At 41.6% G+C, this 253,167-nt stretch overlaps 3 protein-coding genes across 3 annotated transcripts; 2 read left to right on the top strand and 1 right to left on the bottom strand.

The window, feature by feature from the left end:
- Window positions 1-38,780: 38,780 nt before the first annotated feature.
- Window positions 38,781-73,983, top strand: CCDC113 (coiled-coil domain containing 113). The gene is made up of 9 exons (XM_043980235.1): window positions 38,781-38,938; window positions 61,447-61,573; window positions 62,111-62,272; window positions 65,005-65,160; window positions 66,010-66,090; window positions 67,741-67,896; window positions 70,923-71,030; window positions 71,778-71,933; window positions 73,854-73,983. Exons 1-9 carry the CDS (start codon window positions 38,829-38,831, stop codon window positions 73,932-73,934), a joined length of 1,137 nt encoding a protein of 378 aa, XP_043836170.1. The 5' UTR covers window positions 38,781-38,828; the 3' UTR covers window positions 73,935-73,983.
- A 393-nt stretch (window positions 73,984-74,376) lies between these two features.
- Window positions 74,377-210,091, bottom strand: PRSS54 (serine protease 54). The gene is made up of 9 exons (XM_043980236.1): window positions 209,974-210,091; window positions 208,020-208,063; window positions 134,591-134,753; window positions 106,244-106,397; window positions 96,384-96,491; window positions 94,419-94,521; window positions 83,012-83,267; window positions 81,004-81,135; window positions 74,377-74,970 (listed from the first exon to the last, which is right to left on the bottom strand). Exons 6-9 carry the CDS (start codon window positions 94,466-94,468, stop codon window positions 74,398-74,400), a joined length of 1,011 nt encoding a protein of 336 aa, XP_043836171.1. The 5' UTR covers window positions 94,469-94,521; window positions 96,384-96,491; window positions 106,244-106,397; window positions 134,591-134,753; window positions 208,020-208,063; window positions 209,974-210,091; the 3' UTR covers window positions 74,377-74,397.
- Window positions 210,092-214,024: 3,933 nt separating this feature from the next.
- On the top strand, window positions 214,025-227,119 carry GINS3 (GINS complex subunit 3). The gene is made up of 3 exons (XM_043986649.1): window positions 214,025-214,336; window positions 220,296-220,529; window positions 224,373-227,119. The coding sequence occupies exons 1-3, from the start codon at window positions 214,151-214,153 to the stop codon at window positions 224,601-224,603; spliced, it is 651 nt and encodes a 216-aa protein (XP_043842584.1). The 5' UTR covers window positions 214,025-214,150; the 3' UTR covers window positions 224,604-227,119.
- The last annotated feature ends 26,048 nt before the right edge of the window (window positions 227,120-253,167 follow it).

Here is a 253,167-nt window from a genome sequence, read left to right as displayed (position 1 = left end):
GATGGAAGGTCTTATTCATTGGACAGTGTCACTGGATAGAAGAATATGTGTTAGGGAGTAAGATATTAGAAGACTGGGGGGCAACTAGGTGGCACAGTGGATAAAGCACTGGCCCTGGATTCAGGAGGACCTGAGTTTAAATTTGACCTCAGACACTGGCTGTGTGACCCTGGGCAAGTCACTTAACCCTTATTGCCTTGGAAGAAGAAGGAGGAGGAGGAGAAGAAGGAGGAGGAGGAGGAGGAGGAGAAGAAGAAGAAGAAGAAGAAGAAGAAGAAGAAGAAGAAGAAGAAGAAGTAGATTGGACAGGTAGGAAGGGACCATGTAATAACTGGCTTTGAATGTCAAACAAACAATTTGTCTTTGTACCTGGAGGCTATGAGATGGAAGCCACTGGTTTACTGAGAGTGTGTGTTGGGGAGGGGGGAGTGTTACATGATCAGACCTGTACTTTATGAAAATAATTTCAGTGGCTGAATGGAGAATGGATCAGAGTAGGGAGAGATTTGAGGTAAGCAGACCCACCAGTAGGCTATTGCAGGAATCCAGGCATGAGGTGATGAGGGCTTGCACCAGAGTGGCGGCAGTGTCAGAGGAGAGGAGGAGGCATATTTGAGAGATGTTGCAAAGGTGAGATTGGATTGGACATTGGGGATAAGAGATGGTGAGGAATCCAGGAAGACTCCTAGGTTGGGAGCCTGAAGGATTGGGGGGATGGTGTTGCCCTCTACTGTAACAGGGAAGGCAGGGGGGATTTGGGGGGGGGAGGAAAGATTATGAGATTTGGTTTGACATTTTTAATTTAAGATGTCTACTGGACATGCAGTTCAAGATGTCTGAAAGGCAGTTGGAGATGTGAGATTGGAAATTAGTAGAGACTTTGGGACAGGAAAGGTAGATTTGAGTATCATCAGCATAGAGATGGTAATTCAATCCATGGGAACTGATAACATCACCATGTGAAGTAGTATAAAGGGAGAAAAGAAGAGATCCCAGGATAGAACCCTGAGAGATACCTGTGGATAGAGGAAGTGATCTAGAGGAAAATCCAGCAAAAGAGACAGAGAAGGAGCAGTCAGAGAGGTAGGAGGAGAACTAGGAGAGAAGAGAGCATCAAGGAGGAGAGAATGATCAACAGTGCCAAGGACTGCAGAGAAATCAAGGAAAATGAGGACTGAGAAAAGACCACCAGATTTGGCAACTAAGAGAGAATTAATAACTTTGGAGAGAGCAGTTTTGGTGGAATGATGAAGGTCAGAAGCCAGACTACAAAAGGTTAAGAGGAGAGTGAGAGGAGAGAATGACCTTTTATAAATGACCTTTTTGAGGAGTTTAGCTACAAAGAGAAGCTGTAGGGCGAAAGTGGAAAAAGAAGGATCAAGTGGGGGTTGTTTTTAGGATAGGAGAAACAGGGGCATGTTTGTAGACAGTATGGAAGGAGTCAGTAGAGAGGAAGAGATTGAAGATAAGTGAAAGAATGGAGATGAGAGACGGGGCAATCTGTTGGAAGAGAGGGGATGGAATGGGATCACTTGAACACTAAGGAGAGGGTTCATCTTGGTCAGGAGTAAGGTCATTTCATCAGGTGAGACAAGGATGAAGGAGAAGATAGTGGCAGAAAGCACCTGTGAATGATAGGAGTTGGGGAAGAGGGGATTAGAGGGAACTCACAGGGAATGGCATTTTTTTTTCTGTAAAATATGAGTTGGGGCAGCTAGGTGGTACAGTGGATAAAGCACCAGCCCTGGATTCAGGAGGACCTGAGTTCAAATCCAGCCTCAGACACTTGACACTTACCAGCTGTGTGACCCTGGGCAAGTCACTTAACCCTCATTGCCCCCCCCAAAAAAAAAGAAAAAAAAAGAAATATGAGTCAAGGTTTTTAGCTGAGCAAGTTCGGGGGAGAGGGAGCTATGGAAGGCTTGAAGAAGGATGAAAAGGTTTGGAAGAACAGCTATGGAGAGTTGATAAGGGAGTTGATAATGAGTTGATAAAGGAGTTATAGTAAGATTGCCAAGCAGCAGGGAGGGCCCAGTTGAGGTTGTGTAACATAAATTTGTAAGTGAACCCAGAAGATGTGTAATTTTCTCCACCTTGTTTCAGTGGCACATGTGTAGGCATAAAGGCTATGAATGGTGGGAGTGATCCAAAGCTGAGTCTTGGCTAGGTGTAATCAGTGATATAAAAAGGGGGATAGGGATAAGAGAGGAGGGCAGTGTAGAGTTGAATTGATTCACCAAGAAGTCAAGATGGGGAGAAGAGGAAAGGATGACTAGGGCAGAGGAGATGACCTGGGAAAGAATTGAGGCATCAAGGGATTGGAGGTCATGGTGTGAATGAAGAGAAACGTTATGTAAGGGAAGGCAAAGAGAGAGTTGGGAAGCCAATAGATTATGGTTAGAAAAGGGAATTTCATTTTCTGATGAAGAAATCAAAGCTATCTATTCCCATATGAAAAATGCTCTAAATCACTAATGATTAGAGAGATGCAAATTAAAACAACTCTGAGGTACTACCTGACACCTATCAGATTGGTTAAAATGACAAAAAAGGAAAATATTAAATGTTGGAGAAGCTATGGAAAAATTGGAACACTAATGCATTGTTGGTGGAGCTGTGAACTGATCCAACCATTCTGGAGAGCAATTTGGAATTATGCCCAAAGAGCTATAAAGCTGTGCATAGCCTTTGACCCAGCCATACCACTTTTGGGTCTTTTCCCCAAAGAGATCATGGAAAAGGGAAAAGGTCCCACATGTACAAAAATATTTATAGCTGCTCTTTATGTGGTGGCAAGGAATTGGAAGTTGAGGGGATGCCCATCAATTGGGGAATGGCTGGACAAGTTGTGGTATATGAATATAATGGAATACTATTGTGCTGTAAGAAACGATGAGCAGGAAGAGTTCAGAGAAACCTGGAGGGTCTTGCGTGGGCTGATGATGAGTGAGATGAGCAGAACCAGAAGAACATTGTACACAGTATCATCAACATTGTGGGTTGATCTACTGTGATGGCCTATATTCTTCTCACCAATTCAATGGTACAGAAGAGTTCCAGGGGACTCATGATGGAAGAGGATCTCCAAATCCAGGAAAAAAAAAAGAACTGTGGAGTATAGATCCCGATTGAACCATATTATATCTTTTGCTGTTGGTGCTGTTGTTTTTCTATTTTGAGGTTTTTCCTCATTGCTCTGATTTTTCTCTTATAACATGACAATGCAGAAATATGTTTGATGTTATTATATATATATATATATATATATATATATATATATATATATATATAAATAAACCTATATCAGATTGCCTGCTGTCTAGGGGAGGGGGAAGGGAGGGGAGGGAGGGAGAAAAATCTGAAATTGGAAAGCTTGTATAGGCAAAAGTTGAGAACTATCTTTATATGTAACTGGAAAAAAAGAAAATACTTCATTAAAATTTTTAAAAATTTCATTGCTTACATAAACAAAACATCATCTGCTAAAAAAAGAAAAGGGAATTTCAGAATTCTTGAACATGGAGGTGCTTCATTTATGGGTTATGGAAAGATCTTTGTGTGGGGATGATGTGGGGTGGAGGAGTCATGGGAGGCGAGTAGGATAAGGAACTGAATGGTTAGGGTATTTGAGGGAGAATCACTATGTACATTGAATTCCCCCATTTTGAAGGTAGAGGTTGAGATGAAGAGAAAAGCCAGGTATCCTTGAGGAAGAAAAGAGAGTGACCTGGAGATGACTACCACGATTGTGGTTGGGTGGCATATATGGATAGTATGAACTTCCAAGGAAGAGAAATCAGTTACTGAATGAATGAGATAAGGGGAGAGCCTGGAAGTGGCAAGGAGTATTCCAACTCCCCAGCCTTGACCTGTGGGCCAAGCAAAATGAGTGAAGGTGCAGCCAGTGCTAGAAAGGATGGGCTGAGAGACTGTCATTGAGGGAAATCCAGGTTTCAGTAAGAGCTAGGAGTCAGAATGAGTAGGAGAGGAAAAGATTTAAGATGAAGGGAAGTTTATTGCTTATGGAACAGGCATCCCAGAGGGTACAGAGGAAGGACTAAGTGGGGTTAGGATAAAACTTGGGGGTGGGAGGGTTGAGGGGGATGGGAATGAGGAATCAGGTGGTAGGGAGTGTGTAATGGGGTTTGGATGATGATTTACAGAAATTTAGAGTCACTGGGATATGAAGAATTTGACCAGCTGTGAGAATATTTATCATTGAGAAGAGGATGTTCAACACTCAAAGGACAGGTACAGCAGGAGATGGAAAGCCTGAAGTCTTAGGGAGGGTTATTCTTCTTTGCACTGGAGGTTCTTCACATGCCACTTGGGAGAATCGATGGGCAGCAGGATATAGAAAATGCCTTGTACTGGTATGGGTGAAAGTGGTTGATTTGGGGCAGATGGAAGATGCTGGCCTGGTCCCAAGCAGTCTTTCCTAGAGAACACACTGGGCTGAGCAGGAAATGGAAGAGTAAGAATGCTAGAGCACCCGGGTTCAAATCTGACCTTTATGTGACTTGGGGCAAGTCACTTTGACAAGACTATCTGCCTCGGTTTCTTCAACTGTAAAATGGTGATGAAAATAACACCTACTACTTCACAGGGTTGCTGTGAGGATCAAGTAAGAAAATATTTTTAAAGCACTTGGCACATAGTAGGCACTTAATAAATTTCCTGGGCTTCAGTTTCTTCACCCTTAAAACTGGGGTGTTGAACTAGATGGTGTTCTAATATTAATCATCTATATTATAAAAAATGATCCAGCTGTTTAATTCTCTGAGTATCCTAAATGCTTATTGAATTAGGCAAGAATCAGATCTTAGAATCTCCTTCAAGCAGCTGCCCGACATTCTGGAAATATTACCATGCTCCCCCCTCCTCCTCTACCTCTAGGTCATTCTTCCAGAAAGGAGGGAAGAACAGATTGGATGGTGATAAGCTCAACTTTGTCCCATGAGTACAAGAGTCCCATTAACATTCCTTCCTGGGGGCTTTGAATTTTTCCTTCTCTTTCCTTCTTTTTCTCCACTTTGGGAGACTGTGGCTTTCACTCCACCAGGATCTAGTCAAACCAGAAGTGGCTGCAATGGGATGGGTTGATGGTATGACTCAAATTTCATGAAGATTGGAAGTGGTTCACTCCTCTTGCTCCAAGGGAGCCACTGATGAAACCAGATCTGTCTGCGAGCCAAGTCTCTGTGACAATAAAGGGAGGAGTTACCTCTGATGGCGTAAAAACAAATATGGTGATTCCCATCCTGCCCAGGAAGGAATGAGCACTGGGAGTTGGGTAAGTTTCAATGATCAGAGAAAAGGGAGGGGAGGAAAGGAGTGTGAGGGCAGAACCAGGAGAAAGACAAAATAAGGACTGAATAGGCTTTGCAAGAAGTGGGTTAGAGAGTAAAGACTTATGAACAATCATTTGAACTTGTGCTTTGCTTTGTAATTCAGGGTTTTGGGATTAGTTTGACACCCCCTGTGGTAGGAGTAATGTTTGTCAAGTAGATGAGACTAGTCTTCCCTTAAGAGGTCCTTCCCTTGAGAGATTTAAGTGGCTTGGGGGACATGGATGAAGCTCTTAAAAAAAAAATTTTTTTTTAAATAAACATTTTTATTTAAAGTTTTGAGTTATAAATTCTATCCCTTCTTCCCTTTCCCCTCCCCCCTCCCCAAGGTGGTAAGTATTCAGATATAAGTTATACATGTGCAATTATTTAAAACATTACCATATTAATCATTTTGTGTAAGAAAAAGCAAATAAAAGAAAAATGAAATGAAAGAAATAAAGTGAAAAATAGCATGCATCTGTCTGTTTGATCAATATCAGTTCTTTCTTTGGAGGTGGATAATATGCTTCATCATTAATCCTTTGGGATTGTCTTAGATCCTTGTATTGCCAGAATAATTAAGCCATTCACAGTTTTCCGTCAAACAATATTGCTGTCTCTGTGCACAACGTTCTCCTGGTTCTGCTCACTTCACTATACGTCAGTTCATATAAGTCTTTCCAGGCCTTTCTGGTAAGGCTGAAGCTCTTGACATGGGTTCCTAGTGGTCTAAGTTCTTTTTTTGTTTGTTTGTTTTTTGTTTTTGTTTTTGTTTTTTAGTGAGGCAATGGGGGTTAAGTGACTTGCCCAGGGTCACACAGCTAGTAAGTGTTAAGTGTCTGAGGCCAGCTTTGAACTCAGGTACTCCTGACTCCAGGGCCGTGCTCTATCCACTGTACCACCTAGCTGCCCCCCCTAGTGGTCTAAATTCTAAAAAGAGAAGGCAGGGATTATTTTCTCTCTAATGAGACAAGATGGAAGCTACATTCCAGAGAATCAATGCTCTCTCCTTTCCGTGGGATAGTTAAGCTCCTTTTGTTAACTACTAGATAGTCCAAGGAGTATCTGATTTTTATTCCAATTCTGAACATGAAGCACTAAACTGGCCTGAATTAATCCCAGACTCCAACAACTCCCCCCTCACCTCCCAATATATAATAACCCCATTTTACAGATGAAAAAACCTGAGGCACTTTGTACAGTCACACAGTAGCATGGTGGCAATACAAAGCCACTGGAGGTGTGGAAAGAGCAGTGACTGACTTCCTTCCTTGGATCTCATTTTCCTTCTTTGAGAAATGAGAGGGTTAATCTACTGAGCTTGTTCTCTGGTGAAAATGAGACTTAGGACCTGAGTTTGAATCCCAGCTCCGCTACTTACTACATCTATGACACTGGGCAAGACATTTAACTTTAGGCCTTGGTTCTTCTTCTATAAAATGAGGGTGTTGGGGGCAGCTAGGTGGTGCAGTGGATAAAGCACCGGCCCTGGATTCAGAAGGACTTGAGTTCAAATCTGGCCTCAGACACTTGACACTTACTAGCTGTGTGACCCTGGGCAAGTCACTTAACCCTCATTGCCCTGCAAAAAACCAAAACAAACAAAAAAACCAAACCAAAATAAAATGAGGGTGTCATATTCACTATGTCTGGAGGTCTTTTCCAGTTACAGAGATATGATCTGATGATTTTAACTCAGGTAGGTTTTCCACCAAGTCACAGGGCCAACACCCACAAAGAAGATCACAACAGAAGAAAAGAGAGATAAAACCACCCTTGGGCTCATTGCCATTCTGATGCTAACTTGGGAGTCAGCAGGAAGGCAGCCTGGTATGGTACACTGAGCCCTTAACCTCAAGTCAGGAGATCTGGGTGCTAGTTCTGGCTCTCGGTGACCTTAGGCAAGTAGATGAATTTCTCTGTGCCTCAGTTTCCTGATCTCCAAAATTGTTGTTCTATTGTTTTTCAGTCACATCTGACTCTTTGTGACCCCATTTAGGGTTTTCTAGGCAAAGACACTAGAGTGGTTTCTTCTCCAACTCATTTTACAGATATGGGAACTGAGGCAAAGAAGGTTAAGTGACTTGCCCAGGATCACACAGCTAGGAATTGTCTGAGGCCAGATTTGAACTTACAAAGGTGAGTCTTCCTGATTCTAAGCTCAGTGCTCCATCTACTGCACCGCCTAACTAAAGTGGAGATAGTTAAATGGGAAGTTCCTTCCCTATCATACAAAGGGGTGTATATGTGTGTATGTTTGTGTATGCACGTTGGTGTATGCAATATTTGAATTGCATGTCAGGTAAGGGGAGCTACACATAATGATGAACCACCTTTCTAGTCTACTGGGACATCTGGTTCCTCCCTCCCTTCGTTATCAGGATGATTATGCCTAAATACATATTAAGCAACTACATTCCTCAGGTGCCCAAGTTCCCATAGACCCCTATGGTCATAGGATTTTATAACTGGAAAGGACATGGAAATGACCAAGTCAAACCAAACAAACAAAAAAGCAGTCCTTGGCTGTCAAGGAGCTTACAGTGTAATTGGAGAGACAACATGAGAACAATGATGAACAACAACAACAAAAAAACTGCATACAGATTAAATTGGGCAATAATCTTAGAGGGAGGCACTAACATTAAAGGGGAAAGGAAAAGGCTTCTTGCTGATAGTGGAATTTTAATTGGGACCTGAAGGAAACTGGGGAAGCCAGAAGGCAGAGGGGAGAGGGGAGAAAGCTCCAGGCATGGGGGCAGCCAGTGATAATTTGACTCTGAAAGTTTTTAATTTTATGATCCTTCCCATTCACATCCCTTTCCATACACAGCTCCTTCAAGACTGACTAGCCAGAGGGGCAGCTAGGTGGCGCAGTGGATAGAACACCAGCCCTGGATTCAGGAGGACCTGAGTTCAAATCTGGCCTCAGACACTTAACACTTACTAGCTGTGTGACCCTGGGCAAGTCACTTAACCCCAATTGCCTCACCAAAAAGAAAAAAAAAGACTGACTACCCTTTTCTAATTTCTCTTTCAAGGTTTCTCCTAAGTCATTTGACTTCTCTATCCCTTAGTTTCTTCACCTGTAAAAGGGGAATATGAGCAGCTAGTTGGTGCAGTGGATAGAACATTGGACTTGGAATCAGGAAGACATCTTCATGAGTTCAAATCTGGCCTCAACTGTGTGACCCTTGGCAAGTCACTTAATCCTGTGTGTCTTAGTTTCCTCATCTGTAAAATGAGGTAGAGAAGGAAATGGCCAACCACTCCAATATCCTTGCCAATAAAACCCCAAATGGGGTCATGAAGACCCAAACAATTCAACAATAACCACAACAAAAGGGGGAATAACAATACCCACCCTAGCTAATTCCCAAAGTGATTGATTGGAAGAGGAGTGATGCAATGGGCATCTTACCTAATTTCACCTGTACTCAAGTGCTGGGGTGTGGGTGGGTCTCACAAACTGCCTCTTACACGTTGGCTCTTCCCTAAAATATGGCTAAAAAGAGATCCATGGCAATAGAAAGACATCTTTTGAGCCACTTCTTTTTTGTTTGTTTGTTTGTGTTTGGTTTCTTTTTTGTTTTTTTTGCAGGGCAATGAGGGTTAAGTGACTTGCCCAGGTCACATGGCTAGTAAGTGTCGAGTGTCTGAGGCTGGATTTTAACTCAGGTCCTCCTGAATCCAGAGCCAGTGATCTATCCACTGCACCACCTAGCTTACCACCCCCCCCCAGCCACTTCTTAAGAAGCAGGAAGATGGAAGAAATAAATTCTACATAATGTTTTGAAGTCTCATATTGGATTTATAAGAACTGAGATCTCACTACAGCCCACCCATCTTATGCCCTAGTTAAGTTATTTTGTTCACTGTATCAATATCCTTCTCAGTAAAAGGCAAGAGCCAAGGAGCTGACAGATGGGAACCTTACCCACAGACATTTCACTCCTAATGCTGCAGGCACACTTGGCTGAAATTGGTCTAGATCTATAATGGCCATTAACTAAAAGGGTTACTCTGCTCCCACATCCCCTCTACTGTATAATTAAGCCTAATGTGCATAGTATATGCTAATATTTTCTAAAACAGAAATTCAACAACTTGAAGAGTGATGACTTCCTTGTGGACAAGTCACAGCCTCACCAACGCCATCTATGAAATACTTACTATGTGCAGGGCACTGGACCACAGGAGAAACAAATGTAGCCACTGTAAGGTGTAGGATTCCCGGATTTCAAGAGAATAAAATGTTAATGCTTTTTAACAAGGCTTTGCAAAGGGAATGGATATCTTTGTCAGACTATGAGTCCCAGTGTGGGGCTTGGAAAAGATTGCATCACTGTGGGTATGGCACAATTCCTTCTTTTTAGAGGGTAATGGGATGTTTATAATCTAGTTCATGAAAGAGGACACATCTATATGTACTAATTGCTTAATCGTTAGTGGTTGAATGAATGTTGTCAAAGGTAGCAATACAAGTTAATCTATCTCAAGTGCTGCTAAGTGTGTGGTCTGAGCATCTCTGGTGTAGAGAATCCAGGGTTATAGAAAGAATTTGGTAAAACATAGAATCACAACATTTTAGAGCTGGATGGGATTTCTGCTGCTTTCCTTTGGGGGAATACCCCAAATAGGCATCCTTCCATAAAAAGCCAACGAGTAACTGTCTAGTCTTTGTCTGAGGACCTCTAGGGAGGTAGAATGCAATACCTTCAAGGATATACCATTCAACTTGTGGATGGATCTAATTGATAGGAAGTTTTTTCCTGATATCAAGCCTAAATCTACCTCTTTGTGACTGATTTCTAGCCTTTGATTCTGCTTCTGTTCTCTGGGACCAATTGAAACAAGTCTCTTCCACATGGTAACCCTTCGAATACCTAAACACTTCTTAAAGTATCCTACCTAAGTCTTTTCTTTTCCAAGCTCACCTGTCTTTAATTAGTCCTTATATGGTGTGAATTTGAGGTCCTTTCTCCATTCTGGTTACATTTTTCTGACCTTACTTTTGATAAGAAGCCAACCCTAGCATGACAGAATATGAACATATGAGCCATATAAAGAATTCCTTGGCTTTTCAAATCTTGCCTAGGTAGGAGGGAGCACAAGATTTGAAATCAGATTTTTCTGAATTCTAGACTTAACTACTCTACTTACTGTCTCTGTAATATTAACTCTGAGCCTCAAGTTCCTCATCTGTCAAATGGGTCTAATCATCCTTTGCTAACCTCAAAGGAACATCAAGCAGAATAGAAGAAATAATGCCTTTGGAATTTGGATACAGATGGAGAGATTATAATAATCATTAATATGAAATTCTACTCAAGAAATATTTTTAAAATTATTTTTATTTTTAGTTTCAAATCCTCTCCCTCCCTTGAGCCCCTCCCCTAGCCATCAAGAAGGCAAGAAATATGATACCCATTATACATATGAAGTATGTAAAAGATTTCCATACTAGCCATGATCTGAAAAAAAAGGAAAAAAATTAAGGAAGGAAAAAATAATATGCACTCTGACTCCATCAGTTCCCCACATGGAGAGAGACAGCATTTTACATTATGAGTCGTTTGGAGTTGTAGTGGATCATTTTATTAATCTGAGTTACTAAATCTTCCACAGTTGATTGTCATTACAGTATTGCTGTTACTATGTAAATTGTTCTCCTGGTTCTGCTTACTTCATTCTGCATCAATTCATACAAGTCTTTCCAGGTTATTTTGAAACCATTCCATTCATTGTATTCCATCACATTCAAATACCATAATTTGTTCAGTCACTCCCCAATTGATGGGCATTCTCTCAGTTTCCTATTCTCTGCCACAACAAGAACAACAACAAAAACCTTTTATAAGTATTTTTGTATATATGGGTCATTTTCCTCTTTTTTTGATCTCCTTGGAGTATATACCTAGTGGCATTGCTGGGTCAAAGGGTAGGCGCAGTTTTGTAGCCCACTGGGCCTAGTTCCAAATTGTTCTCCAGAGTGGTTGGATTAGTTCACAACTCTACCAACAATGCATTGGTGTACCTATTTTCCCACATCTTCTCCAGCATTTGTTATTTTCCTTTTCTGTTATATTAGCCAGTATTATGAGGTAGTATCTCAGTGTTTCAACAAACATTTATTAAGCATTTACTGTCTACAAGACGATGGGGATACAAAGACAAAACCCAAAACAATCCTTTGCCCTCACGGAGCCTGTATTCTAGTGGAGGGATGCTTAATGTCCACAGAGAGTTACATAGAACACATGACCTGGTTTCTGGATTTATACCAACTGCTTTTTGGACATCTCAAACTGGATGTTCTATAACTACCTCAAATTGAACACATACAAGACTGAACTCATTATCTTTACTCCAAACTCTCTCTCCTCTTCAATTTCTCTGTTACTGTTACCAGGGACCCAGGTTCACAACCTAGGTTTCATTCCTCATTCTTGCCCAATCTACCTTCATTATCTCTCTCATAATGCCCTCTTTATACAGCCATTACCCTGACCCTGGTTTAGACACTTGTTATCACTCTTCTGCCTCAATTCTCTCACTGCTCTGGTCTTCTTCCACTTTACTCCCTTCCCATGAATTCTACAATACAGTCTCCCTGGCTTCCTTGCTGTTTTTCTACCTGGATGCTCCATCTCCTTTCCTTGTTCCCCTCAGCCACCTTCTCTTCTGAAATTATCTTTCATCTACTTTGTAAATATTATCTTATAGGGACCCCTTTATTGTCATGTTTGTTTTACCCACTAGAATGAGAGCAGGGATAGCTTTTGTTTTCTCATTGTATCCCAAGCCCTTTTTGCAGTGCCTGATACCTAGTCAATGCATGATAAAAGCTTGCTGACTAACTGAGGGACCAGATTTATTTGGAGGCAACTGCCCAAATCAGGTCTCTTTGATTCCTTTTGCTCCCAGACAGAGTTGGTTGCCTCTGGGAAATCTCTAAAAACAAATCAAATGTAGCTTTTATCTAGATCTCCACAAATGTAGGTAAGAAGATCCCCAGCTTCCATATGTCCACTCAAGGTGACAATGGCCTTCAGGTAGAAGAAGGCTCTTCTGCTACACATAGATGCTAAACAAACAAACAAATAAGTGTTAAGGGCTAAAATTCTAGCTAGTCTGTCTAAAATATCTAATGAGTGGTCGCCAATAAATTATAAGCTTTAGCAAGAGTTAGACTTTTAAGCATTTATTAAGGAGAATAAGAATTTGGTAAAGAGAGAGAAAGGCCTAGATTCCTATCTATTAAAGGGAGAGCACATTTGTCGCTCCCTTCTCCGCCAGCGTCCTCAGGAAAAAGCCCGAGACTGAGCACCAGTCTCTTCCTTCCTCCTCCCACTAGTCCGCGTCACTTCCTGACTCCTGGTCTTGCCCTCAAAGACCTTCGCTTCATGGGCAGAACTCTTCTACAGTAAGTATCCAGCAGGTGGCGTCATTCCAATCGTTACAGTCCCCCCTGTTGTTCCTCAAGAAACAAAATGTTTCCTTGACGGAACAGTAAAAAGAATATAATAACTATTGCTAACTAATAATATGTGAACAACAATATAGAAAAGGAAGAGAGGAAAGTTTTGTCCAGAGGGGCGATTTTTTTTTTTGTCCTCATGAACCGACGCTTTGACATTAGTCTTGCAAAGGGAGGGCCTCTGCAGAGAATACATGTTACAGATGGTGTATATTATAACAGAAAGAGAAAAAAAACAACAAAAACAACAAATCAAAACTGTTCATTTAAAGTCTCTGAAAGTCTTTTCTCAGATGTCCTCTAGGTGTAGTCGTGGAATGGAAGTCTTTTCAGGGGTTGATGTGTGGATGCTGGTAATCAGCCAGGAATCTTTCCTACAAAATTGAGCTTAACACAACTTTAAAATAGCTTTGTCAATAATCAAATCAAACAATGAAAGTTCTCAAAAACATGTCTAAGGGAATTCAGAATCTTAGTTGTTACACATGAAACATATAATAAAACAAAAATTGAACCATTCTTTAAAATTATAATATTACTATAGTCCCCCCCTTATGGAGGGTAATTGAGAAGACAATTGCTGCGATATTAATTATTAAAAATAATTTTTTATCTTTGTTTCATCACTTTTTGCATCATCTGCCTAATTATCCTCATGCCATTATGAGAAATTTAAAAATCTAATATAATTGGTAACAGGTGTCAAGGCCAAATTCAACACTGTATTTATCATGACACCTGAGATAATTATGGGGGTTACCATAAAAGAACAGAGAAATGATGGGATATGAGCATTCCCACACTTGAGCAACATGTACTGCCCATACAGTATGCCAGGCTTAAAATAGGTGGATGGAATACATGTCCATGCCACCGAACATATTGGAGGAAACTGAGTCAGACTTAATCAGATGCATGGGATTGAGATGTCCATGGCATCAGGCATATAGGAGGGAGCATAGAAGCCAGGTGTAGGAGTGAGATGGGTGGGATGGATACTTCCAGCCATCTGTACAATATTGTGGGGAAAAATAAAATAAAATATTAAACCAAGAGAATCCAACCTCAACATTTGTCAAAAGCCGTTCCCTCGGCCATACCTTGACTTCATGCATGTCTCCCCTCATGTGACAGTTCAGTGTCTGCTCTTGCATGTATTCCTCTTGTGATTGGATGGCATCTTGGCCAACTGGCATCTGATAACTCAGAATAAAGGCAATTAATGTCTTAAATGATAAGTTCCCATAATCCAAGTCTCATATGGATTTAAAAATTGAGGATAATAAATGATTGCAAAAAATGTGAATACATCTTGACTCAGAACACAATATATAATTATGCAACAATTTCAAATAATACCCCTTTTTTTTAACTTAGTATACAATTACTTTTTTGAAAAATCTGAACATATTTAAATACAAGTTAAAGCACAACAGAATCTCAAAGAAAATTTTTTTTTTGAAAAAAGAAAACTTTTACAAATGTTCCCCTCTTTTTTTTTTTTTTTTCGGAATGTGCTTATCAAAAATAATACTTCTAGAATCAATTTACACTTGCCATGGCAACCAATTTGCCAAGGAAATGCTTTAAAGAGTTTGATCAAATAATCAGTTGAGAAAAAATAACAAAAACAAACAACTCAGAATATGGGAGCACAATACTCCTAGAATTAACATTGTATAATAAAATCAAAACCATCTTGCAATGTTTCAAAATTAGATAGACAAATGAATAGAAGAAAATACACATGGAACAATAAAATACAGTGAAATTCAAACTAAGGAAATCTAAATGAATATGAACTTAATATTAATAAGAGTATTACAAAATATAAACTTGATCACATGACTATAAAAAGCTTTTACAAATATTCTCCTTGTTTTAGAAACTAAGTATAAGACACAATCTCAAAAGCATTAAAATCTCTATGAAAATAAACCTATACCATTAATTTCAAAATGCATATGTAATAGCATAGAAATCCTATGTAACCTCTGAACTGATACTATTACTCTGAGTGAATTCAGAACACTTTTGATTCTGATATCTAAAATCCCCAATACTCATATCAATACCTTGCTGCTTACTTCTACATTTCTGTAAAATATGTACCCTTCCATGGCAAAAGAAGCGGAGTCTTGAACTATGGTGATGATTGTCATTCTTATTCAGCTTAAGTTTTTCTTCTTTGACCCCTCTATATTGTCTGTCGGGCTTTTCACCATACAAATGCTTTATAAGATTACTAATTAAAGACAAAAGCAGGTTAGCAAAATTATGAACAAAACGAGTATATCTGGAATTTAAAGGGCTTTCTAAGGTTGTCTCAGAAGCACAGCCAGGCTGGGGAAGAGCTGAGCCTGAAGCTGCAAATGTAGTTAGAGAAAGTTGAGCATGCGCATCAGTTCTCTGGACTTCCCAGGCAGGGGAAGCAATGGGCTTGGCCATGGGAGGAGTAGAGGGTGGGGTTTGGAGAGGAGGGGAGGGACCAGCACAATTTGAATCAGACTTGATTTTGAACTCAGGCCTGGATTCCTCTTCCCCCACTTTGCCTCCAGGTGCTAGGGGATTAAAAACTTCTAGAGGGTGGGTCATTGCCTCCAGGCATGCAAAATTAGAGCAACAATTAGTGTTAGAACTGGGAAAAGCTGCAGGAATCTCTTCAGGTTTCTCTGAAAAAGCATGGTTGGGAGAGGGAGAGATATTTCCTTGTGTGAGTAAGTTGCTGGCTCTTTTAACAAAAATAAAAAGAAAAATAGAAAATCCACAAAAACAAAGCATTAACATGATCTTATCTCCCATTTGTCTGGTTAAACAGACTAAAATCAAAAATAGGGTAATTAGGGAGTTTAAAAGGTCCATTTGAAAAAATTTAAAGGAAAACACAGCCAGTGCACCAGTACTTAGCAGTTAAAGGGAGAGGGAGGGGAAATTTCTTACCCAACCAGAAGATCAGAAGAAGACTGATGGTTAGCTTTCCTCTTCGTGGTCAGCCATCTGTTAAGGGTTAAAATTCTAGCTAGTCTGTCTAAAATATCTAATGAGTGGTCGCCAATAAATTATAAGCTTTAGCAAGAGTTAGACTTTTAAGCATTTATTAAGGAGAATAAGAATTTGGTAAAGAGAGAGAAAGGCCTAGATTCCTATCTATTAAAGGGAGAGCACATTTGTCGCTCCCTTCTCCGCCAGCGTCCTCAGGAAAAAGCCCGAGACTGAGCACCAGTCTCTTCCTTCCTCCTCCCACTAGTCCGCGTCACTTCCTGACTCCTGGTCTTGCCCTCAAAGACCTTCGCTTCATGGGCAGAACTCTTCTACAGTAAGTATCCAGCAGGTGGCGTCATTCCAATCGTTACATAAGTAAACAAATGAGTAAATAAATGAGCAAGTAAACAAATAAATAAATAGATAAATAAGTGAGTTGAAGGACCTCCATAGGGAAATAGCAACTAACAAAGGAGATATTCTTAAAGCACTTAGCACAGTGCCTGGCATTCAGCAAGTGATGTATAATACTTATTTCCTTCCCCCTTCCCTAGGACCCTAGGACTCAGGAAAGGCCTCCTTATAGGAGATGGTACCTGAGGTAAGCCCTGACATAAGCTAGGAGCTCTAAAAGGCAGAAAAGAGGGGGCAGGGCATTTCAGGCATGGGGGACAACATCTGCAAAGGCACAGAAATGGGAAATTTTATATGAAGCTCTAGGAAGAGTTTGGGTGCTAGTTTGGTTACAATGCAGGAAGAGGAGTAATATGAAATGAATTTGGAAGAGTACATGAGATGAAAAGAGTCAACTGGAGATGTTGTGAACTGAAAATAAGAAGTGTTATCCCTTTGTTCCTTGGGTATCTTGATATCAACCTTAGGAAAACAGGAAGGAGCTTGTTATTTATGGAAAGGGGATGTATCATACTTGGAATACATTTCCAATTGTTCTCAGCCTAATGCAAATGTTTAACATAAAGGGATTGACTTTATGTTTGGGTGTTGTTTTTTTCTGGTGGCATTTTCCAGTAAGTTGGATGGGCCCTTGAATAACATTGTTTTTCCCCTGGTTCAGAGGCATAACAAGTCTCTAAATGTCCCTTTTCTGGACTCTTTGTAAACATGAAATGGATGGCTGCCCTATAATTTGATCTTTACCACCTTAATTGTGACTGATTAAAAAAGGCAATAAGAAATTTATTTGTAATATTACATTTTTATTAATGCAAATTAAACAAAGTATATGGGAGTTAGAAAGTGAAGGATTTTAAATGCCAGAGTTCATATTTTATCTGATCAGCAATAGGGAACCACTGGGGATTTTAGAGAAGGGGAATAGCATGATCTCTGAAGAATCAAAATTGTAGGGAATCCAAAGGGCACTGGAGAAACACATAATGGGTCTAAGTCAGTTGGAGCATATTACCAATAATGACCTCCATGCAAGAAAAGCCTAAAATACATTATCAATGAAACATTATCCTACAAGATATGGACAATAATTAATTTAATAATCAATTGATAAAATATTAATAGCTCCAGAAAAGGCCTCTGCTGCATTGAGTAGATTGTCTATGGAGGGATTCATAGAATAACATAACCAAGATTCCCCATGATGAGAAAAAGAGATGGGTTACAAGTGGTAAATGGATGGCTAAGTTCCTTGAGGGTGACCACTGTTTTATCTTTGGTTTTGTATTCCCACATAGCTGACATTTATTAAGTGCCTGCTGAATTGAACTAAATCGAATCAAAATTTACACTGATAGAGGGACTATTCACACAGATAAAATCAGGAACCAATCAAAAAAAGCTGCTAAGCTTTGGCACCCTTCAACCTGGTGATAATGCCATGGGGAAACTGGGTGCTAATATCCCACATGTCACCCACCAGTCATTTCTGCATCACACATCTCAGTGCTAACCTTCCTCTCCTTTCTCTCTCTGTCTCTGTCTCTGTCTCTGTCTCTCTCTCTCTCTCTCTCTCTCTCTCTCTCTCTCTCTCTCACACACACACACACACACACACACACACACACACGCACACACTTGCAAGATCTTGAGAGCAACCCCAGGACTGGGAATTGGCTTCAAGGAAGACTTTGGTTCCCTGCTCTATGTATGTCAAGAGATGGGAAAGAAATCTGCCAACCATCCTGGGATCCAAAGAGAATAAGGGAGAGGCATCAGAAGAACAGAAGGACTGGGTGTCCTCTGACTCTTGGCATTTCCCTCTGGCATCTGCTTTTCACAATTTGTGAGTGCTAATTGGCCAACACTCCCCTGTACTGACGCTTTCCTTGGGAACTCTGGCTGCCGTTGCTTCAGCTGCGACTTAGATCTATTTTGGGGTGCTTTGAAAACACAGGAGGATATACAGTCTTTCATTTCATAGTCACGCCCAGTGTCCTGTTTCTTTTCAGAAAAAAAATCTGTCTAAGCTCTGCTCCTGGGGGAGGTGGAAAGAAGAAAGAGAAAGAAAGGTTCTAGGTTAGGGTGAGAGTCAAGTCTTGGTAGTGATAGCTCTTTTTTTTTTTTTTTGGCGGGGCAATGGGGGTTAAGTGACTTGCCCAGGGTCACACAGCCAGTAAGTGTCAAGTGTCTGAGGCTGGATTTGAACTCAGGTACTCCCGAATCCAGGGCCAGTGCCTTATCCACTGCGCCACCTAGCTGCCCCCGGTAGTGATAGCTCTTTAATGTGAAGACACCATAATCATAGAATTGTAGAATTTCAGAGCTGGAAGGAACCTTGGGAGTTAGCCAGCCCCACCCTCTCATTTTATAGACTAGGCAACTGAGACCTGGGGCAGGAAAAGTCCACCATGAGAGTTAATAGTACATATCTGATTAGAAACAACCAAGGTCCCTTGACTTACAGTCCAGTATTCCTCTTGTTATACCAAACCATCTCCTTGTCCAGTGGTTATTGAACAGACCTACTAGTTAGAGGAATGGAGTCCTATCAAAGTTGGCATTATAAAAGATGTCAGAAGACAGAAAGCAGTTGTAGCTCAAAGGAAAGATGGCACCCAGGTTCTCTCTGGAGGGTCAAATAAAGGAAGCAGCAGAATTGGTTTTAACAGGTGTCTAAGGAGAGAAGCATCATTTATTTTATGGGATGCTTGGTACTCTTGCTTATGCTGTTATAAAACTGCAGAAGGACTCGAGTTTAAGATAATTATAGTTTATGCACCAACATCTGTTGTGGAAGATGAGGAAGAAAAGAGTTTTATGAAGAACTTGTTTAGATCCTCCAATTGGAGAGAGGCAGTGTTGTATAGTGGCTAGAGAGCCAACCTTGGAGTCAGAACAACCTCAGTGCAGATTCGTCATCTCTACTGGCTGCTCCTCACAAGGGACACTCCATCTCCCAATTCCTTGTCTTTGCATTGGCTGTTTCCTCACTCTTGGAATGCTCTTCTTCCACATTGCTTCCTCTTGGTTCCTCTAGCTTTAATACTCAGCTCAAATTCCATCCTCTGTAAGAGACCTTTCTCATTCCAGCCTCTGTCCTGTTAGTGCCTTCTCTTTGAGATTATCTCCCATTCATACTGTCAATTTTGTATGTCCATAGCTGTTTGCATGTTATGGATCTGAGCTCTCTGAGGAAAAGACTGGTGTTTGTGCCCTTCTTTGTATTCTGAGCATTTAGCAAAGTGCCTGGCATATAGTAGGTGCATTTATCAAATGCTTATTGACTGACTTGATAGACTGACAGGCTTTGTGACCCTGGATGAGTCAGTCCCCCAAGAAAAATCTCCAAGACTAAACCATAAAGCAGTTATGAAACTGCATTGGTGGAGGAGTCTCTTCACTGAGAGTTCCCTATCCCAATCAATTAATAATCAATCAATAAGCATTTTTAAACTTCTCTGTACCACTGTACTGCACTCTTCCAATTGTTGACAATATAAACAAATAAAAATATATGTGTATTTAAATTTATTTGTTTGTCTTATTTTTCACATGCACATACACATATGTATATGCATATGTACACACACATATGTGTGTGTGTATATATATATATATATATATATATATGAATGAAAGGCTTCTTGTGAAATGCATCTTCAAGGAAGAGAGGGATTGAATGAGGCAGAGGTAAGCAGAACATGCATTCCAGGCTTGGGAGACTGCCAATATGCCAAAGCCCTAGTTTCCAAAGAAATCACAGGTTCTCTTCCATCAAAACAAAACAAGACAAACCAAAAATAAAACCTATAATAACCAGTGACTTAAATACAAAGGTAGGCATAGCAGAGACAACAAAAATATGTTGAAAAGCATGGTTCAGGAGTAAGAAAAGAGTGAAACTAAAGGCTCATGTAGGCTATACAGAAACCTCACAGTCATGGATCATGAGCATTTTCTTAAAGATGAATCAGGAGGTGCCAAACATAGCAAGCACCAAACAATACAGCAAAAAATGAAATCAATACAGAAAGAAAAATGGCTGATTACCAATGTGGGAGTCAAGGAAACCAATTATATTGAAATGCAATTATCAAAATATTTTATAAAATTAACAGACCCTAGGCTAAAAACCTTTGTGTTAGAGAAAGATCTAAATCAATACCAAATTAGAAGAAATTATAAATATGAGAAAAAGATGTGGCATGTTACAGAATCTAATCCAACCTGACTACTAGCCTGTTTTGTAATAGGCTCTCTCTGCTCTATATCTGTATCCTCCTCCTTCCTGTAGGTAGCCCTTCCCTTTTCTGGAATATTCTATGCTTGTAACATTCCATGTCAGAAACATCTATTTCTCAAAATTGGTGCCTCATGGCTTATAAAATCAGAGGTAGGAAATCAGAAGTGCCTGAGATCCTGCCTCTCACCATAATCCTTTTTTGGTCCTGACCCATTTCATTTCTGTTCTACATTGTCCCAATAGATCTTCTGTCCTAATATATGGAGAGGCCCCAGCAGCAGAGGAAAGGGAACAATGTGTAGTTTATGAGAGGTTAGTTTATGTTCCCAATATGAGTTATTTGCATGCTGTTGGATTGAAAAAGATGAGATCTGAGTCAACTCCCATATCAAACAGGAAGGACAGGAGAGGTGAAGCTGGTGGTGCTGAGGTATAAGAATAGCCTCTTCACAAGGCCATCATTAAATTCCCCTTTCCCTTCCTGCTATGACTTAAAAATGTCCAACCACTATACTTGTTGTTTTCTCCCGTTCTCATTTCTGCTTCTCCCTCAGTACTGCTACAATGGATTTCCTCTTAAATCTCAAGACCTTCTCTTCTGTGGATTAAAATAAAGCTATAATAAAGGTCTCTTATCTTCAGATTCTTTTGAAAGGGCTTTAAATTCCCCAAATAGATTGGGATATTGACCTGTTTAAATAAACTGTTGACAATGAAAAATGGGAAATGGATAAAAGAACAGACATCCACACAGACTAACACCACTTCCTAAGGAAATGTAACCAGTGTATATTAATCAAAGAGACCCTGCTCCCCTCACAAAATAAAAACTTAGAAAATGCTTCAGCTATAAGATGCTTACTTTACTTACTGAGTAAAGAAATGTAGTAGTCGAGGGCAATATTGGCTTAAAATATAAACTTAATTTGTAAAATCTTATGGAGGTAGATAATGAAAGATTATGAGCAGTAAGGCCTCATAAAAGAGCAAAAAGCAGTGGAGGAAAACCAAAAAAGTTTATGGAAAGTTTGGCAAGAGACTAATTAAACCAGAACAACATGAGGGATTTTACTGATGTTATTGAAAAAAGAATGACAAAAAAAAAAAAGAAAAACGGAAAATGTTCATAAAGATTTCTATAACTTTCTTCTCTGTCAATCACCATATAGCCCTCACATTTTTTTTTTTTAGTGAGGCAATTGGGGTTAAGTGACTTGCCCAGGGTCACACAGCTAGTAAGAGTTAAGTGTCTGAGGCCGGATTTGAACTCAGGTACTCCTGACTCCAGGGCCGGTGCTCTATCCACTGCGCCACCTAGCTGCCCTAGCCCTCACATTTTGACAACATCACATTCCATAATATATTGTATGGGGAAGTAGAAATGACATTAAGGAAAACAAAGTTCATATGAGCAGCTAGATTATATTAAGTATGCACAGAGGAATTCTGTGTTGGAGTTGATACTACCTTGAGGGCATTGGGGGATCGATGGGCAGGGGGGTAGTTTGAATTTCATGAGGGTTCCTGAGATTTTTGAAACAAAGAGGGACACCTAAAGTTTGGGAAAAAATCATGGACCTTTTTTTGTTACCTCCCAACTCTCCAACCCCCAATATCATTAACTACAAAACTATATGCCTTTTTTCTTATCTCTTAAAAAAAACTTTATAAGAATAACCTACATAAACTTTGGGAACATGCTTTTTAAACATTATAACTGTTTATTTATTTATTTTATGGCTTTTTTTTTGGCATGGGACAATGAGGGTTCAGTGACTTGTCCAGGGTCACACAGCTAGTAAGTATTAAGTGTCTGAGGACAGATTTAAACTCAGATCCTCCTGAATCTAGGGCTGGTGCTTTATCCACTGTGCCACCTAGCTGCCCCCTTTATATTTCTTTTTAACATTAATTAATTTTTTTTGACTTCTGAATTTTTTCACTCCCTCCTGTCCCTTCCCCCACTGATTGAAAAAGCAATAAATGTTATATTAATTGTATATTTGAAACAATACAAAACATATTTCCATGTTAGCCATGTTGTAAAAAGCAAGAAAAATAAAGTGAAAAAAATTATGCTTCAATCTGCACTGACTCTATCAGTTCTTTCTCTGGAGGTGTATAGCATTTTTTTATCATACGTTCTTCATTGGATCATTGTATTGATCAGAATAGCTAAGTCATTTACAGATGATCATCATACAATATTGCTGTTACTACGTACAATGGTCTTCTCATTTCACTTTGCATCAGTTCATATAAGTCTTCCCAGGTTTTTCTGAAACCATCCTGTTCATCATTTCTTATAGTACAATTGTATTGCATCACAATCATATACCACAACTTCTTCAGCCATTCCCTAATTGATGGGCATCCCCATAATTTCCAATTCTTTGCCACCACCAAAAGAGTTGCTATAAATATTTTTGTACAAATAGCTCCTTTCCCCTTTTCTTTGATCTTTTTGGGATATGGACTTAGTAGTCATATTGCTGGGTCAAAGGGTATGCAGTTTTATACTTTTTGGGTCCAAATTGTTCTCCAGAATGGTTGGACCAGTTCACAAGTCCACCAACAGTATATCAGAGTCCTGATTTTTTCACATCCCTTGAAGCCAACCTTGATGAAATTTTATAAGAGACCTTTCTCAAACAAGGAGCTTTCTTAAATGATATTTTAAAATAGACCACGTCTTTAGTCACATGAATGACTGAAATGTATAGAGAATATAAAATCTAATTGTGCTTATTGTTTGTTAACTAATAAAACAGTTTGATTCAATAGAGCAAAATGCCACCTTAACAGTTTTCTTTTTTAAAAAAATATCACATTTTATTTTCAAATGAAGATCCACCTATATTCTAGAAAGTGTTTTTTTTTTTGTTTTATTTTTTGGTGGGGCAATGAGGGTTTAGTGACTTGCCCAGGGTCACATAGCTAGTAAGCGTCAAGCATCTGAGGCTGGATTTGAACTCAGGCCCTTCTGAATCCAGGGCTGGTGCTTTATCCACTGCACCACCTAGCTGCCCCCATCCACCTATATTCTAATGGGGGCTACAAAATGTGTATATATAGGCAAGAGTGTATAGTTAAAAGTTTATCAACCAGCTCTTCAGAGGAGGGAAATGTATGTAATGACACATTTTTAAATTTAATCAGCATCATTAACATTTTCTTCATCACTTTCTTAAATCTAAGCTTGGGGCAAAATCTGGGTGGTTTTTACATTTTAAAATAAAAACTGTTGGTTGGTTGTTGTCCTTCATTCTTGAAGAGGACCAAAATGACATCACTATTTTAAGAGTCAAGTTATGATGTGTCCTACTGTGACTGAGCAGACCAATATGAGTGCTGAATGCTCTGTCACAGGTCCATGTGAATATTTGGAGTAGATTCTCTAAATGTATGCATATCACACTTTTTTGAGCTACTTCAATTTTGCTTTGCTCATTGAGCACAGCACCTTCTCTTCATTGTTAGCTCAAGGGATTATTTCCTTCCTTCCTTCTGACACCACAAAACTGGATCTGAAAAATATCCCTCTATCAAAGAATTATTTGCACACACAAAATTTTTATTTGGCACACAGAGGTATGGCCAGAAGAAGAAGTCTAAACTTCAGCTCCTGGGGAGGAGCAGATTTATGGCATGTACCTCAATCAGCCAGAGTAAAGACAATGCTTTTATATGGAGTTTGGGGGAGACTTGAAACTGAAAAGTTACAGCTGTTGGGGAGCGGGGGTGCTTGAAGCAGTTGGGGGTTATGAGGTTATCATCACTACCTTGTCCTAGTCACAAAACAAGAACATCTGGGTTCCAATTAGACTCCTGCAATAAATTTTAAGGAACCCAACTTTCTGGGTGCCTGTGACACGCCTGCTTTGTTATCTGTTTGACTAACCACTATCTGGTTATTTAATTGCTTTGTTTTTCCAAGGGATGAGTAATCTCTAACTGACCCCAGCAAGCTGATCAGCTGTATAATTTCTCTTGGTCAGAGTGTCCTCCTCACATTCAGAGTATCCCTAACTGGACCCAGTCCTACTAGGCTGCCACTACACTTCCTTCCTCCCTCCCTCCCTCCCTCCCTCCCTCCCTCCCTCCCTCCCTCCCTCCCTTCCTCCCTCCCTCCCTCCCTCCCTCCCTCCCTCCCTTCCTTCCTTCCTTCCTTCCTTCCTTCCTTCCTTCCTTCCTTCCTTCCTTCCTTCCTTCCTTCCTTCCTTCCTTCCTTCCTTCCTTCCTTCCTTCCTTCCTTCCTTCCTTCCTTCCTTCCTTCCTTCCTTCCTTCCTTCCTTCCTTCCTTCCTTCCCCTTTCTCTCCCTCTTTCTGTATAAGCAATCATACCCTGACCTGCAGGTGCTCTACCCAAAGAACACAAATTTGTCTGCAGATCTCTTGGGGTTTACCTGCAAGATTTCTTCTAAGGACAACTCCTTAAACCTAAATAACGCTGGCCCTCATTGATTAGCTAACAAACACTAAGTCGCAGTCCAGGCCTCATTATCCCATTGTTTGGCTTCGTGATAGCTCAGGGTAGGCCTAAATAGCAATTGAATCTCTTTAGGGCTGAGGCTTTTCTTCTACAACCCCACAACCCCACCCACCCCTCCATTTTATCTTTTTTTTTCTTAACTAGGTAGAAGAGGCCTATCTTTGCCTCCTTTCTTACCCAGCCTTAATCACGGAATGGGCTTTGTTTTAGTCAAACTGAGACCTGTGAAAGACCTTAGCTTAAAAAGCCAAGGTATCCCACTGCATCCAGGGTCATCTCCAATCTTCCTGATGTATATCTTACCACTGGACCCAGATGGCTCTGGAGGAGAGTGAGGTTGGTGACCTTGCACAGCCCTCCCTCACTTAAAATCTAATTCACTGTAAGTGATATCATGCCCTCCCCTATGTCACGGTCCTCATTGAGAATGAAGGATGAACCACAACAGCTGCTTAAGGGCTGTACAGAAGCAGGTTGGGTGGTCAGCCTTTGGCCATAGGCAGTAGTTTGCTGAACTCTCTCCTCAGCCTGTCTAGACAATCAACAAAACAGCACATCGAGCCCTGGTTTGTAAATTTGCTGATAACTGAGGTGTAAAGCTCAGCGGGAATATCTGACAATCAGCTCTCTTGAGCAGGTATGAGATGGCTCCAGCACACCCCCGTATTGGAGTATGCAAGATACACACAAAACAGATACAAGGTAAGCTTTAAGGAGAAGGCACTAGTAGCTATGACAAGGAGAGGTTGCTGGTGGAAGCTGGCTCTTGAGCTGAGTTATAAAGAAAACGATAAATTCCAAGAGATGCAGTTGGGGAGGGGGAGCCTTTCAGGCACAGGAGACAGTCAGTGCAAAGCCTCAGAGATGGGGGACAGCATCTTGTGTAAGGAATGGCAAATAGATGGGTATGGCTGGACCACAGAGGGTGTGGAGGGGAGTAATATGTCAGAAGGCTGAAAAGATACAAAGGAGCTGGGCTGGGAAGAGCATTAAATGCTAAGTAGAGTTTATATGTGATCCCAGAGGTGAAAGAGATAGTAATAATTTGTGTCTTATTTAGCCCTAATTCCAGCACTTAGCACAGTGGTTGGCATATAGTAGGCACTTAATAAATGCTAAGTATCTGCCTGTTTCATCTGCTTTAAATGTTGGTTTTTTTGCATCATTATGTTAATTACATTATCATAATAATGGAAAATGAAAATGTGCTTTTGAATCACCAGGTTCATCCCTTTGTGGTAGACTTGCAAACAACCACTTACTCACCAGCTCAGAATTAATGACGGTGTCTTCTGGACAGATGATCTTTTTTTACTTTGAAATCTCCTTGAGAGAGAGCAAGGCTGCCCTCCCCCCTTTTTTATAGATATTTATGGTTGGGGTTTAATAAGTATGTATTGGTCTGCCACTACTACCTTTTATCCAGGGACCCTTAAATCAACAATCAACCAATCAACAAGCATTTATTAAGTGCTTACTGTGTACCAGGGTGTGTTAAATACCCTAGACAGCAGAATTAAATGACTTGCCTGGCATGAGAGGTTTAGGGACTAGAGTAAAAGGAGAGGGCTGAGGTGGGAGAAAGTATTCCCCTGGGACCATAGGTCTTTCAGGAAATCTGGGACCATTTCCATTTTTAGCTGCTTAGATCAGGGGAAGAAAAAGTCATCTTTTAGGAAAATAATGACAACTCCCTTCCATTTATATTGCACTTTTCAATTTATGAAATGCTTTTCTCACAAATATCCTAGGACATAGCTAATACAAGTATTATTGTCCTCTTTGTAGGGGAGGGGGAGAGGAAACCAGAGGATCAGAGATGAAATGGTGGGCACAGTCTAATCAGAAACTTGCTCCCAATCTAAAATCTGGTAAATATTAACCTAGGACCTAAGTACTGGAACGGATCTAGGATCTCATCAATTTGGGATGCAGACACCAACCCAACCTATCTTGTTCTACTCTCTTCCCATTGTTCTCCCTGAGGTTCAGTACAAGGGGCCCACCCAATGTGCAAGAGATCTTGCTTGCTTCTGCCTTGGCTCTTACCATGTGACCAACCCATCTTCTCTTCCTTAATGGTGTCCTTTAGTCTTGTTCCTTTCAGAACTCCTCCTTGGTTATGTGTTGCAGCCTGCTCCCATCCACAATACTTCTCTCCATTTCCCTCTGAATAAGGGTCTTCTTATATTCTTGAGAATCAGCGGCATTCCACATCCATATAGCAACACCAGAAAGAGTAGCATTGAAAATATAACATTTATTTCCCAATGTGTTCCCTTCCTCCACATTGAACCCTTTCTTGGAAAGGATGAAAAAAAGTTAAGCGAAGGCAATCAAAACAGTTGACTGTGCCTGATAGTGTATGTGACATTTCACATCCCTAGTTCCACATTTCTCTACTGAGGGGAGAGAAGCATTTTTCAGTATCTGCTCAATTGTGAGTCATTTCAGCTCTAAACTATCTTTAATATTCTAATCCCCTGACCCACCAATCATGCCCTGCCAAAACATAACCTTGTATTACAACCCACCTTCATTACTATTATTGAATGAAGTTGGAAAAAGACTTAAAATGGTGTTGACTTGAATCCACTAAGAATTCATGTTACATAATTTAAAATAGGTCCTCACTGTAGCAACACAATCTTTTTACACCTTTCTAATAGATTTGTTCTCTTACTCACCCGAGTGACAATCCCAAACCTTTTCATTTTTCTCAAGCTTCCTATGGCTCCCCAACTCCATTCCACCACCCTCTCAGCTGAAGACCTTGTGTCGCACTTTATTGAAAAGATTGAGGTCATTTGGTGAGACCTCCCACTTCTCCCCATCCTTCTCAACCCACAGACATCTTCTACTATCTCATATGAAGAATTGGCCTGTCTCCTTGCCAGGCCAACCTCTCTATATGCACAAGTGATCTCATGCCATCCTCCATTCTCCATTCTCCATCAGGTTCTCCATTTTCTCATTCCCACTCTCTGTCTAGTCTTTAGTCTCCTCTACTGGCTCCTTCCCCTTCTATTGGCTCTTCTCCCATGTCCAACTCTCCTCCATCCTTAAAATATTCTGGATTGATTCTATCATCCCTGACAGCTATCATTCTATATTTCTCTTCCCTCTCTAACTCCTTAGCTAAATTCAAGTCAATTCTCTCTCCCCCCCCACCAATTTCCTCACCTTTCACTTTTTTCTAAACCCTATGCAATCTGGCTTCCAACTTCATCATTCAACTGAAACAGCTCTTGCTCAAGTCATCATTGAGCTCTTAATTGCCAAATTGGGTAGCTTTTTCTCAATATTCATCCTTCTTGACTTTGTAGTCTCTAACACCATTGATCACCCTCTTCTTCTGTGCGCTCTCTCTAGAATTTTGTGATGCTTCTTTCTCCTAGTTTTCATCTTTTCTACCTGACCACTCCTCCTCAGTCTCCTTTGCTGATTCTTCATCCAAGCCTTGACCACTAACCAGCAGCTTTCCCAAGGCTCTGTCCTTGGTCTTCTTTCTACTATAGAGAGGAATTGCTTTTCTTGGTGACCTCATCAGCTTAAATGAGTTCAATGATCATCTCTAGTTGGATGATTTCCAGATATATGTATCTATGTGGCTATATGTGTACCTGCATTATATAGTATTATTTTAGTATATTATTTAATATTTTAATATTAATATGATGTATTTTATATAATATTATACATGCTAGCTATTCATATATTATATATTAGGTATGTATATATATTATATATGTGTATGTAAACACATATACACAGTATGTTGCTGCTTTCATATATATTCAATGTACACACAGTTATATATACACACATGTGTGAATATATGCAGACATATATACTGATAAACATATACCTATATACTGATAACACATGTATTTATACAATGTGTATATATACATATGTAGACATGCATATATGTGTGTGGGGGGGAACTGGATGACTTGTAGGCAAATGGTTTCTCTTAATTTCTTAAGAACCTAGGGTAGCCCTTCCCCCAACCTCATCTTTTATTCCCCAAGACAGGTCCATTAGACTCAGCTTCTAGAAAAACCAATACCAGATCCTCTTCTAAAATCCATCCAGTGCATTTCTGCCTGATTTAACTACTGTTGTGGCATCACTCAGGTAAACTGCACTGTTCCCCCAGTGGGCAATTCAGTCTTGGAACCTCCTTGGCCATCTAAGAAGAGTCCACTCTGAATAGGCTACTTCCGATTTTATCCCTGAGATCTATTGTCTGGTTTAGCATCTCCTTTGGTTTCAATGACTCACAACTGTATAGATCCCTTTCCTTAGGGAACTGTGAGGCTAAATCTTGTTGCTTCTAGCTACTCTCTCTTTGTTTATACACTCTCTCTACCTCCCTGATCAGCCAGATCTGTGCTGAAGGGCTGGGGGCCTGTCCCTGCTAGGCAGACAGCTATCAGAACGGCAACAATTCATTATCTGTACTCACCCTTACCACCTGGACCATTCTAGTCTGACTCATATGTGACCAAACCTCAACCTCTGGAGTAGATTCTCTAACCTTTGCACAAAACTTAGTCTTTTCTTCCTCTTGTTGTTGTTTTGTCCTTTGTTCTTGAAGAGGACCATGACATTGGAGTAATGTTATGACTTGCAGTGAATTGAATTTAAGTGAGGGAGGGCTGTGCAAGGTCATCCATCTCACTCTCTTCTCCAGAGCCATCTGGGTCTATTCGCAAGATATATCAGGATAACTTGAGATGGACCCAGATATTTAAGGCATTTGGGGTTAAGTGACTTGCCCAGGGTCACATAGCTAGTAGGTATCCAGTGTCTGAGGCCAGATTTGAACTCAGGTCCTCCTGACTTCAGGGCTGGTGCTCTATCCACTGCACCACCTAAGCTGCCCCTCAAGTTACCTTTACAGCATCTGAGGAGGCTCTCATGAGGCTCTCTAGTGATTGCCACCTTCCCTGAATCTCAGGTATTTGACACTCATGCATTCTCTCTATGGCATGCTCCGTCTAGAGTTAAAAGATTTCCTCTTCAGAGAGGTCCATTCTCCTAGCCCCAAACAAAAATAAAAGAGATTGTCTATAGTGGGCCCCTTCTAGCTACATTCCTTTGTTAATAGCCGGTTGTGTGGAATAAGCTCATGTCCTTGTTGCATTGGGCTGCTGGACTAACTAGAGAGAAAGGTGTGTCATTCTGCAGTAATCCCTTTGAATCACTACTAAAGCTTTCTTAATCTATAATGGATCTTAGCTTGATTTGACAAATCCCAGCCAGAAGCAGAGAGTTACATATCTAATTTCTAAATGTTCCCCTTTCCTGGCATGTCTCTGAGGACCTGAGAAGGCACCACAGTGACAGACATCTCACATAAAGCAGTGGCTGTGCTGTTCTCCTTCCTGAATATCTTCCTCAATTTATTAGATCCTCCCAAAGAGTCCAGGGCAAGGTGAGAAGTACTTTTAGTGGCAGCCCAACATTGAAAGAGTCCTTGCTGAGGATCTATACTAGGGCTTCTTAACTTAGGTTAAAATATTTTGATGATGATATTGGAATAGGACTGGTTTCTTTTGTAATCCTGTGTACTTGATTTTATTAATTTAAAAACCTTATTCTGGGGGCAGCTAGGTGGCTCAGTGGATAAAGCAACAGCCCTGGATTCAGGAGTACCTGAGTTCAAATCCAGCCTCAGACACTTGACACTTACTAGCTGTGTGACCCTGGGCAAGTCACTTAACCCCCATTGCCCTGTAAAAAAAAAAATAATAAAATCTTATTCTGAGAAGGGGTTCATTGGTCAGCAGAGTGCCCAAGGGGTCAATGACATAAACAAGGTGAAGAACCCCAGGTCCAGTTATCCTTTACTGTGTAATGCAATGGTGTAGCCCTGCTGGCCACTCTCTCCCAAAATACAACAGCAACATGCACCCCCACCCCCCAATCTCTAAACTCTCTCCTGAGCTCCTATTAGGGGCATCTGGATCTGGATGATCAGTAGGCAAGGGATTACTCTTAATTTCTTAATGCTTCTTTGATTTAATCCTACCTTGGAGTTTGCATGAGTCCATCCAGCCTAATGCACTGCTACCAAGGATAGCTCCCTCTCCTTGAAAAGAAAGCCTGAACAAAGATTAATGATTGAATTAACCCTAAAGTGTTGTTGCTCGTATTCGACTCTGCTGAGAAATGGGATGGGTTCAATACAGGAGATCTCTAATAATAATAATAATAATAATAATGATAATAATAATAATAATAATAATAATGCTAATAACCTCTGCTCCCACCCAGACTTCTCCTTTGGGAACTACAGAATTTAGTTCATGTCTCCCAAGAGTCACCAGCCCCCTGCAAGCACTGAGGTTAACAAAGTGTTAATCATAGCATAGGCTTATTTAAGGCAGTGAAGCACCAAGAAGGCTCACTGGTCAATGGAGTAGAGAGAGGCATATATGGAAATAATTGTGATGTAAAAACAAAAGGCATCAATAAAACAAAATTTAAAAAACAGAAAGGACTAGTAACTGCCTATCCCTTTTATGAAAACAATAGTTATTCTCTTGTTCTCTCATTACAATAAGCCTATTTCTCTTCTCACAGGGGTTCAATCACAGCACTGTCTTCCTCCCCAAATTCGGACTAGCATTTAAATATTCTTGGCAATGTGAGTAGTATCAAGGACCTTGGTGGAAGAATATTGTTAGCATCATATTGTTCACCTGCTTCTCTCTGGGCTCTGCTCGCTCCTCTGCTCCCACATTCCATATGCTCACCTTGAGACACATTCTCCAAGTTGTATCCTCAAATATCAGCCTGGCTCTATTGTTCTCACCTTCTAGTGTCCATGATTCCTATAGCGCTCAGGTTGGCCACTCAGCCAATGCCACAGCACTTTTCCCAATAAGCTTTGCATTTCTTGTGGCCTAAGTACCCAGAACCTCCATTTTCTTTTTTCTGTTGTACTTGTGCTTCCAGCTTCCCCATCTTATTCAGGGGAGTCTGCACCTGTCCTCTTCATTCATGCTTACTCTATTTAGACAAGACACAGACCCTTCCCTCTTAAGTCTAGTAAAGGGATAAGACATCAACAAAGGTAAATGTAATAGAAAATATTAAATTATATATGTACATTAGAGTTACAAAAGAAAGTATTGTATGTGATCTGAAGGGTTGATTGTCACCAACCAGGGGATTGTAGAATTCTAATGGACCTTAGAGGTATATTTTTAGTCTAATCCTTTCATTTCATGGCTAAAGAAAACAAGGCCTAGAGATATCTTGAAGGTCATTTCCAGCAAAAAGAGTTTTATAAAAATCTAAGACAATCTTTGCTCAGCTTCTAGGTTATCCATTGGATTCCATGTTGCTGACATGCTTTCAGTAGTCAGAAATGTAGCCTTATGCAAAAAAGTCCCTAAAATGTGTCTTACATTCTCATTTCTGCACCTTTCCTCCAACTATGGTAGCCCTTCTGCTCCCTTCCTTCAGGTATCCAGTTGTTTCCTCTTACCAAAACCTACTCATAGGAAATACTTTATAAATAGTCTGTACCTTAATGTGAATTTACAGTTATGTGTGTTGTCTTCCATGGCCATTTCAGTTTTGAGTTTGATCTAAATGTGGATAATTGTGGGATGAAAGGTCATGTCTACTCTTTAAGTAATGTCAATTGGAAGCTTGCAGTTGTGAAGGGAGAGGCTAGGGGTGGGAGAGAGAGGGAACCCCCTCTTTATGTCTCTGATAGAGCACCCTCCCTCCTAGGGAAGGCTGGTGCTGGTCAATGAGTCTCTGTGAAGACAAGCACTGATGTACATCTGTTAAGGAATCATGAAACTTGGCATGTTAACCAAGTTTTACTGTATTGTATTGTATTGCATTGCATTGTGTTACATTATGTTATACCATATTATATTATGTAATGTATTAGATTTTATTATATCATATTATATTTTGTCATGCCATACCATACCAATTCTATTCTATTCTATCCTATCGCATCCTATTCTATTCTATATTATTACATTATATTACCATATAATAAGCTTTCCCAAGCTTTACATATTACCATGCCTCATTTTAAGGCACCAGTTTTGGATGGTTATGATTCTAGGATAGAGGAGGATGGGAAATGTTCTCCCCCTCCCCCCCCCCACCAAGTCCTTTTAAATTTGTTTTCTCTGGGGTTGATTACTTAATTCATGGGCAGTAAAGATGAGTAGAGGGGCAGCTAAGTGGCTCAGTGGATAAAGCACCGGCCCTGGGCTCAGGAGTACCTGAGTTCAAATCTGGCCTCGGACACTTGATACTTACTAGCTGTGTGACCCTGGGCAAGTCACTTAACCCCCATTGCCCCGCCCCCCCCCCCAAAAAAAAGAAAAGAAAAAAAAGATGAGCAGAGCTCCTAAGAAGTATGTCATCGTTATTCAATTATTTTTCAGTTGTCTGACCCTTTGTGACCCCATTTGGGGTTTTCTTGAGTGTCTGTTCTCAAGGAGCTTATAATCTACTTGGGAAGACAGACACGTGAAAAATGAAGTAACAAAACAAAATAGCATATGACATGTTACAGACCCAAAGCTCTATCAGTTGAAAGGAGGTAGGCATGATTGCAGATTGGAATAGTCAGGGAGGAAGTCCACAGTGGAGCTAGGGACAGCATTTCACAAGGAGACAGGCAGGAGCAAGGGTATATGTGGCAGTAGGAATATGACCTGGGGCTACTGTAGTGAGAGATAAGGTTGGAACTACATCACTGCGTTGGAAGCATTGGAAGACACCACAGAGGTCATCTAGTATGACCTATTCCAAAACAGAAATCCCCTCTACAACATGCCAGCATTCGCTTGAAAGCTTCTAGTGAGGGGGCACCCACTCGCCCTTTGGAGGCAGTTGAAAAGCCTGATATTCTGGAGTAATCTCCTACCCAAGTACCAATAAATATTGACTTTGTTCCCATGTGGTTCCAGGATAAGATCAGGCCATATAGAGTTAGGGTAGTGTGACCTTCAAGGTACCTAGGAACCAGAATGGCTTAAATGCCAGGCTAAGGAGTTTGGACTTTATCTATACATAAAGGGGGCTGACTGAAGGGCCTTTCGGCAGGGTAATGATGTGATGAAAATGGTATTTTAGGAATCTTCCAACCTACTTACTTGCTACCTAAAATAACAATGGGAACTACATCTAGGGGGGTAGTTCTCAAAGTCTTTTCCCTCTCCATCTGAGAAGATTTCTTTTTAAAAGGGTGCTAATTCAAAGTTCTCAGAGATCCTGTCTGATATGGTCCTGAAAAAAAAAAACAACCGAAAAGAAATATCAAAAGTGAAAAATGGCCCAATAGTGTTAGTATGAACTCGATAATTTCTTTTTTCCCATAAAAATATTTTATTTTCCAGTTACATTTAGAGATAGTTTTCAATATTTCTTTCAAATTCTTCTCCCTCCCTCCCTTCTCTCCCCCCTCACCAAGACAGCAAGTAATCTGATATAGGCTATATATGTACAATCACATTAAACATATTTCTGCATTAGTCATGTTATGAGAGAAGAATCAGAGCAAAAAGGAAAAACCTCAAAAAAGAAAAACAACAACAGAAAACAATAGAAATAGTATGGTTCAATCTGCATCTAGATTCTACAGTTTTGGGGGGGGGGTTTGGATTTGGAGAGCATTTTCCATCATGAGTCCTTTGGAACTATCTTGGACCATTGTACTGCTGAGAAGAATCAGGTCTATCACAGTTGATCAACACTCAATGTTGTTGATACTGTGTACAATGTTCTCCTAGTTCTGCTCATCTTACTCATCATCAGTTCATGCAAGTCCTTCCAGGTTTCTCTGAACTCCTCCTGCTCATCATTTCTTACAGCACAATTACATTCCATTACATTCATATACCACAACTTGGGGGCAGCTAGATGGCGAAGTGGATAGAGCACCGGCCCTGGATTCAGGAGTACCTGAGTTCAAATCTGACCTCAGACACTTAACACTTACTAGCTGTGTGACCCTGGGCAAGTCACTTAACCCCAATTGCCACTCAAAAAACAAAAACAAAAACAACAACATATACCACAACTTGTTCAGCCATTCCCCAATTGATGGACAACCCCTCCATTTCCAATTCCTTGCCACCACAAAAAGAGCAGCTATAAATATTTTTATACATGTGGGCACTTTTCCCTTTTTTATGATCTCTTTGGGAAAAAGACCCAAAAGTGGTATTGCTGGGTCAAAGGCTATGCACAGCTTTATAGCCCTTTGGGCATAATTCCAAATTACTCTCCAGAATGGTTGGATCAGTTCACAGCTCCACCAACAATGCATTAGTTTTCCAATTTTTTCCACAGCTTCTCCAACATTTATTATTCTCCTTTTTTGTCATATTAGCCAATCTGATAGGTGTCAGGTGGTGCCTCAGAGTTGTTTTAATTTGCATTTCTCTAATCAATAGTGATTTAAAGCATTTTTTCATATGGCAATAGATAGCTTTGATTTCTTCATCAGAAAACTTCCTGTTCATATCCTTTGATCATTTCTCAATTGGGGAATGACTTAGATTCTTATAAATTTGATTTAGTTTCCTATATATTTTAGAAATGAGGCCTTTATCAGAAGTACTAGCTATAAAAATTGTTTCCCAACTCGATAATTTCTTATTTTGATCAGGGCATCACAAAATAGTAAATGGTATTAAAAGTGGAGCCTAAGGCTACCAAACCCAACAAGTTAATTCTTTCATGGGGTAAATGTTTCAACCTGATCTACTATGGATTTACCAGAGCTGCTAATCAGCCTCATGCTCTTAGCCCATCAGCTTATTGTCACTGAAAGAGGTCTCCATATTCAAGTTTTTCTCTCCTAGGGAAACAAGGTAATCAGATTTGAGTAAAGCTTCCAACAAGCATTACCTTTGTGAACACCCCCTTCTGTGACATCATAAATAGTGGGGGGGACCAATGGTAACCTGAGAGACAATATGCTCTGTTTTGCTGGGAGCCTAAGGAAAATTGCCTGCCTTTCCTGGTTCTCATGTACCTGGAATCTGTGGGACCCAAAGTAGCTTTTGAGGCCTCTTTGTCTTATTCACCTTTAAGAATCCTTTTGAAATTGTCCAAGATGACCAATCATCATTATTTAGATCACTTTGACTTGATTAAAATGATCATCTGACTTTTTTTTCCCTGGAAATTTAGGATTTGGTTAGCGCCCAAATGGAGAAAAATGAGAAAACTGTAGACTTGGAGCTAAGGCATATGTGTGTTGTGATGAAATTATGTATGATAGGAATAGAAGGTCTGGCCCCCAGTTCTCTAAAGTGCCTTCTGACCCTGTAATATTCTGTGTCTCCTTCATGTGAGAGTTCTTTTATGCCATCTCTTAGTCAGTTGGTGCTCTAGTTCCCAACAGATCTAGAGTGGGAAGAACTCCAGCCAATTGCACAGTCTTGATGCTAAAAGATACTGGCTTTGTTGTCCTTCCTACCTCGATGAAATGCACTGGACACAATTTAGAGCAAATGGGTCCCTTAGAAACTTCTGCAATCCATTCTTTCCAGAGCTATTGAGAGGCCCTCCTCTTTGGTTCTCTCCTGACAAAGTTGGCTTGACTCTCCCTTCTACCATTCTTCCTTAACAGCCCTATGTTGTATCTCCATGGTTGAGCCTTGCCCCTCCACCTACATCTCCCTCCAAACCTTCTTACATGCTCTCCCAGGACACATCATTAACAAGCTGACCATGAAGGACAGCATATGACTCTGTAGAGTTAATTCATAAGACAGTCATTTCCTACCCTCAAAGGGCTTATCCTTTAGGGAATGAAAGGGTGGAAAGGAAGATATGAGACAAACATGGAGTGCCAAACATGCATGCCTGGACAGAGCTGAAAAGTTTTACAGATCCCCAACATGTGTTTGGGGGTAATGAGGAGGGAATGGGGATGGGAACTGATATATTTCTCTAGATATGCAATTATTTGAAATTCATCCTTCCTGGGGTCATGTGCAGAGATTTCTTACTCATGGGGACCCAGAAATCATCAGGGAGCATATAAATGTTAGCCTTGAAAACTGGCAAATGCTTGGAAGAAGTTATGTCTTTCCACTGGGGCTCAAGGAATATCCTCTGCCCCAGACTGTGTATGCTCCTGGCATTCTACACCAGCTACTTAATCTATTGAACAAGCATTATTAAGTAGCCACAAGTGATAAGGATACAAGGACAAGAAAAGATGAAATTGTTCCTGCCAGTCAATAAACATTTACCAGGTGCCTACTGTGTGCCAGGAACTGTGCCAAGCACTTTTCAAGTTTTATGTCATTTGACACAACCCTGGGAGGGAGGCATCCCCATTTTACAGTTGGGGAAACTGAGGCAGAAGTTGACTTGCCCAGGGTCACATAGTCTCCTCCTTTTCTCAGTCCAACTCCTTGAAAAAGTTGTCCAAAGTCACCAATGATGGCCAGATTGACGAATATGATGGCCTTTTTTCAATCCTCATTCTTCCTGATCTCTTCGGTAGTGCTTAGAAGCAATAGTGACACTAAAACTTCTTCTGAAGGGAAAAAGTCAGCTCTGTGCTTTAGGAATCTCAATTTGGCAGCTGCGTGGAATATAGTTTAGAGAATGGGAGAGCCTAGATGCAGGGAGACAATTAGATGAGCTATTGCAACAGTACAAATGAGAGGAGAACTAAGGTGGTAGCCAGGTGTGACATGTAAAATTTAATAAGGTCACCTTATTCCTGTCCCTTTGTGTAGGGAAAATTAGCTAGGGTTTCTAATATATTTGTTACTTATAAATTAGAAGCTTTAGCACCAGTTTGGGGGCATTAGTCATTTATTAAAGCATACCAAGTATTAATAAAAAGAGAACGCTTGGTTCAGAAAGTTAAGAAAAGGCCTATCCAGCCTAGAGTTCCAGCCTGGCCTGGTTCTTCCTCAAGTCCTCCTCCACGAGCCTGTTTGCTGGAGCAACTGCCAGTGGAAGCTTCTTCTGGGCTGGAGAAGAGGCAGGCCTTACACACTGCTTCAAGCTAATTGGCCAGCATCACCCAAATCCATTGGGATCTTAGTTCAATTCAATTCAATAAACATTAAGCGCCTAACATGTTCCAGACACCCTGCTAAGTTCTGGAGATACAAAAAGAGGCAAAAGAAAGTCCCTGCCTCCGAGGACTTATCTAGGGAGGTGTTCTGGAACTTAATTTTTTTTCTGATAACTATTTCAGTACAAATGGTTTCCTTTGTATTTTATTTAATGCATTTAAAACCATCATTCTTAGAAGGGGCCTAGGCTTCAATAGATTGCCAAAAAGAGGCCCTTGATACCAAAAAAAAAAAAAAGTTAACTCTGATGTAATGAAACTTTTTACAGATAAGGAAACTGAGGCTGCAGGCTTACTCAGTTCTGGGGCAAAGGGAATGTGATTAAAATCTGCTCAATGGATTCCGGGGGCGGGGAAGGGGAAGGGGGAGTCGGAGACCCTGATTGACAAGCAATCCCTCCTGGGGGCCTGCAAGAGACTAAAAGACCTCTGGGTACCTACTGCCTAAGCACTTGTGAATCCTGGGCATCTTGGCACGACTGCCTTCCCCTCCGCTGGCACCGCTCTCCAAGGCGTCTGCCAAGAGGTGAGGGCCGGGCAGGCCAGGGAGGAGTCGGGGAGCTGGGCGGGGAGCGGGGCGGGGTGGAGAGACTCTCGGGCCAGGGCGCAGGCGCCGGCAGCCGCACAGCGTCCCGTCTCCACGGCAACGCAGCGCGCGCGTCGCAGCCCAGTGACGCCTCCCGCAGCCTTGGCAACGGCGTTCTGCTGCAGCGCGCGAAGTGCAAGGCTGCAGCTCCCGAGGCTGCAGAAGGAGAAGGAGCAGGACGGCGAGGAGCGGCAGCGAGATGGCGAGCGGCGAGGAGGAGACGGATAGCGTGCCCACCTCCGAGTCCCAGTACGGGGAGGAAGTCGAGCTGCCCATAATCCAGCTCTGCGGCCTGGTGGAGGAGCTCAGGTACCGCCCCTCCGCCCGGCCGCCCCCACCCCTCCCGCCTCGAGATCCCTACACGCGGGGACCCTGGGCCAAAGCTCCAGGCGGCTTCCTCGTGGTGGAGCGAGCGCCCCTCGGGCCGTCAGGCTCCTCCTCTACCCAAAGGAAGAGTGTGTGTGTGTGTGTGTGTGTGTGTGTGTGTGTGTGTAGGCTCTTGGGTCGTCAGATTCCTCTTCTGCCTAAATGCACAGATGTCCCCAGAGGACCTGGGTTTGAATCTCAGACCTTGGATGTCACCTCCCATTTCTGCACCCTGGTTACCCCCACTGTAAAATGAAGAAGCTTGGACAAGACCAGGAGTCCATAACTATTTTATGGCCAGGACCCCTTTGGGAGACTAGTGAAGGTTATACACCCCTTCTCAGAATCATGTTTTTAATGCATGGGAAAGGAAGGAAAGCAAACGTAATAAGCATTTATATGGCACCTACTGTGTACCGGGAGCTTTCTGAATATTCTCTTTTGATCCTTGCAGTAACCTTACTAATGGGGGTGCTGTCATTACCTTCATTTTACAGTTGAGGAAACTGAGGCAGACAGATTAAGTGACTTGCCCAGGGTCAGTCACACAACCAGTAGGTGTCCGAACTCGGGGTCTCCCAGACTCTAGGCCCAGCATTCTATCCACCGAGCCACTGGCTGCCTAGATATATAAAATACATAGGATTATAGAGGGAAACAATGATAAGGAAGTAGTTATCAAAACACATATATTTACATTTGTCCCTATTCATTCACCCACATATCCATCTATCCATCTATAACAACCTCACAGACCCTACCTTAAGATTCTCTGGACCCCGGGGCATCTCCAAGGCCTCTTTCCAGCTCAAGATTCTCTGGTCCTGTCCAGCCTCTGCTTGAACCCCAGGACATTGATGCTGAAAAGGAAGCGGTCGACCAGTGCAGCCCCTCTCATTTGATGAGGCAACCGAGATGTAGCCAGATGACGTGATTGGCCCCCAGTACCCACTGCAGCTTGGCAGTAGAGCGGGGGCTCCAGTCTCATCATGAGAATTAGGAGGGAGCCCCTGATCTGCTTGACCCCACAGGGCAAGAACAGGAGATAGAAGTGGGTCGGGTGCAAGGGCTCCAGCCCAGGACTGGCACAGGAAAGCACTTGTTCTGACCTCAGCAGACCTAGCAGGGCAGTGGGTAGACTTTGTGCAGGGGCAGCTTCAGACTGTGTCAGTTAGAAATGTCCTCAAGTGGACTCGGCTCCTTTAGGATTTGTGGGTTCCCTCCCACTAGCAATGCCAGGGATCTTGTAGAAGGGATTGTTCAATGGTTCCCCACCGAGGCTCTACCTGTTCATGGCCCCATTCCATCCCCTCTTCTCTATCAGCCCCACTCTCTCACTTATTCTCAGTCTCCCCCTCTCTACTGGCTCTTTCCCTCCTGCCTACAAACATTCCTGTGTCTCCTCACCCTGAAAAAACTTGCTTGATCCTTCCATCCCTGCTGACTGTTGTCCTAAACCCCTCCTGCCTCTTGTGGCTAAACACCTTGAGAAAGCTGTTTGCAATCGCCGCCTCATTTCATCTCACTCCCTTCTTAACGCCTTACAGTCTGGCTTCTGCCTTTGTTCTCGTTGTGGCCTTTTCTCATTGCTCACTGTCCCTGCCCTCTCTGCAGTCTCTGACACTTGGTCACCCTCTCCTCAATACTCTTCTTCTCCCTTCTCTCTCTGTCTCTCTCTCTCCTCTGTGTCTCTGTCTTTGTCCCTTTCTCTGTCTCTCTCTGTCTCTGTCCCTTTCTCTGTTTCTGTCTCTGTCTCTTTCTCTGTCTCTGTTTCTCTCTGTCTTTGTCCCTTTCTCTGTCTCTGTCTCTCTCTGTCTTTGTCCCTTTCTCTGTCTCTCTCTGTCTCTGTGTCTTTGTCTCTGTCTCTGTCTCTCTGTCTCTCGCTCTCACTCTCTTACTCTGTCTCGCTCATGCACTCTCCAAGTTCTCCCCCTACCTCTCTGACCACTCCTTCTCAGTCTCCTTTGCTGGATCCTCCTCCAGATCCCACCCTCTAACTGTGGGTGTCCTTCAGGGCTCTGTCCCGAGCCCTCTTCTCTCCTACACGGCTTCCCTTGGGGATCTCCTTAGCTCCCATGGATGTAATTCCCACCTCTGTGCTGGTGATTCCCAGCTCTCCCTGCCCCACTCCACCCTCTCTGCTGACTTCCAACCTCACATCTCCAGCTGCCTTTCAGACATCCCAAAGTGGGTGTCCAGCGGACATCTTCACCTCAACATGTTCCACCTAATCCATCCCCTCCTAGCTTCCCTGTTACTGTAGAGGGCAACTCTATCCTTCCAATCCCCTGGGTCCACAACCTGGGGCTCGTCCTCCCTATCTCTCACCCCCGTATCCAAGCTGCAGCTGAGGCCTCTCCGTTCCACCTTTGCAACATCTCTCCTCCGACGCTGCCCCCACCCTGGTGCAGACCCTCACCGCCTCACCCCTAGATGACTGTGATAGCTGCTGGGGTGTCTGTCTGCCTCAAGTCTCTCCCCACTCCGTACCACCTTCCCTTCAGCCACCAAATGACTAAAGTGCAGACCTGCCTAGGTCACCCCCTACTCAATACCCAATGCTCTGGCATTCAGAGCCCTTCGTAACCTCGCCCCCCACGTATCTTCCCAGTGTTCTTACCCCTTACCCCCAATGTACTCTTTAATCTAGAGACTGGCCTCCTGGATACCACGAGAACAAGCCCCTCCATCTCTGAGCTCAGGGCGTTCTCTCTAGTCGTCCTGGAATGGTCTCCCTCCTGGGCTCATCTTGTACTGGAAGCCTTCCCTCTCTCTTTTTTTTTTTTTTAGTGAGGCAATTGGAGTTAAGTGACTTGCCCAGGGTCACACAGCTAGTAAGTGTTAAGTGTCTGAGGCTGGATTTGAACTCAGGTACTCCTGACTCCAGGGCCGGTGTTCTATCCACTGCACCACCTAGCTGCCCCATGCCTTCCCTCTCTTAATTATTTCCTCGTTTGTACATGTTTGCTTGTTGTCTCTCCCATTAGATTGTAAGCTCCGTGAGGGCAGGGAATTGTCTTTTGTCTCTTTTTTTGTGTCCCCAGCACTTAGCACAGTGCCTGGTACATAAGGGGCACTTAATACATGTTGATAGATTGATTGAGGTGGGATACCCCACCACACACACATCCTGGGTGGGAGATGAGGCTGCACAGAGGCTGAGCCAGAGCCCTTTTTCCTTCTCCTTTAACGTGTAAAGTTTGCCAGAACCAAGATGGAAGGTGTGTGCACGAGCGTGTGTGTGTGTGTGTGTGTGTGTGTGTGTGTGTGTGTGTGTGTGCGCGCTCATGCAGCAGGATTGATTGAGATACCTATAAATGATCCCAGATCCCAGTGCTGCCATCCTCTACAATCCCACCCTCTCACCTCTTTATATTCTCTACAGGAGAAGTTATTCCTGTTGGGTCAGATCCTGTTCTAAAATATCTGTTATCCGTAAACTGATGTGGCTACACCAGCATTTCCCAAATTAGTTTAGCCATGGATTAATGATGATGATAATAGGTACCATTAATATAGCACCTACTCTGTGCCAGGCACAGTGCTAAATGCTCTACGCGTATTAGCTCTTTTGATCCTCTCAACAACCCGTGACATAGATGCTGTTGTCCCCACTCTGCAGTTGGAGAAACTGAAGCAGACAGCAGCGAAGTGACTTGCCCAGGGTCACACAGCTTGTAAGTGTCTATGAAGGCATTTGAACTCAGACCTTCCTGACTCTAGGCCCAGTGTTGACCACTAGGATATCCCCTGCTTGGCACTTGACAAATCGACAGGACTCAAAGCCAAAGGGCAAAGACTGAAGCTATAGACTAGCCCATTGGGTCAGAGAAAACTTATAACAAAAAAGAGGCAGTTCAGCCTGACTTTTGGTCCATCCATTGCTGCCCATGTAGACATCCTATGCCAGCATCCAAATTCTCATACATTTTCCCAGGTCATGGGAGGCATTTGGGAAATGCTTGTTTCCACACTTATTTCCCAGTGACATCTGCTCCTCTATGAGGTGGGCAGAGTGGACATTCTCAGGACCATTTAACCCAGGAAGAAATTCAGAGCTAGAGAGGGGAAGGGGCCGGTCCAGGGTTCCCAGAAGGGGCTGCAGGACCCGGCAGGGGAGCTGGGTTTCCTGTTGAGGTAAGGTAGGCCACGATGCCTCCTGGGGCCTTTTTCCCAGCCCTACTGCCCCTCACTGTGGTGCCATCACACCTCCCCGGGCCAGGTGGTCATGCTCCCAGGAGAGGGGCTCATCCCATCCCCTGCTGCCCATCACTCGGCCTCCCTGGGCCTGAGCAGGACCTGGATCTGCATGTTGCTTCAGGAGAGAGGGCTAAGTGACTCAAGCTTAAGAAGCTTGCCCTTCGATGGCAAAGGTCGGAACAGTGAGTGGAAGGTGCAGAGAGGGGCATTCTCCTTCAGTGTAAGGGATAGCTCAGAGCCCTGGGGACATGCCCTCAAGACCTTTCAGCATTCTTCTTCTTTTTTTTTTGGTGAGGCAATTGGGGTTAAGTGACTTGCCCAGGGCCACACAGCTAGTAAGTGTCAAGTGTCTGAGAGCGGATTTGAACTCAGGTCCTCCTGACTCCAGGGCTGGTGCTCTATCCACTGCGCCACCTAGCTGCCCCATTCAGATCCTTTAAAAAGTCTGTTATTGTTGTTAGTGTAAGAAATGATTGTTTACCTAAGAAGTTGTCTATTCTCCGAATAGCAAGTCCAGGGTCAAGGTCACAAGTCCATTTGGAGCCTGGATTTCTGGCCCTCTCTGTTTTACACAACCACTTCAGTACGGGAAGTGCTTGCTTGTCTCATGTAACCGATGCAAAGAAACGTTTTTAGAAAATAAGCCAGCTTTTCTAAAATGGTTCAGCATGCAGTCACTTTAGTAACTGGATCGGGGAGTATATAGGCAGGAGGGGCAAGATCTCTGAGGTCAAATGTGCAGTGATATCTTCAATTCATAATAATAAAATCAATACCACCAAGACTTTTGTGCTTTAATCTGTAAGTACTTGAGTATTTCTTGAATTGGTATCTGTGCTGGGAATGCAGCCTTATGAGAAACTCCTCATGGCCTGTACTCCAGGTGTGGCTCAAACTACTGGCTTTGAAGTCGCAGGACCCAAGCTAGAAGGACATTTGTAGGTCACCTGCAGGGAGACCTTATGCCAGTCCCCTGACTTCAAAGCCTCACTTTCCTCATCTGTTCTTGAGGATCAGGGTTGGAGTGTGTGGCTTCCATATTTCCTTCCTTCCGTTTCTATGACATGACAAACCTGTGACATGTCTAATTGTGTCTAAAGTTGGAGTGCTGTGTTTTCAGATGAAGAAGCTAAATGAAAATGTGAGGAATCCTATGTGTTGTTCTTTGACCTTGATATCATTCACCAGATATTTATATGCATGGCATTGTGCCAAGCAACGTGGAAGATATAAAAATGAATCAAGAATGGTTCCTGACTTCAGGGAACTTAGAATGGCAGGAAGGGCAGAGGGGCAAAGGAACTTACACACACATAGAAATTACTAACACAAGGCAGAATGGGATGGGCCCCAAGGATGATCCTGCCTCCCATTAAGAGGATGCTCAAAGGTTTACCCTGTGCTTTCCTCACCATCCTTTTGAGGCAGGTAGTACGAGCAATAGCCCATTTTACGTTTAAGGGAACCAAAGGGTTCAGTGGGGTAGACAATACAAGGATTGATGCTCCTGTTTTTTAAATTTTTAATTTTTGGTTTGGGAGAAAGATAGTAAGTTTATTTTTTATTTTTTAAAGTAATAAACATTTTTGTTTATAGTCTTGAGTTCTATTTCTTCCTTTTTTTTTTTTTTAGTGAGGCAATTGGGGTTAAGTGACTTGCCCAGGGTCACACAGCTAGTAAGTATTAAGTGTCTGAGGCCGGATTTGAACTCAGGTCCTCCTGACTCCAGGGCCGATGCTCTATCCACTGTACCACCTAGCTGCTCCCATTTGAGTTCTATTTCTTATAACAATCATATTCCATCACCATCATATACCACACCTTGTTTAGCCATTCCTCAATTGATGGGTCGATGCCCCTATTTTATAGACTCCAGGGGTTAAGTGATCTGCCCGGGGTCATGCGCCACTGCTGGGGCTGGGACTCAAACCCATGTCTGGTTCTGGGTCCAAAACTCCCCCTTGTCTCTAATCCAAATTATGAGACGTCATAAGACAATCCTAAGAGACTTAAGTCATAAAAGAAGCAATATGTAGTGGTATAATTTAATAAGGGTTGAAGAGATTTGGATTGTGGGCCCTGTTCTCTCACTTAATGCCTTTTAGATAATGGGACTTCAGCTGGACAAGTCACTTATCCTCCCTGAGTTTCCCATTCCTCATCTGTAAAATGGGACAATAGTTTCCCAACAGAGTCGTGCTAATCAAATGTAATAATGTATGTGAAACTACCTTGAAACTGTGAGAATGCTATGAACAATGCAACTTGTGATTGATTAAAAGAATGGTAGAAAGGACTGCAGGAGGGCAGAGGAGGGAGAGCTGACTTCTGGAAGCAGAGACCATGAAAAGCTGCTGGAATTTGGGAAGTTCAAAGGGTACAGGCTCCTCCCAGACTCCTCATAGAGCAATAGTAATCAACAAGAAGGAAAATGGCTGAAAATCCACATGAGCAAATGAAAATCAGCCAAGATTGGAAATAAAGTGAAGGATGAGAGGCTGTCACTGTCAGAAATGTGACCGACAAGTGAAGCAACATGACAGAAGCAGCCACAGGTGTCTTGAAATGAAACAGTGACTCTCATATACCCCTGTGACTTCTTGGTGATGCAGATTGCAGACCATTCGTGCCTTTTCATCTGGGGTGGTTCTCAGTTGACATATGTCCTTGTGTGCATCATGCACAAAGGGCTTGTCCAGCATTCTGTAGGACTTTGATGCCTCCTTTTAATGCAGAGGTGACCCTGGGTTCTTGAAAGCTCTGCCAACAGCACAAGCTCCATTAGGTTCTACCATATTGGAAAGGTTTCAAGGACCAGCCAAGTTACCTATGGAGAGATTCTTTGCCAAGAATTTGGCCATTTGCTGATTAATTTTTTGGTCGTGGCAAAGTGACACATCAAAAAAAATTAACTAAGACAACACTGGTAAGGAAAAATCAGAAGCACAAATAAAAGAAGAAAGTAAAAAATTATAAAAGGAATGGCAATAAGGAAAAAATAAGTTATATCGAAGGAAATTGTTTTAGAAAAAAACAAATTCTAGAGTCAACAAAAATAGGCAACAATCTATATAAAGAAAGAAACCACAGCTTCCCCAAAGGGGAGAAATGCAAGACTTAAATCTCTCAAACACATTATAATTAAAAGTCAACATTCTCATTGCCAACTTCAAGAAGAAAGAATAAATAAGCCAAGGAACATCAATCAGAGATTACAGTGATGATGAAACAATTTGAGCCAGAATAAAACAAAATGTAGAAGAAGCATAGACTGTAAATTTATCTACCCAGCAAGATTTAGTATCTTGCCTTGACAAGCCTCAGCACTAAATTGCTCCCATTACTTGCTGCCTTTGCTTTTTGTTGTTGTTGTTGTTGGGGTTTTTTTTGTTTGTTTCGTTGTTGTTGTTTTCAGGGCAATGAGGGTTAAGTGACTTGCCCAGGGTCACAGAGCTGGTAAATATCAAGTATCTGAGTCTGGATTTGAACTCAGGTCCTCCTGAATCCAAGGCCAGTGCTGTATCCACTGTGCCACCTAGCTGCCCCTGCCTTTGCTTTTTTACACACATGCTAATGCATGAAGCCAAAGAAAAGCATGAAACCTGTGTTGACTGGGTCCACTATCAATTTATGTTAGATAATCTCAACCAGGTCCTCACTGCAGCAAGGCAATCCTTCCATACCCTCCTAGTGACTCACTATCCCAGTCACCAGTGTTTTCTTCCAAACTTTTTCAAACTTCATGGCTCTTCTCTTTCTCACCAGCTGAAAACCCTTGCCTCATATATTTCACTGAAAAAAAATAAGGCTATTCACCGAGAGCTCCCTCTTCTCCCCTCCTGCTTATCTCACGTCACATTTCCTCACATGAAGAGGGGGGCCCTTCCCCTTGCCAAGGCAGAACACCTCTATGTACACAAGTGACCCCATTTCATCCCATCTTCTCCCTATCATCCTCACTCTCATTTCTCTCTCTCTCTTTTTTTTTTGTTTGTGGGGCAGTGGGGGTTAAGTGACTTGCCCAGGGTCACACAGCTAGTAAGTGTCAAGTGTCTGAGGCTGGATTTGAACTCAGGTACTCTTGAATCCAGGGCTGGTGCTTTATCCACTGCGCCACCTAGCTGCCCCTCATCTCATTTATCTTTAATCTCTTCCTATCTGCTGGCTGCTTCCCTGTGGACAAACAAAAACAGACTAAGGAATTTTAACTAGGTATCCAAATTCCTAAGTTACAGGTCTGACCCTGTCACCTCCCTGTTCAAGAAGCTTCAGTTTCTCCCTATGGCCTCTAGAATTAAAAAAAAAAAACACCACAATAATCTGTCTGGTTGACATTTAAAACCTTTACACTCTGACTCCAACCAGCCAACTCCTTTCTAGGATGATTTCATATCAGTTCCCCCTTATTTAGTCCACATTGCAGCCTGATCGGCTGATTTGCTATTCTCTCATACACCATCCCATCTCCCACTCACATTTCCTTGCACAAGCTGCCCCCCATTCCTGGAATGCTCTCCTCCCAGCCCCTGTCTCTTTGGAATCCCTGATCCCCTTCAAGGCTCGACTCAAGTGCCATCTCTTTACGAGGCTGTTTCTGCTTCTTCCTGTTGTTAATGCCCACTTTCCTGTCCCATGAAAGAAGGTTAATTTGTATGTATTTTTCTATTGACTTTCTCTGTTACATTTGTTGCTTTTCCCATTTAAGCTCCTTGGGGCAGGAACTATTTAGTTGTTGTCTTTATATCCTTCAGCACCCAGCACATTCCCTAACACATAGTAAGTGCTTAATAAATACTTGCTAAAGTGAATATAATTAAATAAAGGTCCTAACACAAAGAGACAAATTTCATCTGTTAGATGTCTGGTGACTCTGTGGGATGAGACCCTTTCCTGGCATGTCTCTGGTAGAGAAATTGACTAGGTACAGGGTGGTGGGGAAGTCTAGCAGTCACTGTTAAGGGTATATGCTAATATGAGGAAAGCAAAGAGGGATAAAACTTGGCAGAAAGAATTTGGATGATGTACTACTGACCACCTGGGGGTGGAAGAGGAGATAGCCTGAATCAAACACATGGTATAGTAGTGATGAGGACTTCAGTTATCCAGACATCTGCTGGAGCACTCTTTGGCCAAAGCAGAGCAGGTAATTATTTCTTGGCTTGCTTTAAAGGCAATTTCATCCTTCAGAGGGTGGAAGCCTACTGGAGGTGGTGACATTGTAATTATAGAGTATACAAAAGATTCAAGAGAAATCCTGGAGTTAAGAACTTGGCAATTGATTGTGTTATGGCATAAACCATGAGAGGTAATATGATGAGAATACTGGACCTGTGCAAGGAAAAATTTGGGTTTATACCCTGCTGCTAACAGATTTGCTTTGTGATCATGAACAAGTTCACTTCCTCACTTTGAGCCTTGGGTAACACTCTTAAGATATATCTACTAAGTTTTAGATGGGTTTCAAACTCCTCTAGGGAATTCTTACATTGATGAAATCATTAGGCCATCTTGTGCTAATGTATGCTGTGGACCATACACTCAGAATTACCTACCCAACAAAAGTGACAGTATGCTGTATGAACGCAAAAGATAAACATTTAAGAAGCATTTGGACCTTAAAAAGTTTAAAGAGACATATGTATTTCAATTAAGTCTTTCAACTATAACAAAATTTCCAAGCCAAAAATGATTTTGGAATTTGGGGGGAGGAGCAAGTAAGGAAGAGAGAAGAGTCAAAGATGATTTCAGCTGGATGAGTGGATTGTCAAGCATCAAAGAAATAGGGAAATTGATTATTTCTTGATGCCTCATGGAGTCATTAGCTTCCATTTGGCCAATTGTGATTTTTAGTGAGTTATTTTCTTTAGTATTGTGTCAAGATAATGGAATGTGGTAGATGAGGAGATTTGGCAGATATTCAGGGGCCCACCTGTTGATTGATCTAAACTGATTGAATTGGGTGAGAGTGACTGACTGCTGACTGGCTTCCTTCCAGTTAACTAGATTGTAAGCACATCTGGCTGGTACTTAAGAGGGTATTGTTCTCAGAAGCTAAACACTTTGAACTTTACATCGAGACCACCTTTGGGTCCAGTGAACCAATGAATTTGAATGACACTAGCCAATCAGCTTGAAGAACCTCCCATTTCTGGGAGGAGGACATGAAGGAAGAAGTGAACACTGGCAGTGAATTTCTTCCTTTTTGGTGGGAGACATCGGCGTGGTGGCGGAGGACTTCAGAAGTGGGAGGTTTAGGAAGGCTAGGATTTGCATGCTATAAGAAATCTGTTCTCAATCTTTCTCTTTCTTTACTATCTTATATCTTTTAATAAACCCTTAAAAACCTAAACTCATTTATCGGTGATTTTAGCCAGTTTCCCCCCAAAACTGGGCGGGACAGATTAAAACCCACACTTAGATTTTTAATTACACAGTATTGTTAGTTCTCGTTCCATGACGCTTTTGCATAGTTCTGACTTCTTTTTCTATTTCTTTCCTCTACCACTCTTATCACATTTATTATAGTCTCACATCACATTTCCTCCTTCCTATTTTTTTTTATTCTCTTACAGATCTTTTCTTTAGCTCTTGCTTTCATTTTTCTAGAAATTCTTATTGGGTTTTCATCCAATCTACATTTTACATCGAGGCTTTGCTTGTAGATGTTTTCAAGTGATTGTCTTCTGTGTGTCTTCAGCTTTCCTGTTACTGTAGTAGCTCCTTATGGTCAGGTTTTTTATTTTCCCAACTTTCCAGCTTCCTTCTTGACTTTAAATATTATGTTAATTTAGAGCTCTGTTCATTCACTTCTGAGGAGATACCTGATCTGAGCTCCTGCTGCTTTCACAGCTCAGTCTGGGGGCCTGCAAGTTTTTAGTGCATCCAAAGTGTCATAGTTTAGGGATAAGTCTGTTCACTGCCCTCCTTGACTGAGGTTTACATGTTCCTGACCCAGGTTTATTAGCTTATGTGAGTTTAGTTTCCATAGAATGTTGCTGGACTCAGTTACTCCACTGTGAGGTTCTGCAGGTTCAGAGTGACCAAACTTACTAGCTCCCCTTTGGTCTTGGTCTTCTGCCCTGGTTTTTCCAACTGTTTCACTTTCTTCTTTTCTTGCAGAGATCCGTGGCGGGGGGGGGGGGGGACTATGGATGTGCAACATTACAGATAAAGACAGACTTTTTTGATAGGCTACTTTTGCTGAACAGTTATTCTTTGTTTTAAGGGATGGCTTTCTGAGAGGGTAATGGAGAAGGGAAAGGAATACACTAGTGAATATGAGAGATATAAAACAGGAGATATCAACAAAAATAATTTTTAGAAAAAGTCACTGGTGATCTTGGAAAGAGTTACTTCAGTAGAGTTATGGGAATGGAAGCCAGATCTCAGGGGATTAAATAATAAGTGGGTGGTAGAAAATAGATATAGCTTGTATAGATTACTCTTTCTAGAAATTTATCTCAGAAAGGAAAGACAGATATAAAGAGAATAGTGTAAGGTGTGGAAGGGTAAAAGAAAAAGTGTTTTTAGGCATAGGGGAAGGGACTGAAAATTAGGGAAAGGGAAGGATTGGTGTAGCAAGGTCCCAAAAGAGATATGGATATGGATTCGGAGGTTGAGGCTAAAGATGCAAGTGGAGAAGGTTAGCCTTGGCAAGTAGAAAAGAGTACTTCACCTTTTAGAATGGAGAGGAGGGAGTAGGTAAAATTTTGAAGTAAGTAGGATAATGGAAAGCCACAGTCTTAGGGTAACAAGGAGCTAACATAGAACTATTCTGCCTGCTTCTGACAAATGATGAGTGCTGACCCAGCACTAAAACACTTGGACACTGGGGATGGTGAGGCAATCCTTAATGAGCTATAGCTCATCCTGGTTATCAGCCAATAAAAGGATTGTCTCACCATCCCCGAAGTACTAGAGTTCTTTAGTACTGAGTCAGCACCCATGATTGACCAGAAACAGGCAGAAGACTCTGATTATGCCATATTATACCCATAAAATAAGCTATGTGACCCTCTGTCAAGAATGGAAAGTGGGAATGGAGTTGAAGCCTTGAGGAGAGAGAAGAGGTTTTAGAAGGGCAGTTGTGGGAAAATGTATTCAATAGGAAATAATATGAAGATTGACACGAAGTGGTAAGGACCCAAGTAAGGTTAGAAAACATGAATTTGAAGGGGATGCAGGAAACACAGTTTCAAAACTTATTCCAGTAGCACTTGGCAACTGTGAGTGAGGGGGTGATCTAGAAGTGGGGATTAGTAGCTTAGGGAAAAATGAAAGTAAAAGGGAGCAGAAGATTTAAGAGAGGAGGACAGAAATAATGCCATAGGACAATTCCTGGAGCAGCAGAATCCACAAAAGAGCAGGCTGAGATCATTTTCCAGCCAAAGACGGACTGCTGTGCCAGGGCGGGAGTGGAGCTCAACCCTGTGGTCATGCTGACACAGATCCAGTCCCAGGCAGGCTTCACCAGAGAAAAAGACCCCTGGAGCCTCTAAATCAGCTGAAGTGCCAGGGTCTTCTGGAACTAAGCTCATGGTCTGGTGAGAGGGCTGAATGGTTGACTGGGGTAAGATTATAGGGGTCTCTGCTGGAGTTGAGTTGGAACTTGGGTGTTTCATCCCTGCTGGGAACCAGGAAGTAGGCTTGAGTGGCGGGGGCCCAGGTTGGTGGGCACAGGCTCATTGGAGCTAACAGCCACAGCACACAAAGTTTTGCTGCCTAGTTAATTAGCAAGTTGGCATGGGGTTATCTACAGACCAGAGAACAGGCCAGGCGAGTGAAGAATCTGCCCTTCCTTAAATTGTACCACCTGGGACACCCTGAAGCTTGGTACAGCGCAGCCTGGAAATAGTGCCCCACTTTAAGAAGGAATTAAAAGTCAAGTAAAAGACAGGCAAGATGAGCAGACAGAGAAAGATGAGGACCATAGAAAGTTTCTTTAGTGACAAGGAAGATCGAGGTGTACTCTCAGAAGAGGATAGCAACATCAGGGCTCCTACATCCAAAGTTTCCAAGAAAAATATGAATTGGTCTCAGGCCATAGAGGTTTTCAAAAAGGACTTTGAAGATAAAGTAAGAGAGGTAGAGGAAAAAATGGAAAGAGAAATGAGAGTGATGCAGGAGGATCATGAAAAAAAAGTCAACAGCTTGAAAAGCCAAATTGGCCAAATGGAAAAGGAGGTACAAAAGCTCTCTGAAGAAAATCATTGCTTAAAAATTAGGACTGAGCAAATAGAAGCTAATGACTTTTTAAGAAATCAAGACGCAATAAAACAAATCCAAATGAATTAAAAAATAGAGGGCAATGTGAAATATCTCCTTGGAAAAATGGCTGACTTGGAAAATAGATCTAGGAGAAATCATTTGAAAATTAATGGACTACCTGAAAACCATGATCAAGGAAAGAGCTTAGACATCATCTTCCAGGAAATTGACGGGGGAAATTGCCCTGATATTCTAGAAGCAGAAGGTAAAATAGAAATTGAAAGAATTCACCAATCACCTCCTGAAAGAGATCCCAAAATGAAAACTCCCAGGAATATTATAGCCAAATTCCAGAGATCCCAGGCCAAGGAGAAAATATTGCAAGAAGTCAAAAGGAAACAATTCAAGTACCATGGAGCCACAGTCAGGATAGCACAATATCTAGCAGCTTCTACATTAAAGGACTGGAGGGCATGGAATATGATATTCCAGAGGGCAAAGGAATTGGGATCATAACCAATAATCACCTATCCAGCAAAACTGAGTAGAATCTTTCAGGGAGGAAAATAGGACTTCAATGAAAAAAGAGGACTTTCAGGTATTCATGATGAAAAGACCAGAACTGAATAGAAAATTTAACTTTCAAATACAAGACCCTAGAGAAGCATAAAAAGGTAAACAGAAAAAATAAATTAAGAGGGATATTAAAAGGTTAAACTGTTTACATTCCTACATGGGAAGATGATAAGTCTAACTCATAAGAACTTTCTCAGTATTAGGGCAGATGATAGAAATACATTTAGACAGAGGGCACAAGTGGGAATTGATTATGAAGGGATGATATCTGTAAAGCATTTATTTTTTGTTTATCTTTTTTTGTGGGGTGGTTGGAGTTGGGTGACATGCCTGGGGCTGCATAGTGGGTGAGTGTTTTGTGTCTGAGGCTGGATTTGGGCTTGGGTCTTCCTGGGTCCAGGGTGGGTGCTTTATCCACTGTGTCACCTAGCTGCTCCATGATGACATCTTTAGGGTAAAATTGAGGTGTGAGAGGAATGCACTGGGGAGGGGGAAGGGGAGAGTTAGAATGGGGTGAAATCCCACATGAAAGAAACAGGAAAGGGCTATGGAGTGGGGGGAGAGATGGGGGAGGAGCAGGGCAGTGAATGAGCCTTACACTCATCAGAATTGGCTCAAAGACCTTAATCTCATCAGAGTTTGCTCAAGGAGGAAATAACATACACACTCAATTGGGTGGAATAATCTATCTAACCCTGCAGGTAAGTAGGAGGGGAAGGGGATAAAGAAGGAGGGATGAAAGAAGGGAGGGCAGACTGGGGGAGGGGGCAGTCAGAAGCAAATCACTTCTGAGGAGGGATAGGGTGAAAGAAGATGGAAAAAAGAGTAAATATCATGGGGAAGGGAGTAGGATGAAGGGAAACAGTTAACAATAGTAACTGAAAAAACTTTGAAGCAGAGGCAAGAGTAATGTAAGATGATGATGGATGGATGGATGGATGGATGGATGGATGATAATGATTGGATGAAGATGGGGATTGATTGATGCCAATGAGGATGGATTGCTGCTGATGAGAATTGATTGATGATGATAAAACGTATGGTATATGCTTTGTTGGGCTATTGTGAAGAAAATTCTTTGTAAGGTACAAGGTACTATATGAGTGTTATCTATTACTGTTGTTGCAAGAATCAACCCCATGGGTTTATTGTAAGGAAACCTCTCTTTAAAATACTATATAAATGCAGTTTACTATTAAAAAAAGATGAGCAGGATGCTATCAGAAAAACCCAGAAAGACCTACATGAGCTTATGAGTCTGAAATGTACTGTATACGAAATAACGGCAATACTGTAAAATAATCTATTGTGAGTGACTTGCTTATTTTCAGCATGCAATAATCCAAGACAACTCTGAAGGTCCTATGAAAAATGCAGTCCATCTATAGAGAGAGAACTGGTGGTGTCTGAATACAGATTGAAGCATAATTTTTTTTTGTTTGTTCCTTTATCTGAAATTTTGTTTTTTTTCTATTTTCTTTCACAACCTGGCTAATATGGAAATGTTTTGCATGACTGCTTGTGGGGCCCAAATTTAATATATGGAGAGTTAATTGGGTGACTCGACGAAATATTGGGGTCCCGGAAATAATGAGGGACCTCTAGGTTCAAAGTTCCTTCCCTTCTGAACTGCCCTTTTAGATATTTCTCCCAGGTCAATAAGAAAGGAGCCTTACAGCTTCTTTTCCACAAAAGGATCAGATTTTATTACTTGGGAATTAATTAAACAACTAAGGTGAAATTAATAAAATATCAAAGATAAGGAAATAGGGAAAAAGAAATACAGATAAATTCTCCTAACTCTAACATAAGTCTATACAATCCCCAGATTGTTTCCAATTAAACAAATTCAAAGGAATGCAGGGTTTTTGTGTTCACTCAGCACACCTGGGACATCTGCTAGTTTCTCACATCACAGGGGAAAACCGAGAGAGAGAGCGAGCAGGCAAGCGCGAGAGTTCTGGAAGCAACTCCAACCTCCCCTCAGCGAGTGTTCAATCTCCCTCCCCCAAAAGCGGAGGTCCTTCAAAGACTGCCTATGGGTAGTTCTCCTTCTGATCTCAGTAGCATATATAACTTCAGGGTGGGTCAGGTGTGGCTCCTCCCAAATGAGTCAGCTAAAACTCCAATAATTTTTACCACATGCTCATGTATAGCTTATATTGAATTGCTTGAGTTCTTGGGGAGAGAGAGGGAGGGAGGGAAGAAGAGAATTTTGAACACAAAGTTTTTTTAAAAAATTGATGTCAGGGCAGCTAGGTGGTGCAGTAGATAGAGCATTGGCCCTGGAGTCAGGAGTACCTGGATTCAAATCCGGCCTCAGACACTTGACACTTACTAGCTGTGTGACCCTGGGCAAGTCACTTAACCCCAATTGCCTCACTAAAAAAAAAAAAAAAAAGAATAAGCTAAGTTTCTTTATCCAAATGGGTGTATGTATTATTCCCTCTTTGAACCAAATATGATGAGAGTAAGATTGAAAGAATGCTCACCCCTCCCTTCTTTCCCTCTATTGTAATAGGTTTTTTGTGCCTCTTAATATGATATAATTAAACCCATTTTACCTCCCCTTTCCTCTTCTCCCCCTATTTTCCTTTTATTCTGCCCCTTAAGTTTCTTTATATCATCACATAAAAGTCAATTTAAAAACTATACCCTAATAGAGAAACAAATCTCGAGAGTTAAAAGTATTATCTTCTTTTGTGGGGATGTAAACAGTTTAACCTTATTGAATAATTTTTCCCCCTGTTTACCTTTTTATACTTCTCTTGAGTCTTGTCTTTGAAGATCAGATTTTCTCTTCAGTTCTGATCTTTTCTTCAGGAAACCTTGGAAGTACCCTATTTCATTGAATGTCCATCTTTTCCCCTGAAAGAAAATGATCAGTTTTTTTGGGTAGTTGATTCTTGATTATAATCCAAGCTTCTTTGCTTTCTGGAATATCATATTCCAAGCCTTCCGATCCTTTAATGTTGAAGCTGCCAGGTCCTGTGTAATTCTGACTGTGGCTCCATATTTCAATTGTTTCTTTCTGGATGCTTGTAGTATTTTCTCCTTCACCTGATAATTCTGGAATTTGGCTACAATATTCTTTGGAATTTTCCTTTTGGGGTCTCTTTCAGGAGGTGATCAGTGGATTCTTTCAATAACAATTTTATCCTCTGATTCTACAATATCAGAGCACTTCTCCTTGTTAATTTCCTTGAATATGGTTTCTAGGCTCTTTTTTTTAATCATGGCTTTCAGGTAGTTCAGTAATTATTAGATTATCTCTCCTGGATCTATTTTCCAGGTCAGTTGTCTTTCCAATGAGGTATTTCACATTTTCTTCTATTTTTTCAGTCTTTTGATTTTGCTTGACTGATTCTTGGTGTCTCATGGAGTCATTAGCTTCCATCTGCCCAGTTCAATTTTTTAAAGCATTATTTTCCTCAGTAACCTTTTGTACCTCCTTTTCCATTTGGCAAATTATATTTTTTAAGGAATTGTTTTCTTCAGTCAATTTTTGTGCTTCCTTTTCCAAACTGTTGACTCTTTTTGCATAATTTTCTTGTGTAACTCTCATTTCTCGCATTTCTTTTCCCATTTTTTTCTTCTACCTCTTTCTTTTTTTTTTTTTGAAGGGCAATGATGGTTAAGTGACTTGCCCAGGGTCACACAGCTAGTAAGTGTCAAGTGTCTGAGGCCAACTTTGAACTCAGGTACTCTTGACTCCAGGGCCAGTACTTTATACACTGTGCTACCTAGGTGCCCCCTTCTACCTCTTTCATTTGATTTTTAAAAGCCTTTTTGAGCTCTTCCAAGAAGGCTTTTTGGTCTTGAGACCAGTTCATCTTCCCACTTGAGGCTTCACATGTAGGCATTTTGACAGTATTGTCTTCATCTGAGTTTGTGTTTTGGTTTTCCCTGTCACCATAGAAGCTGTCAATGGTAAGGGTCCTTTTCTGTTTCTTACTCATATTGTAGCATATTTTTTATTTTATTTTTGCAGGGCCATGAGGGTTAAGTGACTTGCCCAGGGTCACACAGCTAGTAAGTGTCAAGTGTCTGAGTTCAGATTTGAACTCAGGTCCTCTTGAATCCAGGGCCAGTGTTCTATCCACTTCACCACCTATTGTAGCCTATTTTTAAACTTATAAAGTTGAGGTCTGCTCCTGGGGCACAGGGGTCACTGTTGCAAGCTTCTTGTGCTGGGCGTTAGGGGCCTTGTCACTGGCTTTCTGCTCTGAGGCCTCTGTGGCTTGCTCCCTGTGCTGGGATGGCTTGGTCAAGTCACACCTGTCCTGTGGGTGGGTCTCTAGCTGGCAGTTTTTCCTCTCAGACAGGGCTGGTGGATCTCACAAATGGCCTGTTATGCCACCAGTCTTCTGAGCCAGGACCAAGATGCCTTAGCTACTGATTTATGCTGTGGTCAGGAGCCTCCGGCTTGACTCGCCCAGACCCCCTCCATGCTGCACTGAACTGCATTGCCCTCCCCTTTTGCCCAAGTAAAACAGACTTTTCCTGAAGTCTTCTAAATAATCTCAAGTTGGGCGATTGTGTGTCTCTGTCTTTTTGTAGGTTCTCTAGTTCCAGAATCCATTTAGAGGCTTGATTTAATGTTGTTTTTGAGGGAAACTTGGGAGAGCTCAGACAACTTCCTGGCTTCTCTCCACCCCCTTGGCTCCCCAGAGCAATGTTTTTAAATAATTGAGGGAGATACTAAATTTCATTTAGAGGTTAGTTAGAAGTTAAAAACATAATTTTTTTCCTCCTCAACTTCACAGACCCCCTAAAATGTGTCCATGATTATGCCCAAAGGACTATAGAACTGTGCATACCCTTCAATCCAGCAATACCACTGCTAGGTTTATAGCCCAAAGACATACCAAAAAAGAGAAAAAGACCTATTTGTACAAAAATATTTTAGTAGCTCTTTTTGTGGTGGCTAAGAATTGTTAATCAAAGGAATGCCCATCCATTGGGGAATGGCTTAACAAGTTGTGGTTTATGATAGTGATGGAATATCATTGTGCTATAAGAAATGACAAGCAGGGTGATTTCAGAAAGGCCTGCAAAGACTTGTATGAACTGATATATAGTGAAGTGAGTAGAACCAGGAGGATGTTGTGCACAGTGACAGCAATATTGTTTGATGAAGAACTGTGAATGACTTAACTATTCTCAACAATACAATGATCTAAGACAATCCCAAAGGACTAATGATGAAACATACTATCCACCTCCAAAGAAAGAACTGATATTGATGGAACACAGACTGAAGCAGGCTATTTTTCACTTTCATTTTTTCTTTTGTTCAAGTTTTCTTATACAAAATTATTAATATGGTAAAGGAAAGGAGGGATAAAATTTGGGACTCAAAACTTTAAATAAAAATATTATTTTTTAAAAATCTATTCATGGACACCACATTAAGAACCCTTGGACTACAGGGTCAGGGAGTAAAGCTAAAATAGAAAGAACAGGGTGGAATGTATAGTCCAGAGAGCAAAGTAATGTGTTGTTGAAGAAAGAAGATTTGAACTTCTATTTTTAGCGTAAGAACCCTTTGGGGGCTACTTCTTCAACTTTCAAACCTTAGGGTTTTTCCCCAGGTTCTGGAGGTAACCCTGTGGGTTTGTACTTTTAATACTGTAGCCCTACTGATATGTTTCCCATTAACAATCAGCCAGTAGACACAATTAACTCTTGTTTGTTTGTTTTTTTGTTTTTTTTTTAGTGAGGCAATTGGGGTTAAGTGACTTGCCCAGGGTCACACAGCTAGTAAGTGCACAATTAACTCTTAGTAAAGACATTTACTAAAGTGGCATAGTAAGAAACAGTAGCTACAAAACATTCCTTCATAAACCTAGGCACACTTACCCTCACACAGCATCAAATAAAAGAGTAGGCTCAAATTTAGAGTACAGTGGTAGTTAGGTACACACATAGGGTATGTATATGGCAAAAACAGCTTATGACTCTTGGTACTATTATATAGCAGGGCCTGGAAGTTCTTTATGTCTCCTCATTCACCTCCCTTTGGCTGCATTATCTGGGCTGGATGGGTTGCTCCGCTGGATTTACAGGATCTTCTCTTGCTTCACAGCTAGTGTTCTTCTCTGTTACCAGGGATTCTGTCCTCTGGAGCTGCTTCTTCCTTCTCATGAGTGGGCCTCCCTTTTTCTATGTTTTTCTGGAGCATGCTCTCTGCCTTCTTCTGGATTCAGTGTCTCCCACCTGTCAAGTGGGAGAAGAGAGAAACTCTCTCCTGATTCCCTTTCAGGGGTCTCATTCCTTTCCCACTTCTGGCTTCTGGCTTAGAACTCCCTCATATTGAACTGCTACCTCTAGAGCATAGCTTTTTTTTTTTGCTTTTTTTTCCTGCATTAGTCATGTTGTGAAAGAAAAATCAGAACAAAAGGGAAAAACAAAAACAAAAGTAGAAACAGTGTGGTTCAATCTGCATTCAGAATCCACAGGTCTTTTTTCTGGATGTGGAGAACATTTTCCATCATGAGTTCTTTGGAATTGTCTTAAATCATTGCACCGCTGAGAAGGGCTGAATCTATCACAGTTGATCATCACACAATGTTGCTGTTACTGTGTACAGTGTTCTCCTTGTTCTGTTCACGTCACTCAACAAAGTCTTTCCAGGTTTTTCTGAAATCTGTCTGCTCATCATTGCTTTATTTTTTCTGTATTTTTTTCTAAATCAGATACAATTTAACAAGGTCAAGTATTAATTTCCATACTTTGAACAAAATAAATTTTTTTATGCTGACTTGGTTTTTTCCCATATAAATATTTTATTATTTTCCAGTTACATTTAGAGATAAATTTCAACATTTGTTTTTATAAGATCTCTAGTTTCAAATTTTTCTCCCTCCATCTTCTCCCTCCCCCCTCCCCAAGACAGCAAGTAATCTTGATATAGGTTATATATGTACAATCACATTAAACATATTTCTGCATTAGTCATATAATGAGAGAAGAATCAGAGCAAAAAGGAAAAACTTCAAAAAAGAAAAACAACAACAATAAAAACAATAGAAATAGTATGGTTCGATCTGCATCCAGATTCAACAGTTCTTTTTTTTTTTTTTCTGGATTGAACAAAATAAATTGTACCAGTATAGGAGGAAAGAGACATAACTGCACACATTTTTGTGAAGAATATGCGAGCAATTGAGTAAAATTCAAATTCCATAGAATGAACAAGGTGACAAAGCATCTATGCTATTTTAGGCTCTGTTAAGAAAGGTAGTATCCCAAATGGAGGAAATGACTGTCCCACTATACATATGATTCTATTCAGACCACACTTAGTGAATTCTGTATGTTTAGCTCTGGACCTCACAGTCTGTGAATGCTCATCATTTCTTACAGCACAATAGTATTCTATTACATTCATATACCCCAACTTGTTCAGCCATTCCCCAATTGATGGGCACTCCCTCAAGTTTCAATTCTTTGCTACCACAAAGTGAGCTGCTATAAATATTTTTGTACATGTGGGTCCTTTCCCCTTTTCTATGATCTCTTTGGGATACAGACCTAGTAGTGGTATTACTGGGTCAAAAGGTATACACAGTTAGGGCATAGCTTTTTAAAGCCATCCAAAGGAGATTTTTTTTTTTTTTTTGCTTTTCCAGATGAAGTTATTCCCTTTAATTCTACCAGAGAAAGGTTGTATCACAAAAGGATCAGGGCATCTTTTAACACCTTGTTAACAATACCTCCTGATTATATCTTGGGTCTTCTGAGCTAGGGAGAGGTTTTCAAAGTCAGTTCCCCTATAGTATTCCTGAAATTCCACAGTGAGGGAAACCTAGTGATTTTTTCTGTTTTTCTTTCCAGCTCCTAGTTTGTGAACTCTTTCGAGGGTGGGGAGGACCAGATGGTGCCTTCTTTTTCATCTTGTTATCCTTCTGCACACTTAGCAGCGATTCTTTGCACACAGTAGGAACCTTACAACCCCCTTTTTTTCCGCTGAAGTCTCAAATTCTCCTGTCTCTAACAGGGCAATCGTAGAAATGCTCCCGATACTGGCATGAGCCCATGTTTTTGCCCTTGAAAAGCTTGGACAACCATCTTTTGGGCAGGCACGTGATGAATATCACCTGTCATCTCAAACTTTTTAAGAACCATCTGTTGCAAACTTGCTTCTGTTTATAATTAATTTCCAGTAGATTATTCCATCTGTTGGGTGCTGGAAATAAAATAACTGAGAAAAAACACACAAACCAGGGGAAATGTCTGAAGGTTGTGCTAAGTGTATGATTGCAAAAATGTAGTATTGGGGTGGATTCACATTTGACACAGAAATCTCAAGGGGAAACCTAGTCTTATCTTGGGAATAAGCCATGGTTTGATTGCCAGCCTCTGAATGTTGTGGCTCCTTAAGTAAAGGAGATGCTGACCACCGGGCTTTTCTGGCTCGAGTAACTGAACAGCAAGAGTTATTCAGTCACCCAACATTTTTGCAGCTATGGAAACTCTTCCCTCAAAGTCGAAACGGAGATGTTTGAGAAATATTACAATAAGCTCGAGCCTCGGGATCAGCGCTTTCCACGCATGTCAGATTTCAAAGCACCAGGAGCAGACTTTTCGCAGGTACTTCCCGTAGGGAGAGGTATTTGTGTCCTTTCATTCCTACGTTTAGGTACAATCCCGTGTCTGCTTTGTAACCCACTGTTTCCTCCAAGAAGCTGCCTTGTCTTTTTCTCTCTTCCTTTGCTTTCCTAATGGGTGTGAAAGAGGCTATTTTTAGTGACTGTTGAGTCCTTTGGATGAGAGAGGGCTTTCCTTATCATGGATATGCGGCTTCCCAGTATTACCTTGAATATGTGAGAGGCGAGAAAGAGAGGCCCAGAAAAGGTTTCGAGCCGGGACATAATTTATGTTTGAAAGTGGCGGAGCAGACCTTGATGCCTGAGGCTCAGCCTCTGACTGACTTCAGCCTTGGTCCAGACAGAACTTCAGGGTCTTTTTCTTTTGCTGAGCTTTTCTCAGCCTCCCACTGCAGGGCTGGGTTGGAGTTACCATTTTGGGTCCTGGACGTGGGGGGCTCCAGGGTCCAGCTGCTCATTTATTTCCCTGTTTCTTTGATGGATTCCTGCTTGATGATGTCATGACTTTCTTGACTGACAGTTTCGGGGCAGGCGGAAATCCAAGTCCCGGGTAACCGCAGATCATCTCATTGTCCTCACGGTGGATCAGAAGTGTGACCTGGCCGTGAGGGAACTAGAAGACGTCAAAGAAGAAATGAGACAACTGAGGGCAAATTCTGAGCGGGACCTCCAGCGGCACGAGGTAGCGTCTTCCCAGAAGAGTCAGTGCTGTTCTCTTCTATGTCATTGCTCATGAACTCATCCTTTAGTTAACAAATATAAATATTTATTTGGCACCCACTAGTCAGTCAGCAGGCATTTATTAAGCACCTACTGTGTGCTGTGCTAAGCTCTGGGGACACAAAAGAAGACAGACCACAGTCCTTGCCCTCTAGGAGGGAGGACAACGTGCACACAATTCTGTAGGGACAAAAAGTGTGCTGTGGAAATGACAGGTCATCGAGGGGGAAGGCCCTGGCAGGGAGGGCAGGGAGGAAAGGCCTCTTGCCCCAGAGCCTGGAAGGAAGCAGAGGAGGGAGAGTGCGCTACATGATGAGATCAGGGCTCTGGGTGAAGCCAGATCCATTTGTTCAGCAAACACTCACTAGGTAATGTCTGTCTTCAAGAAATGTACAGTCTGGTAGGAGAGCCCAGACTAACCCTCATGAAACAACAACGAACAACACAGTAATTTGATGGCAAAGCATGTGATGAGGACATTGGAGGCTAGAGGGGAGGGAGATCCACGAGGGGCTGGGTGGTCAGGGAAGGTGTCCTGGAGGAGAGAGAGTTGAGCTCTGGTTTAAAGAGCTGGGATCGGGCCAGGCCGAGGGGACGGGAGTGCAGGGAGAAGAGCATGAACAAAGGAGCAGACTGTGCGGTGTGTTCAGGGAAGAGACTGGCCTACTTAGGGAGAGCACACAGGGCCTTGGAGTGGGAGGAATAACGAGAGATAGAGAGGCTGGGGCCAGCTTGTGGGAGGCAGCGAGTGCGGCCTGCACTCTATAAAACAAAAGGAGGCTTTTGAGGTTGGAGCAGGGGAGAGACACAACCAAAGCACCAGTGGAAGGTGTAGACGAATCAAAAGAAGGGCGGGTTGGGGGGCAGAGGCTAAGGCCCGTACAGTGGGAAGGGAAGAGATGAACAGGAGGAATTTCAAAGGAAGAATTGACAGGATGCAGTGATTTGTGAGATCCTGAAGGAGAGAGGGCGGGGAGTGAATAAATTCAGGGTGGGGCAGCTAGGTGGCGCAGTGATAGAGCACCGGCCCTGGATTCAGGAGGGCCTGAGTTCAAATCCGACCTCAGACACTTAACACTTACTAGCTGTGTGACCCTGGGCAAGTCACTTAACCCCCATTGCCTTGCCCCCCCCACCCCCCACCCCCAAAAGAGAGAGAGAATAAATTCAGGGTGACTGACAGAACAGTGATGCTTCTGGGAGATGGCATCCTTTGAGTGTGGGGAGCAGGGCGAGGAACCTGTCCTTGACCTTAGAAGGCAGTGCCCAAGAAGGCGATTTGTTTAAGCCTTTCCTAGAATGACCTTGGGTACTACTCACCATTAACCTCTTCCTGCCTACCGGCTCTGAAGTTGTCTCTGATTTCTTCAGCTGCCCTGAAGATGAAGGTCTTCTGTGGGGGCTTCCCAGGCTAGCAGGCCACTCCCTTGGAGAGCCCCTTCATCTTTACCCCTGGCAGGATCCTGGCAAATCTGAAATACTAGACTGTCCAGGGTCAATCGTGTGATTTCATTCCTAATTGATCATCTCTTTCAAGGAGATTCTACTCCCAAGTATCAATTCCCTCTCCAATAATAAAAATAGCTAGGACTAATCGAATAGAATGTGGTCTACAAGAAGTCAAGAGTGTGAACATTGTTCTGACGAGGTTCATCACCCACTTATTTTAGAGACTGATTTTGCTTCAACACACTTGCATTATAAACACTGGAACGGGCAATACTAACTGATAGTAGCTAGTGCTTGTGTACTACTTTCGGTTTGCAAAACACTTTACAAATATGATCTCATTTGATCATAACAGACCTATTTTACTGATGAGGAAACTGAGGCAAGCAGACCTGGTCTGAGACTGGATTTGAACTCGGATCTTCCTGACTTTGCCCCTGAGCTGCCTGTCTCTGCCTTTGCCCTGAAGGACTGACTATAAGATAGGCTGAAAAAACCACCCTACTGTTATTTTCCCTCGAATATCAAGCCTGGAAAAAATTCACCATGCCTTCGAACATTTATATGGACTCTTTTTATCTACTTGGGCCAGTTCTCCTTCACCTATGCCAGTCTCTGTTGTCTTCTGTGTCCTGTCGTCAGGAGACTCGAGTTAACCCGTAGCCAGCATTTCCCCTGCAAGCACTGATTTCTCCAAAGGGAGAAGGCTGCATGGCCTGCACCACTTTGTGTCTAAGTGCTTTCAGACTCTCCCATGTCTCTTAGCATTCGGGGCATATGCTTGTCTGTATGGAAGAGATGCCAGGGTAGAATAGTTCTGATATGAGCAGATGTGGTGGACCAACCTCAGATGGCTGTGCTCAATTTCATCCATCAGGGATCCGAGGGGAGGTGGCCTGGCTCTTGTTTCCTAATGACAGCCAGGGAAGGGTGCAGGTTGCTTTGGGGAAGCTCCCAATAGTTGGGGATTTGGGGAAAGCCTGTCTTGCACATAGTAGGCAATTAATGCTTTTGAAAAAATTTTAATTGAAGTGAATTAGTGATTCTAAGGGGTGGAGGGAAGAGAACGGACAGCTTCCATGGGATGCTGAGGTCAGGGGGCAGCTGGCCAGCCTTTCTCAGGGGCACAGCGCCCACCCCTGAAGGGGCACGATGTGCCTAGGCTGTGAGGGCTGGAGGTCACGTGGCCAGCCTAGCTTGGAGCTCTGGGCCTTAGACCTCTTACTTTGGCCCAACTTTCTCTAGGCCATCATAGAAGAGGCTGAAATCCGATGGGCTGATGTTAAAAAGGCCGTGCAGGACTTTGAGAAAGAGATTCTGAACACAATATCCAAGAAGCGGGGTAGCGCTGTGGCCACGCAGAGGGTGCTGAAGTACGTGGAGGACAGGAATATCCGCAGGGTGAGCTCTACCGGGCACTTGGGGGTGAGGGGGCCCGCAGCAGCCCCAAGGACAGGGGCACCGGCGACCTCAGCTGTATACGCGATGACCACCAAACGTTATTGTGAGCAGTACTGACAGCAGCAGGTGCTCATCACCCCCATTTTCTAGGGGAAGAAACAGAGGCTTAGTGAAATGGGGTGATCTTTGCCCGAGACCCAGGCCTTCCAACTCCAAGTCCCAGGGCCCTTTCCATTACACAACTCTGACATGCTCATACTTCATACATCTAAATTATTATTCATATAATACTCTGGTCTAGCAACACAGCTTTTATTTCTCTATCTCTGATATGAGACTTTTTTTTTGAGAAAGGTACAGGGATTTTGAATTTTTAGCCTAAAAAAACCACATGGGGCATGGACAGGCAAACTCTGTGCTTTTATTTTCCTTATCCCCTTTTCATTCGATAAGGGGGAACTCTGTCTTCAGCTGGGAAGGCCATGGAGGGTGGAGCTTTTTGTGTAGGGGATTCCTAGGATGATAAAAGAGGGACCTGGGAGACCTGGTTTAGGAAGGCTGGGAGAAGTGTCTGAAGAAACAACATCTCTGCTCCAAAGACGCTCAAGAGGTTCAGCAGCTCAGCCCCTCACTAGAGGTCAGGCGGACTGGCTCCTATGTAGCGGATACTTAACATGAGCTTGAGACGTGCTACCTTGGCCCAAAAGTGTGACTGTCACCCCTTGGATAGAATTACCTGCATCTACAAGTAAAGGAGGTTGAGTGTCATGGTCTGTCTGAGTCTAAGATTTTGTTGGGAGAAGGGAAAGGGGAAAAAAAGAACATGCCTTGTTTTTTCTTGTTTTAAAGGATGCTTTGAAGGATAAATTGCGTTTGAAAAACCTTTCTCTCAAAGTCCAGAAGAAAAAATTACTGACGCAGTTGAGACAGGTATGTGATGAGGGTACACAGCAGGGTCTCAGATAGGGTTCTTTTGTTTCTGTGGGGTATCTGAATGGGTTGGGAAATGTGTCCTAGGAGAGCAGGGGGTTGGGGTATGGTGGTGTTAGATATAAAAATTATGTGTGTTTATATGTGTGTGTGTGTGTGTGTGTATGTGTGTATAGTAACAGCTGTCCCACTGGGGACCCAACTGGCCAGCTCCAGCTGGGCAACATAGCTCCCTCCCTCATTCCTTCCTTCCTTCCTTTCACTTCCCTCCCTCTTTCCATATGGGGAATCATACCTTTACCTGCAGGTGCTCTGCCCAAAGGAATACAAATTTGTCTGAAGCCTCACAAGATTTCTTGGGGTTTACCTGCAAGATATCTTCTGAGGACTACTCCTTAAACCTAAAAAACTCTGGTCCTCATTTTGTCATTGTTTGGGCAATAATATCTCTTTAGGTCAGAAACTGTGAGGGTCTTCCCTCTCTCCCCTTTTATTTATATCTATCTATGTATGTATGTATCTATCTTCTATCTAATCTCTCTCTCTCTCTCTCTCTCTCTCTCTCTCTCTCTCTCTCTCTCTCTGACTAGGTAAAAGAGACCTTTCTTTGCCTCCTTTCTTAGCTAGCTTTAATCACTGAATGGGCATTGCCTCAGGCAAACTGAGACCTGTGAAAGGCCTTAGTTTAAAAGGCCAAGGTCTCCCCCTGCTTGGAGGTCATCTCCAGTTCTCCTGATCTATATCTTGCCACTGAACCCAGATAGCTCCAGAGGAGAGAATGAGGCTGGTCACCTTGCACAGCCCTCCCTCACTCAAATGCAATTCACTGCAAGTCAGGACATCACCCTGATGTCATGGTCCTTTTCCAGAATGAAGGACAAAGACAGCATATGTATGTATGCATGTACACATATATATGGGGCGGGGAGAGACAGAGGTGGGGAGTCAGTGGCTGTTCTTGCTCAGTCACCATTCACCTTTCTTAGGGTCCTTGGTGACAGAGAAGGGGGACTTCAAGCAGCAGCCTCTTTGGAAGAGCTTTCACTCCACCCCACTGGGCCAGGCTGGGGAGGGGTCCCCCTAATTACTCCCATGACCTTAGCATGAGAGCCTGGTGGGGAGGCTAAAGCCTGAGGGTGGATGTGTATCATGGAGTTCCCCTGTGGAGCCCAGAGTGTCCAGTAAGTTAGGGCGTGGTGGGACTTGGAAATGTTTGTATCATGCAGCTGGGCTTTTCACCACAGACTAAGGGAATAATGTAAATAGGAAAAAATGAGACACGATGCTTCAGAGGGAGAATAACTGAGCACAGCTGCTGAGAGAAGCAAGAAGGGCTCCTCTTCCTGCTTGGCTTTACCAGACAGACTTTTCACTTTCTTTGAATCTTTGATAACCCAATAGGGAAGTTGTCGGGGGGGGGGGGGGCACATTCGGAAATAAAAGTGACGGACAAGGAAAAGATAATAATAAAACCAGATTTTAAAAACCCAAGGTTTCCCAGCACAGTCAATCTTAGGAACCCTCTTTCCTGAGATTTCAAGGATAGAAAGAACTGCCCCAGATGTACGTCCACGGTTATTTACACTCAGCAAGATAATATTCTCATCTAATTCACCCCATTGTGGATGGTCTTTTTTTTCTGAGTTGTAGAAGGAAGAGGTTGGGGAGGCCCTGCATGATGTGGATTTTCAGCAGCTGAAGATCGAGAATGTTCAGTTTCTGGAGAATATCGATCAGCGGAATCGAGAACTGATACAGCTCAAGCTCACGGCGGGCAATGCTCTCCATGCTCTCAATATATACAAAGTAAGGACGACGGGCATTTATTCTGAGGCCCACCTGGCCTGCTTGGGTTACCAGCAGCTCCTTAGATTAATTGGTACCCCAGGCTTCTAGTGGAAAGAGCCTCAGATTCCCAGTCAGAGCGTGGGTACCACACGTGCTAGATGAATGGAGTGGGATGAGCCACTTAATCTCTGTGAGACTCAGTTTCCTCAGCTGTTAAATGGGGATAATTATTCCTGACCTCTTTCCCTCCCTCCCTCAGAGGGCCGTTGTGAGGAATAAACAAGGTCACGGGGCGGGGAATCCTTTTGAAACCCACAAAGGGTAATGGAGACATTTATACAATATAATTTTTGTTCATTGTCTCCTGGTTTTCCATTATTCTTCATTGTCAGACATCCCGCAGTTCACTCAGCCTTCCTTACACTGATCTGTTGAGCAGAAGAAAGAGGACCGTGTGTGTGTGTGTGTGTGTGTGTGTGTGTGTGTGTGTGGTGCAAGCAGGAGTGAGAGCTTCAGGTCACAGAAGCATCATCTTCTGCGAAGGTGGAGAGATGTGTGTCTACTCCCAAACACAGTGCCCTTCCAGCATGCCTGCCCCATAAATATTAACTGACGGTCAGCAGCACCCTCCTGGAAGACAATGGGCAATGGCAAGGGAGGGCGGCTGAGAGGCAGAGGAGACGCTTGCATTCTTTCTTGGGGTGTGGATTCGCCCTGTATGTCATAGACAGCTCCAGAGGCCTAAGCACATTGAGCTGCACTTAGGATCTCTCGATCCCAGTGTTTTCAGCGTCTTTATCCCAGCATTGAAGCATCATGATGTGGAAGCTGCCACAAGACAGTCGCTCTTGGGAGAAGGTGAAGGGGAAGCAGCTAGGTGGTGCAGTGGATAAAGCACTGGCCCTGGATTCAGGAGGACCTGAGTTCAAATCTGACCTCAGACGCTTGACACTTCCTAGCTGTGTGATCCTGGGCAAGTCACTTAACCCTCATTGCCCCACAAAAAAAAAAAAAAAAAGAGAGAGAGAGAAAAAAAGAAAAAGAAAGTGAAGGAAACAAGGAGTGGGGACTAGCGATAGTACACCAGGGCACCTATGTGTGGGATTGTCTGGAGTGGCCAGGATAGAGAGGAAAGGAAACACCATAAGTGAAGGATGACCTCTTTGGCAGAGCACGATTTAGACACCAGCTGCTGTTCTAGCCAGTGTGAGGCACCCTGGCCATTTTGTGGGGCTGATCTCCCACCCCACCAGATTGCCTTGTGAGAATAACTGACCTACAGATAGAGCTGGCCCTGGTCTGAGCCCCAGGCCTGCACCTCCTCCCTGACCTTGGGTTTCAGGAGGCGGCTGCTGGTTGATCAGATGTGCTATGCAGTCCTACACTGCATGCATGGGGACTGTTGGCTTCATTGTTACTGGAGAATTCTTAAATGTCAGTCTCTTACATTTAGAAGTGTCCCCCCTCCCCTGATGTGTACAAAGTCTGATAAAAGACATTTCCCTGTCTGTCCAAAAGGCTTTTCTTGAACCCAGGACTTTCTGGGCTGTGTGGCCTCCACATGGAAGAATATTCTTTTTAGCCACAATAAGGAAGCCCGTTGCCTGTGCTTGCCCCGATGCTATCTTTTGTTGTCTATTTTTAGCCAGACCAGTTCTTCCTTTCACACATTCATAGGTCAGGGCTGGCATGGAATCCTCACCCCCTCCTTCTACAAGTGAGCACAGTGAGGCTCAGAGAGGGGCAGGGATTTGCCAAAAGCAAACAGTTAGGACTTGAACCCAAGGCTCCCAGGTGATCCCAGATATCAGCCATCACAAATGGAGAGCTGGGGTCTGGTCAGGAAGGCCCGAGTTCAAAGCCTGCTGCTCACACCCCCTGGCCCAGTGACCTTGGGCGGGGTGGAGCACCTCCACAGCCCACCCACCACTTTTGAAGACTGTGGGTGGCCAAGCACCTGCCTATCTGCATTCATGGGAGGGGGGGGGGGTTCCTCCAGTTCTTTAGGCCAGTGAAATCACGGCTCTAGTCCCTTCTCCCCAAAATAGTATTGTAAAATGGGATTAATTCAGGCTAGGGTTGAAGACTGAATAGAAATTAGTAAAAAATAATCTGAATTGATTATTTTTTTTAAAATCTAGCTTGTTATTTACAGGCTATAATCATACTAATCTAATAAAGCAATGACAAACAGAGGGTTTTTTTTGGGGGGGTTGCGGGGCAATGGGGGTTAAGTGACTTGCCCAGGGTCACACAGCTAGTAAGTGTCAAGTGTCTGAGGCCGGATTTGAACTCAAGCACTCCTGAATCCAGGGCCGGTACTTTATCCACTGTGCTACCTAGCTGGCCCTGAGGGATTTATTTTTGACAAGTAAAAGTTGATTTGTGATCAGTTGATCAGTTATGTATAAATGAGCATTTCTAAAGCATTTAAAGGCCCTGTTGGGGCGGGGGGGGGTGAGGTATAGCCCCCACTATGCACCAGGCACTGGACTAAGTACTTTACAAATATTATCTCATTGTGCCCTGGCAACAGCCCTGGGAGGTAGGTGCTATTACCATCTCCATCTTACAGTTGAGGAAACTGAGGCAGGCGGAATAAGTTTTATAAGTAAGTGTCTAAGGATGGACTTGAACCCAGGTCCTCTGGACTCCAGGCTGGCTGTCCCTGTTGGTTGAAGCATTTCCTTTATAACTTTATGCTATAGGTTTTCCTACAACATCCTTTTTGGCAGCACAGAGGGAAATTTCAGCCTCATCGACAGCTGAGCTCTCCCAAATTCCACACCAGCAGAATTCGAATTAATGAAGTTTCTGTTATTATTATTATTTTTTTCAAATGAAAGGCAGGTCCTTGGTCATTTCCAAATTAGACTTCAGGGCTGTATGACCTTTGAGGTCAGGGTGAGCTGCTGTCCCTGCTTCTGCTAGCACAGGCTGGCCCTGGGCCTGGGGGCTCATGGGAATGGGAAAACCTTCCCTCCTCTCCACGGTGAGGGGAGACCATCCTTGTTCACTGATTCCCGTGCCCTGTTCTATCTCAGAGCAAGCTTTTGCGAGCGACAGAAACAGCTGTCCGGGTACAAAAGGAGATCGCCCTGAGGAAGGAGATACTGGAGAAAATTGAGAAGGAGACCACACAGGCCGAAGAGGTAAGCAGCAGCTTGGATACTGTGGGGCTCGGTTCTCTTTGAGAGCAGGGGAGCCGGAGGCTCACCCTCCTGTCTCGGCACTGGATGCCCTGACTGCAGCGGAGACAGATAGCTCACCCGATGCCTAAATCTGACCCATTTTTGCAATGTGTCCGTGTTCCCCAGGAGTAACCAAAGTTTAGTAAATAATGAAGCTAAACCGAACAACACGGACCTCTTGTCTCCAGGCCCGTAGAACGCATCGCGGGCGCCATGCATTTGGGGGTGCCCTTATGGTTTCTAGTTATTTGTTTGCAGTGTGGTACCCTTGTCTCTCTCACCAAGAGTTTGAGCTTCCCGATGGTGCCCCGTAGGTCCGGGCACTTCTCACAATGATGGCTCATAGTAGGTGCTCAGGATGTACTGAGCGGATTCAATTGAAATGGCATCGATTTTTTTTTAAAAAATGAGTAAAATCCCATTTGTTCTATTCTAAATGGTGAGGTTTAAGTATATTAATTATTAATTAAAATACTAGTTTAAACACCCCCCCCCCCAAGTAGGGAGACTTTGCTTTTGAAGGCAGTAGAGCCACACCAGTGATTTTAGGCTTCGGGATCCCGCGATATCTGCCCAGTTGACATGAAGCATGTCGGTGCTGCGATGTGAAACCACAGAGCAGGGCAGGCTGGGGCCAGTGGCAGCAGGAGGAAGAGCAGCAACCGCAGCTCGGAATGGATCTCTCCCCCATCTCCCTTCCTGCCGTAGGACCGGGCCAAAGCAGAAGTGCTCAATAAGAAATTGAGGAAGCAGTTGGCGACGTACAAAGTGCCCCACGTGATGATGTACGTCCACGAGAAGGTCACCAACTATGAGCTGGAAAAGAGTATTAAGGCGTGGGAGAGGAAAGTAGAAATCGCAGAGGTAAGACCGGGAGACCTTTTTTTTTTACCTGCACCTGCTGCCCCAGCCTCCTCAGGGGTCTCCGGCCCGCTACAGAGGTTCAGGTCTAAAGTGCAGGTCTGATGGCAGCCCTTCCTCACTCTGTAACTCCCGTGGCTCCCTATTACCTCCAGGATTCACCACCAGTCTCATATCTCATTCACCTCCAGTCTCATCACTCCCATTCATGGACCCCAGAGGCTGGTCAAATGGATGGACACACACACACACACACACACCATGCCCTCTCCTCATTCTGTGCTGGTGCCCAGACTCCCCCCACCCCCTTCCTTTCTCCAGCCTCAAAGAACCCCTAGTTTTCTTGCTTGCTCAGCTGAAGCATTTCCCCCTGCAGGACACCTTTCCTGATCCTCCTCATTCCCAGGACCTCCTCCCCCATTACCCCCAGCATTACCTGGTGCTGATTTGGGATCTCTATATTATTTTGTGTATAATTTGACAGGTATTTGACTCCCTGGACAGAATAGAAGCTTTCTGAGGGCAGGAGGGTTCTAGCAGAGAGCCAGGGGCACTGAGGTGCTCAGTAAACTTTTTTTTTTGGTGGGGCAATGGAGGTTAAGTGACTTGCCCAGGGTCACACAGCTAGTAAGTGTCACGTGTCTGAGGTCAGATTTGAACTCAGGTCCTCCTGAATCCAGGGCCGGTGCTCTATCCACTGCACCACCTAGCTGCCTCTTCAATAAACATTTGATGGATTGGGCATGGAAGATTCCTTGACCTTTCCTGGGAAGGGGGAGGAGTCTTTGTGCTCTGCAGCCTTCACTCCATGGCCAGCAGACAAGGCAGATGCTTTTTGCCCTCTCTCTATTGGTGCAAATGCGCCACCCCCACCCCCTGGGGGCTTTGTAGTGGGGACATTTTAAGTGACTTTTTGTTCTCCTGAAATGTAGAACACCTGTCAGTCTGTACACGTCCCTTTATCGGCCTCCGAGTGTCCAGCCCAGTTTCACCAAGGGATGTTCAACACGTGTGTGCCTTCATGTGTTTGGAAGCTGATCCCAGATGTTTTTTTTTTTTTCCAGTTCCCCTCTACCTCCTCCTCTCCTCCAACCAGGGTTTTTAGTATGGAACAAATGTGTTGTTAAACTCAGTAGTGTCTGCGCTCTTTATGAGCTGAAGAGAAATTAATACAAGGGACCAATATGCTCATGCTAAAGAGAAGCAGAAGAGTGCACTGATTTCTGGGAGTGGAGGAGGAATTCTGCAGGGTAGAAGGTCACTCCGCCATTTGCAGTATGCCTTGGATGGAGGGGCAGGCGGGCCTTCCCATCCTCCCTGGGGGCACTGGCTAAAGTACTGCTGACAAGGGCAGAAGCAGCCAGGAGCTGGGGCTTCTGCCGCTCCTCCCAGCCTGCACAGCACTCACGGGGGACCCGCTGTCACATTTCCCATCACTCATAAGGGTAAATCACAGGCAAAATTTTCTACCAGCAGAAGAAACTCTGGCAAACAGTACCACAGGGGAGAAGCAAGGATGGACCAGGGCTTGTTTGTCTCCTGGCCTGGCTTACCCTCCTTCCTCTGAGCATGGGCAGGTCACTTTTATTTTTGTTTTGTTTTGGTTTGGTTTTGGTGAGGCAGTTGGGGTTAAGTGACTTGCCCAGGGTCACACAGCTAGTAAGTGTTAAGTATCTGAGGCTGTATTTGAACTCAGGTCCTCCTGAATCCAATGCCAGAGCTCTATCACTGTGCCACCTAGCTGCCCCTGGCAGGTCATTTTTGGGATTCAGTTTTCTCCTCTAGAAAAACAAGGGGCTTCTCCCGGAAGGCCTCTGAATTCTGGTCAGGCTCCCAATTCTGTGATCTCCAATAAATACTCAGGCTATTCATGGAAGCTCACCTTTGCCCTAATGACCTATCTTTTTTTTTTCCTTCCCCCAGATGTCTCTGAAAGGATACCGAAAGGCTTGGAATAAAGTCAAGATGGCCACTAGCCTCTTGGAGACAAGTGTTGTCCTGTAAAGTGGCCCGTGAGAAATTTGACCTAAATAATCAAGAAAATGAGATTCATATGGATAGTTCTGTGATCAAAAAACCAAACCATTTAAGCGACCAATCCCCTTTTAGTAATAAAGTCTTTTAAATGTTACACTGGCACGGTGGCTAGAAGGCAAGCCTGTGCTTTGCCTCTCCTCCAGTGATCGTGTCTCTAGGAGTGGAATGTTTCATTGGTGCTGAGCCAAGCACCACTTAATTCTAAAAGGACCCTGGGGGACCACGGTCAGTTGACACTGGTTAGCTCACATGTAGTTCAGGAGCACAGACGCCCTCGGTAGGTGACCTCCGAGGGGCCCAAGAGGACAGAGATGTTGGCACAGTCTATGCAGAGCATAGGCCGGCAGCTCTCGAAAAAAGGGAAACCCCAGAGGTTGAAGTTCTAAATGTTGCCCCTGGGGGACCTTGGGTCAGCCAGCGACCTCCTGGATCAGATGTCACCAAAGACAAGAGCCAGCACAGAGAACACAGGGATCATCTCCCATGGCCGACACAGCCCGCCCTGGCCTGAGATGGGCATCACTTCCCCATTGTAGTAGTCGTAGTAGATAGGCTCAGTGCTGTCCAAGCCGGCCCTCCCTACCTCAGTCTCTTGGAAGCCTATTTGTGGCCTCCCAGAATCCTGCCGCTCTTTCAGGGAGGGGGCTGCTTTAGCCGGAGCGGGCTTCAGACGGGCTCGGCCTTTCTGCATCTTCAGTCGGCCCTCCCTCCGAGGAGGAAGAGGAGGGAAAGAGAAGGCTTGGGACGGCCTCCCCCATGTCATGTTCTGCAGCTTCGACCTAACGATGGGAGAGAGTGTGGACGGCAGCTCTTGCCATTGGAAGGTGGGACATAAATCGGCCCATTCTTTCATTATCCTTTTGGAAATCCAGTCGCCGTAGTAAGAGAGCTTGGTGGAAAGAAATGGCCCAGTACAGCTCACTCCACCTTTGTTCAGGATGCCGCTCAGAAGCCACAGGCTGTTCTCCTTAGCTTGGCACAACACGGGGTTCCCCGGGTCTCCCTGAAAAAAGAAAAGAAGCTTTCAGTTCTTACATAAGGCCATTTCCCTCCTGCTCATTCTCAGGCAGCTCTGCTGTCCTTATGTTCTGGAAATATACTGATTCCTGCTGAGAGCAAGAGAAAAAGAGATTATGGGATTTTCTTGATCTAACCTGCAGAACCTCCCTACAAGCCAGGTTTTGATTTTTTCATCATAAAACTTTCATTTAAAAATTTCATTTATTTTCATTTTCTAGAACCTCTTGCTAGAACTTCAGACTGTTGCCTTTCTTTCTTTCCTTCTTTCTTCCTTCTTCCTTTCCCCCTCCTTCCCTTTCTTTCTTTCTTTCTTTCTTTCTTTCTTTCTTTCTTTCTTTCTTTCTTTCTTTCTTTCTTTCTTCCTTCCTTCCTTCCTTCCTTCCTTCCTTCCTTTCTTTCTTTCTTCCTTCCTTCTTCTTTCTTTCTTCCTTTCCCCCTCCTTCCCTTTCTTTCTTTCTTTCTTTCTTTCTTTCTTTCTTTCTTTCTTTCTTTCTTTCTTTCTTTCTTTCTTTCCTTCCTTCCTTCCTTCCTTCCTTCCTTCCTTCCTTCCTTCCTTCCTTCCTTCCTTCCTTCCTTCCTTCCTTCCTTCCTTCCTTCCTTCCTTCCTCTCTCTCTTTTCAAACTTCTCAGTATGCTTTCCTCTCAGCTTAATTCCCTCTATCATATATGGATTTAGATTTGGAAGGGACCATAGAGGTCATCTACTCCAGCCTCCTAATTTTACAAATGAGGAAACTGAGGCCAAGGAGGGTGTGATGTGCTCCGGGGTCAGAGGTGGTGAGATTTGAACCCAGCTCCTTCGATGTCCAAACCAGACCATCTTCCCCTGCACCACAGTGCGTGTCTGTGCCACCTTGTTTCATGCCTTGGTTTGAGCACTTGGCACCCTGAGGTCCAGCTGTTTAAGATGGGCTCCCAGAAGAAAGCTGGACGTTCTTCTAGACATTTCATGCCCCATTGTGCTTTGGATCTCAGACTGGCCATTGTGGTACAAGTCTATAGTTCCTGTTACTGGGGAGGCCGAGGCTAGGGGACCACTTGAGCTCAGGGGTTCTAAGCTGCAGGCAGGTCTTCACGCTAAGTCTGTACCACTATGAAGAGATGCTGGGAGCGGGGCTTCACCAGGCTGTCTATGGGGAGGTCAGAAATGGAGTGGCCTGGCTGCCTTTTTTTGTTTGTTTGTTTTTTAACATTCTACTTTCCTTCTTTTGTCCAGTGAGAACAGCCTGTTGCTTTCTCAGCCTAAGGAGACTCTGGAATTATCTTCCCTAAATGCCTTGCAGCATACTTTCACATTTTGGGAAGCATGGTATTTAATGCTCATTAGACACACAGGACCTATTCAGCTTCTCTTCAGGCTCAGCCAAATTCTAGAAAGTCAGTCAAATGCCAATTTAATTTCTATTTCAGCAGGACTCCACTAAATTAAGTATACTTGCTTAACTGTACTCTTCTATCTTCAGAAAAAAAAGAAGAAATCAAGTGTGATTTTAAATGCCCTGTATCACAATGAAAAAAGAAATTAAGATATATAGGGAAAAGTCATCTTGCTGGTAGAATATATCAGATTCTTGAAGACATTGCTGCTTTTTCATTTTCTCTTTATGGCCTCAGCACTTGGTAGAGTGCCCTGTATACAGTGTGTGACTAATACATGTTTATTAGATTTCACTGGAAAAACTAAAGCTATTGCAGACCGGTTGCCTTGGACAGCAAAGCTACAAACTTTAGCTGAGAATAAAGTTGATCCACGTTGCATATTCCTGGAAGAAGTGATACAAGGACACTCTCAAGGTCTCTCTGAAGAACTTTGGAATCGATTGTGTGACATGGGAGACACGGGCAAAGGACCACCCAGCATGGTCCGCCCACCTCAAAGAAGGTGCTGTGCTCTGAGCAAAGAATTGCAGTAGCTCAAAAAAAACAAGAGGTGCCCAAATTTAGGGACATCTCCACCCCAAATGTTCATATGGACTGTCTGTGCCCAACCTGTGGTAGAGCCTTCCAAGCTTGTATTGGTCTGATCAGCCACAGTTGGACACATTGTATCGACCCCAACATAATGATGCCATTTTGGTTCTCTTCAAGAACGAAGGATAACAACCAACCAACCAATCATTTTCCTGGAATTCTGTAGAAGAACCTGTGACCAAATTTCAGTTTTGCAGGAATGTTAGTGTCTTTTGATAAAGAGCTGGCAAGCTGCCAATGAAGGCACCTGCCAAACAACAGCAGAAAACCTGAAGTGGTGAAGGAGCCTTGTGGACTCTGAGGGCAAAATCATTGTCAGTGAGGGGGGGAGAAAGGGTAGTTCCTGCTGGCACCATATTAATGCAGGTCATTGCAGACAAGGCTTTAGACTTAGGCTGGACCTTAGAAACCAATGGTAGATATAGTAAATACTTAATAAATGCATGTTGTTGACTAGATTATTCCAACCCCTTCATTTTGCCAAAGAGGAAACTGAGGCCTGGAGAGAGAGAGACAGACAGACAGAGACAGAGATAGAGACTTTGTTCTCATCAGAGGTAAGGGCCCCTGGGAGGAAACCACCATTGAGAAATTCATTTGGGAGCTTTGAATTCACTAATTTTTCAGGAATAGACCTATATTCAATGCCCAAGAGGTCACGTAACAACATATCCTTTGCAATGAAATCATGAAAAAGGGCTGACAATGGGACTTTTTAAAGAAACACGGTCACTGCCTGTTCAGTCCCAGGTCCCACAATATCTTCACTTCTGTCTAGAGTTTTTAAATATCGCAGTAGCTGATAATTGATAATGATCACCTTGAGCAATCAAGAAAAGGGTACATTGTACTCTAGAAGGCAGGGAAGTATATATTAATTTTGGAAATATTTCTTTTTTGGGGGGAAATATTTCCATTAAATTCTATATCCCCCTCCTGTACTTACCCCACCCCCCCACCAAAGCCAGTTAAATGGTTTGGGCACTTAAAGGGTTAACCCCTCCATTCTCTAGACACTTCCAGAATTCTCTTCTTCCCCTCACCCCAAGAAATTCAGAAAAGATTCCTGAAAGCCCAGGTTATGTTGAATTTTAATTGTCCTGTTAAATAATCTATGCCTCTGTCTCTAATCATAGTAGGCTATTAATGGAAAATTTCATCTCTCTAATTATTCTGCTCCCCCTGTCTGATTCACTTAGTCCTATAACAATATGTTGGCTCCTTTTAATCACTTTGATGGTGATGATTTATTCTATATGGGTGGCATGAACGAATGCTTTGGCAAGGGGAAAAGAAGTGTTAAAAAGTGGCTGTTGCCAAAAATACCCTGGAACTGGGAATGTGAGGACAGCTTCAAATGACCTCATTCCCTGTGACTTTAGACACTCTTGGTAAAGCTGGTGTCCGTGCTTTTTATCTTCAAGACAGTATTTCTTGACTTGTGGGTTGGGAGGTTCAATTGTATCAGGGACCAACTAGAAAGTTTTATTTCAAATGTGCTATTCAGACATCAGCTTTTCAGAACCCTCTAATCGTTCTCACCAGTTTGCTAAACCAGGGCTTCTTCTTAAACTTTTTCTACCCCGAGAAATTTTTATGCAGCCCTGGGTGTGTGTGTGTATAAAATATATATATATATATCTTTTACTGTTGCCAGATTTTTTTTTAGGACCGCCACATTCAGTTATGTGACCCCATATGGGGTCTAAACCCACGGTTTAAGAAGTTAGGTGCTTAACAAAGTCATCTGTGGCTTGAAGGGCCAGTGGCTAAGATGTTTATCTCAGGTTGCCTCCTAATCCTCCTCCCTGTCTCCAGACTTTTCCCTCCCAATCCATCCCTCACACTGTTACCAAAGTAAATCTTCCCAAGGCACAGGTCTAACTGCCCTTCTGACTCCTTTTTTTTTTTTTTTTTGCAAGGCAATGAGGGTTAAGTGACTTGCCCAGGGTCACACAGCTAGTAAGTGTCAAATGTTTGAGACCGGATTTGAACTCAGGTCCTCCTGAATCCAGGGCTGGTGCTTTATCCACTGTGCCACCTAGCTCCCTCCCTTCTGACTCCTTAGTTCAAGAACCTTCCATGGCTCCATATTACTTCTAGGATAAATGCAGAACCCTTTAGCCTGGCATTTCTGACCCTCTACAATTTTATTCTAAGCTACCTCTTTAGCATAATTTCATATTACACTCTTCATGAAGGCAACATTTCCATAAAATTGGACTGCTTAACTATTTTCCAAATTCTACATACTCACTGTATATTCACTCAAGTAGAAGCCTAGAATAATAGCTAACATTTATATAGCATTTTAAGGTTTACAAAGAGTTTTTTTGTTTGTTTTGTTTTTGTTTTTGTTTTGCGAGGCAATGAGGGTTAAGTGACTTGCCCAGGTTCACAAAGCTAGTAAGTGTCAAGTGTCTGAGGCCGGATTTGAACTCAAGTCGCCCTGAATCCAGGGCCTGTGCTTTATCCACTGTGCCACCTAGCTGCCCCAGAAAGGTTCTCTGAAGTGTCATGCCCAACAAAGACCTTTTCTGATTTCTACATGGTCTCTCCTAGTGTGGGCCATATGATTTTGTGTATGTATTCTATTTATCTGTGTAAAGTTGTTCCTGCAACTTGAATGCCTTTCTGACATCTTTTCTCCTTAAAATGCAGCTAGGTCTGATTAGTTCAAATAATGAGTCCCCTGACCATCAGCTGGGGAATGGCTGAACAAGTTGTGGTATATGAATATAATGGAATATCATTGTGCTATAAGAAATGACGAGCAGGCGGATTTCAGAAAAACCTAGAAAGACTTACATGAACCTGATGCAAAGTGAAGTGAGCAGAACAAGGAGAACATTGTATACAGTAATGGCAACATTGTATGAACAACTATGAATGACTTAGCTCTCCTCAGCTATACAAAGATCCAAGACAATTCCAATGAAAAATGCTATCTACCTCCAGAGAAAGAACTGAGTCTGAATGCAGATTGAAGCAAACTTTAAAAAAATTTTTTTTCATTTCATCTGTTTCTTCTTTTACAACATGACTAATAAGGAAATGTTTTACATCATTGCACATTTATGCACAAGATTGCATAGCCTATATCAAATTGCTTACCATCTTAGGGAGTGGGGAGAAGAGGAAGGGAGGGAGAAAATTTGGAACTCAAAAAATTTTTTAAATGAATGTTAAAATTTGTCTTTACATGTAATTATGGGAAAAATACTATTAAAAATAATGAATCTCCGAGAAGTGGCCCCATTATTTAAATTCACAGTATATATTTCCACTGGGTTGGAACCCTAACCATATTTTATGTAATTATCAGTTTGGATGCCTGCAATTACTTCTAAGGATTCATTACTTGAACTAATTGAGACCTAGTGTGGTTTCCATTTAGAATTCCTAGATGTTATTTAGAGGGAGAATCTTGTTAAAATTTTAATAAGGCAAGAACTCACATAGCTTTCACAATAAGCATGGTTTATGGTAAAACTGTCTGCTTAGGGAGACTTCATTTAAGAAGACTTGTGGGATCCTAGATTTAGAAGGAATCTTAGAGGTCGTCGAGTCCAACCCCTTCATTTTTACAGATGAGGAAACTGAGGCTGAGAGCTGTTAAGTGAATTACCAAGGGTCACACAGGTAGCAAATCTCTGAGAAAGGATTTGAATTCAGGTTTTCCTGACTCCAAGCTTAACCCTTTAGCCCCTGCACCACTTAAACAGGCGATAAGGATCAACATTAAAAAGGAGTTTGGTTTCCATAGCAATGAAATCTTGTGATTCTACCCGTAATAGGCTTGAAGGAGGTTGAGCTGGATCAAAATAAGGAGTTCATGATGCTATGTTTTTGACTGGGACTCAGTCTAACAAAAGCCCAACCCCGTGTCCTGCACACAGGGGGCTCTTCAGAGATGGCCATTGGATTCCCTCCATGATGTCAGTCATCAATCATTTTAATTTAACCACCTAATATGCCAAGTGATTTAACGTGGCCCACAGTTCCTCCTGTGTTCTTACATTCTCCTGGCACTAGCTTTTCTTACCAAGCATCCAAAGGTATTGTCCTCTTCCTTAGAACTGTAGCAGGCAGTTCCCCGGGGTCTCTTTAAGGAACAGGGCCACACTTCCTGCACAGGAAGCTTCCTTAGGACACCCATCTCCATTCTCTTTCTAGTCTGGACCATGAAAAAGCAAACCAAATATACATTAATACAAGTGCCTCATTCTTTGCCAAGACTGTGAATAAAGATGTTAAAATATGAGGGAATGGGGAATGTCACTATAAATCTACTCTTCTTTAAAAATTTAAAAAAAATTTTTGGTGGGGCAATGAGGGTTAAGTGACTTGCCCAGGGTCACACACCTAGTAAGTGTCAAGTATCTGAGGCTGGATTTGACCTCAGGTCCTCCTGAATCCAGAGCCAGTGCTTTATCCACTGCGTCACCTAGCTGCCCTAAATCCCTCTCTCTCTCTCTCTCTCTCTCTCTCTCTCTCTCTCTCTCTCTCTCTTGCAGGGCAATGGGGGTTAAGTGACTTGCCCAGGGTCACACACCTAGTAAGTGTCAAGTATCTGAGGCTGGATTTGACTTCAGGTGCTCCTGAATCTAGGGCCAGTGCTTTATCCATTGCGTCACCTAGCTGCCCTAAATCCTCTCTCTCTCTCTCTCTCTCTCTCTCTCTCTCTCTCTCTCTCTCTCTCTCTCAGGGCAATGGGGGTTAAGTGACTTGCCCAGGGTCACACAGCTAGTAAGTGCCAAGTGTCTGAGGCTGGATTTGAACTCAGGTGCTCCTGACTCCAGGGCCGGTGCTCTATCCACTGCGCCACCTAGCCACACCCAATCCACTCTCTTAAACACTATTCTAGCAAGGGATAGTTAGAATTTGAACCTAAAGACTGCCTCCAAATCTAGCACTCTTTACTTGACATCAGATTGTCTGTGCTGGACCTGGTCTGTGGTGAGAGCTTATCGAACAGAATACTGACATCACCTTGGGTGAGTTGGATGAAGGGACAATCAACCATATATTTCAGGGTATATTTTTCCCCCATTTTCTATCAGCTCACACCAGTTTTCAGGACTACCAGAATCAACTTGGGATAGGAAGAGATCAGTGTTTAAGGAAACACACAGATTTAGTATTTATGAGTTGCTGTTTCTGCTGCTAATAATAATGATAATAATAATAATAATAATGATAAAATAAACAGCAGCAGCATTTATAGAATGAGGTTGGCAAAACACTACAAATATCTCATTTTATCCTCACAACAAGTCTTCGAGGTAGATCCTCTTATTAGTCCCATTTTACAGGTGAGGACACAGACAAATAAAGGTTAAATGGCTTGTCCAGGGTCACATGGCTGATATCTGAGGCCAAACTGGAACTAAGTCTTCCTGCCTCCAAACCCAGTGCTCTATCCACTGAGCCATCCAGCAGAGGAAGAACTGGACTTCTTTCAAGAAATCACTTACTCTACACAACTACTTTTGTTTGTAGCATATGTGAAATTCCTTGTTATTATTCGATCCCATCCAACTCTTTGTGACACGATTTGAGGTTTTCCTTTTTTTGGTGAGTCAATTGGGGTTAAGTGATTTGCCCAGGGTCACACAGCTAGTAAGTGTTAAGTGTCTGAGGTCAGATTTGAACTCAGGTACTTCTGACTCCAGGGCCGTGCTCTATCCACTGCGCCACCTAGCTGCCCCAATTTGGGGTTTTCTTGACAGATACTGGAGTGGTCTGCTGTTTCCTTCTCCAGCTCAGCTCATTTTACAGATGAGAAAACTGAGGCAAATAGGGTTAAGTGACCTGTTCCTGGTCACAGAGCCAGTAAGTGTCTGAGGCTGGATTTGAACTCAGCTCCTCCTGATTACAGGGCCAGTGCTCTATCCACTGAGCCACCTATTAGGTTTCTAGCCCAACTTTTTTTTTTTTTTTTTTGCTGTGAGTGGCCTGAGTAATAATTAAGCTAAGCACTGAGGAGATCATGATGCAAGGCAAACCCATTTCCAGCACACACCCTCCTTTATTAGAATAAAGGCATTAACTGCAGCAGTGTGGATCCATCCTGACACCCAGCAGTTCTCCAGGATTCCTGGGGCCAGGTTCCTGCTAGGGAAGCAGATGGGTTGAACTTGGTCATTAAACTCTATGGCTGTGTAGGTCTTCAGGAGAGCAATGTTATTCTCCATGGTGATGTAATTAAAGCCTTCGTGACTGAGGATGGCAGTGACGGGGTACTCTGGCTGGGTTCTTCTCCTGGCATTCATGTCAGTAATACCGACCAATGCCAAGACCTTCTTCCTGGAGACACAACAAAGCATAGTTTGAGCCAAAAATCCCTGGGAAGCTGCTTCTCCACCAACAGCCAGGAAGAAAGTGAGACATCAATTCTCCCCACCCCTTTCCCCCACCACACTCCCTCAAGCTTTGCTTTGTGGGGACAAACCCTTGGAGCCAAAGGGAGAGGGGAGGGAACACTGAACATAGCAGGCTTCTTGTTGGCAAACCCAGGGATCCCTTTTAACCACTGATTCCACATCACTCCCCTTCCAACACTTTGTGTTCCAGCCAAGACCAGCCTGCTTTACATACCCTGGACAGGACATTGCCTTTTTTTAAAATTAGAATTATTTTTTCAATGAACAAACCTTTGTTTTCTTCTCCCCTTTTACCCCCCTCTTCCCTTCACCTGGCCAGTGGAAACAGAGCAAAAGACAAACAAACCCCTCTTAACATATAAGTTCAATCAAGAAAAACAAATTCTCTCATTGGCCATGGAGGTGACATTGCCTGTACCTGGATTGCCTTCCTCTTAACCTTGTTCAGTTGTGTCTGACATTATGACTTCATTTGGGGGTTTCTTGGCAAAGATAGTGGAGTGGTTTGCCATTTCCTTTTCCAGCTCATTTTACAGATGAGGAAACTGAGGCAAACAAGGTGAGTGTCTAAGGCCAGATTGAACTCAGGAAGATGAGTCTTCCTGACTCCAGACCCAGCACACTATCTACTGTACTACCTCAGCTCCCCTCAAGGCTCAAATACTACCTCTTACAAGAAATCTTTTCTGATTTCTCCACTTGCTAGTACTGTTCCCAAACTATTTTCTGTGTACATTTTGTGTTTATCTATGTACATGTTGTCTCCCTTTGAGCTGTTCCATGAATGTCTTTGTATGCCAAATGTTTGGCACATGATAGGACCTTAATAAAGGTTTTTCAAATGAACGAAGGCCCTACAACTTCATAAAAATGATAGTACTCGGGGCAGCTAGGTGGTGCAGTGGATAGAGCACTGGCCCTGGATTCAGGAGGACCTGAATTCAAATCCGACCTCAGACACTTAACACTTACTAGCTGTGTGACCCTGGACAAGTCACTTAAGCCCAATTGCCCAGCAAAAAAAAAAAATTTTTAAATGATAATACTCTCCTTGCTGGTTGTGTCTGTAGGTTATAGGAAAGATGGGGGAAATGCCAGTTTTCCAAGAAACTTAGGCTCACTGTTGGCTAGTAGATAGTGGGTGATGAGGCTGGGAAGAAGAGGAGGAAACACAAAATTTCTTCACAGATGCTAGGGCACCTCTAACTCTTCTCCAGTTCTTCCAAGCAGAATCATGGTTTCTCACATTTTTCACTAATCAAAAGTGATAATGATCACATCAAAGGGAAGTGGCTCTGGACTAGTAAGAAAAGAGCACCATCTTTCTGTGGGATCAGTCAGCACTTTTTCATCATTAAAACATTCTCTCTGGAATTCAGATAGAATTTCATTTTTCAAATGGCCTAGTTACTGGATTTCCCACGGCAGGTTCAAAACAAAACAAAACAAAAATAAAACGACCCAACCAACCCTGGCTGAGTCAAGCCTTTGGAGGCCGAGAATTTTTAGAACTCAGCATGCTGTGTGGTGCAAGAAGGGTTCAGTCTGTCAAATTCCCATCGCCAGAGATCAGAGATGAACCGTGATCTCCAGACAGAAGGTGAGCACAATGTACCAGACTATTTCATCTTTAAACACTCCCCTTTGCCTTTTCTCTCCCTTACTCCCTACCCTCCCTTTTCTGGTTCCCTGTAACTATCAGAGGTAGCTAAGGTGTATGAATAAGGAAACCAAGATACTGGCCTGTTCTGAAAGCAGGAAGCAATGCTTAGGATCCAGAACTCACTAATGATGCATCCAAAAGCCATATGGGTGTAGTGTGAATCCTGCAGGGACACCAGCCAAGGGAATGTATCCACATTGGCTAAATCGTCAGCATCATTGGGGAGAAAAGCAGAAATGAAGCTACTTTGGATCAAACAACCTGCAAGGGAAAGGCAGGTTAAGCTCTCAGATGAGTTCTTGTTGCAGCAGAGTCAAAGACTTCTTGGCTATATCTCTTGCTATTTTCTCACTCTCCCCTCTACTCCTACCTAAAAACTCTTATTAACCAGGACGCAGAATAATTTGTGTTACAAAAACAGCTCAAGCTGCCCATAAGATAGGGCATTATTATTTATTCCAAGTTTTTTTTGGGGGGGGGTTACTGCCCAGGAACACAAAGATTCTCGATTCTAAATAAAAATAAGATAAGCATTATTTGCTGTATATATAGGTTTCCTTTAAGACAGGGGGAAGGGAGGGAGGAAGGGAGAGAGACAGAGACAGAGAGAAGGAGTGAGGGAGAGGAGAGTGATGGCCGGTGGGAGAGAAAAGAGAAGGGAAAGGGAAGAAGAGAGGGAGAGAAGGGGAAAGAGGTATAGTAGAAGAGAGAGAAGAGACAGACAGAGACAGAGAGACAGTGAGAGCTAGAGCGAGAGCGAGAGAGAGAGAGGGAGAGAGAGAGAGAGAGAGAGAGAGAGAGAGAGAGAGAGAGAGAGAGAGAGAGAGAGATCCCAAGATAAAAGGGATCCTGCATATTGTCTAGAACGTCTCCCTTAAGGACAAATATCTTTTCTAAGATGGAAACAAAAGCCTTGCTCTGAGAAGCCACCTTTCCACGAGATGATTAGATTAGGTAGACTTTGGGTTTTCTTTCTTCCTCTTGTTACCAGTGGAATGAAGCTATGGACTTCAGGACATTCTGTGCCATCTCTCTCACACAGATGGGATGCTGCTATTGTAAGAGTGTTCCTAGCACAGCTGAGGGCAAGCAAAGCTTGTGCTAGTAGAATGAGGATAGAATGGGTATGGTCTTTTTTGTTGTTTAATAGATCGCAGTTATCTACAAATGTATTGTGAATGTGGTGAAAGGAAACAGAATCCACTTGATATATCTGTCCAGTATTTTTTCCCCCTGTGATATTTGAATGCCTATTTCTTTGGATGCACTTTGGGACTTGACTCCAAATATTCAATTGCCTTCCAGGCCACAGAGAGTGCTTAATACATAACGCTGCTTGTCTGGTCATGCTCCCAGGGGTCCAATATTTCGAACTGGACTCTCTTCTCTACTGCACATTGTCCATGGTGCTCACATCCCATCCAACATCCTCTGACCATTCCATTTATTCCCAAAATGAATCAGTCTCTAGACCCAGATGTATGAATCCTTTTAACAGGCTGACAGAAGATTTCTGCCCTACAAGTAGTACTGGGATCCCATAATTTAACTGTTTGACCTCAACTCCCAGTGAATATAACATTCACTTTTAGTATTCAATATAGCTGATGGTTCTACATAGGAGCATAGGATCACAAATTTAGAATTGGAAGGGACCTTTAAAAGCCAGCCAGTACATATTATAGATGAGGTCTAGAGAGGTAATATGACTTGCCCAAAGTAGGTAGTGACAGAAGGAATTTGAACCCAGGTCTTCAGCCTTCAAAGCCTGCCCTTTTTTCACCATACTATGAAACATGACAGGTACTTAGAAGGTTCTCTTGCTCAGTATTACATATGTGCATTTTTTGTTTTTTGTTTGTTTGTTTTGGTGAGGAAATTGGGGTTAAGTGACTTTCCCAGGGTCACACAGCTAGTACGTGTCAAGCGTCTGAGGCTGGATTTGAACTCAGGTTCAAATGGCACTGTGCCACCTAGCTGCCCCATATCTGTGCATTTTCAATTAATGATCTAATTCCCTGACTCCCTGTCTGCAACCACCAAGGACAGCACCAAGGTATTGGTATATAAGTACCATGGTCTTGGGTGGCATATCACTGAGAGCTGTAATGAAGGATGAGCTGAACTTCACAAAGGAGCTGCCATCTTTGAGAAGTCAATTCAGTTTGAATACTTTGGACCCGTCATCTCATCCTTTGTTTGCAGGGCACCTTGTGTTTATTGGTCCTTACTGCCTCCTTTTTTCCTTTTTCCATTTCATCATCTCCTCTATTATTGCCATGCCATCCCATGTACCACTGAGTCTTTCCCCTCCCTGCAAAGGGTCCAGGAATCATAGTGGTACGTTTGAGCTCAATGAACAGTGCACAACAAACATTCATGGGTTTAATGAACAGGGCTTTTGTGTTCTTCCTCTAAGGTTTCCAAGTCCTACAGTGTATCTGCATTCTCTGGCAGGTGCGGTGTTGAATCATTCCAAATTACAAGCATTTAGGATAGTCTGGGGTTAGTTTTGACTTGACTTAAAGTTAAATATTAGTTGAATGTTCAGACAGAGCACTAAAATTCTTGAATCCTGCTTGGTTCAACATGTCATCTAAAGCAAATACATAGACCTACTTTCTCTACACAATTGAGGGAAAGGCTGGAACTGTAGGGTTGAACACAAGAACAACTCACCTAGTCATTTTATTACCAGTCTGGAATTCCATAATGGGATTTGAGGGAGGAAAAAGCTTCCAGCACTAAAATTGCCCAGACTGATTTTTTTTTTTTTGGTGTGGAAACTTGATTTTAAACTCCTAAGATCTAGAGTTGGAGATTGACTAGTCTAACCCCCTTATTTTACATGGGAAGAAACTGTAACGTTGAGAAGTAAAGCAATTTGCTCAAGGGCACACAGCTAGCAAAATGTCAGGATTGGGATTTAAACTCAGGTCTTCCAACTCTCTGGAGTTGAATTGCCAATACTCCTTCCCACTGTACCATGTTACCTCTCAAATGAGCTGAATGACATCTAAAAATGACATGAAGAGATAGTGATGATGGAAGAAATTGAGCTGCTCTCATACTATGCACTGGTTGGGTTTCTAGATTGCATATGGTAGGATAAACATTAACAAAGACCAGTCTTTAGGCATGCTTTTGGTTATGATGTGTCACTGATTCTGTTTCATTGTTCTTTAGTCTCCTGGTTCCATATTTATCTTTTTTTTCTTTCTTTCTTTTATTTTTTGCAGGGCAATGAGGGTTAAGTGACTTGCCTAGGGTCACACAGGTAGTGTCAAGTGTCTGAGGCCAGATTTGAACTCCGTTCTTCCTGAATGCAGGGCTGGTGCTTTATCCATTGAGCCACCTAGCTACCCCCATTCCATGTTTATCTTATCTTGCCTCTGCTACACAAGTATTTACTTCTTCCCCACTCTCCCTTCTTTCTTTTTTTTTTCTGCATTTTTTTTTGTTTTGGTGGGGCAATGAGGGTTAAGTGACTTGCCCAGGGTCACATAGCTAGTAAGTGTCAAGTGTCTGAGACCAGATTTGAACTCAGGTACTCCTGAATCCAGGGCTGGTACTTTATCCACTGTGCCATCTGGATCCCCCCCACCCCTTTGTTTTAACTGTTTGTTTTTTTTCTTTCTTTTTTTCAATAAATATTTTTATTTAAAGTTTTGAGTTCCAAATTTTATCCCTCTTTCCTTTCCTCCCCCCCATGTCTGAGGCAGTAAGCAATCAGATATAGTTTATACATGTGCAATTATATAAAACATTACTACATTAATCATTTTGTATAAGAAGACTTGAATAAAAGGAAAAAAATGAAAGAAAGTGAAAGATAACATGCTTCAGTCTGCATTCAATCAATATCAGTTCTTTCTTTGGAGGTGGATAGTATACTTCATCATTAGTCCTTTGGAATTATTTTGGATCATTGTTTTGCTGAGAATGGTTAAGTCATTCATCATTCTTCATCAAACAATATTGTTGTCACTGTGCACAACATTCTCCTGGTTCTGCTCACTTCACTATATATCAGTTCATATAAGTTTTTCTAGGCTTTTCTGAAATCATCCTGCTTGTCATTTCTTATAGCACAGTAATATTCTATTATAATCATATAACACAGCTTGTTTAGTTATTTCCCAATTGATGGGCACCCCTTGGTATTCAATTCTTAGCCATCACAAAAAGAACTACTATAAATATTTTTGTACAAATAGTTCTTTTTCTCTTTTTTTTTTTGGTATGTCTTTGTCTCCCTTCCCTTTCTGTCTTGGTGTCGACTAAGCTGATTCCTTGAATCCTGAGACTCCTGACAATGGTATCTAGCTCATTTACTAGAGAGAGAAAAGCCATTACTGTCTTCATTCCAGAAATAAGAGGAGAGTTAAAACAAAGATCCAAGAGGGTACTGAAAAAGTCCTACTTTGTTTTCATTTTTCTGAAAAGTGAAGGTCAAAATGCTACCATGGGGTATTGCTCAGACATCTAGAATTTTATGGATTGTATTTGGTTTAAAACAAATTCCAATGGCATATGAACAGAATTTGACTGAAGGAAAACAGATTCAGAAGAGAAAGACCTTAGAGATCACCTACATGCAAAAACTCACGAGTCATAATATTATAATTGTTTTGTTTTTCAGTGGCATACTTTGAAAGTTCTGCAATGTGGGGTCTTCTCTCCATTGACACACACCATCTTTGTATCCTGTGTAATTCTTGTCCATGGTTTTCCCATAAATCCCTAATGGAAGTTCGAGCCAACCCACTGGTGATTTTTCCTTTTTTAGTATCTTGGTTATGCTGCTTGAGCTGTCCATCTGTTGACTCCCATTCTCACTAGCCCACATCCTTTTCTGGTCAGATGCATGCTCCATAATACCTTTTATCTCACTTCTTGCATGCAGATCTTTTCTTAGTAATAAGCTGTTGCCTGCTTATACCTACCATGTATCTTTCCATTGTCCTTTGGGTTACAAAGGAGAAACTGTAAAAAATGGACATTTCCAGGGCAGCTAGGTGGTGCAGTGGATAGAGCACCGGCCTGGGAGTCAGGAGAACCTGAGTTCAAATCTGGCCTCAGACACTTAACACTTACTAGCTGTGTGACCCTGGGCAAGTCACTTAACCCCAACTGCCTCACTTTTTAAAAAATGGACATTTCCAGGATTCACCAGTTCAGTGGAAGATCTTCTGAATCATCCAAGAGTGAATAACATCTAATTGAATTCACCAAAAATTTACTAAGAACCCAGTGTGCTAGCTAGGTACTGGGGAGACAAAGGCAAAAACAAAACAAGCCCTTCCCTCAAGGGACTAACAATATAAGGAAGTCCGTGCTAAGCATTTTGCAAATATCTCAATCCTCAAACTCTAGATGGTAGGTGCTATTATTATCCCCATTTTACAACTCAGGAAACTGAGGTAAATAAAGGTTAAGTGACTTGCCCAGGGTGACTAGCTAGTGTCTCACGTTGGATTTGAATTTGAGCCTTCTGACTCCAGGTTCAGGGCTCTATCCATTGTACCACCTGGCTGCTTCTAAGAGGTTGGGAGTGATGCGACCAGGGGAGCATTTTAAAATCATTTTATTGTCCAATTCTTTGGATAGTGGTAACTTATGTATAGTACACATGATAAGTGTCTATTAGTCAGGATATTTTAATAAGCGGGACATCTTATTCCTTAACCATGTAATAGAATAGAATTTAATATACTGTAGTAGCAGTAATAATACTTTGCATTTGTATAGAACTTTTTTCTGTCTCAAAGAGTTTTCTCATCTGTTATCTCATTTTATTTTACATCTCTGGAAGGTGGGTGAGGTAGGTGTCATTAGTTCCATTTTTCAGCTGAAGAAATAGGATAATAATTGGGTGATTAGCCCTAGGTCCCATGGTTAGTGCCAGAGCCAATGTTGGAGCTAATGTCTTCTGACTCTTAAGCTCAAAGCTAAAAAAAAAAAAAATCAGTTGAGCATGAATTGTTTCACCAGTTAAGTATAATCAAGGCATTATTTTTAGGGCTGGCCTGAGGCAAAATGGTGCCTTGGGACAATTTCTATCTCCCTGCATAAGCCAACTTGATATCTGCAGTGGAAGTAGGTCTGGTAGGATGATAGGTAGGCAAGAGAAAGGGGGTTAGGAAAACAATGGAAAGGAGAGAACAGAGGAAAAACAGGGAAAGAGAATAACACGGTAGGACAAGAAAAGGGAATAGCAATGCTTGTATGTGGGAGAGGAAAAGAGGCAAAAGATGGGAACTGGAGGAGATGGGAGACATTAGCCTAAGGAAAAGTGAGAAATAGGAAATAGGGAGATAAAGAGGAAGATAGAGGAATGGGAATAGCAGGGAAAGGAGAGAAGGAAGAGAAATGGAAGCAAGGGAGAGAGGGAATAGTAGAAAGTAAGGGAAAAGGATAAATCCTTCCTTCCCTCCCTCTCTCCTTTTTCTTTCTTTCTTCCTTCCTTCCTTTCCTTTCCTTTCCTTTCCTTTCCTTTCCTTTCCTTTCCTTTCCTTTCCTTTCCTTTCCTTTCCTTTCCTTTCCTTTCCTTTCCTTTCCTTTCCTTTCCTTTCCTTCCCTTCCCTTCCCTTCCCTTCCCTTCCCTTCCCTTCCCTTCCCTTCCCTTCCCTTCCCTTCCCTTCCCTTCCCTTCCCTTTCTTTCTTTCTTTCTTTCTTTCTTTCTTTCTTTCTTTCTTTCTTTCTTTCTTTCTTTCTTTCTTTCTTTCTTTCTTTCTTTCTTTCCTTCCTTTCTTTCTTTCTTTCCTTCCTTTCTTCCTTCCTTCCTTCCTTCCTTCCATCATCTGCCTAGGCACCTTGCTGGTGGCAGGGAGACAGAAGGGCTAATAACCTAGTTAAGCAGCATAATCCCCATCTCCATTGCCTCCCTCATCTCTCCTACTCCCTAAAGATACCAGAGCATTTCCAAGCACTGCCAGTGTGGAGTGGGGTTGGACTCCTCTACTGAAGTTCGAGACCTCTTCCCTGACTCTAGGCAAGTGGTACTAAGCCAGAGATGCCAGCTGTGAGGGGGAAGGGACCAAGCTCAAATCTGTTTCCTCTTACTCTCTCCCTCCCAGAACTTCTTCTTCCTAATCTGCTCAGTCCCTAAAAGACAGCAAGAGGAGCCCCCACCCCACCCCGAGGGACTCTCTTGACTTTGAGGCTGTCACTGCTTTCTTTTTTTTTTGGTGAGGCAATTGGGGTTAAGTGACTTGTCCAGGGTCACACAGCTAGTAAGTGTTAAGTGTCTGAGGTCAGATTTGAACTCAGGTCCTCCTGACTCCAGGGTCGGTGCTCTATCCACTGCACCACTTAGCTGCCCCTGTCACTGCTTTCCAGGGTTTGGGGAATTGGAGATGGCACTAGCAGGAGCAGAGCAGGACCATGGCTGGTTTCCCTGGTTCATTTTGATGTCCCTAAATCATAGTGCTTGAAATAGGTGCTTAATGACTGCTGCTGAAGCCAGCCACATATAACAAGTCAAGACAACAGCCACTTATTAAGCACCTATCATATGCCAGACACTGTGCTTTTAACACTGGGGACATGAAGAAAGGCAACCACCCCTCCAAACCGTGTGTGTGTGTGTGTGTGTGTGTATACACATATATGTGTATAATGGAAAGAGTTCTGGACTTGGTGTCAGAAGGGACATGGGTTTGAATTCCCATCTATCTAATTGTATGACATTGAGCAAGGCACTACTCTTAGAACCTCAGTTTCCTCATCCATAAAATGGAGATAATAATAATAACATCTGATCTTTTTATAGCTCTTTAAAGTTTACCAAGCACTTTTGCATACATTATCTCATTTGAATCAATAGTTCTAGGAGGTGGGTATACTGAGTAGAATAATATTTTCTTATTCTACAGGTCATATACACACACACACACATATACATATATAATCAGATCTACAGCCATACATATTATATAGACATATATTAATATCATAGATGTACTACTTTATATGAGAATACATGTACATTATACATATTTATTCATATACATATAGTCCAGGAATTAGCATTTTGGGCTTATTTTTATTTGTTTTGTTTTTTGGGGGGCTACGAGGGTTAAGTGACTTGCCCAGGGTCACACAGCTAGTGTCAAGTGTCTGAGGCTGGATTTGAATTCAAACATATGGAAGGCCTGGCTCCCAACTGCGAGAGATCCTGTGTCAGTAACCAAGGTCTGAGGATGGGAGGAAGAGTCACCCTTGGAGAAAATTATCCCAGAGGGGTAACTGTCTGGGATCAAGAGGATCTCTGTTCTTCATTACAAACCTCCTTGCTACTCAGCTGATAGAAAGGCTTCTTTCTCTTCTCTATGCCCACTGAACAAATCAATGTGTGCTTTCCCTATGGCCAATTTGGGCCAACAGCCAGACCATGGGCAGGGGCTTTGGATGACCCAGGAATGGTGCATCAATGATCTGAGCAGTACTTGGGCACACTGAGCCCTCGTGCTAATTCACTTCGCTTATAAGGCATTTCTTTTTTTTTTTTTAATTCTTAAATTTAGGATTTTATTTAGATCCAGTCTGCCTGCTTAACCAGGAAGGAGTTGTAATATGGCCTAAGCTTCAATAAAAATACAGTTAAAATACAAGCTTTATTAGTTGAATTTTTATATGAATGTATATTGCTCTTTTGGGGGGGGGCAGGGCAATGAGGGTTAAGTGACTTGCCCAGGGTCACATAGCTGGTAAGTGTCATGTGTCTGAGGTCGGATTTGAACTCAGTTCCTCTTGAATCCAGGGCCAGTTCTCTATCCACTGCGCCACCTACCTGCCCCCTTGTAAGGCATTTCTGTAGGATTTTTCTATGTGCTGTTTGGTTCAGAGGCTCTGGCAAGGATCTTTCTACTCTTTGTGTTTCTCACTGATTTGCACTGTCGCTGGCATTCTTTGCATACCCAAGTATTCTGGGTCACACAAACAAGAGCTTTCATTGATCTAAGGCTTTTTGGTCACATAGCACTGGACGGCCATAATCTCATTTCATCTCATCACCTCATGATGTAGGTAGTACAGCTATGATCATAATCACTTCCATTTGAACAGATGAGAAAACTGAGACTCAGAGAATGAATTGCCCCCAAGACCACCAACCCCAGGTCTTCTGTCCATAAATACAGTTTTTGTACCTAAATTAACTCACTGGTGGTTCCAGTAATTACCAATAACTACTATAGTGGCATATACGAGTAAATACTACCTAACCTCCTTTGCCAACAAGGCAAAAGCTTGCTGGTGGCTGGAAACCTGCTTTTGTCAGTGAAAGAAATCATTCTGATCCTCAAACAAGACTGAGACCGTCCTGGGGAGGGGATCTCCTGATGATTTGATGATTTCTGGATCCCACACCCAGTTGGAGCCATCCCAGAAGAACTAGAACTTACTCACCAGTAAAAGAGTGTGAAATGCATAGCAATAGAAAAAATGGCCTTCTCCATTCTGCCATCCTAAAAGAGAACCACATTGAGAGACAGCCGAGAACCCAGGACAGCTGCGAAAATGAACAAAACAAAACCCATGAGTCAGTCATTTGGCTCTGCTCACATGCATCTTTTTTTCTCACCCCAATCTGTGGTGTTTTATTTTTTTTCTTTCTACCATTGACAAAAGCACATCCTCAGCTTCCAGGAAGCCAACCATCATCATAGCTAGCATTCAAAGAGGGCTTTATGATTTGCAAAGAATTTTTCGTATTTTATCTCATTTGAATCTCACAACAACCCTGGGAGGGAGGTGCTATTATTGTTGCCATTTTTTACAAATGGAGAAACTGAGGCAGGCAGTGGTTTGGCCGGGGTCAGATGAGGCAGGATTCAAACTCAGGTTTTCTAAAACTATCTCTACTTCAACCTCCTCATGTCACAGAACTCATTACCTTCTGACTTGAGTTCCTTCCCCTTTAGCTAAAGGTAGAAAAGCAGTTCTACATAGTTTATCTCACTCAAACCTCCTGACAACCCTATGAAGTAGGTGCTATTGTTAGCCCCATTTTACAAATTGGGGAAACTGAGGCTAGGTACACTAAAATGACATGCCTCATGCCTGAGGCAGGTTTTGAAATTAGCTGTTCTATCCATTGAGCTACCCAGTCACCTCATTTTCATTGCTTGTCCTATCTGCAAAAGGAAATGGGGAGGTATCTGTCCTATGCTACCAATTAGGCTAATAATAGGGAATATGGATCCAGGGAGAGAGAAATGCCAAATACTTGTTTCCTTTCTTCTCAATCCAAGACAGACCTTGGGATTTTTGAAGGGAGCCAGTTCTCAGATCCTTTCATATCCACCCCTGTGTCACCCCATGGCCACATTCTATTGTTAGACAAAGAGGCATTTTACAATTTAACACTTGGTGTTTTAAACCACTTCCCTCCAACTTAAACGTCTTTGTTGGGTCTTAGGTCCCTGAAAGCCATGCTTTTATTCTAACCTGTCATTTTACTCCACTATTTATGAACAATGCTTCATTTTCCTTTATCACCTCAACAACTTTCCTGTACTGGAGATGTGTTTTGAACTTCAAAGAATCAACAAGTCATCTTGCCCCAACTCAGTTTCTAAGTCACCTTATATCTTTCATGTCACCACATGTTTCCTGTTCCCAGTGTGATCGTCAGAACCCTTCCTTGAACCTTTCAAGTTTACTGATGCTACACAAAAGATTTCACCTGGACCTTATTAAAAACAACAACAACATTGAGTTCCACAAATGAATTCTTTATGCAGGAGACTGAGGAATGTCTAATTGTTCCATCTCTGTTACTATGGTATCACCCTATAAACAGAGCCTTGAAGAGGGGCATGGAATGAGTCAGGATCAGAAAACATAGGTAGCTTCCCATAGCTTTGAATATAGATTCAGGTGGAGCCCAAGCATGTCCTCAAGTCAACTTCCAGAGACAAGTTCAGTTGAGGAGGGGAGACAGAGAGCCTTGATCATAATGAGGCTGCAGCTGAAGAAGCCTCTGATAGAAATGGGAGAACAGGGAGGTGAGCAGGCCAGAGAGAAGAGCTCATCTGTGGGGAGAGAGGTATGCCAAGCAAGGGAAGGAGAAGGAAACAGTAACCCGTACTTTAATTATTATTATATAACCCTAAGCCCAGTTATTCCTATGCTCCCGTCTGAACTTAGATGACTTGGAACAAAGCCCCAGTCACCCTGACTAGTTAGAGCTTTGAATTCAGCTGAACTTCAGGCATGCCAACATTTTTCCCCATTCTTCTCAAGTTTTTCAGCCCCATATTCCTATAAAGGTTATAATATAGAACATATAATATGACATATAATGTATAATAGAAGAAAACTTTACTTCTCAATGGTATCATCAAATACAAAAGAAAACAGAATAGTTACCATCTGGGAGGCTTAGCATCCATGGTACATTCTTGGAAAAGTAATTACCACCTAAAACAATTTCTTTTCTTGGCTATGAATATGCTCAGACATTCTCATCAGCAGCATCTGAATGGCATTGAAATGAAGAGAGAATGACAACTCTGAACAACAGAGAGAGTATAGTGCAGTATATACATTGTTATGGCCACTGGTCTCTGTCTGCCTCATGTCTCCTCGTCCTAATTTGGTCTCAAGAGCCACAAAAATGATTTTCCTAAAATGTAGGTCTGACCGTGTTATTCCCCTACTCAATAAACTCCAGTAGCTCCCCATTACCTTCAGGATCCAATAAAAATTCCTCTGGCATTTAAAGCCCTTGCCTCCTTATGCATTACTTCAATACATTCTACAGCCCAGCCATTCTGGTCTACTTCTCATTCCTCACACTTAACCCTCTACCATCTTCTTACCTTTGACAAGGCTGTTTTCCAAATCTGGAATTCCTCCACCTCTATTCTCTTGCCATTGTTGGCTTCCTTCAACACTTCACTTAAGCATTACCTTAGGTAAGAGGCCTTTCCTGTTCCCGCGCCCCTCTCCCCCCCCCCCCCGCCCCGATGCTGGTGCCTTCCATTCTAAAGTTATATTTGTTTCATATATGTGTATACATGTTGTTGTTTAGTCATGTAAGTCATGTCTGGCTCTTCATGACCCCATTTGAGGGTTTTCTTGACAAAGATACTGGAGTGGTTTGCCATTTCCTTCTCCAGTTCATTTTACAGATGAGGAAACTGAGGCAAACAGGGTTAAGTGACTTGCCCAGGGTGAGTCTGAGGCCAGATTTGAACTCAGGAAGATGAATCTTCCTGACTCCAGGCCTGGCACTCTACCCACTGTACCACCTAGCTGCCCTTGTGTATACATATACACATGTATATGGGAATTGTATATCAATAAATATACTATATATTCATATGTATGTGTGTGTTGTTCCCCTAGGTACAATGTAAGCTCCTTGAGGGTACAGACTACTTTGCATTTGTCTTTCTGCCCTCAGTTCCTACCTAGCCCACTACCCTGCACATAATAGACATTTAACAAATGCTGAGTTGACAGTGAAAAGCATATTAAACTTGGGAGTTTCAGGGACCTGGCTTCAAATCTCAGGAGTGTTATTGACTACCTGTGTAACCTTGGACCATGCACAATTTCTGTAAGCCTTCATTTTCTTTTCTATCAAAGGAGGCTAGACTGGATGAGTTCTAAGATTCCTTCCAGATCCTAAGTCACAAGAACTATAATTTAAGGAGTCCCCACTGGCCAAAGACTGAGTTGAATTATGCAGATCTAGCTGGGAGGGGAAGCTACAGTACAAGGCTTCTATCTATTCTTTAAAACTTAGACTTAAATCCAGTGAATCAAATGATCTGTCTGCCCCTCCTTCAGTACAGAGTCATCTTTACTGTGCCTCTTGGCTTCTGCAATGAAAATCAATCAATCACTGGGAAAGAGTAATGCAAGGAGAAATCTCAAGTTGAGGCTTGTTTTATCTTGAGTGATAACGTTTTCCAACCAGCCAAGTATAAAGGTGGTTTTATTATGCTTGAGGTGGAAGATTAAATTGAATCTTCCCTTAAGGCAGCAGCAAACAAGGTTAAAAATTCTGAGATAAGCATGGTATACACACACACACACACACACACACACAAACACAAGTATATATGTGTGTATATGAGAGAGAGAGAGAGATGATCTATGTGGTTATCTATGCGGTGTGTATATATGTATGTGTGCATGTGAGAGCATCCATGTGATTATATATTCAATATATATGGTATATGTGTATATATGGCATATATGTGTATGTATGTATATATATTTATGTATGTATGTGTGTGTGTAGGAGAAAAACTATTCAGAGACTCCCTTTCTCCCTAGAAGGCCAAGTTTCCAAACTCTTAAATATGTAGGTTACTTGTAAAGCAACCCCCAAGGCTGGAGCTGCCCAAGGAATTCTCCTCCTCTGTTCATAGGCTAGATTCTGGAACTCTGGAGGAGAGAGTGACTTTGAACAGTCCTCCCTCCCTTAAATCCAATTGACTGCAAGTCATGACATCACCCCCATGTCATGGTCCTCTTCGAGATCAAAGGACAAACAACAACATCAACAAGATTCTGGAACACATTCCTCAGGAAATTCACCTCCATTTGTGGCCACTTCTGGGGCTGCAAAAATCTATCGGTTTTCCAGTCTCTGAAGTGTTGGGGTTTTTTTGGGGGTGGGGTGGGGCAATGGGGGTTAAGTGACTTGCCCAGGGTCACACAGCTAGTAAGTGTGAAGTGTCTGAGGCTGGATTTGAACTCAGGTACTCCTGAATCCAGGGCCAGTGCTTTAACCACTGCACCATCTAGCTGCCCCTGGAAGTGTTAGGTTTTTGATAGAAGACCTCTTCTCAGAGAAGAGAACAGAAGGACAGAATGTAGCCAGCAACACCTCACTCAGGCCACCTGGGCAGGAACAAAAGAGCTGGATATATGCCCCTGCCACAAGGGGAGGGGGGAGTTTATAGTGAAGAAAGAGTGGGTAGGAACGGAGAAATATCTACTCTTGGAACACAGGCACAAAGGAAAACAGGGAAAGGGGGAAAGGACTGAGCAGGTCTGCTGGCTTTCTTTTTTGTTTGTTTGTTTGTTTTGGTGAGGCAATTGGGGTTAAGTGACTTGCCCAGGGTCACATAGCTAGTGTCAAGTGTCTGGGGCTGGATTTGAACTCATGTCATCTTGAATCCAGGACCAGTGCTCTATCCACTGCACCACCTAGCTGCCCCTCTGCTGGCTTTCTAAGACCTTGCAAAGGGATGACCCTTCTTACTGCCCATTCTTCTTCCAAAGGAGGTCCCAGTTAACAGAATCATCCTGCGGGCAACACTGATCACTGAAAACCATGTGATCAGGCCAATCTTTTTTTTTTCATAATTAAAAAAAAAACTAGTCCTGGGGTAAGAATGGGGGATGGCAGGCAGACAGTCAGTGTGTCCCACTGGTGTCCTTGACATTGATGTGAAAAGAAATAGAGTAAGGTTCCCAGTATCTTGGCTGGACCCCTTGGGGTCAACTTATGGGAGGCATGGAGAGGATACAATCTGCAGCAACTTTAATGAGCTCACAGATCCATCGGAATTTCTGAGTATTTGAATATTATGAGTATTGGTAAAATAATTTTGTAGGTCACCTTTATATACCATGTTAATGTTTACAAAGTTCTCATGACAACCCTGTGAGATAAGGAGTGCGAATATGATTATATGTTTGATGAAGTCCTTTGACTCAAATCAATAAGCATTTATTAAGCACTTAACTATGGGCCAGACAGGGGGCTAAACACTGGGGATACAAAGAAAAGCAAAAGACAGTCCCTGCCCTCAAGAAGCCCAGAGTGTAATGGGGGAGACTATGCCAACAACTATGTACAAACAAGCTACAAGTAAGGAAATTATCAATGGAGATAAAGTACTAGCATTAAGGGGCATTGGGAAAGGCTTCCTGTAGAAAATGGGACTTTAGCTGGAACTTAAAAGAAGCTGGGAAAGTCAGGAGGTGCAGATGAGGAGAGAGGAAATTCCAAGCATGGGGGGAAAGCCAGTGAAAATGTAGTTTCCTTATTTGATACCCACCATGAGCTTTTCTTTTACCCTCTGTGTGATACCCATTTTGAATGCTTTTACTTTATATTGATATTATATTCTATCAACTGAATGTGAGCTCAAAGGCCCCACCTGCCCATAGATCATTAGTAAAAAGCTTATAAATTCTGTATCCATATTTTTTGTACCAACATCATTACCAAGAACAGGCTCCAAGGAAAGATCTTTACATGGAGGGCAGTTAACACAATTGGCCATCTCTAAAATTATGCTATATAGGAGAGGTGGAAGGAAAGGGGAGGGTTTAAATTAAATCTGCAATTTACTCATTTTATGCTAAAAACTAAAAAGCACAAGAATTTTCCTGACCACATGTGAATGAGACAGACTTGCAATGAGAGCCTTTCACCCTGACCACCACCTCCAATGAGCCTGGTCCAAAGGGGGCAGAAAAATGTTGGCTTCAATTCATTTCAATTGAATTCATCAACAACATGTCTACTGCAATTACATACGAGGCACAGGAGAAGATACAGATAGGAATCAGACCCAGGAGCGTGTTGGAGGCAGCTCTTACCGGCTCCCAGAGCTAATTGTTCAATTTTTGGCATGAGCATTTAGAACTTGGCAATTGGCAAACACTAGAAATTGGGGCTTGATTTATAGTTTTGGTGATCATCCAGACTTAAGAAAGTGTAGGAGAAATTATTAAAAATTAATTTAATTAATTAAATTAATAACTTATGACATGTATTAAACTTAAAAGTGTTGTCATGGGTACAACACCCCCCCCGCTTGTTATTAAATGCTGATTTAATTAAATAAATAATTTAGTTAAGTGATATTTAGAGATTTAGTTAATTTTTTTTTTACCAGGACACCACTGACCAGACCCATTAGTTCAGGAGCCTTCCACTTTACCCAGAACTTTGGGGGAGCACAGAAGAGGTGTGTGCGGATGTGTGCATCTCTGTGTCTATGTGTGCCAGCAGAGTAACTACAGGGGTAAAGGAAAAATCTTCTAGCCCTGATAGTGTTGTGAGTGAATGTCTTTCTTTCTTTCTTTCTTTCTTTCTTTCTTTTTTTGGTGAGGCAATTGGGGTTAAGTGACTTGCCCAGGGTCACATAGCTAGTAAGTGTTAAGTGTCTGAGGCCGGATTTGAACTCAGGTACTCCTGAATCCAGGGCCGGTGCTTTATCCACTGTGCCATCTAGCTGCCCCTGTGAATTTCCTTTATAGCAATGTGTACATTCTGGCTGAAACAAAGAATTTTTCATTGGTTTTCTTCTGACAATTAGTGTGGATAAGTGGAAGGAGTCCTGGACTTAAAATCAGGGAAACCTGCACCCAAATCCCAGCTCTAGTATTTACTCTATGTGCCATTCAGCCTCTTCATTTGTAAAAAGGGAATGATCATATTGACAAGACTTGCCTCACAGGGTTATGATAAAGATAGTACTAGATAAATGTGAGACACCATCATCATTATCTTAATTAAGATTATAAGCATCAAGGGGTTTAATATAATATGTAACTGGTGCTACTGAGAACTAATCAGGCCAAAAACTAGGACCTATTATAGTTTATATAATGACAACAGCATTGTTGAGCAAAACAACTTTGACAGACTTTAGACAACTTTAGATTATTGCCCAATAGAATAATGACCCACCAAGGGAGGGATCCAAAGATGAAGCACACAGCCCTCCCATCTCCTTCCACAGAGGTGCTGACCTTGAACCACAGAATGACATTTTTGGGCACCACCAATGTAGGAATTTATTTTTGCTAGACTATGCATATTTGTTATGAGAGTTTTGTTTTGATTTTTATTGTTTGGAAGGCTGGGGGGAAGAGGAGGGGGAGATAAATGTGGGCTAAAATAAATTTTTTAAATTAAAGACATGGAATCATCAGGGAATATCTTGTCATTTTGACTTGTGGGCTTTCATAGCCTTCATTTAGCAAGGGCTTATGGATGCATACTCATTTGCATAATGTAGAAGACTATTCTTATGGAAAAGGATATTCAGCATTACATTATTTGAGATCAGTTTGTATTCTTGGACTCTAGAACTAGACAGGGAGACTGACTGGCGAGAGATGATTGTTAAATTCTCTACCTAAAAAATTAGGGAATGCTACAAAAAGCAGGGCTTATTTTTTTGTTTTGTTGATTGTCTAGACTTCAGAGCTGGATAAGGAAGTGGCAAATCATCCAAGATCTTTGCCAAGAAAACCCCAAATTGGGTCATGAAGAGTCAGACATGATTGAAAAATGACTGAACAACAACAGACTTCAGAAAGTGATGTGGAAAATTTTAATAATTCAGGTTAAACTTAAAAGTGTGTTATGTGTACATTCCCCCCCCCCCAGCTGGTCATTAAACATTTACCAGCACACCATTGCCTCCTCAAACCCTGTCTCCCCATTTTACATAGGAGGAAGTTACAGCTATGGTTTTGAGCAATTGCCACACAAGAATTTATTAGAAGAGCCAGGAATGTTTGGTTCAGAAAAGAGAAGCTGTGAATGCAAGAACGGGGTGGAACTTGTATCCAGTTGCACAAATGAACCACTTGATAAACTCCCTGTGCTCCCTATTACTTCTAGTATCAAATCTAGATTCACCTAATTGGCATTTAACTCCCTTCCAACAACTGGCTCTTCCTTTCTAGTCTGTTTATGTATTACTCCTCTCCATGGATTCTACAACCTAGTCATAATGGCTCACTCAATGTTCTACTCACAGGACGCTATATTTCCTATCTCTATACCTTTGCACTGGTTCTCCATGACTGGAAAGTATTTTCTCCTCCCTTTGGCATTTATGGCTTCTTTCAAGACTCAGCTCAATTCCCACCTGCTACAAGAAGTCTTTCCTGAGCCCCATAGCTGCTAGTGCCCTCCCTCTTTAAATTACCCCATATTTATTTTGTGTATATCATGTTATGACCTATGTTTATGTTGTCCCCCCCATTAGAATGTAAGCACCTTGAGGGCATTTTTTCCTTTGTGCCCCAAGTGCTTAGCACACAGTAAGTACTTAATAACTGCTTGTTGGTGGAATGAAACCATTCAACTCTAACCCTCAGAGCTGATTGAGTAGAATGGGCTATGTCAGTAGAGAAGGGATTCCCTATTGCTAGCCATCTTCACTTGATATGAGTTAGGGATGATCAAATCCATTAACCTGTGCAAAGTGCTTTGCAAACCTTAACATCTTATAGGAATGCTAGCTTTTACTGTAGAGGGAGTTTCTGTTTAGGGATTGCTTGGACTAGCTGGAATCTCATTTCCTTTCCAGCTGTGAGATGTTTTGTTTCTGTGACTTGATCCAAACCTTTCAGCAAGTCAATTGCAGAGTCCAGGTTCCCTAGCTCCAAGTTCCCTTACCTGACATTGCCTCTAGGATAAAGACAATGTAAAATAATTGATCAATAATAAAGAGATCTCTTATTCTTTTTGTTTGTTTGTTTTTGTTTTTTGGTGGGGCAATGAGGGTTAAGTGACTTGCCCAGGGTCACACAGCTAGTAAGTGTCAAGTGTCTGAAGCTGGATTTGAACTCAGGTCCTCCTGAGTCCAAGGCCAGTGCTTTATCCACTGCACCACCTAGCTGCCCCCTCCCTTATTCTTTTTTGTTTCCTCACCCATAGTTCCTAAGTAGGGTTGCATCATCACCACCACCACCATCACCATCACCATCACCATCACCATCACCATCACCATCACCATCACCATCACCATCACCATCACCATCACCATCACCATCACCATCACCATCACCATCACCATCACCATCACCATCACCACCACCACCACCATCACCATCACCACCATCACCATCACCATCACCATCACCATCACCATCACGACCACCATCACCATCACCATCACCACCACCACCACCATCACCATCACCATCACCACCACCATCACCACCATCATCACCATTGCCACCACCACCATCACCACCATCACCATCACCACCACCACCATCACCACCATCACCATCACCATCACCACCACCACCATCACCACCATCACCATCACCATCACCATCACCACCATCACCACCATCACCATCACCATCACCACCACCATCACCACCATCACCATCACCATCACCACCATCACCACCATCACCACCACCACCACCACCACCATCACCACCATCACCATCACCACCACCACCACCATCACCATCACCACCATCACCATCACCACCACCACCATCACCACCATCACCATCACCATCACCACCACCACCATCACCATCACCATCACCACCATCATCACCATCACCACCACCACCACCACCACCACCACCATCACCATCACCACCACCATCACCACCACCACCACCATCACCACCACCATCACCACCACCATCACCACCACCACCACCATCACCACCACCATCACCACCATCATCACCATCACCACCACCTACATAAGCTCAATAATAATTTGTTTAGGATTGCAGATTTAGAGCTGGAAGGGACCTTAGAAGGTGTGTAATCCAAACTCTTCCTTTAATAGAGAAATAAATGGAAGCCTAAAAACCATAATGACAGAGTCAGATGGCTGAGGTCCCACAAGTAGCAGGTGAGTCGTAAGTGGTAAATCACAGTTCTAACTCAAGTTGTCTGACTCCAAATACGATCCTTTTTCCACTGCCCCACACCATTAAACACAAATTGATTTGACTATATTTCTCCTTAAGTCCTCCATGGGATTGATACTTAATCACATTTTAAATGATTATTAGGGTTTGTTTGTTTGACTAACTCCCCACAACTGCTCTCCCCACGGGGGAAAAGAGGCACCAAGTGGCAGTGTGTTATAGTAGACAGAACCATGGACTTAAAACCAGAAACACCTGCATTTTAGTCCCACCTTTGACATTTACTAGCTAGATGTGACCCCTGGGCAAGTCCCTTTACCTCTCTGTGTCTCTGTTACCTCTGTATCTCTGTCAAATGATGGGGTTGGACTTGGGGGTCTCTAAGTTCACCATCAGTTCTAAATCTATACTCCTAAGTGTTTTAAAGATTCCCTAGAGGTCATTAAAAATAGGATAGAGTCGAAGGTGTTGGGGGGGTAATTTAAATGTGGTCCTTGGTGGTGGGGCTAGGGAAAAGTATTTAAGTTAAGTGAATTCTCAGAAGACCCAACCCAGGATATGTCACAAATTTCCCTTTCTTTTCCTTCTGTTAATTCATTTGACCCTGAGATTTGATTAATGTGAGCAACTCACTCCACCAATACTTTTTTTTTTGTTTGTTTTTTTTAGGCAATGGGGGTTAAGTGACTTGCCCAGTCACACAGCTAGTAAGTGTCAAGTGTCTGAGGCCGGATTTGAACTCAGGTACTCCTGAATCCAGGGCCGGTGCTTTAACCACTGCGCCATCTAGCTGCCCCTCACTCCACCAATACTTAATGGTGTCTTCTTCAAAATGTGGCAATCAATCATCAATCATTTAAGTGCTTACCAGGTGCCAGATACTGTACTTCATGCCAAGGATAGTGTTAGGGGCTAAAATTCTAGCTATGTTGTCTAAAATATCTAGTGAGTGGTCGCCAATAAATTATAAGCTTTAGCAAGAGTTAGACTTTTAAGCATTTATTAAGGAGAATAAGAATTTGGTGAAGAGAAAGAGAAAGGCCTAGATTCCTATCTGTTAAAGGGAGAGAGCATTCCTAGCTCCTCTCTCCACCAGAGGCCACAGGATGAGTCAGAGCGCTCAGCTTCCCCTTCTTCCTCCCACAAGCAAATGTCACTTCCTGACACCAAAGAAAAGACACATGGTCTTGCCCTCAGAGACCTTCACCTCATGGCGGAGCTTTTCTACATAAGTCTCCAGTAGGTGGCGTCATTCCAATCGTTACAATAGAATATAGATGCCATTTTGCTTCTCTTGCTCATTCTATGTCATATATCACATAATGGTTCAATTTTCCCACTGTAGCACTCCCATAAGAATCCATGGAACTCCACACACTGGCCTGAGAATTTCCACAACTTTTTAGCCAATGATGACCCTAGGAATGTGGTCCTACTGTATAGAACATTCTTTTAGGTCTTTGCCTCATCTCTTTTCCTCCCCTTCCCATACTCTATATTCTAATCTATGGAGAATGAGTGTTTCTTTCATCACCATTCCCCAAAGCCCATCACCTATTTTAGCCTGAAATTCAACAAACCCCGGTTTGCGCTCTTTTGCTTACCATGTTTTTTACTTCTTCTTCCACCAAAGTCCTCCTCCAATTCCTCTTCATAGCAGCAAAGTGATTTAGGGGATCAAAGGCACAAGGCTCAAGTTCTGGAAGATTCTACCAAGTGTTCCAAGTTATCTTCAATTTCACAAGACCTGTGATTTCACTGGCATAGGGAGAGGCAGCATATATAGTGGATAGAGAATCGGCCTCAATCAAGAACAGCTGTTTTTGACACATACTAGATACATGACCCTGAGTAAGTCACAACCTTTCAGTACCTCCAGGAAATTCTCTAAGATCATAAAGTGCAGTATAGGTGCCAATCTAAATGAGTGCCAATGAAATCAAAGACCTGTTCTAGAAAAAAAAGGTGGGTCATTGCCACCTAATTAACTCTCCCCATATTAAATTTGGCCCCTACACTATCCATAATTAAATAAATGCAAAAGTTTGGTACAGACCTGGCCTCCAGCCAACATATCACTGTTTCTGCTGATACTGAGAATTCTTCACAGCATAGAATTTATACCTGGAAAAGACCTTAGGTTTAACCCCTTATTTTAGAAATGGGACATGGAGCATCAGAGAGGTTAAGTGATTTATCCAAGGTCACATACTCTTCTTAGTTTAGAAATAAATGGGGTATATTCCTCAAAGGGAATGCACTTAGGTTGGGAGATTAAGAGCCTGAACCATTGCTTTCCAAGACACTGAGCTCAGAAAAGAGATTTAGGGGGAGACATGATGTCTGCATCCTGATGTGAAAACAAAGGTTCCCATGTGGAAGATAAATGGAAGCAAATGGGTAGAAGGCAGAATTTCAGTTCTGTGAAAGGAAGGACCTCCTAATCCACCATTTTCTTACATTTCCCTGTATTTCCATTCACAAAGTCTATATCTTAGCATAAGTCCTCAATAACCTCTTATTGTGTTCATCCCCACCCCAAAAGAGCATAAGCTATTTGAGGGGTGCAGAGAGAGATCATTTTTGTCCTCATATCCCAGAACAATATCTAGTATACAGAAGGCACTCAGTAAGTGTTCATTGCTTTGATTTAATTTTGAAACTCCATCTCAGCACACCAGGGTGCATAATTAGGTCCCTTATACCTCAGGGGTTCTAAGATTCTAATAAAATTCTCAAAGCTGTCAAACTAACCCAAAAAATTACACTTCTGAAAGTACCCTTCTATTCCTGAGAGGACACATAAAACATAAAACTCGTTCATTAATTACATCTCGTGTCAAGGCTTAATTGCATTGTTTCATAGTTAAATCTTTAGGCCAGCAAAAATTTCAGATCTAATTCAGGCAGAAAAAATGTCATATTTGTAGGGATTTAATCTTTCAGAAAGAAAATCAATTACTATTAAGGATTCTCAGGAGTCATATTTCATATCCTAAATGTAGCAGTCTTAACTGAAAAACACAGAGTACATGTACTAACGATATTCAATTCCATCTACTTGTGAACCTGATGGCAAATTCCATTAGGTCCTGGAAGATTAGTATTGAATCTGAATTCCTAGAAAATAGTAACTAACCAAGAATGAAGGTTCTTTCTTGGATGCTTGAAATCTGACCATCCATGTAGAAGTGAAATGTTATGTGTGTTTGCATGTGGATAACTGTAGGTGCCCAATAGAATTGGCAACTGAAATCTTCAAGGGAGAGCTGGAACTGTCATTCACAAGGTCTGTCTAGTCAATTTCTACACACCTGACTGGCTCACAGTTATTCACCTTCTCTTCATGTTCCTCATAGTCCCATACATACTGTTCTACAATAAAGGCTAGATTTATCAGGTGAAGAGAAGGGAATACTATTGGTTCTGTCCATGGGAAGAGGTATTTGTTGCTGTTGTTTTAGAGAATTATGCCATGCATATTTTGGATAATAACTCCACATAAATAAGGGAAATTTCTACCTTAAGATTTTAAAGTCAACCCCAATGCACAGTTTTCAAAGTTCTACTAATTATTTAAAAATCATGGAACGTTAAAGCTGTAAGGGAATATGAAGGGTCATCTGGATCGACTGCCCCTTTAATGGGAAAGGAGATCGAAGTGCAGAGCGAATAATAATAATAATAATAATGTAATAATAACTAATACTTATATAGAATTTTAAGGTTTTGCAAATTATAATAATGAGAGCTAATGTCTACTAACTCTAGGAAAGTGAGCAAGTCACAACCTCTGTTTGCCTCAGTTTCTTCATCTGTAAAATGGGGATAATAAGAGTACTTACCTCCCAGGATTATTGTAAGAATCAAATGAGATAATAATTGAAAAATGGTTAGCACAGTGCCTGGCACATAGTAAGTGCTATATAAATATTAACTGCTATTATTGTTATTAGTAATATTGTTAATAATTGTATTATATAATATTACACACAATTATATTCTAATGTGTCTATTACATAGTATTACATATATAGTCTGATCTATTGTATATTATATAATATATCATTATACATTATTGTTACTGCTACTGCTACTACAATACTTTTAAGGCTTACAAATTGCTTCACTTGTTTTCTCATTCGATTCTCATAACAATCCTCTGGGATGGGTGTTATCGTTATCCCCATTTTGCAGATGAGGAAACTGAGGTTCATAGAGGTTAAGTGGCCTGATTAGGGAGGGTCATACAGATGTAAAGTATCTCAGGCAAAACTCCCCAACTCCAAGTTCATGGCTGTTTCTATATCACTTGGCTCTCTCTTGTCACTTGCCAAATATTACAACAGCTTAGTAATATTTGGTGTCCATAGTAGGAAAATATTTTTATCTTCAAAATAAATAAATCCTTACTTTTATTTGTGCCTGCTCAATAAACATTTACCTTGAATGTTCATCAGTTTCCCCACTTTTATGTCTCTTTTATAAATGTATATGTACTTATTCATTTTATTTCTCTCTCTCTCTCTTTTTTTTTTTTTTTAGTGAGGCAATTGGGGTTAAGTGACTTGCCCAGGGTCACACAGCTAGTAAGTGTTGAGTGTCTGAGGCCGGATTTGAACTCAGGTACTCCTGACTCCAGGGCCGGTGCTCTATCCACTGCGCCACCTAGCTGCCCATTTCTCTCTCTTTTTAAAAATAAGAGTATTTTATTATTTTCTAGTTACATGTAAGGATAGTTTTCAACATTTTTTTTCATAGGATTTTTAGTTCCAAATTTTCCTTCCACCCTCCCTTTCCTCCCTCCTCCCCACCTTGGAAAGTAACCTGATATAGGCTATGTATGTACAATCACATTAAACATATTTCTGCACTAGTCATATTGTGAAAGAAGAATCAGAGGACAAGGGAAAAACTTCCAAAAAGAAGGAAAAAAACCAGCCCAAAAGTAGAGACAGTATGGTTCAATCTGCATTGACAATCCACAGTTCTTTTTTCTGGATGTTGAGAACATTTTCTATCATGAGTTCTTTGAAATTTTTTTGGATCATTGCACTGCAGAGAAGAGCCGAGTCTATCACAGTTGTTCATCACACAATGTTGCTGTTACTGTGTATAATGTTCTCCTGGTTCTGCTCATTTTACTCATCATCAGTTCATGCAAGTCCTTTCAAGTTTCTCTGAAATCCTGCTCATTGTTTCTTATAGCAAAATAGTATTCCATTACATTCATATACCGCAACTTGTTCAACCCTTCCCCAATTGATGGGCATTACCTGGATTTCCAATTCTTTGCCACCACAAAGAGAGATGCTATAAATATTTTTGTACGTGTTGGTCCTTTTCCCTCTTCTATGATCTCTTTGCAATACAGATCTAGCAGTGGTACCACAGGGTCAAAGGGTATGAAGAGTTCCATAGCCCTTGGGGCATAGTTCCAAACTGCTCTCCAGAATGGTTGGATCAGTTCACAGCTCCACCAACAATGCATTAGTATTCCAATTTTTCCACATCTTCTTCAACATTTATTATTTTCCTTTTTTGTCACATGAGCCAATCTGATAGGTGTCAGGTGGTACCTCAGAGTTGTTTTAATTTGCATTTCTCTAATTAATTGTGATTTAGAGCATTTTTTCATATGGCAATAGATAGCTTTGATTTCTTCAACTGAAAACTGCCTGTTCATATCCTTTGACCATGTCTCAATTGGGGAATGACTTACATTCTTATAAATTTGATTTAGATCCCTATATATTTTAGAAATGAGGCCTTTATCAGAAATACTGGCTGTAAAAAATTGTTTCCCAGCTCCCTGTATTTCTCACTTTAAAAGAAAATCTCTAAATAAGGGGCAGGACAGCTAGGTGGCAGAGTGGATAGAGTGCTGGGACTTCTGAGTTCAAATATGGCCTCAGACACTCACTAGCTGTGTGACACAGGGCAAGTCTTTTCACCCTGTTTGCCTCAGTTTCCTCATTTGTCAAATGAGCTGGAGAAGGAAATGGCAAACCAGTCCAGTATCTTTGCCAAGAAAACCCCAAATGGGGTCGTGGAGAGTCGGATGTGACTGAGAATGACTAAACAGCAACAAACATAGGACAATTTATGATTTCTTCTTTCCTTGGTGATTATACTTATTTATTTTTCTTGTGTTTCTGTTGTTGGCAATGTTTTCAAATAGAATATTCTGTTCATGTCTATTTTTGTTTTGTAGCAAAGCCTCAAATGCCCCTCTTTTATTGAATGTCAATGATTAGGTTCAGATTTACAGGGTACATCATCTTGAGCTCCTTTGCTTGGGGAAATACTATTCCATTCCCTCCTGACATTTCTAGTAGGTACTGAACAGTCTTCTGTTATTCAAATTTCCTTTCTATTATATTTGAAGGTCCCTCTTCTAGCTCTTTGAAGAATTTATTGCTTAGCTTTGGAATTATTAAATTAGACTACTGTGTGTCGTGGAGTTTCAGGTATTGTGTGTGTGTGTGTATATATGTATGTATATATGTGTGTGTGTGTATATATATATATATATATATGGAGAGAGAGAGAGAGAGAGCACCAACATGAGGATTCTTAGGATTCTTTCAACTGGCACTACCTTTTATGTATTTAAAAACATTTGGGGCAATTGTCTTAGATTATTTCCTGCATTATGGTGTTCAAGTTTCTTTTTTGTTGTTTTTTTGTTTTTTGTTTTTTTGAGGGCAATGAGGGTTAAGTGACTTGCCCAGGGTCACACAGCTAGTCAAGTGTCAAGTGTCTGAGGCTGGATTTGAACTCAGGTCCTCCTGAATCCAAGGCCAGTGCTTTATCCACTGCGCCACCTAGCTGCCCCCTATGTGTTCAAGTTTCTTGATTCTGGAAGATCTATGATCCATAAGTTGTCTCTGTGCATCTTGTCCCGGAGAGCAAGAGCTTTGGCTTTTATAGAGATTATGTGCTTTTTAAGCAATGTGGCTTTTTGCTTCTCTTCTGCCAGAATTACCTTTGCTTCAGTATTTTTGTACTCCGTCTATTATTTTCTCCTTTGCATCTCTGGACAAACTTTCTACCTTGGATAGAATTTTTTTTCTAATCATCTGCTAATTGAATTTTTAATTTCTGATTTGCTTCATTCAGACATTTGTTCCTTCCTATTTTCTTCTCTTGTGGATTTCATTTTTCTCTTGAACCATTTGGGGGAGGATTCTGGTTGTTATTCTATGCTTTATTGAGATTCCACAGGGTTATGTGCTTCATCTGCCATTGGTTTACTTTCCTTTGCCTTTTGGTATTTAAGAGACCTCTGGATTCTCTTTGAAGATTTAGTATTCATTCTTCCTTTTAGTTAAGGGATCCTCTCTGTTGATTTATATGAGGGTACCCTGGGTTTTAAATGAATTTTCTCCCTCTTGATACTTTTTATAATTTAATCTTTTTTCTTCTTTAATCTTTTTTCTTCATATTTCCTGGCTGTTCACTTTTTAATTCCTACTGTTTGATGATAGGTACACCTCCAGGGCTTGCCTGCAAAGATCAGTAACCTCCTACATTGGAAATATATGGTTCACAAACTTGGGTCCCTGCCCTAACCAGCTTCTAGAGATACAGAACTGCCTCCAGTTTGTTCTATCCCCCTTTGTTTCAGGCCACTTGCAGTCATTCATGCTTGCCCTTTGCTCCAATCACTATTCTTTTATGGCTAGGATAAATTAGTGTCTTCCAGTTTTTGCAGGGTTGGGGGAAGAATGACTCTCTATAGACTTCAGGGCAACCTTAGGATTGCCCCAGGCAGAAGAGATCAAGTCTACTCTCCTCATGTGACTGGGAAAAATCAGTGTTTGCTGATTATTGTCTAGGGGTAGGGTGTTCTTGTACTTTCAGCAGGAGAAGAATTCCAAATGTGGCTCCCAGGTACCAGCCCTTGGGTTGAACTATCTAGAACTTGGATGCTGGTGGGGGAAGTGTGCTGAAAGATCACTTGAAGGATTAGTGTTGTTCAATGTTAAGTCATAAGGATTCTATCTTGTGGTATATTTCTTTTTTATCCTTTGGATTCAGTCGTAATCATGCTTTTTGCGGGGCACATATATCTTTTTGGGGAGATTTTTGAAAGAGTGGATTGGAAGAAATGTCTAGCCTGCCATCTTGTTAGTCATGTGATCAGGAAGTTCCATATTTCTTCCTTTTCATAGGATCAGAGATATAGAATGAGGAGGGACCTCAGAAGATATCTAATCTAACCGCTTTCATTTTATAGGTGTGAAAACTGAGGCATAGAGAGTAAGCTGTCCAAGGTCACAAAAGTAAGTGGCAGAGATGGAATTTGAAGCCAGGTCCCCAACCTTCAATGCAACCAATAGTGGGAATTTGTTTTGTTTGACTATGCATATTGGGGAAAGTGTCTCAGTTCTCTTGCCTCTATATTACACCGCCTCATAATTCAAGCAAATAAGGGAGATATACTTTTTCATAATAAGAGAAATAAATATTTGGGTATTTAAAAGAAACTAAAAAGAACCCCCAAGACAGATAAAATATCCCTGTCTCCAAAACAAAAGCAAATCTATAAGTTAATTAAGAAGAAAATGAAAGTACCTGCTGAAAAGGGAAAAAAATAGCTAGATGAAGAGATTTGACATTTAAAGGAGAAATGAACTAAAATGTTTCTTTTCCCACTTCTTCTTGTTTCTGTATAGACCACAAGAGCTCAAATTGATAAGCAGCTAAACTTCTCCACCTCGGGTCAATCAGGAAGGAGGAGACAAAGGGATTTTCCAAAAAAGATGAGGGAAAGATAGACAAGAATATAATTGGATGGTCTAAATCCATTAATATTTTTGAAAGACCCATGATTCTGTTCAAGTAGGGCTGCCCTTAATGTTAATGTGGATATGTTGATGAAGAGGCATTAACATCTACTTTGCCACTGTACCCTAAAGGCCATGGTACCTTTCCATCTGATTTGTAGCAGAAATCTTCTCTGTGTATTGTCTCTCTCATTAGAATGTGAACTGATAGAAGTCAGGGACTGTCCAAATGTTCTATTGTTTCCCCAGAGCTTAGCACAATGCACTGCACATAGGACGGGCTTGAGATATGCTTCATTAATTCCCTCATTCCTTCCTTCATGTGACCCCTAACCAGCTAGCTATTACCTAATGGCCAGCCTTCTGGTGAGGAGTTCATATTATAAATAAAAGTCAAGAAACAGATGGAATTGAAAGCATTGGGTAATTTATTGGTGCAGTAGTGATATGAAATCTTTATGTCTACGACTTGAGCATTAACCTAGTAGAATATCAGTGCTTATGAAAATACATCACTGTCAGAGTGATGGTGGACTCCAGATATAGAATAAGATGTACATTTTTTGATACAACCAAGAGTAGGAATTTGTTTTGCTTGACAATGCATATTGGTTATAAGGCTTTGTTTTTCATCCTTTCCTTCACAATATTGGGGGAGGGGGGTGGAGGATGGTGGAAGGGCGAGAAAACAAATCCTTATTAATTTTTTTCTTTTCTTTTTTGTGGGGAAATGAGGGTTAAGTGACTTGCCTAGGGTCACACAGCTAGTAAGTGTCAAGTGTCTGAGGCCGGCTTTGAACTCGGGTCCTCCTGAATCCAGGGCTGGTGCTTTATCCACTGTGCTACCTAGCCGCCCCCCAAATGCTCATTAATTGAAAAAATAAATATTATCATATAAAAAAGAAATGTTCCCCCCAATGATGGGGAGGAGATATAGAAGGGAGAGGATAGATATGAAAAGACTTACCAAAAAAGGAAAAAGAAAGTAAAATCATATAATAATAATAATAATAATAATATCTGGCATTCATATAGAACTTTAAGGCTTGTAAAAACACTTTGCAAAAACCCTGAGAGGTGGGTGTTATTATTATCATTCCCATTTTATAGATGAGGAAACTGGGGCAGATAGTGGTTAAGTGACTTGCCCCAAGGTCTCACAGCTGGTATGAGGCAGGATTTGAAATAGTAACTTTTAAAAATGCGCAGAAGAAAATAGAAGAACAGAAGGAATCACAGATAAGTAGGACACTTTTCAAAGTTACATGCAGCGGGGGTGGGGGGGGTGGGGGGAGCAGCTAGGTGGCACAGTGGATAAAGCACTAGCCCTGGATTCAGGAGGACCTGAACCCAGCCCCAGACACTTGACACTTACTAGCTGTGTGACCCTGGGCAAGTCACTTAACCGTCATTGTCCTGCAAAAAAATTAAATTAAATTAATTTTTAAAAAAAGTTACATGCAGAATTTACTATATCTTTAGGAAAGCAAGAAATACCCAACAGAGATTCATGATTTCACATCTGTCTTATTTGCTTTTCCCCCCATTCTACTAGATATATGAAAATGTTCATTTTATTTATAATATGTTAAGTTCAGAATAAGAAAAATAAACATTTTAAAATAACTAATAACAACACATTCCCCATCATCCCCAAGAAAACAAAAAAAAAGACTAAAAGTTTGTCATGATTCAATGAGGTATTTTGGAGACTTAAAGGGAAAAAAAAAAAGAAAAAGGAAAAAAGAGAGACTTAAAGGGACCTTCCTAGATGAATTAGGCTAGCCATTCAAAGCTGAAAGCAACAAGCCTTTATTAATGCTATTTCTAACATCCATGAAGGAAGGCCATATGGCATAACTTGAGATACACAAGGGTGAAAATCTGAATGAGGAGGTTCAGGGCACCAAAAGTGGCACCTACTCCCCAAACTAGGGCAGCAGTCATTAACCTCCCAAACCAGGGCAGTACCTGCCCTGCTCCCAAACCAAGACAGGACATGGATAGTCAGATAAAGGATTACAACCTGGGATGTCAACAGAGTCTTGAGCATGAAGATCATGAGAATATGGAAAGAGAAGGGACTCTACCCCCTGCACTTACCTTATCTTTGTCCCAAGTCTCTCACGGGGTAGGACTCACGGGGTAGGACTCACGGGTCTTCCATGACTCCATGCACAGAGCAACTCAGGAATATAGTTTTATGTGGAGCGGCAGGAAGTGTAAGTTTCTAACATAAACATTTCCAGGCATAGAAGATCACAGGAAAAGGAAGGGGTGTCAGGAAGGAGAAGGGGATATGTTTAGAGTAGACATAGTTTAAAAAAAAAAAGGCTTTCTGAACAACCAAGTTTACTATGAAAATGTAATTAGGATCAATGATTGATGAATAATTAAATAAACTATGCCATCTGAATATCATGCAATTTTTTAAAAGGGTGGACTTGTCATATCAGTGGTACAAGGAACTCCCAGTGAGGAAACTCCTTCTATCAATGAAGGTCTATATCTATTTCATATCTCATAATCCTAAAGAGTTGCTTGGGATGCTGAGAAGGTAGCTGCTGAGTAGGGCTCCAGAACCAGGATATGTCAGGAGAAGGACTGGAACCCAGATGCTCCTGACTTAGAAGCCACCATGTCAGATGGCTTTGCCATATGGCTACCAATGTGCCATTAAAAAAAAGACAAATAGTCACACAAAGAAATAAAGGAAGCATTTTGAGGAATGATATAAAGAAATCACAACTAAACACATTGATGACAACCATGTAATTAGTAATAATAGGTGAGAAAATTCTTTTCCCAGCACACCTCTTCTGAAATTTCCTAAAAAGTTTTCCTAGAGCAGAGGTATCAAACATGCTGCCCAGTCTCTATTCTCAACACAGGCAACAACATTCCCATTGCCCGAACCAGGCTAAAATATAGTTGGGAAATATTTAACAAAATAAACAAAATACAATAGAACATAGATAATGTTAGTATGTTGTTTTCTGAGGCAATATGATATTCATAGGGATCCTTATGTATGGTGGTGGTGGTTGTTCAGTTGCTTCTGTTGCAGTTTGGAGTTTTCTTGCCAAAGATACTGGAGTGATTTGCCATCTCCTTCTGCAGCTCATTTGACAGATGAGGAAACTGAGGCAAACTGGATTAAGTGACTTGCCCAAGGTCACTCAGCTAGTAAGTGTCCAAGGGTGGATTTGAACTCAGTTCTTCCTGACTCCAGTCCTGGGCACACCTCTAGCTGCCCCTATGTATGGCTTAGTGGCCCCCTTTTCTATTTGAGTTTGACACCACTGGCCTAGACATTGAGTGACTTGTCTAGGATCATGCAGTCACAATGGGTTGGAGATAAAACATAAACCCAGGTCTCCAACGTCTCCATCGCCAGCTTCCTAATATGTCAGGTTACTCTCTAACAAAAATAACAACAACAACAACAACAACAATAAATGCAAATAAAATAAATAATTAAAAAATACAAGGAAACAAATAGGACTTAAAAAAATATTAAAAATAATGCAGGTTGACAGCTTCCGAATCACAGAATTTGAGAGTTGGAAAGGACCTCAGCCGTCATTGGTTCTGATTCATGCAGCATGATTGCTTTTTTAATCTGTGCATTTGAAAATCTGGTTTTGTTGATAATTACTCAGTTGAGAATTTAAAAAAAAAAAAGGAAGATGGCACATGCACCTCCAATATGCCCCTCCCTGGCACCTCTGAGCAGAAGTAGCCCTTCCACCTGCCACACCAAATGCTTCCCCATTGTGGGCACCATGTCCTGAATGAAAACTTAACATCACACCTGCTGCTCTCTAGAGAGTGGATTTAAGTATAACACAGCTCCATCTTTGATCGGGTTCAAGAGGATTTTATCACTGAAAGGCTGCTCCCTGGCACAAATATCACAGTGAGGCTTGTGGGTGTTTCTGTTGGTAAAAGCCCAAGGTGGGCATCCCATACCTGCTATTTTCCTGACTGCTTGATAATAACTGTGATTCCTTGCTAGGCTCTTTATCTTGGAGATTTCACATTTGCTTGTTGAGGTGTAATTGTGTTTACAGAAAAGTGAAAATTTCCAGGTCCATACAAGCAGTTATACAAGCAACTCTGCAAAGTGCTTTGCATTGTTTTATTGCTTAACAAGCCATTAGATTTCATTCACTGTACTGTTTTCTCCCATCTAGATGGTGATGCCATTGCTTATCTGTTTCGTTAGAAAGGTATATGAATGAATGAATTATGAATTAATAAATAAATCATAATAAATAATGAATGAATAAATCATTTTAGAAATAGGAAGTATTAACTATAGAATAAATTCTACAAATGCTACCTAGGGGCTGCTAGGTGGTACAGTGGATAGAGCACCGGCCCTGGAGTCAGGAGGACCTGAGTTCAAATCTTACCTCAGAAACTTGACACTAGCTGTGTGACACTGGGCAAGTCACTTAACCCCAATTGCCTCACAAAAAAACCCCAAAACAAACAAATGCTACCTAGAGCTGGAGAAAGTTAAGTGAAATGGAGAGGGGAAAAGGATAGGCTATGGAATGAGTAGACCTGGATTCTGGGTCTAGCTTTTGGGCCTCTTAGCTGTATGTCTTTGGGCAAGTCATTCACTTCTCTGGACTTCAGTTTCCTCATCAGCAAAATTGGGGGGAGGAGTCAGCCCTGCCTGATTCATCATATTGATGAGAGGATTGTGGATGTAGGGTCACGGACTCAGAGATTTGGAACTGGAAAGGACACTGAAGGATGGCTAGTGCAACCCCTGGATTTTACAGATGAGGATTTAGATGGTGAAGTGACTTGTTCACAGTCAAACAAACAGTAAACATCAGGGGTAGGTTTAGAAACAGATTCTCTGACTCCAAATAGGAGGTTTTCAAGTCTGCCACACTGGCTGATGAGACACATGTCACTTGATAATCTGTAGAGTACTAAATTTAGCTCTAATTCAATTCTATTAAGCACCTGGTATTGATAAAACATTGAACAAACACTATTATTAAGAAAAATCTACTAAGTGGTTGGTACTCCCATTTCTTATTGGAAGGGGGTGCCTAGTGAGACTTCAACAAAAGGCTGAAGGTCTATGGAGGCTAACAGACAGAAATATTGAATGGGAAAGGAGAAAGTCTTCTGTTAAGAAATAGACATTCTAAAGCACCGGCCCTGGATTCAGGAGTACCTGAGTTCAAATCTGGCCTTAGACACTTGACACTTACTAGCTGTGTGACCCTGGGCAAGTCACTTAACCCCCATTGCCCTGCAAAAAAACAAAAACAAAAGAAAAAGAAAAAGAAATAGACATTCTATACTCTGGAAAGTGTGGGAACCTTAAATACTTTAATTGCTTATGAAAAAGCCAACAAAACAATAAATGACTGTGCTTCCAGAGCACAGACTGCATTTACGCTTGTTCTTAACCACTCATCTTTGTAAGATTCCCAAAGGAGCATGGGAGAGGAAACTGAGTGAACTGAAATAAGTCACCATATGGCAGTTTGGAGTGACTTGTGAAGAGAAGGACTTTTGAGACAGCAAGCATTCTAAATAAGAGAGCCAACCTTCTCCCATGTCCTACCTAGAGGTGACAATCACCTTCAGAGTGAGTCAAAGGGAAGAAAAGTCTGCCAATTCTAAGCTAAGGGTTGTTGCTCTAGCTAAAACAAGCTGATACATTGAAGTCATTGGTTGCTTTGACTTCAATCTCTTTACATGAGCCTCACTAATATCACACTCACTATTACTCTACTTGTGCTGGCTCTTTCCCACTCCTGGACTCTGGGAATATTTGTGGGAGAAGATGTCCCTGATTTTTGGAAGAATAAATGTCTTTGTAAAGGAACTGAGTTTCCTGGCTAACTGTTTTGTTTTTGTTTTTGTTTTTGTTTTTTAGTGAGGCAATTGGGGTTAAGTGACTTGCCCAGGGTCACACAGCTAGAAAGTGTTAAGTGTCTGAGGCCAGATTTGAACTCAGGTCCTCCTGACTCCAGGGCCAGTGCTTTATCCACTGTGCTACCTAGCTGCCCCAATATCCTGACTAACTGTTAAGAGGAAGTATACTGGGGGCAGCTAGGTGGTGCAGTGGATAGAGCACCAGCCCTGGAGTCAGGAGGACCTGAGTTCAAATATGGCCTCAGACACTTGACACTTAAAAGCTGTGTGACCTTGGGCAAGTCACTTAACCCTCATTGCCCAACCAAAAAACAAAAACAAGAGGAAACACACTGTTGGGAGCTTATAAGCTAATGTTTGGCATGATAGTCACTCACCACATGAATAGGCCCTAGAACCCTGAAAGTAGTAACAGCCACCTTTCCAGGGACCCAATCTGCCAATGGTGGTTTGAATTGGGCAAGTGAACCATAAGGGGGCATAACGCTTAGAATGGAGCAGAAAAATAGAAGGAATGTGGAAATATATGAACAAGCTTTAAGGAAAAGTTTTATTGGTCCTATATATACCAAAATAGCTGTACTTTTTATAATACCAAAGAATTAGAAACAAAATAGATGCTTATTGATTGATGATTGGCTAAACAAGGTATGGTAGATGGAATGGAATGTAATATCGTGGTATAAGAAAAGTTACAAATGATAAACACAGAGAAGCATGGCATGATTTTTATGAACTGATGCAGAGTGAAGTAAGTAGTACCAGGAGAACAACACAAACAATGAATACAACAATGAAATGGAAAGAACAACATCAAGAACACCCCAAACCAAACTCTATGTTATTATAGTAAGCAAGCTTAGCTCTGAAGAAAAGAGAAAATACACCTCCTTTGTGTCTTTGAGGAGATGGGGGACTGTGGATGTGGAACAATAAATATACTATCAAACACGGATGATGTGTTGATTAGTATGACAAAACCGTGTTTCTCTCTCTCTCTCTCTCTCTCTCTCTCTCTCTCTCTCTCTCTCTCTCTCTCTCTCTCCTCTGTCTTTATTTTCCCCTCTGTCTGTCTCCCTCTGTTTCTGTCTGTCTCTCTTTCCCCCTCTCTATGACACATACTGTCTCTCCCCTCTTTCTCCTTCTCTTTTTTCTTTTCCCCCTTCTGTTTCTCCCCTCCCTCAATCTCTCTCTGACTTTCACTTCTCCCCTCCTCTTCCTTCTTTCTTCTAGCTCTCTGTCTCTCCTCTCCTATCTTATCTTCTCCTTTCCATCCCTCTCTTTCTCTATTCCCTCTGTCTCTTTATCTGTCTCTCCTCTCTTTTCTCTTTCTCTCATTATTTGTTATATATATTTGTTATTATTTATTGCAACTCTGGGGAGAAGAAAGAAATATATGGAGATGAAAGTGATGTAAAAACAAAAGATAACTACAAAAATGTTTTTAAAAGAAAAAAAATCATGAAAAAAAAAGATGACTCGGGAGCTGCAGTTTGGTAATCGGATATAGGATAAGGAGTCTTTCACTGCCAAGTCAGTGGTTATGATACAGCTCAGGTTCTTGAGAAACAAAAATAAATATAGTGCTGGGAGAGATAGTCAGTGGTCTATGTAAACTGAGCTGAGGCTCCCAATTCCTAGTTGAGTAGCATTGACATTGTCCACATTATGAAAGCCAACACTGCATGGGGTGTTAATTAGTCTCTTCTTGGCAAACTGAATCAAAGGCTGAAAACTGAGTGCTCCCTGAGGACTGACTATTCTCTTAGCCCTTAAGGAAATTCCCTTTTTAGGGTAGAGGTCAGGGGGAGGGAAGGGGTAAACCTGCTAAGAAGTGGGAATCCAGGCCCCCCTCCACTAGACACCTAGTATTTATTCTTCTCCTGTCCATTCACTGTATTTGCATCCTTGTATCCTAGCCTGGTGCCTGGCATATAGTAGGTGCTTAATAAATGTTGATTGTTAAGGAAGAAAGGTAGTCTAGTAAGTCTTTTTTCAATACTTCAGGGCTAATGATTTGGATCAGGGAACTATTGCTGATGCAGAATGTAGCCTCTCTGGTCTTAGTTAAGATGGTTTTTGGGGTTTTTTTGTTTTTGTTTTTTTTGTGGGGCTATAAGGATTAAGTGACTTGCCCAGGGTCACACAGCTAGTAAGTATCTGAGGTCAGATTTGAACTCAGATCCTCCTAAATCCAGAGCCTGTGCTTTATCCACTGAGCCACCTAGCTGCCCCAGTTAAGATGATTTTTGAGAGTTGCGGACAAACAATTTATGATTCTGCTGCCAATCTAGTGATCATTTTAGAACCAGTCTCAGTTTGTCTTCAAACAATGGGCACTGAGTCTGACACTAGGGCAGTATTCAAAGCCTTTCTGGTTTAGTAGGATCTGTCTAAGGCTCTGTCCACCTTTACTCTTGAATAAAAACTCCTTGAGGTTTAGGGACAGTTTCTTTTTTTTTTTTTTTGATGAGGCAATTGGGGTTAAGTGACTTACCCAGGGTCACACAGCTAGTAAGTGTCAAGTGTCTGAGGCCAGATTTGAACTCAGGTCCTCCTGACTCCAGGGCTAGTGCTCTATCCACTGCGCCACCTAGCTGCCCCGACAGTTTCATTTTTGACTTTGTATCGCCAGTGCCCAGCACATTGTCTGACACACAATAGGCACTTCAAAATGCTTGCTCATTCATTGAAGGGACTGCCTTCAAGGACCTAGGGTTATCAAATTTGGGGGGGGGGGGCGGGACAATGGGGTTAAGTGACTTGCCCAGGGTCACACAGCTGGTAAGTATCAAGTGTCTGAGGCCAGATTTGAACTCAGGTACTCCTGAATCCAGGGCTGATGCTTTATCCACTGCACCACCTAGCTGCCCCAAGGACCTAGGGTTAACTTCAGAATCAGAGGAGGATTTTGGTGGAGTTTGGTTAAGCCACCTAAGCTTGAGTTATTCCGTCACCCTTCTGACATGTAGTTGTATTTAAAAATAAGACCAGTGAGGAAAAACCCAAGGCTGTGCCGCTCTGGGCAAGTCACTAACAGTGGAGTTTCAGGCACTGGGGCACTTGGAAAGGAAGGGTGTTGGAAGAGGGGAGAGAACTGGATTTGTAGCCTGAGTTAGAATCCTGTAACTGTTCCTTACTACCTACAAGCTTGAGAAAGCCCTTTCTCTGGACCCAAGATCTTCATCAGTAAAACACATTTCTCACATCCATCCTTTCTTCCTTACCATGTCTACTTCTACTGCCCCATATCACTTCTCTCAGAATACTATAAAATCCTCTTTACTTGTCTTCCCTAGCCATCAGTTTGTCCCTGCTTCAATCCATCTTTCACAACATTGACAGATTTTTCTTCCTAAAGAACTGTTCTCAGATTACATCACTCTCTCCCTTGCTCAAAAACCTTCCATAGCTCCCTATTGCTTATCTGAAAAAAGTACAAAGTCCTTAGTCTAGCCTTAAAAGTTTTCTACAATCTGGAAGCAGGGAGGGAGGGAAGCAAGGAGAAAGAGAAGGAAGGAAGGAAGGAAGGAAGGAAGGAAGGAAGGAAGGAAGGAAGGAAGGAAGGAAGGAAGGAAGGAAGGAAGGAAGGAAGGAAGGAAGGAAGGAAGGAAGGAAGGAAGGAAGAAAAATATAAAATAATTGACACCACATCCTTTCTAGTTTTGATACAGGGAAGGTGTTGAATAATAGAAGAACTCTGATATACTAAAGAGGTAGGGAAAGCTCATGACCCTGGTAGGGGGAAGGAATGAAGAGAGACCAGGAACCTTAAATGAGTTAATAGCTGCTTAATAAGTGCTAGTTGTTAAGGAAGACATAGTCTGGTAAGTCTTGCTTCAATACTTCAAGGGGCAATAATTTTGGTCAAGGAGCACTCACTGATATAGATTGCAGCCCCCTTGGTCTTAGTAAGATGGTTTTTGAGAGCTGTGGCCAAAGAATTCTATTGACTCTACAATTTTAGGGAGGTCCGCCCCTATTCAGTCCATGACAACTGGATGATGTAGTGGACAGACTATCAGACTTGGAATCAACACTGAAGTTCCAGTCATGACTCTGATACTAGTTGGGTGACAATCATTTTACCTCTTTCAGTCTCAGATGCTTAGTCTGTAAAATGGGGATAGTACCTACATCCTAGAGTGGTTGTAGGGATCAAATGAGATAATCTATGTGAAATGCTTTGCAAACCTTAAAGTGCTATATAAAAGTGAGCTATAATTACTGTTGTTTCTGTCTTTCACAGACAAAGAGAATTCTGGGAACAGACAGTTCCTTGTGCAATGTAGCAGCAAGACTGCTAGTAAGCCATGTAATACACTTCAGCACTACCTTTCCGGGGTCAGGAAGACTTAAAAAAACATAATTAGCTTCAATATAAGAGAATTTCATTCCCAAAGGAGTTGTTAATCAAGATATCACTGGACTTTCAGGAAAAAAGGAGAGCAAGACTAACAGGAGAGTTACAAAAATGAAGTCATTTTCTGAGAACTTCATTCCTTTTTTTCTCCTCTCTAATCCCTAATCCCCCTGAGGAGTTGTCTCACAGAGACAAAAATAGGAAAAGAAAGACAGAGAAGGAATTGGGCAGCTTTCTCCTAAGGACCTCATTCCCATCTTTTTTGGGAACAAGCCAGTTAAATGTGGATTTTAGGCACTTATGGAGAGTTCAAAACACTGAAGGACAGGACTCTGCATGCACCCTGTGAATAAGTTTTAATAGTGAAAAAAATTGAATTATTTTCAAAATGTGAAGTTAATATATATTTTTAAAAGAAATAAATATATATTCCCAGGGGCCTATTATAGCAGTAGAAAAAAGAATGCTGATTAAGGTTTGAAGGTCAATTTTAACCAGCTAATGATGTTAAACAGTAATGGTTACATGACAGTTATTCCCTGTCTCTATAGCAACTGGATTTCTGGGGCTTAATTGTGCATAAGGCCATATCTACTACTCCCAGCATGAGCTACAAAAGATATACATAAAAAGAAAGCCAATGGGCTTTCCACATTTCCTTTCTCAAATACCCCTCCTTGTTCTTGCTGTCTTCCTAAAGATCACTATAATAAAATGACTTCTAATCCCAGTGGTTAGAGTATTATGTTCATGAGGTCAATTCATAGCTTCATTATCTCTGCCTTCAGATTTTTTTTTTTTAATTTTGCAATAGTGTTGACCTAAATGTGGAAATCACTATACTTAAACCATTGTCCTCATTGTCACGTATAGATCTTGGGAGGAGTCGTATAAGCAGGAAGTTGCTTAAGGCTACTTGAAACAAGTCTTATCAAAGTTAATATTTGATTAGCCTCAATCCTCCAGTCTTTCAATCTAGTAGAATTTACCATAGTATGGTGAATATGGAATCACCACTGACACCATCACCACCACAATCATGGAGGAACAATCGTCATCAGAACCAATGACTTGACATCCTAGTCACTAATTATTTCCAGGCACAATGAGTTAGCTATTGAATCTGTAATTATATGTAGGACAATTAAACAGGACATACTGATAAATATAGTCTGACCTGAAATGACTAGGAAGGTGCATTGCACGTAGCAAGCACTTAATAAATAAATGTTTGCTGACTGACTGATTATAATCATTATTCCACATGTCATCAAACATTCAACAGTGGAAGGCATTCATTCATGTGGCTCATTTTTGCTGACGTAGACTCTGAAAAGTGATGCCATTTGATTAGTTCTTGCAATAACACCAACAAAAATTGCTTGACCTGACTGCAAACAAGTACAATGGACAGCAGCTTTGTGGAACTCTCTATTGACCCCTGTTGGTCAATTGTGAGAACACAGTAGAAGCCAACCTTTCTGGGATAGGAACTCAGTATTTGACAAAAACTGCTGGGAAAACTGGAAGATAGTGTATGGCAGAAACTAGGCATAGACCAACATCTTATACCTTATACAAAAATAAGGTCAAAATGGGTTCAGGATACGAATCAGCAGGATGAGGAAAACCTCATTTTTAAGTAAAGCCGTTTCAAAACCAGCTGCATCGGCATACAGAAAAACACAGACACTGAACAAAAAACAGGGAGATGAGGGCAAAGTTTCACATCACCATGGAGAAAAACTTTTATTTCTAAGCTATAATTCTCAGTCACATAATACAAGCTTTTTCCTCTTAACTCCCACAGTGGTTGCTAGGATAACATGAGATTATATTTGCAAAGTGTGTTAGTTATTATTATCATTGTTATCATTATTATTATTATTATGGGGCAATAAGGGTTAAGTGACTTGCTCAGGGTCACACAGCTAGTAAGTGTCAAGTGTCTGAGGCTGGATTTGAACTCAGGTTCTTCTGAATCCAGGGCTGGTACTTTATCCACTGTGCCATCTAGCTGCCCCTATTATTATTATTTATTCCAAAAATGCACTGATACTCAGGAACCATAAAACAATTTGACCAAATGGGGCAGGGGTCCTGTCTAATGGTGTCATTCTCTGCTGATTCTTTCTCCTCTCTTCCCTTTCGTATTCTTAATAGGGATGCAGTGGGGAAATGGGCCAGTCTTGAAGTGAAAAGAAAAATGGGTTTGAATTTCATCTTTAACATAGGCTATGGGAAACTCATTTCACCTCTCTGAACCTCAGTTAAGTCATCTGTAAAATGGGGACCATGATATTTGAATAATGTTGTGAAGCTCTGATGAGACAATGTATCTAAAAGCTCTCTAAGAAGCTCTATCTAAATGTCAGCTATTATTTGCCTATTGGTGATATGCTGAATGAGGATAGGTGGAAATGATATAAAGCCAGGGGGCAGCTGGTGGCGCAGTGGATAAAGCACCGGCCCTGGATTCAGGAGGACCTGAGTTCAAAGCTGGATTCAGACACTTGACATTTACTAGGTGTGTGACCCTGGGCAAGTCACTTAACCCTCACTGCCCTGCAAAAAACAAACAAAAAAGAAATTATATAAAGCCAGAAAGGGCAGGATGCAAAAAAATTAAAAATAAGAAGGGGTTGAATACCTCAGCACCGAGAAAGGAGATGAACAGATGGTTCTTATTCATGGTTGAAATGGAACATGAGAGCTGGACAGGCATGGCAAGCAGGTTAAAATTTCTACGCTCACAAAATACATTTAGAAACTAAAGGAAAGCCATTCTATGCCCTAAAGCCTATACATGTATGCACACATGCCTCTTGGCTATTGTAACGCGATTCATACTCAGCTTAATTCGATTAAGCAAGCATGCATAAAGCACTTACTCTCTACTCAACTCCCTATGCCCACAAAGGGAAATAGGCAACTGGATGGCATACTGGGCCTAAAGTAAGAAAGACTTTAGTTCAAATCTGGACCCAGACCTTGAGCAAATTATTTAACTTCAGTTTTCTCATCTGTAAAGTGGGGGTAATAATAGTATCTACCTCCCAGAGCTGTTGTGAGGATCAAATGAGATAATATTTGTAAAGCATTTTGCAAACCTCAAATTGCTATATACTTGCTAGCAGTTGTCACCTCATGTAAGTCCCTCACTGAAGGTTCTCCTGCCAGTACATCATTGTGGTGTGGTGACCTTGGGTTCTTAAAGGCTGGACCACCTGAGAGCCAAAGCTCAGGCAAGGGGTACCTAGATAAAAGGATTCTGAGTATGGTCCCTGCAGGAAACTGCTTGTCTGTGATCCAAGGACGAGCCCAGCTGAGTTTAGGAAGGCTCCTCATTGGGGGACTGCATTTTTCAGCCCCAGCAGCTCAAGAAGACCAACTACAAAGCTATAGATAAATTGTGTTGTATGTCCATGGAGGAAAAACTCACACTAATGCAACCCAAGTAACTACTATATGCCAGGTATTGTGCTACGTGCAGGGCACACAGAGGCAAAATACCAACTCTACTGGAGGAGACAACTTTCTGGGGGCATAAAGAAAAGCTCATAGACACATGACATCTAGGAGAACACAGCTTGATTCCATGACCTCACCCACCAGCTTACAACAGTTCTTACCTCCTGCCACCAGGAGGGAAAAGAGACAGACACTGGAGGGTCATCCCTTTGTATGCAAGCTCAGCTCCAGCTTAGTCCCTGTGGAGACACTGGTTCTTCTGGCTCCACAAATGATTGGCAGACTCTCTCCTATCATACCATACCAGCCCCTTAGTTACACAAATTTGGAAGAAGACTGCCAAAGTTCCATGTGTTGGACTGAAATCAGGAAGGGAATAGCTGCATATGTTCTAGATTAGTGGGGTCAAACCCAAGTAGGAACAGGAGCTGCTGATTCGTATCCTGAACCCATTTTGACCCTATTTTTGTATAAGGTATAAGATGTTGGTCTATGCCTAGTTTCTGCCATACACTATCTTCCAGTTTTCCCAGCAGTTTTTGTCAAATACTGAGTTCCTATCCCAGAAGCAGGAGTCTTTGGGTTTATCAAACAGTAGATTACTATAGTCATTTACAGCTGTGTCTCCTGTGCCTAACCTATTCCATTGATCCACCACTCTATTTCTTAGCCAGTACCACATAATATAGTTTTGATGACTTCTGCTTTATAGTATAGCTTCAAATTTGGTATGGCTAGTCCACCTACCTGTGCATTTTTTCATTAATTCCCTTGATATTCTTGACTTTTTGTTTTTCTAGATAAATTTTGTTATTTTTTCTAGCTCTACAAAATAATTTTTGGTAGTCTGATTGGTATGACACTGAATAGGTAAATTAATTTAGGTAGAATTGTCATTTTTATTATATTAGCTCGTCCTATCCATGAGCAATTTATACTTTTCCAGTTACGTAGATCTGATTTTATTTGTGTGGAAAGTGTTTTGTAATTGTGTTCATAGAGTTCCTGGGTTTGTCTTGGAAAATAGACTCCCAAGTATTTTATATTGTCTACCATTACTTTAAATGAAATTTCTCTTTCTATCTCTTGCTGCTGAGTTTTGTTGGTCATGTATAGAAATGCTGATGATTTGTGTGGGTTTATTTTATATCCTGCAACTTTGCTAAATTTGTTAATTGTTTCAAGCAGTTTTTTAGTTGATTCTTTAGGATTCTTTAAGTATACCATCATATCATCTGCAAAGAGTGAAAGTTTTGACTCCTCCTTGCCTATTCTAATTCCTTTAATTCCGTTTTCTTCTCTTACTGCTATAGCAAACATTTCTAATACAATATTAAATAGTAGAGGTGATAATGGACATTCCTGTTTCACCCCTGATCTTATTGGGAATGCCTCTAACTTATCCCCATTACATATAATGTTTGCTGATGGTTTTAGGTAGATACTGCTTATTATTTTAAGGAAAGCTCCACTTATTCCTATGCTCTCTAATGTTTTTAACAGGAATGTATTTTGTCAAATGCTTTCTCTGCATCTATTGAGATAATCATATGATTTGGGTTAGTTTTGTTATTGATGTGGTTGATTATATTAATGGTTTTTCTAATGTTGAACCAGCCTTTCATTCTTGGTATAAATCCCACCTGGTCATAGTATATTATCCTGGTGATCACTTGCTGCAATCTCCTTGCTAATATTTTATTTAAGATTTTTGCATCGATATTCATTAGGGAAATTGGTCTGTAATTTTCTTTCTCTGTTTTGGCTCTGCCTGATTTAGATATCAACACCATATTTGTGTCATAAAAGGAGTTTGGTAGAACTCCTTCTTCACCTATTTTTCCAAATAGTTTGTATAGTATTGGAATTAATTGTTCTTTAAATGTTTTGTAGAATTCACTTGTAAACCCATCTGGCCCTGGAGATTTTTTCTTAGGGAGTTCATTAATGACTTGCTCAATTTCTTTTTCTGAAATGGGCCTATTTAAGGATTTTATTTCCTCTTCAGTTAACTTGGGCAATTTGTATTTTTGTAAATATTCACCCATTTCATTTACATTGTCAAATCTATTGGCATACAGTTGGGCAAAATAGCTCCTAATTCTTGCTTTAATTTCCACTTCATTGGTTGTGAAATCACCCCTTTCATTTTTTAAACTGGTAATTAGTTTTTCTTCTTTCTTTTTTTAAATCAAATTAACCAAAGGCTATTTTATTGGTTTTTTTCATAGAACCAACTCTTAGTTTTATTGATTAGTTCTATAGTTTTCTTGCTTTCAATTTTATTAATTTCTCCTTTGATTTTCAGGATTTCTAATTTAGTATTTAGTTGGGGATTTTTAATTTGTTCTTTTTCTAGCTTTTGTAGTTGCATTCTCAGTTCATTGATTTCTTCTTTCTCTTTTTTGTTCATGTAAGCATTTAGAGATATAAAATTTCCCCTAAGCACTGCTTTGGCTGCATCCCATAGATTTTGGTATGTTGTCTCATTATTGCCATTCTCTTGGATGAAGTTATTGATTGTTTCTATGATTTGTTGTTTGACCCACTCATTCTTTAGGATGAGATTGTTTAGTTTCCAATTAATTTTCAGTCTACCTTTCCATGGCTCTTTATTACATGTAATTTTATTGCATCATGATCTGAGAAGGATATGTTTACTATTTCTGCCTTTCTACATTTGACTATGAAGTTTTTGTGCCCTAATACATGGTCAATTTTTTTAGTATGGGCCATGTACTGCTGAGAAGAAGGTATATTCATTTCTATCCCCATTCAATTTTCTCTAGATGTCTATCATATCTAAATTTTCTAATATTCTATTCACCTCTTTAACTTCTTATTTATTTTGCAGTTAGATTTATCTAATTCTGAGAGGGGAAGATTCAGATCCTCCACTATTATAGTTTTGCTGTATATTTCCTCTTGTAACTCATTTAACTTCTCCCCTAAGAATTTGGATGCTATCCCACTTGGTGCATACATGTTTAGTATTGATATTACTTCATTATCTATAGTACCTTTTAGCAAGATGTAGTTTCCTTCCTTATCTCTTTTAATTAGATCTATTTTTGCTTTTTCTTTGTCTGAGATAAGAATTGCTACCCCTGCTTTTTTGATGTCAGATGAAGCATAATATATTTTGCTCCAACCTTTTACCTTTATTCTGTGTGTATCTCTCTGCTTCAAATGTGTTTCTTATAAACAACATATTGTAGAATTCTTATTTTTAATCCACTCTGCTATTTGCTTCCATTTTATGGGAGAATTCATCCCATTCACATTCACAGTTAAAATTATTAACTGTGGGGCAGCTAGGTGGTGCAGTGGATGGAGCACTGGCCCTGGATTCAGGAGTACCTGAGTTCAGATCTGGCCTTGGACACTTAACACTTACTAGCTGTGTGACCCTGGGCAAGTCACTTAACCCCAATTGCCTCACTGAAAAAAAATTATTAACTGTTAGGGGAAGCTAGGTGGCACAATGGGCAGAGCACTGACCCTGGAGTCAGGAGGACCTGAGTTCAAATTCGGCCTCAAGACACTTGACACTTACTAGCTGTGTGACCCTGGGCAAGTCACTTAACCCCAATTGCCACACACACACACACACACACACACACACACACATATACACACACACATGCACATTATTAACTGCTTATTTCCCTCCATCTTCTTTTCCCCTTTGTTTATACATTTTCCCCTTCTTTCACCCTATTCCACTCGACCAGTATTTTGCTTCTGACCACTGCCTCCCTCAAACTGCCCTCCCTTTTATCAGCTGCTCTTCTTTTTCTTGCCCCTTTTCCCCCCACTTGTGCCCTCCCTTCTATCAATACCACCCTTATTCCCCTTCCCCTTCTGTTTCCTTAAAGAGTAAGCTAAGTTTCTTTATACAAATGGGAGTGTATTTTATTCCTTCCCTGAACCAAATCTGATGAGAGTAAGGTTGCAACAATGCCCACCCCTCCCTTCTTTCCCTCTATTGTAATGAGTTCTTTTTGTGCCTCTTCATATGATGTAATTAACCCCATTCCACCTCCCCTTTCCTCTCCTCCCCCTAGTCTTCTTTTATTCTGCCCCTTAAGTTTCTTTACATCATCACATCAAAGTTGATTTAATAACAATACCTTAACAGAGATGCAGATCCCAAGAGTTAAAAGTATTATCCTTCCTCATAGGGACACATGCATTTTAACATCATTGAACAACCTTCCCCCCCCTTTACCTCTTTATATTTCTCTAGAGTCTTGTATTTGGAGATAAATTTTTCTGTTCAGTTCTGGTCTTTTTCTCAGGAAGCTTTGGAAGTCCCCTAATTCACTGAATGTTCATCTTTTCCTCTGAAAGAGAATGTTCAGTTTTGCTGGGTAGTTGATCACGGGTTGTGATCCAAGCTCCTTTGCTTTCCTGAATATCATATTCCAAGCCCTGAGATCCTTTAATATTGAAGCTGTCAGGTCCTGTGCAATCCTGGCTGTGGCTCCATGATATTTAAATGGTTTCTTTCTGGCTGCTTGGAGTAATTTCTCCTTCACCTGATAATTCTGGAGTTTGGCTACAATATTCCTTGAAGTGTTCCTTTTGGGGTCTCTTTCAGGAGGTGTTCGGTGGATTCTTTCAATGATGATTTTATCCTCTGATTCTACAATTTCAGGGCAGTTCTCCTTAATAATTTCCTGGAATATGGTGTCTAGACTCTTTTTTTTTTGATCATGGCTTTCAGGTAGTCCAACAATTCTCAGTCTCTCCTGGATCTGTTTTCCAGGTCAGTTGTTTTTCCAATGAGGTATTTCACATTTTCTTCTATTTTTTCAGTCTTTTGATTTTGCTCGGCAGATTCTTGTTATCTCATGGAGTTATCAGCTCAATTTTAATTTTTAAGGTCTTATTTTCCACAGTAAGCTTTTGCACTTCTTTTTCCATTTGGCCAATTTTTTCTCTCATTTGGTCAATTGTATTTTTTTTTTTTTGGTGAGGCAATTGGCGTTAAGTGACTTGCCCAGGGTCAAACAGCTAGTAAGTGTCAAGGGTCTGAGGTCAGATTTGAACTCGGGTCCTCCTGAATCCAGGGCCGGTGCTCTATCTACTGTGCCACCTAGCTGGCCCCCAATTGCATTTTTTGTTTTGTTTTCTTTTTTCAGGGCCAATTGTATTTTTTAAGGAATTGGTTTCCTCAGTCAATTTTTGTGCTTCTTTTTGCAGTGTAACTCTCATTTTTCTCATTTCTTTTTCCATTTTTCTTCTACCTCTCTTACTTGGTTTTGAAAATCCTTTTTGAGCTCTTCGAAGAAGGCTTTTTGGTCTTGAGACAAGATCATCTTCCTACTTGAGTCTTCACTTGTAGGTGTTTTGACCAACTCATCTGAGTTTGAGTTTTGGTCTTCCCTTTCGCCAAAGAAGTTGTCAATGATAAGGGTCCTTTTTTGTTTCTTGCTTGTGTTGTAGGCTATTTTTAAACTTATAAAGTTGAAGTCTGCTCCTGGGGCACAGGGTTCACTGTTGCAAGCTTCTTACTGCTCTCAGCTGCACCAGTCTCAGCTGTGTCGAGCTGAAGGAGTATCAAGCTGCCCACTAAGCCAAGATTTGCTGAGGTGAGCTGCCAGCTGAAATGAGTAGTGTTGAGCCTCCCTGCCCTTTCACCTAGGTTAGACAGACCTTTCCTGAAGTCTTCTGAATTATCTCAAGTAGCAGGATTGTGTCTTTATTTTTGTAGGTTCTGTAGTTCCGGAATCTGTTTAGAGGCTTGATTTAATGTTGTTTTTTGGGGAAATATGGGAGAGCTCAGGCAAGTTCCTTGCTTCTCTCTGCCATCTTGGCGCCACCCCTGGAAATATGGGAGCTGCTAATTTGTAGATAAGGATTCCTGCTGGCTACATATTGCTGTAATATAAGGTTATCTTGTTGTTTGTCCTTCATTCTCAAAGAGGACTGTGTCATTGGGGAGGTGATGTCATGACTTCAGTGAATTGGAGTTAAGTGAAGAAGGGCTGTGCAAGGTCACCAACCTCATCTCTACTCCAGAGCCATCTGGGTCCAGTGGCAAGATATAGATCAGGACAACTGGAGATGGCCCCAGATATTGAAGGCAATTGGGATTAAGTGACTTGCCCAGGGTCACACAGGTAGTAAGTGTCTGAAGTGAGATTTGAACTCAGGTCCTCTACGACTTTAGGACCAGTGCTCTATCCACCTGTAGTTGCCCCAATGTTATCTGACTTCACATGTATAACCTAGGTCAAATTGCTTACCTTCTCAATGAGGAGGAGGTGGAAGGAGGGAGAAAGGAGAGAATTTGGAACTCAAAATTTTTTGGGGAAAAAAGAATGTTAAAATTATTTTTACATGTAATTGGGGAAAACAATATCAAATTTAAAAAAGAAAGACACATTAAAAAACCAAAAATGTAATGTTATCCGTTTTTATTGTATTTTTATTTATTTCATTAAATATTTCTCAATTACATTTTTAATCTGGTTTATGTTACACTTAGGAATGTCATGTATTTGACAGCTCGGCTATATAGCCCCCTGGGAAAGACAAATCTGAGCATGCTCTAAGGACTGGGTCCTCATTGGCCAATCCCATTCCATCTGTAGTTATATTTATTTTATATAAACTGTCATATGTGTTTGAAGTCTCCTTGGTAGAATATAAACCTCTTGAGAATAGAGGACATTTCTTTCTTTATATATGTATGTATGATGCCAAGAATGGTCCCTGGCATATAATAGGGGATTAATAAATGTTAGTTGACTGATGGATTCATTTCAATACATTAATTTCTGGGCCAGAAATACAAAAGAGACCAGACCTGCCATACAGTTCAGCACAGGGAGCTGCTGGTCTAACTTTAATGAAAAGAGATCCCTATCTAAATCATTCACTGGGTTGACTATTCACTTAATTATTTTTTTTTCTCATGAATACTCCTTTGTGAAGTTAATGATAAATTATAAAATGACATACTCTTGAAATGTATCAGCTTTTTCATTATCATTTGAGAAGAGTTTTCATGTCAGGAATCAAAGGTCGATGCTTAACTGCAACCGATTGAAAGCATATTATTAGCTCACTTTGCACAGCTACTATAGTATAATGGAAAGGGCACTGGCTTTCAAATCAGAAAACCTAGGTTTAAATTCCACCTCTGATGCTCATTACCTATGTGACCCGCTCTTCGTGGACCTCAGTTTCCCCATGTGCAAAATGAAGGGGTGGGACTACATAAGCTCTGAGGTCCTTCTGAGCTTGAAAATGAGGATATATGTCATTATTTGCTTTCTCGAGGTGCTTTAAAATCCATGGGAATGGTGTGCCGTCTTCTTTAAACATATTTTTAACTCAGAAATTTTAACTGTGGAAAGTAATTTGGAATTATGGAAGAAAAGTTGCCATGCATTTCTTACCCTCTATTACAGAGATCTGAGCATCTGTTCCAATGGTCACAAAGGCTGGAGCAGGTACTATGGAGCCCCCTTGGTCAGGCATGGATGATGCCAAGGTCATACACTGCAATCAGGCCATCACCACTTGTCCTGACTTTTGTCTTGCCATTGGACTTTGGTGACACTGGAAGAGAAAATAAGGCTGATGACTTTGCACAACTCTGCCTCACTTAAACCCAATTCACCCAGGTGTCAAGACATTACCCCACGATATCATTGGTCCTCTTCAAAAACAAATGACCAACAACAACCCAAGGAGGTCAAAGACAGAAAGGAAGGTCCCATAAAGATCAAATGGGGGGGGCAACTAGGTGGCGCAGTGGATAAAGCACTGGTCCTGGATTCAGGAGGACCTGAGTTCAAATCCGGCCTCAGACACTTGACACTTACCAGCTGTGTGACCCTGGGCAAGTCACTTAACCTTCACTGCCCTGCAGAGGGGGGAAAAAGTTAAAAACAACAAAAAAAAACAAAAAACAGGATCAAATGTGAACAGCAGGACTTTTGTAATAGCAAAAACCCAAAACAAAGCAAAACACCCCAACCTGCTAGAACCTAACCTACTAAGAAGAGCAGCCTGTCAAGAAGCCCAGGTATTTGGAAATCAGCTCTTTCTTTCTAGTGCACAAGTGAAGAAGGCAGCTGTCTTCCTCAACTTTGCAGCTTGCAAAGAAAAAGCTGGAAATATTTTTTCAAAGAATGATGCTCCAGTTTTACATTTATCTGGCATGGATGTGACTATAGGCAAGACAGAGTATGTAGGACAAGCCAAGAAACTGCTAGAATTAATGGAAAAATCTGCCTCCTTCCCCCCACCCTCTGCCCCACTGGATTGGGGAATCACCAAACAAACTACGATGCATGATGTGATGGAATATTATTGCACCATAAGAAATTATTAATATGAGGAATTCAGAGAAACATGGTACAATTGGTATGAACTAATGAAGTGAAGGAAGCAGAACTAAGAAAATTAGATATTCAATGACTACAATGATGTAAATGAGACCATTAAATCAAAGTCAAGAGATTTGACTAAAATGACCAATCTTGGTCCCAGTGAACCCCTTCAATTGCACCAAATCACAGCTACCCTTGCAGCACAACAGGAGTGTCTGCTTCTTCATATTCTCACCAGAATTAAATATTATCATTTTCTTCTTTTTCTTTTCTCTCTTTTTTCTTTCCTTCTTTCTTTCTCTTTCTTCCTTCCTTCCTTCCTTCTTTCTTTTTTTTTTGGTGCTGGGAAATGAGGGTTAAGTGACTTGCCTAGGGTCACACAGCTAGTACGTGTCAAGTGTCTGAGGCTGGATTTAAACTCAGGTCCTCTTGAATCCAGGACCCGTGCTTTATCCACTGTGCTACCTAGCTGCCCCTAAATGTTATCATTATTAATATTTTATGATAATTTAATGGATGTAAATTGGGGTCTCAGAATTTTGAAAATGTGCATTTCTCTGGTTATTGGCTATTTTGAACACTTACTCAGGTGGTTATTGATAATATGTGTTCTTTTTTTGGTAAAACTTTTATGTTCTATTTTTTTCCAATTACATGTAACAACAATTTTTAACAGTTTTTAAAATTGAGTTTCAAATTCTCCTCCCCTCCCTCCTTGAGAAAACAATTTGATAAAGATTATACATGTGCAGTCATGTAAAATTGATTTCCATATCAGCCATGTTGTGAAAGAAAAACACGTGTTCTTTCAAGAGCTGCCTATTCATATCCTTTGACCATATAGGAAATGCAGCTTAACTCTTGCAAATTTGTGCCAATTTCTTATAGAGTTTGGCAATCCGAAAAGTTCATAGCCAAGAATTTCCCCAGTCTGTTTATTTAATCATTTTCAGGATTCATTACTTTTTTGCTACATAAAATCAGGGGTGTGCTGGTAGATGTTTAACAGCCTGCTGGGGTTGGGGAGCACACACAAAAATGTACCAGTGAATGACACACTTTTAAGTTTAGTCTGCATTATTAACATCTCCATCACTTTCTTAAGTCTCAGAACCAACTAAACAATTAATCAAGCCCTGATTTGTAGCATTTGTCCATTTCTGTTGCATAAATACATCCACTGAAAATTTAATAATAGGTTCTTGTGAACTGGTATAAGCCGGCTCTTATACACCCTTGCAAAAGTCCTTTTGCTTTTATATAATCAAATTTATTTATTTTGTTTAACTTTCCACCACATTTTGTTAAATTACTTCTTTTGCAAGAAGGGAATATGAACTTCCTTATTTTACAAATAATGATCTTGTGTCAGCCTTAACATGTACACATGCACACACACATATATACATATTCACACAACACTGAGTAGTTCCTTTATTATGTTGTATTTACTCTGTAAGTTTTAGTTTTCCCACCTACCATGTCTGAGATAAGAATGTTGTTCTGAGATTCTCCCTGCCCCTCTCAATTTAACATCTTTGCTCTCTCCTTTTTTCTGATACCCAATATTATTTTTTCTATTTGCTTTGTTTAGTTATTAATCAAAACAATACTTCTGCCATTATCTTGTTATTTGCCTATTAAGGTACCAACTAGTTCATCCCACAAACCATATCTTGGTGGTGCATCAGAGGCTCTGTGCTTCTACTGGTGTGGGGTATCAAAAACTGCCTTAAATTTGTTTTTCCCCATTTATTGTTTTTCAGTCATTCGACTATGTCCAAGTCTTTGGGTTTTTTTGTTTTTGGTTTGTTTTTGGTGGGGCAATGAGGGTTAAGTGACTTGTCCAGGATCACACAGCTGGTAAGTGTCAAGTGTCTGAGGCCAGACTTGAACTCAAGTTCTCCTGACTCCAGGCCTGGTGCTTTATCTACTGCACTACCTAGGTGCCCCTATATCCAACTCTTTGTGACCCTGTGAACCACAGTACACTAATTCTGTCTATGCAGTTTTCTTGGCAAGGATACTAGAGTGGTTTGTTGTTTCCTTCTCCAGTGCATTAAGGCAAACAGAGGTTAGGTTACAAGCCCAAGGTTACATTGTTGGTAAGTGTCTGGGGTCAGATTTGAACTCAGATCTTTCTGACTCCAGGCCCAGCACTCTACGCACTAAGTCATCTACCTCTCTTCTATAACCTCATGCAATTCTTTTTTTTTTTTTTTAGTGAGGCAGTTGGGGTTAAGTGACTTGCCCAGGGTCACACAGCTAGTAAGTGTTAAGTGTCTGAGGCCAGATTTGAACTCAGGTCCTCCTGACTCCAGGGCCGGTGCTCTATCCACTGTGCCACCTAGCTGCCCCTCATGCAATTCTTAAATGGCCCATCTTTTGTCTTTAAAAATAACGCATGATGGGGGAAGCTAGATGGTGCAGTGGATAAAGCACCGGCCCTGGATTCAGGAGTACCTGAGTTCAAATCCAGCCTCAGACACTTGGCACTTACTAGCTGTGTGACCCTGGGCAAGTCACTTAACCTCCATTGCCCTACCAAAAAAAATAAATAATGCATGACATTAGAATCAAGTTATATCTCAATTTTTAGCATATCATATTCTACCTTTGTCACTCCTCATTTTAGTGGGAAAGTTGTAAACAACTTGATTTGGGGTATGTGTGATTGTGTATTTCTTTTCTTCTTGACCTTGTAAAATCATCTCCTTATCATTGTAGTCTTGAAGTCTGACAATGCTGAGCTAAATTTAAGGTTTAGCCCTGTGAATTCTATTGATATACAATCCTATCCTTTTTTTTTCAAAATTTCTGGAAATTTTTCCCATATAACCCCCTCAAACTATTGTTTAAGGATAGTCATATTCTTTTCTCCTTAATTTTTGTGAAGCCCCAAAATTCTTCCATTTTATCTCCTTACTCTGTCTTCCTAACCTATCACTTTTGCTTAGCTAGATTCCAGGCATGTAATGTTCCAGACTTGTATTTCTGTTTTCTCTTTTGTTCCCACCACTTTGTTGTCTAGCAACTGAGTCTATTCTTTCCTTTTGTTCCCATTTCCCCCAGAGGTAGGTGTGATCAGGTTCTACTACAATGCTTCATCATAGCATAGAGGCAACTCCAATACCAGTACAATACAAGCTCAAGCTTGCAGACCTTACTAAGCTAGAAGAGCTTTAACTATGCCTCTAAGTATGGACATATGTCTGTCACTTGAGAACTAATCTAGGTAATTTAGAGAGGCTCATCACCAGAGGACCTGAGGGACAATGACGTTTTCAGCTATGTAGCAACTCTTGGAAACCAACTACAAAGTCACAGAAGAGTTGTGACCTGAGTTGGTCAGGGAGTGAATGCATTGATGAAACCACAGATTCTTGTAATACGATATTCCCAACCTTCGACTGCATTGTCCTCATACTAAGATTTCTTAAGATTCACTCAGTTACTTCATTTCATCTGAGACTTAAAAAAAAAAAATTTTCATTTGCTGTATTGGGTCCATTTTCCATTTTATTCTGTCCTAAGGACATTCTAGTTTCATTTCTGGTGCCTCTCTTGGTGCTGTTGCAGTCGATTTTTCTTTTGACATTTCTGTCTCCACTTTTCATAATCTATCATACTTTTTCATTGTGTTAGAGCTTTCCTTTTATTTGTTCCTTTGGGATTCACTCTTATTGGTATGCTGTCAGTTCTCCTTTTTTCCTTTCTCTATTTTCTTATTTAAAAAAAACCACACACACACACAATTTTCTTTTGATGATTTCTGATAGTTAACCACCCCCCCAACATTCCTGTAGCTGTTATTTGGGGATGGAAGGCAGGATTGGGGGGGGAATATTGACATTGTACTGCAAATTCTTCCCTTCCCAGAAGTCCAAGATATGTTTTATAAGCTGCTAAGAAAGTAAATTGATTAGGGAAGTGAAAACTGATCAACTCTCCCTTTCTTCTATGGCAGCAACAAACCGATTCTTTAAATGTCTTAGAATCATAAGATTTAGAGCCAATCATTTAATTTAAGCATTTGACCAATGAAGAAAGGGGGGAGGTCTCCAGAAGCTAAGGTTAAACAGACAGTGAAGAACAGAGCTTAGACCTGATTCCACATCCTCTAACTCCAACACCAGGGCCCATCTTACTATGCTACAATGGCAAATATTTCCCAAATATATTTTATTCAGAAACCAATCTGTATTTCACTTGGTAGTTTTCTAGTACCTCAAGTCCAAAGGTATCCCTACTTTAAATAATAAATGTGCTTCTGGGGGCGGCTAGGTGGTGCAGTGGATAAAGCACTGGCCCTGGATTCAGGAGTACCTGAGTTCAAATCCAGCCTCAGACACTTGGCACTTACTAGCTGTGTGACCCAGGGCAAGTCACTTAACCCCCATTGCCCCGAAAAAACCAAAAATAAATAAATAAATGTGCTCCTAAAAATAATGTTTACTTTCATCTATAATGGATGCCAAAGGACTCTGGAATTCTCTACCCCAGGTACCTCAGTGTTGGACCTTTAGGGTAGACATAGTCATAAAAATATAGTTTGAGCCCCTATCCAGTGCCTTCTCTACAACAGACAAGAAAGAGGGGCCATAATTCAAATAGCATAACATTTAACTAGGGCAGAATAGAAAAGTAAACAATAAGGGAAAAATCAATGATTACAACTCTTGCCCTATAACACCATACACACAGAGGTATAATCTCCCACAGATAGCACTTTGATGGAAAACTGCCCAGACAATGGATGCTTTTAGGGTTGCACTAATATCACTAACAACTGTCTCCTAGCAACTGGCTGTGCTTCCCGGATGCTTGGATCTACTGACAAAGTTGCTTTTCTGCCAAGCTGCTGTTAAATGCTTGAGTTGTGATAACCACAAATTTACTGAGAACTGACTGATTCCCCACCTACTCCCCATTCCCAGGCCAATGAATTGTCTGGAGATAACCAATCTTTGTCAATTCCAGATTCCTGATTTACTTATGGATCTCCCCCAAACAAACTATCCTCTCCCAAAGATTCTGGACCTTACTCCCTGGACTTTAGGTTATTATGTAAAACAGTCCACTTGCATTAAGTAGTTTCTATTTAGAATTAAATAGCTTCTATACTTAACTCAAGGGCAGTCTTATAGTTAGTTCCCTTTGTTAAAGGTTCACTTACATTAAGTAGTTAAGTAGCTTCTATACTTAACTCAAGAACAGGCTTATAGTTCCCTTTGTTCTGTTCCCCCTTATAAACCCTATGCTCAGTCCCCATCTTTGGGTATTCCTAGCATTCTTGCTTTGTGATACTTCAAGTTATAGCTCCTCTGCCCTGATTAAAGACCTTATTTCTCCTATATTGATTATTTCATTAATTTTCAGGTTAACAGTGGAATCCTCATAGACTGGACCAGCTATCATTGGGCTTCCTTTTCTTCACTGTGAAGATGATACTTATTGGAGACATCATCTGCTGAAGCTCTTTATTCCTTCTTCCTTCCTTCATGGCCCTGAATTCCTTTCAATTCCTATACTGTTCCCAGCAGCTAGCACCTAGGCCATGAAATATCCTTGAGATTCCCACATGACTATATAAAGGAGGGATTTAGCAAAACTCAAGAGTGGAGCTAGTCACCTTTGAACAACATGCCTGTTAATGGCAAAGAGCCCTCTTCTCTTTGACAACTAGAGACTTTTGCTCCTTTCCTGATGCTATGGAATAGCCTCCTGCTCCCTTTATATGTTAATTTTATAAAATAAAACATCTTAAATACCTAAAAGAGTAAATACTTGAATCTTAGATACCTTAAGTACTTAAATTTTTTAGAACTTGGGATGATCTGGAGAATGTGAACTTGAACTAACAATGAAATTCATGAATGGGAAAGGGAGATTGACTATATTCTCCTCTACTTGAAAATCCCAGAGGGTGTTTGTGGAAGTGGTGTATGACACTGTTATGGGGGAAATGGGGTACGGGTTGGGTTAGGGGTAGGGGTTCTTAGGAATTCCTCTTTAAAGAATTACACCCTCTTGCACACAAAAGTAGTTATAATGTCTTAAAGACAAGGCTATACTATATGCTCTTAGATCTAATTCACTGATTAAGGACTCCTGAATTAGAGAATAGCTATTATTTGGCAGAATTCTCAGCCTTTTAGTGCTAAAAAGTATTTCAGATTATTTGTGTATAAAATATGAGCACTGATGCAGAAACAGTCAAGTGAAATTCTACAGAATTGGTTATACTTGAACAGTCCATTAAGACAAAATGCACAGAATGATCATTCCATTATTGTATCATAAGCTTGAGGTGAATGTAGGCTATGTGGATGTTGCTCACATAGGCTATGTGTACATATGCCCATGATTCATCTAAATGGAGACGGGATAGATAACTATGGAACATTAACCAATCTTCTCCGAGGAAGACTTTGATTCTTGAGTGGAAGGGAACAGGAGATAGAGGCTACTAGCCTGGTCTTCTCTGTTCTCCTCAGAGAAGGAATATCTGAAGAGAATTATATTTATCACCCTCCCCCAAAATATTACTAGTCAAATTGTGAGAAACCCCATTTAAAAATTTCTGGAACTCAGTATCGAAGAAGTATCAAAGGTCTTTATTTATATATTCATATGTGAACAGGCCAGCTCCCTAATTGAAATGGCACTGAGCGTGGGACTGGGGAGCCCTTTTATCTCAAACCCACCTGGCCCCTCCCTTCTTCCTCAGTTAAAATTTTCAAGTCAAGACACTGGTGCCAAATGCTAGCCAATCAGAATGCAGAATAGTCAAAGGGGCAGCCCTCTAAACTCCTCCCCTATGTGACCAGCCTTTGGTCTCTCTCATCATGTGATCCTGATTGCTGGGGGGGGGGGGGAGGGAGGGATTGGGGGAAGGAAAGTAAAGGAGCCATTAGTCAACACCCTTCTCCCAACTGAAATTCACCTCCCAGACATTAATTATTCCCCAGACAGCTTCAATCAGATTTTGAGGGGGGCCCATATTTTCCCACACTAAGGAATATCATTTTTAGGTTCATGTTGCTTTCCTGAGCATTATCCCTTGACTGGGAAAGAGTGACCCAAGCCTATCCAAAGACTTGACACCATACATATTCACGTATGTATGTATATGTGTGTATACATGCACACACATGTATATATCATGCAATACAGTATATAAATATACACATAAATATGTATTTGTGTTACATTATATATACATTTATATACATATATACACTTATACACACATTTGTTTCTCTCATTGGAACATAAGATCCTTGTAAGTAAAAATTGTTTCATTCTTTGTACTTAAATCTCTAGCACACAGCATGGAGCCTTACACATAGTAGGGACTATACTTGTGCACTGAAAACTACCAGATGATCCAGAGAGATGAGCTTCTCCCTACTGCTTCTCATGATATTGTCCCAGCATCCCCGTCACACCAACATAACTGACTCCCAGTGCCCAGATACAAAAATTCCTAGTTCTGCCTTTGTTTACAATGTGAATCCTTCAGAGACGATGGCATCCCATGACTCATAGCCATTCAAGCATTATGAGAAGAATATTGGTGATTAAAAAAAAAGGGTCTTTATTTGTGCATTTGTATATCTGTAAGCACAATAAAACATGCATCAATGAGAAATCTGAATTTTAAAATGCATGGTTCCCATCTGTTTTAGTCAACAGATAAGATCCATTTGTAATTAGCACTGACAAATGCTTATCTGCAGATGGGCGCTCTTAAAATGGTTAAAAGTTTATTCTCTCAAGTAGATTAAACACCACTGGGTGGATAAATAAAACTAGAAGCTGATTTTTGAAAAATAAAACAAACCATTAACTGGTCTGGTTTTTTTGCTTTGTTTTGTTTTGTTTTTTTAAGGAGAAGCCAAATTGTCATGATCTAAAATGAAAAAGGAGAAATCACAATAAATGAAGAAGAAATAAAGGAAATTATGAGAAAGGTTTTTGCCTAATTATATGGCAACAAAACTAATTTAAATTAAATGGATTAGGATTTACAAGAAATATAAAATATCCAAATTAACAGAACAAAAACCAGAATTTAAACAATCTATTCTAACCTCAGGAAAATAAACTGAATAAGTCATAAAGTCCCAAAAGAAAAAAACTTCTAAGACCAGATGGATGTATAAGTGAATTCTATCAAGCATTTAAAGAAGAGCTATTTCCACTATTATACAGGGGGGAGAAATCCTACCAAATTCCTTCTAGGACTCAAATATGCTTGCTCTTGATACCTAATCTTTGTTGTTGTTCAGTTGTGTCTGACTCTTTGTGACCCCATTTGGGGTTTGCTTGGCAGAGATACTAGAGTGGTTTGCCATTTCCTTCTCCAGCTCATTTTACAGATGAGGATATTGAGGTACACAGGGTTAAGTGACTTATCCAGGGTCACACAGCTAGTCAGTGTCTGAGGTTGGATTTGCCCCCAGGAAGACGGCTTCCTGACTCCAGGCCCAGCACTCTATGAACTATGGCGCCACCTAGCTGCCCACCTGACATTTGGGTACTTAATAAATGTTTACTGCCTGATTGTTCACTGAGTAAATACATGAGACTTAAATGTCATTTATGTGGCTGCCTTTACCTGCTTATTCACAGACTGGAAAAAAGGGAATTTTTTTTTTTTGCTTTTTTTTTTAAGACCTAAGTGTTGTTGGGTTGTTTTTTTTTTTTTCACTTTGAATGAATAAATTCAAAAGGAGAAATCTTTTCTACTGCAGATGCTAATGTAGGTCAGGGCCAACAGGGATTGTAAGCACCCGATTCCAGAACCGTGGGTGAAGTTGAAACATGACTGCATGTCTTAAGGATCAAGGAACTCTTTCCAAGTTCCTTGTGCTTCCTATGAACCTTACCTGAAAGCCATTCTGACAGCAAGAGCCTTCACTGGTCCTGAAGTAAAGATTCCCACTGCGGCCCAACACATTCTAAACCAGGATAAGGGCCTGCAAAGCAAGTGATCATCCGAGGCCGTATTTGGAGTCAAGTCTTAGACTGTGCTTTTAGTAAAACCTACAAGAAAACTAATCTTAGCACCAAAATGCTCAAGAAATTTTCTAAAAATGTATAGTGGAACCCACTTAGCTGGGGAGCAGTAGGCTGATAATCGGTGCAATGCAAACTGGCTGGAGTGGACCTGTGAAGAGGAGGCCCAAAGGGGGGTTGTCAAGAAAGACAAGCGAGGCAGTCCCAAGGTCTTACATTGCCCACTCTGCATGCAGCCTGCAAAGCCCCATGCAAACTGGTCGAACCATTTTAATTGCAAGGGAGAGATGGTGCACTTATCTACCTGAGTGGAATGACCCATTTAGCCTTCACCCTACAGGAGTGTTCTAGGTTCATCAAGTGCTACTTTTTGGTCAACAGGAACATCTTCCAACTTGAAGGTCAATGATGCATCATAGCTCTGGGCCATTCGTTCATCTCTTCGTTCAACTGAAGTGCCCACTGCGTAGTATGGTAGGCAGTAGAAATATGAAAATAAATAAGGCATGATCTTTGTCCCCAAGGAACTCACAGTGTTAGAGTGGAAAGAAAAAGAGGACCTGAAGTCAGGAGGGACTCTCGAGGCAGCGTGGTTCTATAGGGGAAGTATGCCGAATTTGGAGATTGAGGACCCAAGTTCAAATCCCAACTCTGCTACTTTCTGTCTGTGTGACCTCATCTGTAGAATGATGGGATTAGACCAGATGGCTTCTAATGTCCCGAAAGCTGTGATCTAGAGCTAGGTTCAGATCCCACCTCTGACATTTATGAGCTGTATGATACATTGCTTCATTTATCTTGTTAACCTTTAGTTTATCTGTAAAGTAATACCTATCTTTCCTACTTCACCAGGTTGTTATAAAGATGAAGTGAGATTGTGTAAAGCACTTGGCAAGTCTTGAAGTTTACAGATTATTATTAATCTTGTGCAGGAGAGATAAGAAATAGGAACACCTAGCTAGAGCATAAATCACAATATAAGTACCTAAGAGGAGTCAACAATGCTATGAAAGCAGATCGTGGAAAAAACACTTCTTTTACCTAAAATGAACCTTAAAATGTACCTTAAAGGATGGATAGGGAATCAAGAAGCAGAGGACAGGGCTAAGTGGGAGAGAATTCTAGGCATAGGGAACCATGTAAGCAAAGGTGTGGAGGCTGGAAATTGTGAAACGTACTTAAGGGTTGGTGGGCATTCCATTTCTCTCATACTACATAGTGGGCTCATAATTTTGGTGCTAGAAGGAACCATCCAGTCCAATTCTCTAATTTTTTTTTTTTTTTGGGTGAGGCAATTGGGGTTAAGTGACTTGCCCAGGGTCACACAGCTAGTACATGTCAAGTGTCTGGGGCTGGATTTGAACTCAGGTCCTCCTGAATCCAGGGCCAGCGCTCTATCCACTGCGCCATCTAGCTGCCCCTCAATTCTCTCATTTTCAGAGTGAAGAAAAAGGCCCATAGGTGATTTGCTCAAGGTAGTAACAGTAGTAAGTTGAAGAGCTGGAATTCAAACATAGAACATAAATGAAAAGATAGGTTGGGTGATGGGAAAAAAAATCCTAAATTTGCTAACCTCTCCTGGACATTTAGTAGAAGTCTTTTATCTTACACGAAACATTCCCTTAATAACATGTGAAAACTTTTGGAGGAAGCGGTGGATATATAAATTAAGAAGTGAGATGAAAATCACCAAACAACAACAACAAAAATTAATGGAATGAATCTTCCTTTTAAAAATACAAAAGTATCAGGGGCAACTAGGTGGTGCAGTAGACAGAGCACCAGCCCTGAAGTCAGGAGTACCTGAGTTCAAATCCAGCCTCAGACACTTAACCCTTACTAGCTGTGTGACCCTGGGCAAGTCACTTAACCCCAATTGCCTCATTAAAAAAACAATAATTTAAAAAAATACAAAAGTATCATATAAGTGAGATTCATGGGGGCAGCTAGGTGTTGAAGTGGATAAAGCACTAGCCCTGAATTCAGGAGGACCTGAGTTCAAATCTGTCCTCAGACACTTGACCCTTACTAGCTGTGGGACCCTGGGCAAGTCACTTAATCCTCATTGCCCCGCAAAAAAAAAAAAATAATAATAATAATACAAATTCAAAAAAATAAGTGAGATTCATTTATCAGACACAAAGCAAATGAGCCTTCCGGTATACTAACATTCAAAATCTGTATCTGTAAATTAATTCATGCTTATTATAGCAAATGGCCACTGGCATTCAGCCATTCCCATGACATTCAAAACCACATGGTTCGTGCTTAAATTGCAGGAGTTATGAATCAGGCTGACTTTTGAAATTTATTAACATGAGAAATCACTCAAAGGGAATATTTTTATCAAACTCATTCCTGACAAGAAAAGAGGGCTGTAGTCTAACAGTAATATCTTTTATACTCATGCCCTTCACACGTGAAAGAAACTTGATGCTCAGCAAAATGGGAGGCAGGAGGTTGGGGTTTTTTTTTTCTGTTTTGACAGAACTATGATTTGCTGACCACATGAATATCACTCCTGCTGACATCTCCGCCTGGACAGACAGCTTGCTAACATTCCAAACTCAAGATGCCAACATTTCAAACTCAGATCTCATGTATCTGTGATCTCCTTGATTTGGATTTTCCCTCCAACAATTCGTGTCATGACCCATCCATGCCTAGCCATTGCATGTGTACGAAATATTTTAAACTAACTGGGTCTAATCTTACTAGAGGAATAATCTGGGGACTTTTGACTGGCTGGCTATCTGACTGCTATGAATTTCCAAAGCCAATTTGTTAGGGCCTTTGAAAAATTTCTCCACACTTTCTCCTCCCAAATTGATAAGCAAAAGATTAAGAAGCCTCTTAATTAAACAATCAAAGCAGAATTTATTTATAAAAATCAATGTAAATGATAAGAGTAAAGAAATGCAAATTATACTACCCGTCAGCTTTTAAGCAGGGCCTTTGCCACCTCTTGCCTTAGAGTATGCTCCAGCTTTCTCCAACTTTCACTCTTTTTCTCCTTCACTCCAGCTCCCCTGTTCTTTCACTTTCACTGCTCAGCTCTTTTCTTCTAACTCCAAGCCCTTTTCACTTTGTTGACTCAACATTTCTAAAATACAACTGGTTGTCTTTCCTCTTAAACAGATATTGTCTTTAAACTTCCCTACTTCTTTTTCAGGGCAGCTAAGTATAAATGTGGATGGAGTACTGGGCCTGGAGTCAGGAAGACTCATCTTCCTGAATTCAAATCTGGTCACAGACACTTACTAGCTGTGTGACCCTGGGCAAGTCACTTAACCCTGTTTGCCTCTGTTTACTCATCTGTAAAATGAGCTGGAGAAGGAAATGGCAAATCACTCTAGTATCTTTGCCAAGAAAACTCTAAAGAGGTCACAAAGAGTCAGACACGACTGAACAAATTTCTTTTGCCCAGCTTTTAAATTTGGGAGTCATTCATAACTCTTTCCTCCCACTGTCTCAATTTGCTCAGTCTTGCTAATTATACCTCCACAACTTTCCCATATTCATTCTCTTCTCTCTAGTCACATCCTATTTCAGGCCCCCATTGCTTCTTGTCTGTTCTCTTGTGGTAGTTACCTAATTGATCTAATCTCTCCCCGTTCTAATCCATTATCCACATAGGATCCAAAATAATCATCCCAACATACAGATCTGACTACATTATTCTGTGGCTTAGGGATCTTCATTAGCTCCCTATTACCTGAAGGATAAAATAAAAATTCTTCAGTCTGGCATTTAAAACTCTCCTCAATGGGGCTCTAGGCTACTTTTCCAGTTTTACTTCCTTCCTTCTTTCTTTCTTTCTTTCTGGGCAGGGCATTGATGGTTAAGTGACTTTCCCAGGGTCACACAGCTAGTGAGTGTCAAGTGTCTGAGGCTGGATTTGAACTCAGGCCCTCCTGAATCCAGAGCTGGTGCTTTATCCACTGTGCCACCTATCTATCCCTTCTAGTTTTATTTCAGCATATTCCTCTTCATAAATTCTATATTCCAACTGGAGTCTGCTAGTAAAAGCTGTTTTACATCCAGCTTTTCATTCATTCACTCATATACACATACATACATACAACACATCTTTAAGTTTAATCTGCATTGACATTTTCTCCATCATTTTCTTAAGTCTAGACAATCAACAAAACAATTAGTAAAGTCCTGATTTATCACATTTGCCAAATGCCAATGTGTAAATGCTCACACCGAAGCTTTAACAACCAGCTCTCTGAGTCCATACAAGCTGGTTCCAACATGCCCCTGATTCCAGCCAAAGTAGCCAGCTAGTTAATCCCTGAATGTGTTTGTTCATGTTATGTCTCCAAGCATTTGCCCAGGCCATGCTCAATGTCTAAAAAGCAGTCCCGTTTCATCTCGACCCTTTTGGTTTATACTGAGGGTACCCCCTTCTCTATGAAGTCCCACCCAATCCCCTGTCCCTAGTTTTAGCTCTCTTTCCTTCAAATTACTTGGCATTATGGATATATATATATATATATATATATATATATATATATATATATATATATATATATATATATATATATATATATACCATGTTCAGGCAGAATACAGGATCCTTGAGAGCAAGGTCTATTTGTCTTTTATCTTTTTATTCCCAGAACCTAACCCAGTGCCTTGAATTTAGCAGGTAACCATGAATCAGGTCACTTTGTTACCTCCATCCACAGACATATGAAGAAAAAGTCTGTGCTCTTAGCTCTTAGAATAATATTTTCTCTCAATAGGTGGCGCTCTTGTCTATGGTAAGCATAGTATGTTAAGCATAACTGAGAAGCAAAGCAATGAATGAAATCATTTCAAGGAAGCATTGCTGACGATTTATTTCTAAAAAGCAAAATAAAAAATCTCCATTGCAGGTCTGTGCCCCCTGTCTGGGTCCCTAACATTGTTTTATGGGTCTCGGATGGAAGTGCTTGAAGGGGGAAAGAAAGACGCTGGCTTTGGCCAACCTGCTACGAGTTGGTGCTCCCCACCATTCCTTATTGGGAAATTGATGGGAGAGAAAAAGGGAGCCCTCCATGGTGAAGAATTCTTGCTTTTACAAATCAGATTTTTTTTAAGGTTTCCAACCAGAGTGCCCAGGAGATAAGAGAAAAGAGATGAAGTATGGGTACAAATTAATTAAGAAAGAGAGCCTAGTAGACAGTAGCCTAGGGAACTCTGGGAATGAGCTGGATAGGACCCTGTAAGCCCCACATAGCCAATTCAAGTATTGGTTCAGGGAGAAGGTTTTAAAATTTCCATGATCCTATTATATTCCCAATATGTGGAGTGGTTGTTGTCTTTTGTCCTTTGTTCCTGAAGAGGACCATGACATTGGGGAGGTGATGTCATAACTTGCAGTGAATTGCATTTAAGTGAGGGAGGGCTGTGCAAAGTCACCAGCCTCACACTCTCTTCCAGAGTTATCTGAGTCCAGTGGTAAGATATACATCAGGACGACTGGTGATAGCCCTGGATGTTTGAGGCCATTGGGGTTAAATGAAGAATACTAGATTTAGACTCCAAAGGCTTGGGTTTGAATCCTGTCTCTGTCACTTACTATCCATGAAGCCTCAGGCAAGTCATTGTCTCTCTGGGACTCAGTTTCTTCATTTGTAAAATGAAAAGGTTGGACTTGAACTCTAAGTTCCTTGTTCTGAATTTGTGTTTATAGAGCTGGCATTGGAAGAGACCACACAGGTAATTTAGTTCAACTCCATCATTTTACAGATGAGGGAAATGAAGCCCAGAGAGACTTTTCCCCTCAACATAAGCACACTGTAAATGGTCCTCAGTTGCTAAGAGGAGAGGTGACATTAAAAAAAAGTTCATATTTTCTTTTAAGTCCCTGGTCATTAACTTCTTCCTCCTTTCCACATTAGACTGAATTCAGTGCCATTCTGGAAACCTGAGACTATCACAAAGCTGAGCTCTGTATAAATGAGAAGTTTCCTTAAGATGTGGCACACCTGGGTAGATTTCAGGAAAAAAAGAAATCAGGAAATTATGAATAATCCCTGAAGGTTGACCAAAAGCCTATTTTGAATGAAAAAACTTTGTCATAAGCATGACCTGGAAACAATTATTTGATTTCAAACCCCTTCAATATTTATTTATTTATTTATTTATTTATTTATTTATTTATTTATTTATTTATTTATTTATTTATTTTGCAGGGCAATGAGGGTTAAGTGACTTGCCCAGGGTCACACAGCTAGTAAGTGTCAAGTGTCTGAGGCTATATTTGAACTCAGGTCCTCCTGAATCCAGGGCCAGTGCTCTATCCACTGCGCCACCTAGCTGCCCCCACCCCAATATTTATTAAGCATTTACTCGGTGAAAGTTACTGGGGTGGGAATATAGAGACAGAGAGAACACTAGCCCTACCTTCAGGTAACTTACATTCTATGGTTGGAGTTCACATTTTCAATAGCCAAAACTACCTGTCCTGTTGATGCAAAAAGAGATTCAAAAGATAGTGACAGATGGAGAGATGGACAGTCCATCAAAGAGTCAATAAGCATTTATTAAGCACCTACTATGTACAAGCCATGCTAGGCTTGGAGATAGGAGGAACTAAATTTGAGTCCCACCTCTAACATTAGCTTGTAGCTATGGACAAGTTCCTTCCCCTTTCGAGCTTCAGTTTCCTCGTTTTATTTTTCAGTCTGTACACTGATGTCGTGGGTATAGATAACACCTGGTGAAGAAACCCCTTCTTCCAGTAGAGCAGTAAGGGGTCTGTAGCTTGTAGCCTTCGAGTTGCCTGGGACACAGAGGTTGAGTGACTTGCTGCCTAACTAGTCAAAGGCAGGATTTGTAACACCACATCTTTCTGACACTGAGATACATCTCTGGGGCAGCTAAGTGGAGCAGTGGATAGAGCACCATCCCTGGAGTCAGGAGGACCCGATTTCAAATTCAGCCTCAGACATTTGACACTTACTAGCTGTGTGACTCTGGGCAAGTCACTTAACCCCAATTGCCTCACCAAAAAAAAAAAAAGAGAGAGATATCTCTATCCACTACACTATACTGCCTCATATGTGAAATGAAGGTAATCATCTATACAGTGCTGTTATGAGACAAAAATGAGAGTATATATAAAGCTACACACTATGTGTCAGCTGTTATCATTATATAAAATAGTTCAAGATATTAGGGGAAGAAAAGGTTGACTGGGGATTCAAATTTTTGTTTTTATAAATGTAGCATCCTCTCCAGGGCTCTTTCCCCAGTTGCCACTAGCACTGGAAGATTGGGTCTCCAAAGGGTGGCTAACTGCTCCTCCCATCAGAGTAAATTACTCCTGAGGTATTGGGGTTTCTAGTACTGTATTTCAAGAGCCCCCATCTGGTGTAATCATTATTGTTTATCAGTAATAGACTTAATTAGCTTTTAGATGTTTATTGATTAAAGTGGTATTAGAAGCATAGTTGTTACAGTCACATACCCCAACCTGATGGAGGTGGCCAAACGGTTAGCAGAGAAACTAAGACCCAAGTTCTTATCAAGGGTAATCAGAAGGTTCAAATTCTTATCAACAAACTAACAACAGAAGCCTAAAGAAACAGTAGCCAGGGACCCTTAAGAGTTATTGATAACTGGAATGTTTAAACTGGCATTCCTGGATGACAGGAAACAGAAACTGTACATAGAAACCAGACCTTAAAGAGATATTCCTCAAAAGAGAGACCCTTGGGGTCTGACAAGTTTAAACAGGTTTTAGGAACATGCACAGGAGAAAATGTGTCATTAAGTTCACCTTATGACGTTTAAACCCCCAAAACACACCCCCAGTGAAAAAGGCACCCACCTTGGGGGATGTCTTAGGACCCCAAGAATTCCAAAATAGGATTTGAACCTCCCACAAGGAGGAGACTAAGATAATGAGGAAATAATGTAAAGAAACAGTAAAAAGCATTTGTGATGGATCAGATGAGCAGTAGGGCTCATAAGTAGTACAACAAATTAGAAGAGAATAATCAACAAGCATTTATTAAACACTTATTGCATGCCAGGTACTCTGCTAGGTGCTAAGGATTAAATACAAAGAATGAAAGTCAACATTTAAGTAATTAAATTATGAAATTAATTTATTATAAATTAAGAAAACTCAATTGGGGGGGGGTGAGGCAATTGGGGTTAAGTGACTTGCCCAGGGTCACACAGCTAGTAAGTGTTAAGTGTCTGAGGCCGGATTTGAACTCAGGTACTCCTGACTCCAGGGCCGGTGCTCTATCCACTGCACCACCTAGCTGTCCCCAAGGAAACTCAATTAAAAAAAAAAATCAGGGGGCAGGTAGGTGGCGCAGTGGATAGAGCACCGGCCCTGGAGTCAGGAGTACCTGAGTTCAAATCCGGCCTCAGACACTTAACACTTACTAGCTGTGTGACCCTGGGCAAGTCACTTAACCCCAATTGCCTCACTAAAAAAAAAAAAAAATCAGACTTACCAGAGAGACAAATTAGTGTGCTATGGAGAATGCTTGCCAAGGGAAACCCTCTCCCTAGCATGGTCCTTCTACATAGTCTCAATGGCCATCTCTGATAAGAGAGGAATTGACGAAAAGAAGTTAGTGACAACCTTAGAGGTGCTGAGTTCTCATTGTGAATAAGCACACACTTATTTAAAATCATCAGAGTTATTTTCTTTGTGATCTTCTGGACATTAAGATGATCCCAAATCCAGAGGATGATTTTATGAACTGACAACACTACCTTTTCATATTGAAATGGCCTTACATATTAGAAACAATTAACTTTTTCAAACTGTCCCAAGTTTTTTTTTTACATCTCTTATGAGGTTTCTTTAATAAATATAAGTTCTTCAAAAGTAGTGATTCTTTGTATTTATATTTAATACCTAGGAGAGAATTTGGCATGCAGCAGGTACTTAATAAATGCTTATTGATCATTCCCTTTTGATTTGAACACTTCTAATTTATTGTGCTTTTTATTGGTTCTACCTCTCATTTGAGTCCTCACAAATGATTTTTGGGTATCACATATGTGTCTGTCTCCCTCAACTCCACAATTAGTTTATAAGCTCTGAGATTATGTCTTATCTTCCTTCTGTATACACCAATGTTGGCCATAGAGCAGAATTAAACTAATGCTTATTGGATAAATACATGAGGGAGTAACTACCTTATAAATGATAATATTAAGCAAGACTTAAAATCATGTTTTTAACTGCTGCTTTGCTTTTCAGACTACTCTCCTTCTAAAGAAATTATTTCTATTATGACTTAACAGTTGGTCCAATTTTGAAAGAACATGTGATACAAAAAAAAAGTAAAGAAAAGAAAAAAGAAAAAGGGGAGCTAGGTGACACAGTGGATACAGCATTGGCCCTGGATTCAGGAGGAGGACCTGAGTTCAAATCCGACCTCAGACACTTGATACTTACTAGCTGTGTGACCCTGGGCTAGTCACTTAACCCTCATTGCCCCACAGGAGAAGGAAAAAAAAAGAACATGTGATCATGGCATATAGTTTTGGAAGAGAAGTTAGAGTTCATGTAGACCAGCACCTCCATTTCACAAGGGAAATGATTAGTCCAGGTAGCAAAGGTGGAATTTGCCTGTCATGGGAAATGGACTCTACATATTTGTTTGTTTGTTTGTAAACAAACAAATTCAGAAGGTAATCATCATCTTTAAGCAGGAAATTAAAATGCTTTCTTTTTTAAAATCTGTAGCTGACTTGACATGCTAAGTGTGGCTTCTGATTAGAATTCAAAAATGACAAATCATTATGTATTAGGTAATTAAGACCACTGGGCATTTTGCTTGTTATTTCCATTTACAATGTGTGCTTACTAGTAAAAAGATGCTGCTCTCAGTCAATTGTGAAATTTTTTTAGAGAATGTGAAATAATCTGTCTTTGATTTCAATAGCCTCCCATTCCTAACAAATCAATGCACAAATGTTTTAAATATTAAGTGATCTTTTATCCTTCTTAGAACAACATCTAAGGGCCGAAAGAGAATAGCCAGTCTATGTAAAGTACACAACGATAATGAAGAGAAAATTTAGGACAAGGCCATTAGAAAAGATTGGTTTTGTTCAATTGTCCAACTCTTTGTGACCCCATTTGGGGTTTTCTTGGTAAAGGTACTGGAGTAGTTTGCCATTTCCTTCTCCAGCTCATTTTACAGATGAAAAAATTGAGGCAAACAGGGTGAAGTGACTTGCCCAGGGTCACACAGCTAGTGTCTAAGGCCAGATTTAAATTCTCAGATAAATCTTCCTGACTCCAAGTCCAGCGCTCTGTGCCACTGTGCCACCTAGTGGCTCCAAAAGATTATTGCTCATAAAATATTCTATGGGACCTTTCATACTTTGACAAAATAGACAAGATACAGAAAGATAATTCAAGATATAGGACAGAAATTGTCACTAACAACTTAGAGGTGGATTGAAGACACCCGTGACTCTTATTGCAGGGAAGCAATAGAAGCCAATAACGAATTAGGGCAAAAGAGGTATTTGCTAGTCATAGGTCATATGTTGTTATTGTTGTTCAGTTGTATCTGACTCTTTATGACCCCACGGAGCACAGCATGCTAATACTGTCCGGGGGTTTTCTTGGCAAGGACACTGGAGTGGTTTGCCATTTCCTTCTCCAGCAGATTAAGGCAGCATTAAGGTTGAGTGACTTGCCTAGGGTCACACAGCTAATAAGTGTCTGAGGCCAGATTTGAATTCAGGTCTTCCTGACTCTAGGCCCCGTGCTCTATCCACTACACCACCTAGCTGCTTCATAGCTCATATAGTCATAGTCAAATTCTGGGTTGATGAGAAATAAGAAAGACAAGAGTATTTGTCAGAAAATTCTACTTACATAAAAATACTTATTTCTTACATGATTTCTTGTCATGGATTTCTTAATTATTGACTGAAGGCATTCCTTTGCAATGGCGGTCACAGGCACCTAGCTGGGAGTAGTACTACTAGATTAACCCTTTTGGTTTCTCTTTTGCAGATTTATGAGAAATCCTGAAGGCTAATTTGCATAACCTAGCCTGACTGCCCTGGAGGAAGCTGGGAGGAGGAAAACAAATCTGAAGAGGGTAAGAATTGCTCCCTAAATCACAAAGTGGGAGGTGCTTAATGCAAATGAAGACATGTCTTCCCAGGCACAAGGATGGCCCGGTAGAAAAAAAGAAACTGCTAAACATTAGGCTCCCCTGAGAAAGCCTCCCCTCAGAATCCCCTCCACACCATGAGGAAGACTTTAGTGGAGGTTGTCTTACATAAATCATTAAGGTTTGAATGTTTGATTAAAGTCCTATTTTTTAAAAAAACCTTCTCAGACTTCTAAAATTTTCAAAACCCTTATTTGTAGATTAGTGAAAAGTTTTGCATTGTGAATTTTGGGATTTTCAATATGATACACATATGATATAGTTTTTTGTTAGCACAGTGCCTGGCACATAGTAGGCACTTAATAAATGTTTGCTGATTGATTGTGTCATGGGGCACAGAGCACCCCAGAAGTTCTCTAGGGCACACAGAGGAATCTTCTCCTTGAGAAACTAAACCAGAGGACAGATAACGCCTAGAGAGATAAGCTGAACCAAATCAGACTGAGCTAGCTTCATTCCTACCCTTCATTCTGGTCTCCCTTACCCTGGGGAGATGAGTTTGGGTGTGGCTTCAGCCTTTGTGTTCTGAAGAGGGATCTGTAGCCACCCCTCACCCAATTCCTCTAGTCACTACCAGTGGGGGATGGTCCTCCACTCCTCACCCAATTCCCCCAGCTACCACCAGTGGGGGATGGTCCTCCCTCACTAAAGGAACTTTTCACAGGCAGATGGTCCACCCCCATCAGTCCTCTATAAAAGTACCTTCCAGTCTCCTGTTCGAGGAGATTTGGTACCTCTGAGCCATGTGCTTTGTGCCTATCTCCCCATGAGAAGTCCAAGGATTTCTTTCATGGTTTCCCTCCCCCCACCCTTCCCTTCCCTGGCTCCCAAATAAACTACCACCTTATTCTAACTACTTTTGTGTGCAAGAGGGTGTAATTCTTTAAAAAGGAATTCCTAAAATTTGTTTTTACATATATTTTAGAAAATAAAATTCTATTCTTAAAAAAAAAAGGAATTCCTAAGAACCCCATCCCTTAACCAAACCCGAACCCCATTTCCCCCCATATCAATTGTTTAGCAGTGCATCTTTTTTTTAGGTCCTGAATTTAAAGAATCTGAATTTAAAGAATCTCATCAAGTATACTGCTCAAACAACAACAAAAAACCCAGTGCCTTAAAATTCTTGATAAATAAGAACTTTTTTTAATCAGAGAGGAATCGTCTTTTCTATCAAAGACTCCTTCCTAAAAAGAGATGACAAGAAGGGCCCAGTACACATTGGGTATTTTTCATTTAACTGGCTTGTCGCTAGAAAAAATTCTGAGAATTTCAGTATCTATCACTCCCCAAGAGTAGCTACCAGTTTCCCAAAACATACAATAATTTTGTTTACACAGTAAAGACCAAGAAAATACTTGCAAATGAACTCATAAAGAGTCAGGATATCTCTCTCCTGCTTCTCCCTCATATAGAAGGCTAACTTCCTCCCTGGAGACCTACTTAAAGACTAGGAAGAGATAACAAACTCTATGTCAGTCATTTGAGGGCCATTGAGAGGGTCTACCAGGTGATGAATGTTTTGGCCTTGACAACTTTCAAAGACCATCTAATAAATTGTCAAGAATTTGTCAGTGGAGGAAATACCCACACTAATAAAATTGTGGAAAGGAAGCGAATTCAGAAATAACACATTCAAATTTGAAATGTTAATATATTGTTAATTTTTTAAAAATATATTGAATGATTCATATAAAAAGCTGAAATACCTGATAATAATTTATGTAGTCCTTCAATGTTTACAAAGTAGATGAGGAAACTGAGTCTCAGGAAGGTTACTAGCTTGGAATTCAAACATGGGTTTGTAGACTGATTCCAGCTGTTGTCCATCCTTTATTTTCAAAGACCAATTGACATCCCAAATGAATGATGTCTCGGCTTGCCCATGGGAGTTGCACAGATCATCAGCCTCACTCCCTCTTCCAGAATCAAAGAAGTCTAATAGGAAGACAAAAGTCAGGATGACTGTGATGGCCCTAGATGCAGCAGATCATCTCGGTGTCTTCCATGTCTGACCAAGCTCCACAGTGCTTGCTTCAGCCACCTTTATGGCCATTAGAATAAATTATTCTCATCGGCCCATTCTGCCAGGAGATGTCTTCACATGCTTGGGGTAGACATTCCCCTAACTCACCAACAGGCTTAAAGCCTATAGGCTATCCTCAACTTGATTCAAACCATCTGCTAAGATAATTTACCAGAGCTTGGCCACTGCCTATGCTACTCTCAATTGTGGCTCCTAGAAGCTGTAGCATTGATTCCAATACTCTCTTCGCTAAAGAACAAAAGAGATTGGCTCCACCTGTGAACCACTCCACAGGACTGACCAATGTGAGTTCTCAAAGAACTCTAGGCTTTGAGGAGCTCCTGCCGTAGAGTAAATATTATGATATAAAAGTGAAAAAACAATGTTATTCCATCATCTAATGGGAAACAGCAGAAATTACGAACTATACTATCCTGTATCACCATATGTCATATAATATTGCAGTATATCATGTCATTATATGTTAATATATCAGCATAATATAATAAACTATTATAGTGTTGTGTAATATAATATTGCATCTTGGGTTATATGACCAAATGGCCAAGGGAACTCTAAGTCCTCAAGATTTAAAGCCATGGACAGTGTTTTATGATATTATATATTCATGTAAAATAAAGGTCATGCTATTTTCATCTGCATTTGACACTTATCCTTTAAAAAAAGCCTGTGTTTACAAGGAAATCTACTAGATTACCAAAAATGTGGGCGCACACACATACATACACATTGATGCTTGTCTTTGGTTCTCCCCACTGACTTCTCTACTTTGATTTGAGACAAATCAGAGTAAATGCTTTTGCCATAAGGTTTTTGCAAGGAGAGAATGATACCTACAGTAAATAAAGGAAACCAGGGTCCACAAGGAGAATGGAAAGTTACTGACTTGGTAGAACAAAGCAGTGACAGCTGCTGGCTCTAAAATTAGAGGCTGAGACAAGAAATATTAGACATTTTTGTGAGTATTACCAACTAAATCCCCAAAGGCTTAATCTCCTCAGATTCTTTAGAATGGTTTCACAGTTGAAAATAATTCATATCAAAGGCCCACTGCCATATTGGTTATTTGGTGATTTTCTACAGACCCATTAAAAAGACCAAGATAATTGTTGGCTTCCATGCCATGGAAATTATTAAATGAATGTTAGCTAAACAGATAAAACCCAGAAGAATCAACATGCTCTTGAAAACTTTGTTTTGTGAGATTAATTGAAAATATACAATTTCATAGCAATTTCAAGGGTGGTATTCTCAGGCTGACTTTTGTTTCTTATCATTCTCTTGGAATTCTTCCAAAATAATTAGATCAAATTGTGGCAGTAAATAATTCCTTTAAAAAATTAATCACTTTAGTAATTGCTGCAAATTCTTTTAGCTGCTGGGAATACCATAGTTCCCTTGAAGAAACTGAAGAAGAAATTAAATGGTGTTAATGTAGTTCCCGGTGGGTACCTCCCACCTCCCCCGATTAGCAGGGCGGGTCCCCTAGTAGACCAATTTCTTAGGTTCAAGGTATTCTTTGCATCTGCACCCAAGAAACTGTAGCTTATAAGCTCCCAACTGGTGTTTAATAATCATCCAAAGAACACACTTAGTCCAAAGCAAAGGCATTTAATGAAATGGAATAATAAGGAAAATAGCAACAAGACATTTTCCCCATAAAACTAAGGTTTGCTATACCATAACTACTGATAACATCTGTGGGAAGAGTTGAGACAAGGAGTACACACAATCAGTCAATCAACATTTATTAAGTACCTATTACGTGCCAAGCACTGTGCTAAGCACAAGAAACATACATAGAAAGTGGTATACATGGGGAACTTGTGTAGAGATGAAACACTGTTGGTCAAGGCAATGCCACCAATGTCTCCCAGTGATGTCATGAGGCAGTATTGCTCATCATCTTCCATGATCCTTTTCCATAAGATTTTTTTCATATCCGTTTTTAATAAGTTATATATGTGTAGTCATGCAAAACATCTCCACATTAGCCAGGTTGTGAAAGAAAACAGACAAAAACAAAACTTCAGATAAAGGAACTAACAAAAAAATTATACTTCAATCTATACTCAGACACCATCAGTTCTTTCTCTGTAGATTTTCCGTATGATTTTACAGATGAATTTATGTTCTAAACTTGGGTTACTCTTAGCTGCCATAGCTTTCTACTTGACCAATAAACCAAGTATTTCCTGAGTAAGGTGATTTTTAGATTCTTTTGGCCTCCTTGTTATGGCAATTAATTTTCACAGATTAAATTTCTACCTGAAATTAATGTAATCTGTATCTTCTTCCATTCATTCATATTCCATTGTTAGCAAAAAAGAATGTGTTTAAATAGGTCAAAATAGTGGGTTTTAAAAAATACTGCACCATATCTTTTTCTCATTTTTATTATTTTTTCTAGCTTTTATAGTAATTTTGATATTTTGTTCTAATAAGTTAGTGATATTATTGTACACAGACAGCTGATTCAGGAATGACTTTCATATCCCACAGTTTCCTGTTTATTACATGTTATCAATTTCCTTTTGGGGCTTGTTATTCAGTGCTTGCCCTGTCCAGCTCCTTCTAATTCTTTCTTTTCGGAAAGTGCTCATGTTAAGGGCATGAGTATTCTGTAAAAGTCTTTGGTCTAAATCAGGGCTTCTTAAACTCTTTCCATTCATCATCCCTTTTTCCCTAAGGCATCTTTACATGACCCCAAGTATATATAGGTATATAAAATAGAGACAGAGCCTTTTACTGTTGCCAAATTTTTAGAACCCCCACATTCAGTTACACAACCTCATAGGGGGTCATGACCCACAGTTTAAGAAGATTTGGTCTAAACTATTCCTTATTTCTTTCTTTTCTTTCTTTCTTTCTTTTTTTTAGTGAGGCAATTGGGGTTAAGTGACTTGCCCAGGGTCACACAGCTAGTAAGTGTTAAGTGTCTGAGGCCGGATTTGAACTCAGGTACTCCTGACTCCAGGGCCGGTGCTCTATCCACTGCACCACCTAGCTGCCCCTATTCCTTATTTCTGATCCATATTTTCCAATATAGATGTTGCCAGTGCCTGGAAGCCACTGCGGATCAAAGTATATGTTGATTAAATTTGAAGGATTTTATCAATTCCTTTTTAGAATTGTTGTACCTCTTCAACTTCTATAGCCAATGTTGGCACATAAACTTCCAATATATTCATGGTGGCCTTTTGGGAAGTACTGGTGAGAAGCATTGCAATGTCTAATGACCCATTATCCCATGATAGGATGTCTCCAGTTTCCATGGGATGCCTGATAAAATCAACGCCACCAACTCTCTTGTTTGCCTATTCAAGGGCAATCTGTGAGCCATCCTTCCATTTACCTGCAGCTTTCTTTTTTCTTCCTTTTCAGGGAAAATGTCAAGATCTATATGATTCAGTTCCTCTGATGACATCTATTCAACAGTCATTGGACAAGAATATCACACTGAAAGTACAAACGACTAAGATAAAGTTCCTAAAAGATCCAATGTGTCATTCTTAGCCTCCTCTTTTCTCTTTTCTACTGTTCTGAAACCATCAGTGCCGAAGTAGAAGGGCAATGCCTAGGACTGAGATTCATTTGGTGGTTTTCTTTGTTTTGTGGCTTGGCGTGGTCAAAGGAGGGGGCTAGTCTCCTGGTAATAACGAACCTCTCTGTATGTAACTAGGCTGGTCCTCAGAACACAGACATAGTCTGTTGCCAGGATGATACTGGAAGCCTTTCTGACATGGTAAAAGCTACCAGATATTGTGCTCCATTGGCACAGCCATGGAGAATCCAGGGCACCTTCATGCCATGGTGAACTATCAAAGCAGGGCATTAGTAGAAGAAAACTTTCTAACAAAATATTGAATTTGAAAATAAAATCAAGTAAAATGTCCTTTTAAAAAGAGAGCCATATGTTCCCATGACCTGAAGGATCCAGGTATGCTCTGAGAGATTTTCTCATTTTTCATGGCCCATAGGGCCCACCTAGAAAAACTGAGGAAAATGGCTGTGTGCTTCCCCTCATTGTGGTGAGACCATTTTCCTACTTGTAGGCACATAGTACACAACCTTACAGAAGGTTTAACGGAAATAGGAACTCAAGACAGATATCCTATATAAATAACCATTATATGAAATAGGTGTAGTTCTGGAAGGATCATGTATTTAGAGATGAAAATTACCTCAGAGGTGGTCCAGTCCAACCCCCTCATTTTATAGATGAGGAAACTGAGACCTTACAGAACCTAAATGACTTGACCAGGGTCATACAGGTATTAAGCCATGTATCAGGAACTTAAACTTGGGATCTCTGGATCTAAATTTAATGCTCTTTCTTTGTAATAGTGGGAAGAAGATGTCACAAAAGTCTGAGAATAACTAACAGAAAGATAACACTGGACATGGGATACTGTGCAAAAATCTCACCAATCACCATGAAGGCTTGTTGTAAGGAAAGCACTTTGGGTTATACAGTTAATAGCTACTATTTGTCAAGTATGATATGGTCGCATTGTTTAAAAAACATAAACAATTTCAAATTTTGATAGAACGCCTTTTCTTAACATTTCTTATTAGCTCCACTTTGGTAGAGCTGTGAATGAATTCAACCTTTCTGGAAAGCAATTTGGAATTACACACACACATAATCACTAATCAGGGCATACTTTTTAACCCAGCTACACCACTGCTAGACTACTATGCCAAAGAGATGAAAGATAGAGGAGAAGGTCTTGCATATGCAAAAAATATTTATAGCAGCTCTTTTATGGTGTCAAAAAACGAAACCAAAACAAACCAAAACAAAAACTGGACTTCATCTTCATCAACTACCATAGCTGCTAGTTTGGCCCAATCTTCTTTCTGTTCCTCTGGCTGGTGCCAGTCTGTCCATATGTCTCTGCTTTTGGCTCTTATTCTGAGATGTTCAGAATCTCTTCTGCTCTTGTTCTAACCTCTGTAGCTCCCTGCTTGTAACACCAAGGTAGGCAATGTCTTCCCACTATGGTTTTGCTCCTGCTTTTGCGTCGCAGTGAAGAAGGAGTCCAGAATGATATAGAGTAAGGTGTGCATACCTTTTGGTCCTCCAGAATCTGTGTGGTTTTGAATACCTGCCTTACCTTTATAGAATAACATTAGAATTTCTATTAGCCTAACATCTCCACATGAGAACTCTGTAGGTAAAAAGAGTAACAGAATATTTTCTTATAGCAAAAAAAAAAATCTGGTAGCATATTCAGGTGTTTGCCATCAGGTTCACACTGTAGGGGAGGGGGAAGTTGTATAAACGGGTTAAGAAATTTCAAGGAATCTCACATATGCTATTGCTATTTGCAACCCACTGTGTTTACTGTTTAAAATGGTTCAAAGCAAGCTTCCATAGTAGGTGTCCCCTCCCAGCAGCTCTGCTAATTGGACATGAACTCCCCCAATTTGATCTTTCTACCAGGCAGTTGAAAGAAAACTTCTGTTCACGCAAGAAGAGTGTATCTATGACAGCTAGGATAGGAAAGACCCAGTCAAGAAAGCTGTGATAAAAGGAACTTCATCAGAAGGAACAGCCAAGCCCCAGTTTGTAGGAAATGTTCATGTAGGAACCTACACAAACTTGGAATGCTATAGCATAATGGTTTCATACTAGTGGTATAGCATAGTGGTAGTTGATAAAAATGAAGTTCAGTTGTTTTGTTTTGTTTTATTTTGGTTTTTGATACCACAAAATGGTGCTATAAATATTTTTGCATATGCAAGACCTTTTGGGGATGATATAACTCCTTTAAATATCCAAAGTAGCTGTAATCCCCATAGGGTTCACAATTGAATATGAAAACAATTTAATTTTTAAATATGTATATATAAAAGATTAAAATGTTTTCATATAACAAGTTATACATAATATATGTTTATAGTTATCTGTGTCTATCTATAATATCAAAAGCTAATTTGAACCTCCCAGCTCTCTAGACAAAGCTGAAACTACATTATTTTTTTTCTTTATCTCTGCTGATGAATGGTTAAATGAACACACAAACAAGTGTACAAAGAGACAAATGCTGGCTTGATATAAGTAAAAGCCTTCTAACAGTACAGTGGTCCAAAATTAGGATGGGATATTTCAGGAGGCAGTAGTTTCTCCCTCACATTGATGTGGCAATGAGGGTTAAGTGACTTGGCCAGGGTCACACTGCTAGTCTGAAGCTGAGATTTGAACTCAAGTCCTCCTGAATCTAGGGCCAGTGCTTTATCTACTGCGACACTTAGTTGCCCCCTGGAGGTAAGTCTTCAAGCAGAAACTGAACCATCATTTGTCGAATTATATCATAGAGAAGATTCTTTCAGGTGTGGGTTAGAGTAGATGGCCCCCAAGGTTTCATCAACTCAAATTCTATGATTCTGGGATCCTGCTAGGTTTATAAATGCCTTCACAATTTGCTTCCTTTTATGGTAAATAGTGTTTCTTCCTCTACTTCAAACTTTTTTGTGTGTTGGGAGATAAAACCCCAAGAAATTTATTTACCACAAAGAGAAACATCTTAGTTGAGGCATGTGATTTGTAGCCATACACCAAGAGGCAAAAGCACAAAGATGGAGCCCTCCCTGAAATACACAGAGTCCAAATACAAATTCTAGAAAAGCAGCGACCCCATGATCCATCCCTCACTGCCTCAGAGGATCTCCTTGCCTGAGCTCGTTGCTACATTTGTTGTCATTTCATTTTATAACTGCTCTGTAGTTATTCGCCTTAAGAGATTTCTAAAGCTTAGTCCCCTGCACTTTTCTTTTTTGTTTGTTTGTTTTTTGGGGTTTTTTTCCCTGCACTTTTCAAAAGTTCTCCTTTTCAAGGATTTTTGCTTCCTTTTATAACATAATTACTCCCACTCCAAGACATTTAGGCCCTCTGGAGGTAACCTAATGTTTCATTATCTGTACCTGTTGTTGATGCTAAGTTGAAACAGGACTTTAGATTTTGGTTAATTGCAAACACGGTAGCATGAATGGTGGCTCAACCAATAACTTATGCTTATGCAAGGACAAAAATGCAACATTTAACGTTAATCTTCTATTGTATAACAGAGTGTCACACAGTCGAATCATCCCAGTAGGATGCTGGAACCCATAAACACGATTTATAGTTGCATATTTGTTACATATATTTCCAGATTTTAACCTCTACTTTGCTAGGCAGCAAAGTGGATAGAGTACTGGACTTGTGGTCGGGAAGTCCTGAATTCAAATTCAGCTGCGTGATCCTGAGCAAGCCACTTACCCTTTCTTGGTCTCAGTTTCCTCATCTGTCAAATAGGGATGATAATAATAGCACCTATCTTACAGGACTGTTGTGAAGATAAAATGAGATAATGCTTGTAAAATGCTTCACAAATCTTAAAACACTAGGTAAATGCTAGCTATTATTATCATTATGTGCATAAATATATTAATACATACATGCTAGCTTTATTATTATTATTACTTCAATAGATCTGTGATCTCATTGATGTGGGAATGGCCTCAAGTGATAGGGATCATAAACCCTTTCGTGCCTACTCAACCTTGGATGTCTTGCCCATGTCCTCCCATGAATCCACTGAGGGTCCAACCTAATGTGTCTTACTCTAAATGTGTCTTACTCTAAATCTTACCTACATAACAATGTTGCATGCTAGATGTCCACATATTACAGCTTAATCTCACTATAAGATTGGCTTTTCTCTTGTTCTGGCCACACATCTTTCTGTTGGCATCTTTCATGCAATTAAACTTTAATTTATGCATGGGTATGCAATTCATTGTTGGTAACACACTGTAGTCTATTAATGCCCAATACCTGTCTCTCCATTGCCCTTTGTGCAGCTCACAATTTTATTGTCTTCTAGATAGTAATAATTCATGATTCATGGCCAAATGGTATTCGCAGAGGAATACTTATGTTAAAAAATGGGATTTTATATCAGAAAGAATTTTGGGATTATTAAGAGAAAGCCTTGAGCCATTTCTCAAAGGTAACATAACCTGCTCTCTTCCTCCTATTCAGTTCTGCACTCAGAACCACTGTCCATCTGTAGCATTTTTTTTTCAGGGCAATAAGGGTTAAGTGACTTGCCCATAGTCACACGGCTAGTAAGTGTCAAGTGTCTGAAGCCAGATTTGAACTCAGGTCCTCCTGAATCCAGGGCCAGTGCTTTATCCACTGTGCCACCTAGCTGCCTTCCATCTATAGCATTTTTCCAAAAATATACATGCCAATGGACCAGCTCCTTCGAGCTGCCCATCGAACTGTATTGTCTGGACCATAAACACTTTTCATCTTGACTTTTCCTTAGGTAGACAGGCCAAATTCTTTTCAATTCAATTTGATTCAACACATATTTATTATACACCTACTGAAAGGCACTGTGCTACCTTATGAAGATACAAAGGGGAAAATCAAGCAATTTCTGCCCTTATTCCTCTGGAGCATATAACACACATATCCTCTTGTGTAGATGACTAAATACAAAACAATTTCATTTGGCAGGATATTCTTGCAACTTGAGTGTGAGGGAGGGGTCCAGGGTGGTGGTCTTATGCTGCAAAGAAGGTGGCACAGGTGATCCTGGAAGAAAGTGAGGGTGTCTAAGAGGTGGAATTGAGGAAGGGGTACATTTAAGCCATGGTGGGGTGACTTGTGTGAAGGCACAGTGACAAGAGAGAGAATGTCAAGTTCAGAAAACAGCTGGTAGACCATTTTGCCTGGAACAGAGAGTGTTGTTGTTGCTGATGATGGTGATGGTGGTTCTTTATTTTCGAAGAGGATCAGTGACATCAGGGATGATGTCCTGATTTGTGCATTCATTGGGCTTACATTCTTCTTCTTCTTCTTTTTTTTTTTTGCAGGGCAATGGGGGTTAAGTGACTTTCCCAGGGTCACACAGCTAGTGTCAAGTGTCTGAGGCTGGATTTGAACTCAGGTCCTCCTGAATCCAGGGCCGGTGCTCTATCTACTTTGCCACCTAGCTGCCCCATTAATTGGGTTTAAATAAGGCAGAGTTGCACAAACCCATAAGCCTCCTGAATACATGAAGAGAAGAAATATGAGCTAAGTCTGGAAAGTAGGTGGGAGCAAGGCTGCAGAGGGCTTTAAATGTCAGGCTGAAAAGTTTTCATTTTATCCTGAGGCAATAGGGGTCCAATGAAGACTTTGTTAAAAAAGGGCATTGTCATACCTATATTTTGGAAATGTTAATTTGGCAGCTATGCGGAGGTTGGCTTACAGAGGGGAAAGACGGGGACCAGAGATATGTTTTAGACAACTGTTCTAATAGTTATGGTTAAGAGGTGATGGGGGATTGAGAAATGAGTGGGAAATGGAGATATGAGAAAAGTATTTTTTTCCTGAAGTTTGGCAGTGAAAGAGAAAGGAGATTTGGGACAATAGCTTTAGGGGAGAGTGGGTCAAGTGAAAGTTTTTTTAAAGGATGGAAGAGATCCAAGCATGTTTATAGCAGCAGCAAGGAACCAGTGGATAAGGAAAGAATGAAAAGGAGAGAGAGGAACTGGTGGAAGGGTCAAGCTTCCAGAGAAAATGAGAGGGCATGGGATCAAGTGGAGGCAAGGTCCTGGGCAATGAAATGGGGCTGATTCTTCCTCAGAGACTAGGACAAAAGATGAGAGAAGAGGTGCACAGGTAGAGAGGTTTGGGGTAGGGCTTTTAAGGGAAGAGGAGACGTGCTTGGAATGGCCTTTATATTTTCAGATTGAAGAGAGAAGGGAAAGTTTGGGACCACTCCAGTGGGGAATGTGATAGAGTGGTTATGGGCTATATTTAGGAGTCTCTGAAACATTCCAGGACTTGATGCATTCAGCACGCTGTTACTTACAAACAGGGGTATCTGGTGGGTCTCATCATCTATACTCTTTTCTATGTGCAGTCTGTATTGAAACTAGGTGACGGTGTCTTCCATAGAAAGGCAGTGTGGTTTAATGGTTAAAGACCTGACCTCAGATCAGAGACTCAATTACAATCTGACCCCAGCTGAGTGAAAACAATGACTCACAGCCAAATGACTTCACTGGAGGGCAGTTTGGCCACAGGGAACAAGGGACAGTTTGGGAGTCAGAGAAGAGGGGGAGGGAAGCACCTTGATGGTTTAGGTATCCTGGCTCCACATATTACCCAGCCAAAACTATTCTCTGGCTATATAGGAACCCAACATCTAGCCCAGTGCTTAGAACAGTGTCTTGCACATAGTAAGCACCTAATGAATGCTTATTGATATTGATTGATTTGGGGAGGAGGAGGAAGAGCAGGCAGAGAAGAAGAAGAAGAAGAGGAGGAGGAGGAGGATTAGGAGGAGAAGAAGGAAAGAGGAAGAAGAGGAGGAGGAGGGAGAGGAAAAGGAGGAGAGGAAGAGGAGGAGGGGGAGGAGGAGGAGGAGAGGAAAAGGGGGAGGAGAAGAGGAGGAGGAGAGGAAGAGGAGCAGGAGAGGAAAAGGGGAGGAGGAAAAGAGGAAGAGGAGGAGAGGAAGAGGAGGAGGAGAAGGAGGAAGAGGAGAGGAAGAGGAGGAGGGAGAGGAGGAGGGAGAGGAGGAGGGAGAGGAAGAGGAGAGGAGGAGGGGGAGGAGAGGAAAAGGGGGAGGAGGAGAAGAGGAGGAGGAGAGGAAAAGAGGAAAGAGGAGAAGAGGGAGAGGAGGAGAGGAAGAGGAGGAGAAGAAGAGGAGGAGGAGGAGAAGGAGGAAGAGGAGAGGGAGAGGAGGAGGGAGAGGAAGAGGAGAGGAGGAGGGGGAGGAGAGGAAAAAGGGGAGGAGGAGAAGAGGAGGAGGAGAGGAAAAGAGGGAAGAGGAGAAGAGGGAGAGGAGGAGAGGAAGAGGAGGAGGAGGCAAAGAAGGAGAAGAAGAAGAGGAGGGGAAGGAGAAGGGGGAGGAGGAGAGGGAGAGGAGGAGGAGGCAAAGAAGGAGAAGAAGAAGAGGAGGGGAAGGAGAAGGGGGAGGAGGAGAGGGAGAGGAGGAGGGAGAGGAGGAGGAGGCAAAAAAGGAGAAGAAGAAGAGGAGGAGGAGAAAAAGAGGAAGAAGAGGAGGGAGAGAAAGAGGAGCAGAGAAGGAGGAGAGGAGGAAGAAGAGGAGGAAGGGGAGGAGGAGAAGGAAGAGGAGGAGGAGAAAAAGAAGAATACTAACAACAACTCCACTTAGTTCATTCATAGTTTGGCTAAGTAGAGCTCTCAGGATCATTTTCATGTAGCCACCAGTAACAAGAGGCATTATAAGAATTAAAATCAATTATTTGACCATAACTCAAACAAAACTTTTGATTGAGACAATCTGAGCAGCATGAGTGCAATTTAGGTCCAAAGAAAGACTTACATACCTACTCATGGCTGGCTCAGGTCTGGAATCACAAAACAGCTGAAAAAGCTGTGTGACTATAAAATAAAAGATGTGAGGTTCCAGCAGCTGAAATTCAGTGGAGATGCCAGTAGATGCCAGTAGAGATTAGCATAGCAGAGAAAACAAAGCAGCAGAAGATGACTTTAGGTAAGGGGACACATCAACTCATACATAGCCTGATGACATTCCCAAAGGATGGCTTGGCTTTAAGAGGGAACAAGTCGCAGTATTGTTGACACAGAAGAGTCTAAACAAGAAAGCCACCTTACAGAGGAGGCAGCAGCAGCTTCCAGAGCTCTCAGTCCACAGACAGTAAGGGAGTTGGACAACTGGTCAGAAGAAGATTACGGTGTCCCTTTGCTGGCACTGAGAACAGAACTCTATTTCATTGCCCATAGGTAGATGTGGGTCTCAGTTCCAGGGCTAAGAGGAGCACCAGCACATCAGAGTTTGTGGCCACACAGGAGCGGGGACCTTGGTCACAGCTCTAGGGCAGAAAAGATTGCTTGTGGTTGCTTACAGACCAGAGCACAGACCAGAAGAGTAGTAAATACACCTCTCCTTGGATCATACCACTGTGAAAGAACTGAAAATTTTCTGACACTGATAATTAGCTCTGAAAAAAGCTGAACAAAAAACTTGAAGCTTGGGACAGTGTTCCCTCCACCACAGGAGTAGAGCCCAACTCTAACATTAAGATCAAAGTCAAGAAATAGGCTGGGGAAATGAGCAAAAACAAAAAAAGATCCTGACCATAGGAAGTTACTATGGTGACAGGGAAGATCAAAGAAAGCCACCTTAGGGCCATGAGTTGACCAGGCTATATATCCCTAGCCACACCTGTCCCCTGGTAATATGTTCCCTACTTGTGTTTCCTTCCAATTCAATAAATAAGGAACATTCATTTAGCACCTTCTATGTGCCAGGGACTGTGGAATACAAAGGCAAAGTGAAACAAGCCCTTCCCTCAAGTAGCTTATATTCCATATAGGAACATGGTCTATATGTATATAAAATCAAAACAATTTTTGGAGAAGAGACACTAACATTTGTGAGATCATGAAAGCTTTCATGTGAGAGGCAGTGTCAGAGCTGAGCTGGGAAGGAAATCAGGCATTAGAAGAGGCAGCAGTTAGGAGAGAATATATTCCAGATAGGGGGAATGGTCTTTGAAAAGGCAGAGATGGGAGACAGAGGACAGGAAGACATGCAGGCTGCCTGAGATGAAGTGGGAAAGAAGGAGATGAATATATAATGAAGGTGCTTTAAGTGTCAAACAGAGGTCCTTGAAGTATCAGGGAATTACTCAAGTTTACTGAGCAAAGAAGTGACATTTTCAGATCTGTGTTTTAGTTGTCAGGACAGAGTGATGAAGTGGAGGAAACAATTAGAAGGCTATTATAGTTACCTCTTCCACATCGTGATTTTCCCCATCATGCTTTTGGCATAAGAAATTAAATGGGAGGGGCGGCTAGGTGGCGCTGGTCCTGGAGTCAGGAGTACCTGAGTTCAAATCCAGCCTCAGACACTTAACCCTTACTAGCTGTGTGACCCTGGGCAAGTCACTTAACCCCAATTGCCTCACTAAAAAATAAATAAAGAAAATAAAATAAAGAAATTAAATGGGAATTTTGAGGGAGTTTTGTGAAAGCCACAGACAACATGCAAAGGCCAGCAGATGATACAGGAAAAATTTAGAAACTCAGAAATGCATAAAATATGTGGATAATATTGTATAATACCAATCCAAACTTAATAATAAGGTACTGTAAACACCTCATAAAAGAAAAAGTAAAAAATTCAGACTTCTCTGGGCCAAAAAAATTTTACTCAGATTTTCCAGATTGAGGGGGCATTGCATCCCTAACCCCGACGACATGGAAGGGATAACTGTACTCCATACAAAAGGTGATGAGGGTCTGAAGCAGGGTCTGAGTGGAGAGAAAGGGGTGGGTGTGAGAGCTGTTAGGGAATTGCTGAGATTTGGCAACTGATTGGATTTCTAGGGTGAGACAGAGTGAAGAGTTATGTCTGATGTCAAAGTTGAAAACCTGGGTAAAAGGAAGGATGATAATGCCCATAACAGAACTAAAGAAGTTTAGGTAGGGGTAGGTTTTGAGGGGCAACTCAGTGGTGCTATAGTGGATAGAGTTCTGGTCCTGAAGTCAAGAAGATTCATCTTTGTGAGTTCAAATCTAGCCTCAGACACTTAGTAGCTATGTGACCCTGGACAAGTCACTTAACTCAGTTTCCTCCTCTGTAAAATGAGCTGAAGAAGGAAATCGCATTTTTCAATCTCAGCTGGTCCCTCAATGCAATGACATTCCTTTGACAAGAAAACCTCAAATGACTGGACAACAAAAAGAAAGAGAAGACAAGACAATCCAGGAGAGAGCTTTAAGGTATACCCATAGGCAGCATGGTATGGAGGAGTCAAGACGAACTGGATTTAAAACCTACTTCAGACACTTAATATCTTTGTGACCCTGAATAAGTCACCTCGCCTTTCTGAGCCTCAGTTTCCTCATCTGTATAATTAGGGGGTTGGACTCAATGGCCTCTAAGCTCTCTCCTTGCCCTAAATCTATGTCCCTATGGGATATATATAGATATATATAGATATAGATAGATAGATAGATAGATTTATATATATATATATATATATATTTTTTTTTTTTTTTGCGGGGCAATGGGGGTTAAGTGACTTGCCCAGGGTCACACAGCTAGTGTCAAGTGTCTGAGGCTGGATTTGAATTCAGGTACTCCTGAATCCAGGGCCGGTGCTTTAGCTACTGCGCCACCTAGCCGCCCCCTCCTATGGGATATTAATCGTCATTTACCAAAGGAAATGAAGGAGCAGTGAGATGGATAGGAGAACCAACAGAGAACAGTGTCATGAAAACCTAGAGAAGAAAAGGGGAGATCAACAGTGTCAAATGCTTCAAAGTAGTCAAGGAGGATGAAGGTTTAAAAGAGGACACTGAGATTTAACAATCAAGAGCTTACTGATAACATTGGATAGAACAGATTCATTTGAATGGTGAGGTCAGAGGCCAGCTGTTTACAAGTGAGTGAAAAGTGACCAGAGAGAAAGTAGAAGCTGCAAGTGTAGACATTGTTTTTTTGGGGGGGCGGGGTCTGTCTGTGAAAGGATGGCCAGAGATATAGGACAACATTTTGAAAAGACAGCAACTTCAAGTGGAGTTTTTAAAGAATGGGGGTAGACAAAGACATAGAGAGCCAAGGAATGATCTAGTAGGGAGAGAGAGATGAAAGATTGAGGGAGGGGGCTTAGCCTTGGAATGAAAAGGGGTCATTTCTTTATCAATCTGGAGTAAAAAAAGAGGGGAGAATCTGGTGTTATGTCAAGGGATTTTGAGTTATATAGTGCGGAAGGAGCTTCCAGTGAATGGCCTCTATTCTCAATTAGGTTTGAGGTACAATCTGAGGTGGGGGAAAGGGTGGTATGAGATGCTTTAGGAGGAAAAAAAAGTTTTGAATAACTTCTGTGATTAGTGTGATAGAGAATCAATAGGGAGAAGTAAAATGATTACCTTGTTGTACTGAGGGACCAGCTGAGATTATGTAACATAAAGTTGAAGCTGACCCACTCATCATAACACTTAGTGGACTCATTCATCATAGAAGCAAAGAAGATGGATGGTAGGAATTATCTAGGATTGGAATTTGGTAAGATAGGAGCAATTATAGGACAAAGATTTGAAGAGCAAATGATATAATACTGAATTGATTTTCTGTAGGGTAAAGGTTAGGAAAGGAGGGAAGTGAAACCAGACAAGGGTCTATGGCCTGAGGGGAAGAGGAAACCAGAAGTATTGAAGAAAAGAAAGAAAAGGATATGTGGTGAAGTTAAGGAAGAGGTGGAATGATAGGAAGTTATGGTCAGATAAAAGAATTTCAGAATTCTTGATCATGGAATTGGAACAGCTGTGGGTGCTAAGTGAGATTAAGGGTGTGACTATACCTGTGTGGCTGAGGTAGAATAAAGGAGTAGGTCATGGTAGTTGAGAAGCACGAATAACTGGAAGGTCAAGGTATTTGAGTAGCCACATGCATTTCCTGGCCAAAAATTTTTCTGGCATATGTCCCACTGGCTTTGCAGTTGGACAAACTGGGATTACATCTCACCTCTGTATGACAATGGACAAATCATTTATTCTCTCTAGGCCCCTTTCTGATATCTCGAGAATCAATTTTTCCATGCTCTTAGTCTCCAAAAGTCCACCTCTCTATAACTGATCTAGTCCCACCACTCTTCCCATTTTTGTTTTCTTTAGTCCTATTTCCATTTCCTCATGTGCCCCATCAGTGACTGTGATGTTAAAGTCCAAATGTAGTGGTTCTACTGTCATTACTAGAGAAAGCTGCTTGTTATAGAAATCCTGACAGATTTTTTCCCATTTTTGAATGGCTGTTTTCCTCCTTCCTGTTTTATCTTTAAATGTTCTTGGTACATTTTGATTTAGCTGTGTCTTCTGCCAACCTTTCTTTAAACTTGGTTGGTTTTTTCTCTCCTTTGTTTCTTGCCATTGTATGAGGCAATACTGCTTACATTTTTCTATCGTGCTTTTCTATAAAATTTTACAAGAGAATTGAAATTCTAAAACAGTGTTGCCCTGGTTGCCATATCTTTCTGCTTGGCAAGTATAGCAAATAATTCTTGGCTCAGGCTGTATCTAGGCTCTTTTGGCAACCTCGTTATATTAATTGCTTAACATCAGTTAAACTTCTGTAGGAAATGGCACTAGTCCATGTTGAGGTCTGTTCCTTCATCTACATTTCATTTAGAAGAGCATGAATATCTTATTTAAATAAGTTAGGCTGGAACCATTTTGATTATTCATCATTATTTCTCTTTTTTTATGATCTCTTCCAATTCATTGTAGAGTTTGATCTTTGGTCTAATAAGTTAATTGTCTAATCAAAAAGAGATACCTAGTTTGGAAAGGCATCCCACATTGGCAACCAGTCATTTCTTGTCTGCTAAGATTTAATCAATTCCATTTTTTTGGTGATGTCATTTAATGCTTAGTACATTCAAGATTTCCCGGCTCTTTTTGAAGTATTTATGGTATATGAGTGTGGGACTTCTTGTTGTTTGTCCTTTGTTCTCAAGGAGGATCATGACATCGGGAGGTGATGTCATGACTTGCAGTGAATCGGATTTAAGTGAGGCAGGGCTGTGCAAAATCACCAGCCTCACTCCCTCCTCTGGAATGGGGCTTCTATATGATCTCTTAGCCTCTGGCTACTATGTTTCTCAATTAAGTGTTTTATTTCCCAAGGTGTTTTTCACCATTCTCCCCTGGGCCAACCATTTTTTTGAAATTAGAGAGTAACAAAATACATGATGATTTACTTTAGAGTGACTAAATTAGTTTTTCATTGAATTTTTCTAACTTATCATCCTTGGAAAACAGATCTTCATGCATCAATTGCAGTTATTTTCATGATGATCTTTTTGCTTATACTTATCATGAGAATCATAACATGAGATGACCGAGCATCTCATGAAATTACTGGGGTCTTTGGACACATGACAAAATCAACTCAGGCAACTCTAAGGGGAACCTGTGAACCATCTTTCCATTCCATTTAACTTCAATCCTCCTAGTTTTATTTATAGTAAGAATGTCAATATTGACATAATTCAGTTCTTTCAGTAGAATGCCCATTCATTGGCCACCAGACAAAGATCTTAGAGTACCAACAAATTAATGTTTATAGACAGCCTAAAATGATGGGATTTTTTAGTACTCTCTCTTCCCCTTTTCTACTTCTCTTCCACCACCATAGTGGGAAGGGAAGGGGACTACTAGGAGAGAAGATTATCTTAAATTTTTCAGTTTTGTTGGTTGCCATAGTCAAAGAACTCATTGCTTAGTGACTTGCCTGGTTTTCCTTGGACAACAGACAAAACCAGTTGTTGGGACCATATTCCCTTTCTAGCATGGTAGAACTTGTTGATGCTTGTGCTCCAGTGCCATAGCTTACCAGAACCATAATGAAACATTAAGAGCAGCACTTTTGCAGGAAAAAAAATTAGTCGAAGTAAGGTTAGTCTTTTGGAATTGTTATGATTTCAAACTTTCTGTCACTTTAAGTAGGGCTAAGGTACATGACTCAGTCCCTGCTAGAACATATGCTTTGCTATTATGGGCTCAGCAGCCATGACTCATGGGAACATTGACAAAAGATCTCTTTGCACTATATATACAAGATCTTGATGTGCCAATATTATTATGCAACACCAGCGACTTAAAGCAATTAAACAGAAAAGCTACTATATGGTTGTGGATAGCTTGTCAGACTGATCAGGCAGCAATGGGGAAGAGTGGCTAGAGGGCTGGACTTGGAGTCAGGTAGACCTGAGTTCAAATCCTGCCTCAGACTCTTACTAGCTGTGTGACCTAAGCAAGTAACTCTCAATCTTAGCTTCCTCATCTGTAAAATGGGGGTGATAACAGCTCCTACTGCCCAGGGTTATAATAAGGATCAAATGAAATAATATATATAAAGTGCTCTGCAAACCTTAAAGTTATATGTGTTCAGCATTATTATTAGTAGCAGTCATCAATATTACCATGTGAATCAAGTGAATGAAGAATGTGTCACCTATATTTTTCATACCACTCTGGAATTCCCATTAATTCCTGGATTTAATGTGGTATGTTTTGGAAATAAGGGTATCTCAGTCTGAGCCCTTAGCCAACATCAAATGGACACTAATGGAACTAAGTGTGAGCAATTTCTAATTGGTAATTACATGTTGTGTCTACTTTTATTTGAATACCAGGTGAACCAAGCTAGCAAACTAGCAGATGATGTCAAGACTATATTCATATATGTATGTATACACATATACACACACACATATATATGCACATCTATACTTATATATATTTAAAAAGAAGATTTCATATAGATATATTTAAAGTAAATTAAAAGTTTTAAAGTAAAAAATTTAATCTATATTCCAATACAGTAATCCGATGTTTCAGGCTCAAGTGTTTGGGATAATCATAATAATATAAATATGGCTTGAACCTCCCTCCAGAACACTATCTGCCAACAGAACAGGGATCATAAATCAACTGTCAAAACCTTTAATTAGGACAGCACAGCAAAGTAAACAATGAGAGAAAATCCCCTACCCACAAAGCAAGATGCAGTCTCCCACTAATTCCCTTGCTACCAGTGAGAGAGTGTACATTTCCCAAAGAACTCACAATGCTAGAGTAGATCACTAGCTGGGACTACTTCTTATTGCTCCAAATCTTGCAGTTGGCTCGGTCTCACAGCTGTTGACTGTGCTCTGCTTTGGTTCCATTCCAACTGTAGCAGCTGGTGCTCCTTGACTCTGAAACTACCTCTTGTTTCTTCCCCAAAGAGCTGCTGCTGGGACACTTCTTCACCAAGTGGCTTCTGAGTTGCTTCTTTCCCACTGTCTTCAGCTACTGTGGCATCTTCTTCCTCAAAAGAAGTGTTACTGCTCTTTTGTGAGATTACCCATACCTAAAACTAACCAACATAGTTCAGCTACTTTGTAAGGTCACACTAACCAGCATAGAAGAATGTCCCACAGATGAAAACTTTTTCCAATTTCCTCCCCCTTTCCCAATAGGAATTCTCCTTAGGCTTGCTTTCATTTTTAAGTCAGAGCAAGTAAATTCCATTCAGCTCTCACCATGCCCCTAGAACCTAGAAGTAACTATACTCAATGGCTGGGATTAGTCCCTTCTACTGGTGACACCAGATCCCTAGCTACTGAGGAGTGCTAGTGCCAAACCACTGGTGGAGGAAGAGAATGCCCCACACATCCATATGCTTTTGGCATTGTCTTCAGTTCATCCTGCTCTCATGGGGAGGGGATCAAACAATAAAATAATTCCCAGCCTCTGAGGAGAAATGGGTACAATTCCCACTACAAAAGGGGAAATAAAATACTATTAAAAATAAAAATAAATCCACTATATTTCTTTATTGAATACCAGTTATGATAAAACCAGAGAATGGGGTCATTTCCAATATGGCTACCAGGTCCCCTTCTTGGATATTCCTGGACTGGCGACAGAAATAGGTTCCAGAAGTTGTCTTGTTCCAGACACAGAAGATAATTTAAAATTTAATTAAGTAGGGCAGCTAAGGTGGCGCAGTGGATAGAGCACCGGCCCTGGAGTCAGGAGGACCTGAGTTCAAATCCGGCCTCAGACACTTAACACTTACTAGCTGTGTGACCCTAGGCAAGTCACTTAACCCCAATTGCCTCACCAAAAAGAAAAAAAAAATTTAATTAAGCAAATGAAGAATCAAGCTAATTGTTGCACACAACCCAGAAGGCCTTAGCCATTCCTTCCCCTACTCTGATTCTGAGCTCTTGGGGGCTCTTTTCCATCTTATTCTGAGCTCTGCTTGTAGTCTGGGGCTGGTTATCTGTATGACACCAGGATCAGGCTTTATTTGATCTGCCACCACCAACAAAAACCACAAATAACATAACCTGAGCCCAAGTATCCTTCTCCAATAGGCCTCCTCCTCCCTGTCATCACCAAGACCTACAGTACTAGTCTAGGTGAGCTCTCCCTCCCATACACAATAGGCAAAGGACTCACGGTTGCTTGAGTCTCCTGTCTGGTGAGTTATACCTCCTCAAGGCCCTATATTGACCTCCAGACTTCTATACGGCCTGCTCCCCACACCCCCCACATGGAGAAAGACCTTAGGGTAGATGGACAGTTGACTCCACTTCTGGACCTGGATAGTCCCCATAATTCCTGGCAATGGTGCATCCTATCATGGGGCAGTCTTTGCTCCATGTCAATGGCAGCTCCAACATGGGCTGGGTACTCCTCCACTTTGTCTGAGAAACTCTTCAGCTCTATCCTCTTCTCCTGTCACCATTTCCTTAATGCACATACTTTCCAGGAGGGGACGTATAATTCCTGGGAGGGGACATATGGATGGGTAGGCTTCCTTCTGGGGATCCCGGTCAACCCTTCTCTTCTCTATGACCTCAGCCCTCCTGTCTCTCTGACTTGACAACCTTGAGTCCATGTGTTAGAGAAGTCCTGGGCTGTGATCATATTGACATATACAAACCAATTTGACTAGTTTTTTTAAACTTAACTAGTCACTTAACTACTCACAATGGGTGGCGGGGGGAAGGTAGGAAAGAAGGCATACCACCAGCTAAAGAGACATCAAAGCCCCCCAAAAGAAGCCATGTTGGGGGCATTACCATCAAGACCCACCGGGAGAATTTCCTTGCCTTTCCAGGAAGCTTGGGTTTTCTTGTTTGTTTATTTTTGTGGGTTTTTTTGTTTGTTTTTTTGGTGAGGAAATTGGGGTGAAGTGACTTGCCTAGGGTCACACAGCCAGTAATTGTTAAGTGTCTGAGTCAGGATTTGAACTCAGGTCCTCCTGACTCCAGGGCCGGTGCTCTATCCACTGCGCCACCTAGCTGCCCTGGAAGCATGGTTTTTAAAACATCTAAGACAAATGTCCTTAACCTGGGATCCATGGACCAAGTGCTTGGATAGATTTCAGAGAGTTCATGGACTTGGATGGGAAAAAATATTACATCTTTATTTTTACTACCTCTTACCTGAAATTTAGTATTTCCTTCAATGACTTAAAAACATGATTCTGAGAAGGGCTGTGTCAACTTCACAAGGATGCCAAGGGGTCCAGGTCACACACAAAAAGGCTTAGAACGCCTAGGGAGCTGATGGTGCAGAGAATTGAGTGCTGGGAGTGAGATGTGGGGAAAGAAAGGGTCAGGAAGACCTGAATTCAAATCCAGCCTCAGAGATATACTCTCTGTGTGATTCTGGGCAAGTCACTTAACCTTTGTCTACCTCAGTTTCCTCAACTGTAAAATGAGTATGTTAGCAGCACCTACCTTGCAGGGTTGTTATGAGGATACAATGAAATAATATTTGTAAAGCACATGACACATAGTAGGTGCTTTAAAAATGTTTGTTTTCTTCCTTCCTTCTGGGCACTTCATCTACATTCACAAAAGCAGTTATTATTTTATTTGGTAAGAATGAAAATAACTCACATTTCCAAAGTGCTTTAAAGTTTACAAAGCACTCTCCTCATAACAGCCCCATAAGGGAGCAAGTGTAAGGGTTATTATCAGTCTAGCACAGAACATGGTACATGGTAGGTGCTTAATAAAAGGTTATTGATTGATTTATTGATCCCCACTTTATAGATGGGCAAACTGAGGCTCTGAGAGCCCATGGGTCATACAAGTAGTCCATTTCTTCTTTTTATAAAAATAAATATTCATTTGGCTTTTACAGTTTATAAATTGTATTCATGTTTATTATCTTATCAGTTTTCAAGTACTTTTTTTTTTGGAGGGCAATGAGGGTTAAGTGACTTGCCCAGGGTCACACAGCTAGTAAGCATCAAGTAGACACTTGATCAGATTTGAACTCAGGTCCTCCTGAATCCAGGGCCAGTGTGTTTATCCACTGTGCCACCTAGCTGCCCCCAGTAGTCCATTTCTAAGGTTAAATTCAAACCCAGGTCTCCTAACTCTGGGATTATAAATGGGCTGGCAGTGGTTGCTTTTGAGAATCCAAGAAATGGCAGCCTAGAACTAAGAGGTGAGACAAGTTACTTGGAGGTACAGGTGAGACAGGTGAGTGGAACCCCCATCATGATGCCTGAGCAGAGGTCAAAGTGGGTGTCACATACCACCCAGAATTCAATTCTGCCTCAGCTCAGCCTTGTTCATCAAAATGCCAAAACCCCACAGGAGACTTAACTTTTATATACAAACTAAAAAGTTCAAACTTGCGCGGGGGCTCGTACATTTTGAGAACTTTAATTATTTTAATTAAAACGTCGATCCCTCTCTCCCCTCATGTTTTCACATGTTACTTCTTAAATGCATTAGCTGTCAAATGTAACACCATTCTATTTTTTCACAATCCATCTCTTGCAAGAAGTCACAATACTCCCTCTCCCCAGCTTTAAATTCCCTTTTTAATAGGAAAAGCTCAGAATTTTGTGATGTGTCTAATTATGTGGCAAGAGCAAGAACAGTAGGTTTTGGGGAGGTGTAACAGTTCTATCTGCATTACTTACCCAGAGGCTGGTACTGACAGATTTGGGGGTTTATCTGTTCCTGCAATATTTGAGATCTTTGTTTTAACACATTCTCCAAAATAGTTGATCTCTTCTTGGGTCATCCTTCATGAGAATAACTCAGCTCTAAAGCACTGTAAAGATTTGCCAAGTGCCTTCCTCAGGACAGCCTTGGGAGGTGGGGAGTATAAGGGTTGTCATCATCCTCACTCATCTCATTTGATCCTCCCAACAATCCCATGATCTAGGTGCTATGATGATTATTCTTACTTCGTGGTTGTTTAGTTGTTTCACTTTGTGACCCCCATTTGTGGTTTTCTTGGCAAAGATCTTGGAATGTTTTGCCATTTCCTTCCTCCATCTCATTTTACCGGTAAGGAAACTGAGGCAAACAAGGTTAAGTGACTTGCCCAGGGTCATACAGCTGTTAAGTGCCTGAGGCCTTCCTAACTTCAGGTCAGGTACTCTATGCACTGTGCCATGTAGCTGCCCAATTCCCATTTTACACATAAGGAAACTGAGACTGAGGGAGGCTAAGTGACTTGCTTAGTGTCACACAGCTAAGGCAGTATTCGAACTTAGGTCTTCCAGACTCCAAGTCTAACACTCTTACCCAACACAACACTGATTAGCTATAGAATTTGGGCAAGTAGCTTAATTCCTCTGAGCCTTAGTTTTCCTTATCTGTAAAATGGAGATAAGAACACTACACTTGTATTACCTATCCCAGAAACTGCTATAAAGACAAAAAAAAAAAACCCCACAGTATGTAAAACGCTTTGTGCTTTAAAAAAACAAATAAAATAGGGCATATAAACCTCCCCCTTTTTTTTTTTTTGCTAAGAAGACCTACAAAAACGAGTTGTTATTAACATTTTTTCAGTATACAATCCAATTCTATATAGGCCAAAATCTTTATGCTTAGTAAAGAAGAAAGTATTATCTTCTAATGATCACAAACCTTCCCCTGACACAAAACTTTGCCTTTTTAAACACACAAACACACACACACACACACACACACACACACACACACACTAGTGTTCTGGGGAATGTATGGCTTCATTCATAGGTCACAATCTCTTAAGAATTTAAGTTGATCACTCAAACTGCAATGGAGAAGTTCTTGGTGGGCATGGGTCAGCTTACAAATGAAGAATCATATAGGAGAACTGAAGTTAAAAATATCATAAGGAGATATATGACAAAGCAAGGGGGAAAATGACTAGTGGGCAGCCTGAATGCTCTACCAGTATCCAGTGAATGCCAAGACACCTAAAGGAAGGCTATCTCGAATGTTGGATAGATTCCATCACGGCAGATTTATGGGAGGCCATGGACAAGAACGCACAGGATGGGTAGCAATCTGCATTGTTGGCCAGAGTGCTCACATCCATGAGACTGTAACTCCTTTCAAAATATCCAGGAAGGAAGGAAGGAAGTGCACAATGCTCATTTAAAAATCTCACATTTCTTTTATGTTAGGAGAGATCATTTTAATTTTACATGAGAATAAGCACAAAATTCTTAACTTAAAAAAGTAATTGAGAAAAGTGACTTTCTAAAAACAGAAATGTTCTTCATGCAAAAAGGCAAATCAGATTCCTATCGATTTTTCATTCAACTCTCTATGGCAGCACAAAATGCATATAGGATTGAAAATACACATTCACTATTTTCACGAAGGAAGTGCTGTAAGGGCGCTTCTCATACATTTAGACACCCTGGCTTGTTTACACTCAGGGGACACAGGAACATGAAGTTGGGTGTGGTGCCAAAAGGAAACCCAACTCTATGTACATTGAATTGCTGGAACAAGTCTTTCAGAAAAATCACCATGAAGGACCAAAATTCAAAGGTCTTAGAGCAGGTAGACAGTGGGACATAGCCACCAAAGAGGGGAACAGGCTTTAAAATCCACCATTGCAACCTCCATCTTCCCCATGGCGCATCTCACAGTGTCCAAATAAAGCTTTGCTGTCACAAACCCACTCACACTCACAGTTTTACACCCTGGACCCAGGACCGTTTGCACCCACCCCCACATGTTCTCTTTTCCTGTGGGAAAAGGGCATGTAAAGAGGCTCCTTGGGGGCCAAATGGTACCATTCAGAGACAACTCCCGATGGGCTCATGTCATTGTTGTCCTCTGAAGAGAGCTGAGCTGTGGGGAAGATGCCCTGGCCCAGCCCATGACCAATCTCTCCAGATCGAGGTGATGCTGCCTTGATTCTAAACTCACAAATCAAGATTTGCTCTAGAGACAAATGCAAACTTCTTAGGATTAGAATCCAGAGATGCCCAGTCATCCACATACAAACTCATCCCCATGATGCTTTGGGAGCTACCCCCCAACTCACTCACAGACAATTCTGTGTTCCTTCTCTTCCCCTCACTCAACCCACTACTCTGTGCATAAAGAAGGCAGTAATGCTCCAAATTGATGAATAGTTAGTTCCCTCTCTAAGCATAATAATACAGTGGAAAGACATATGGCTCTAGAGGAGACCTGTAAAATGAAGTGTTTGTCCTAAATACTATCTGAGGTCCCTTTCCTCTCTAGATCTCTAACCCAAGGTAGATGCTGGGGATTGGTCAGGTGCTCTCTACATGGAAGGGACCCTGATGCTACAAATACTTTAGGAAGATTTCCAAACTACAAAAGCAACCTACCATCTAATTTGGCCCAGAGACTTCTTGGCTTGGCCTAGGGTTTAAAATGCAAAATCATTTACATGCAATAGTTCATCAATTTGTCACAAATTGGCTCATTATGCCTGAACAGGGGCTCTGGGAAAATCTCCAAATATAACAAGTCTCTCATTTCCCATTAAGATTCCTATCTCCTTCCCAACTTTGCATAACCCAGAAGGAAAACACACACACACACACACACACACACACACACACAAAATTATGGTTTAGGATACATTTTCTGTATGAAATAGAAAGATAATGAAATAAAGGATTTGAGCCTCCCTAGAGGTTGGCTTGTAATGGGAAGCTGGCCGATGGAGGCCCAGTTGTCTGAGAATTGGACCTTCATTGGCCAGCTCTGGTTACAGGATCACTGCTTTAACAGATCTGAATTTTCAACTAAATTCACAAATTCATTTTTCCAAGGGAACAAATGTTCAAAGAAACTATTGGCACAAGAGAGTTTCCATTCATTCCCACTATCCTCCTCCTATAATGTCACACAGAATATTGTCCAGGCATCCCAGAAGTAATTTATCAAAGGGGACAAGGACAGGAACCACCCTGGATTTTCCTCAGTGAAAGCTTCTACCTTTGTTGGATTTTCAGCCCTGGCTCTGCCTTCTTGAGTTAAACTCAAGCAGGTCTCATTGGTACAATAGGGTTATGGCCTTCAACCCCTTCCCTACCCAAGAGAGAGGGAAATCCCCTACCCCATGAGCAGAATGACCTTCCCCCTACCCATGTGGTCTCTTTCAATCCTGGTTGCTATAAGGTAGTTGTTTCTAAAACCCTTATCAGTGTGACTATTGTTGACAGTATCCAAGCAGTCCAGCTCCTGATTCCTTGAACTTCTTGATCCCAGAGTGTGAGGTTCAGGGTGAAAACCCCAGGGGAAGCAAAGGAAAGAACTGCCTGCCTCAAAAAGTGTTACACTTCCATCACTTCCATCTCTCAAATCAGACACTAAACTTCTGTCAATGCTCCCTGCTCAGAATGCTTGAACCCTGCTCTCAATATGCTCCATCTAAACATCCAAGGGCCAGCTATCTGACTAGTCCTTTGGACTAATCACCAGTGTCAGGAGGTGTCCTGACCCTAATTTATGGGGAATGAGAATGGTGATGAGGGGGAGAAGGAGGAGGAGGAAAAGAAGGTAGAGGAAGAGGAGAAGGAGAAGAAGAAGGAGAGGAAGAAGAAAGAGGAGATAAAGAAGATGAAGAAGAAAAAACAAAGTAGTAGTAAAAGAAGGAGATGAAGAAGGAGGAGGAGGAGGAGGAGGAGGAGGAGAAGGAGAAGGAGGAGGAGAAGGAGAAGGAGAAGGAGAAGGAGAAGGAGAAGGAGGAGAAGGAGAAGAAGGAGAAGGAGAAGGAGAAGGAGAAGGAGAAGAAGAAGAAGAAGGAGAAGAAGAAGAAGAAGAAGAAGGAGAAGAAGAAGGAGAAGGAGAAGAAGAAGAAGAAGAAGGAGAAGGAGAAGGAGAAGGAGAAGGAGAAGGAGAAGGAGGAGAAGGAGAAGGAGAAGGAGAAGGAGAAGGAGAAGGAGAAGGAGAAGGAGAAGGAGAAGGAGAAGGAGAAGGAGAAGGAGAAGGAGAAGGAGAAGGAGAAGGAGAAGGAGAAGGAGAAGAAGCAGCCAGGATTCAGGCTGGTAAGGCAGTGTCATCCTTATTTTTCAGATGAGACAAATTTTTCAGATGAAACCAAGAGATATCAAATTCCTTGACTAACATCATGCTCATGGTAGGGGTCACCAGAACCTTGCACTTCCATTAGGTTCTCTCCACTAGTACCCATTGCCTTCCTTAATAATAATAATAGATTTAAGGTTTGTAGAGCACTTTACGAATATTATCTCATTTTATCCTCACAACAACTCTGGGAGGTAAGTACCATTATTATCTCCATATTATTTTTATTCCATATATATTATCTCCATATATATTGATATATGCATATCTCCCTATATTCCATTATCTACACACACACACATATATATATTCTATACATATGATCTCCATATTATTTCATATCATTTTACAGATGGGAAACAGTGACATAGAAGAGTAAAGTGATTTGTCCAGAGTCACATAGCTAGTAAGTGAGGCTAGATTTGAACTCAGAATTTCCTGACTCTAGACCCAGTTAATTATTAACTACCGAACCACCTAGCTGCCTCTATGCTGAAAGAGAGAAGGTACACATCAGAAAGTACACAAATTTAGCATTTCCTGACTCTACCATATGGTTCATCTAACAAACATTTGTGGTATGGGCGAACTTCATTAAAACATTATCAAAAGCATTTTTAAAAAGAATTTGACATCTTTAGTTGATAAACAAAAATGTAGGCACTTCAGAACACAAGAAGTAAAAAGAGAAAAAATGACATCAGTCTATGATTAAGGAACAAAGTATTTTAATCCACAGTATTAACTTTTAGTCTCAGAAATTGTTGAAAATGTTTTCTCCTAACTAGTACATTTCTAAATCTTGGGCTCCCCTGAATATTGAAAGCAAAAGAAATCTTCAAATTGTCATTCTCTAAACATTTCAGAAGACATATTCTCAACTATTCCACACTGAGTAGGATATCCCCATCTTGCCATTGTAATTTTAATAACAGCTAGCACAGATACATTTCTAACTAATAATAATATGAATAATAGCTACTTTTTACGTAGAACTCTAAAGTTTGCAAAGTATTTCTAACAGGGTATCTCATTTGATCCTGAAAGCAGCATTATGACATAGGTACTAGTATTCTTCTCATTTTACAGATAAGGAAACTGAGGCAGACTGCTGTTAATTCACTTACCCAGGGTTACGCAGCTAGTGAGAATCTGAGGCCAAATTTGAACTCAGGTCTTTTTTATCTTAAGCTGAATATTTAATTTGAAGGAAGAAGTATGGGAGAGAGAAAAGGCTTTCCATACCTCATTGTCCATATATTGTCCATTGTCTATACGAAGGATAGCTTTGGCTCCATCCTTACGATATTTTTTTCCCTGTTGCAACTAAATCTGGTAATACCCTTTTACATATTTAAAGCATGATGACTGAGAGCCCAGTATGTTGGAAAGAATTATTCTTAAAGAACTTATTACCAGTGTCTCACCTAAAAGTCAAGAAAGTTAGCATCATCTTTGTCAGTAATTAGCATTCTAGCCCATGGGAAGTCACCCTCTTTGACTTTCCCCATTTGTCTGTCTGTTGATTTCCCCATTGGCAAAATGAGAGAGTTCAATGATCTCAAAAAGTCCCTTACAAATTTAACATTCTTTAATTACAGCATATATGGCTCATTTAATGAGCTGGCAATTTGATTCAGCCATCATAGGGATATTTACCTAATATCTTGGTAATGGGCATGAACGGAGCTGCTGTCTCTGCTTCTGACTGCTAGTCAACTCGGCTCCTAGGTGCTTTGGGGATGATGAATCCTCTGGCTGCTTCTGGCTAATAACAGCAGTAATAATAGCTTGTATTTATATGCTTCTGGTTAATAATAATAGTAATGGGGGCAGCTAGGTGGTGCAGTGGATAAAGCACTGGCCTTGGATTCAGGAGGACCTGAGTTCAAATGTGACCCCAGACACTTGACACTTACTAGCTGTGTGACCCTGGGCAAGTCACTTAACCCTTATTGCCCTATAAATAAATAAATGAACAAACAAATGAATAAATAAGTAAATAAATCAATGAATGAATGAATGAATGAATAAAAGGGGGCAGCTAGGTGGTGTAGTGGATAAAGCACTGGCCCTGGATTCAGGAGAACCTGAGTTCAAATCTAGCCTCAGACACTTGATACTTACTAGCTGTGTGACCCTGGGCAAGTCACTTAACCCTCATTGCCCCCTCAAAAAAGGGGGGGGTGAATAAAAAATAATAATAGTAATAATGGTTTGCATTTATATGCTTCTGGTTAATAATAACAGTAATAATAGTTTGCATTTATATGCTTCTGATGAATAATACAGCTGAAATTTTAAAACACTAGGTTTGTAAAGCACTTTACATGTCATCTCATTTGATCTTCACAACCCTGCAAGGTGTGTGCTATTATTATCTTTTTTTTTCAGAAGAAGAAACTGAGGCAGGCAGAGGTTAAGTCACTTGCCAGGGTCACACAGCTTAGAAAGTGTCTGAGGGCAACATTTGAACTCAGGTCTTCCCAACTCCAAGCTCAGTACTCTATCAACTGTGATGCCTAACTTCCACATGGGACTCAGTGTTGAAGGACTTGGGCACTTTGAGGATGACAGTCCCTTTATTGGTTACTGAACAAGAAGAGTCAATGGCCCAGTGGATCTTTTAAAATGGGAGTAGCTCTGCCTTGCCTTTCTCTTACTTCAACCTTCTGCATAGCATTATGTAAGTGTTCAGTTAGGTGAGCTGCCTTTTCTGCTTTAGGTTCCTTTGCCCGACCCCAGGTGACATCAGTCTTGGATGGATTTGTCTGGACTTGGAGGTGTCCTCCTGAGTTTGAGAGATCCAGAGATCCTTGGTCCCCAGTCAGTGATGGCTGTCCTTTTGAAGGAGTCCTGGTCAATTACTCCAGCACTTTGACCACAAAAGACTAGTACAGAGCAGAGGGGAAGCATAAGATGCCTCTATAGGTGCCCCAGCAGATGCTTTGTCTGGATGGTTTAAAGTCTCGACTTCCAAGCAGAGCACGGCAGTAGTTATTAATACCCTTGTTTAGCTTATTTAAACTTTTTTCCGTTTGTTAATGAGCAATTGGGAGGACCTTTTGTGTGAAGAGGAAATAAATACCTGTCCCATATCTAATTTACACTGGACACTGAGTACCTTTCTACTCCCTTCTTTGATGACCACCCTAGATAGGAGCCTAAGTTTTAGGTAATTCTCCCTTCCAGGCACTTGGGGTGGAAGTGTTAAAGAGAGAGCTTAAGATTTCTCATTAGAGTCCAGCCACCCATGCCCTCAGACCACATGCATGGGTCCAGAGCAGAAGGGGCCCTCGTTAAGAAGAAAGAAAATGGGGGGCCGCTAGATGGCGCAGTGGATAAAGCACTGGCCCTGGATTCAGAAGGACCTGAGTTCAAATCCAGCCTTAGACACTTGACACTTACTAGCTGTGTGACCTTGGGCAAGTCACTTAACCCTCATTGCCCTGCGAAGAAGAAGAAGAAGAAGAAGAAGAAGAAGAAGAAGAAGAAGAAGAAGAAGAAGAAGAAGAAGAAGAAGAAGAAGAAGAAAAGAAAGAAAATGGGCAAGCCCCTCTAGCCTCTCTCAGCCCAGAGGTGGTTTATTGTTAGATTTTACACACACACACACACACACACACACACACACACACACACACATTCAGCAGATCCTATCTCATTCAGAGAACAGGTATTTCAGGGCTAAGAATTGACACCTGTCCCCTGAGACTAGCAGAAATGAAATCAAACTGAGTGATGAGTAGAAACACCCAGCATTAAGAATCTATATCCCTGGTGTATCATAATCAAATTACCCCAACATGTTTCAGGCAAGGGGGAAAAAAAAGTCCTTAACATTCAACACCTGCCTCACTGCCTCATAAGCCTTCACAGCAATTTAAAATGAGTTATGTGTCTAGTCCTCCCTGAGCTGTATGAGTTTCTTGCCCTGAATGTGAGCGTTCCACAGCTGCTTTCCATTCGAGAACATTAAAAAAAAAAAACTATACACACACATTCCTTTAATTTTCCCTGATGGAAAAGTAGCTTTCAAGAGGCATCTTAGCCTGGAGTGCACCATCTGGAGGCACATGACCCGGGTTCACTTCCTACCTCTATCTAGGTGGCATGAAGCTCATCAGCATCTCAAGATCTCCCTTTCCTCCTGGGTCAAAGAGACAGAGGGCCTGGATGTTCTTTTACAGTTCTAAATGTCATATCCTGTGATTCTCAACCAGGCACCGGAACTTAACACCATCAAAATGTTCAGTCCATTTTTTAGAATATGTCAAATTTTTAGTAAGGGACAGCATAACGAATAGTCTGGAAGCCCTGGGTGGATTACCACCTCTGACACTTAAAAGCCCCATGGCCAAATTTAATCACTAGAATACCATGATTTTTTTTTTCTGTATTAGAAAATGTCACCTTCAAGGCTAAAGCAACCAAGGAGACCTAAGAGCATAGCTGTTCTTTTTTAGAAAGGGATTAAAAGTCATACACTCAGCCCCAAACTTAGAAACAATTTCTCCCTGCAAGTTTCTTTATATATTGGTTGTTTAGAATATGCAACACAGTTTCCCAGACAAACAATTTAATAAGCATCAGTTAGTTTCTCAGCAGGCCCACAGGGGCATGTTTAAGTCATTTTGCAGCTGAAATTAAAGTCTTAACAGTTTCTACTTGTTCCTATGGGAAGCCCATGCCCCAGGAACACATCTTTTTCATCAGGAGCCCCAACCTCTAAAAGGGGATCACTTTTCCACCCAATCCCTCCCCCAAGCTTCTATTTGTTGCCCCATTAGTGAGAAGGAATTAACTATTTCCCTTATGTAGAAAAGGGGAAAATCATGGGATCTTAAGACCCCTCTGGAAGGGACTGAGGATAGGGTCGATTATTTAACATCCTTATGTATCTATCTCTCTAAGATAGATAGATGATAGATAGATAGGCAGACAGACAGACAAATGGATGGAAGGAAGGATGGATGAATGGATGGAAGAATAGATAAATAGATGATAGATAGATAGATAGATAGATAGATAGATAGATAGATAGATAGATAGATAGATAGATGGATGGATGGATGGATGGATGGATGGATGGATGGATGGATGGATGGAAGAATAGATAAATAGATGATAGATAGATAGATAGATAGATAGATAGATAGATAGATAGATAGATAGATAGATGATAGATAGATGGATGGATGGATGGATGGATGGATGGATGGATGGATGGATGGATGGATGGATGGGCAGAAAGACAGATGGATGAACGGATGGATGGACCGATGAATATATAAGTACATAGATATATAGGCAAATAAATGGATGGATAGATAGATGGAATAGATGGTTAGATAGAGAGACAGACAGATAAGATATATGAATAGATAGAACATAGCACTTGATAGATATATTCCAGGCACCATGTACTAGGAGTACAAATATAAGCAAAAAATTGTCCCCTTCCCAAAGTAAAAAGTAAATCAAGAGAGAAGCCTCATGTCAAAAATATACTGTGGGTCTCCAATTTTGTTAGTTCTGTAGAAGATTGTGGGAAGCATCTAAAACTGGCACTACCCACACATGAGGTCTCATCATGCCCATCAATTTATTTTGATCTTGAGGAAGGCGTTTTGGAGCAGAGCAAGAAACAGCTTGACATGGAATAATATAGATGTATTTGGGTGATTTTCTTCCAATCCATCAACCCTTTCCAAAGCAATATTTCAAAACAGAGTGACAGGTTTTTTGCAGCTTGATTGGCAGGGAAGGCAGGGGAAGTGTGGTGGACAGCGAAAGGTGCGTTAGATCTGAAAACAGAAGAGCTGGTAAGGCACAATTTCCAATTTACCAAAGGAAGGGGTTCCGAAACTCCTTAGATATTTCTGAGTCCAGGTTCAACATCCTCCATGCCACTTACTGCCTATAAGTGGCTATTTGGATGTAAGAATGCATTTTCTCATACAGACAATTATCTACATTCTGGATGGGGTCCTACATGAGTCCACCAAAGCCATGTAATTGACCACACCACTAAAATCTAATATACTTGCTTGACTGGCCTTTGAATTGGCAGCTCATTCAGCCTTGTGGACACCTCTTGCCCCATTTACACCATGAGAATAACCATCTTATATAGGGACTTCTAATATCCTCCTAATTGGACACTTGGATTCCAGTCTCTCCTCTCTCCCATCCATTTTCTACACAGATACAAGGCTGGCCATGTCATTTTCCTGCTCACTGACCACTTCATTCCTCTGCTTAAGAACCATTTGTGGTTCCCTATTGCTTTTATGATCAATTACAAAGTCTTCATCCTAGTATATAAAGCCTCTCTCGGTCTAGCTCTAGCCTACCTCCCAGACATACTTCCCATTGCTCCCCTTTACATACTTTACATCTATCTCCTTTTTTTTTTTTTTTTTTTAGTGAGGCAATTGGGGCCACGCAACATGCCCAGGGTCACACAGCTAATAAGTGTTAAGTGTCTGAAGCCAGATTTTAACTCAGGTAGTCCTGAATCCAGGGCCGGTGCTCTATCCACTGTGCCACCTAGCTGCCCCTATCTCCTTTTTTTAAAAAAAAATTTTTTGGTGGGGCAATGAGGGTTAAGTGACTTGCCCAGGGTCACACAGCTAATAAATGTCAAATGTTTAAGGCTGGATTTGAACTCAGGTCCTCCTGAATCCAGGGCTGGTGCTTTATTTACTGTGCCACCTAGCTGCCCCCTCATCTTCTACCTACATATCTTTGTGCCTGGTGAACCTCTGTGCCTGGAATGTGCTTTCCTCACCTCTACCTCTAAGCATTTCTGTGCTGCCTCCTACAGAAATCCTTTTCTGCTGCCTCCCTCAATTTATTAGCATTCCTTCCCTCCTCAAATTATACTGCATATGTTTATCTCTTTAAATATTATATTCTCTTATAGAGTGTAAGCTCCCTGAGGTCAGGGATTTTTTCATTTGTTTTTGTATGTGCCTATATAGGTAATGGTTAAAAAACAATAATGATATTAACTTGATAATAGCTAACATTTATATACCACTTACTATATGCTGGGCACTGTGCTAAGCACTTTAGAATTATTATCTCAGGCTATCTTCAAAACCATCTTTGGAGACGAGTGCTATTACCCCTATTTTACAGATAAGGAAACTGAGGCAAGCAGAGGTTACAGTGATTTGCCCAGAGTCACACAGCTAGTAGGTGTTTAAGACTAGATTTGACAACATTATGTGTTGATCAGTTGTGATAGACTTGATTCTTCTCAGCAATACAATGGCCCAAGATAGTTCCAAAGGACTCATGATGGAAAATGCTCTCCAAATCCAGAAAAAAAAAGAACTGTGGAATATGGATGCAGATGGAACCATATTATTTCTTTGTTTTTGGTGCTGTTGTTTTTCTCTTTTGAGGTTTTTCCTTTTTGCTCTGATTCTTCTCTTATAACATGACGAATGCAGAAATATGTTTAATGTTATTGTACAGATATAATCTATATCAGATTACTTGCTGTCTTGGGGAGGGGAGAGGGAGGGAGAAAAATTTGAAACTAGAAATCCTATAAAAACAAATGTTGAAAACTATCTCTACTTGTAACTGGAAAATAATGAAATACTTTTATAATTAAAAAAAAAACAAAAACAAACAAACAGACTGGATTTGAGCTCAGTTCTTCCTGATTCCAGGTCCAGCACTCTATGTGCTTGCTGGGATGGATTGGAAGCTACTAGATGATCCACAGGGATGAGTTCCTGCCCCTCATGACAGCTAATTAGCATGACAGATAGAGGTAGAGTAGGCTCTGAAATCAGGAAGACCTGAATCCAAATCCAGTGTCAGACACTTACTAGCTGTGTGACTCTGGGCAAATCACTGTAACCTCTGTTTGCCTCAGTTTCTTCTTCTATAAAATGGGGTTATGGGCAGCTAAGTGGCACAGTGGATAAAGCCCCGGCCCTGGATTCAGGAGAACCTGAGTTCAAATCCGGCCTCAGACTCTTGACACTAGCTGTGTGACCCTGGGCAAGTCACTTAACCCTCATTGCCCAACCCCCCCCCAAAAAAACCCAAAAATGAAAAAGATTAAGTCAGTTATTGAGAAGCAGAGGAAGACATCTTCCTGAGTTCAAATCTGGCCTCAGACACTTACTAGCTGTGTGACTTTGGGCAAGTCACTTAACTTTCTTTGCCTGGGTTCCTCAATTCATAAAATGAGCTGGAAAAGGAAATGGCAAAACACTTTGCTAAGAAAACCCCAAATAGGGTCTTGAAGAGTTGGACACGACTGAAAACGACTGAACAATAACAACAAAAAACACCCCAGGGTTATGGTGAGGATAAAATGAGATCCTATTTGTAAAGTGCTTTGCAAACCTTAGATGCTATAAAAACTCAAGCTATTATTATCATGATGGTGTCCCAGAGTCTCTGTCTCCTCACTACACCTAAAGGTCCTTTTCCTGCCTCTTATCTCAGGTACAAAAATTCCTACATCTGTCTCTGCTCACCATGTTAATTCTTTAGAGACTACTCTATCCCATGACTCACCGACACATAACAGGAGGGTAAGAATATTAGCACAAAAGAGGAACCACTGTATGACTGCTTATCTATCCATAAGCATAATAAAATCTGAATCGGAAGAAATCTGATTTTTTAAATGCAGATTTCCCCTCTGCTTTGATTACTGGATAAGACCCATCTGTAATTAGCACGGACAAATGCTTATCTACAGATGCGTGCTCTTAAAAGAGTTAAAACAACTTATTCTCTTAAGTAGGTTAAACACCATTGAATAGTTAAATAATCGAATTGGTAAGTAAAACTAGAAGCTTTTTTGATGGGGGAGAATAATAAAACAAATCTTTAATTAGTCTGATTTTTTAAAAAGAGAGGAAAGCCAAACCACCTATATCAAAAAGGGAAAAGGATGTCAGAAGAAATGAAGAAGAAATAAAGGAAAATATGGGAAATTATTTTGCCCAATTATATGCTAAGAAAACTGACAATGAAGTGTTATGAGCATAAAATGGATGAATATTTATAAAAATGTAAAATATCCAAACTAGCGGAATGGGAAATAAACACTTGAAATAACCTGATCTCATAAAAAGCCATAAATGAGCTCCAAAGGAAAAAGTCCCAAACTAAATGAATTTATGAATAAGTTCTATCAATCAAAGAACAATTAACTTCTATATTGCCTAAATTGTTTGCAAAGATAGGAAAAGAAGGGATATTACCAAATTCTTCCTATTATATAAATATGATCTTGATACCTAAATCAGGGAGAGACAAAACAAGGAAATAAAACTATAGACTAATGAATATTAACACAAAAATTTTAAATAAAAAAATTAGGAAAGAGGCTACAGTAACATATAAATGATTGTATGCTATGACCAGGTAGGATTTATATCAGGAATGCAATATTGGTTCAGTATTATGCAAACTATAAAAATAATGGAGCAGTTAGTTGGCGCACTGGATAGAATGCCAGACTCATTTTCCTAAATCCAAATCTGGTCTCAGACCAGAGTCTGTGTGACTCTGGGCAAGTCAGTTAACCCTGTTTGCCTCAGTTTCCTCACTTGCAAAATGAGTTGGAGAAGGAAATAGCAAACCACTCTAGTATCTTTGTCAAGAAAACCCCAAATGGAGTCACAAAGAGTTGAATGTGACTGAAAATGACTGAATGACAAATAAATATGATAGATCATATTAGTAACAAAAACAATCAAAATCACATGAGCATATTAATAGAGGTTAAAATGTTTTTGACAATGTAACACCCATTTCTGTTAAAAATGCTAAAAATCATCATAATAAATGGATCTTTCCTTAATTATTAAATTATACCTATAACCAAGAACCAGGATTATAGATAATAAAAGTTAAACCAGAAGACTTTCCAATTAGATCAAAAATAAAGCAAGGATGTCCTTTATTACCACTATTCTTTCACATAGTACTAAAAATGGTAGCTGTAGCAATAAGATAAGAAAAAACTCAAGAGAATAAGCATAAACAAAGAAAAAACAAAATTATTGCTTTTTGCAGATTATTTATGATCTACAGAATGAATATGGAGAGTCAATTTAAGTGTTAAACAATCCCCTTTACATCATTGTTTACAGAATTTATTTCTATAGAGCACATGCGAGTATACAACTAAATGGTCAGTATTTCATTACATCAATGAATTTGTGATCTCAGAGAAGCATGCCCTCCTTGTGCAGTGAAATGAGCATTCAGTAGCTCTGAGAATGCTTTATACAGGTCTCTTCTATTTCTTTACCATCCACTCATCTTTAACACCTCATATTAGGCATAACTGTCCTCACTACTTCACTACAATCTATACCCATAACTCTGATCTTTCACATCCCAACTCCATGGCTACCTTATTGTGGTCAAATCTCTCAGCCTCAGACACTTGACACTTACTAGCTGTGTGACCCTGGGCAAGTCACTTAACCCTCATTGGGTCTCTCAGCTCTCATGCTTCTTGCTGCATCATAGCCATGGGGTGCTCTTTCCTTCTTCAAGCTCTCTTTCTCTGACTTCCACCCCACTGGGCTTATCTGTTTCTTCTAATTTTTTCTAGCTTTTCTAGCTCATTTTCACTATACTGATTATTGAGAGTGACCTTTAAGACTCAGTCCTGTTCCTTGCCTTATACCTTCAGAATCCCCATGGGAAAAAACCTTATACATATGCCATCCATGACTAGCTATACATAGAAGACTCACAGATGTATATCTCTAGCTTTTCACCTCTCAATTCCTCTCTCATCCCATCTCTATTTGTATGTCATGTTAATGCTTGAAATATTGAAAACGTGTTTAGTCTTCCTCTCTCAGTTTTCTCATGCCTATCAGTTCTCCTTCCTGTCTTAAAAATCTAGAGAAAATTTCAATTCCACTCTTCCCTTCTTGCTCCTTGTTAGCTTCTGATAAATATTTCTCTGAAATATTTCTCAGCCTTACCATACCCCCATTCTCATTCAGCCACTCATCACCTTGTATTTGAATTATTGTATCAAGGTCCTAGCTAGTCTTTCTTCTTCCCTCTTTCTTCTCCCCATTTTCATCTACTGAGAAATAACCATTCTATTACTGCCATACTTAGGGCTATGGTACCTCCTCATAATTTTAATGCTAACAATACGAAAGGTTACCTAGGCCAGTCTCTTCATTTTATGGATGAAGAAACTGAACTCAGAGCAATGATCTGTTCAAGGTCATATAGGGTAGTAATCAGCAAATCTAAAACTCACACCTAGGTCTTCTGTCCCTAAATCCAGTACTATTTCCACCACTGTGCTATACTGTGTACTAGTTTCCTCTTTAATTTTTTTTTGTGTGTGTGAGGCAATTGGGGTTAAGTGACTTACCCAGGGTCACACAGCTAGTAAGTGTCAAGTGTCTGAGGTCAGATTCGAACTCAGGTCGTCCTGAATCCAGGGCCAGTGCTTTATCCACTGCGCCACCTAGCTGCCCCAGTTTCCTCTTTCATTGACCCCAAGTCTTGTGATCCTCCAAAGTGTTCTTAAAAATCTTATAAAATTCTGAAAATAAAACTAATTATTTGCTTTAGAAAGTAAACATATTCCATGTCTATCTGGGAGAAGGAAAAGATATGTAAAAATCAAGTAAATGAGAACAAAATTAAGACTCATTGGCTTTACCTCTTTCCTTTCATTGCAGACGTGTGGGACTATGGGTATGTAATATTGCATAAACTATCAGACATAGTCAATGTGGTGGTTTTGCCAAATTGCTCCCCCCCCTTTCCTTTTTTTTAATCTTAGCTACAATGAGGGAATTTCTGGGTAGGAGAGGAGAGAATAAAATATTCAAAAATTATATGAAATAAAAACCAAAAGGCATAAATAAAAAAGCTTTTAAAAAAAAGAAAAAAATCAAAACCAGGACATGCCCTATCTTTAAAAATAGGACCAGTACTGGTTCTACTAACTTTAGTTAGAAATTTTTATAAAAAGTCATGCATAAAATAAGAAAGGAAGTCACTTAGAAAGATAAAAAATATTTCCTCTTTATCTGAAACTTAGTTTCTAATTTTATCACTCAATAAAAAAAGCCCTTTCCAAAGTTATCAAGGATCTAATGGCCAAATCTCATGACTTCTTTCCTGTCCTTATCTTTTTTAATATTTCTGCAGCATCTGATGCTGTTGACTTCCTTCTTTCTCCTGGATAATCCCCATTCCTCTCTGAGTTTTAATGACATTATTTTCCCATGGTTCTTTTCCTACCTCTCTGACCACTCCCGTTCAGTCTCCTTTCTTGAAGTATCATTCCTGTCAGCTCCTTCCCTCCTCCACAACTATAGGCTCCCATGGTTTAAATTATCATCTCTATGCAGATGCCTTCAATATCTGTTTATCTAGCCCTAATCTTTCTCCTGAGCTCTGGTCCTACATCGCCAATTTTGGATGCCCTACAGATATTTCAAAATCAACAAATCCAAAACAGTGAGTCAATTGTTGTTGTTTGTCCTTCGTTCTCAAAGAGGACCATGACATCAGAAGGTGATGCCATGACTTGCAGTGAATTGGATTTAAGGGAGGCAGGCCTGTGCAAAGTCAATTAGTGGACAAGCATTAATGAAGTGCCTACTGTGTGCCAGGCATTGTGCTAAATTCTGGGGATACAAACCAAAGCAAAAGATAGTCCCTGCCCTTAAGGAGCTCATAATTTTTAAACATACAGACAAGATAAAGACAGGATAAACTGGAGATAATCTAAAATAGAACTCATCTTTCCCTGTCCTCTATCTAAACCCCAGTTCTTGAACCCTAGTTCTATCAAGGTCCTTACCATCTTTTCAGTCACCTAAGTTTACAACCTTGGTGCCATTTTCCACTCCTCATTCTCACTCAATCCGACATATTTAATCAGATGCCAGATCTTGTTGTCACTTCTGTCTCTGCATCTTTTGCATATATCCCTTTCTTCCTGCTCACACAGTGTCACCACCTCAGTTCAGATCCTTCTCACTCTTACCTGGACTATTGAAATAGCCTCCCACTTTGTCTCCCTGCCTCAAGTCTCTCCTTATTCCAATTCATCCTTTACATCATAGCCAACAAAGTGAACGAGCATTCCCAAAGTGAATGACTGTTGAATGCATTACTTAAAATAATAATTGAGGGACAGCTAGGTGGCGCAGTGGATAAAGCACTGGCCCTGGATTCAGGAGGACCTGATTTCAAATCTGGCCTCAGACACTTGACACTTACTAGCTGTGTGACCCTGGGCAAGTCACTTAACCCCAATAGCCTCGCCAAAATAATAATAATAATTGAACTCCAGAAAGCATAATTATGATAATGTCATGCTTTTATTCAATAAACTCCAGTGGCTTCCAATAATATCCAAGATCAGCTATAAAATCCCTTGACATTCCATGCTGTTCACAGTTTAGTCCCATTGTCCCTTTCCAACATGATTGCCCATTTCTCCCCTCTACATGCTCTATGATCCAGCCAATCTGGCTTTTCTGCTCTTTGTCATTTACAATAATCAATATGTCCTCTCTGTGGCTTTTCACAGGCTGTCCTCCATGCCTGGAACACATGCCTTCCATATCCCTGCCTCTTAGGATTCCTGATTTCCTTTAAGACTCACCTTAAGCATCACCTTTCCCTCCTCTTCTCCCCCAGTCTTCCTCCACAAAGTCACCCGGTATGCATTTTGTATATGTCTACATATGTATATGATGTCTTCCCCATTTTATTGACTCCCCATCAGGGCAACTAGGTGTTACAGTGGATAAGTTGCTGGACTGAAACTAATGACAACTTGAGTTCAAATCCAACCTTAGACACTTAATAGCTTTGTGACCCTGGGCAAGTAATTCAACCACTATTTGCCTCAGCTTGCTCAACTGTAAAGTGGGAATAATAATAGCACTTATCTTATTGTTGGGGCGATTAAATAAGATAATATTTGTAAAATGCTTGGCACAGGTGCCTGACACATAGTAGGTGCTTAATAAATGCTTATTCCCTCTTTGAGGCATAGACTTTTTTTTGTTTCTCTTTGTCTTTGTATTCCCAGTGCTTAGCACAGCAATGGTCATATAATAGGCATTTAATAAATGCTTGTTGATTGAATGATTGTTGTAGCATCATATCCCCAGCACCTAGAACATGTAATCAATCCATGGATCTGTCTAATTAAATTATTAAATCATAGACTACTTAAATCTTTGGTATGAGGACCAGAAAGTATTTTGTTTTGTTTTTTAAAAGACAGTCTTTAAATGTCAAAAACATTGTGGGGGGCAGCTAGGTGATGCAGTGGATAAAGCACTGGCCTTGGATTCAGGAGGACCTGAGTTCAAATTCAGCCTCAGACACTTGACACTTAATTAGCTGTGTGACTCTGGGCAAGTCACTTAACCCTCATTGTCCTGCAAAAACAACAACAACAACAACAAAAACATTGTGGCTTTCAATGTCTATGAAAAGTGCTGCTATTTTTAATTTAATGTTTTTATTTCTGCCACATTCTCATTTATATATTTATCTGGGGTCATATGGAAAATGTTTCCCCTTCTTTTGTTTTCTTGATCAGGTAACTGACATGATTTTTAAATGCATTACTTAAAATAATAATTTAACTCCAGAAAGAAAAATTCCAGTACTTTAAAAGTGAAAAAAAATAATAAAACATGAAATCATTCTAAAGGATGGTTCTTGGAGGAACTGAAAAAAAGATCTCATGTGATTAGAGAAATGCAAATTAAAACAACTCTGAAGTACCACCTTACATTTATCAGATTTGCTAATTTGACAAAAAAGGAAAATAATACATGTTGGAGATGCTGTGGAAAAATTGAAATAATAATGCATTGTTGGTGGAGTTGGTGAACTGATCCAACCACTCTCGAGAGCAATTTGGAACTATACCCAAAGGGCTATGGGGCTGTGCATACTCTTTGACCCAGTGATACCACTACTAGGTTTGTATCCCAAATAAATCATAAAAAATGGAAAAGGACCCACAAGTACAAAAATACTCATAGCAGCTGTCTTTGTGGTAGCAAAGAATTGGAAATCAAGGGAATGCCCATCAATTGGGGAATGGCTAAACAAGTTGTGGTATATGAATATAATGGAATACTACTGTGCTATAAGAAATGATGAGCAGGGGGCAGCTAGATGGCGCAGTGGATAGAGCACCGGCCCTGGAGTCAGGAGTACCTGAGTTCAAATCCGGCCTCAGACACTTAATACTTAACTAGCTGTGTGACCCTGGGCAAGTCACTTAACCCCAATTGCCTCACTAAAAAAAAAAAAAGAAAAGAAACGAAATGATGAGCAGGCAGATTTCAGAAAAGCCTGGAAAGACTTAAATGATGCTGAGTGAAGTGAACACTGTAAACAGTAGCAGCAACATTGTGTGAGGATCAACTGTGATAGACTTAGCTCTTCTCAGCAATACAATGATCCAAGGCAATTCCAAAGAACTCATGATGGAAAATGTTCTCCACATCCAGAAAAAAGGACAGTGAAATGCAGATTGAACCATACTGTTTTTACTTGTTTGTGTGGGTTTTTTCTTTTTGGAGGTTTTTCCCTTTTGTTCTGATTCTTCTTTCACAAAATGACTAATGCAGAAATATGTTTAATGTGATTGTACATATATAATCTATACTAGATTGCTTTCTGTCATGGGGAGGGGGAAGGGAAGAGGAGGGAGAAAAATTGGAACTCAAAATCTTATAAAAAACAAATATTGAAAACTATCTTTACATGTAACTGGAAAAAATAAAATTTATGATTTTTAAAAAGGGTCTTATGACCATTTTCCCCTACTTCCTAAGGACCTGCCCAGCACCTAAATCTTGCTCATCATTCCAAGCACCTAATTCGACTTCTAATTTCCTGAAAGCCAAATGACCAAAACCAATCCAGCTCTTGTGGCCCATTATACTGACAATGATAAAAAAAGGAGATAATGATGTGCAAATCCCTTAATTACAAGGCCCATTACTGGTGTATTAGCTATGAGGAACTTGTACTTACAGAGCATTTAACAGACTTACATTAAAAGAAAGAGCAGGCCACTGAACTCAGGAGAGTTCATTAGCTACATGTTTACTGCTGTTGTTATGTTCAGTCATTCAGTCGTGTTTGACTATACCTGACCCCATGGACCATCAGCATTCCAGGCCCTTCTCTCCTCCACTATCTCCCAAACTCTGTTCAAGCTCTTGATCATTGTTTCCATGACACTATCTATCCATCTCATCCTCTGCCATCCCCTTCTCCTTTTGCCTTCAATCTTTCCCAGCATCAGGGTCTTTTCAAATGAATCACATCTTCTCATTATGTGGCCAAAGTATTTAAGCTACAGATTCAGTATTTGACCTTCCAGTGAATAGCCTGAATTGATTTCTTTAAGTATTGACTGGTTTGATTTCCTTGCCATCGAAGAGTCTCTCTAAAGTCTTCTCCAACACCACAATTTGAAAGTGTTGATTCTGTGGTGCTCAGCTTTCCTTATAATCTAACTCTCACAGCCATACATCTCTACTGGAGAAATCATAGCTTTAACTATACAGAGCTGTGTTGGTAAGGTGATAGCTCTGCTTTTTAGTATGCTGTGAGATTTGCCCTAGCTTTCCTTCCAAGGAGCAAGTTTCTTTTAATTTCATGGCTCTTGTTGCCATCTACAGTGATCCTTGAACTCAAGAATAAAAAATCTGACATTGCTTCCATTTCTTCTCTCTCTATTTGCCAGGAAGTGTTCGTGATCTTAGGGCTCAAGTTTACATAAAGTATTTACACTCTCCTCTTTCACCCTCCTCAAGAGGCTTCTTAATTCCTTTTCACTTTCTGCCATCATAGAGGTATTATTTGCATATTTTGCCAGATCTTTTGTAATATGTTGATTAGCTTTCCTGATTTTTTTCTCTTCTTCTTTATTCAAAAAATCTTGGTTATATGACATTTGAAAAATTGAAGAGACATAATTTCTGGGTAATTTAATCATTTTATTAATAATGTCAGTATGTTTATTAATAAAAAGATGGCCATTTGGCTATCTCTTAAACCAAAGACCCCTCATGATGGTAGGCTCACAGTTTATATGCTCTTGGAAGAGTAAGCATTCCTGAGGGTGGCAATCAACTCTGATTGGTTAACAATTAATGAGGAAATAAATATTACAATGAGAGGCTGGGCTATCTTATAATGAGGGTCCTGGGGTACATGAATTGGAACACTCAAATATTGGTCAAAGAGATTTATCAATTTCCATATCACTTGTCTAACAAAAGGGAGAATCAACATTTTCTCAGACCTGCCTGAGTAAACACAATGAGCAGGAATGTACCCATTAGCCCAAACTTAGAATTTCTTTCACCATCTTGGATTAGGGCTCAGCCATCCTGGCTGGGTAAGTCTTTTAGAAATATTTCCCACACTGGTGGATTTCTGGATGAGGAAATAGAAAAGAGGAAAACCCTTGGTTTTAATTCAATAATCAGTTATTAATACAAGAGAGAAATAATCATTTCAGTTATATTGATCAATCAACAAGTCAATAAACATTCCTCAAGTGCCTACTACATGTCAGATACTATAAGTAATCACTGAGATAAAAATATGGGAAGGCTCGCTGGAAAAAGGATACGGGGAAATTAAAGTGATTTAAAAACAAATGCTATCAATAGAAATTCATTTGAAAAATAACTAAAACCCAGCAAAAAAATTAAATTTCAAAAAAAGAAAAATAACTAAAACTCTTTGTGAATGAAGACAATTAATGGACATATCTTAGTCAAAACTACCAAGGACTTGACTGGGTGTGCATTTGTCTTGCTTATATGACATTGGGCTTGGATAGTACAGCATATTGGTTTACTCGGGGCAGGAAGCTGTTCCTTCTATAGGGAGTGTACACTATTGACCTTATGTCAGCAGGATGCATTCTTGAATTATTTTTCCAACAGTGGGAGAAATTCACATTGGGCCATTCTCCTCAAACCCCACCACTATTGCCTATATGCTCTTAAAAAACATGCCAATCTAATCCAACAAAAAATTATTAAATGCCTATGTGCAAGACATAATTCAAGGCACTGAAGATAAAAGGGAGGAAAACCAGTCCCTGACTTCAAGAAATTTACATGCTACTAGGGGAGATACTCTATCTAAACAGATAAATATATACATATATGTGTGTATATATGTATGTATATGTGTGTATGTGTGTATATATGTATATATATGCACACACACAAACACATTCATATGTGTGTGTATATACACACAAGGTTTTCTAACGAGGTGGTTTAGGAAGATTATTTTGTTAGAGGATGAAGAGGGGAGAGACTAGAAGCCAGGAATCCAATTAGGAGGATATTGCACCTATATGAGAGGTGATAAGGGCTGGAATGAGGAGTGGTGTTGGTTGTGTAAGTGGTGAGATAGGGATGGATACAAGAGAAGTGGAGGTAGAATGAATAAGACTTGGGCAAAGGATTAGACAGGTGGGGTAAGTGAGAGAGCGAGAGAGAGCGAGAGAGAGCAAGAGAGAGCAAGAGCAAGCGAGCAAGAAAGAGAGAGAGAGAGAGAGAGAGAGAGAGAGAGAGAGAGAGAGAGAGAGATCGAGGATGTCTCTGAGTTTGTGAATCTTGGGTGACTAGAAGGATGGAGGTCCCCTCGACAGAAATAGGGAAATTTGGAGAAGGGATTTAGGGACAAACATAATAAGTTATTTTCTGGTTGAGTTTGAGATGTCTACTGGACATCTGGGTGAAGCTGTTCAGTAGGCAGTGACTAATACAGAAGTGGGGCAAAAGAAAGATTAGGTTCACATATATAAATGTGGGAATCATAAAATGTATAGGCTTACAGGGCAGCTAGGTATCACAGTGAAAAGCACACTGGCCCTGGAGTCAGGATGACCTGATTTCAAATCCAGCCTCTGCCATATACTAGCTGTGTGACCCTGAGCATGTCACTTAACCCCAACTGCTTGCCCCCCAAACTCAAAAATATATAGGTATAGGGGGCAGCTAGGTGGCACAGTGGATAGAGCACTGGCCTTGGAGTCAGGAGGACCTGAGTTCAAATTTGGCCTCAGACATTTAACACTTACTAGCCCTGTGACCCTGGGCAAGTCACTTAACCCCAATTGCCTCACTAAAAAATATATATATGGGCATATATATATATAGGCATATATATATATGGGCATATATATATATATATATAGGTATATATATATATAGGCATAGAGATGATAATTGAATGAGGTAATGAGAAGGAGAGCAAGCCCAGGACCGAGCCTTGGGGGATATCCATAGAGGGCAGATTATTGATGAAAATCAGGTAAAGAAGACTGAGAAGGATCAGTGAGATAGGCAAGAGAAGAATTTGGAGATAACTTCATTGCTAAAATTCAGGGAGAAAAGAGTATCCAGGAGAAGGGAGCAGTCAATAATATCAAATGCTGCCAAGATGTCAAGAAGGGTGTTGATTTTAACCATGAAGAGAGAGCTGGGAGCATTGAGGGAGCAGTTTCAATTGAGTGGTGAGGTTAGGAACCAGTCAACAAGGGGTTGAAAAGTGAGTAGGAGGAGGAGAGGAAGGGGAGGCATCGAGTGTAGGCAGCTTTTTCTAGAAGTAATAATAGCTGACATTTATCTAGAACTTTAAAGTTTGCAAAGCTCACCTTACATGCATTATAACATTTGAGCCTCAGAAAAGCCCTATGGTGTAAGTGATTCAGGTATTTTTAGCCGTCTTTTACAGATGAAGAAACTGAGGCTTGGACTTACCCGTGGTCTACTAGTAAGCAGGAGAGACAGAATCTGAATCTTCTTGCTCCAAGTCTGGTGTCCTTTCCATTCTACTAACCTGCCACTGTTTAGTCTGTGACAGAGATGCTGTTTGTACCTGTGCCACAATACTGCTTATTCACCTCTGACACTTAGTAAGTATCCCTTACAAAGAGACCCTGGGGGGGGGGCAGCTAGGTGGCACAATGAATAGAGCACCGGCCCTGGAGTCAGGAGTACCTGAGTTCAAATCCAGCCTCAGACACAACACTTACTAGCTGTGTGACCCTAGGCAAGTCACTTAACCCCAATTGCCTCACTAAAAAAACAAAAAAACAAAAACCCAAAAAAAGAGATCCTGGGCAAGTCACTTAACCTGTCTCAGCCTCACTTTCCTCATCTGTTAAGTGGGAGAAATAAAGGACCCATCTCACTGGGGTTTTGTGAAATGACATGTAAAGTGCTTTGCAGGTCAAATAAGGATTATTGGTAGTGGTGGTGGTGGTGGTGATGACAATAATGATAATGTAGTATTTGGTGCCCCAAGAACTTGCAACCAATTGAGTCACTTCTTGAATCCATCCATTGCCTTTTTTGAGTGCTTGATTAAGTCTGACCTATTTATTACCATTTTTAATACACTGTAACTATGATAATCTGGCAACATAAAAGACATATTTAAGAAAAAAAATTCCTAGCAGTATAGCAGGTGAGAGAAGACAACTCTCCCCTCTACACTCAAAGAAGATGAGAGAATAACTCTCGCTCCCATGGATATAGTCCACCAAGGCTTACTCTAATCTAGAAGAATTAACCATTTTTTCTTTCCTGCTATTTAAAGGGAAGTGACCTATGGGAAGTTAACTTAATCATATATGACTATAGCATGACCCATCTGAAGTGGTTTTCCAGAAGCGTAGTAGGAAGGAAAAGGAAGAGGGAAGGACATAGTTGATGTTGGCCAGGAAAGCATGATGCTAGCGGATGGGGACACAAGAAGATGTTCTCAAGCAGATACCATCTGGATAGAGAATCTATCCAACTTCCATTTGGATATCTGAACTGGACAGAGAAGACATAACTCATAAAATGGGGAGGGAGGGGAAGCATCATTACACCCAACCTAGCGGTCAGAGGAGCAGAAGGTACAGTGGATTTGAAGTCAGAAGCTCCAAGTGCAAATCCCAAAATGCAACCTGTATGACCTTGGCAAAGTTATTTAACTCTCTTGGGTCTCAGTTTTTTTTTTTTCATCTGAAAAATGAGGGATGTGGATGCTATCTTCTTTCAAGTCCCTTCCATCTCTAAACCCTATCTTCCTGTGATCCTTTGAGTGGTCTAGATAAGCATGGGCTACACGAGTTCAAAGCAGAAGGTGGCCACAGCATCTTTTATTTGTCCTGTCCAGTCTGCTCATTTTACAGATGAGGAAACTGAGGCTCAGAAAAGTTAAAATTACTTTCCCAAGGTCATACGGTTATGTGAGTAGCGGAATAGGGATTCGAGCCCAGGTCTCCTGACTGCAAATTCACTGTACTGTCCACTGTGGCATAGTACCAAAGAAAGGGCCATTGGGAAGGCCAGAGATGTGTAACTGCAGCTAGATAGGGTGGCTCTAGGGGTGGTACCAGTTCTCACTAGGTTCACAGGACGGACTAGATGGAAATCCTTGTTCGTTCATAATCCTAGATTTCCACTCATGTGAACACATCCCCTACTGATACATCTGCTGTTTCAGCAGACTCCATGGGCATAGATTGAGAGCTGAAAGGGAACTTGGGAATCATCTAATCTAACCTCCTCCTTATACAAATGAAGAAACTAAGGCACAGAGATCATAAAGACAGTGAACAATAGAGCTCATTAGAGCTTGAACCCAAGGCCTCCTACAACAAATTTGGTGCTCCTTCCATTACACAGAGTGTTTAATGAGTTGGGGTTAGCCAAAACCAGTCCAGTACCTGTGACAAGCCCTCTGGTGATGATGGATTCTAAAACTAGAATGAACCTTAAAGACCATTGATTTCCACCTTTGATCACATCATTGATCAAAAGCTCTAATGTTCCTATATCTGATTATAACTTCCTATCATTCCTTCCTTTCCTATTAACTCACCCTTATTAAACCTGTTCTTTGGCTTGATGAAGACTGCCAATAGTACTCGTGTAGGCTATTACCCCTTCACATTCTTCTGTTCCTAATCTCTGCCCTACAGTTCACTAGTTCAATTCCACTCTGTCCATTTTAGTAACCTTCACCCCCTCCTTCTATCCATGCGTAGCCCTTGACAAACACCAGCCCTGCATCTCAGCATCCACCTCCCCCACTGCTACTCACATGCTGCTGAACAGAACAGAAGGAAGATCCTCGATGGTGTCACTGGCTCATTCCAAATTTATGCTCTTCAACTTCCACTGGGCCCTCTCCGAAGCCAGGCAATCCTTTCATTCCTCCCCAATCGATGCCCATTCTCACTCCCCAGAGAAATAATCCCAAACCTTCTCTTCTTAAGCCTCCATTGCCTTCCTCCTATTCCCATTGTCTCAGCTGAGGACCTCACTTCTTCACCAAGAAAATCAGGGCCATATTCCTTGAGCTCCCTCTCATCCCTTTCTCTTCACTTCTTTTCGTTCATTTAATTTTATTTCCAGCTTCAAATTTTTTTCCTTTTTCCCACCCCTCCGTTAAGAAGGCAAAAAATAGGGGGCAGCTAGGTGGCACAGTGGATAAAGCACCAGCCCTGGATTCAGGAGGACCTGAGTTCAAATCTGGCCTCAGACACTTGACACTAGCTGTGCGACCCTGGGCAAGTCACTTAACCCTCATTGGGCCCCCCCACACACACACACACACATACACACACACACAAAGGCCAAAAATAGAAAAACCCTTCTCTTCATCTCAAAACAGCTTCACATCATTACCACACTCTTCCTTTCCCCCAGTCTCAGTGACGAGGTGGCCCTTCTCCATGCCTATATCCTTTCTACATATACTCTTCTACATATACTCCATTTTATCCAGTACATTTCCCCTCAATCATTCTCTGTCTCTGTCTTTATCTGTCTCTTTCTCCCTCTCCTCTCTTTCTGTCTCTGTCTCCCTCCATCTCTCCTCCACTCTCTTCCTCTATATTTCTCTGTCTCTGTTTCTCTATCATAATCACTATACTGGTTCCTTCCCTCTAGCCTTTAAATATGCCCAAATCTCCCCCATTTAAAAACAAACACACACACACACACACACACACACACACACAAATTCCTTTCCAGTGCACCAAGTAACCTCCTTGACCTGCCCAAGATCACACAGGGAGTGAGGAAGCCTAGATGAGAATTCAGATCTGCTGACTCCCCGTTCAGTGCTTCTAGCAGGCTGACTTTCCATAGTGAGGGAGACGGGTGTGCAATGTTTAGAACAAACTCAGTCTTTATCAGTCTTTTTAGCCAGACCCTGTATGCTTGACAGGCATCTTCCTCCCCCAACCCCCTACCTGCACCTCCTTGGACATGCCTCTCCTTTATTAAAGTAAATATTATTATTGATCATAGTAACAATGCTGCCTTACCTTGGCTAGGTCCAGCGGTATCTATATCCATAAAGCCCAAAACCCTGCAAAGCAGGAGAGGAGGAGGAATATTATATTTGATGAGTGAGACGACTGAGACAGAGAAATGAAGTGATTCACACAAAGTCACAGAGCTAGCTGTAGCATATCTGGGGCCTTGACTCCAAGTCTTGGGTTCTTCCGGAAAGGGGTCTGAGCCCGAGTCCGCAGGGCACCCACTCAGCACTGGTGGAGGAAAGCAAGGGCAAGAGTCCCACCCTAGCACATCCTCTCCTTTCCACCACCCAGCCTTGGCTGGCTATTACCCCTACGACTTTGGCTGCAGTGGGGGGGCTCGAGGGGCTCCCTTAACTAGCCAACCCTTCCAGGCTCGCACCTGTCCCACACCCCCTTCTCAGACTTTAGGTGTCTCTTCAGCCTGGAACTAGTGACCTTATTTTCAATGAGACTGGGATGGGGAAGGGGGCTTTGATGAAAGGGCGGGACTAAGTGTCTTTACAAAAGCATGACCAAACTCCAAGGGGTTTAGGGCCATGACCAAACCCCCAAATGTAACTTACTATTTCTCAGTTTACGGAGTTACTTCTATCATTTTTTTTTTAAAAAAGACAAATCCTCTAACCATCCCAACTCCCTTCCCTTAAGTTGGGCCACTTAAAAGATGCTTATTAAAACCTAACAAATGGGCTAAAGGTTTTGTGGAATGACTGTAGCATTTAGGCATTTCCTTCCCTGGGCTCTGATTTCTTCATCTATGAAATACAGGAGCTTTTGGGATCCAAGATATACTCACAACTAACAGATGCGAGTGTGTGTTTATGACCAAAAGTCATTCCGAAATAGCTAGGTGGCCAGAGGATACGAACAAACAACTCTCAAAGGAATTTCAAACTATTCACAACCACGTGACACAATGTTCCGAATCACTAATAATAGGAGAAAGCGAGAGGGAGACAACCCTGAGATTTCACCTCACACCCTGCAAAATGGCAAAGATGACCAAAAAATAGAAATAGTAAATGTTGGAGGGGTTATGGGAAGATCATCACATTCGTTCATTGTTGGTGGAACTGTGAATCAGTACAATCATTTTGGAAAGCAATTTGGAATTATGGAAACAAAGTGACTAACATATCCATAACCTTGACCCAGAGGTCTTCAATAAGAAGAACGTTCCTATATACACCAACAGATTGAGAGCAGTACTTCTTGTGACAGCAAAAAATTAGAAACAAAATACATGCCCATCAATTGGGGAATGGCTCAACAAATTGTGGTTACATGAATGTCATGGGGTATTACTGTGCTTTAAGAAATGAATTATGATGGGAGGGGGCAGCTAGGTGGCGCAGTGGATAAAGCACTGGTTCTAGATTCAGGAGGACCTGAGTCCAAATCTGGCCTCAGACACTTGACACTTACTAGCTGTATGATCCTGGGCTAGTCACTTAACCCTCATTGCCCAGCAAAAAAAAAAATAAGAAAGGAAGGAAGGAAGGAAGGAAGGAAGGAAGGAAGGAAGGAAGGAAGGAAGGAAGGAAGGAAGGAAGGAAAGAAGGAAGGAAGGAAAGAAGGGAGGGAAGGAGGGAGGAAGGAAGGAAGGAAGAAATATAGAGAAGCAAGGAAAGCTTGACGTGAAGTAATGCAGAAAGAAGTAAACAAAGCCAAGAAAACAACATATACAATGATTACAGCATTGTAAAAGGAAAGAATTAGACAATCAAGAGTAAATGTCAGGGCAGCTAGGTGGCGCAGTGGATAAAGCACCTGCCCTGGATTCAGGAGTACCTGAATTCAAATCTGGCCTCAGATACTTGACACTTACTAGCTGTGTGACCCTGAACAAGTCACTTAACCCCTATTGCCCAGCAAAAAAAAAAAAAAAAAAGAGTAAATGTCATGGAACTGCAAACAAGCTTGGCCCCATAGAAGAGATATGAGAGAATAGCCCCACCTCTCTCCTTTGCAGAAATGGGAGGTCCATAGGTGTGGTACATTGTATATATTATCAGATTATTTCATATATTGATTTTTTTTCCCTCTTCTTTAATAGGATTGTTCTCTGGGAAGGAAGATACTGGAAGAAATTCTGGTGACATAAAAAACAAAAGATATCAATAATTTTTTTAAATGTGAGAGTTAGATTAGATGATCTGTGACATGCTCTCTAGCTCATATAATACTCAGCCTCAGTTTCCCCAACTTGTCCATAGTTGCTTAGTATAACAAAGATAATAGCTTTTTTTTTTCAATATGTAAAGGGAGGTAGCATGGAAGAGAGACTAGATTTATTTGCTTGATTCCAGAAGGAAGAACTAGGAAGCAACCAGAGGAAGGTAGAAAGAAGGCTTGATGTCAGGGAAGACTTCCTAACTATGAGAGCCATTTACAAGTGTGATATAAGCTCATGGACTTGCCCTTCCTGCAGATCTTCAGGCAAGGGATGGGTTGACCACCAGTTAGAGATATTTCAGAGAGGATTCTCATTCAGATAGCGACTGAACTCGATGGCCTCTTGGATTCCTGGTTCTGAGTTAAAAAGGAATAAACAGAGGCAGCTAGGTGGTGCAGTGCATGTGCAGTGCATAGAGCACCAGCCCTGGATTCAGGAGGACTTGAGTTCAAATGTGACCTCAGACACTTGACACTTACTAGTTATGTGACCCTAGGAAAGTCACTTAACCCCAATTGCCTCACCAAAAAAAAAAAAAAAGGAATAAACAATCAAAGAAAATACCTTTGTTCTGTGTCTCTTTTCAGATCTACATGGAATTCCATTCTCTTCTCTCTCCCTTATATAGTTATAGTCAAGGTGTTTATTGTTTTGGTTCTGCAGAGTTTACCTTGCATTGCTTCATACAGGTTTTCATATATTTCCATATATGATTCATATTAATTTTTTTTCTGGGGCAATGAGGGTTAAGTAACTTGCCCAGGATCACACAGCTAGTAAGAGTCAAGTGTCTGAGGCCGGATTTGAACTCAGGTCCTCCTGACTCCAGGGCTGGTGCTCTATCTACTGCACCACCTAGCTGCCCTCAATTCATATTCATTTTTAACAGCACCTTAATATTTCAGTGAGGCCACTGGGTGGCCCTGGAGTCGTTTCTATACCAAGAATTCCCTCAAACCTGATGAAATCACACATCCACAGCAAAAAAATCTATTCCATCACTGTATCATCATTTATTCAACCACTCTCCAAATTGTTAGACCCCATTAGTTATTTGCATTTGTGAGATATGCTCAAATAAACAACTGTGAATATTTGGGGGGGGTAGGGGGCAATGAGGGTTAAGTGACTTGCCCAGGGTCACACACAGCTACTAAGTGTCTGAGGCTGGATCTGAACTCAGGTCCTCCTGAATCCAGGGCCAGTGCTTTATCCACTGCGCCACCTAGCTGCCTCAACTGTGAATATTTTTTATTCGGATAGGTCTCTTTGTTTTCTTTAGGCTTTGGGGATAAAGTCCTAGCTCTATATGGTCAAGGGTATAATCAGTTTTGTGACTCTTGTTAGGTATTGCTATGTTGTTCATCAAAAAAGTTTGCTTCTCCACTGCTGGTGAAGTTGTGAACTGATCCAGCCATTCTGGAGAACAATTTGGAACTATGTCCAAAGGGCTATAGAACTGTGCATACCTTTGATCCACCAGTACCACTGCTAGGTTTATATCCGGAAGACATCTCCAAAAAGAGAAAAAAGACCTACTTGAACAAAAATATTTATAGGAGCTCTTTTTGTGGTGGCTAAGAATTGGACATCAAAGGAATGCCCATCAATTGGGAAATGGCTAGACAAGCTGTGGTATATAATGGTGATGGAATATTATTGTGCTATAAGAAATGACAAGCAGGATTATTTCAAAAAGGCCTGGAAAGACTTAAGTGGACTGATGTATAGTGAAATGAGCAGAACCAGGAGAACATTGTACGCAGTGACAGCAATATTGTTCAATGAAGAACTGTAAATGACCAATATTTTCAGCAATACAATGATATAAGACAATCCCAAAGGACTAATGATGAAGCATACTATCTACCTCCAAAGAAAGAACTGATATTGATTGAACACAGACTGAAGCATGCTATTTGTCACTCTTTCATCCATTTTTTTTTTATTCAAGTTTTCTTATAAAAAATGATTAACATGGTAATGTTTTACATAACTGCACATGCATAACCCATATCTGATTGCTTACCACCTCGGGGAAGGGGAGGGGGAGGGGAGGGAGGGAAGAAGGGATAGAAGTTGGAACTCAAAACTTTAAATAAAAATGTTTATTTAAAAAAATAGTTTGGGGTTAGCAAAGTAGTGCAGTGGATAGAGCACCAGCCCTGCAGTCAGGAGGACCTGAGTTCAAATCTGGCCTCAGACACTTGACACTTACCAGCTGTGTGACCCTGGGCAAGTCACTTAACCCCAACTGCCACACAAACACTATATATATATATATGGAGAGAGAGAGAGAGAGAGAGAGAGTGTGTGTGTGTGTGTGTGTGTGTGTGTGTGTGTGTGTGTGTGTGTGTGTGTTTGGTCCTCCAAGGTTTTCTTGAATTCTGGTGCTTCCTTAATTACAGACAACATTTTTATAATATTTCAGCACTTAACATACATCATCTCATTTTATCTTCACAACAACCTCAAGGACAACATGTATTATCTCTATATTACAGCAGAAGAGACTGGGCTTGCACAAGGTTTACTAACTTGCCCATAATCACACCAGAATTGTTACAGAGGGGATTTGAGTGAACCCAGGTATCTCCTGACTCAGGATCTAGGGCCCTCACCATTATATCCCATGGCCTCTGTGATAAATAGTGAAACGTTATATTAATGGGAACTGTTATTCTAGAGTCATCCTTGAGCCATGAGTCAGCCAACAAGCCTACTATGCACCAGGCATTGTGCTAACTGCTGGGGTTATACAAAGAAAGGTACGAAAACCTGATGCCTGCTCTCTAGGAGCCCACAGTCTAATGTTGGGGAAAGGGGGAGAACAAAATGCTAGAAGAACCAGGCTTGTCAATTGATGCATTTTTTCCATATGACTATAGATAGCTTTGATTTCTTCTTTTGAAAATTGTCTGTTCATATCCTTTGACCATTTATGAACTGGGAAATGATTTGTACACTTATAAATTTGACTCTTTCATAAACATATACACACACAGACATATAAGAAATAAGGCCTGTATCAGAGACAACTTGCTGTAAAAACTGTTTCACAGCTTCCTGATTTCCTTCTAATCTTGGTTGCATTGGTTTTGTTTGTGCAACATTTAAAAAATATAATCAAAATCATCCATTTTACATCCCACGATACTTTCTATCTCTTGTTTGGTCATAAATTCTTCCCCTATCCATAGGTCAGGCAGGTAGATTATTTCATGTCTCACCCTTTATGTCTATATCATGTACTCATTTTGATCTTACCTTGGTATATGGTGTGAGCTGTTGGTTTATACGTAGTTTCTGCCAAACCGCTTTCCAGTTTTCCCAGGTGGTTTTTTGTTTTGTTTTGTTTTGTTTTGTTTTTTGCCAAATAGTGAATTCTTATCCCAACAGCTTGGATCTTTGGGTTTATCAAACACTAGATTGTTATAGTCATTTACTACTATGTGTTGTATAGGGTTTATCAAACACTAGATTGTTATAGTCATTTACTACTATGTGTTGTATACTTAATCTATTCCAGTAATCCACCACTCTATTTAGCCGTACCAGATTAAATAACACATTAAAAAATATAAAGTTATTGATGCAATACAACTGCATCTGGTAACATTTAGGCCTGCTATCTTTTTTTCCTTCTTCTTCTTTTCCTAAACAATTCTGCACTTGGCAAAAGATGAACGAAGAAGAGCTCAGGGTCCTAAGGCCTCCACTGAGCCCAGTGAACCTCTGCGGATTGATTGCTTTAGTCTTGGAGGAATCGATTATTCCCAGAGGCAGATAGATTGCTCTTGCCTGGCTCGTCACTTGCGCCGGGCTGGTCGAGAAGCGGGAGTTTCAAGGGGTTGGGGTGTCTCCGCCGACAGCGCGGACACTCCGCTCCCTCCCCGTCCACCTCCGAACTCGCTGGGTGTTGTCGCGCTGTCTGGGTAGAAGCGGAGAAGCTGCCGCCATGTCCGAGGCCTATTTCCCGGTGGAGTCGGGGGCTCTGGGGCCCGAGGAGAACTTCCTGTCTCTCGACGATATTCTGATGTCCCACGAGAAATTGCCGGCCCGCACTGAGACGGTCCTGCCCCGCCTAGGATCCTTATTTTTGGAGCGCAGCAGCGGCGGAGATAGCGACCCCGGCGTCCCTGAGGTAACGCCCCCGATCTCCGTACGGCAAAGACTACAATTCCCGGCAGACTGAGCGGCGCCATGTGGTAACTGAGCTTCCTGCCTTTATACCGCACTGAATGCTGGGGATTGTAGTCAAGGGCGGAGTGCAAAGGAAAGTTTTGCGCATGCCTGGTGAATGAGAAGCGCGCGGCTTTTGCTACGCATGCGTACAATCGGGTCTTGACTCCCTTACCTCCTGCCCGGTTGCTTAACGTCCAGGCTCTTACCCACGCCCGAGGCTCTGGGGCGTAAATTTGTATTTTACTAAAGCTGGGGTTCTTCTTGTCGTTATTCAGCCCTTACGATTGTGCCTGACTCTTCGTGGCCCCATTTGGGATTTTATTAGCAAAGATACAGGAGTGATTTGCCATTTACTTCTCCAGCCCATTTGACAGATGAGGAAACTGAGGCAAACGGGGTCAAGCGACTTATTCAGGGTCACACTGCTAGGGAGTGACTTAGTTCAACGCAGGACTTTCTTTCAAAAGATCCCAGGGGATGGGGGCAGCTATGTGGCACAGTGGATAAAGCACTGGCCCTGGATTCAGGAGGACCTGAGTTCAAATGTGGCCTCAGACATTAGCCGTGTGACCCCAGCAAGTCACCTCATCGCTGTTTGCCTCCTTTCCTCTACTGTAAAATGGGGTCCCATCCAAGCTGTGAAGGTCAAAGGGATAATTGTGTTTGTGCCTACCTAGCATTATATAAATGTTACATTACTATTAAACTAGGCAAATGTTGTCTTTACACCCAGACCTGCCCTTCCCCGGAACCTCCTTTTGTCTCTGGAGAACCCCACCATCCCACTGTCCCCCAGGTTTGCAACCCTGGGATCATCTGCAGCCTTTCCCTCCCTTTTACTGCTGTCCCTGTCAGTCCTGTCACTTTGCCTCTCCTGGGTCTCTCCTGATACCACAACTGGCCCAGTCTAGGGCTCCACCATTCTGTCTTGGAATGTTTCAGTGACCTCCTAAGTGGCCTCTCTGGTCCAGTCTCTAGGTCCTCCTCCTGTCGGCAGCCTTACTGGGGAATAGCTGCATTTCCTGGTGTCTGCTCTCATCAGCCCATGCGCCCAAAGCAGTGCTTCTCTCTCTTCTCCTCTTGTCCCCAGTAACCTTTTAGAAGCACGCAGTCTTTTCTGTCCTTCCCTTGCCTCACCAACCTGAACTCATTCTGAGCATCCGCTCTCTCCTTATCCTCTGTTACCTGCCTTCGCTTCCATCTTTTGTACCAATGAGAGCCCTTGGCATCCCTGTGCCTTTAGACAGCTCCCTCCCTTCTTCCTCATTGGAATTGGTTCTCTTTGTGGCTTGTTAGGAAGTGTTTTGTGGATTGTCCTTCTTTCTTTTTAACCTCCCTGTCACTTTCCAATGACATCACTACTGCCAGAAACAAGTAAGTCCGAGCAAGACACTGGCTATGTCTGAAGATGTATGCCTTGTTACACGCCTCCTGTCCATCTCTGTCAACAGGCGGGAAGCGTCCTTCATCGAGCGATGCCCTGATGAGAGTTATGTCTTTTTTCCCCTTCACATTATTGTGATCACTGTAAATAACTATCCTGGTTCTGGTTACTTTACTTTGTGTAATTTCATATGGGGCTTCCTAAGTTTCTCTGAACTCTTCATTTTTGCCATTTTTTATGCCCTGATGTTCTTCCATTACAACTGTCTACCACAGTTTGTTCAATCATTCCCCAGCGGATGAGAAAACCCACTTTCCTTCCAGTTCCTGACTATTGAAAAAATGTGCTCCTGTGTGTGTGTATGTATACCTGCATGTATGTATGGGTATGTATGGGTATGTGTATATGTATGTGTGTATATATACCTACATATATTCCCAATTTCCCTTTCTCTTTGACTCCCTGGAGCACACACCTAGGAGCAGTCTCCCTCTTCAAAGTCTGTTCCACCCTCATTCAGAATTCCCTCTCTGTCTTTTGCTGTGGTGTCCTGCTGCTTTCCCCCCACAGACCGAAGCTCTGGTTGGGTCGCTGATTTGAAGTCTGAGGCCACAGAATTGCTATTTTCAGGCCCTCGAGGGATCAATTCTCCAGATATCTGAAGAGGAAGAGGATGCCACATGAATGTAAAAAATGCTAGACCTGACTGCCAAAACTGTGATCACCAAATATCCTTCCCCACTAACCGGCTCACGCACCTCCTCTCTCCTCTCTGCCTCCTTGAGAGAGCCTCCTTGATGAAATTACAAGAAGGGCATAGACTGTCAGCTGACCGTGTCTTTACAAGCACACAATTAACTGAAAGGCGCCAAGAATGCACTGGGCTTTGATTTAGCAGAGCACAGCGCCACCCTCAGGATGACTCCACAAGGTATCATCCGCCGTGCAGATGTTTAAGAAATGAAAAGTTCTCTGGTCGCCAGAACAACTGATATCCCTCTGTCCTGTGCTTCATTGAGAGGGGTCAAAGAAGGCGGTAAAGGTGTTTGCCACTGTCCTGGATAGCCTTCATCACAGAGTTTGGAAAAGGGATTCCCTACAGAGAGCAAGGCCCTCCCAGTGCTCCTGCTTACAGATGAGGCACCGAAACATGGCAGGGCCTCCAAAATCATTGAAAACCCCGTGCCCAGACAGTCAACACATTTGTGAGGTGCACCAGGCTCATGGCAAAAACATGGTTCCTGGCCTCATAGAGCTTACACTCTAATGGGAGGGAAGGCATGCCAAAGACTGACCATGCAAGATGAGTACCGTGTGAATGGAGGATAATGTTGGAAGGAAGGCACAAGCAAGAAAAACAAAGTGGATGAATAGTGCCTCTTATCCAGATGATGGCATTCAGTGAGATGAATATTCCAGGGACCTGGTCTCTCAGTAATGTACCTTACACAGATACAGGGGGATCTTTAGTGCCAGTTTAATCTTACTAAAGCTTAAAAGTCTACTAAGACTTTAGGGACTCTCTCCAAATGTACTGTTGAGAGACGATGAACTAGATAAATAACTGAGGAGGAAGAAGAAAGTTGGGTTGTATTTGGGAAATTGTGCAGTGCTTCTAATGACCCCAAGCTGGCCCTGAAGCCAGAACCCATCTTTTACTAATAGTAATGCTGCAGAGGAAGTAGGATTGTAGCTCACCACAAAGGCAATGGGGAGCTATGGGGGCACAGATGGTGTGAGGCTCACTACACTACCTCTGATGAATTCCTTCTTTAAAAGTAGACTAAAGGGGGCAACTAGGTGGTGCAGTGAATAAAGCACTGGCCCTGGATTCAAGAGGACCTGAGTTCAAATCTGACCTCAGACACTTGACACTTACTAGCTGTGTAACCCTGGGCAAGTCACTTAACCCTCATTGCCCCAGAAAAAAAATGTAGACTAAAGAGCGTCCTCAAAGAGATCTATAACCAGAGAAGGACAGGGGCTCATCGTGGCAACCGAAACTAATGTCAGTCAACAAGTGCTTATGAAGCACCTACTGTGTGCAGGGCCCTGTGCTAAGCACTGGTGACACAGTGGCAACCAGACCCAGTCTGCCTTTCTGGGAGCTTACACATCATTAGTGCAGAGTACGCCTGAATACAACCAGAATAAGTAAATGCAGAATAAATACAATACAAAAGGTAGCTTAACCCAAGATCTAGTGCCGGAGGGCCCGGGCTGTCTGGAAGGAAGATCGAGGAAGGCCTGCAGAAGGTGACATTTGGGCAGTGTCTTAAAGGAAGACATGGCTCTGTGAGGCTGATGTGAGGAGCAAGTCCATTCGGGGCATGGGAAGCCTGGAGCTGGAGAGGCAATGCCACACATGGGAGCAGAGAGAGGAGTGTCCAATGAGAGAAGAGTGGTGTCGGGGCCATGCTCTGAAGGGCTTTCAGAGCCAAGACGATGGGCCCCTGGAGTTAATCGAGTGAGGAAGTAAAATGGCAGTGGTCTGCATTCAAGGACAATTGCTTTGGCAGCTGCATGGAAAAGTGGGGAGAGACATGAGGCAGGGACTGGTCCAGGCCAGTGTGGAGCAGGGTCAGCTGCAGGGGTGGCCATGTGAGGGCAGAGAATAAGCTGGGCATGAAAGATGCTACGGAGGAAGAAGCTGTCAGGCTTACCCCCTGCCTAGATGTGTGGGGTGAGAGAGAAAGTCAGGGAGAGAATAAGTTCTGTTTGAGACTCGTTGAACTTGGGTCATCTTTGGGACGTTCCTTAGACCGGAGCTCAGGATTGAGACCCAGGCTGGCTCTGGGAGTCATCTGCCTAGAGATGATGTGGTGGGATTGCTAAGAGAAAGAGTGTTACGGGAGAAGAAGCGGGCCCAGGGCCCGACCGTTGGGTGCACTCACAGTTAGGGGTCACTATGTGGGTGATTAGCCAGCCACAGAGACAGAAGAGGCAGACACAGGCAGAATCACTGAAGTGTCTGCATCACAAAAGGCTGGAGGGGAAAGAGAGGGGGGTCAGCCACCTCAGATCAGGCCAGCAGAAGAGGAGGAGGAGGAGGAGGACTGGGAAAAGACCATCGGTAACTTTGGAAGATCCACTTTTAGTGAAGTGATGAGGTTAGAAGCCAGATTGTAAAGGGTCAAGTGAGTGAGGTGAAGATGTGAAGGCACCCTTTTTCTAATTTAGCTGAGAAATGCAGGTGAGATGTAGAATAACTGAGAGCATGATAGCAAAGGGTTATTTTATTTTTGTTTTTTATTTTTTAAAAACAGTGACGGGGCGGGGGTGGGGGGTGGGGCAGCTAGGTGGCACAGTGGATAAAGCACCGGCCCTGGATTCAGGAGGACCTGAGTTCAAATCTGGCTTCAGACACTTGACACTTACTAGCTGTGTGACCCTGTACAAGTCACCTAACTCTCATTGCCCCACTCAAAAAACAAACAAAAAAACCAATAAGGAGACTTTGGTGTATTTGAAGGCAGTAGGGAAGGGAGCAGTATCTATGGAGAGACTGAAGATTCAAGAGAGGGGATGAGTGAGAGAGAGGTTTGCTGGAGAAAATGTGAGGGGATGTGGTCAGAAACACGTATAAGAACACAGAAGACCTGTGGGCAGCCTAGCTGCTTCACTGGCACTGATCTTGTGTGAAGAAACCTCAGGGAAGGCCCCCTCTCTAGCCCTTTGGGTGGAAGGAATCCCTGTGGTTCATTTAGGGAAGGCTGTGAACAAGAGTCACCAAGAGTTGGAAGGTCTGGGTTTCACTGTGTGCTGCTGGAGGGCACATCAGAGAATTCAAAGATCCCTTAAAGTATAAGGTATTAGCTGATATTTGATGTGCATCAATATAGTTACTTAATATAATATGAAAGGGGTTCCGTTTAGTTCAAGGAATAAATACAAGTCAACTCTCTTTTTTAAGTGGGTGGGAGGTTGTACAGTCAAACTGATGGAGGAAAAACCCCACTCCATGGGACTTGTCAGCTTAAGGGAAATGATAGGCAATTGGTTTTTTGTTTTTGTTTTTTTTTTAGGCAATGGGGGTTAAGTGACTTGCCCATGGTCACACAGCTAGTAAGTGTCAAGTGTCTGAGGCCGGATTTGAACTCAGGTACTCCTGAATCCAGGGCCAGTGCTTTAACCCCTGCGCCACCTAGCTGCCCCCTAATGATAGGCAATTGGGAGCCAAACACCCTGCTCGGGTTTTTAACATTTGCACTACTTATTGAACACTGTCAGAAAGCACTGTGGCAACACTGTGATTGGCTCCAACGACGGACTCACTTGAGAGACTGGATTTATGTTGAAACTTTCCTTTCTGCTCAAGTTTTGTTTTGAGCCTATTCCAGTAGATTTCTCGATTTTCTTTGTCTGGTTTGTTGTGCAAATGATTTCAGCCCCCGCAGTTACTTTTCATAAAAAAAATCCTCTGCTGACAGCAGTCATTCAGTGACAGAGGCTGAACTTACCTGATGGTTTGCTTCTCTTTTATGTCCCGCACATTTTGTATTTGACTCGTCTTTGCCTCTGTGTTCTTATCCAGGGCTCCAAATTGGAAATCCCTCTGTGGCTGGCAAAGGGGCTTTATGACAACAAAAGGAGGATCCTTTCCGTGGAGCTCCCCAAGATTTATAAGGAGGGGTGGAGGACAGTGTTCAGCGCTGATGCCAACGTGGTTGACCTCCACAAAATGGGCCCCCACTACTATGCCTTTGGCTCTCAGCTCCTGCATTTTGACAGTCCAGAGAACACAGATGTGTCTCAGACTCTCTTACAGGCAAGTAACTGGGATGAAGTCTTGGAGATGCCGGGTTTCTGCTGGTCCCTTTGCTGCAGAAGGATGAGAAGGCTGTAAGAATAGTCAGGAAGCAAGGGAACATTCTTACTCTGAAAACCATAAAACTTATACTGATCCCTGTTCCAAATTAGACTGCATTCTGACTGTACCGAGAAACCTTGCTTGTCTGCTGTTGCTGTCTTTGCCTTCCAAGAGCTGGGAGGAAAAGCAGGGAGCCGCAGAACGGAGGGGAAGGGGGCAGCAAGTCCCAGGGGGCTGTGTTTAGTCCAGACCCGGCAGCCGAAAGGTGGCCTGTCTGAGGACCTCGGTAGAAGCAGACCGGCTTCTTTCCTTCTCCCATCATCCTCCCTGTTTTCTGGACAGACTAAAACCCCCAGCATCCAGCCTTGCTATTAAGCATAGTGTGTTGATAGTTTGGGATACTTACTGTTAATCCTTCATCTGTCATCTAACCAGCCAACTTCCCACTTGCTTCTTGGGACCAAAGCAGCCCAAAGCTTTTATTCCCTTTATGACTTGGGATGAGCAGTTGGCTAGACACACATTTGTTCTGGAGCACTGTGCTGACATCACCAGACAGACTGATGGATAAACAAAGATGTTTTGTCTGACAAGGTGTTACCATCTATAAATTGATGATGCTGTTTTCAGCTGCTGATAGTACAAGTGGCTCTGTTTGATGAACGCAGAAAGCATTAGTGCATAGAAATTGGAAAGAAAAAACCATAGCAATGGGGAAAAGTCAAGCTTAGGAAACTGCTTCTCAGTGAAGAAGATTCTTGTTTCTATGTCTTTAGGGATTGGCTTCTTAATTGGATTTTTCCCAGTGAGTTTTCTGTCTCCATTGATTTTTTAAATTGCTTTATCTTACCTCCAGTAGCCACTGTCAGCAGGGATATATGATAACTACATAGGAGAAGAAAAAGAAACCCAGGCTTTTTATTTCTCATTGAAAGCCCCCCATCTATAAAATTAGGGGGTTGGACTAGATGATATCCAGCTAACTGACAAACATGTATTAAAGGAGGCTGCTAGGAGTCCCCAGGCACTGGGGACCCAAAGGCAGAAATAAAACCATCCCTGCCCTCAACGGGCTTCCTCTTTACTTGAGTGTACCCTATGTAAGCAGAGGCAGCTGGCGGGGAGGGGGATGCGGTGCAGTGGACGCAGCACTGGCTAAGAGAGTTTAGATCTGCCTGGAAATCTTGGGCAGGTGGTTGGGTCTCAGCCTCAGTTTCCTCATCATCAGAATAAAGATGGTAAGAGGCCTGCCTCATGGGGTGGTTGTGCAGATCGAATGATACCAAAGTAAAACACTCTGCACACCTTGTTGTTAACACTGGCTATTATTCGGGACAGAATAAATCCGGGATAGCTTAGGGAGAAGGGCACCTGCAGTCGGGGGGGAGCAGACGTGGCTTTGTGGTGCTCCCCTGGAGTCTTAAAGAAAAAATGAGGATTCCCTGAGGCTGCAGTGAGGAGGGGATGTATTTCTGGACAGTACAAAGGCATGGAGTTGAGGGGGAGGGGAGAGAAGAGAGGGAGAGGGAGGGGAGGGGGGAGGGATCAGGAGGGATAGAGAGGGGGAAGGGAGGGAGGGGAAAGGAAGGAGGGGGGAGAGGGAGGGAGGGGAAAGGAAGGAGAGGGGAGAGGGAAGGAGGGGAAAGAGGAAGGAGACTGGGGGGAGAGGGAAGGAGGGGAGAGGGAAGGAGGGGAAAGAGGAAGGAGACTGGGGGGAGAGGGAGGGATAGAGAGGGGGAAGGGAGGGAGGGGAAAGGAAGGAGCAGGGAGAGGGAAGGAGGGAGAGAGGAAGGGGGAGGGGAGGAGAGCAGTACTGAACCTGGGGAGGGGAAGAAGAGAAGGTAGGTAGTTTGGGAGCAGGTTGTTAAGGGGAGCAGCAGAATTTGCATCTTAGCCTCGAGGTAATAGGAGGCCAAGAGAGTTTATTCAGTGAAATCCTGCTGTGGCCTGCTCTGCATTTGAGGAAGAATGCCACTATGACAGCTGTTTGAAGGATGGTGTTTACAGACCTCAAGAGCTGCAGGGATAGAGTCTAGAATGTCACTTAACTTGGATATGGGATAAGATCTTTATTTTCACTAACCTCTAACTGACAGTTGGCATTTCCTTCAGTTATTTAAAAACATTCTCATGATAAGGACTCTGTAGACTTCAGCAGCTTGCCAAAAGGGTCCGTGAAACAGAAAAGGTTGAGGACCCCTCAGATGGGGGAGGAGAGATTAGAAGCAAAGGGACCAATGAGGAAGTTATAATGGTCCAAAGCAGGATTGTGACTAGTAACAGCTGCAAACATGCCAGTATTTTACAGCTGATTGCAGGAAGCAAGGCGGTGCAGCAGGTAAGAGCCCTGGGCCTGGAGTCAGGAAGACCCGAGTTAAGATCCTACACAGATACTAATAGTTAACTTCCATTGACTCATAATAGCTCCTACCTCTTAGGTTTGTTTGTAAAGTGCTTAGCACAGTGCCTGACACATAGTTGGGACTATGTACAAACTACCAGTTATTATCGATTGGCTTTGAGAGGGGAGAGTCTGGGATAATACTGAAGTTATAAACCTTGGACACCAAAAGGATAGGCCAGAAATAAGGATGTTCAGAAGAGATGTAGGCTTGGAAGGAAAAGACTGTGAGTTCTGTTTTGGTCTTGTTGAGTTTGAGATGTCACTGGGTCATCTAGTCTTTTTTTTTTTTTTGAGGGGCAATGGGGGTTAAGTGACTTGCCCAGGGTCACACAGCTAGTAAGTGTCAAGTGTCTAAGGCTGGATTTGAACTCAGGTCGTCCTGAATCCAGGGCCAGTGCTTTATCCACTGCGCCGCCTAGCTGCCCTGGGTCATCTAGTCTTGATGGGTCGATAGGCAGTTGGTGGCATGGGACAAGAACTCAGGAGAGAGGCTGGGACTGGATACATGGATCTAGTGGTCATCTGAGTAGAGATGATAGTTAAATCCATAGGAACTGCTGAGGTCGCCAGGAGAGAGAATAGAGAAGAGGACCCAGAGTCTGGGTACCTCCCATTTAAGGAACCAGCCAAGAAGGAGACCCAGGAAAGAGGGATCGTAACAAGAAGGTGAGAGTGGTCAGCAGGGTCAGATGCTACAGAGGGGCCAAGTTACAAAGGTTCCTCCTACTAGCTCAGATCCCCTAACAAGATAGCAGCAAAGGCAAGGTTAGATCCCAAAGCTTAAGTTTTGCTCTCAAGGACAAAAGCAGAATCTGAGACGAATTCAATCCCATATATTTCTAATTGAACATTTTGTGTAGGTGACTCTTGATCATTAGCTCAGCAATCACAGCTGAACTAAACGGTGTAACGATTGGAATGACGCCACCTGCTGGAGACTTACTGTAGGAAAGCTCCACCATGAGGAGAAGCCTCTGAGGGCAAGGCCATGCGGCTTTTCTTTGGCATCAGGAAGTGGCGTTTGCTTGTGGGAGGAAGAGGGGGCGAGGCTGGCTCTCTCGTTCTCTTTCTCAGGACTCTGGTGGAGAGAGGAGCTAGAAATGCACTCTCCCTTTAATAGATAGATGAATCTAGGCCTTTCTCTCTCTCTTTACCAAATTCTTATTCTCCTTAATAAATGCTTAAAAGCCTAACTCTTGCTAAAGCTTATAATTTATTGGCGACCACTCGTTAGGTATTTTAGACAGACTAGCTAGAACTTTAGCCCCTTACAATGGGAACTTGGGCAGTATTCCCTTTCTCCCCCATTCCATTTGGGTGGTTTAGCACTCAGGTGAGAAGTGGAAGTGGCTTCTTTCACACTAGCCCAGGGATGACAGTGTTTCTTCCTCCCTCAGACGTTTATTGGCCGTTTTCGCCGCATCATGGACTCCTCCCAGAATGCCTACAATGAAGACACCTCAGGCCTGGTCGCCCGGCTGGACGAGCTGGAGAGGGGCTTGTTTCAGACTGGCCAGAAAGGGCTGAATGACTTTCAGTGCTGGGAGAAGGGTCAGGCTTCTCAGATCACAGCTTCCAGCCTGGTTCAGAATTACAAGAAGAGAAAATTCACTGACTTGGAAGGTTGAAGGTGTGAAGGACACCGCTGCTGCAAGGAACACCTTTAGATGTGCGCTGACTGACATGTCTCCTGGGGGAGACTGACTAACCGGGGTTCTGTTGGGAAAAGATGGGTTTTGGAAGAGGATGGGCCTTCACCACCCAGTCCGTGCACAGTCGGGACATTATCTTTCAGCTGTTTGGCAGCACAGATGTACTTGTTCCAAAATTTACAGACAGTAGCTTCACGGATGCTTGAACAAAAAGCCTTCCCAAGGAAGGCTCCCTAATGTGTCAAACTACTTACCACAGCAATCAAATTAGAATTCTAAGCACTTGTGCCTAAGGGTTTGGAATGCTTTCAAGTACCCAGGCCCAGGAGCTGCTCAGGATGGGCACCCCTATTCACGACAACCCACCACAGTTGCCTGGGGGTGATTTTCCTCCTCCTCATTTTATTAAAAGAAAGGCAGTACCACCAATCTGCTGGACTCTTCTGGCTTGGAAATTTGTCTTATTGCTTGACTATGATTTCCCTGATCATTAGCATAGTAACCGAAAAGACTAAGGGGAGAAGGAAAGAAATGAGATTGTTTTCAAATAACTATTATTTTGTGTGCCGTGAGGAGGGATTTTTCAGCTTGAATTCCGCTAACTGTAGGTATTCTGAAGAGATGCCCACATGGGCTTCTTTTTAATCCAAGGGTGTTTGAGAACACCCTCCTATTTATTCCTTTCTCTTTTAGAAAGATGTCACAGAGTCGTTTGGAATTGGCAAAATAGTTGTTAAAGGGCGTTTTCCAGGCTTTGTTACATCTGGGAGTCAAGACATATGCAACTGAGAACAAAGAGCTTTATTGAAGAAGCTTGAACACAACAAATGATAGGAGACGTGAGACCTCCGTTTTTCTCCCTTCTCATATTCCTCCCAACAAACACCTCCCTGTGAGAGCCTGTCGTTCCAGGTCATTAACTAGAAGACAGTCTGTTTTCAGCATGGAGATGAACTCCCCCTGAAGAGACTGTCAGAAGAGCCCCTCGCATTCCCCGTACACCCCAACTGAATGAGGAAGACCTGTCCTGAACATGCTAGAGTGGTACCATTGCTAGCCAGTCTTTATCCCCGAGATGAGGAAGGACCTCAGGGTTTTCCAATTTGAAAAGAAAACCTGAGCATCCTGAACCCTGGAATGAGTGCAGGTGCCCACACCACTTCTACCAGACCTTTTCACCTTCGAAAAGGTCAGTGTTTAACATTTGTAATAAGGTTGCAAACACAGCATCGTTTGCAGACTTTCCCCAACCCCAGACAAACCCCACTCCATAGCCTGTCTTTTATATTAACTCTTAGTCCCATTTAGGGGGTAAATCTTTCAAAAGGAGTCATCTAGTTGACAAATCCCAAAATGCTGCTGAAACCAAGAAGGGAATTAAGTATTTAAGTCAAATACCATGGTTGCAGAGAACTCAAGCGTGATTGCTTCATGAAACGTGTGTGTACAGGTCAGCATTCCCTATGTCAGAACATGGTGCCTGGTTCAAGGCAGAGGGGTGGGGTAGTAGTGAAGGTGTACAGTCAGGAGTACACCTGGAGGTATTTTACCCATGGGTGAGGTGGCACAAGACCAGTGGTTTCTTCACTGTCTCTGTGGCAAAGGTGCCTCTCACCCGCTGAAATCCAGCACATTTTACAAACAAGCTGAAAGTTTTCTAATTTGCCATAAGGGGAAATCAAAACTTGATGGAGTCAGTGGGAATTGGGGTTTCTGTGATGTCATTAACTTGAGGGTTCCCTGCGAGCCTCTCTCTTCCATGGGCTGACCACTCAACAGGCTGGAAAACTGATTCCTCTCAACACATTGTGAAGGTGTCTCTAGTCCTCCCTGCTCCTGCCGTGTGACCAGCCCATCTTCTATTCCCGTCATGTGGGAGAACGTTGGTAAAGCCCCCAGCACACTGCCAGCACTTAATAAATGTTGGTTCCCTCCCTGCTTCAGGGGTCGTCCTTGATCGATGATGGGTGTCGCACCTACTTACACCCTTTCCTCTACCCTCTGCTCGACTTGCATCTTTCTTTCTACAACCAGCAATGAACATTTGTTGGCCATGGTGACATTAACCAGAACAAGGAAGGCTGAAGTTTTCTGGTTTGGGGATTGTAGTTATATTTTTGGAAACTGAATAATAAAGATCTAAGTTAATGTTCTCGTGACAGTCACCACGGAGAACATCATGATGGGGGTTCATTGTAATGATGGGTTAGTCCACAAGAATAACTTGACTAGCCAAGTTAAACTCAGACCTTCCAAGTTAAACTGAGACCTTCCATATGGACAGTAGTTCAATTAAAAGCAGGAAATGAAATGATTAAGGTGGTGAGCTCAAGGCTTCAAAAAAATGCGCTGTTGTTGTTAGCTCCTGCTTTTTTCCTTCCTCATTAATGCAAACAGCTTCTCTGTAGGGAATTAAAAAGGTGTAATATGCTGGTGGGAAAGTCAATAGAGCTTTATTCACCCCAAGGTAGTGGTAGTGAATGATTAATCAAAGTGAGACACCTGCTTTTTTCTCCAAGCTTATTTAATTAAATCTTTTTGTTGGTTTTTCCACTGTTTTGCTTTTCTGCCTGGTAACTGTGGGAGGTTCCATATATTTTAAAAAAACCCAACCCCAAACTACCAACAGTCTGTAAACAAATCCAAAAGGAGTCTTCCTTTTATAAAATACATATGCTTCTGTTTGCAATCGCTCAGGTGTGTGTGTGTGTGTGTGTGTGTGTGTGTGTGTGTGTGTGTGTGTGTGTGTTCCACCATCACCTCAGTCTGTCCTCTGGGAAGTTATGGCTCTGGTCCTATCTGGAAGCCGGGGGTGTCTTTTCCTTTTCAGCCATTCAGAAACCAGCCCCAGTGCAATGAAAATAACCAGCTCTGAGATAATAAATAAAGCCTCCACGTTACAACATTTTTCTTGCAGGGCTCTACCCCCAAGAGATCCAAGTCCCACTGCATAAAATCACAAGGGCCAGATTTAGCTTACAAGTCCATGGCATGATCGGGTGATTTGGAAGGATGAAATTTGATGGGGTGGGTCATGACATTAGTGTCAGTTATGGTTATCCGAGGGAGCAAAGGGCCAATGCCAATGAGCTCATCGGGGAAGGGAAGATGGGTCGTGTTCAATTTGGAGTTCTGCCCACCTGTCCAGCTGATAGATGCCAGAGCCGGGCACTTGCATTTCATTTAAAACCCTGAGCAGCATTTCATTCTGATAACAGTGATTTGTGGTGGTTTTCTCTTCTGGCAAATGGTAGCGATTTTTCCTTGTATCTAAAAGAGTTCGAAATGAACATGTCCTCCAGTCACCAACATTATTAACAAGTGTTAACACAGCTCTGAAAATAGCACCTGGCTCTGACTGCTACTTCAGCTCACAGAAAGGGCACACAAAGAAACAAATGAGTCTTTCCATCCACAGCCCACCCAGAACAGCTTCAGCCATCCCCCATCAGAAGTTGAAGGATCTGAGTGACTTGTTCCCCATCCAGATGACCCCCCTTTGTTTGGGGATTCTGAGGAGTGAGCTGTAGGCCAGAGAAAGGGGGAAGAAGGACACTGGACTAGCTTCTCTGCTCTGGGGACACGAGTTCAACCAGGATGCCAATGGCCCGGAGTTATGGGAAGGAAGGGCTGGTGAGGGATCAGTTTGGAGGCATAAGGGAAAAGTGAACAAAGGAATTGCAACTAGGGAGTCAGAGTTACAAGTATTGCCGAATGAGTAAAAGGGGAGAGATGAAAACATTCATTCCCAGCCAGCGATGCTATCTTAATGTTACCCAGAGGCCTTGGCATGCAGTTATCTTGTGAGTTCAGAAAGGGAACCTGGTTTTTTTAGCTGCTTAAAGGGACAGTCTTTTTCTACACTGACATTTTACGTTCACCTTTTTATTTCTCTGTCAAGGAAAACTCAACACATCCCATTTCTTTTCAAATAAGGGCTCAAAGACTCAGAGGCCTTGTGTGACTGGCATGCCAGAAAAATCTTGTCTTTGGCTTTTAGCCTACAGTCTCTATTCTTGGCTTAGCATTTCTGTTGGTTTCACCTCCAAGGTGATTTCAAAGCCTCCCCCTGAGTTAGCCAGGGAGGAGGGGAAGAATTGAGCCCTCTCTCTCCCAATCTGGCATCTCACATGCATATGTGTTCAGTGCTCTGAAAACAAGTTCTTGGTGGAACATCTTTTCATTTTTAAACAGCAGACTTTATGAGAATCAATAAAAGTGAAAGGCATTTGGAGAATTATTTAGGATATTTTAATGGTGTCCCTTGTAAAAGGTCACAGCCATGGAGCCTCCCTGGATTTCACTGAGCTAATTTCTTTGAAGGAAAGTCCTGTGTACCATTTTCTTTGTTAAATGAATGGACTTTCTAATAGTGCCAGGAGGTGTAGGGCTCTGCTGCTGCTGCCACAGCTAAAGGGAGGAGACCTAGCCACAAAGCTGCATTTTGTTATCACAAATACAGTGGAGGAAGCAGACAGTTCAGCTTCAGTTAATGACCAATAGGGGCAGCTAGGTGGCACTGGCCCTGGATTCAGGAGGATCTGAGTTCAAATCCAGCCTCAGACACTTAACACTTACTAGCTGTGTGACCCTTGGCAAGTCACTTAACCCTCATTGCCCCGCAAAACAAACAAACAAACAAAATGATCAATATGTACCTTCAGTGTAACTTCAAACCCACTCCCTCAACTGATTGATGTTCTGGTGCCCCCAGATTCCTTAGGGACACACACACACACACAGGCCCCCATTATCACTAACAGTTAACACTTGTGGGGGGAGTTGTTGTCTGGCAACAAGCTTTCGGGGACCTCTAGGTTCAGTGACTGTGTTTTCTTCTCAAACTTCAAGTGGATCTGAGACTTATCTTATAGCAGATGATTACAGGTAATTGGCATATGTGTGCGTAGTGTACATATTTTTAACATCACAATCCATACATGCACACATATAAATATATATGCCTCTTCTTTTTCTAAGACACTTTGCTTATGTCATTGGTAATTCAGGCAGACCCCTCAGATTCATGTATCTAAATTGGCAAGATGCATTGTGGTCTTTTGGCTTTGAGGACAATAGGTTTAATCTGTAACTTCAGTTCTCTTTCAGGCTCCCCTCCTCTCCCTCCTAACCCCACCAGGTGTCTGGTCTGGAAAACAAAATGACGTCATCCATTAGTCCTGTCTTGTAGATAACCCTTTGCGTGGGGCCGTCTGGAGTAGGCGGGGACTGCTGTGGCTGGTGCGGGAAGGCAAGAGCTTCACTTCTAAGCATACTACACGCTAGCTCTCGGGCAAGGTTGGGTGATTTTATCCATTTCATTTTTGATATGGACTTTAAGGAGATCCCTTTCCCTGATTTCAGAGGTTTGATGCAGATGTTCTGTGCTTGCAACCTTCCACCCTTAGCACATTCTCACTCAGTATGAAGATGGAGAATAATTATCCTCAGATCAAATTCAGGCCTGATTTCCATACACAGAGCTCGAGAAAAGCACATTACTCTGAGATTCTGCTAGGTGAAAAATCGCACCCTCACTGTAATACATGATCTTAAAGCTGCAGTTACATACACGGGCGATAAAGTTTTCTTCCAAATTGGTTCTGCAGCAGGCTTGAGGTGTTAAACTGGTTTTGAGTTGTTAAATTACATAAAAGAAATAATGGGGAAAGTAGACCTAGCTTCTAATAACTGGAGTGTAACCTTAGGCAAGCTACTTCCCTCTGGGAAGTTTGATTTGCTATGAAATGAGGTGATTGGACAAGATGACCCGAAAGGTCCTGCCCAGCTCTATTGTGTTTTGATTTCATGTCTTAAAGACCCTTTCAGCACTAACATTTTATGATCTCCCGAAAACTTAGGAAGACATGTGGAGGATATTGCTACCTTTGGGCTGAGAACAAAAGTCTTCGACTTTTGAGAGATCTTTTTTAAAAGGCCTTCCTCAGTATATTTTCTTTTCTTTTTTTTTTTTGGTGAGGCAATTGGGGTTAAGTGACTTGCCCAGGGTCACACAGCTAGTAAGTGTGTAAAGTGTCTGAGGCCAGATTTGAACTCAGTTCCTCCTGAATCCAGGGCTGGTACTTTATCCTCTGCTCCACCTAGCTGTCCCCAATTTTCTTTATTTCTTTATTTATTCATATATTTATTTGTTTATTGAGTGATTGAGACTGGGTCTCCCTATCTCACTCAGGGGCTGACTGATCAGTATGGAAGCTTTAAGCAGCTCTATGTTTTCCGACCTGGGCTACTCACCCCAGCTTGGTATAAGAAAATAATGGGCTTTGCCAACACCCAAAGACCCCAGCTGGGATTGATTTGTATTGATTGGATTGACTAAGATTGGCTGACTTTGCTGATTAACATACTTAAAGTTAATTCAATTGAAACCACACCTTGGGGCAGCTAGGTGACAGAGTGGATAAAGCACAGGCCCTGGATTCAGGAGTACCTAAGTTCAAATCCAGTCTTAGACACTTGACACTTACTAGCTATGTGACCCTGGGCAAGTCACTTAACCCTCATTGCCTCACTAAAAAAAAAAATAGAAAAGAAAAAGAAACCACACCTGCCTGACTCTGAAGAGAGTGTGTTCTCAGAGACTGTGAATGTTGACCTCAACATGAGACCACCCTCAAGTCCAGTGAAGCAATGGATTTGGGTGATGCTAGCCAATTAGCTTGAAGCAGTGTGGAAGGACCACCTCTCCTTGGGACGCAGAGGAAGCTTGGACTCTCAGTTCATTGCTCGAACAGGCTGGTGGTGGAGGGATTGAGGACACTAGGCTTTCTGACCCAGGTGTTCTCTTTTTCATTAATAAATTCTTAATGCCAAAACTTGGTGCTAAAGCTTCGAATTTATAAGTAAACCCTAGCTAGTTTTCCCCATACTTGGGACAGGAATAAGGCCACGCATTACATTTTTTTTTTTTTTAGTGAGGTAATCGGGGTTAAGTGACTTGCCCAGGGTCACACAGCTAGTAAGTGTTAAGTGTCTGAGGCCGGATTTGAACTCAAGTCCTCCTGACTCCAGGGCCGGTGCTCTATCCACTGCGCCACCTAGCTGCCCCCACACATTAAATTTTAAACATCATATTGGTCAGGTTGGCACTGCTGCACCCGTCCAAGGACTCACCATATTGGTACCAGACTTAGTACACTTGATCGGTTTTACCTGTACTGCAGCTTAGAACTCCTGGACTGAAGAGATCCACCAGCCTCAGACAACAGTCCTCTGGGAACAGGGATTGCAGGATTGAGCCACCATGGCTGGTTGGCTTATGAATTATAAAGCATTCCTCTGAGAAGGAGTCTATGGGCTTCACCAGATCACCAGGGGGGTCCCTGGCACAACAACAAGGTTAAGGACCTTTGTCTTCTAGAAAACAATTTTAGAAGGGGCTGATGGGGGAGGGGGAACAGTTCAGCAAAAGTAACCCACGTATCCCAAAAGTGATGGTCTGTGTCGTGTCCCCTACCCCGAGGCCCCCACTTCTGGGAAGAAGCAGGGGAAGTTCATTTTCCTATCTCTTCTCTGGGCCCAGGCCTAAGGTTTCTCAGCACTTAGTGATGATGGCTTCAGTCTTCACAACTGATGGGTATGAGGTTTTATTTCCTCTGCTTCCTTCGCTCCACATTATGATAAACATTTTCCTTCCCGCATTTCTCTGGATGAATCAAATTCATCAGTTCTCATAACACAGCAATTTATTTTAAGTAAAGCTCTCTGAGGAAGCTGGCCAGAACTCTCCCACTTAGGAGCTGAGGCCTTAGGCCTCCTGGGAATATGAGTTTCCTCACTGGTAAAACCCTAGATTATAGTAGGTGATCTCCATGGTCCCTTCTGTGATGCCTCCCTGGGAGGAGATGACCCTGTTCTTTTTTTTTTTCTTTTTGCAGGGCAATGGGGGTTAAGTGACTTGCCCAGGGTCACACAGCTAGTAAGTGTCAAGTGTCTGAGGCTGGATTTGAACTCAGGGACTCCTGAATCCAGGGCCAATGCTTTATCCACTGCGCCACCTAGCCGCCGCTGATGACCCTGTTCTTGAGCCATGGTCCCTCATCCCCAGGAGGCTGGGCAGCAGGTGGTGGATGGTTGGCAGGGGGCACAATCTATGGTGGTGGAGGGAGCCCCCACACCCACACACTGTGACTCTTGGGAAGGTTTCAGGAAATTCTATGAGTTTCAGAGCATGAGTTCAGTGAAAGCACCTCCTACTCTACCACAACACTCCACTCTACTCTCAGCTACCATGACAGTTTAATTGCTGTGAGAGAAACAAGTTAATAGAGATTTTAATAAAAATACAACCCAAAAAGGCATTGGAACTCCTAATTTCTTTGGCTTCCCAAGGCACATGCAAGAGTCGCCATTCTAAAGGCGTGCACCATGTCCTCTCCATGTGGAGAACTGCCTAAGGAAACTAAGTGGAAATAAATGTCAGAGCCGGGTGACCTGGGTTAAATCTTAGCTCTGCTGCTTACTAGCTTGGTGACCTTGGGCAAGTCATGCCCTCTCTGGACATCAGTTTCCTAATCTGCAAAGTGAAGGAAGAGGATTAGATAACTTCTAAAATCCCTTTCAGCCCTAACTCTGCAATCCCAAGCGCATCAACATACCACAGAAGGACCCTATTATAGCACATACGTAAATAAATACGGACACACACGTATATATACATCTCTATCCACATCTTCTACGGATGCTTTTTTTTCCATGTCTCCCCAATTAGAAAGTAAGCTCATGGGGCCGATAGGTGGTGCAGTGGATAGAGCACCGGCCCTGGATTCAGGAGGACCTGAGTTCAAATCCAGCCTCAGACACTTGACACTTACTAGCTGTGTGACCCTGGGCAAGTCACTTAACCCCCATTGCCTCACTTAAGAAAGAAAGTAAGCTCATGGAGGGCAAGGATTGTTTTTGCCTTTCTTTGTATCTCCAAGAACTTAACCCATTATCGGAACTAGAGCAGATGCTCAATAAATGCTCATGATTGACAGACTCGGTCCATATGTAAGTCTTTGGACTAGAGATATCCATCCATTCTGCCTCCTTTCAAGCCAAACAATGTGTCCCTCATGCTACATGTTGATGTGGGATGGGTAATTGATCAGATTGTTCATGAGGTGTCCCAAAGAATGACAAGACTCAGTGACTCAGTTTCCCAAGTTTTATGACAATACTGTGAGTGACCACAGGGAGAGCACTTATGGAGGCGTCTCTCGAATAGGGAAAGGAAAGACGGTTATATTTATGGTATGGATAAATTGATTATCAGTCTCATTATAATAATCTCCACCTTAAGGAGGTAGAGGGGAGGTCTTATCCTAATTTGGAGTTCCTGGGGGGCTTAAGCCAACCCCCAAGGTGGGTACCTTTTTCTGTGGAGGTGCGTTTTTGGAGTTTACACGTCATAAGGTGAATCTGTGACAAATTTGGCCTTTTCCGCCCATGTTACCTTTTCATTCCCATTCCTAGTTTCTGAATATTTTCATTTATCAATTAGAATTTCTATAGCCTGTCTCTATGCCTTTATTATAGTTAAGTTCTCTATGACCTGCCTCTTTATGTCCTTGTTATGAGTGGTGATTAATGTGGGGAACAAGAGCCTAGGCCCTGACTTGTATTAATGAAGACCCAAATCTTACATTATCCTTTAATCTCTTTTGGAGCTGGGGTCTGTAAGTTATAGCCCCTCTTGGAGCTCCGATCTAAATCAGAGCTTGGGTCTTAAGTGTTTCTGTTAACTCTTTCCTTGCCTCCTACATCAATGTGAGGGGCAGCTTCACTGCTTAAGAATAATAATGCTCATGATACCTTCCTCATAGAATCATTGTGAGACTCAAATGAGATAATATATGGAAATCATTTTTCAAATTTTAAAGCTCCATAAATTCCAATTTTCCCATAGAATACTTAATCAAATTTTTAAAAATATAACATACAACAAAATCTTACAACTTAAAATGCCATTTATTGAGGCAGTAAACTTCTGGCTCTGCCACCAACTTCCTGCATGACCTTAGGCAAGTAATTTCCCTTAATTCCCTCTTCTGTCAAATAAGGGAGCTGGTCCAGATTATCCCTAAATTCTTTTTCATATCAGACACTGGTTGGTGCTATAATGATGAGGACTTCGGGGCCAGAGTCCCTTCATAAGGTTAGCTGATCAATTTCCTGATTATCCAACCCCTTGATTGAGTTTCCAGCAATTCTAGTCACTGCTGCTTTCTCCCCTTTTCAGAAAAGTAGATGGAGCTCAGGTTGTCTCCCAAGTCCCTGGGCCACTTTTCACCCTGTCTCCTACATTAGTGAAATAACAAAAGCTTATGTTTACCAGGTTCTTTGATTCCTTCTAGGGACAGCTAGGTGGCGCTGCAGTGGATAAAGCACCAGCCCTGGATTCAGGAGGACCTGAATTCAAATCCAGCCTCAGACACTTGACACTTACTAGCTGTGTGACTCTGGACAAGTCACTTAATCCTCATTGTCCAGCAAAAAAATAAAATAAAGGGAGGGGAGAAACTAAATGCTTTGATTCCTTCTAGATCGGGGTCCAATGGCTAAATTTGATTCAGTCCTTTATCACAATGTGCAAGGGAGTTAACCAGGCTGGCCTTGCCCTCAAGGAGTTTATTCTCTTCAAGCCATTCAAATGATGTAATTAAGTTACATCAATGCTTGTTGAAAGTAATACAAGATAATGTCAAGAGGGTGAGAGTGCCAGTAACAGAGAAGACCAGGTTCTTAAAACTTTCTGCCATCATTTAAGTTTAGACTGTTTTGAAACTAAAGTGATTCAAGCCCTTTATCTTTCAGAACCAAAAAGAACTCATAATAAGAAAGAGGGAAGGGAGGAAGAAAGGAAAAGAGAGAGGAAGGAATGAAGAAAGGAGGGAGGGAAGAGGGAGGGGGAGGGAGGGAGGGAGAGAAGGAGGGAGGGAAAGAGGGAGGGAGGAAGGAAGGAAGGAAGGAAAGGAGGGAGGGTGGAAGGAAGGAAAGAAGGAAGGGAGGAAGGGAGGGAGAAAGGAAAGAAGGGAGGAAGGAAGGAAAGGAGGGAGGGTGAAAGAAAAGAAGGGAGGAAGGAAAGAAAGAAGAGGAAGGAAAGGAGGGAGGAAGGAAAGGAGGAAGGGAGGAAGGAAGGGAGGGAGGAAGGAAAGGAGGAAGGGAGGAAGGAAGGGAGGGAGGAAGGAAGGAAGAAAGGAAAGGAGGGAGAGTAAAAGGAAAGAAGGGAGGAAGGAAGGAAGAAAAGGAAGGAGAGAGGAAGGAAGGAGGGAGTGAGGGAGGGAAGGAGAGAGGAAAGGGACCTTAGAAATCATCTAATTCAATCCCTACATTTTACAGCTGAAAAAGTGGATCCTGAGTAAGTGGTACCCCCAAGATCCTTTCTTTGTGCCACATCTCATTCCAACACCTTTATTTCACACAGGAGGAAAAATGAGAAGCAAAGTGAGGAAGGCCTCGCCTGCGGGCACACAGCAGGGCCAGAGCTCTCGATTCCAACTCTAGCCTTCTCCAAAGCTTCATCCCAGATTTGGAGTTGGGGAGTAATTTGAGTTTAATTCAAAATAGAGGACTCAGAAAAATTCAGTAGGAGTTCAAGGAGGCAATTATGACTAATTGAAATTACGTTTTCATTAGTTCAATCTGTGCTTAAAAGCGCTGATCTGAAATGATAACCATCATTAGCCCTAGAGACACCCCAGTCGCTCCTATTTCCAAGCTGGATGTAGAAATAACATCCCAACACTTAAACCGAGGTTTTCCTCCTTTTTTTTTTTTGGTGAGGCAATTGGGGTTAAGTGACTTGCCCAGAGTCACACAGCTAGTAAGTGTTAAGTGTCTGAGGTCGGATTTGAACTCAGGTACTCCTGAGTCCAGGGCCGGCGCTCTATCCACTGCGCCACTTAGCTGCCCCCCTTTCCTCCTAATATAGTAAAGCTCCGGGAATAGCAGCAAACTGCCTTGTTTTCTTTATTACCCAGATATGTTCTCAACCAGGTCAGCTCCGGAGTCTCAAAGTTCTCAGACTATATTTGCCTTATGGGAATCCGGGTATGGTGAAGTCAAGGAGAGTCAGTCAAGAAACATTTATTTAGCAGTCAGTATGTGCCAGGCATTGTGCTAAACACCAGGGATGCAAAGAAAGACAAAAGGCAATCCCTGTTCTCAGAGCTCACAACCTAATGGGGAGGAGGGGAGGGGGAGATCATGCGCAAATAAAACAAGCTATATACCAGAGAACTCGGAGATAATCACCAGAGAGAAGACACTAGAATTAAGGGGGATTGGGCAAAGATTTCATGTAGAAGGTAGGGTTTTAGCTGGAATTTGAAAGCAGCCAGGAAAACCTGGAGGTAGAGCTGAGGAAGAGAATTCCAGACATGGAGGATAGCCTTTGAAAATGCTCAGACTAAAAAAAAAAAAAAAAAGGCATGGAGTCTGTAGCTACCTGCTCTTTGTCACATGCTCCTGCGTGCACTACCTGGGCTATTCCCTCTACCTGGAAATTGTCATATATTTTGCTACCTTGGGGAGGAACTGAGTGAGATGCAAGAGCCCAACCTCTTTTGCTGACAGTGACCTATCTGAATTGTCTTTATCTCATTAGGAAAGTACCTACAATAAAAGCTAAACCCACCTTGAAGCCATCATTGATCTCCAGTGATTAGCCTGTCAGTGTATTGCTGCCTTGATATACTTATAATAAATTTCCCTTTGATTTTCGGAAAGGAAAGGAAAGGAAAGGAAAGGAAAGGAAAGGAAAGGAAAGGAAAGGAAAGGAAAGGAAAGGAAAGGAAAGGAAAGGAAAGGAAAGGAAAGGAAAGGAAAGGAAAGGAAAGGAAAGGAAAGGAAAGGAAAGGAAAGGAAAGGAAAGGAAAGGAAAGGAAAGGAAAGGAAAGGAAAGGAAAGGAAAGGAAAGGAAAGGAAAGGAAAGGAAAGAGAAAATGCCTAGATTCAGGAGAGTGTCTTGTTGGAGGAATAGCAAGGATGCGGAATGGAGAGGGAGGCAGGTTTAAGATGTAAAGAGACTGGAAAGGGGCAGGGGGAGCAGAATCAGAGCAGAAGTACAGTCTTCATGGCAAATGAGGTAGATGCTATACACTTCAAAGGTTCTTAACTTGAGGTCTATGAACTTGTTTTTAAAAATATTTTGATAGGGGCAGCTAGGTGGCACAGTGGATAGAGCACCGGCCCTGAATCAGGAGTACCTGAGTTCAAATCTGGCCTCAGACACTTAACACTTACTAGCTGTGTGACCCTGGGCAAGTCACTTAACCCCAATTGCCTCACTAAAAAAAAAAAAAATTGATAACTATTTCAATATACTTGATTTCCTTTTTAATTGTATGGATTTATAGGGGCAGCTAGGTGGCACAGTGCACTAGCCCTGGATTCAGGAGGACCTGAGTTCAAATGTGACCTCAGACACTTGACACTTACTAGCTAGACTCTTACTAGCTGTGTGACCCTGGACAAGTCACTTAACCCTCATTGCCCTGCAAAAAAAAAAAAGTATGGATTTAAATAATAGCTAACATTTATATAGCTCTGTAAGATTCACAAGTTATATCATTTGAGTCTCACAACAGCCCTAAGAAGTAGCTGCTGTTATTACCCCATTTTACAGATTAGGAAACAGGCTAAGTGAGGTTAAAATGACTGATAATGAAATGTCTGAGATAGAATTTGAAATCAGGTTCTCCCCACTCCAAATTCAACACTCTCATCTCTGTTTCTTGGCCACTTCAGGAGCTCTTTACCTGGTCTGTGAACTTGTTTTTTTAAAATAGTCTGAAAACTGTTTTTCACTATAATTGGTTTCTAAAAAGAAAGAACCAAGATAGTGAAGTAGTGAGCTCCACCCACAAAATCCCTCTAAACAAATCTAGAAAACGCATCAGACTGTAACGATTGGAATAACGCCACCTGCTGGATACTAACTGTAGAAGAGTTCTGCCCATAAAGCGAAGGTCTTTGAGGGCAAGACCAGGAGTCTTTTCTTTGGTATCAGGAAGTGACGCGGACTAGTGGGAGGAGGAAGGAGGAGACGGAGGGGCTCTTTCCTGAGGACTCTGGTGGAGAGCGGAGCTAGAAATGTGCTCTCCCTTTAATAGATAGGAATCTAGGCCTTTTTCTCTCTCTTTACCAAATTCTTATTCTCCTTAATAAATGCTTAAAAGTCTAACTCTTGCTAAAGTTTATAATTTATTGGCGACCACTCATTAGATATTTTAGACAGTTTAGCTAGAATTTTACCCCTTAACAAGACTGAAACCTGAAAAGGAAATCCAGAAAAAAAAAGTCATGGCTAGTCCTTTGTCCTGCCCAGGTAGGCATAGGGTCACAGACAGGGATATCTGTGCACACTGGATATAAGCACTGTTTAGGGTGCTCCAGCATCACCCGGGAAGAGGCTGTGCACCAGGGGCAAGAGGAGGTCTCAGACCATACAGGGGCTGCCCCAGACCCATACAGGGTCACCTCATTGGAAATGGTGCCAACTGGAAATTTTGTTACCCAGTTCTGGTAAGTCCAGGGTGGGATGAGAAGGGAACTTGCCCAGAAGAGTAGTTTCCTGGGGAGAGACACCTTGGGAGGTGTATGGAGAAAGAAGGAAGTTCAGAAACCAGCAGCAGCAGCTGTGACTCAAACCTAAGACTCAGAGCAGGGTCTCATTCCCAGCCCCTAGCCCAGCCGGCAGAGGAATAATGAAGGCCAGAATCCCAAACCAAAGGGGAGCCTCCAGTTCTTTTTCTTTTTTTTTGCAGGGCAATGAGGGTGAAGTGACTTGCCCAGGGTCACACAGCTAGTAAATGTCAAGTGTCTGAGGCCAGATTTGAACTCAGGTCCTCCTGAATCCAGGGCCGGTGCTCTATCCACTGTGCCACCTAGCTGCCCCGAGCCTCCAGTTCTGCTGCTCTGACCCAACAGAGCCTCCCAGCTGGCTGACTGGAGCTGAACCCAGCAGCAATCTGCTCTTGTTCAGCTGCAGACCCAGATCAGGAACTTGCAGAGCTCAGGCCAGTGGGGGCAGCAAACAGATTTTGCCCTGGATCAGACCAACTCTGAGAGCACTGAAAGATTGCTGGTCTCCAGCATGTCCTTGAGATCTTAGAATAACACAACACTCGATATTCCCCCCCGCCAAAAAAAAAAAAAGCAGCAGTAGGAGCAGCCCTTCCCTCTAGGAGTGCCACAGAGTCCAGCCCTAAAATCAAGCCCAAAGTCAGGAAGTGGGCTGGAAGAATGAGCAAACCAAATAAGAATCTTATCCATAGAATTGCTTTCCTTCGTAATCTGGTTTTTATTTTTATGCATCTAAAATCATTATTCAAGGAAGTGGTCCACAGGCTTCACTTACTGCCCAAGGGGTCTACTTCCCCAAGAAAATTAAGGGCCCCATAGCCTTTCTCAGCCAGGGATCCCCCCCTTCTTTCCAGCTCCAAAAAGCAATGGTAACTGATATTTGTATAGTGCCACAATGTGTACAAAACACTTTATTTCTTCTGATCCAAACGACAACTCTGTAAAGTAAAGGCTGTGGGCGCTCTTACCTTCTTCATTTTATAGTTAAGTGACTTACCTAGAATCACACAGTAAGCATCTGAAGGGAAATTTGAACTCAGGTCTTTCTGACTCCAAGGCCAACATTTTGTTTAATACAATACATTATCTTCCCACCAACATTAATTCAATAAATCAGTGAGAGAGTCAGCACAGCCATGGATATAAATGATGCTCCTGGAGGAAATGAGATTCTTCTAACGACAGATGAGAAGAGGTTGCAATACTATTTTTTTAAAAAGGCATTACATTGAAGATTCCCTGAAAGAGGCAAAAATAACTAATGTAAGATGCTACTCAATTTAAGCCCTGGTCAGGAAAGCAGCTGAAGTATGAGCTAATGGAATTTTCTCATTGCCCCTAAGTTTCCTTTTTCAATTAATACTTTAGATCAAAGAGAAGGTTCCAGGGACCTTTGAAAGAGCAAAGTTTCATTGGACAGAGATGATTATGAGTTACTCTAGGGAAGCAGAGGCTCAGACTTGACAGTCAGCTGGCACCAGTGACTTAACAGTTTCCATAATGGCTCTACTTCGAAGTATAGTCTCCTCTCTTACTTCTTTCTGAGGATCTCAGTTCCTCCAATTGTTTAATTCACATCTATACTTGTATGAACTTTCATAGTGATTGACTGATTAATTCAATAAATTTTGATCAAGTGCTACTGTTTGAGTCAAAATAGTATGGCACAGTGCTTAGCTTGGAGTCAGAAAATTCTGCCTCTAACACCAGCTGTGAGACCTTGGGTAAGTCACTTAATCTTTTTTTTTTTAGTGAGACAATTGGGGTTAAGTGACTTGCCCAAGGTCACACAGCTAGTAAGTGCTAAGTGTCTGAGGCTGGATTTGAACTCAGGTCCTCCTGACTCCAAGGCTGGTGCTCTATCCACTTCCCCATCTAGCTGCCCCACTTAATCTTTATAGAACTTCTTAGGTCATAAACAGGATCCCACCTGCATTTTTAGAGGGAGTTCCCATGCAAATAGGTCCCTATGCTAACAAAACCATAGATCCTTCCAATATTTCCATATTATGTACCTAGGACAGCTAGGTGGCATGGTGGATAAAGCACTGGCCCTGGAGTCAGGAGGACCTGAGTTCAAATATCACCTCAGACACTTACTAGCTGTGTGACCCTGGGCAAGTCACTTGGCCCAATTGCCTTAAATAACTGAGCCATCTCCAGTCATCCTGATGCATATCTTGTCCCTCAACCCCAATGACTCTGGAGGAGAGAGTGAGGTTAGTTAGTGACCTTGCACAGCCCTGCCTCACTTAAATCCAATTCAATGCAAGTCATGACATTACCGTGATGTCATGGTCCTCTTTGATAATAAAAGACAAACAACAACAATTCTGTGCCTAGCATTGTAACGATTGGAATGACGCCACCTGCTGGAGACTTACTGTAGAAGAGTTCTGCCCATGAAGCGAAGGTCTTTGAGGGCAAGACCAGGAGTCTTTTCTTTGGTGTCAGGAAGTGACGCGGGCTAGTGGGAGGAGGAAGGAAGAGACTGGTGCTCAGTCTCGCTCTCTTTCCTCTGGACTCGGGTGGAGAGCGGAGCTAGAAATGTGCTCTCCCTTTAATAGATAGGAATCTAGGCCTTTCTCTCTCTTTACCAAATTCTTATTCTCCTTAATAAATGCTTAAAAGTCTAACTCTTGCTAAAGCTTATAATTTATTGGCGACCACTCATTAAATATTTTAGACAGACTAGCTAGAATTTTAGCCCTTAACAGCATTATGTTAGCCCAGTTCAGGGAGGGCTGAGATTGGGGTGGGTAGGGTGGGGTAGGGGGAACACAGGTAAGATACAAAGAAGTATAATATAGTGGGGGGAGGGGGAACGTCAGTAATGTGGTAGAAAAACAAAAGACATCAGTAACATTTATGTATTTTAACATTAAAAAATTAAATGAAGAGATTTAGGCTAAAAATGTTTTTTTGTTTGTTTTGGGATTTTGTTTTGGTTTTTTGTAGGGCAATGAGGGTTAAGTGACTTGCCCAAGGTCACACAGCTAGCAAGTGTCAAGTATCTGAGGCCAGATTTGAACTCCAGTCCTCCTGACTCCAGTGCTATTGCTTTATCCACTGTGCATTCTAGCTGCCCCCTAAAAAAACGTTTACAATATAGATCAGAACATTATTTTTTGGTTTTGACTTAAAACAAAGCTTTCAGAAAAAAGAACAGATTCTATCTGCTATTACAAATAATCTGTAAAATGAATAGAGTTGTGGTTTTCCTTTTCTTCCTTTGATCTTACAATTTTACAGCAAGCCAGGGAATCCATTTTCATGCTACTCTATATTATAAGAGAATGGAAAAGATATCCCTAAAAAGCCACTGCAAAAATGCTGGGAACTACAGACTTACATGCCTCCATTTTATCTCTACAAAATCATGGTAAGAATGGTTGGAAGGAAGTGGCAAGTTTTCCCAGACCCAATCTTCGGTCACAAGATTAACTGAGAAACGTTCAGAATAAAATTCTGTTGTGAATTGACTACCCCCCAAACCAAGCATTTGACTGAGTAAGGGCTTTCTTCCAGCAAATTGTCCTCCATAAATCTGAAGATGTACAAGGTTCCTTGAAAGATGCAAGTACAGAGATTTCAGTGCCCAACAAAGCTGTGATTATTAATATTTATAGAGGCAGAAGACAGGGAGATATACTCTCACCAAAGGTTTTAAGCTTCGATCACTGAGAATATCCTGTGCAGAATCCAAATGGAACAAGGATTCTTATAGATGATGAGGTTCTCCAGATGATTCTACTTACAAATGGCATTGCGCTTATTTCACCAAGCCTCAGAATACCACAATGTCTCCATCATGAAATCCTCAGCCACACAAAAGGCATTAGCTTAGCAATCCATGCAGGCAAAACCAAGTAGATAAAGAAAATTTATTTCCTGGATTTTGCCATACAGTTGGATGGAAAGTCCACTGAATTAGTCCATCAGTACATAAATCAGGGACAGGTATTACAGATGGACAAAAAACTGGGCCCAAAAATTGAATAAGAAGAGGGCAAGTTGGATCATATTTGGGAAATTTCACAACCCTTTCATTGCATCCCAAGCTATTCTCTGGGAAAACAAATGAATGAACAGGCATCTTTGAATGCCTGTATTTTCCTGGTGATACTATATGGTTGAGAATCATGGAATACATGCTCTCCAAAGAATCAAGTTTGTGGGCAGCCCAAAGGACAATGGAGAGATGCAGGGTATTGTAAATTGGCTAAAGAAGCATACAAGATATCGTAAAGCATACACATGATCAGAAAATGTGGACATGTTGTTCAGCAACAGTCCGTGGACAGTCCTTGAGTTGTCCTATTATCCAATAAATGACTGATCCTCCATCTCTCAAATGCACGAGCCTCTTTTTCACAACAAAATATTTTGCAAACCCTCAAATAGTATTTATCTTCTTATTACCCATTGATGGAGAAAACACATAATTGCAGGAAGCTGCTACAAATTCAGTAACACTTTTAAGTGAATTTCTATTTTATTAGTCAAAACAGCATCTGCATTCATTCGAAAAACCAACATTATTCATGCAGCATATTCTACTGGAGCCAAATAGAGATAAAATAGCCATGTTTGGTGGCCATTTAATTCGGTTCCATTGAATAAATATATATTAAATACATGAAATACATGAAAGGTACTGATGATACAAAGACAAAATCACAAAAAAGTTCCTGCCCTCAAGGAACTTACTTTCCATTGGCATGTGGATTCGTGGACTCCCTGCAATAATCCCACAATCCCTTAGGATTTGACAGACAATAAGTTTGAAGCCATTGTGCTAAATATCAAGAGTCCTAGATGGGACAACTGGAGTGGTGCCACCTGCTGGAGAGTTACTGTAGGAAAGCTCTGCCATGAGGAGAAGGCATCTGAGGGCAAGCAGTGTGGCTTGGAAGGTCAGTTCCTTGGCATCAGGAAATGATGTTTGCTCGTGGATATTGTCTATCAAAGCTACCAGCCAATCGGCTTAGAGCTGTGTGTGCGTGTGGATGGGAAGTTCCCGGTTTCATAGGAGGCTTGTGGGATGAAGAAGGGGGAGGCTTGCTCTCTCATTCTCTCTTTCTCGAGGATCTCAGGGGAGTGGAGCTGCAGGCGCTGGCTCCCTGAGATAGATAGCTGAATCTAGGCCTCTCTCTTCACCAAATTTTTATGCTCCTTAATAAATGCTTAAAAAGTCTAAACTCTTGCTAAAGATTCTAATTTATTGGTGACCACTCATTAGATTTTTAGACAGTATAGCTAGAATCTTAGCCACATAGAGGAAGGCCTCTAGCATATTGGGTAGACCTTCTATGGAAGGTTGATGGAAGGACATGGAAAAGACCCACAGAGAAAGATGGTCTATGTTCTGCACAGTGGAGGGAGTGTTCACTTTAATGAGATCATGAATCTATCAGAGTGCTGAAGGATGTACCAGAATGTAGCACCCACCCAGAGATCCTTGGTGTATTCTGATGAAAGTCTCTCATGTTCTGTTACTGCATCTGAAATGCAGTCATCTCTTCCCCTTGCCTAATGATGAAGAGAGAGAGGAAATGTCCTGGGAAGGAGGAAGTAAGCAAGTCTTGCTGAGGGAAGACCCTGAGGGTCTCCAAGGTATGACCAAGAGAGATGAAGAGATAGACAGCAAGCTGAGCAAGTGCAAGGAGCAAACTGGGTGGTATTTGTGTAATTATATAGCATTTTTTATTGATTCCCAAGCTGCTTTCCCAGGGAAAGCAAACAAGCAAACATCTTTTTCATACCAGTATTCTCCCAGCAATGCTATATAATTGAAAATCCTGAGGCCTGTTCCTCTGGTTCTACTTTTTTTGCTCCACATCACTTCACACAAGTTTTCCAATCTTTCTCTAAATTCCTCATATTGATTATTACTTCATTTAGTTGTATAATAACATTCCACTGCATCCGTACACTACAATTTGTTCCCTTCCCCCAACCAGTAGGTTTGTACTTTCCCAAGGGCTGTCCTTGCATGGCCCCAATTGGGGTCATTTTTTGTGAGTTTTTTTAATTCAGTTTGGTGGATTTTTAAATAGAGAGACTTAACTATTTACACGTCTGGTATTCTAGAAAGAAAGATAATATTGAGAACTTCATAAATAATAGAACAGGTTGTTTTTGTTATTTGTCCTTCATTCTCGAAGAGGACTCTGACATCAGGAGGTGATGTTATGACTTGCAGTGAAGTGGATTTAAGTGAGTCAGGGTTGTGCAAAGTCACCAACTTCACTCTCTCCACCAGAGCCATCTGAGTCAAGTGGTAAGATATGCATAGATCAGGACATCTGGAGATGGCCCCAGATAGAGTGAGAGACCTTGGCCTTTAGTTAAGACCTTTCCCTGGTCTCAGCAATGAATGAATGAATGAGAAGGAATTAAGAAAAAAAGAGAAAAAAGAAAGGAAGAGAAAGAAAGAAGGAAGGAAAGAAGGAAAAGAAAGAGCAGGTAGATCTTTGGTAGCCAATGACTTAACTTTATATTTGTTAATGTCCCCAAAAGATTCATTTGGAAGCTGTATCCAATAATCCACTTTCAAGGAGGTATTGGGCTTATGTTAAGGATCTATTTTGTCATTAATGTCTAAGCAGCCCATCTACAGAAATGATCAGTGAGAATGAAGTTCTTACAACAGAAAGGAAATGGGGTTGGCTTCTGAATGATATACAATTGATGAAAGAAAATCCTTTAAATCATCCCTAAGGAGCATCATCTAATAAATGAGCAAAGTGAAGATCTAATTTGTTCTGTAATTGCCTTAGTACAGATTAGAAACCAATTAACTGAGAACCATTCTACTTTCAAAGCCAACCTTTTGCCTGACTTGGTAGTTGGAAATCAATCTTGGAAAGTGCAGTGTGGGATAGTGGAAGGAGCTCTGAACTACAAATCCAGGGAAAGGGCTTCAAGTCCCCTGTCAACCATACCCTCCCTCTTGGATTTTGTGCAAGTCATTTCTCTTTCTGGGCCTCATTTTCCTCCACTGTAAAAAAAAAGAGATGGACTAGACCAGAGAGTCTTAACTTGGGGTCTGTGAACTTAAAAAAATTTTTTTTGATAACTTCAAAATGATTTGTTTCCTTTGTCTTCTTAAGTATTTTGTTTTATGCATCTAAAAATCTAATATGGGGGGCAGCTAGGTGGCGCAGTGGATAGAGCACCAGCCCTGGAGTCAGGAGGACCTGAGTTCAAATCTGATTCAGACACTTAACACTTACCAGCTGTGTGACCCTGGGCAAGTCACTTAACCCTCATTGCCCCACCAAAAAAAAAAAAAACAAAACCCACTAATATAGTGAGGAGTCCACAGGCTTCACCAGACTACCAAAGGGGTCCATAATGTGAAAAAAGTGAAGGAACCCAAAATAGATGGTATCTAAGGTTACTTCTACCTCTGGCATTCTGTGACCTCATGGTTCCCTGCAGCCAGGGCTTTTCAAGTTTTAATAAACCGTTGCTCTTGTCCTAAGAATCTGGTTCTTCTAGCTACTTCTTTGTTTGTTTGCTTTGTACACACCAATATTTTTTCTAATTACACGTAAAAGCAATTTTTACATTCAATTTCAAAAATTGGGGGTTCCAAGTTCTCTTTTTCCTTCCTCTCCTCCCCCTTCATTGAGAAAGCAAGCAATTTGTTATAGGTTATATATGTGCATTCCTGCAAAACATATTTCCATATTAGTTATGTTGTGAAAGAAAACACAGACAAAAAATGAAAAATAAAGTTTAAAAAGTATGCTTTGATCTGCATTCAGACTCCATCAGTTCTTTCTCTGGAGGTAGATCACATTTTATATCATAAATCCTTTGGAATTGTCTTGGATTATTGTAATTCTGAATAGAGCTTAGTCACAGTTGATCATTCTTACAACAGTGCTGTTACTGTGTTACTATATTCTCCTGGTTCTTCTGACTTCACTCTGTATCAATTCCCTTAAGTCTTCCCAGGTTTTTCTGAAAGGATCCTGATCATCATTTCTTATAGCACAATAATATTCCATCACAATCATATGTCACAACTTGTTCAGCCATTCCCCAATGTATAAGCATCCAAATTGAGGAATTTCTAATTCTTTGCAATCACAAAAAGAGCTGCTATAAATATTTTTGTACATATATGTCATTTTCCTTTTTGTTTTTTAAAATCTTTTTCAGATACAGACCTAGTAGTAGTATTGATAAGCCAAAGGGTATACATAGTTTTATAGCCCTTTAGGCATAGTTCCAAATTATTCTCCATGGGGACAGCTAGGTGGTACAGTGGATAAAGCACCAGCCTTGAGGCCTTGAGGAGGACCTGAGTTCAAATCCAACCTCTAACACTTGACACTTACTAACTATGTGACTCTGGACAAGTCACTTAACCTTCATTGTCTTGCAAAAAAAAAAAATTGCTCTCCAGAATGGTTGAATCAGCTCACAACTCCACCAACAGTGCTTTAGTGGCCCAATTTTCTCACATCCCCTCCAACATTTGTCCTGTTCCTTTTCTGTCATATTGGCCAATCTGACAGGTATAATGTGATGCCTCATAGTTCTTTTAATTTTCATTTAGCTAATTGATAATGATTTAGAGCATTGTTTCATATGACGATAGATAGCTTTGATTTCCTTTTCCAAAAACTGCCTGTTCATACCCTTTGACCATATATCAGTTGGGGTTTGCTTTGTATTCTTATTTATTTGACTCAGTTCTCTATATATTTGAGAAATGGGGCTTGAATCAGAGAAACTTGTAAAATTACTGTAAAATCTCCCCCAGTTTTCTGTTTTCCTTCTAATCTTGGCTGCATTTTTAATTTAATACGGTCAAAACTGTCCATTTCATATTCCGTAATGCCCTCTATTTCTTTTTTGTCATAAGTTCTTCCCTTACGCATGGATATGACAAGAAAACTATTCCATGATCCCCTAATTTGCTTATGGTATCACCCTTTATATCTAGATTATGTAATCCACTCTGCTATCTGCTTCCATTTTATGAATGAGTTTATCCCATTCACATTCACAGTTATGATTACTAGCTGTGTTATTTCCTTCCCCAACCTGGTTTATACTTCTCTCTCTCTCTCTCTCTCTCTCTCTCTCTCTCTCTCTCTCTCTCTCTCTCTCTCTCTCTCTCTCTCTCTCTCTCTCCTCAAAAGCATTTTGCTTCTGACCATAGCCTCTCCAAATCTACCCTCCCTTCTATCAGCTCCCTCCCCTTTCTATGATTCTCCTACTCTCCTACTTCCCAATACAGTAAGATAAATTTCTATACCTAACTGAGTGTGTATGTTATTTCCTTTTTTAGTAAATTCTGATAAGAGAAGTTTTAAGTGTTGTCTGCTATGCCCCCATCTTCCCCTTCACTTTAAAAACTCTTTTACACCTCTTTTATAGGAGAGAATTTACCCCATTCTAACGCTTCCTCCCTGCTTCTCCCAGTGTATCCCTCTTTCTTATCCCTTAATTTATTTGGGGGGATATTATCCCATCACAGTATATTCACACCCATGGTTCCGTCTATATGTGCTACTTCTAACTGCCCTAATAATGAGAAAGTTTTTGAGTTACAAGTATCCTCTTCTCATGTAGGAATGTAAACAGTTTAACTTTATTTAATTCTTTTGATTTTTCTTTCCTGTTTACCTTTTTATGCTTCTCCTGAGTCTTATATTTGAAAGTCAAATTTTCTATTCAGTTCTGGTCTTTTCATCAGAAATGCTTGAAAGTCCTCTATTTCATTAAATAACTCTTCTCCCCCTCTCCCCCCCGAATGATTATACTCAGTTTGGCTGGGTAGGAGATTCTTGGTTGTAATCCTAGCTCCTTTACCCTCCAGAATAGCATATTCCAAGCCCTCTGATCCGTTAATGTAGAAGCTACTAAATCTTGTGTTATCCTGATTGTGGCTACATGATATTTGAGTTGTTCCCTTATGACTGTTTTCATTATTTTCTCCTTGATCTGGGAGCTCTGGAATTGGATTATAACATTCCTGGGAGTTTTCATTTTGGGATTTCTTTCAGGAGGTGATTGATAGATTATTTTTATTTCTATTTTACCCTCTGGTCCTAGGATATCAGGGCAATTTTCCTTGATAATTTCTTGAAAGATGATGTCTAGGCTCTTTTTTTTTTTAATCACGGCTTTCAGGTAGTCCAATAATTCTCAAATGATTTCTCTTCAATTTATTTTCTAGGTCAGTTATGAGATATTTCACATTTTTTCATTCTTTTTATTTTCACTTATTGTTTCTTCATGCCTTATGGAGTCATTAAATTCCACTTGCACAATTCTAATTTTTAAGGAATTATTTTCTTCAGTTAATTTTTGTGCCTTTCTTACCAAACCGTAAACTCTTTTTTCATGGTTTTCTTACATCACTCCCATTTCTTCTTCCAGTTTTTCCTCTACCTCTCTTATTTGATTTAAAAAATTTTTTTGGCACTGTTCCAAGCTTCAAGTTTTTCATGCTACTATTTTCAGAGCTTGTTTTGGGGATCTGTAAGTTTTTGGTTCTTCCAAGGTGGTATCATCTAAGGAGATGTGTGGTCACTGCTCTCCTAGCCTATGTTATGGTCTCTGAGGTGACCACACCATTCTTTTCTACCCTGGAACTGTGACTAGAGTTCACTGTGACCCAGAACCACATATGGGCAATACAATAGAGTCCTGCTCCCAGTGCCAGCAAAGGGTCCCCTGGAATCTGCTTCTGACAGTTGTCTGATTCCCTTACTATCGATAGGCTGAGAGGCTATAGAAACTGCTATTGCCACTGATTCAGTTGCCCCCAATGCCTGCTGCTGGCTTGCTAGGCACAGCCTACCCTGGTCTATACTCCACTTTTGCCCCAGTGAGACAAATCTTTCCTGCCAACCTTCTAAGATGTCTTGGGCTGGAAAATTGTTTCACTCCATCCTTTTGTTGGTACTGCCACTTCAGGATTCATTTTGAAGCATTATTTTAACATTGTTCAGAGGGAAATTTGGGAGAGTTCAGGCAAGTACCTACCCTTTACTCCACCTCTTCTAGCCTTCTGAGACTTAGTTCAGGAAATCATCTATCTACTGGACTATAAGTTCTAAGGGCAAGGACCCTGTTATAGCTAAACTTTGTATTTCTCCAGCACTTAGCACAGATTTATACACAAAGAAGGTGGTTAATAAATGTTTGTTGTATCATCTTATGTAGTATAGAAACTTCTCCTGGTTCCTCCCCACAGCTGCTAGTGCCTTCCCCGTAAATCATCCTGTACGTGTTTTGCATATTCCAATCTATATCTATGTTGTCTCCCCTACCACAAGTGCATACACACACGCGTGCACACGCGCGCACACATACACACACACAGAGTTTGTGAGCTTCTCAAGGGTAACAATGTTTCTCTGTTGTCTTTGTATCTCCAGCAATTAGGAAAATGCTTGCCACAGAGTTGTTGTTCAATCATTTCAGTAATGTCTAACTCTGTGTCGCCATTTGGGGTTTTCTTGTCAAAGATACTGGAGTGGGGGCAGCTAAGTGTCACAGGGGATAAAGCACTGGTCCTGGATTCAGGAGGGCCTGAGTTCAAATCTGGCCTGGGACACTTGATACTCACTAGCTGTGTGTAACGATTGGAATGATGCCACCTGCTGGAGACTTACTGTAGGAGCGAGAGCGCCAGCCTCATCCCCTCTTCCTCCCACCAGCAAACATCACCTCCTGACGCCAAAGAAAAGCCACATGTCTTGCCCTCAGGTGCCTTCTCCTTGTGGCGGAGCTTTCCTACAGTAAGTCTCCAGCAGGTGGCGTCATTCCAATCGTCTTTACATGTGTGACTCTGGGCAAGTCACTTAGCCCTCACTGAAAAAAAAAGATACTAGGGGCAGCTAGGTGGTGCAGTGGATAGAGCACCAGCCCTGGAGTCGGGAGGACCTGAGTTCAAATCTGGCCTCAGACACTTAACACTTACTAGCTGTGTGACCCTGGGCAAGTCACTTAACCCCAATTGCCTCACTTAAAAAAAAAAAAAAGATACTAGAGTGGTTTGCCATTTCCTTCTCCTGCACACTTTACAGATGAGGAAACTGAAGCAAGCAGGATAATTGACTTGCTTAGGATCATACAGCTAGTGTCTGAGGCCAGATTTGAACTCAGGTCCTCCTTACTCCAGGCCTGGCACTATACCCACTGTGCCACCTAGCTATGCTTGCCACATAGTAGGGTTCATAAATGCTTGTTGATTGATTGAGTGATTGTTTTGATTTTTATTATATGGAAAATCTAGCCCTAGGCAGTGTTTCAGGGGTCCCAGGCTTTTAGCTCTGTGGTTTCTTGGTGTTTTGTTGCATGTGATCAAAAACATGTAGGCTGTCATTTGGTCAGTTGATAAACATTTCTTGAGCTCCTACAATGAGGCCAATCATTGTGTTAAGTGCTAGGGGTGCAAAGAAAGGCAAAAGACAGTCCCTGACCCCCAAGAAGCCCACAGTCTTTCAGAGCACAAGGAAGGAGAAGGAACCCCAGCTGTCTCAAATCAGCCTGAGTAGGGCTGTCTGGTAAATAGCAATCATCTCAATTGAGATGGGGCGGCTATATGGAGACAACAGTAGACACTCATCTGAGGAAACATATCAACAGTATCACAGAGACCCATCACTGGTTTTCTCTGGAGAAAAAGCAAGGCAGCCTTACGTGGGAGGAGAAAGAAGCCCAAGTGGCTCATTGTCCCACCTCCTATCCACACTACCCCATCCCCTACAACTCCCATGGTGCCACTTGAGCCTAGTCAGCTAAAATTATCATGTCGTGGTAATTAGGCATAAAAATTGCTGTTGCATTTGCCAGTGTTTAAGACGTAGCATCTTTTAAAACCGGAGCTGTGATTTCACCTGGGTAGAGAACTCCCTTTGCTAATTTGGATAGGCACCTGCAAGCCTGAGAGCAGACACTGAGAAGTTAAGTGACTTGTCCAGAGTCGCCCAGCCCGTGCTGTCAAACGTGAGACTTGAACCCAAGTTTCTTTGATTCCAGCCATCTTTCTATCCACCATGCTACAACTGCCTATATACAATGGAGTGTTTAAAACGAGAGACACTAAAAAGTGTTTGCATCTGAAACAGTAATGAACAATTTTAGATAAAGTCATAGGACATTAGATTTAGTGATGGAAGGAACATCAGAGGTTATCTAAAGCCAGCTTTCTAATACTACAGATGAGGGTACCGGGGTCCAGGGGAGTTAAGTGATTTGCTCAAAGTTACATGGGAAGCAAATTGCAGAAATAGGATTCAAACCCAGGTCCCCTGACTCTGAATCTAACATTTTCCCACTGTGCCTCAGTTTCCTTTCCTACAAAATGAGAGTCCTAATACAGATAGTAGATACCTTCTAGGGTTGTTGTAAGTCTCCCACATCCAGAACCAGGAGGGACCTACAAGGCTTGCTAATGGAGTCCCAAGTTTGCTCAGTGACTTGCCCAAGGTTACTCAGGTAGCAAGCATTAGAGGTGGGATTTAAACTCATCTCCTCTTACCCCATAGCCAGTGCACCACACTGCCTCCCCTAAAAAAAGCAGTGCTCCCCAGTTATATCGATTGAAATGATGGGGCAGCTGTGAGACACAAGGGATGGAATGCTGGGCCTACAGTCAGAAAGACCCGAGTTCAAATATGTTCAAATATGTGATTAAAAACATCTAGGCTTGGGGGCAGCTAGGTGGCGCAGTAGATAAAGCACCAGCCCTGGAGTCAGGAGGACCTGAGTTCAAATGAGGCCTCAGACACTTGACACTTACTAGCTGTGGGACTCTGGGCAAGTCACTTAACCTTCATTGCCCCGCAAAAACCCCAAAACAAACATCTATGCTGTTGTTTGGTCAGTTGGTAAACATTGATTAAGCTCCTACTATGTACTGTGCATTTTGGGACACTAGGTCTGTATCCCAAAGAGATCAAAGAAAAAGGAC

This window comes from Dromiciops gliroides, chromosome 2 (genome assembly GCF_019393635.1).
Source record: "Dromiciops gliroides isolate mDroGli1 chromosome 2, mDroGli1.pri, whole genome shotgun sequence".
NCBI lineage: Eukaryota > Metazoa > Chordata > Mammalia > Microbiotheria > Microbiotheriidae > Dromiciops > Dromiciops gliroides.
Note: the sequence above shows the minus strand (reverse complement) of the source record. Positions and strands in the feature narration are given on the sequence as shown.

Excerpts from the sequence above, each read along its gene's own strand:
- PRSS54 (XM_043980236.1), bottom strand. The coding sequence starts at position 94,468 with ATGGAGAAGGCCATTTTTTCTATTGCTATGCATTTCACACTCTTTTAC. Across the intron at positions 83,268-94,418 it reads CATTTCACACTCTTTTACTG|GAAGAAGGTCTTGGCATTGG; the intron begins GTGAGTAAGTTC and ends TTGTGTCTCCAG. Across the intron at positions 81,136-83,011 it reads GATGGATCCACACTGCTGCA|ACTAGAAAGAGAATGGAGAT; the intron begins GTTAATGCCTTT and ends TTCATGGTCCAG.
- GINS3 (XM_043986649.1), top strand. The coding sequence starts at position 214,151 with ATGTCCGAGGCCTATTTCCCGGTGGAGTCGGGGGCTCTGGGGCCCGAG. Across the intron at positions 214,337-220,295 it reads GCGACCCCGGCGTCCCTGAG|GGCTCCAAATTGGAAATCCC; the intron begins GTAACGCCCCCG and ends GTTCTTATCCAG. Across the intron at positions 220,530-224,372 it reads TGTCTCAGACTCTCTTACAG|ACGTTTATTGGCCGTTTTCG; the intron begins GCAAGTAACTGG and ends TTCCTCCCTCAG.
- CCDC113 (XM_043980235.1), top strand. The coding sequence starts at position 38,829 with ATGGCGAGCGGCGAGGAGGAGACGGATAGCGTGCCCACCTCCGAGTCC. Across the intron at positions 62,273-65,004 it reads GGGACCTCCAGCGGCACGAG|GCCATCATAGAAGAGGCTGA; the intron begins GTAGCGTCTTCC and ends AACTTTCTCTAG. Across the intron at positions 67,897-70,922 it reads ATGCTCTCAATATATACAAA|AGCAAGCTTTTGCGAGCGAC; the intron begins GTAAGGACGACG and ends GTTCTATCTCAG.